Source organism: Bemisia tabaci, chromosome 8 (assembly GCF_918797505.1).
Source record: "Bemisia tabaci chromosome 8, PGI_BMITA_v3".
Lineage (NCBI taxonomy): Eukaryota > Metazoa > Arthropoda > Insecta > Hemiptera > Aleyrodidae > Bemisia > Bemisia tabaci.
Window position 1 is genome coordinate 38,152,041 of NC_092800.1, and position 288,358 is coordinate 38,440,398.

The 288,358-nt window shown below is 39.8% G+C and overlaps 3 protein-coding genes across 4 annotated transcripts; 2 read left to right on the forward strand and 1 right to left on the reverse strand.

The window, feature by feature from the left end:
- Positions 1-1,364: 1,364 nt before the first annotated feature.
- On the reverse strand, positions 1,365-121,723 carry LOC109033832 (G-protein coupled receptor dmsr-1-like). Its single transcript, XM_072303149.1, has 3 exons — positions 121,639-121,723; positions 53,362-53,438; positions 1,365-13,521 (listed from the first exon to the last, which is right to left on the reverse strand). The coding sequence occupies exon 3, from the start codon at positions 11,828-11,830 to the stop codon at positions 10,601-10,603; it is 1,230 nt and encodes a 409-aa protein (XP_072159250.1). The 5' UTR covers positions 11,831-13,521; positions 53,362-53,438; positions 121,639-121,723; the 3' UTR covers positions 1,365-10,600.
- A 35,344-nt stretch (positions 121,724-157,067) lies between these two features.
- Positions 157,068-163,832, forward strand: LOC109033833 (uncharacterized). 2 transcript variants are annotated; one of them, XM_072303297.1, is made up of 7 exons: positions 157,068-157,539; positions 158,386-158,503; positions 158,959-159,027; positions 160,505-161,048; positions 162,340-162,450; positions 162,900-162,992; positions 163,784-163,832. In XM_072303297.1, coding segments are annotated over exons 1-5 (813 nt in total). In that variant the 5' UTR covers positions 157,068-157,458; the 3' UTR covers positions 162,341-162,450; positions 162,900-162,992; positions 163,784-163,832. The 2 variants fall into 2 exon arrangements, with proteins under 2 accessions (XP_072159398.1, XP_018902189.2); XM_019046644.2 differs by lacking the exon at positions 163,784-163,832 and having other exon boundaries at positions 162,340-162,454; positions 162,900-162,925.
- A 23,891-nt stretch (positions 163,833-187,723) lies between these two features.
- Positions 187,724-192,402, forward strand: LOC140225310 (uncharacterized). Its single transcript, XM_072303765.1, has 3 exons — positions 187,724-188,189; positions 189,647-189,830; positions 191,851-192,402. Exons 1-3 carry the CDS (start codon positions 188,177-188,179, stop codon positions 192,347-192,349), a joined length of 696 nt encoding a protein of 231 aa, XP_072159866.1. The 5' UTR covers positions 187,724-188,176; the 3' UTR covers positions 192,350-192,402.
- The last annotated feature ends 95,956 nt before the right edge of the window (positions 192,403-288,358 follow it).

Sequence of the window (288,358 nt, forward strand, 5' to 3'; positions counted from 1 at the left end):
ACTTTTTCTTGAATTGAAGAGCCAAGCCTCTTGATTTAGGCGGATTTCCTTTTGATTCAAGCAAACAGTCTGATTGAATCAAGAGTATTCTTTCTTGCCAATGTTTTTAAGAGTCTGGACTCTAGATCCAAGCTACTTTTTTCCAGTGTATTTTGAGCTTGGTTCTCTCTGGTTTGATTCGTTCTTACATAGGTATACATATGTAGGATGAATAAGTGCAAACACTTCGCCGGTTTTTTGCGATCGTGTACATTCGAGAGTCTTGCTTAAAAAATGATGCAAGACTCGGAATATGTTTCCTTTTATTGCAGAAAAGTTGATTTTAGGGTCCTAAGCAACTTTCATTTTACCTTTCTTTTTCCTTTACATTTCCTTTTACATTTGTTATGAAGAGATATGCACTAATTTGGTTTGTTTTGAAAAGAACTTAAATCTAAGGATCTCAAAATGCCGTTGGAATATTTGAATGTAATAAACCAAATTTCTTAGGATGAAATGTTCATTTTTGGAGAAAGATTTAAATGTTATTCGTTGAGATTTTTGAATACTTTAGATAAAATCGCTCAAGGAATTCTTTGAGAAATTGGAGGAAAAATATGCACGAGCATTCCAGGAAATTATTGTTTTATCAAAGGAAATTTAGCAACGTCCACAGACTCATACGGTCCTCTACCTTTACGTGGCAGTGCTGATTTGTAATTCTACAGAATAATTTGTTTTTAGTGAAACGTAATTTCACCTGAAATGTGTGATGAAAAATTGGATAACTTTTCTCAGAGTACAGCACTGCACAAGAAAATCATCTGGAACAGAGCTATGCTATACCCATTTCTCCTTCGTTAGATAAAAGCTTTCATTCAGAAAAGCAATCTTAAAAATGATTGGAGGGCTTCATAAAACTAATATTTGCAGACTTACACTTTCAAAATGAAGGAGTAGGGTGTGTAACAAATCTTAAAATTGCGTTTTCTACGTGACTGCAGGTCTGCGGAAATTTCACATTAAGGGGTTACTATTAACAGGATGCACACAAAAAAGTCTCTTTCAGAAACCGACGGGGACATTTTTTTTTAATTTGACATCGTCATCCTTCCTCAAAAATTTGGGACTTTAATTCCCCCAGAAGCCTCCCTTCCCTTCATAAAAACTTCAGACAGCACCATAAAGGCATATGTGTATCAGTAAAGAAGGTACAAAAAGGGTTGGATTATATTGATTCCTTCTGATGTTAAATTGTTAGTGTATTTTATGCAATTTTATACTTTTCATTTCATTTTTGTTTCGTGTTATCATGACCCGTGATCGTGTTTTTTTGTTCTCTCGTAATATCTAAAAGTTTAAAATGAGAGCAAAAATACTCCTGATCAGGATTTTTAAAAGATTTATTTACAATTAAAAACATTAAAAAACAATGTATTTGATCAAAATGTTGTAAGCATGACTAGATGAGGAATATTATAAAAATAAATATTATATAGGCCCTGAACAGCATATTACATTCATATTAGAGGACATTTAAAATAATCCATTTTACATAATTTTATCTACACAGGTGACAACATGAATAAAATATAAAATATAGTAAATAAAGAGTCCAGTAACATAAACTAACGATATCATCTTTTTTTTCTTAAATACAGAACACATTTTATTCACGTAAAATTTACAAGAAAATAATGTACAACAGGAGATGACTTCGTAATAATCATTACTTGTGACATTTTGAGGGTTCGCGCCGTTGTAAAGCACTTAAATTTGAATAATTTTTACTTAATTTTTAGAGCCAGATCACCTACTTTTATTTATGGTGTTTGAATGCATGATTCTTTAATAATTCAGTTCCTTTATTTACTTGGTTTGATTTTTTTCGATAATACATCCAGAAATATATGAAGCCAAACACGCAGTGACAACCCTACGAATGTATTCTGCCTATCGTTGCAAACTAAATTCGATTTAATAAAGGATTGACTTTCTTACAGTGCAAGTCAACCCGTTCGCCACGACATCAAGTTAAGAAGTTTCTTTTAAGGCTGAAGAGTTAATTTTTTCAAAAATAAAATCAGTGGCACCATAGTGTTTTTGTATAGTTTTGCATTTATATTATTAAAATTGAAAGACTCCACATATTCGGACCGCATTTAGCAGAAAGGATCCAAACCAAATCAGCTATTGCCCAATTTAACATGGCAATTTAAATTCTTACAATAGAACGTTTGTGCAGATTCCTTAATTTTTTTTTAAAATAATTTGCTTCGCACTATGCAGAAAACTCACTGAAATTTGAACGAAAATCCGCCAAACCCTATTCATGCAAAACATTAAATTGTCCAACTAAATTTGGCAATAGCTGATGTGGCGTGGTTCCTTTCTGCTTGACGCGGTCCATTTGAACTCACTGTTATCTGTTTGAGAGGCCTGCATATGGTAAAACAGAATATCAGAGAACGATACAGACACGGCAATACTCTACCCATACGAATCATCTTGTTTCGACATAAAAAGATCAGGTTCGTATGAAAGCGGAAATGTGGTGACATGAACTCCGCGCAGGCTCCAGCCGGTAGACTTCGACTTAATTAATGACCATTAAAAATTATTGAAAAATGCGTGATGTATTCGGAGGGAATTATTTGTTTTTAAAACGCGCTTGGTGGCGAAGTGGTGAATCTGCCAACGATCCGAAAACCGAAGGTCCAGAAAAACGGAGTGACCAAAACAGGAAGCCGAATATTATGATTTCTTCGGATAGTTTCGTTGCGCGTGAACTCGGGAGTGAATAGGACGTATTCCTGCCAAACGGAACTATGTGCGTAATGATGTGAGCCCTGTTATGCATATATTCTTATGGGTATCAGGGCTCATGCCTTAGTGCATATAGTTCCGTTTGGTAGAAATACGTCTAATAATAAGTCTGCTCGCGCATTCGGATCACGTACGTGTAACAATGGCACTGCAAGAACGACGAACTTCCAATAGAGGCCCTATGCAGAGATGCTGTTTTTCCGCGGGATACGGCTCAGTCTAACAATGGTGTATCGCTTCGCGATAAATCGATCAATCTGCCCCTTAAACCTATGGCAAAGGATCGATTGTCGAGTTACACCATAATAATCGATTCTTTACCGTAGCTTTAAGTGAGAACAAAGCACAAAAACATAGCCCGAATATACGAATAAAGAGGAGATTTAATTAAAATATGGGTAAATAAGGCTAAAAAATTATTAAAACACTAAAACACAGGACGTTTCGAGCTGTTACCAGCTCATTTTCAGCTGCGAAAAACCTAAAAACAAGTAAAAAATTAGTAAAAAATTGAGTGGCGACCTGACCCCAGCCGTTATCACGTAACCACTGGAATTCAGCACCGAACATCCGAGGCAGACATAGTGGCCACCTACACACCAACCAATGTGGAAGATGGGTAGGCAACGTCCTGTGTTTTAGTGTTTTAATAATTTTTTAGCCTTATTTACCCATATTTTAATTAAATCTCCGCTTTAAGTGAGTTAACATCGATATTTTACGTTTCGCTACTGTGACAGGATGGCTTATTTGAAGCAAAGCGCGGACACCATAAGCATACAGTGGCACTTACGTTTTTCTTCGAGGGAGCCGTTCAATTGCGGTGAGATGAGCAGTGCTGGACTTGAGAACTACCGAATTCCCACTCCTCTCTAGTAGAATATTTTTACAGAGAGTATGAACCCTGCATTCTGAAGAGACCCTTAGGTTTCAGAAAAATGGTGGATACTCTGGAGTCGAGGGTTTTTTTTGCCGAACTTTGACGGTTATCTCCTGCGCCACTTGTTGCCTATCTTGTAATTGAAGGAGTCTAGGTTGAAACTATTTTATCCGATTTAATGGACACTGAAACAAAAAGTTACGGGCTACATAGACATACCGTCAGTTCCGGGCTCAGAGGCCGAAAGTTCCGGGTGCCGGAGCCGTAGCTTCGACTGTTCCGGGTGCAACGCCTGGAACTTTCGTCTTCTGAGCCCGTAACGCGAATGGTGTGTCTATAAAACCCGTGACCTTTTTTTCAGTGGACAAAAAAATATACTCCTTCCTGCACGGATGTTCATTAAAGGCCAGGTTAGCGATAAGTAGAATGAGCGATGACTGTCAAAAATGACAACTGCTTCTTTGCCATTCAAAATCGCCGCCTTTTTCGAATGCTAAGCAGCCTTCATTGAGCACAATGGACCACTAGACAGGATACGAATTTGAGCAATCTGATACATGTTTCTTGACCAGAATTTCACGTTAAACACGATTTACACAACGAAAATCACTGAAACCAACTCTTAACGAAGATATTAACGTTTTTATTACACATTGGTTACGAGGAATTTGAACTGCCCGCTCACAAGAAACTCAAAGCTCTACGCAAGTCAAATCGCACACAACAACGGTTTCAGCAAGCTTTTCAATTGAGCAATGTTCATTTCCCTCCATGTGCTGTTAAAACTATAGGCAATTTGCTATAGCTGAGCCAAAGCGTCAAGATCGAGGTTGCCGGATTTTTATATCGCAGAGACTGTCATGATGAACGTTTAGCGCGCGATGTGGATCACGTAGAGCATTGAGTTTTTCATGAGCGGGTGGTTTGAATTCACGCATCAAGAATTATTGAATATCTTCGTAAAGAGTTCATTTCGGTCATTTTTGTTGTGCGCATCGTATTTTACGTAAAATTTTGGTTGAAAAACATGGATCCAGAATGCTAAAATTTGTGCCTTGTCTAGTGGTTCATTTCCATAAAGTAATTTTTGTACCACGAAACCTCATTCAATCGAGTTTTGGATGGGGAAAAATCGCGACAAATCATGCACAATTTGACTGCGTTGCGGGAGGTGATTAAAGTAGGTATACGCTCACTGCTCTTCGAGACAATACATTCGGTTTGCGCAGGTTGCTCGGTCCCCACTCGTAACTAATTACGCAACGCGCCTAGCGCCTCTTTTTCGTTGTCTTCTCTCATTCAGATTACAAGCCTGTAGAGGAGTCACGTCTCCCTGAAAAAAAACTGTTGCTTTCTTTTCACCGAAATTAATAGCCGAGTCCTTGATTAATGTGCACCAATTATGATTTGTAAATATATCTCCTCGCGCGGCGGCCTAACGAAGAAGGGCGCGAAGGGAAAAATCCGGCTAATTCAGAAGATAAATTTCAATTATTCCTCTACAAGCAATTAATTGTGTCAACTCCGCAATATTACGTCTTTAAACTGAGTAATTGATTCGGGCTGAGATTTCAGGGTGCCCGTTTCGGGGATGCCTACCAGTGGCTTTGTTTCTGTAATTAAATAGGCTCTCTCTGTGAGTGAAGAGTATGATTAAAATTCGTCGAATTAAATTCAGAGGGGCCTGGATTGTTAAATGCCTATGCTTGCTCCTCGCGTATCCAACAGCTGAGGACGATACTTGAAATAATGATCAGAAATTATACGTAATAAAATGTAAACAAAGGTTTGACTTGAGGGATGTCGTATTGTAACTAGAATACGCGAAAAAGTAATGCGAATAAGCAGATTAGGGTTGTTTGGTGATAGAGAGCTTAAAAAGTGAAAACATGAGACTAAACTCGAGTGATTATTTTTGGCTGTCAACAGAAAAAAGGGTTCCAGCCCACAAAAATGTTACTGATAGCACCGATGAAAATTTCTAGGTATTAACACTGTGGGACAAAAGTATCAAAATATTTGAAAAACCCCGAAGTTATGACGGTTTGAAGTTCGCATTTCACGTTCTTCTAAAGAGAGCTATCTAATATCTAAAGCTATGGTCGTCCTTTTTCCTCCAGTCTGCCACATCCGAGGCAAAATTTGTTTGATTTCAATCATACTTCTCACCCTGTATCGGTAGAAAAATGAGCTAGCTTGCTCAAAAATTACTCTTCAGGACACTAAAGAGTTTTTTTTCATCGAAAACTCAAAATTTGAACCCAATTTTACGAAAACAACCCTATATGTTGGGAGTTTTGCGTCCATAAACTATGAATCTTCCCTCCGTTGACGGTAGAATACATCAAAGTGCAGTGTTTAAAACTCTCTCCTTTCCAATATTCTTTTTCGGAGAGAAACGAATCAACTAAATTGCACAAATTTTCTGGGAAAATCAACTGGATGACGAAAAATTATGGGCATTTAGACCAATCACCATTTATATACAACACGGAGGGAAAAACTTCAATTCATATTACAGACCGATGAAGTTTTCAGTCATGGAAACCTAACTTCAGTTTAGGTAACCGTTGTAGTTGTTGTCGATACAAGGGATTGTATTTTTTACGGAATACTTCAGTTATCAGAACTGAAATTCGATTCCTAGCTGAAAACTTTGGTTACCTGGACCGAAGATATTAAGTTACCCTTGTGAACTAAAGTTTAGTCCTTGTAATTAGGGTATTCCGAGTGGTTCATTTCCAACGTCGCACACTGAGATACGTGTTTTCGACGTCTCTTTTGATCGACTGAGCAATTGATTGAGACAATACCACCGACTTCTTGTCTACCGCGAAACTTTCGCGAGGTGCCGAGGTGAATTCCGCTAAGCTCCCTGTTTTCGCACGAGTCTTTAGTTCGCGAATTACTGGAGCTTTTCGTCTCGCGGAGCAACGACAAATTCGCACAACAGAACACCGTCGTGCTAATGAAGAACGCCGTATGAGCCCCCAGACGTTGCCAAGTTTCCTCTGATAAAAACCTATAATTTACTTGGAAAATTGCGAATATTATTTTCCAAAATTTTCAGACAATTTTGTGCGCAATTTAATCTAAAATATCTGAAAATTTCAAGTAAAAATATGTATGTATGTATGTTGTCAAAAATACGTGCTTTTTCAAGGGAAGTTTGGCAACTCTCGAATGTTCATACGGCGTTCTTTCTTAGAACAGCAGAACACATCTCCACTGTTTTGAGGAAAAACGTCGTATGAACAATCAAAATTGCCGAATTCGTTCTAACAAAATAAAAATTTTCAGAAGTACTTGCGTGAGTGTTTTCCTTCCAGTATGCCAATTTCCAAGACCCACCACTAGGTGGATGACGTCATACGTAATGCTTTTTGGAGGGAAAATATTCTTTTACCAATGTTAATGTCCCATTAGATCTGGTGTATTAACAAATTTTACCGGAAAATATTCATAATCCTCCTACAAAAATGAATACATTCCTCTTGTAGGAAATTTGGCAACATGCAAATGCTCATATGACGTTTTGCCTTGACATGCGCACCACTGGAGACCTGACTTGTAGAATTGCTTCGAAAGCATGCACTCGTGCTTTTCACACACGCTTCACTATCTGATTCACTCGTTTCATCCCTGAGTTCTACCAGCATAAACCACGTATCTCTTCGGAGCTCCCATTGGAAGTAACGCGATTTTTCGGATAACAGGGCATGAGTTTATTACAAATTTTGCCCTCCACGGGCAAAATCAAGAAACAATTTATACGATGAACCCTGTTTCTGACAGATTCCTATGTGATTTAAGGCTCACGTAAATATGGTCGTATTCTTTATCCGGTTGATGACGAAACGAAGCGTGTTTACGAAATTCTCGAAGACTTTCAGCTCACGTCAAGAGCGAACGCTGCGCAAATATCGGAGCTGTAAGTGTTGGAAATAAGGACACATTCTTTGCTCTAATATTTTCCGCGAATTCTAGCAGTCATACTTGTACACGTCGGCTTCGTTATTGCATCGGAAGCGCCTTCGAAATTTAACGATGCAACCGGAATAACTTCAATTGAGAAAGCTACGCGCCAAGTGCTGCACTACTGAGTTAACATAGAAGCATTCGCGCCAAATCTTTACAATAAAATAATATTTTTGAGAGGAGTCATATTAAATTTCTCTTACCAAACTTTTCTGAATCGCTAGATTGAGTAGATTTAATCCATTTGTTGAATTTTCATTTGAGAAATTTTTTGGCAACTTCACGTCTTTGCAATAGTAACCAGATATGCATTCAAACACGCTTTTAATATGACCTTCAAGAGCAATGGAAATAAATTACGTGGAGAATAGTTTTAGATCAGGCAAAATTTTTGACGGAATACAGACTATGTCTTTCCGAAACCAAAAATTCTAATTGAAAATGCCTATATTAAGCCTTCAAGCATCTGAGACCAAAAAACGAAAGCAGGGCTGGGATTGCTGCATGGACGAATGATTGATAACTGGGGAATAAAAAAGCTCTTTTGTGAAATAGTTTATAGCACTTCACAACTAACATGCTTCTGGATAAGCATTTGATCAACATGATAAAAGGAAGGTAGAAGTGGATTTTTCTCCTGATAAAATTATTCAAATTTAATTGAACAAGTGCAATTTTTCTACAGGTATAAAATGAACAAAAGGGCAATAATAAAGTAGCATGCGATACCCCACAAGCTTGGAATCAAGCCATGCCCGTAGCAATCATGTCATAAGTCTTGCATGTAAAAACTTTAAGTCATATGAGAGTCCTAAGGAAACATTAGTGCTGGGCTCTTAGAACTTTATGAAGTTCCCTAACTTGAAGCTTTGAGCTATTCTAATATTTAAAAAGAACTTGCTATCTATTCAAGCAATCTTTTGTATTTTATTTTGGAGCCTATCGTGGAATAATGAAACTGAAACCTGCCCATCAACTCGTATTATGCTGTCAATCGTGTTAAAAATGAGCTTTTTATCGGCAAAAGATTGTGAAATCCGTTGGTAGTGTTAGCGCAGAATTTTAATCACAAACTGTGGTTAAAAATGACTTTTTCAATCTCAATTGCAATCCGTGGCGTTAATGGCAATATAATAAAATTAAATCGTAAATTTTTGGCCATTTTTGTGAGAGCAATTTAAAAGTGCAAAAATTCCACAGCTCAAAGAAGATCGCATGAGTTTTGAACAAAAATAATTTGCAAGTAATTTGAAGAACATACAATCCTCAAACCTTCCTTGAAAAAATAACAATTCTATGACAATTGAACGGTGCAGAAAAGTGCGAAAAATTGATTTCTTGCGCATCTTTTGTAATTATCTCGGAAAAAATTATAAAATTTCCATTACGGAATGCAATATCATTGGCGCCGAAGTCTTGGATTGGAAAGCTGCCATTGACAGGGCTCCATTTATACGAAAGGTGGGGTGAACCAACAATTTACACCCAGGAGAATTTCAGGTTGTTTCGATTTAAAATTTTTCCAAGAAAAACATCACTTCCAACAAGAATTGGTCATATGCGTGTGCAACGTTTCGAATTTGAAGGGACCCAGCCCTCTCGGCCGTGTTCCTTTTTATTTTGGTTAAAGTTCTTGAATTGAGCAACATCTAATTGCACGCATATTACGTGCGGTAATAAAAGTAAGAGTAACTTTATCGGGAGAGCATGGACATGTCATTTGATCAGAGACCTTAGCGCCCAAAAAAGTGGCTTACCAAAGTTATTTTATGAAAACTTTGGTAAAAGCTGAGAATAACGAATTAAAAATCTTGTTTAAGATAATTTCATAGGCTCTTAAGTACGAATTGTAATTCAAAAAGTTCTATGAAATTACTGTCAGGAGGATTATTCATTTTAAATAATCGCTTGGATCGCCGTTTTGGATCTAACTTTATTTAGAGAGGTATCACTATAAACCTGATGGATTTTTGGGCCTTTGCACGTGTCCACATACCGTTAAAAATATATCTCCCTGAATACAGTAGTGTGTTTACTCAGCACTTTTGCAAATAATAATTTGTTGCCAGAACACACCCACGTGTTTAGTTAACACGATATTGTGCCCAATTCGGACTTTGTAACCGCGACTCAAAGAGCCCAAACACAACGGTGTGTTACAGTCTTAATAAACACTACGCTATATTCAGTTTTTTTTTTTTAACGGTGCACTCTCCCAATACAGGCACTCTGATAAGAATCAAGGCATCTCTCCCGTGAAGACAGCTCATAAAATACGTAACGCTGAAAAAGTTACGCTAACGTTAAGTTACGTATAACGTTTCAATAGTTTTTGATTCTGTGGAGCGTTACGTACTTTATAAACGGCTCAGCGGGCTTATTATTGGAATTGACAGACAAAGCAATGGACGAAGAAGACCAAGAGAAAATGAGGGATCCTATTGGTTAAAACCGGCTGGCGTTATAGACTAAGAAGAACAAAATGATGGACCAACTTTAGGGTCCCTTTTTGGTTGCCCTTAGTTAGTCTGTTGCAACCATTCGCTTTCACCAACAAGATCGCTAAATTTTCTCTTTGTCTATCGCATTATTTCAATAATAAACCCGGCGCACAGAGGAACGAGCTACTAGGAGAAGTCGAACATGGAATTTTTGGCTAAGATTTCAAATTTTCATGTTTATTTCGTCACAAATTCAATTTCAAGGAGTGTTTCTGAAAGAGAATTTCACAAAAAAACCAATGAAACCACTCTAAAACTTTTTTGCTTCATATTTTCGAAAATATAAGCTTTCAAAGTTTCCAAATTATGTCCGAATTCTCCTATCGACTCGATCCACAGTGCGGCGGTGAGAGAACAGTGAAACGAAGGCTAGAAGGTTCGGAAAAAAGCGAAGGAGTTAAAGAGACGTGCAAGGCACCCTCTTGTTGAGCCTATGCTAGACCTGCGTCACCTGAGTCGTCGTGTAGTGGTTGGTTTGGTTGGTCAGCTCGTTGTGCTGGTTGTTTTGAGGCAGCGGAAACCACTTGGGCCGGAAGAGCTTGTCGAAATTGCTCCGGAACTGTCTGGACATGGCGCAGTACAAAATAAAATTGATCGCCGAGTTGATCAGCGCCAGGATATCCATCACCTCCCCGAGCTGGTTGTAGCAGTCCTCGAAGAAGGGCGGCCCTAGCACCATCGACAGCAACCCTAGAATCCCTTGCGGGAACTCTGTGAGAAGGAACAACAACAAAACAGCCAACAACATCCTGGTCGTCCGGTCGGTTTGTTTCTCCTTCTCGACGAGTTTGCTGCTCTTGTTGTTCTTCTTACTCGTGGCCTGTCCGGAGCTCAGCTTTTCCCGCCTTTTTTTCGTGTCGATGAGCGCGCAGATCAGCCTCAAACTGAGGATCGTCAGCGCTATACAGGGTATTATCTTAATAACTATACTGTACATCCAGAAATTCAGATCGCTCAGAAAGTGATTATTCGCGCGACCTAGCTCGCTTAAATTCACCACGTAGATGGTGACATTCTCGACGGTGTACGCCGAGGAGTTCTTAAGCGAATTTATAAGTCTCGTATTGTTGATATTTATGGAGGCGCTGTAGCTGGAATTATTGTCGGTGAAGAATAGCTCTTCCTGGGACTCCAGATTAAACGCCAGATACAGGGGGATGCATAAAATCGGACAGATTATGTACCCTAATAGAATCAGCGTCGTGGTGGTGCGCATGCTGCACCACTGGCGATTCCTCTGCGGGTAGCCCACGGCGATGTACCTCCAAATAGCGAGGAGAAGAGTCAGCCATATCGAGACAGTATGGCAGACTTGGGCGAAGTTCGAATGGAACAAAACGAACAACGACCAGTAGTAGTTGTAATGTTCCCGACGGGACTGTTTCCGGATGTACATGTGCCAGGAGAACGGGATGTACTCGATCATGACCAGGAGGTCGGCGATGGCCAAGCCGGTGAGGATGGAGTTGGTCGGCGAGCGCATGTCCGGTCGGGTGAGGACGATGATGTTGAGGAGGTTGGCGATGGAGCCGAACAGACAGACCACCAGGCTCATGTAGCCGTGGTACGAGCGGTACGTGTTGTGGAACCGGTGTAGTCCATCGCCGCAGTAGAACTCCTTGCTGTACGTCGAGTTGGAGATCGTCGTTACGTTTGACGAGATCATTGCCACCTCTCTCTTGTTTACCTGTCCTAGCTAGCTGATTATTTTACATCGTTTTGCAGAGGATTCAAGCTTTTCCTTTTGAAAATGTGCTCACTAAAACTATGGACTCCATTACTAAAAGTGTGTTTCAAGAATGGTCGATAGTAAAGTCAAATTTTCTTACATTTAGACTTGTCTATTAGGCGCAAGAACTTAGCGCGTTTCAATTCGTAAAAATAGCTTAATTTTACTGAGCTTATTGAATTTTTGTGAAATAATATTTACTGAATACTTTCAAGTTGGGTCAAGTTTGGCACCATTGCCAATTGATAAACTGATTTAAATATGGCGAACAGTACTTTCAAATTTTCTGAAACTCATGCAATTCTACTTCATCGCTTGCTTTTAACTCAGCACGTAATAATTCGTAAAATTGATTTATTCCTACTGAAATGAATTAAAGTCTGATTGATTAATTCAGTTACATCAATTTTCTGGGCACTATCATTGTCTTTCGAAGCTGATTAGTTCCTGATATAAAAACCATATATTGTTTGGGAAACTTACGACTTTTGACATTGGTCGTGAGTATCAAAAGGCACTCTTGATTATTGAAATGTCATTTTTTATTTCTTTAAGTTTTTTGCGAGCAATCTTTCAATCTAAGTATCGATTTCAAATTGAGATACTTTGTGACTTTGTCTTTAATGACTTCATTAAAACATTTACTGTAACAGTCTTAATTTTTCAGGCTTAGAATTTCCAATCACGTACCTTTTCTGCCCCAACGTTGAGGTCGAACAATAAAATCATGCCTAAAGTTCTCAAAAATTCTTAAGCTTTCGACAAATCTTCTTTTAATCATTTCCGAGAGTTCTCGAGACTTCATCTTCCGATTAGAAAGTCCCTATCCATGATGATTGGACCTAAGTGTTGCCTGGCATAAGTTTTAACTTAAGTTCATCCAATGCACTTTACTTCAAACTCCAGTGTCTGTCAAAGAGACCTCTATTTCTGTTTCGATCATTTACACAAAATATTTTGACCAAAATGAGTTTAATTTGCGTCTATAGCTTAGTGGTCACATACTTTCAAAAATAATTATATCAGTCAATTTTCCAAATAAATTATGAATTAAGTGTGTCGTTCAAGACTTGTTCTTTCAGTGTATGATATTCTATCAATTTAGAGTTAAAAATATACATCTCAACCATTTAGAGACGCCCATGCGCTCTCTTGAGATAAAAGTTAATTAATTTTAAAGAATATTTATTTCTACAGCGTTTGTCCCAGATGATGAAAAAAATAATGAAATATAAATATAAGAACTCACACTTTCGGGTGAAATTTTATGAATAACTCGAATTTTGCTTTTAATAATACTTGCAAATCTCAAATTCAGTTGAACGTTTCGTCAGGAAATGATCGCTCAGGCATGAGGAACCCTAGAGACGGCAAATATGACGATGCTGGGCGTCACAAATATTCTTAAAGCTTTTCCTATGAATGGAAAGGAAAATATTTGTATCCTGCTTGACTTTTTCCTTTGAAGCGTTGATTCAGCGTTGGATTGAAGCGACTCTCCTACATTGCGAGAGACGTTCCGTGGACGAGGGTGGCACCAGTTGGCGAAGCGCAGAATTCGCGAGTCTGTACGTGATGCAAGACGATGTGCTCGGCGGTTGAGTGGCAATTTTCAATCAACGCAGCTCCTGCAACAAAAAGCATCGCACATGTTACTGTGAAAGTCACGAACATTACAGGCTAACAGGATTCAGGAGCAAGTTATTAAAACAAACCATCGGTCAACATTCTTCCTCGTTTTTTTAAGCTCCCAAATCCCCGAAATTGTTCGTAACCAGAGACAATATATTTTAGAAGCCCCACACGAATAATCTAGGCGATGTAATCGGCTGATGCAAAATTTTGATTCGGAGGTCATTGGTATTTTTTGCCTAGTGATGAATGATGCAAAAAAATCAAATAAAATTCGCCGAATAATGACATGACGAATGTCAGAGTGAACCTTTTACTTTGCTTGCTTTGAGGGTTCCCGGTCAATATTTCAAAATAATTAGATTTTCTGGACCTATTTTGCAGAAAATTCTGTCTCTGTGGACTTGGGTGACTTTTCTCGTGAATGATTTCAAATGAGTTGACATACTTCATTGGTGAATTATCAAATAAAAACGATAAATAAAAATTGTACACCGAAAAGAAGTGCTTCAACATTCTGGATGTAAAAAAATTGTGCGAGAACTTATAAAATGCTGAATTACCCGCGTCAGCAATTACTTAAGCAAAGCCAAGATGTAAAACTAACTTGAACTAACGTAAAACTAATTACTGAGTCGGGTAATTCAGCATTTCATAAATTCTCTCACACTTGTTTTACAATAAGCATGTTAAATCAACTCACTTTGATTCGGTATAGCAACTTTCACTCATACATCCTCCCTCATTATCATCAGTAATGATACAGAGTAAATGATGCCCTAAATGAACCCTTAATTTTTCAGGGTAGAGATTATCCTAATTTCAAAACTAGATTCACCGAGCAACGCCGGCATCGGGTGAGAGTCAAGGTACTTGTAGGCGTCTGCAGAGTGTAGTGTCGGGCCCTTTTCAGCCGCTGAGGCGAGAAAAATAATTAATGGTGCAGGCGCCAGCTTACCTTTGATTAATTGCTACTTAACGTTGTCTTACGCTCTTTAGGTTCAGACCGGGAACCTCTAAACTTTCGCCCCTCATGAGAGCTTTTTAAGGGCGAGTGTGCTGTGTACTCCACACACCGTGCAAAATTCAAATTAAGTTCACGCCAGGAGGGGTTTGTGAGTCGGGATAGGGTTATCATGAGAGTAAATAGATTTCACAACCAAATTTACAGTTTGGAACAGATGCGCTGGAGATAATCGTAACGTGAAATATGTTGAAAATCGAGCAGCCCGTAACAAGACATATTTTTTTGTAAAAAAATGTATAGCTGCTGTTAATAAGGCTAGAAAACACTGAAAAAAAAACACATTGGATCTAGAATCCAGACTCTTGATTCAATCAGATTTAAGCTTAAATCGAAAGGAAATCCGCTCAAATTAAGAGGCTTGGTTCTTGATCTATGCTTAAATCTGATTGAATCAAGAGTATTTTTTCTTGTCGATGTTTTCAAGAGCCTGGACTGTTTTAGTCTGGATCTAGATCCAATGTGTTTTTTCCAGTGAAGAACATATTCACCGAGACGTCTTGGCTGGAAACACCGCAGCCTTCTTCAGTTGAATAAAAATATATACAAATTTAAAAAATAGTACCAGGTTGTTCCTCTCCAAACGAGGAAATGTTATGAAACAACTAACCAGTTGTGCAAAGATGTATATGTAGAGTAGCGGATGTGGTATTACGCCCTAAATCACAAACTTGAGGATTGTGTCTTAAAACCGTGTGGTTTTTTGGGTGATTATTTTGGCAGTTAAAAATTCATTAACTTTGACGAATTAATTTGGAAATTTCCCTCAAGTTATCCGGACCAACCCCGAAAAAAAAGTGACGTTGATTTAACATTCTGGATGTAAAAAAAAATGAGCGAGAACTTATAAAGTAGTAAGTACTAAAGTAACTGTTGCAACCGGTAATTCAGTATTTTATAAGTGATCGCACTTTTTTTACATCCAGAATGTTAAATCAACTTCACTTTTTTTTCGATGATATTATGAGTGGAATTTTTCGTGAAGTTTACAGAAACGAACATTAGTATTTTAAGAAATGCGTATATTCTTCGGAGAAATGTGGCAACGTTTGGATGTACTTCTAAGCACGCAGAGTGTCATCGCATTACAAATCTCATGCGCGAAAGCAATTGCAGAGAAAACAGTTTCAAATGAGGATCTGCTTGGTACCACGATAGTTGATAGGATATTAGCGCGGAGTGACGGAAAATAAAAACGCCTTCAATCAATCGGATAGGCACACCGAGCTCCCAGGAGGTTGAATAGTGGTATCACGCCCCTTAGCACGTATCTTAAGATTTTGTTTTATAAACCGTTTTAGTTCTCTCCTGCCGTGTTAAAGAAAAACGCCGCATGAGCCTTTAGACATCGCCATATTTATGTCAATAAATGATGAATTTACTTGGAAAATTGTGAATATTTTTCTTCCACTTTTTTTTCAACAACTTTCTTCATGATTTAATATAAAGTATCTGAGAAGTCCGAGGAAAATTTTGCATAACTTTCCACAACACACATTAATCAGAGGTCATTTTGCCGACTCTTGATGTCATGCGGCGTTTTTTCTGAGCACGGCAGTTCGGGTGATTTTGTAACAGCTGTGACGGTTATTTTAGACAAATTACTGCAGTTGCTAAGGACTGCGGTAGACCTTTCAGAGATTTATTGCAGCTGCACTGACAGATTTTAAAGGATCGTATTCTGATCTTCCTCTCTTACTGCGGCCATTTTCCGTTCATTAGTTAGGTCTCTCTCTTCAAGAATTACACATCGAAAATCTCGATAGAGTTAAAAATGCGTATCTTGATTACGACGTTTCAAAATCTTTGATTATTATTCATATTCTTTAAAAAACAAATTAACCGATTATTCTTGGAAAATATTGGGTTAGTGAAGAAAAGTAATTAATATTTTTTTGGAAGAAACTAATTTCTAAATTATTATTATAATTCTAAATTTTACCGAAATTTTGTAAAAACTGTAATTTTCATAAGCTTGCTGAAGGACTAATCAGACCCTCTCCAATTACCATCTGGGACCTCCCTCAGTAAAGGAGTGAATGAAGAACCACTGCGAATACGACTTTCAGATAGGTTTGTTTCTTGGTTGCAAACTTTGCAAAAATTTTGTTTCACTCATAAAGACGAAGATGAATTGGAAAAAGTTGAAGCTAACTAAAATATTTGAACCGAGTTTCAGAGAAAGAAATCAAGTTACATGAAGCTATATTTTTTTCGATAAGATTCAGAATCAAAGATATGGTTCAATGCCTGCCTAAATCAACACTTGAAAAAAGATTCCTCGGCTCTGATACCTTTTCATGGGAGAAAATATGTATCTGGTTGAGCTCAAGAGTACTCCTGACTCAGGTTTCCCAAACTGTAAATTCAGAGAACTAAAGAAGACAAAGGATGAAAACATTAGAAACGCTTTAACGATTTCACGTGACTTATGGGTCTTTTCATCTCAAAGTCAACAGAATTCCTCCGCTTTTTCGCGCGGGATGTCTCAGTAATTGACGCGAATAGCTCAAGCCTCGACTGGAACTACGCAAAACGGGGGATCACTTGTTGAATGTTCCCTCCACCCCTACTCGAAACACAAAAACCGCGCATCTGGCCGGAATTCCAATTGGTAGTTGAGTCGTTCTTACCGCGTTCTCTCCTCGCGTCGTCGGTCGACCGTTCACTTGCGGGCTGAGGCTTATTAATTGGCCCTTTTGAAGACAGTTCAATCCGAAGCGACGCACAGTGGATCGAGTCAATCAGCGAGGTCGGACAGGAAATTTTTGACTAAATTTTGCATTTTGACTGCAAATTTGCATGTCTACATCCTCACATTTTAAACTTTACGGTGATTTGATGGACGCCATATTTTGTGTCGAAACGACATGCGATATATCGCATTGGTAAACCAATCGATATACATCAATTAGTTCCATTTTTTCAGCTACTCATCATTTGTCTCGAATTTTGAGACGAAATTTTTGACTAAAATTGCAAATGTTTATGTCTACATCCTCACATTTCAAACTTTAAGGTGATTTGATGGACGCCATATTTTGTGTCAAAACGACATGCGATATATCGCATCGATTGGTTCCATTTTTCAGCTACTCATCACTTGTCTCGAATTGTTGAGATCGCAATTCTGTTGTCAGGAGACTAAAAAGTTCACTTACCCATTTTGACAAAAAATTCAATGTAATAAAGGCGTGGTTTTCTTAGAGAGAAAATGTCGCATTCGAGTGCAGTTTCGATATCAGTATCGAATGCGATATTTTTCGATATATTTATGCACAGGATCGTGTGCATACATTTCGAAATCATGACCTGATAAACGCTGACTCCGCGCATTTAAATAATAGAGCCTGACACAGAGCGGAGCGGCGTGCTGCCAGCGCGGAACGCGCACTGGCGCCTACAAACCTAAATGGATACTTCACGCATTGCGCAATGCGTGAAGTATCCCTGTTAGGTTTGTAGGCGCTGGCCGCCCGCCCGCCGCACCGCATCGTACCACGGCGCCTCAAGCAACTATTTCACAACAGAGGTGTTGCACAGCATCATACGAAATTGAAGGCGCTCCAACATATTAAGAATGACAGGCATCCTTTAAAAGTGCGGAGCTTTCCTCTCAAAATAAATCAAGATACTACAGCACAACAAACGAGCGGTAGTCCAAAAACTTACAAGTCCTAGCATCCGTATTTAATGACGTTTAGCGTCTCGATTTAGGCAGAAACATTCAAAATCAGCCTATCATAAAACGTAGCCTAATTTCTTCCCATGTTTATTTCCTTACTAGAAAACCAATCAACATTCTGACCTGGAATTTTGCAGGTTTTTCTTCTAAAAAACCACGCCTTTATTAAGTTAAATTTGTTTGTCGAAATTGGTAAGTGAATTCTTTAGTCTCCTGACAACAGGATTGCCATCTCAAAATTCGAAAAAATGACAGATGGCTAAGAAAACGGAACTAATCGATGCGATACATCGCATGTCATTCTGTCACAAAATATAGCGTCCATCGAATCACCTAGGGTGCTCATTGTGGAAAATTTCACGAGGAAACCAACGGAGCCTCTTTTAGAACCTCAAAGCCTTGTATGAACGGAATGTAGATGTTGCATGTGTGAGGGATTTGCGATTTGACCATTGATTCTTATGTAAAAGTTCGCGAGAAACACGATGGTGCCACTGGTTTTCTCTGAAATCAACTCCCAAGCTCAAAATGAGCTCTCAGTTGAGGCCAAAATGGAGGGGATATCCCACCCTACCCTGAGAGTCCACCTCTACATCAAAACAAACTCTCCATGCAAAAATAGGGAGAAAATACATTGACAGGGCTGCCACTTTATTTGGGGACTCCAAAACTGAAAACACGGCAACCCTGCTAATGTATTTGCTCCCTATCTTTGCATGGAGAGTTTGTCTTGATGTAGAGGTGGACTCTCAGGGTAGGGTGGGATATTCCCTCCATTTTGGCCTCAACTTGAGAGCTTTTTTTGAACTTGGGAGATGATTTCGGTGAAAATCAGTGGCGCCATCGTGTTTCTCGCGAACTTTTACATAAGAATCAACGGTCAAATCGCAAATTCCTCACACATGCAACATCTCAATTATAAGCGTTCTGAGTTTGCAAATTTTGTTCGACCTCTCCTATTGACTGGGTCCACTGTGCGACGTCCCATTTGTTGCCACTTAATCTGTCAAACCTCCCGCTTACGGAAAGGAACCCCGACCCCACTATTTTTCATCGTTTTTGCTTTGAGCCCCGACGCTCGGAGCCCCGCGATCGTCGCATTAAGGGGTTATGAAATCACCGGGGGTGCTTTTCTTAATGACGCGCTAGGCAGGCAAATCTCGCCCGAATAAAGGAGTTGTTGTTCAGTAGCGTAGCGTGCTTTGCAATATATCGATTGATCTGCCGTTTTAATCTATGGAAAAGGATCGACAAACATGGTATACCTTAATAATCGATTCTTTACCATAGTATCAAATGGAAAAATATCGATGATCGATCATTCACGCCTCACCACTGGTGTTGTTGATGTTTCGCTGAAAAATATTGCTTGCACGGAGGGGGTAAAACTCAGTTACACTGCCGCGCTAACGTGAAACGCAGAGAGAGAATTCAAATATTGGCAAATTTTCGCTTTCCAAGAAATTTTCAGGCATTTTAGATTAAATTACGAACAAAATTCTTGGAAAAATCGAAGGAAAAATATTTACAAATTTTCTCCAGAGTTCGAAATTTTATAAAGGAAAATGCGACAAAGTCTGAGGGCCCATACCGGTTTCTTCCTTAGTATGGCACAAGGTTGGGTTGCCACAGAATTTGGAGAATTGAATTCCCTGGCATTTCCCGGATTCCCCTGACACATTTTGTTGAAATTCCCTGACAATTGAACAAATGCCAGATTCTTAAAAAGACATAGTTAGAAATAGTTTTCAGGCATAATTTGTTGTTCGAAACGTCAAACCCGCTGATGAAATCAAATGAAGGTGATTTGACGATTTTTCCCTGGCATTTCCAGGTTTTCCCTGACATTTTAAAAGTCCTGACATTTTTCGGGTTTCCCGTTATTCCTTGACTGTGGCAACCCTCACGGTAAGATGTGAAGCCATAAGTTCAGCAAAAGCACTAATATTTTGTTTGATTCGTTTGATTTTTCAGCACGAATTATTATAATTCCCTGCGAAGTATAAGAAAATGTGTTAATATGAAAATTTGAACAGAAAATAACCTAAACGAGTTTTTCTTTTTTTATTTTAGTTAATTTTCTCTATTTTGTTCTCAATTGCTGTGCTTCAGCTTCTAGTTCAATTCTCTTTGTCACGATGTGTAGCCTACGAAAAAGGAGCCCTCAACCTAATGAAAGGAACTGCTAGAGAGACAATTCTACGGCCCCAAGTTTTATTCTCAAACAACCCACTTCCTGGAACGTCATCGCCCCCACTGGAAAAGCACACGACGTTCCGATGCTTCCCAGACAAAAGAACGTAAATAACTAACTACGTCTTCAACATTGCAAAATTTGACACTCAAAAATTGTATTTTAGCCTAAGAAAATGTTGAAATTCTCCAAGCAAGAATTTCGCTGATGTTTCTCCTGATCACACATGAAAATTAGAGACATTTTTCAACGGGAATCAAACGGTTATATTCGAGTAAGAACCGGAATTCTCCGAGTTAATTTGGCAACCTCGGAAGTGCAGTTACGCTCTTTCGTCCGGAAAACGACGAATTTTAATTGGGGAGACTCGGACCCCGGGCGTTCAAATCCACGCGCATGAAACAACATCAAAGCCTAACCTCTCCTCGTCGTTTAAAGCGGTCGAAGTTAAAACATCCCAAATCCATCCCCGATGAACTCCAAGGTCCTAAGAACCCTGATATCCCCGGGATTATCACGAAATGAAAATGCGCGGTTTTAAACCCGAGCTGATTCATTTTGGGTCAGCGGCCACACGGTCAATTCCGGAGCCCGACCCTTTGACCACGAGCGAATTCGAACCGAGCGCCTCGATTCCAAAACCGCGCAACCACCCACACAATTCCCGCAGCACTTACGTCGTTTAATCCCGCTGCGTGCCCGTTTCGACTCTATTGACCGACGGCCCGGGGGTAAGGGGGGGCGGTTTAATCAGAGCCCGAATTCCTCGAACCAGAAGGTTGGGAGGGGTGGTGAGGGGAGGGGGGAGGGGGAGGGGGGGGGGGTAGTGCCCCGCTTCGGATCGGACGGTTTTGGCGCGCCCGTGATTACTTCCGGGAGAACAATCGGTGGTGAGACCGTGATAAAATCCGCGCACCTTACTGGGCCGTAAAACCGCGTATGTGACCACGGTTCGGGCGGGGGAGTTGAGCGGTTTTGGCCTCGCGGGGAGGTGAATAAGTAGCGTCGGGTTAGGCCTGCGCCCGGCTGTAAACGGGATGATAATGTTGGGCGGCGATGCCGCACCGCGGGAAAATCGTCATTTTTTGGATTGTATTTTGCGATTAATAACCATGATGCCGATGACTCAATTTTGAGTTTTTCAGGATGATAGTCTCTTTCTCCATGGATCGCCATTATGCAGAGAAATTCCCATTTTTTCATCATGTCTGGCTTTAATAGGTACGAGCGCACCACATCAAAGGCGGATTAGCGTGCAGTACCGATTCTTGAAATTGGGCAACTATGATTTGCCTCGGTATAGATGTATAAAAGAAAATTAATTCTACTTGATTTGGAATCCATATTTATTCTGGTTATACTGAGGTGACCACTGTTGTCAACTTCTGACGGTGTTGTGGAAGAACTTATGGGACAAAATTCCTTAGATTGTTGTTGAGATTTTTTTTTATTTTTTATTTAAAAAAAAATCGCACAGGTTACACTTCAAGTGGACCGCGTTTATAGCAGAAAGGAACCAATCCACATCAGCTATTGCCAAATTTGTCTGGGCACTTTGAGTTTTACAAGAGAACGTTTGTACGAGTGCCTTTGAAAATTTTGAGGAATTCGCTTTGTGCTATGCAGAAAATGCACTTATATTTCTACAAATGGACGTGTTTCTGCCAAACGGAACTGGTGTGCATTTTGACGTGAGCCCTGTTCTGCATATATATTTATGGAGTCTCAGGGTTTATGTCTTAATGCACATAGTTCCGTCTGGCAGAAATACGTCCAAATATCCGCAGAATCGTTTTCATGTAAAAAATCGAATTGCCCAGTTAAATTCGTCAATAGCTGATGTGGCTTAGTTCCTTTCTACTCAACGCCGTCCAAGTAAAAAATTAATGATATTGTACCAAAATGATGACTTTTATTCATGACGAATACAAAACTGCACAATCTTGACTACGTCGCAATGAACCCATTTCTTTCTGCTATTAGCACGATCCTCTGAAAGTATCATTCTAGGAAAGAGTCCACATTCGGCTTTTCCGTCATGTGCAACGTTTTTTACGCGGGGTATTGAAGCAAAATTGTACAATTTGGTGCTTTAATTAAAACCCTGTCCTCTCAGGCTCATTGCCCTGTTTTACAGAGTCTTAGCACGAACTAGTGTTCGGCTTTACCCGAGCGACAATATTGAACGGAGGTGCCAGGTCGCTTGAAAATTGCGCTTCTCTCCGTCTTGTTCATCGAGTAAATCTGGAGTTTTTCGGCATCATCTTGCAACGCTGTGGCTCAATCTGCCACGCCAGGTTGCTTTGTCCGAAATGTGTCACTTTTACATGTTTTAATAAAAAAACAAGTCTGTCGCATCTCAGCGGAGCCTTTAAATCAGCATTCGACTATTTTGCTGTTCCTTGTAAAAAAGTAAAATTGATTCTGAGATTGATTGAAAGAAGAGTACCATCAGGATTACGGATCATGATTACGTTTAAAGATAGGCTAATTTTGAATGTTTCTGCCTAAATCGAGTCACTTTTTTCTCTAATGAATTTCAAAAATTATGCTAAACGTTATGAAATATGGATGCTAGGACTTGTAAGATTTTGGACTACAGCGCGCTCTCTTGTTGTGCCGTAGTATCTTGATTTATTTTGCGAGGAAAGCTCCGCACTCTTAAAAGGTGCCTGTCATTCTAAATATGTTGGAGCGCCTTCAATTTCGTATATGCTGTGCAACACCTCTGTTGTGAAATAGTTGCTTGAGGCGCCGTGGTACGATGCGGTGCGGCTAGCGCCTACAAACCTAACAGGGATACTTCACGCTTTGCGCAATGCGTGAAGTATCTATTTAGGTTTGTAGGCGCCAGTGCGCGCCAGTGTAACAGGATTAAAGTCAGCCAATTTAAGTATTTTTTGATCTAATCCAGGTTGGCCTCAAGAATTTAGATGATTTTGTTAAGTTTGAGAGAGTGCCCTGATTTTTGAAACAGCACGGTAAAGTAGTGATAATTTTAAAAATTTGCAAGCCATTTCAAGGTGAAAGTATTTAACACAAAACTTGAAAATGTTTTTAATGCCTATAAACGAGATTATTTCCGAACTTCAGCGTCCTTTCCCGCTTTATCCCTAACTATTCTAGGTTTTACCTGATCAGTGTCTTTTTACAAGATTTTGTCTGATTCTCCAAGTTCTCAGCGAGGATACGTGGTATACCGCCTTTGCGATCGTCTCGACTCCCGACTCGATGAATGTATCACAACCAAAATTTGTCGTGCAGTTCTGATTTAGTGGGACTAGGAGTGTAATATTTAGATTCCAGTTTATTATCTTTGCAATTGGCAAAATTGTCTTTATATCTTTGCGAATTAAACCGTCAAATATCTTAATTGCCGTTTGGGATACTGTGGAGGCCTAAAATACGGAAGCCAATCAGAAATGGATTCGTATTGTCTTTACTCTCAGTATGAAGGGTCTCTAGTTTTGTCGAACTTCAATTGAACAGATCCACGAAATGTTGAATTTTACAGCGCACCCCACGATTATCTTGGCTTTGGGATACTTTAGTGAATAAACGGCAAGGGTGGTATTTGAGGTAGAATTTGTGGTAATATGACAACGGCGCCTCTTGAAGTTAATTTCACAAACAACCCCTGTGGGACAATACGGTGGAGGTGGGATTTTCGACGCGGCCGTCGTTGATGTGCCCCGAATGTCAACATCCAACGCTTGTGGGCACCGGAAATCGGAGTTCCCCTATACAATTATTCCCACTCTATGCGATTATCCTACCTTTCCCAAATTAAAAGAATTTAATGAATTCTAGACCCGGCAATATTCAAGTTAAGATGTTTTTGAAGCAGCTTACGGAGCGATTTGATAGTCGATTGACCCGTGTTTATTATTTGTCCTTCTGTACCTAAGGGTTTTTTTTTTTTTTTTTTTTTTTTTAAATTTCTGATTGTTAATTAATCCTACCGAAAGACACCATACGAAATTATAACCGAGAACTTTGTTGAAAGGACTATAAAAGTAATTCCAATTAAATATTGCTATTGTTTCGTTCCCCAATATCCGTAAAATATTTGCACCACATTTTTAGCGTTTTTCTCGAGAGATGGCATCGATACCTCAACGAGCCGTAGTTGAGTTGAAGAAACTATACAAAAATGAATAAAAGATGGGAAAAAACCAAGAAGCGCGCAATCTTTGGTTTTATCAAAGATTTTGGTACCAAAGATACCAAAGGTTTTTGGTTTGGTTTTGGTTTAGAGTCAAATACGTCCAATTTTGAGCGTTTGGTCGCGAGCATACCACGCTTTAGCATAGTAATGTATCTTAAACTATAAATGAAAACATTAAAAAGCTTTGGAAATTATTAAATTCGACACGAAACCACCTTAATATTTACACAACACACAGTACATTTTCCTGTAATACATTTTTTCTCCATCAATTCAGATGAGAATATTCCATGCAGAGTGTGCATACATTTCGAAATCATGAGTTGATAAGCGCTGACTCCGCGAATTTAAATGATAGAGCCGGACACAGAGCGGAGCGGCGTACTGCCAGCGCGGAACGCGCACTGGCGCCTACAAACCTAAGTGGATACTTCTTGCATTGCGCAATGCGTGAAGTATCCCTGTTAGGTTTGAAGGCGCTGGCTGCCCGCCCGCCGCACCGCATTGTAACACGGCGCCTCAAGCAACTATTTCACAACAGAGGTGTTGCACAGCATCATACGAGATTGAAGGCGCTCCAACATATTAAGAATGGCAGGCACCTTTTAAGAGTGCGGAGCTTTCCTCGCAAAATAAATCAAGATACTACGGCACAACAAGAGAGCGGTAGTCCAAAAACTTACAAGTCCTAGCATCCATATTTAATAACGTTCAGCATAATTTTTGAAATTCATTGGAGAAAAAAGTGACTCGGTTGAGGCAGAAACATTCAAAATTAGCCTATCATAAAACGTAGCCTAATTTCTTCCCGTGTTTATTTCCTTACTAGAAAACCAATCAACATTCTGACCTAAAATTTTGTAAGTAAATTTCTCATAATCCAAGGAGGACCCAGAGAAAAATTTAAAGTGTGATGTTGTTTAGTTTCCTGTTAAAAAATAGCGCATTAGAAGAAGTTAGGCAACATGCAATGTATTATAGTGAGGGTTATTCTGGTTCAATACACCGAAATCAAATGTGCAGCCTTGAATTTACAGCAAAGGAAACAAAGAGAATTCTACCATAATCTGACTTAACAAAAGCGGAAGAAAATACAAACTTTCAATCGACCACGGCCCGCATTATGAGAACTTCATTTTTTCAGTTCATGAGAATCCCATAAATTTTTTCACGGATAATTTTCTCCGCGAGAAGAAGAAAGAAAACCCGCAACAGCAGCAGTTACGCAGGAGAGTGGCCCATTAATTAAACTGATCTTTCCTGAAATGAACGGGAAGATTTTAGGCGTCGAATGCCCCCCATGTGCCTCGATCGAGAAATATAATTTAAAACGAAGGCCTACGCTGCCATATTATAGAAAAAACGCCGTATGATCCTTCGAACGTTGCCAGATGTCTACCGAAAAAATATTTATTTGTGAGGAAAGTTATAAATATGTTTTCTTGTTATTTTCAGATTGAACTGCTGGTAAAATTCTCTGAAAAGTTACGGCAAAATACCCACAAGTTTCCCTTAAAATCGTACTTTGTCGAGGAAAATTTGGCAACGTTTGGAGGCTCATACGGTGTTATTCCTTAGCACGGTAGAATGCGGTACAGGCTGATCAATCAATTGCCGCCTCTGCACTTTTCAAAGGCGAACCATGTTGCCGCGGGGGGCAGGGAGGGGGGTGCGTAATTTCCTTATTGGTAAACTTCATCAATAACCAAAATACTCCTAAATATCCAAACGCACTCTCGCTTTACGCACGCACCCAGGAGGTGCCGGGTGCTTTTAAAAATGATGGTTTTCTGTCGATTAATTCTAAAGGCGCGAGCGTTGAGCCTCGTTTAAATTACAGATCCCTTTTGATGCCGGATAAAGGCCGCTGGAAGTCTCTTTCCTCCGAGATTGGGAATCATCAATCAGTCTCATCAATATCCTTCCGGAAACATTCGATTTGAATTCTCATTATAGCGCCCGGCCTAAAATTGCCTCTTTTTCATCTCCTTTGCTGTTTATCAATTAAGGGCGAGGTAAATAAAGCGCGTCTGTTCATGTTCCCACAATAACGTGAGGAATGGGCCTCTAAACAAGGTATGAATTAAAACATAACGTCACGTGTTCTCTCTTCAAAACTCTACATGGAAAATGAATCACACAACGGGAAGTCTGAAAATAAAATCCTGAACAAATATTAGTGTTTTCTTTTATAATGGGCCTGTTGCATGCAAGAGATACAGCCGTGCGAATAGACTTTTTAGAGGTTAAATGACACGAAAATTACGATGGTCACATTAAAAAAGTCTGAAATACACTCCTTACTGCGCAATTTGCGTTGTTAGGAACGCGCTTTTTCAAATTTCCCGCGTCTGGGGGCAGTTTTATAACGGAAACAATTAACGGCAACTCGCGGCTATTTCCGGTCAACTAAAACTGACAACATAACCTAAAAATCGGAGCTCGTGATATCGTGAAATGAAATGTAGAAGGATTGCGTTGGATATTTAAAAGTTGATCGATTTGGTTACCGCATAAAGCGTATATGGACCACTATAAGAGATCACGTTGGGTTTGTAAACAAACTGAAGGAAAAAATAACAACACAACGACTCGGCATCTTCCGGAAATCACCGAGCCCGCCGTTTGCTCGTTTCCGGTGATTAGAAAACTGCCCCCAGACGCGGGAAATTTGAAAAAGCGCGTTCCTAACAACGCAAATTGCGCAGTAAGGAGTGAATTTCAGACTTTTTTAATGTGACCATCGTAATTTTCGTGTCATTTAACCTCTAAAAAGTCTATTCGCGCGGCTGTATCTCTTGCATGCAACAGGCCCATTGGTTAATTGTCAAAATCGCAAATGGCGTTATTTGTGTAATCAAATTTCCATTCGATCTGTGTTTAGAAGGCATGTTAATATCTCGCCCAGGAGTTGAATTCAAAACTTTCAGTTTTGAATTGCTGAAGCTGTGAATTGTTTTCTATGAAAGATCATGAGAAGGAAACAGGTACCGTTTTCCTCTGCTTCAAATCTTGTCTTGTGACCCACCAATGCGCGAAGAAAGATTTGCGGTTAAACGAAAGCTTAGTAAGCGATTTTTGGTTCGGAGGTCTTAACTCTCAGTCGTGAAAACCGAACAATTTTATTGACAATTTGCACGAGACGATGACACATGTTTTCAATTATCTAGAATTCGATGCAACTTTTACTCCAAGCGATGTGAATCCCGAACAAATGATTCAATCAAACGCGAATGAAAGGTTGCGAGGATTCTTCTTGTGCCATCGTAAAATAATTTGACACGGTATTTTTCAGTTTAAAGCGGAGTTGGATTTTTGGTGACCCAGAAAGTATTTTTCTCAGCTAAAATTTGATAAAATTAGAAACTGAAAAATATAGGAATTATCATTTAGTAGGTATTCTCTGAAAATAACTTTGAAAAATTGTGCAATTGCCCTATTCCGTCGGGGTTTTTTTGGGACATCAATATACCGGATATTCAGGCAATGCTAGATTGATTAGATTTTTAGACATGACGACATTTCTTGATGCATCTATTTTAACGTGCGAGACAGAATGGAGTATAATCGCCAATTTGAAGGCGTTTTTGTCACGATCGACCAAACTCTCGGATGTCCACAAAGCTTAGACCCTCAAATATTTGACAAGAAAAAATACTTTCGATTCAATCGGATTTTTGCTTGAATCGAGAGCCAAGCTTCTTGATTTAGGCGGTTTTCCTATGGATCCAATCAAAAATCTGATCGAATCAAGAGGATCTTTTTCCAGTGGCACATGTAAAACCGTCAAATTTAAAGTCTGACTCCTGACATTGCTTTCAAAAGTTAATTGCTAAAGCCGAGTAACACCCCAATTTTTATGAAAGGATGAGACCTCAATCGAAGGGTCTGGATCCAAGACACTTTTTTCCAGTGGCACGTGTAAAATCGTCACATTTAAAGCCTGACTCCTGACACTGCTTTCAAAAATTAATTGAAAAAAGAAACCGAGTAACACCCCTATTTTCATAAAGGGACGAGACCTCAATCGAATGATACATCCGGCAACAGTGGAAGGTACGCCGCCCGCGCCTATTCACCCCTCTTGCCGGTGAAACCTATCTCCCGAAATTGGATGTCTATTTAATATTTATTTTGCATCTAATCGATGAGTTTCGCGAGTCACCTCTCACCGGCGTTGCCGACGCCTCTCCCCGCAACCGACCCGCAGGGGGTGCACAACCAACCCTTCGGATCGACAACCCTCCGCCCCATTTAGACAACGACAACAGTCCGGTTTGATCCGGGGCCAACGACAACGAGGGCCGGCTACCCTAATTATACAGTGGCGTGGCGTGCTTTGCGATAAATCGATTGTTCCGCCATTTAAACCTATGGTAAAGAATCGATTATTAAGGTACACCCTGATTATCGACCCTTTTCCATGCGTTTAAATGGCATAACAATCGATATATCGCAAAACACGCCACGCCACTGCTAATTAATAGCGGGGAGCAGATCCCCCGAGTGGGTTCCAAAGGGCATGCACGAGCGCTTCTTCAAACGCTTAAACGAGTTACGTGTCCCCCATTCCCAAACCGAACCCTGTTCCGCGTTGTTTTACGGTGGTAGCCAAGAGGATTGTAACGATTAACGATGCATGCCGATTTTTTCATCTTTCGGACAATTATTTGGCGCAAATGCACATTTTTAATTCCAAACCCGTTCCTGATTTAATATTATCTGCGGGGTGCACTGGAAAAAGAAACACATTGGATCTTGAGTCCAGACTCTTAAAAACATCGACAAGAAAAAATACTCTTGATTCAATCAGATTTAAGCTTAAATCAAGAACCAAGCCTCTTAATTTGAGCGGATTTCCTTTTGATTTAAGCTTAAATCTGCTTGAATCAAGAGTCCTTTTTCTTGTCAATGTTTTCAAGAGTCTGGACTCTAGATCCAATGTGTTTTTTTTTCCAGTGTGATGGTTGAAATAAGAGAATATGCAGGTGTCTGAAATTTGATGAATTTCGTGTTTCAGTGGAAACTACAGAGTGGAATGAACACGAGGATACCCTTGGTTCATGAATTGAACAATTATTGGAGAAGATATGACAAAATGATCTAATCTGCTAAAATACATGTGTTCAAATGGGAAATGCGGCCAGATGACGTCACTAGGCGGTGCATTTTCTCACTTTTAAATCTATTTTTATACTATTTTCCATATCAGAAAAAAATTATAAAAAATACTGTGAAATCAGCTCTTTCAGATGCAGCAATAAAAAATGTGCATGAAAATTCTCCATTGTTAGACAAAGCGATAGACAAAGAAGACTAAAAGGATATAGACGGATCCTATTGGTGGAAATAGGTTGTTGCAATGGACAAAGGAGGTAAGTAATAGACTAACGAACGGCAACCCACGGGAGACCCTATAGTTAGTCCATCATTTTCTCCCTTTGGTCTATAAGAACCACTCATTTCAACCATATGATTGTTATATAACCCTTATGTCTTCTTTTTCCATCGCTTTGCCTATCAATTTCAACAAACAGTCCGCTGCGCTGTTCAATGAAATCTTCTGTGTCATTCTGATGATTTGAAGATTCAAATATGTCATTCAAAAGGTCATTAATGGTGGCTCAGCTGCAATGCCATAAAATTTAAGCGGTAGAAGAAGGAATTTTGTAAACACATGGGTGTTTCCTATGAACCCCGAAAAGGTGCCTAATAAACTCATTGACGGTGCTATTTGGGAATTGTTTTTTGGACTTTTTATGACTTGTGTAATTCACTTTCTTCGTGAATTTTCAACGAGAAAACTTGTTCCGTCGTTTTCTTAGTCATACTTTGTCTAGAGACCCATTCTCTTATAAAACTTCATTTTTGGAGTCATTACTCCCCGCGGTCCTAAATTGGCAACGCTGTAGCCGCGTGTTTCCGCATAGTTTAGGCTGAGTGGCGTGAGGTATCCCCGCATCCCCAGGCGCAAGTGGGTAATAAGCAAATAACATTACTCGCAGGTTAACGAGACAAACTAAAGAGGGACATTCATACCTGCACTTTCGTTTGACGTTCATTGTGTGCGCTGTTGTGTGCACAGAGAAGCCCCGACAGGCCGCGCGGCGAGAGAGGAGGGGGGGGGGGTTGAAATGTTTGCGTTCAAAACGGGGGATCGAAGAAACTCTTCAGCCCGAAAGGGCACCAGGACCAAGGCCCGCATTGTTGAAATATCAGAACTCAGCATTTCTGTGAGATTTTAGTAAAACCTATTAAAACTGATTGCTTACTAATTGGACGTGTGTATAATAAATGGAACTATGTGAAAATTAATTAAGTCAAAGGGAATCGTGTGCGTTGGACATGCATGCATCATGGTTTCTTTTGATTCAATTTATTTGCGCATATTTCTTTTCAGTATGTGTACGGCCCAGTACACACACTACAGACTTGTAGAGTTTCACATGAAAAACTAAAAAATCCACTCTCTGAGTGAAAAAATAATGAATGACAAGTCAGCAGAATATTATCATAACATCGCGTTTGGTTCACTGAAACTCATGCATTGGTCGAAAATGATAAAACATGCTCAAACATCTGCATTTTACGCTCGAAATTGTCAGAGATGAATCGATTTGGCGAACAGATTCTGCTTGTTGTAGAATTCATTTTTCATATCTCATAAACAACGATGTTTTCACAATCTGATTTTCATAAACTGCAGGGGTTTAGATTGTTCGCATTTGATTTATAAAGTCAAAGTTGCAAAAATCACTATTTTTTAAATTTTTAAAAACTTGGCTCCCTAATTCTAAATAAGAGAAAAATGTAGATACTTCAAAGAAAGGAAACAAATTGGTTTCCTCTTAGATATGATGATGGTGTTATCAATTCAGAGAGAGGAACCAATTGTTTATTGATCCTTGTCAGCGCTTAGTGAGCACACCTCATGGTTTCCAAAAGTATTGGTTTTTTGTATTAACTTTGATTCAAAAATGGCTTTTTAAACACCCCACGCCGCATGGTGGATCGAGTCAATAGGAGAGGTCGGACAAAATTTGGAAACTTTAAGAGCTTACAGCTCCGATTGAGGTTCTAAAAGTGATTCCATTGATTTCCCCGTGAAGTTTTCTGCTGTAAGAAGCACCCCTTGAAATTCAAAATGTGGCAAAATGAACATCAAACTTTGCAGTTTTGGTCAAAAATATCATGTCCGACCTCTCTAATTGACTCGATCCACTGTGCGCCGCAAATGAGGCGCTGGGTGCAGAAAGGACATTTCTTAAATGCGGTGTCTCAGAATCTGCGCTGGCGTTTCATCCATAATGATTAAAGCAAATTTGTGGAATTTGCTGAGACTTTTACTGAATTTTATTCATGATTCTGCAATGCTGAAACCGAAAAATGTCAGAAAATTCACCCGATTGTTTCTTCTCTAAATATAAATTAGCAGAAGCGATTCTGAAACACCGCAACGAAAAGATGCCCCTTCTGTACCCAACCTCAAATATCCTGTTTCTCTTTCTTTAAAATTGATTTCAACTAGTTTCTGCTTTTTATTCGTGGTATACGTCCAATAACCATACATAAAACGAATCTAATATTTACTTTCTGAAATTGACAACCGCTGAATGATACAGAACTCCCCTCGGACTTGTTTGAACTCCCTCCCACCTCCACTTCGAAACTTTGCATCAAAAGTTTCTTGTTGCGCCTCTATTCGCCTCGATAAATTTTCGTTAGTTCACGGATCGGCGCGATTACGTATTTACAATTCAGTATTTACAGCTGTTCGTAGAGCTGAAACTGAGTTCGCCTCTCTGAAAGGTAAAATTACCTTCGATTAAACCGTTGAATTAATGGTGATCCTCCAAAGCCTCGGAAATCAGGCGATTGGAATGAACCCGCAAGGAGTCCGTGTCGAGGCGTGAATGATCGATTATCGATATTTCCTCCATTTGAAGCTATGGTAAAGAATCGATTATTAAGGTGTCTGTTGCGAGCATCCTGAATATCGATCCTTTTCCATAGGTTTAAATGGCAGATCAATCGATATATCGCAAAGCACGCCATCGCCACTGCCAGGAGTCTCCCGTTGGGATGACAACGTAGCTTGGCAGTGTAGTTAATTAAAGATCTTCCATTTTAAGCTGAGATTCGCATGATTTGGCTCGTCCGTAGACAGTCCACAGCGGAAGTTACACGGCAAAATCTCCGGGCGAATTTCGATTATTGAGTGACCTTGATCGATTTAAAGCATCGATTTGATAGGGCTTCACTCAAGAACGAATCAAGAATCGAACCATTGGATTGGCGAAAGAAAGGCTTATATACGGTTAGGATCCTATTCTGCCGCGCTAAGGAAGAACGCCGTATAAACATTCGAGAGTTGCCAAATTTCCCCGGATAAAACTTGTATTTTTAAGGAGAGTTGTGCATATTTTTCCTTAAAATTTTCAGAAACTTTAGATTAAGTTGCGAAGAAAATCGGCTGAAAAATTGGAGGAGAAATAATTTCAAATCTCCGATAAATTCGTATGTTATCAAAGGAAACTTGGCATGGTCTAAAGGCTTATAAGGCGTTTTTTCTCAGCACGTTGGTATTGAGTTTAAGCTCTTTTTCGAGAACATCGTTTGATTTAGTCTTTACCTTAGTGCTCCAACTGGACTACTGGGGAACAACGATTTCTAGCTCACCCATAAAAGCACCTTTCTGCACGGGGGAAACAAATGGCACATACGCTGTTTCTAAGATGATCTAGGAATTGTAGTCCAACTGACCCTCGATTTGTTCGGAACTCTTGGTCGGCTTTCCTCTAATTTCAAACGGACAAGATTATTCGAAATCCGTCGTCCTGCCGAGCTGAGATTGCAAGCTTTAAACGTCGGACTGTTGAATTATCCACTCAATGCGCTCGGTTGATTTGAATCTTTCTCAATAATTGGACGCGTTCATGCGAAATAGTTCCATCTGCATCGGGAGATTTAAGAAAGATCCTTTCTGATTAACGGATGGACCGGATTGGAATTTGGCAGTCGGCTCAGAGTTAATTGGACGTATTTCTGCCGAACGGAACCGGAGACAGGTGGGAAAGAAGGGGTGTGCTCGTTAGTCGAGAGCCATAAGAGTAAACTTTAAGGCGCCAGTGACGTCAGGGGCAGCAAAGCTGTCTCCGTTGTCGCGCTTGGTCGGCATTAACTCATGAGCCCTGTCCACCACGCTCTTTTGCCTTGCCCATGGCTCATGAGAGCCGCAATCGGTTGCCACATAGTTCCGTTTGACAGAATGTAAAATTCCGCTTTTCCATTTCTCCAATGGGGATTACGCCCACTTTAACATTGTTGCAGCATGTTGCAGCTTTCTAGAGCAAACCCCATCTTTCCCACTTGTATATACTGCCGTGCCAAGGAAGAACGCCGTATGAGCCTTCAGCCGTTGCCAAATTTTCTTTGATAAAACGCAAATTTCCGGGTAAACTTATGAATATTTTCCTCCCAATTTTTCAGATGATTTTGTTCGTAATTTCATCCGAAGATTCTGAAAATTTAAAGGAAAAATATTCATAACTTTCCTCAAAAATGAACATTTTATCGAAGAAAATTTGGTAACTCTCGAATGTTCATACGGCGTTCTTCCTTAGCACGGCAGTATAGTTCCGTTTGGCAGAAATACGTCCATTTATGCGGCTCAATTCCTTAAAATGGAACATTTTAACGCTTAGGATCTATTTTTATCTAACCGATGAAATGAAGGAGACCCAAGAACCACGTGCTGACTTTTCATGACATGAAAACTTATTTGTGTGGATTCCGTCGGGTTGTCAAACACGTCTCCTACGCAAATGAATGGTCGTATACTCGTACATAAAAACTGACCTATTTGAGTACCCGGGTGTATGAAAGTAAGGGGAGGGGAAGCTTATCTCATCTATATCGAGGCCAAAATGATAAAAAAATCTCTGTCTTGTGAGATGAACCATCCACTGACATGCATGAAAGAGAGAGAGATTATTCCTGCTGTGAAATTTAAAATTGACCTGGAAGCTCTCATTTCTCCTCGAGTAACAGTAACTTATGCTTTTCTGAGACGGACGTTCTGAAGGTCATGCAAATTCAATAGGAATCTACTGAGCATGGGGGAAAATGTTAAACTCTCGATAAGTTAGAGGCCTAACACTGTTCTGCTTATATAGATATTTTTACTATACCCAGTTTTCAAAACACGCAACGGTTAGCGGACGCAACATAGTTTGTTTTTACCGCAACGTGGAGTTGTTCAAACCATTCACTTTTTTAGAAATCGTTCCAAAGGCAATCAGGCTAAGGAATCGTTTCCGCTGAGTGCAAACAGGGTGCTAAACACCAAAAATGAAACTTTCGACTTTAAAGTTAATCTCAATATTCTGCGATGCGTCAAAGGCATGATCGTCTCGTCCATTAAAAACCAGGTTTTCAGCAAATTTCCACTAAAATTCCTGTAATCTTTCCAAATAGACGACTTCATTACATATCAATATGAATCTGAGAAAATATAAACAGAAAAAAAAAACATGGGAAGCTCAGAAAGTTGGGCATTAGAAAAGTAGTCAGCATGATTTTAAATTAAAAGCTGTGAATGTTACTCGAGGCAGTAAGGGTAGAGAGATGGAAGATTGAAAAATGATCGCAAGTTATTTCGTCATAAACGTGATCAAGTTTACTTAACATCAAAGGTTTTACAAATCTTTAGCAAAATAACGAACGTGCTGAGGTATTTGAATAAAAAAAATACTCTAATTAAAAGTTCGACGATCAAATTTTACCAAAAAAACGACAGTTTCCAGCGGGTTAATTTTTGAAAAAGGTACGTATGCTTACTGCAGTTCATCATGAAAAGCATGGAAAATTATATGTTGGGCTGATTTTCTCTGAAAATAGAAGGTGCTCTTCACTCATTTTGTTGATGAACTACTACACTATTGAATTGCTGCAGGTATATTATACGAATGGCGAGCTGGAAGCAAAAAGCGGTCGCTTTCAAATAAGCGCTCAAAAGAGTTCGTCACGATTTTTTTCATTTCTTTGAAAGTAAAATTTTCTGTTTTAAAACTTTAAAACTTTCCCCTAACTTCTTTATTTGAATGGCGTAGAGTTCCGTGTTGCAGCAACGGGTTGAGGATCAACCCCAAAGCACTGATGAAGCCATTCCCTGGGAAATAACGGACCTGAGTCTGAATAGATAGAATTCCACCAGGCTGGCGCCCAGTTTTCCCAGACACCAGCAGACTAAAACTAGTTGCTAGATCACGACGGAAGGACCGTATTTTAAACGCTTACTAAATTTTGGTGGAAAACGCGACAGCGTGGTGCAAAGTTGGCAACAGCGTCGGCCATTCAAAGGCCGATTTTACGATTATTGCTGTCCGTGAATGACTAACTAATAAGGCCATTCGTTCCTGCTCTGGCGGGGCCACGGAGAAGTTCCAAATTAAGTTTACGATTCATTTGTGCCAGGCGCCTTTGTTTTATTCCTCCTAAAATTTCACTGTCATCCCGCGACGAGTTTCAGCGAAAACTTCGTAATTAAAAATTTGCCGGAGATTTGAACACGTCGTTGCCTGGTTGCGGGGCATTAATCACTCGTCCTTAGGAATTGATTCAACACTGGAAAAAAAACACAGTGGATCTAGAGTCCAGACTCCTGAAAACATTGACAAGAAAAAATACTCTTGATTCAATCAGATTTAAGCTTAAATCAAAAGGAAATCCGCTCAAATTAAGAGGCTTGGTTCTTGATTTAAGCTTAAATCTTATTGAATCAAGAGTATTTTTGCTTGTCGATGTTTTTAAAAGTTTGGACTCTAGATCCATGTGTTTTTTTCCAGTGAAACCTAGCCGTCCACGGATAATCAGACCTTACTCCACAAAAAATCAAAATGGACCACAAGAAAAGGAACGAATTTAAGCATTCTGACACACATTTCTTAATCAGAATTTTACGTAGAACACGCTTTTTGTATCGAAAATTACTGAAATCAAATCCTAACGAAAATGTTAACGTTTTTGTCTTACATTGGTCACGGGACATTTTAAATTCCCGGTCACAAGAAACGCCTACGTGAGTCAAATCGCGCCTTACAATGGTTTTGGTGGGCTTCTAAATAAAGCATCGTTCCTTCCCCACCATTTACTGTCCAAAGTGTAAACAATTGGCAGTAGCTGAACCAAAGCGTCAAGATTGAAGTTTCCAGATAATCACATCGCGGAGATTGTCATGGTAAAGTTTAGTGTGCGTTTTAACTCACGTAGACTGTAGTGTTTTTATAAGCGGGAAGTTAGAATGCATGCATCGGAAAACGATAAAAATCTTGGTTAGGTGTTAATTTCAGTAATTTTCGTTTTGCAAGTATTGTTTTACGTAAAATTACGGTTAAGAAACATGTATCATAATGCACAACTTCGTACCTTGTCTAGTGGTCCAATGGATTGTTTAAACCACAAGTACAGAAGAGTTTTACTAGTAATTATTTTGCGACCAAAAGTAATGTACTTAAGAAACCTCGAACTAACATAACTAAGAATCTGAGCTATGTAATCGGGTACGACAAGAGCTAAATTCGGAGGCCAACGATGCTTTTTGCCCGATGATTGATGATTGATGAGCAATTTTTTGGCATAAACTCTTGTAGAATTTGCCAAATGATGACTGATGAATGTTTAGGTGAGCTCTAGCTAGACGTGTTTTTGCAAATTAGAGTTGAATGCTGAACAAATTGCTTATAACTCTTTGGTTACGGCCAGGTGAAGCGAGCACGAGGTTGTTAGATCATATTGACATTTCCTATCAATTGTATTAGTACTCGAGTTAATCGTGGTAGTACCCAAATAGATGAGGTTACTAACCAAAATGTTGTGGTGCCACCAAAATTAATCGGGAATGTCCGTATCCTCAAAAAAATTGGGGTAGTGCCACAAAATTAGGGGAAACCCCCTAACACTTTTTTCCGTGAGGCATTGATTTCCGAAAGGAGACTGTATGAAAAATAGCAGTTCGAGGTCTCTAAAATCAATCGCCCCTGTCAAAAGTTATTGAAATTAACATTCCTATAGTAAAAAGGTACCTAGTTCAGTGGTGAGGCGTGAATGGTCGCACATCTAGGTATATTTCCCCATTTGAAGCTATGGTAAAATATCGATTATTAAGGTGCTCGTTGCGAACACCCTGCTTATCGATCCTTCTCCATAGGTTTAAATGGCAGATCAGTCGATACATCACAAAGCATGCCACGCCACCGACCTCGTTGTACTTTGAAAGTCTACCCATTTTTGACGAGCACATCCTTCCATTAGCAAAAATACAGAGTGACAGACTTAGCTTTTCCTCTTAGAGAAAAAAAGTTCCACGTGGTTACAGTCCTGTAAATGTGGCAACGTGGGCTACTTCCGTGAATATTCGCGTTCTAAAACGATTGTCAGCTCTGAAAAAAAAAAAGAATCAAGTATCTATCCCTCTAGTTGACGAAGGCTCCAATGTTTTCCTCGTAAAATTTACCGAGAGTGCTTTTTGCGAGACTTCTGATTGAATTTGTTACGAGAATACATGATTAAACATTTTGCCAAGTTTCTCGCACAAACCCAATTTCGTGTGATTTTCAGTGTTCACATGCTCCGCTCGACTGGAGATGAAAACTGTTCCTTTCAGAATCTAAATTAGTTTACATTTTCAAACAATGCAACTTATTAAAAGGTATTCAATGAGAGACCATGACTTAGTGGTTGAAGTTTGGGTGATTATTTTCTTAAAATAGCAGCATTTCAATGGACCATTAGAAAGGTACGAATTGAAGCATTCTGATACCTGTTTCTTAACCAGAATTTCACGTAAAACTCGATTCGCGCATCGAAAACCAATGAAACAAACTCCAAACGAAAATATTAACGTTTTTATTTCACATTGGTTACGAGGAATTTGAACTGCCCGCTCACAAGAAACTCAAATCTCTGCGTGAGTCAAATCGCGCACTACAACGGTTTTGGCAATCTTCTCTATCGAGCAATGTCCATTTCCCATCATGTGTTGTTCAAACTAAGCAATTTGCTATAGCTGAGCCGGAGCGTCAAGATCGAGGTTCCCAGATTTTTATACCTTCCAAAAAAACAAAAATATGATTTTTGTACAAAATTTCGGCCCAATCCAAAAAATGTCACTAATTACCAAAAACAAAAAAAAAACCAGGCACCCAAAAAATATGATGGCAGTACCGTTTGGATTCATCATATAAAAGGAAATGATATCAAAACGGCCCAATTTTCTCTTTCATGCCCATGCAATATACCAAACACCCCAACTTTTTTCACAAAAAAAAAATAAATAAATAAATAAATACCTATAAGGCATGATGACCTGAACACGTTTATTGGATCCATCGCTTTAAAGGAGTATGATATCAAATCGGCCCAACTTCTCTGAAATATGCCCATCTCGGATCAATAATTTTTTTGAGACCTTCCGACTCATCGCTGAGGAGACACTGATCATTACTTGACCCTTAGTATATGTCCTTGTTTAGATGTCAAAGAGTTCCTTATGAGAACTGTAATGAATTTTTTTTCTTTGAAGAGATAAAATCAAAAAATCGTCATAAAATTGAAAAAAAAATTCGAAGAAAAAAAAAGGAATGGGCCGGCCGGCCGTACATACAAGTGGTAGATAATATAGGGTGATTATCGTCTCTCTTTCACATATACATTAACAAGTATCATCGTCAAAAGGAGGATCAGTCCTTCTTGAAATCGTCATTGAAAGATAGACTGAAAGATATTCACACATGGGTGAACAACTTAACAACTTTCAAGCAATGCCATATTCTTTGTTTGTTTCTGATAGAAGGCCTTACAAACTACTGAACCTTGGCGTATTATTGCGAATATTATGTGCCTCCTACTTACAATGCTTCTTTCTTAGCAACTTCATGGATGTTGGCAAGACCGGGTCGGTCACCCATGCCAAAATGTTGGGGCATACCAATGTATCTACATTTCCCCCTTTTTTTTGTACGTGCCGGCCGGCCCATTCCTTTTTTTTTCTTCGAATTTTTTTTTCAATTTTATGACGATTTTTTGATTTTATCTCTTCAAAGAAAAAAAATTCATTACAGTTCTCATAAGGAACTCTTTGACATCTAAACAAGGACATATACTAAGGGTCAAGTAATGATCAGTGTCTCCTCAGCGATGAGTCGGAAGGTCTCAAAAAAATTATTGATCCGAGATGGGCATATTTCAGAGAAGTTGGGCCGATTTGATATCATACTCCTTTAAAGCGATGGATCCAATAAACGTGTTCAGGTCATCATGCCTTATAGGTATTTATTTATTTATTTATTTTTTTTTTGTGAAAAAAGTTGGGGTGTTTGGTATATTGCATGGGCATGAAAGAGAAAATTGGGCCGTTTTGATATCATTTCCTTTTATATGATGAATCCAAACGGTACTGCCATCATATTTTTTGGGTGCCTGGTTTTTTTTTTTGTTTTTGGTAATTAGTGACATTTTTTGGATTGGGCCGAAATTTTGTACAAAAATCATATTTTTGTTTTTTTGGAAGGATATCACGTATTTTTGGTATGACTTCTACGAAGTATCAGGCAAAGAGAGTTCCCATTTTAAATTTAAAAGTTGTTCCCGCGGGCGCGAGGCAGAGAGGAAACGACCCCCCCCCCCCCCCCCCTCGAAAGCGGCCCACCTTTTTTTAAGGAATTTCGTTCAAACCGCATGTCAATAATCTGTAATCGTTCTCGAGACATCAGTAAGGAAGGATCCATATTTTTGGCACACCCTGTACGTCACAGAAAAAAAACCGCAGGTCAGTATTGAAATCGTGACAAAGTTGGGTCACTTGACGTAATGCCTAATTCTCATTGGCTACGAACGATAGAAACTACAGTAAAGCGCATTGACTTATAACGCAATCTAAGTCGCGCGGTAGGTAAGACAGCTAGCGGGGTAAATCAGGGTAAAGACGCGCCTTCCGCTTAGTGGATACATCCGGATATACGAACGAAAAGTACCCGTATCAGGCAACGGCACTGGCATGACAGGCATTTCCATTGTCTCGGTCTCGGACTTGCTGGGTGTTGCTGAGTTGCCTATCGTCCCGCCTGAAGGGACTCCAGTCTCGCCGAAATTTCCTAATGCGCAGTCTAAGCCATACCCCCTAGACTGACCATACCTAAACATTGCTTTGAGGTTAAAATACATCTGGTTGTAACGTTTTACACGGCTCTTATGGGGAAAACCTGAAAAAAGCTATTTTTGTCTCCTTAGAGTAAAATTTGACGGGGCAAGAATTTTTTCCCTTAAACTTCAAGTATGAAGGCCTTGAATGCATTTAACTTCGGCGGCGGAATCTGTTTCTGGGTGGAAAAAAAAAATTTTAATAGTGGAAGTACATACTACATAGGGACTGCATCCGTCAAGGGAATGGAGAGGAGGGGAGGGGGATGTGGTTATCCACTTGAATGTTTTAAATTCTCTGCCAGGAAAGTGATTCAGTGGCAAATTTTTGGTATATATGTTCCACGAATATTATACTTCCAAGAAACGATCACTTAAGGCCACCAGTCATCTCATGTTGCTCTTAATTTCACTTATTCACCTCGTCCCATAAGGTCCTGTGTAAAAACTCACAACCTGATGCACTCACACACTCACAGATGAGTTCCGAATGTTTAGGTATGGTCATCTAGGGGTATAGACGCTATTAGTGGCGACGTCATCATAGGGATTCTCCATTATATCGAATTGGATCCAAACAATAACATTGGCATAACCTCTTTCAATGCTACCAGTGCGAAAAAATCGATATATATCGCTTTTCTGTGACGTTGCACTAATAGCGTCTATTGGTCTAAGCCATAGATACGGTGCCGGACACGGGAGCTGTCGGCAATAGATTTCGGGTGCACTGCAGATTGCGAAACGACGGGTGGCGCGACTGCGGATTGCACAGGAGTTAGGGCGCTCGTATGATGTAAACAAACTTTGGCCGCGGGATTGAAGAATTGAATCTCTAAATTGAATCGGACATCTGAGGAACTAACGAACAGCTTGTGGGCTGTAAAAATTGACGACCTGTAATACAGATGGACAAGATTCTAAAAACTCTCTGACTTTTAAAAAGAGGTGGCGGGGGATTCAAAACAAGTTGATGCTGTACATACTGAAGAAGGTTTTATATATGAAGCGGAAAATTTATTAAAAATGAGAAATTTAGAAAATATTGACTCATCAAAAACTAATTAGCAATAAATGCGCGCAAAAAATGCGCAATAAAATTCCGGAAAGTTTTGCTTTGAGCGCTTGAGTCTATATACGCAATATAGCAGCATCCTCTTACCGTCAAGTGGTGGCTCTGCGGTAGCGCGCTCGCCTCAGTGATCCGGCGGGCCTAGGTTCGATTCCCGGGCGCCGCGTCAAATTTTTACGACCGAATTTTATATTCTCACACATTTTCACATCGATTCCCATTTGATACATTAGATCTTAAAACATCAATTAATTTACAACCATCAACGATCAATAACTTCTTCAATTTTAGTAGTATAGATTTTTTTTTGGGAGGGGGGAGGGGTCACGCGCGCGATATTCTCGCCAATCACTGTACTTTCACATTAGCAGACGACCCGCTCCGCCCCCTCACATCGACATATTTCTCCCGAATGAGTCATGAGTCATGTCGCCCGGTCGTATGAGTCATGATTTTTCCCATCATTATCCAGAAAATGATAATGAAAAATTGTAGCATTTTTAATTTGAATGTTCGTAGTAATTTTTCATTATCATTTTCTGGATAATGATGGGAAAAATCATGACGCATACGGGTGATCGGGAGAAATATGTTGATGTGAGGGGGCGGAGCGGGTCGTCTGCTAATGTGAAAGTACAGTGACTGGCGAGAATATCGCGCGCGTGACCCCTCCCCCCCTCCCAAAAAAAATCTATACTTCAAATTGAAGAAGTTATTGATCGTTGATGGTTGTAAATTAATTGATGTTTTAAGATCTAATGTATCAAATGGGAATCGATGTGAAAATGTGTGAGAATATAAAATTCGGTCGTAAAAATTTGGCGCGGCGCTCGGGAATCGAACCCGGCCCGCCGGATCGCTGGGCGAGCGCGCTACCGCAGAGCCACCACTTGACAGTAAGGGGTGCTGCTATACTGCGTATATAGACTCAAGCGCTCAAAGCAAAACTTTCCGGAATTTTTTGGGGTGTTTCTGGGGGGCATTGGAAAAAACAAAAAAATATGGGTCAAATAAATTCATCCAAAGAGTTCGTACGAATTTTTTCAGCCCGATCGGAGGCGGCAGCTTGGGAAGTTCCCCTTGTTAGGGGGATTAAAATACAAGAGGAGAAAGGTAAGGCCTTGTCGCTCCACGGGACGTTTTCATAGGATTTGTCCCAAGTTCGAATCGCAGGAATGAAACTTCTGGGATTTTTCCCAGTTACCGTCTCCACGAGACGGGGCTCATACAGTCCTGCGACTAGTTTGCACGAGAAGATAAATTAGATAAAGTCGAGTATTTAACCGGGATTAAAATACTAATTGCACTCAATTGACAATTATACACATTATTTTAACGAAACGAACATTAACAATGGAGTAATGAATAAAATATCGCACAATTCGTTTCACTTCTTCCTCTCCTCTCAGTGGGTCCTAGAGGTACAAGTACCATACTTGGTACTGGGAAAAATATTGATTAACTCAATATTTTTCTCAACTTCGTTAGTGGAATTTAACGCTGGGACAAATCTCGTGAAACGGCCCGTGGAGACAAGGCCTAAAGAAAAAAGTAAAAACATTTAGAGCGAAAAGAATCACTCTCAAAAATGGGCAACCACTGTTTGACCAGTTATTCCGATTAATCAGTCCACTGCCCCTTCTTTTATATCGACACAATTCCCCTTTACCTGCACTTCTCTGTAATATACCGTTAAAAAAAGGCAGCGTTCGGCCCGCAGTCCGGACAAGAAAACTTCTAAAAGTCAAAGTTCTAAAATGAGCCACACGCTTCATATAGGTATTGTTCATATATTCTCGCGGAGCGCCCTAACTCCTGTGCAATCCGCAGTCGCGCCACCACCGTCGTTTTGCAATCTGCACCCGAAATCTATTGCTGACAGCTCCCGTGTCCGGCACCGGCCATAGATAGTGCTTAGAGAGGTTATGATAATTATGTTATAGTTTCGTTTGGAAATTTTGAATCGGGTTTGAGCAAAATAGCATTGCAATTTCAATTTCTCCTGGCTCCTGTCTCTTTTTCTATGTCATATTATTTCTGAAATTAATAACAATATAACTTCTTGAATGGTTTTCTCATTGTACGCACGAAACATTTTCAATTTTATGCTGCCCCGAGGAATAATACTTCCAAATGTGACCATTCTTGATTTTCCATGATTCCTTCTCTCTCTAGGTACCTTTTTCGTTGTGAGTGAGTTTTCTTTTATGATTCTCTGATTACTGAGGGCACAATGCTTGGGCACAATGTGCCTGAAACGAAAAGTTGCTACTTACTTGTTTACTATGTGCATTCCTATCCAGACATCATACGAAATCATCTTGGTACTTGCGTTAAATCTTTCCGTTCATAAGGAGATGGTATACAATAAACTTTAGTTGTGATGACATAAATTTTCTCAACTGCATGCTGATTATTGAAACTATGTCAGTACGACAAGGCAAGACAGCCCTATCTTAACCGTGCAATATATCGCATTTCGATCTCTTATCAGACTGCTTCAAACTTTCAATAATCGGCCTGCTGCAATGAAATCCTTTTATAGCTTTCATCATTATGATTCTCCATTTGGCCATTCTGGTCAACTAGAGTCCACAAAGACACATTGACTTTAAACGTGCAACAGGGTGAAAGGGAGAGTGCCAGTTTAACTAATAATGGGTTTATTTTCAATTATAAAATTAACCAGTCTATTTACTGTCACACCTTCAAAGTGGGTGAATGGGTCAGGCAAGAACCCTGATAATCAACAACTTCAGAGCTGCTCTTAATATAGGACTTCTATGTAATGTTCCATCTCCTGTGTACAGTAGGCACAAAACCAGGATTTACATTAGAGGCATCACCTGTGTTAAGGGATACCTTTTATGTCTTACATTATCCAACATTTTTTTTTTGGATTCTTGGAACTAATGATAGAATGCAAGCTAAATTCTGCAGCTCAGTGCAGGACCTGTATCATTTACGCTGCTTATACCTAGTTATGCCTGCCAGGTCCTTTGACCATTCGAATCGCAATTTCTCCGAGCTCCAATTTCATCATCAGAAATAACATTGCAAACGCGTGATACCGTCTCATAAAGACAGTAAGCAAAGTAAGTATTTATCAATATTTTTAGTTTTATGAGAGATGTCTCTAAAGCTATGGCATTCTGTATCTTGAGAAATGTGACCAGTTAACTCGTCATTGGAAAAGATAAACAGTAAGAGTTGATGCTTCCGCAAGCAAAAATTACAGTTACCACAACTGAAATTTCGATCTCAATAGCATGAATCTTCTGAACGGTAATGAAACAGTTTGATAACATTTCATTTTCAGGAGCCTTTATCTGCCAATGCTGGTCATACAGAGTCAACAGCGATTGAGTTTCAGTGCGTTATCAGGGTACAACAGAGAATACCACTTTAATTTTTGGTTTTCCTTTCAATAACATTTCATTTTTATGAGTCTGTATCTGCCAATTCTGGTCATGCAGAGTCGGCTGCAATTGAGTTTCAACGCACTATAAGGGTAAAACGGAGAGTACAATTTTGATTCTTTGTTTTACTTTCAAGGATGGAAAAAACAGTCCATTTTCTGTCACACCTTCAGGCATGAACTTTTCAGCTAAGGACTCAAATAAATGACAACTTAGGAGCCACTTGTCATGTATGGTTCTTCTGTATTAGTCCGTCCCTTTCGTACCGTAGACCGAGAACCAGAGGTTAAAGTATAAACATCACCTAAATTCAAGGCTTAATTTTATATCCTATGCTATGTGATCCCTCTCATACGATTCTATCGAGCGAATGTTTCTGCCGGTAAGTTAATTATGTGGAGCACCATCATATCTATGCTGGGAATTGCCAGGGAGATTCTGCAACCATCCGATTAAGGTAACTCTCACATCAATACAGTGGCAGGTAAAGTAAGCAGGTATTTATGAGAGATTTCTCAACTCGGGCATTCAATGCCCACTTTCTGTCAAAACAGATGCTCTGTTGATATACTGTTGCAGCCCAAAATATTATATAACTAATATTTTTAGTCGCCTCAGTCTCAATCGATAGCTTTCATTATTCTGCCAGTTCTGGCTACCCAAAGTCCACATCTAATGAGTTTTAACTCACTTTCAGGGTGTGCCAGAGAATTAATTCCTGTATCCATTTTCCGTGCTAAATGAACCAGCTAATTTTCTGTCGCACTCTCATAGTGGGTAAATTTGTCAGGCGAGGACTCAGATAATCTAGAGGTCAGGCGGCACTGATGTATTATATCGAACAGCTGCTCTGTATTATCTCCTATATGTGGTAAGCAGTGACGGCAAGTTTACGTCTCCAGGTACTGCAAATTTTAGCCGATGTATAGAGAGGTTATCATCAAGGATATCCTGCATTAGTTATAGCATTTCAATTTTATCAAACCAATGAAATAGTAGCATATAGATACATACCTTCTGCAGAGGTCAATATGAAAGACCTTGATTTGAAGAATTTTATCCAAATACAGGCAAATTAGACGATTCAATCAACTTCTGACACAGAATCAAGGAGACTTGCTGATAATCAAATTAACAGTAATGTTTGAAGTCAAGTATCTTGGATGTTGTGACATTGAGTTGATTTCATTAACAGAGTGCTGCGTAGCTTCTTTAAGAAGACACATACGCACGACTGATGGGTGAATGCGTAAACCGCGTTTCCAATATAGAGCATTACAAGTCTATGAAAACATTGAGGCTTTATGCACCGATATAACATGATACACTGAGAAAACACACATCAACTCCGGAGGAGGTAGGCTGCCTGGCTGCTAGCAAAATTTTAGTAGAAAGTGGAAACGCAGATTCATTCCCACCGATTGAGATCCCAGACACACATCATCGTATTGAGGGAAAGGATGATTTTCTGGTGAAAAGTTGCTGAATCTTATTAACGAGAAATAGTATCTCGGACTCACTATAGTGGGATATCATCAATCATTCATGAACAATTACTTGAAAAGATCACTAGATCAGGGCCGCTGGGAAGAAATGGCAGGTTGATCCGAGTACTTACTGTGGCAACTAAATTTATCAAGGGTGCGGGAATCATAAAAGGATTATATAGAAATGGATCCAGTTATCTTCGGCTACGATAAAATGGAAACACGCATCAATTAATCTATCTTCATCTTATTATTTCAATTAATCTATCTTCTTCGTATTAATTAAATATTTAAAGCCATAATAACAGTAGCATAACCTGAAATTTAACCTCTGGAGTCGGCGCTCACCATCCATCGCGCGGTTCTACAAGTTATTTTCAAATTCAAATGTGCTTGAAGAATTGAAGGACCCGCTCCTTCTTTGATTAATTCTCATTTTGGCGTCCATATAAGTCTGAAAACTTTGCGGAAGTACAATCCTTGAAGTCTACAGATTTAAATTTTACCTAGTTTAAATGGCTTTATGCTACAATTATTGCTGTAGGTCTACTTACTGCTCGACTTTCAAAAACGTCAAAAACGACTCAATTATCAATCGTTCTCCCTTATACGTCGTTAATTTCAATTTTTGAAAAAAACGGTCCGGCATTATATACCACAGATTTGAAATATGTATACTTTTATATGGTTTTTTTCTACGGTTTAGCTGTAATTTGTTGGCCAAAATCACGCCCGCCATTCCGCGGCCGGGCGTTTCGCGGGCCTCGAATCTGCCCCGAATCTGCTCATCTGCTCAGCGATTGGTCAATCCATCATCGTCATGTTTTGGGGTCCAAAATTTGTCGTTAAAGCTTAATAACTTTTTTAATATTTAACTAAACTTAAAAAGGGTGGGCATTACGAGTAGAGCTGAGCATACTCTACCCAAATATTATAGGGTTTTTGGGGTTTACTCTCCGACTTAATTAGTAGGAGAGCTTAATGGACCGCAAACCGTGCAGAAAAGCCCGGTCGCGTTGTTTCGTGTAAAACTAGTTAGGCAGCAGCCACCCGTCTTTTTTTTTTTTTTTTTTTTTTTTTTTTTTTTTTTTTTTTTTTTGGGTCGTCATTTTTTAGAGGGAGTTTTTTAGGATTGGGCCGGGGTGGCTACCGCCACCTAGAATCGCAGAGACTGTTATGATAAACGTTCAGCGCGCGATGTGAATCACGTAGAGAATTGAGTTTTCATGAGCGGGTGGAATGAATTCACGCATCATGAATCATTCAATATCTTCGTAAGGAGTTGGTTTCGGTAATTTTCGTTGTGCGTATCGTGTTCTAAGTGGAATTTTGGTTAAGACACATGTACCAGAATGCTGAAATTCGTACCTTGTCTAGTGGTCCATTAGAGATACGCCCTTACTCTCTAGGGAAGACGATATATGACCATCCACCGGAAAAAAGGCCTCATTCCACGGAAGTAAAATAATCAAATTAGCGATTTTTGTCGAGTTAATAGGTTCGATTAAGAGTGGGTAGCGGCATATCGACGGGAAACGCTTCGGCGGCTGCGAGTGGTTAAGATCATTTTTTGGGGGAATAAAGGCATAAAATTGCATCGAAATCGGACGTATTTGTGGCCGGACATGATGGTTTAGAATATTGTACGAAACTCTCCTTCGTAAGTTTCGAGTCGAAACTACAAATTTTGAAGTCCAAATTTCAAACCACCGTAACTCCAGTTTCGATTGGTACTTGAATCGCATCTAGCAAAAAGTAACCAGCGCAATTATTGTGTTTTCAAAATCGCGCAACTTCTTTTCTTTTAAAATACTCGAAATTTGTAAAGTATAAAAATGTACACAATTACTCCTCTATAAAATTAATAATTTTTTGCTGGGAAGCAAATACTATTTACTATTCTGGGAGATGTTTGAGATAATTAAGAAGAGGCAACATTTTTACGACACTGTATTTGAGCTAGTTTCTTTTTGCTAAATGCGATCCAATTGAGGTCTCATCTCATCCAAAAATTAGCGTTAAAAACTAGGTTTTAAGAGTTTTTTAACAGATACTTTTCTCGGGGACGGACGACAACGGTCAAATTTGAAAAGCTTGTTTTTTTTCCTATTTTATTTTATTCAACGACTAGAAAACCTCCTCTTTCCTTTTTCCACCTCACTTGCTTTATTGCTGACAAAATTAAGGCGCAAGAGGTCGGCGGCTCCCAGATGGCCGCCTCTTCATCATCTCCTCAAATAACTCATAGAAGCTGCCTCTTATCGAATGAGGAAAAAGTCTGAGACTCTCACTAAAAGCCGAGAAATCGTGCGTTGGACTGTACTGCCATGCTAAGGAAAAATGCCGTATGAACATTCGAGAGTTGTCAGATTTCCTTCGATAAAATGTTTGTTTTTGAAGAAAATTATGCGCATTTTTCTTCGAAATCATCAGGCGATTTAGATAAAATTGCAAATAAAATTGTCTAAAAAAATTGAGGAAAAATATTCACAATTTTCCTGGTAAACTAGATTTTTATTGAAGGAAATATGGCAGCGTCTGAAGGCTCATAGGGCGTTTTTCCTTAGCACGGCAGTGTAGGCGAGGGATGAGAAAGTGCTGAGGGCGGAAATGTCCTCGTCAAAAACACCCTCCTCGGCACATTAAGGGATGGTGCAGACGTTTGAATCCCTCTATAGTCGAGGGATGGTCCCTCTATGCTCGCAGATTTTGTAATCTCACACTCGCGCCTTTTGAGCCGTCGCTTTTTTTCATCTTGTAACACCAAAATAAATAAGCCCGGCGAATATTTTGAAAGACGTGTCGAAAGAAGTTTAGTCAATAACTTCACTCATTGAATCAAGTGAATTTACATCCATTCATCGTTTTACATATATCGATGGTTGAATTAAAAAAATGCGTACCTCAGATTGTGACTTCTCGAGTCTCTGCTTGTGTTTTATCTTTTTAAAGGAAAACTATTTTTTTTTTCTTTAAAAAATTGTGTACATTCTTTCCACTCATTCTAAAAAAAAATCGCATAAAATTGCAAGAATTCTGTCAAATGAAGTTATTTTACAATAAAAAAAAATGCGTTTGGCACGAATTTTTGATAAAAGGCAAGTTCTGTGAAATTTTAATTCCTATCTTATCCAGCGCTTAAATTGTTGAATCGTTAGCGAAAGCCCTTGATTGATGAATAGCATAGATCGTATTCGATAGTGGTTCAATGTATCGCCTCAAACAAAAGTTTCAGAATTTATGTTGGAAAAACTGAAAATGAGAAAATTCCTAAAAATGTATCGCTTCATTGCCACTTAAGTATCAAAAATGTATCACAAAAAAACCCATTTCCTCAGATTTCTCAATTAACTTTTGAGGCTATGTTTACATGTTCAACCAATCGATATCGATACAATCTCCATTGCTAAGATCACGATCAACAATCGACTCGCTATGGCTCTTTGTCTCTGTGTTCTCGACTCTGTGTGTTAAAGTCGTATAACGGTGAGGAGCTCCAATTTCGTATCGCGAAAAAGTAGATTTGACATAGCTTTTCTTGTCTCACGAAGTTGACGTATAGGTGAAGGGTCTCAGGCCGGTAGTCTTTCGGTGGACACAGGCCTTAGCTCCTGTAATTTTCCTAACATATGCCATTAAGTCCTATCAAAAAATAATTTGGTCGGATCACTGCCAATACTTTAAACGACGCAGAGGCCGTCTACATAAATCTTTTCACGGTGATATTTTAATGCTTGGCTGGCATAGATTAAAAAAGAGATTTTCTCATCCATCAAATGAAAGGCGCTTGGTCACATGGAAACCGGCCTCTCTAAGTATCAAAATTAATGCCGTTTACCTTGAAACTAATGTGTATGTGTGTGTGAGCTTGATGCGAACTTTTATTGACGGTGAGCCTACGAGTTATTTAATTCGGATAAAAAAATTTGTCATAATGAGCGAGTGGCTGTGAATCGATCACTGCTTACTTGTTTGTTCGCCAAGATTATGCGCTGAAAACGCTTGGAGCACACGAAGGCACTGTTGCACCTTCATTTTGCTGAGGATGTAATTTGACCTACCCGAGAGTTAAAATATTTGTATCATTTCTGTTGATTTCTTAGCGCCGCGTATATTAATTTGGACCGCGATAAGTAGAAAGGAACCAAGCCACATCAGCTATTGCCTAATTTAACTGGGAAATTTACTTTTTCACGAGAGAACGTTTGTGCGGATTCCTTGAAAATTTTAGGGAATTTGCTTCACTTTACACGGTAAATTCACCGAGATTTGCACAAAAATCCACGAAACCGTTTTCATGTAAAAAATTAAATTGCCTGATTAAATTTGACAAGGGCTAATGTGGCTCGGTTTCTTTTTGCTTAACACGGTCGATTGTGAAGTATTACGGAGCGGCTAAAAGAGCCGCGTGGCATTTTTGAAAATGAAAGATTTTGGAGTGAACAAGGTTCGAGAGAATGTCCCGTAAAACGTATCAAGAGGTTGGGTGGTGTTGGTGCGCTGAAAAAAAAATTATCACGACCTCAACCATACTTCCAGCTGATTTTGGCGCCAGCCATAAGAATAGTGGCACTAGCTAGAATTGTAAAGGCACCGGCCACGGTATAGTTAATCTAACCACACTTTTAGCTGACTTAACTATACCTTGACTTGTGCATTTACTCAAATATCTGGCACCAAAATCAGCTAGCAGGGTGTCTACTAAAGTAGCCTGGCCAAAAATCAGTACTTTTACAATCCTTTTTCAGTACATTCCCGAGAAATTCAGTACTTCCTCAATAGAAAAATTCAGTACTTTTTCGGTACCTCCAATTGACGAGATTCGAAAAGTTTCACAGATTTGAATTTCCCGCTCGAATAACAACAAAAATGACAAAAAAAGTGAAAACAATTCTGGACCTTCTTGCGGAATTCCCGCATTTTTTCAGTACTTCCGGGCCGCCCTTAAAAAATCAGTACTATTTCCGAACTTTCCGGACTTGTAGATACCCTGGCTAGGAGTACACTGGAAAAAAAACACATTGGATCTAGAGTTCAAACTCTTGAAAACATTGACAAGAAAAAATACTCTTGATTCAATCGGATTTTTGCTTGAATCAAAACGAAATCCGCTTAAAGTAAGAAGCTTGGTTCTTGATTTAGGCTAGATTCTGATTGAATCAAGAGTACTTTTCTTGTCGATGTTTTTACGAGTCTGGACCCCAGATCCAATGTGTTTTTTTTCCAGTGTATAGTTAGGATTGGGATTCTTTCTTCCGTGTTTAACTCGATGAAAATAACTTTGACACGTCTTAGTCTCTCTATGAAGGTACTCAAACTTAGTTCACTTATTCATCAAGCGGCGCACGGTGGATCGAGTCAATTAGAGAGGTCGGACATGAAATTGTTGACAAAAACTGAAAATTTGGATGTTTATTCCGTCAAATTCTAAATTTTGGGGGTTGATCCCTAGGGAGAATTTTACGAGAAAACCAATGGGACCATTTTTAAGACCTCAAAATTTTGTAAAAACGGAGTTATGAGCTTTTCAAGTTTCCAAATTTTGGTCCGACCTCTCTGCTTGACACGATCCACTGTGCGGCGTTGCAACCGTGGAGCCGGAGCTCATGCCGCATGTCTCCGGGTGCGAACGCTGCGGTCGGGAAAAAATCTCCATGATAAATGGTTTATTCCGACATCCGAGCAACGTGTCGTTTCCTCAACATAGCGGGTCGCCTGTCGCACGTCCCTAATTATGTGTTCCTCAGGATTTGAGGCCCTGCTCCTGAGTCCTGACGCGCGCCTTCTCCCCGAACAACTTCCTTATCTCTCGCGAATACCGCCGGGTAATGTTCCACTTGAGACCGAGTTCTCGACGACTTCTTTGAAACTTGAGCGGGTGACATACTCCCCCCCCCCCCGCTCATTTTTAGGCCTCGCATGCGGGCACATTAAAAAGGTAATAAATGCTCACCCTCGCGCAATTGAGTGCGTCGAGGGGGTTTTGAATTGATTATGTTTCCATATGTGTCCGCAAAAAAAAGGTTGACGTTCGATGCCTGAGTGGCTTCGGTGATGGGGCTTGGCTGAGCACGTAAGGTTGCAAGAAAAGATAGGGCCGATCAAACTTTTCATGCAATCTTTCGGACGATAATGTGACACATTATATTTGATGCTTTCGGAATTGAGACCGGTTATATCAGACTCACGAAAAAAGTCTTTAAATAATTGCATGAGGTCGATGTCTAATTTAAGTTTTTACGCGTCAAGTCAAGTTAAACGCGATATGGGTCAGCTCGAGATGATAACTATAACTAACCAAAAATATACCTTGCTCATGTGTACTTTATATTACAAATCGAGGTCTGAATGGCTTTTTTTATTTTCATGATTTTATATTTTGTTTCTTGATCGAGGAGGGGATGGGAACCACCCCAAAACGTCATCGGCATTCAGTTTGTTTTTAGCCTTGCTTTCCCATTTTCTTGTGCTTTCTTTCGTTTGATTCTTCAAGATATTTTTGTGTATCATTCTACAACAGTAATTACTATCCTCCCTATTTATTGTTTTTGTGGGTTAGTGATCCATGCAAATACAACAAAACTACTTACATTCCACATAAGCCAGATGCTTCAGTATAACTCATTTGAATCCACTATTAGTATGTTCCTTTTCGTGAAAATGGAGTCTGCAACATAAGAATAAGAAACATCGAATGAGCCAAAGCTAAGGACAGTAGTTTGTTGAATTGAACTTCCAAGACATTTTTTCACTTTTCCCTTATTTCTGTACAAAATTGCCAAAATTTTCGGTTTTATAATGCTATGCTCAGAATTTCCTTCATCCTAGCCTAATCGCAGTGTGCGCTAAGGAAAAAACGTATGAACCTTCAGGCGTTGCAATTTTTTTTTTTTTTGATAAAACACGAATTTCCTGGTGAACTTGTGAATATTTTCCCTCCAATTTTTCAAATAATTTTGTTCGCAATTTCCCATAGAGTTCCTGATCTGAAGGGAACTATTCATAATTTTCTTCAAAAATGAATATTTTCTGCTAAGAAATTTGGCAAAAATCGAATGCTCATGCGGCGTTTTTCCTTAGCTTGGCAGTATCAACCATGATGGCCTCCTAAGGAAACGAGCTGTCTAAAGAAAAGCGCTCCCATTTTATGTCTGTCAAAAATGTCGGGATTCGGAACTTTTTTGTTCCAATTTCTCCCACTCCATGACCGTCCAAAATTCCGGGTTTCTTTTCAGATTTTTTTAAAAAATTCCGAGAAAATCCCTGAAAATTCAAAACATCCGGAACATTTCAGGAATTTCAGAAGTTCCGGGAAAAATTCAGGACAATCTCAAAAGTTCCGGAATCTAGTTCCGGGAAATAGGGGCACTGCTAAAGAAAGATCATAAATGCTTTCCAGAACATGACCCAGAGTGCGTATTTTTAAAAATTCAAAACGACGATTAAGGTCTAAATTACTTGTCCTCAGTGACGGTGATCCATTTTCGAGCTGACGGACGTGCCGGGAGTGGATCTGTAATTAGTTAATAAGCAGGAGGAAGTCACGGGCGTATTCGAAGGGAAGATTTCGTCCGGGGAGGTGGGAAAAATCAAGCCCTTATCTGGGACTTGCCAAACTCGGCCCGTTTTTAAGTGGCCCCCCCTCCACGGGATCGCGCGGTGATGAATTTTCTCCGAGGCACTCCCGCCTCTCATTACAAAGGATCATTATCTGCTTTGACATTGAGCCGAAATAACTTGGAAAGTATGAAGTTTCGGCGTTTCTTTTGTCGCGAAGTTTTCCCATCAAATCGCGACTCACGCACAAAAAGCTCCCAGCCCTCGGCCGACTTCCGAACTTTCCCGCGTCGCGCGACGTGCGAGTCGCGTCGGGCACTCCTTAAATATTCCTGCGTACCTGAAGGCTCTGTCGAGTGAGTTTACCATCATTTTTTAATGGGTTTCAGTTGCGTCGCATGTGTTTCGTGTTCCACGTGTCTTCGTCGTGATTGTCATTATGGCAATCCTAGTATGCGGCAACAAGGCCACTACCCCTCAAGTTTGTTGGGGACGGAACGTAAACTCTCATATGAAAACAAGCGGTATTATTCAGGTTGAATATGCACTGGAGTGCACGGAGAAAAAAAAACCTCGTGCGAGGGACCCGAAGTTTAGGTCATATGGATCTCTGAAGTTTTCGGATTGATCATCAGAACACTTTAGGTGTAGCTGTCGAGGTTCGGATCACACATCTGAAGCACAGTTCTTAAATCTGAAGTACTTCAGATGTAAGAACCGAAGTTTTTCGGATGTGAAAACCGAAGTACTTCAGATGTAAGAACTGAAGTTTCAGATGTGTGATCTAAACCTCAGCAGCTGGACCTAAAGTGTTCAGATGCTTAATTCGAAAACTTCAGAGATCCATATGACCTAAACTTCGGGTCCCAAGCACGAAGTTTTTTTCTCCGTGTAATAAGTGAGTTAGCTATAATAAAATAGTCAGAATCAATTCCGATGTAAAAAAATGATAATATATAATATTAATAATCACCTTCATAATAAAAACACCTACCATATTTTTACATATGTGATTACCGAAAGTTCAAGTAGAATCTCCGGTACAAAAATCAATAATTTTGGCATCAATCCTTTTAAAATTGGGCTCATATGAATTGATCCGAACAACCGTCATCAACTCAATATTAAACAGAAAACTAGAATGAATTATTATACCTGTTAGAATATGAACAGCGTTAGTTATAAGGATTATATGATTTATTCGAACTAATTTAAAAACAATAATTGTCTACTTTTCAGTCGTTCACATAACTTTAGTATTTGCACCGATTGTTTTAAATAAAACATATTGTAACATTATGTTGTATTTTGGCTTTTGCGCAATGCATTTTGGCTACGATCGATTTATCGGCGGTGAAACTATAGTTAAAGTGGCATAATATAACATGCGTCAAAGGAAAACGGCGTGTCAGTGAGGCGGCTGCTTTATTTTTAATCCTCCGTCGCATTGGTAAGGCGCAATGATACAACTATTCGTACTCTCCGGAATGCGGGAGGTATCACGCTCCAATTGAAGGCGTTTTCAAAACTGCCAAGCTTTGATACTGGAATTGTCGGGCTTCAGTTGCGTCTTATGTCTTTTTCCAGGCGTCTTCGCCGTGATTTTCATTATTGTGGACTTATAGCTTTTGTATAAATCATTCTGGCTAAGATCGATTTATCGACGGTGAAATTATAGTTAAAGCGGCATAACATAACACGTGTCAAAGGAATACTGACAAGGTCAGCGTGACGGCTACTTTATTTTTAATCCTTTGTCACATTAGTAAGGCGCAATGATACAACTATTCGTACTCTCCGGAATGCGGGAGGTATCACGCTCCAATTGAAGGCTTTTTCAAAACTGCCGAGCTTTGATACTGGATTTTCACGTCGCATGAAGTTCGAGGCACAATATCAATGGAATGACTGATCTGATGGACTGATGCAACAGTTCTGGGCACAACTTGTATTAATTTCCTATTCGTAGCCTATGTTCCAGTTGAGAATGAGCTTGTAATTTTCGCGGAACGTCCTCGAGATATTTTCGTTCAGCTTGGCACAGTTGGCGTGGAAAGACCCTGGTACTAAAAAGTAGTGTTCATCAACACATTCAAAAACATAAAAGTTTATTTATTTAATTTTTTTTTGTTTGGTTATGAACCATTCCTATTTTGGCGGAAACTAACTTGCAAAATAATTTTGTATCTGTATTTTCACGCCAATTTTTTAGCATACTCGTGCCTTTGGGTCTCAATTGACTTCAGAAACGAGTTTCTCTCTATCTCTGATCAAAGGCTACTTTTTCTTAACCTAATTTTGTTTCCCAACCCCCATACCTTACTCGCCGATGTATTTCAAATTAATGGCTAAATCATCAAAACCGCACTGCAATGGATTCAAAATGATATTTTGGTTGAGCTGCCCCAATTTGCTATTCTTCTGGATGTTCATTTTCTAAAAGTTAAAATTCCATTTGAGAACAGTTAAAGATAGACCAGGGTTACCGAATGACGAACCAATTCTGTTATTTTTGCCCATGCATTCAGGGTCTCGAAACTTTATGAAATCTTTCTCGAAGACCGAGTTACACCTCAGTGAACGGTAAAAGAACGATGTATCTACAGAAAAGTAATTCCACAAGAAGTCCTATTGTTCATAAGCTGAAGTAAATATCCATATTATTTGGGTTCCAAAGAGAGAACCGGTAAAAGCTTTCAAACTGACTTAGTAACGAGGACTTGAACCGAGGATTTTTTTAATTTATCAAATGTAGCGTATCATTTCCTAAAATTCTAAAATAGGTTTATATAATTCAAGAAATTACAGACGGAAGTCAAGCTCAGATTCCTGGAGCCTTTCACAGACCCCACAAACGGTGGGAATATTTGAGCCGGTCGATGTTAAAAAATCCCTGGTCCATTCGACGAGCCCTCAGCTCCATAAGAGTACCTGTATTCTGGGGCTCATCAGATAATCGACTTGAGCGGTTTCAATATCGAATGATTCATTCATCGAGTGCATTATTGTGAACTCTTCTCCTGGATAAGAGGTAACTAATTGAAACAACTCGAACTTTTTTCCAAACTTTACCCTGTAAAGTTTTCCGCACCGTCAAGATCAGAACGCGCAACTTTGAGTGGGGAAAGTTCTTGGAACTTATTGCATGAACGATCGAGTAAGCTTCGGTAATAATAAAACATTTTGCCAGATGGTTGTTGAATCATGATGCTTGAAAACTTATCACATGGGCGCTGCCCAAACGCACGGATGGTCGAATGGTCGACTTACAGGCGAAACAACGTAACCACATTTTGATTGTCCACACATACATTGGGTATTTATTCGGAAACTGTTCAGTATTTCTTACTGAAAGTTTCAGTGATTTTTCTTCTTACTTTTCTATACTTTTATGTTTCTTCTGGATGCCATTTTGGACAGAAACTGACTGTCATTCTCCTGTATGAATTGAATCGTTTGAGGCAATTTTGAATATTTATCCATGCGAAACTTTTTAAATTCACAACCGCTTTTGAGTAAGTTGTGATCTTGTAAACGGCGACTCTTTCAGTTTCGCTTCAGAATACGTTGACCAAACCAAGAAACTTAAACTACACGATCTGATCCAGCCGCCTGCGCTCTCTTCTTTGAAATAAGACGTAGAGACCAAAAACAATCTTATTATTTTTTCAAATTAATATTCCTCTGCGTTTTTCGAATATGCAGCAAAATTTAAAACCCCAAAATTATGAACTTTTTGGTCAACATCATTGTACAAGGCCACTCACAATGGATACAGAAGAGCGCCTTCAAATCAAGCCATAAACTTAATGCTAAATTCTGATACCACTATTCGTGCGTCAGGCCAGTCGTTTTGCATACCCGGCCATTTGAAGGCGAATCATTGATTTCAAGCAACTGGGTACGAACTACAGCAATGTCATTCGATATTCTTAGGGAGAAAAAACTCCGGAGGTGAGCCACCTGGCATCCAATAGGGCCAACCCACCGGGGGCTGCCCACTTGGCCCCTAAGGACCTAAAACCTTGGTTCCACCCACCTGGCCTCTAAGGAGCCAAAGCCAGGGGCCGCCCACCTGGCAACTAAGGAACATTGGTCGGGGTCACCCTCCTGGCCCCTAAGAAGCCAAAGCCGGGGATCGCCCCCCTGGCCCCTAAGAAGCCAATGCCGGGGGTCGCCCCCCTGGCCCCTAAGAAGCCAAAGCCGGGGGTCGCCCCCCTGGCAACTAAGGAGCTGTTTCCACCGGAAATCCCCCAACCCAAAATTTGGTTGTTCTCGGATGGAGAATAACAATTTCAATATCAATGTATCTTTGATTTTCCTACGAAATCGCAAAAGTTCGATAGAAGCGATTGATATATCGACTCGTTAACGTTAAAAATCGATCCTGCAAGAAAAAATACGTAGCAGTCGGTGTACTACAGTCATATTAGGTGCATTTAGTCATCCATGAATCAAAAATGAACAGTTTCAATCTCAAAGAATCGTCGATTTTCCGTAAAGAATCTTAAAAAATCAATATGACGACATATAGACACGTCATCATTAAAACTCGATTTTCCGTGTAAAAATACGTAGGAACCGGTGTGTATAACATGTGTTAACAACGATAACAAACCCGTAGACACATCAATTCAACAAGAAAATAGCGAAAAATAAAGCCGGAGTTTGACCCCTTGCCCCCCCCCCCCCCCCGGTAACTCGAAAACGGCTCCTACACTCATCTTGAAATGTTTTCCTGAGTTTTCTGTTATTATAAGCTTCCACTTAAACCTAGGTTCGACGGTCGAATCAAATACCGCAAAAGGGGCGAAAGTCAGCCCTTATTTTAGGGGACTTTTTTTCAGACACCGCAAACGAGATATGGGGTGATTGCGGACTTTTGCCGTCGATGTGCTTCAATTTTTCTACGCTCCAAGATTTGGAACAAGTTGATTGAAATAGTGTGTACTGTTTTTCTCAAATTTTCCTTTCCACCCCTCAGGAAAATGCCCGATTCACTACAGAACCGCAAGATAATCCTCGATTCTCAACATTGCTGGACAACGAAGCACCAAGACAATCTTCCTCCCGCATAAACGAACGCGTTTGCATTTATCGAATTCAAAGGCTGCCACAGCGAATCCTCACGATTATAAAAACAACTTGGCACGGTGGGAAATCAGTATTTTAACCTGGGACTTGACAGCGTGGGCCTTTTCGGCGTTCCGGTCCGAAGATTGATTTATCTGCGGAGACCGGCCAGTGCTCTGCCCCCCATCCCCCCCCCACATCCCCCATGCGTCCCCGCTTCGTCTGGGATCGAGTGGCGATGTCGTTTCCCCAGAACACCCAACACCGGCAGTAGCAACTGTCCTTGATTTATCGCATTTTTTGCAATGGAGATCGCCCGGGAAAAATAAGAGTAAACTGTCCCTCCCATGGAAACCGTTTTGCAGGTTGAAGGATCAGCTCTTTCCGCACATCCAAGTGCAGAGGCGTAGTTGGGGATTTCGATCTTCCTCCTTCCTCAGTAAAAACCCAAAATTATTCGTAGAAAGATCACCATAAACATGTCGCAGGCAATTTATAAGAGTCCTGCATGCTACCGAATGACATTTGCAACGGCATATTGAAGGTTTTCGATCATTTAAAAACTTCAAACACACCAACTCAGCTCGGAACGCCTTCATTTCCTCATAACATTGTATGCTTTGCCACGCAGTTGGTTTGTTTGCCTGTATCCATGTAACAAGATGGAGAAATTGTGCTGGGTTCACACCATTTCGCGCGGAAGTCAAAGCCGAGGAATTCCAAAAATTATAGTTGGAGTAAAAAAAGTTAACTCTGATGAGCACCAGTACAAAACTGAGGGGGAGAGTGTTCAGCTTGTGTTTGTACTGGTACTCATTTGAGTTAAATTTTTTTTACTCTAATTGTAATTTTTGGAATTTCTCCGCTCGGATTTCCCGCGCAATGGTGTGGACTCACCACCACCTCCCCCGTTTCTCACCCTTGTTACATACAAATAAAATTAAAAATAATGAAAGGGATTGAATTTCTGACCATTATGCTGCGAACTTCTTATTATACAGTTCATCCCTGATTAATGGCCATCATTCATCATAATAACCACAAATTCAATTATTTTCATTAATTTTCATTTTATTTCTATATTTGCTGCTTCTCTCTTTGCTTAAAAAAAAAAAAAAAAAAAAAAAAAAAAAAAAAAAAAAATTAACTGTCTTCTATTTTATCGTGGATTCCAGTTACTCTCATATCGGTTTATTTCTTGCCACTTGTATATTATTAATCCTCCTATTAGAACTACCCATTTATTAAAAACAACCCTAGCGTGAGCACACTTTAACTAACTGCGCGGTCATAACTTCAAAAGTGTCACGGCCAGCGTGGAGACTGCTCCGATTTCTTTCGTCGCATTTGTAAGGCGCAGAGATACAACTATTCGTACTCTCCGGGATGCGGGAGGTATCACGCAACAATTGAAGGCGTTTTCAAAACTGCCGAGCTTCGATATCGTGATTCTCCAAACATGTTTGAATATTGTTGCATACAGTTTCGGGCCATTTTTTAGTGTTTTTTTCTGCTTGATACTCTACTTGTTATCATAGTTTCACCGTCGATATTTTAGTACCTTTTAATCGAAAAGTTTGGCAAAAACTAGAGCCTTGCGGCTAGTCGAGAGCGGATCCATTCAGATGTGACGTAAAATATTCACTTGAAAATAATGACGGTTTCACCTGCCATGCCCGTCTCCGGGCCATTAATTACTTCCCACTACTTGAGGGATCTCATTATCCTGGCGTTATGGGTCGTACTCCATGACATTTATGATAAAGTTTCGATTTATGGCGTTCATAATTGATTGCAACGTTCCACGCGCGCTCAGCTCTCACGAGACATGAAACATTGATTCTTTGCATTGCTCTCGGTGCAACTTTCATTACTTCGCCCAAGTGTATATCTTCCGAGCGTTATCGTTCGTAACGCTTTCTCACGCGCGTTATCTCCGATCCGCGGGGAAGCTTCGCTGAAAAATATTTCCAGAAATAAAGTATCTACTTGGGTTGCACTCCACATCTTGCATTCTACCCTAGCAACCGAACTCCGGGCAAGAAAAAGAAGACAGCAAGTCGTTTCCTTTTCATTACAAGTATTCCGCTTTCGGGAATTTTAAACTTGGAATTATTACCCTGAATTAATTAGCCCAGAACTGTAACGAGCAAACAATCAAAAACATAAAACCATGCAAAAACCAATAACAATGCGTGATTAAGGTGATTCGATGGAAGTCATATTTTGTGTCAAAACAACCTGCATTTTGTGTCGCATCGATTGGTTCCACTTTTCTCGACTAAGTTTTGAAACATGTATCTAACATTAATTGTAGGTCAATCCTGACTTATAATATTCATACATGTAAATAGACACAGATGCAACGAAATTATCTGTAGAAACTACGTGCTGTTTGAAGGAAAATTTTGTTACAGAAAGAAAAATTACTGTCTTCTATTTTATCGTGGATTTCAGTTACTCTCATATCGATTTATTTCTTACCACTTGTATATAATTAATCCTCCTATAAGAACTACCCATTTGTTAAATACAACCCTAGTGTGAGCACACTTCAACTAACTGTGCGGTCATAACCGCAAAAGTGCCACGGCCAGCGTGGAGACTGCTCCAATTTCTTTCGTCGCATTTGTAAGGCGCAGAGATACAACTATTCGTACTCTCCGGGATGCGGGAGGTATCACGGATCAATTGAAGGCGTTTTCAAAACTGCCGAGTCATGTCGCATGAAGTTCGGAGAAAAAGATGAATGGAATGACTGATATAACAAGTTCCTGCAACAGTTGTTCGTCCATCTCCTTGTTTTAATTTTTTACTTATAGCTTTTATTCAAGTTGGGAATGAGCGTGTAATTTGCGCATAACTTTCTGGATGTGTTTTTGTTCTATTTAAGGTTTATATATCCGCTTTTTACTGTATTAAAACAACAGAATACCTCGAGAAATATTTAAAAATAAAGGTCGCATTCTTACAAAATCAGTTTTGACTAGAATTAGGTTTTGAAAAATGTATCTAACGTTCGATGTAGGTCAATTCTAGTTTAAAAAATGAATACATGTTAATAGATTCAGAGATGAAGAAATTACTTGTGGTAACTGCGTAGTGTTTGAATGAAAATGTTTTTACTGAAAATAAAAATAAAAAAACTGTCCTCTATTTTATCGTGGATTTGAGTTCCTCTTACATCGTTTTATTTCTTAACACTTGTTTATTTTTGGTACTCCTATAAAAATTATCCATTTGTTAAACACGTTCCTGGCTTGAGCACACTTCAAGTATGCGGTAAAAATATCACGGCCAGCGTGGAAGCTGCTTCAATTTTAATCTGCCGTTGCATTTGTAAGGCGCAGAGATACAACTATTCGTACTCTCTGGGATGCGTGAGGTATCACGCTCCATTTGAAGGCGTTTTCAAAACTATCGAGCTTTAATGGCGGGATTTTCATACAGTTTGGAGAAAAAGATCAACAGAATAACTAATCTTACGACTAATGCAACACTTGTGCGTCCACCTCCTTGTTTTAATGTTTTATTTGCAGATCTTATTCAAGTTGAGAATAAGCAAGTAATTTGCGCAAAACGTCCTAGATGTATTTTCGTCCTGTTTAGGATTGTAATTATACTGTACACGGAGAAAAATCTATGGCTTTATAAACAAATTAGTGGTTCATATGGAACACCACCAACATTCGTACATGAACTAATGATTCTCGGTCTATAAACCATACTAAGGTATATCTCGTACCATACATATATTACATTACTAAGGTAAATCTGGTTGCTGATCGTCGTAAATTAAAATAACTGACTGACTATTATACGTTGCCTTTACTACTATTAGTGGAGTTCCATATGAACCACTAATTGGTTCGTAAGCCATGGCTTTTTCTGAGTGTAAATTCTTCTATCTTGTATTTCATTGTGATTAGAGTTCCTATTAGTTCGTTTTATTTCTTACCACTGGTTTACTTTGAATCTTCCCATAAAAATTACCCATTTTCTAAATACAACCCTACCTTCAGCTTTTTTTAACTCATCGGTCATATATAGTTGCAAATATTTCAAAGGATAACCGGCACGGCCAGCGAAGAGGCTACTTCAATTTTAATCTTCCGAGACTGCTCCAATTTCTTTCGTCGCATTTGTAAGGCGCAGAAATACAACTATTCGCACTCTCCGGGATGCGGGAGGTATCACTCTCTATTTGAAGGCGTTTTCAAACCTGTCAAGCTTCGTTATCGGTATTATCATATCGCATAAAGTAGAAGCTTAATATCAAATGAACGATCGATCTTACGAGGTAATGCAGCAGAAATCTCCTTGTATTGGTCCATATTTTTGAAATAACGCCCTAACTGTCACCTCTGGTTAAAAAAGGGTTATAACCCGAATCTTAGAGAAGACGATCCAACAAAAGAAACCCAGCTGATAAACCCGAAAATATGTAGATTAAGCATTTTAAAGCCTAAAAAGGACGGACAACAGAAATATCCTTGTTTTAAAGCATCCTTTTGAAATAACGTCCAAACTGCCACCTCCAGCTAAAAAAGGGTCATAACCCAAATGTCAGAGGAGACGATCCAACAAAAGAGACCTAGCTGATACTCCCGAAAATATGCTGATTAAAACTTTTCAGCGTGCCTCCAAAAGAGGTCAGAGGCGAGAAATACCCAGAAAATACCTCTATTTTCTAGACAATTCCCGGTTTTTCTGACCTGTCGATACCCTACGGGCAGCTCAAACAAGCGAAAAACTCCTGCACGAATTTTGAGGTAAAGGGCACATTTTCGACCTTCTACATCGTGATTTTTCGGCCAATTTTTGTACGATACAACCGTGTCTTCGCCCTGGTTGTTTGCGACGGACTCATTTGGCAAGGGCGAAAGGAAGGAATTTCGGAGGTGCACCTGGCCTCGACTCGGGTGTTTTGAGCCAACTGGCTCCGAAGCCGCAGCTCGGAGCTCTTGCGCGGAATCTTGTCGTGCGGGAAGGCGAGCGCGGGCGTGCGGTGCCGGCGAAACGCGAAAGTTGAGAGAATTTCGCCAACTTGAACAGCTTGTTTCCTTCCGACGGATGACCGAGATGCTCCCACATTTCCTCCCCCCCTCCCTATCACCACCCTCATCGAACACCACCTTGCTCCTCTTTCTCTCCGCGCAACCTCAACCTCGTTCATCTCGCTATTGGCATAGTTATTGCACATTTCTCGATTTCCAGGACCCGTTTTGAGAACCCACTCGCTTAACTTGTTCACGGCTATCGAAGAATAGATAATATGGATTACATTTTGCAATAAGGAACCACTATTTTTGGCCCATTTTAAAAACAACACACATGCCATATTGGTTTCTCTATGCAGATAGGTGCTTTTATGGGGAAGCTAGAGATAGTGGTTCCTTATTGCAAAATGTGATCCATATTAGGCTTTAACCCTAGCCTGCCAAACAAGGGTCATTTTTGACCCGGCGCTTCGTAAAGGAACGCCCATTTTTCATTCGGTGTCCCTGGAAACTTTACCTTCACAAATAGCTCTACGAAAACATTGAATTATATGAATTTAAAAGAAAAACCATTGGAAAAAAAATTTCGAGTAGCTAGAGCTTTTTTTTCACGACCACCGCGAGAACGATAATACCAGGTCAGTTTTGACCCGTCTCCCATTTCCAGCGGAATTTTCGATTTTTTTTTATTTATTTCAACGACCCATGATAATGCTGCTATCATCCCTGAGGTAAAATTGAAGCCAGAGATCATCCTATATACTATAACAAAACTTTAGGCGTTCCCATCGAGATCTACATGAAATTTAGAAAGGACGGTGCTCATAATAATTTCTTAGCCTATTCAGCGGTCCATCCGCATTCTCCGTGAACATCGCATTAAAACACCGGGGGGAGGGGGGGGGGAGGAGTTTCCGGGGCGATCGCTCCACGCTCGACGCGCGGCGGGTTTGAATAACACGTCGATGATGTCAAAGCGGGGCGAAGTTGGGCCCGGGCGGACTGGACACGGCAGCTACGTGTCAGCTCGGTTGAACCCGCTCCCGACATGCTTCATTTGGACGTATTTCTGTCAAACGGAACTAAGTGCATTATGACGCGAGCCCTGTTATGCATATATTCTTATGGGTCTCAGGGCTCATGTCTGAATGCGCATAGTTCTGTTTGGTAGAAATACGTCCATTTGTCGTCCGGCCCACCAAACTCCGGCAAACTTTTTGATTTGATTAGCTCCGCCCGGAAGTTCGGCACCCGCTCCCCCCCCCCCCCCCCAGGGGGTTCAGTCCAGGAAATGGCCCTTTAATTTTCCTCGCAGCCTCCGCGATGTTTCTTTCTGCCCTCCCCCGAGAGGAAATCAGGATCTTCCTGTTTCTACGAACTGAACCGCTTCCGAACGGCTCGTTAGCCCGAGACTGACAGACCTAGGTCTCCGTCTTCCGGATAGGGAGAAGAGAAAGAAGAAGAAGGAGTTAGAATAAATGGAAGAAAGAAAAGAGGGATAAAAAGTGTGAATGAAGTGTGTGAAAAGTGAAAATGAAATTCTTCTTTCACTATTTCTTCCTCCTTGGTAGAAGGGTCATTCCACGTTAGCTGTGCCAGGCTGAACGAAAACGCATCGAGAACGTTTAATGCAAATTACACACTCATTCTTAACTTGAACAAAGGCTAAAAATGAAGAATTAATACAAAAAGATGTGCCCAGAACTGCATCAGCTCATAAGATCAGTCATTCCATCGATTTCGAGTTCCGAACTTCATGCAAAATGACAATTGGATTGCATTTTGCAAAAAGGAACCACTAGCATTGCAATGATGCTAAGATTGTGCAACTTCACCTTTTGCAATAAAATTGCGGAAATCGTGAAAAATTATGAAATTTAGATAGCAATTTTTGTCTTAAATTTACAGTTTTTAGCGAGTAAAATAGAAACTATTAATGGATAATCGGGTTTTTCCTCCAAGACAAAAGAAGTTGCACAATCTTAGCAACATTGCAATGCTAGGTTCCTTTTTGAAAAATGCAATCCAATTAATCTATGTCGAAGCTTGACAGTTTTGAAACGCCTTCAAATGGAGCGTGATACCTCCCGCATCCCGGAGAGTTCGAATAGTTGTATCTCTGCGCCTTACGAATGCGTTGGAAGATTAAAATTGAATTGAAGTAGCCTCCTCGCTGGCCGTAAAGATTTCCCTTTGTAATTTTGGCGGCTACCGCATACATAAAGTGCGCTCAAGGTAAGGTAGGTTGCATTTAGAAAATGGGCAAGTTTTGTAGGAAGATTAAAAATAAGCAAGTGTAGGAAATAAAACGAAATAAAAGAAACTCAAATCAGGAATAAAAGCACCTGAAAAATGACAATTTTTACGAAATCTCCATGTAGGTACAACATAGACTCCAAAATGTATTACTGCAAAGGATTTTGAGAATTACAGAACGTTTCGCGCAAACAACACGCTCATTCTCAACTTTAAAGAAGGCTAAAAATAAAGAATTAATACAAAAAGATGTGCCCAGAACTGTTGCATTAACTCATAAGATCAGTCATTCCATTGATTTCGAGTCTCCAAACTTCACGCGACATGACAATTCCATGTCGAAGCTTGACAGTTTTGAAACGCCTTCAAATGGAGCGTGATACCTCCCGCATCCCGGAGAGTACGAATAGTTGTATCTCTGCGCCTTACCAATGCGACGGAAAATTAACATTGAAGTAGCCGCCACGCTGGCCTTGTCGGATTTCCGTTGACATTTTTTGCAGTTGTGACAGTATAATTAACCTCCTGTTCTCTTTTCTGTTCTTCACTTCTTTCTTCATCCTCTAATTCTTCTCTTTCTCTTCCTATCTGCCTCTTTATCTCTTTTCTGTCGAGATAGAAAAACATAAAACTCATTTTTCGAAACAATTTATTTTTCGAAAACTAGCTGTACAATGTGACATCTGGGGTGTCTACTATAAAAAACGGAGCAAATTCTTGAACATAATTTCACTTCAATAATTTTTCATTTTGTTTTCTTTTACATACTACGCAGCCACCGAGGGGAAAATACTCGTTTAAAGTAAAAAAATCACAAAAATTTGACGCTGCGTGAAGGAAATGAACAGCGGGATCCCTCAATACTTCAGCAGGAGCCTAATTCCGTCCGCTATCCATCAAAGTAAGTTTTGCGAATTATGAAATAGCCCTCCGAACTTCATTCATCTCTCGAATTAAGATAGGCACCCCCTTAGACTTTATTTATCTCTCGAAATTCTGCAAGGCCACCACTGGTAGACCCGTCTTCGAGTCAGATCATTCCGGGGAGCGCCAAATAATTGAGATTCAAGCCGCTCACTTAATTTGGACGGATCAAGGACTTAGTTTATGAATTATTCCACATCACAACGCTTTAATTGACCAAAATTCGCCGATAAGTTAGCGCCGATGCTGATGTGAGCGGACGGACTCGCCGCGAAGTTGGTACAGTTATTGAACTTGCGGCAACTTCTGTCTTCATTTTGAGTCGGAGGATTTTTACCTTCCGGGAAACTGCTTCGCCGTGAAGTTTGAAGAGCAATAAATCGAAGTTTGAACTTAATATTTCCTCGATTTCCCGATTACGCAGCGTTGCAAAATCGAACGGAGGCATCGTATTTCCCAAATTCACGTCAGGGCGATGTGTGTTGATATTGCGCACTCCGCGGCAACCCTCCCTTTGGTAGAATTTGAACAGATACAGTCAACAAAAGTTCCGCGAACTTTCGCAATGTTGGGATCTTCGAGGGCTTCGCACCAACTGTGCCCAGAATGAAGAAGTAACTGTGCGGCAAAGACATCCTGAAGTAAGAGGGAAGATGCCTGAATCCCGCGCAGAAAAAAACACGGTAGAGTGACTGAATTCAATTGAGCTCCCGCAAAGTTTTGCCGGAGCTCAAAAGAGAGTTGATACTTATGTAGGATCGCTCAAAAATCACGTTGAATAAATTGAAAAAGTTCAGAATTCACATCTCACCTCTTAATTTGCGGTGAGCATCCCGCGAAGCAAGCTTCCCACGAAATAAGATAGATACAACAGATCAGATTGATAACTAGGAGCTTGGATTTTGCCATCATGACATTTTCTCAAATTGAACCGTCCAAGGGCAAAGAAACTTGTGTCACGCTTTCAGTAGAGCGAGTTTGGTCGAAAAATTTAACTTTAAGATTAAGACGGAATACCATCTCTGTCAAATAATGTGAGTGGTTTCATGCATGTTTGCGGCTATTTGCACAATCTGTTTTTACCTGATCCGAATTCGAAATAGCTTTTTCTACAAACTACATTTTTTAGAATACAGGAAAAAAAAACACATTGGATCTAGAGTCCAGACTCTTAAAAACACCGACAAGAAAAAATACTCTTGATTCGATCGGATTTTTGCTTAGATCAAGAACCAAGCCTCTTAATTTGAGCGGATTTCCTTTTGATTTAAGCAAAACTCTGATTGAATCAAGAGTGTTTTTCTTCAAGTGAGTCTGGACTCTAGATCAAATGTGTTTTTTTTTTCCAGTGAGGTTCAAATTGAAATAACTTGGATACGAGTTGATAATGTTTGGGCCTTTCAGGCTTCGCAATGTTTGTAGAACGTCGTTTCATCTACTATACAACTTCATGGAATTTCTTCTCTAAGAAACTTCCCAACGTCACACAGCTAAAATTTAGCTCCGAAATCAGCGATTGACATTAATATCATGAAAGATTATGCTAGATTTTGACCTATAATAATGCTGGCTTGCTCAAATTTATCAATTTACAAACTCTCAATAAACAACGATTGAAGCCTTCTGCTTCAATTCAAACATTCCTTGAACTTCCCCTGTTATTACTGTGCATAATTATTCATGTATTACTAAACAGTTATTGCCATCATGCACCATGAGATAATTTAATGATAAGATTAATTTATAAGCTTATCATTCGTTGTACAAAGTTAACCCCCTGGTATTAAACTCAAAATATACTAACGGATGTCATGAATATTTTAATGGCAGTTGTAGTGCTTATCTCATATTGAATGATACATGCTGTTCAAAAAAAAAAAAAAAAAAAAAAAAAGCTGGCAGCATTTTGAAGCTCCTAGGTGCCCTTCGTGCCCTGCATGACGTTAAAACTACTTAGTCAATTCGACAAAATGGTTAACACTAACATGTGATTCAGGATCAAGATGTTGGTACTCTAATAATTACAATACCCTTAACGCAGTGGTAGCACCCTGTATATGGAAAAATTCCTTACAAAAAGTTACTTTGCCGAAGATCGGTATGGAAGGCGCGAATGATCGATTATCGATATTCCCCCACTTGAAACTATGATGAAGAATCGATTAAGGTGTTCGTTGCAAACAGCCTATGTTTATCGACCCTTTCCACAGGTTTAAGCGGCAGATCAATCGATACATCGCAAACCACGCCAAGCCACTGCTGAAGATTTCCCTGAAGATACAGCGGGAGGGGCAGGTGGACAAATATGTGAAACACCTTAATCGACACCCGATCATTTCCCCGTCATCGATATTTTCCCATTTGAAGCTATGGTAAAGAATCGATAATAAGGTGTTTGGGGTGCAAACATGCTGTTTATCGATCCTTTTCATTGGTTTAAAAGGCACATCAATCGATATATCGCAAAGCACGCCACACCTTTGCAGAAGATTTCCTTGAAGATACAGCGAGAGGGGCAGGTGGACAAATATGTGAAACACCTGAATCGACACCCGATCATTACTTCGTCTTGGCAAGGTTGTGATTAACTGGGTCAATTGATGAAGAGGGGGGCCGAGGAGGGGACGACAAGGGGGGAGGGGTGCGAGAGACGTGCCTAATAGTGCCGTCGAGGATTTATGAGCAACGCGCGGTGAGGAGGGAGGGGGACACCCTGGCTGCGGATTCAGGAGTTATGAGGAGTACAAAGATACAGTTAGAATCCTCTTGAGCCCCCTCTGCCCCCAACCCCCCCCCCCCCCCCCCGCGAAGGAAATGCCGCCGTCGGTGCAGTGTGCAGCCCTCCGAAACATGAACCGTGTAACTGCAATGAGAACCCTATTCGGAAGGCATTAGTGGCGAGGCGTGCTTTTCGATATATCGATTGATCTGCCATTTAAATCTATGGAAAAGGATCGATTATTAGGGTGTTCTCGGCGAACACTTAATAATCGATTCTTTACCACGGCTTCAAATAGGGAAATATCGATAATCAATCATTGATGCCTCGCCACTAACCGAAGGAGATACGATGTTTATGCTAAGCACGGCAGTGTAGCGTATGTGAGCGCAGCCCCGTCACGTCGCATCGAATCGGATCTTTGCGCTTTGAGTTCAACTTCGTCGTCGTATCACTGCAGAAGACTGTAGCAAGCTAATTTCAAATCGATTTGAATACGCTTTTCTTTGGATGCGAGAGTAGCTGAGACACCAGAGTAAACTGCCATGTTACGGAGAGAAGTTCCAAAATTACTATTATTATGTTCCGGTTCGATCGACAATGGGTCGATTGCGCTGGTCTCAGAATGGAGATGTTGCATGTGTGAGGAATTTGCGATTTGACTGTTGATTCTTATGTGAAAGTTCGCGAGAAACACGATGGTGCCACTGGTTTTCTCTGAAATCAACTCCCAAGCTCAAAAAAAGCTCTCAAGTTGAGGCCAAAATGGAGGGGATATCCCACGCTATCTTGAGAAGTCCACCTCTACATCAAGACAAACTCTCCATGCAAAGATAGAGAGCAAATACATTGAGCAGGGCTGCCTAGCTTTCATTTGGAGACTCCAAAACTGAAAGTCGGCAGCCTGCTAATGTATTTGCTCCCTATCTTTGCATGGAGAGTTTGTCTTGATGTAGAGGTGGACTCTCAGGATAGCGTGGGATATCCCCTCCATTTTGGCCTCAACTTGAGAGCTTTTTTTGAGCTTGGGAGTTGATTTCAGAGAAAACCAGTGGCACCATCGTTTTACTTTACGGCAATTCTTTAAAACTGCCGTGATTTGTCTTTTTCGTCCGAAGTCAATTCTGCAAAAACTTTAAGGAATGATGTCAATTTGTTCTCCTTTAAAAAATAACATAGAGGCGGAGATTTTCAGACACCGCAAACGAGATATGTGATTGCCGACTACACCGACATTTTGAAACATTGGTTTATGACTTCATCCACCGCGGTAGTGACACCCTTCATTTCTTCCTCTTAGCTTTCATCAGTCAAGGAGATGCGTACTTGCACTGGTTACTCTATGTGAAACTCGGATGAAAGCAAGGTGGAAGAAACCAAGGGTGTCACTACCGTAGTGGATGACGTTATAATCTGACTTTATTAAACCACAATATCTCGATTACTACTGAACGTAGAAAGTTGCTGTTTTGACAGATCTCATTATTTTTAGCTAAAATAAAAAAAAAATACAGTAAAAAGTAGCAAAAAGTGTGTCAGAATTTCAATTTACGTGAAAAAAATGTGAACTTTTGCCTGCGAAATTTATGAAAATATTAAGAGCAAACTGTAACAAAATTTACAACGTAGATTAACTCCACGCCAGTGTGGAGTCACAGGGCAATGCTCGATCATCGAAGGTCATATCACTTTCATGAACAGGTGAATAATGGACTCGGGAACAAATACACGGACAAAACAACCATTTGCGAGGAGGGAAATGGAATTAGCGCTATAGAAATTTTTTTATCGTTTGGTGGGAACAAGTTTTTTACATTGTTTGATCAAAGCAACCGGCAGGCGTCAGAAATACGTAGGCCGAAAATAATTGGATAATGGAACGTTTCAATGAATTGATTTCCCTCTTGCTCTAGCTGACGTGCGCCTATAACCTCTCCCACCAACTCCCCCACTCTGCCATTTTCCATGCTTTTAACCAAGTGATATGTATCCTACAAAACCTTCATTGAGCGAGTTCTGTTTCAAGGTTTGAATCATTTTTTTACATCTGAACCTCTTGCTTGCGTATCTTTTTGTTGAGATTTAAACCACCAAATTTGTGAATTTGAATCGCAACCATTGGCGGATCCTGCAAATCGGCAACATTATTTTTCTCCATTTAAACCTATGGAAATGTATCGATTCTTGGTAGGGGCTAGATACTCCGACAAGAATCGATTATTTAACATAGGTTTAAATGTAGGAAACCCGTTGCCAGATTGCTAGATCCGCCTCTGGCAACGTCACTATTATTATTTGGACCCACTCTGCGAGGTGCTTCAAACACTGCCAGTTTTCCGTCGAGATCGAAAAATTCATTTTTTTTGGTCTGATTAAAAATAAAATTCTCTGCTAAAAACTTTGTCTCCGTGGACTAAAGTGCTATCAGAGACAAAGATTGTTGTACGTCACAGGCATCGGAGAAAATTTTTACGCAGAACTTGATCACCTCAATCAGAATTTATGAAAGGAACACAAAATGACCTTGGAACCCCAAAATGGCCAAAAAGAAGGAATTGGCCATTCCTATGTTCGAAAAATTGAAACTTTCCACTCGCTAAATGACCCAAATTCTAATACAGTCAAATTGGACATGCATTTAATATTAGTGTGTTCATGATGTAGTGATTTTCTCAGAATCGCTGAAATTTTTTTGAAGCCTAAATAGCGTCATACATCAAAAGAGAAAATTGTGAGTTTTTTCGTGAAACTAAACTCTGGATATTCGCCAAACCTGAAAACACGCTTCAAAATTTCGAGTTGACTTAGGTCAATTTCTAATTTTTTGAAATCGCGAAATTTGAACTAGTTGATTCTGTTGTAAAAACACGAACTTGCGGTAAATACGTAAAAACGTCATTGCTGTCCATACAAAGCTTAGAGTGGAATTCAGGTTCCGGCTGCTTTTTACGTCGTAGTTAAAACATACTGGATTGTTAAACTTGTGATTGAGGCTGAACATATCGTTCAATTATGAAAAACATTCACATTGATCTCCTCCTCTTCCTCCTTCTCCCTTCAATCCTCCTTCACTAGATTTTTTTTTCATATGAACAATAATCATGTAAGAGAAAATTCTGAAACACTGAAATTGAGAGGTATACCATTTTCGCACCCAAGTCCTCAATCGCCAAAGGTCATCTAGATTACGCTTTGCAATAAGCAACCACTATCTCTGGCTATTTTATAAAAGCACTTTTCTGCATAGGGAAACCAACAGCATATATGTTGTTTCTAAAATGAGCCAGGAATAGTGGTTCCTAATTGCAAAATGCGGTCCGTTTTGTCTCGTTAACGGTCCCAAACGTGTCCTCGTCAAATAAAATCCTTTGATGAAAGCGAGATCCACGGCAACTCAACGGGTCTTTCCCGAAAAGAGCTCGGTGACAATAAAACACGCTGCAAGGGGGAGCGCCCAGAATTAGTGTCTGTGGCCCTGTGGCTCGGTTCGAGGGAGGAGGAGCAAAGGCACAAGGCAAACGAGAGGTGTAGTGCGGGTTGCCGGGCGGCCGGTGGTCGGGGGATAGTGACAGAGTTACCAAGCAAAAAGTCTCGGCTGAGGTTGCGGTCACTGCGGACTCAAGTTTCACAAGTTGACGATTCCTTCTTGTAATTTACTCGTCCAGCTCGGGATACCGCAATAGACCCGGCCAGCACACGTACAGCGTTGTCAGTTTTCTTCCATTTTGTACGAACCGATGGCTAGATTGTGTCTAAACTTGAGATGAATTCGTCATGGGTTCTGATTCTGGTGTGCGATATATGGACTGCGTTCAGCAGAAAGGAACCAAGCCACATCAGGGATTGTCAATTTAACGGGGGAATTTAATTTTTTTACGAAAGAGCCTTTGAGCGGATACCTTTGAGAATTTAAAGGAATTTGCTTGGTGCAATGCAGGACATTCACTGAAATTCGCACAAAAATCCACACAACCGTTTACACGTAAGAAATCAAATTTCCTAATAAAATTTGGCAAAAGCTGTTGTGGCTTGGTTTCTTTCTGCTCAACGCGGTTCATACGGCATCGATTAAGTAGAATATCTTGGCAGATTTTGACTTATTAGCAAAAAAAAGGGACAAAAGCCCCTACACCTGCGTCTAAAGAATCATTCTCAACCACAAAAATTGGCTAGATCCAGAGAAATTCAAGTAGGATTCTTCTTGGAGGAAAACCCGCTCATTCAATACAGTAATCGATCTTTTAATCGAATGTGGAGTTTTTTCCCTGAAAAGAATCCAGCTTTTATTTCTCTGAATTTTTGCCATTTAGTGTTGTTGCGAATGATTCTTTACGCTCATTGGCAGGAGCTTACATCCTATTTTTGGCTAAAAAGTCAAAATCTGCCGAGATATTTCTCATAATAGTTTTGCTCTATCTGTATTATTCTGCAGAGAAAAAAAGGGCGACGTGTATTAGAACACCCTCCTAAATCTTCACTGAGGTCTGAGCGTTCTTTTGATACCTATATGCATCAGAGCTTCAAGCTTGTTTCTCTTAGAACTTCTTGTATGCGTCGATAAAGTACGATGCAAACCACCAATCGAATATCAGCATTATGCACTAACGCATTATAGATTTAGTAATTCCATTGAAATTGCAACTTGAGAGACTTGCTACAGTAACGCCATATCTTGAGGTGGCAACACCGTTTTTGTTGAATTAAAATGAACCAGCGGCGTATCTCTACGCTTTTCCTTAATGCTAGACCACATCTAAATCTTAAACAAAGTAGGACCGGCACTACTTCGAGATAGAGTTTCTTAGTACACAATATGCCGAGAACCAAGTTGGATGGAAAACGACTACATTTTATCCAAACCTCTAAAGAGACGTTCTAGATTCGTATATTACCCTTGTTGGAACTGTGAAGTTGTCCAAAGCATTGCAAAGAAATGAAAACTGTGTCATCTCAAGCCTGGAACTTGCTGTAGGTACTGATAGTGTACAAAATTATTATACATTTTAAAGTTATGTTTCAAAGGCTACACGAGGAACATGTAGGAACATGTACATGATGATGGGAGAGACGCAATCCTGCCTTGTTTTATTAATTTTCTCTCAATTTGGATTGACACTTTACTGGCAGGGCAGGATAGGACGGCATCACAAGGTTTACGCCTCGCATCATCGCGCCTTCAATTTCGTAGATACAACACGGGCATCCATCAAGCACGAATAGTTGTATCTCTGCGCCGTCATTAACGCCCGTCCTTTTCGTTTCTGAAAGTTCTGAGAGGGCGGTGAAAGCTTGAATAAAAGCGCGAATCAAAAATTCCGCCAACGTACAGTGCTATGATACCACTGAAACGTCTTACTACTTCCATCACTTGAAGAATTTAATATCACCATTGACCAGTCAGATCAATGGAAATAAAAACGTTTGAGATATGTGTACTCAGAGCTGATGACCTCCCATTTATTTCAATAAATTCCCGAAGATGATTCCTCTCATTGCAGACGGCGTCAAGCTATCACACATTTACGTTTTTAAGCTGCTCAAATCCAGAAAAATGGCACGCGCTCATAAAAACCGAGCCCGCGAGCAATGTTGCCAAGTTAATGTATGAAAAGTACATTTTTACATTGGGTTAAAAATGAAAAACGCTTAATTTTCAGCATGATCTGCCAACCGCGCTCTCGAAAGAAGTCGTTGGGATTGCTGGAGCTTTTCGTTTGGATGCCTCGCCAGATTTCGCGACGTTTTCCTTGTCCGTGCCGTCATGGCTTGAAACGAAGGAGGGTAGAATTTCTAGGGAGAGCATTTCAGCTGACTTTTTAAAAGGGACACAATTACTACGAGAAGGTGCTTGAAGTGCATGAATATTGTGAATGTGACATATATGCTCTGGATAAAATCCTTAAAAATTTTGAAGGCAAAGCTATTCGTATGCCTGTGGAAAAAATATCATCCGGGAACATTTAACAAGCGACTCCACAGAATGTAAAAAAATAATGTACGTTATTGTATGGATGAGGTTCAGTAAAAGAGAATCAATTCTAAACAATTAAATTATTAATTCAAGAGAAGATTTAAAGGGTTTAATGACAGAATTAGGAAAATGTAATTCTCGACTGGGATGTAATGTATCGAATTTTTTGGGGGATTGGAATGATTCTTATCTGCAAAAAGTACATTAATAGATTGTAACATTGTGTAAATAGTAAATTACACTGGAAAAAAACACATTGGATCTAGAGTCCAGACTCTAGAAAACATTGACAAGAAAAAATACTCTTGATTCAATCAGATTTTCACTTAAATCAAAAGGAAATCCGCTCAAATTAAGAGGCATAGTTCTTGCTTTAAGCTAAAATCCGATTGAATCAAGAGAATTATTTCTTGTCGATGTTTTGAGTCCGAACTCTAGATCAAATGTGTTTTTTTCCAGTGTAACGTAAAACAAGCAGGAAGCTCCAACGCATTCGCGTCGGAAAGCGGCTCTGGCGACGGTAGGTAGTTGTTACGCGTTTACGGTTTCCTTGGTAACCTTTGTTTGCTATCAGCTGATGTCGAGTAGTATGACTAGGAAGCTCCAACCACGGCATTCTTCGAAAAAAGCGCGAAAACTTATAGATTTGAATTTTCAAATTTTAAACGTAAAGTACATTTTTTCCAGTGCGAGATTAAAGCACAGACCCGTTTTGAATTATTGACAGTATCACCATGATTCCAAAAATACACTACACAACATAGCATTCGCTCACAGGAAAAAGATATCAATTAAAATAAAATCAGTCCCCCCTAAACAGCAGAAAATGGCGCCGATTCCCATCAACCAACACGCGGTCTCTCCAATGTAACATGGTCCGTTGATACTCCCCAGCTGGGACCGACCGGAATAGCAGCTCTAGTGCAAGCACCAGAGCCGCTAAAATAATGCACATTCTTGTATGGATCCGGTTTATAGGAAAGATTTCAATCCTTGTTTTGAAATGAACATTAAGTTATTAATTAAAGAGAATCTTTTGTGGCAGCATTAGAAAAATGACACATTCGACTGATGCTCTATCAGAGGATTTAAATTATTATCATCTGAAAAAAGTTTTGAAACATTACTTTAACTTATTTCTTTATAATTGGAGATCCCAATTCTTCTTTTTCCGAGTACTACCGAACTGACCCAGAAAAATGAAGATCGCTTTCGGTGTAAGCATTGAGAACATTTACAATTTATTTCAATATTTTTAGCAACACAAGAGAGATATCAAGGCATGACCATTACCTATAAATATCTGCTGACATGGATGGTTAAAAGGGCTTTTCAAGAAAATCGTAACCACATTATTTTCCGATGAAGAGAAGAACCACCAAAGTAAGATTTTACATCGACATCTGAAGAACAATACTTCATCTGATGGTAAGTAACATTGTCTTGGCGTCGAAAAAGTGTAATCAAACCCTCTTCAGCAGGGAAGCACATCGTCACGTTCAGGCCAAAGTGTCACAAGCGTCATGCTACGTTTCAAAATTTCCGCCGCCATTTCATTTTTTTACAGAGAAAATGTTGATTGAATCTGTTTGAAAATATCACCACTGAATTTTATCGGTAGCACAAAGAAAATGCAGTGAAATTTTCGGACAGCTTCGTTGAACAATTTATGTGTAGAAAAATAAAATGGCGGTGGAAATTTTTAAACGTTGCAGGGCGTTTGTGATACTTTGGCCAGGAGGTGACGACATCGCCAGCGTGCGCGGGCCAAGTTTCCTGCATCGCAGGATCAAGGTGCGTGATACAAATATTTCAACCTCCGAGCAGCTAAAATTGCATAACTACTAAACTGAAGGATCACCTCGTTTTTCGCTCGTATATTCGCTGCTTGGAACTAAACAACGATTGCTGACGAACACGCTCGGCGGTTTGACAGGAAGGATAGCTAGGAAGTTCACGTGATATTGTTTCAACGTGTTGGTAGCCCTCCCCCTTAAATTCTCAGGCCTCCTCTTCTTTGCCCAATCAATTTATCTGTTGCTTTGAGCTCTCAACTCTCGTAATCGGCTCAACACAAACAATTCTCCAGGCTGGGGGGAAAACCGATCAGTTTGTGAAAAGCTGTGTCAGCGGAATTGCGAGAAGTAATCTGCTGTGCTCAGTAGAAACGCCGTAAGTCCAAAATGGCGTTGCCAAATTTCTCCAGCCAAAATATTCAATTTAAAAAAAGTATGAATATTTTTCCTTGAAATTTTCACGCATCTGAGATTTTATGGTGAATGAAATGTTAGGGCAACGCCATAGGGGCTTACGCATACATTTTCAAGACGATTCGGTTTTTATCGGCAGGAATTTTGGCAAAGCCGTATGTTTATCCGGCGTTTTTCCTTAGCACCTAGAATCAGAGCGATATTGTTTTTAATGCAAGGAAATAGGGATTCGATATTTTGCTTTTCAGTAGCGAGGGGGTTTTGTGTTTTTCAAGCTACTCTCCCGAACTTGACCTAATGGGTATGTTTGACAGTATTTCGTCGAGAATATTGGTGCAGATATAAAATTCTCAGGCGCTTATAATGGCTTCATTCGAAACAACGTCAAAAAGAGAGGAAAACAATGCCTCCATTCTGACGCATTGCTGTTAGTTAGGGAAAACTTGCCGATGGCAAAAATGGGCCTGTCGCAAATTTCAGCTACTGTAAAAATAAGAGATGCTCCTTTCAGAAAATGGCTCGAAAGTCACGATGAGTGCATCGGGAAAACCTGAAATACACTCCTAACTTCACAATCTGCGTAAGAATTATGCGTTTTTGAGAGTCCCTCTTCAAAAACAATGCTACGACGTAGCTGAGAGTTTGTAAGAGGAATCGTTCCATCCAATCCTTGTGAACAAGGTATGCTATACATAATATTCAATATGGCTGACACTTCCGCGCGCAAATTGTGAGGTGCAGAATCCTTATCAATCCAAGGAAAATGTATGTAAGTATAAAAACGGCTATTCGGTCGACATATCGCGCGATTTGGGATATTTCACTGGCAATTTTAAAGCGACTCCAAGCCCGGGACATTTGCTTTACGTGCATTTGGAGATTCCTAGGGGTGCAAAAGAAGGGAAAAATTCAATTTTTTGGATGACTTACAAATAGCTGGGTTGTTGGTTGCATGTGATATGGAAAAGTACTCACCTGAAACAAAGTAACGAGAGAAATAATTAGTTGGATTTGAAAAATATTGTAACTTACTTTAAATGGCCAAAACGTAATAAAAGAGCATCCCTCTGCAAAACTGTGAATTTAGTCAAAAAATGAAGTTTAAAAAGTACTTTAATAATTTTTTGTAACGACAAATTGCAATAATGTGAAATCCTGGGTAAATTTAGTTCATAGGTCAGTTTTACTGAAAAAAGAGTATCCCAATCTCAACCATACTTCCAGCTGATTTTGGCGCCAGCCCTAAGAGTAGTTGCACTAGCTAGAAGTTTAAAGGCACCAGCCACGGTATAGTTAATCCAACTAGTCTCATGCTGACTGTGAGGGCACCAGCTAGAGGTATGGTTGATCCAACCAAACTTTCACCTGACTTAACCATATCTCTGGCTTTTGCAACTACTCATATCTGACGCCAAAATCAGCTGGAAGTATAGATTGTGTGCTGGATTGTGGCACTTCTTTTCCGTGTTTAACTTGATGAAAAAAACTGCAACACGTCTTAGTCCCTCTATTGAAGAACTTTATTTTCGTAACTATTATTCGTTAACTTGAGGGCCCTTAGACCTGCCCATGACCTGATCCAACATAAGCTCAAAAATTTCGGACGTGTCTATATCTCTCCCTATCCAGATGCTCTACTTGAAACTCGTTAACTGAAGTGAGAGAAGGCTCGGACGTTGAAATTGGCAAGAGGGCGGAATATAACTCATAATTAAGGGGCGACGACTCACGACTCGCGACTGGTCAGAGAGCGGGCTATCAAAGCACGTTGCTCCGGCGGCCACCTCAAATCATATCGTCCGGTGACACGTGAGGCGAGCGCGGGAATGGGCAGGGGCCCACCGAAAGCCCCGGTCAGGTACGCCACCGTCGTAAGGAAAAACGCCGTATGAGCCTTCAGACGTTGCCAAGTTTCCTTCGATAAAAACCAAATTTACTCGAAAAATTGAAAATATTTTCCCCCCAAATTTTCAGTCGATTTCGTACGCATTTTAATCTAAAATATTTGAGAATTTCAAAGAAAAATGTGCATTAATGTCGTCAAAAATACATTATTTATCGACGGAAATTTGGCAACGCCTGAAGGCTCATACGGCGTTTTTCCTTAGTAAGGCAGTACGCGGACGCCCGCGACGGGACGGCTCCCATGATTTATCAGCCCTTCTCGGGCTCCCTTCCTCCCTTCCTGTCTTCCCGTCTTCCAAGGGATCCTCCCGTTTTGCCACTTGCCGTCTGCCCGCTAACAACTCTAATTATCACCCTCACCCGCTCCTCATCTCACTCGTTTCCGACGTTGCCAGACTCTGATAAACAGTGGAATGGAGATGTTGCATGTGTGAGGGATTTGCGATTTGACTGTTGATTCTTATATAAAAGTTCGCGAGAAATACGATGGTACCATTGGTTTTCTCTGAAATCCACTCCCAAGCTCAAAAAAAGCTCTCAAGTTGAGGAAAAATGGAGGGGATATCCCACGCTATCCTGAGAGTCCACCTCTACATCAAGACAAACTCTCCATGCAAAGATAGGGAGCAAATACATTAGCAGGGTTGCCGTGTTTTCAGTTTTGGAGTCCCCAATTAAGTGGCAGCCCTGTCAATGTATTTGCTTCCTATCTTCGCATTAAGAGTTTGTCTTGATGTAGACGTGGACTCTCAGGATAGCGTGGGATATCCCCCCCCCCATTTTGGCCTCAACTTGAGAGCTTTCTTTGAGCTTGGGAGTTGATTTCAGAGAAAACCAGCGGCACCATCGTGTTTCTCGCGCACTTTTACATAAGAATCAACAGTCAAATCGCAAGCTCCTTACACATGCAACATCTCCATTCATGTGGACCGCGTTAACAGGGTGCCTAGTTTTTCTCATTTTGGGAAATCCTGATTTTTCCTGATTTTTGACTGCTAATCCTGAATTCATGATTTTTCCGAATCCTGATCAAATCCTGATTTTTTGCGGGGAAAAATTAACGGATAATTAACGGAAAATAAGCGGACGGCCGACTTTTCTCAAATCCTGATTTTACGACCGATTTTTCCTCAAATCTTGACGAAATCGGGATTAAATCCTGATTGACCTCAAATTCTGATAGAATCGGGAAAATCGGGAAAATCCTGATGCTAGACACCCTCGTTAGCAGAAAGGAACCAATCCACATCAGCTATTGCCAAATTGAATTGAGCAATTTAAATTTATACAAGAGACCGGTTATGCGGATTGCTTTGAAAATTTTAAGGAATTTGCTTCATACTGTGCAGAAAATTCACTGAAATTTGCACACAAATCAGCACGACCGTTGTCGTGTAAAATATTAAATTGCCTACTGAAATTTGGAATTAACTGATATGGCTCGGTTCCTTTTTGGTTAAAGCGGTCCATCTATACGGGGAGTTAAATATGTATGGAATGCTTTTTGATGTAGAAAGTTTTCCGATCAGTCCAATAATCGATTAATAAAGAAACTTTTGGAAAATCAAAAATATAATAATCAGAACTTTCAAACCGCGGATAAATGGAACTTCCAAACCGTAGATAATTAGAACTTTCAAATCGCTGATCAAAAAAGTACCGTCTACATCGTTTTTTTTTTTTTTTTGCATATTTAGTACAGTAGTAAGTACGCCTGTCCTTACGAAACATACTAAAGGAGACCTCCTCACCAAACTTACAATAAAATAAATGGCAACTTGAACTAACATTGGTTTGTAATGAAAAGAAAAACACACAAAACGTTTGTATATCTCTTTGCCAACATTCGAAGCTCACATTACACCTACCTGAACTGTGCGTTTATCCGTTGATGAACTGATACGCATATTAATGGTTGTATCAAAACTATTGAATTCCCACTGCGTAAGAGTTGTTAGGCACGGGTGACTGGAGGGGTCATTAGGGCCTTATCTGGAATGGTCAACGAATACGGGGAGAACACGCTCACGGCCTGTCAGCGTCATAATAGCGCGGGAAAAATATGATTGTTGTCCGTATCAGTGATTGATGATGTCATCCCCGTCGTAGGCCTAAACGGGCGAATGAGAATTGACTCGTAAAAACTGTAAAAGCTAGGATTCATTCCCATGCACAAAAGAACTTCCTGTCAAGGGTTGGATATGCTTTATGCCTACGCTCTATGGATTTAGGATATTAAATTGTTTCAAATCAAGCGTTTTCTGGTGGGAAGCCGAGCTTCCCGAGTGATTTTGTTTCAGTTTGGACTAATTTTACGATGAGGAACTGTGGATTTAGGATATTAAACTGTTTCAGATTAAGCGTCCCCTGATGGGAAGCCAAGCTTCCCAAGCGATTTTGGCTCAATTTGGACTACTTTTGCAATAAAAAATTATGGATTTAAGATATTAAATTGTTTCAAATCAAGTTTTCTTTGAAGGGAAGTCAGGCTTTCAAGGCGATTTTGTTTCAGTTCGGACTAATTTTGCAGTGAGGAACTACTATTTCAGGCTCATCTATAAAAGCACCTGTCTGCGCGTAGGTTCTAATGTGCCATAAGTTAGGTATAATGTGAGCCTGGCATTGCAGTTCCTTCGGGCAAATTAAACACAGAAAGATTTTAGGTATAACATGACATGAGGAAGTTCTTACTGCGCGGTTCCATGTCAGATTATGAAAATCAAAATCGTGGACTTTTAGGGCTTCTAATAAAATGCCAAGGATATCAAATTTCGCTAGCGGGATTGAGGTACATGCTTAAAAAACAGGTTTATCTCTCTAGACCTCCAATGTCTTTTTCATACGTTTAAAGAAGCGAGCAAAGAAGACCCTATAAATTTGACTTTTTGGAACAATCCTTCGGGAGAGAAAAAAAAAAAGTGTTTTCCTCAATGGTTGAAATTAAAATGATCGCATTATGCAGAGGCAAGGTATTTTTAGAATCTTCCTTCAAAGGATATTCAAAATATATGAAGAAAATGTAAGAAAAATGTTTTAAAAAAATTGAGATTTTAATGATTTCAAGTAAAACTAGTCTTAACGCACATTCTGTGAAAAATTCGCTTCTAAACTTCAATTTTTAAGCATCAGAAAGTCAGTTTGAACTTTCTTTTTGCCATAAGGATCCATGTAATTTCGAAACTTCAGACACATATTTTTCGAAGTATCAAAAACTGCACTTATGCACCTTGTCCTCTAAGCCCCTCAATTAGTTTTTCCAAACTTTCCGTTCTTTGTGAGAATCGGACCTAAGTCTATCTAGACAACGAGAATTAATACCTCGCGATCGGTAAATGACTCAAGTTAGGTTTCACAAAACTTTTCTTACTTTTGTCATAAACTGTACCTGTCTGAAGCAGGCGGTGCTGTTCCTTTCCTATCTGTCCTGGTATTATAATTCCCGACGATTTCCGACCTGAAAAGGCAGTCTTGCGCCAAGTTTCTCTATGATTTCTTTTAAAATACTTATTTGACTTACATTCGATCCTCTTTTTTTCAGAAAGCATGCTGTGCTAATTTTACGGGTGATGATGATTGAAGTCTCAACATTTTCTTTAGCAGCGTTAAGTAGAAAGGAACCAATCCACATCACATCAGCTATTGCAAAATTTAATTGGGAAGTTTAATTTTTTTATATGAAAACGGTTGTGCGGATTTTTGTGCAATGTTCATTGATTATTTTGAGCAGCACGAAGCAAATATTAAAATTTTCAAAGGCATCCAGACAAAAGTCCTCTTGTAAAATACTAAATTGCCCAGTTAAATTGGGCAATATAGCTGATGCGGCTTGGTTCCTATCTGCGAAACGCGGTCCAAAATACAGATTGCGATTAAACCTTTTTTAGCGTAAGTTCAGCAACCTCTCCGGAAACTACTCGTCTAAAATTACAAAAGTTCGAATTACATACGTTAAAGTTCCATAATTTATCTGTTATTTTTCATTAACTCTCCGCGAATTAATCAGTCTTTCAGCTCGTTGATCGAATTGAAAATTACATCTTCAAGTGGGGTCAATAAATTTTAAGCCCGCCGGTGATTAGACGAGGGACAACTTAAAACGAGCCAGCAAAGTAATAAAAAAGAAACTATATTATTTTTAAAATGATTTCCTCAAAGATTGAGCGTATAGGTCGTGTAACAATTACATTTTTGATCTCAGAGATTGAGTTTTCGACAATTCTTTCCTCGTCCATCAGACTGACAATAAATGCGCATTCAAATATCACGAACGCTTTTAATTTCACGATGACTGTCCAGAAAAATCTTACATTCAATCTCGTTACATGACGGCATGAAAAGCTAGAGATAAAAGAACAATCACGCCAAGCTTGGAACAAAATAAAATGAATAGTACAAAAGCAAAAGATCTCCAAACCTCTCTGTTTGATTGATAGGGATGCCTGAAACGTTGCAGAATTTGGAATAAAGCAGGTCTTAAAATACAAATTACCGATTATTTACAATAAACGCTATTAATTTTAAGGCATTTCCTGTTCATCTTAACGGAACTTTAGTAGAAGGTTTCTCTGAGAGGTTTTGCCTTCTTCGTCGAACATTTTTCCCTTTAAAATTTTGCTTATTTCCTAACATTTCTATTAACGTTAATGTCTGATATACCGAGAAAATAATACTCATTGGTGATTACATGAAAATATTACAACTGAAAATGAAAATACCTCACCTATGATTTTTTTTAAAAAAAAATGAAAATACGATGATGAATAAATGGTAAGAATTTAACTCCGGCTCTTCAGAGCTTATTAAAAAATCATCGGTCTACGGCCATGCTCATCATCAAATAAGATTATTTTCTGAGGTGCCTGAATAATTGCTGCGCTGAAAATTTGTATGTTCCGAGCGTTGCAATAAGTTCCTTGCACAGCCCACTCAGAATCTTTCTATTGTCTGCCTTTGCTTCTCTTTTTTTCCGTTTTCCTCTCCACTTCTGTTGCATCTCTCCAAGATTGCAAAATTTCGGGGAGAGACAAATGATAAAATATAATTTTAAAAAAATAGACAAAACATTGATAACAGATACTTTAGAAAAGCATAAAAAAATATTCCATTTCGGAGATAAAAGTGCCCAAAAATATCGAACGGAACCAGAGTAATCGCCGTTTAAAATTTGCAGTTCGAAAAAACTTGTTCCAGAAAAAATTATTTAAATTTTAGTCTGTCGTTTCCAGAGTACAAAATTGCGGATCAACATACCGCTTTTGCACCCTCTACTGGCAAAAACATTAATTGGAAGTATTTACACTGAAAGAAAATATGTGAAATAAACTTAGCAAATCAAAAGGAATTATGAGGATAGGATTTGCAGGCATTCAAAGTATTAATTTTATAATTTTCAAATAGTCTCTTTCAGAATACGTAAACTGGACCTTTCACATGTTATTCCCCGAGAAGCAAGAGAAAGGTTTTCTGCAAGAAAACAAAAATGTCAAAATCCGATTTCTCGACCCATATCACTTCAGTATCTTAATAAAAAAAGGATTCGTTTAAGCTCTTCTCTTTCCCCTTTTCAAGAGTTTTGCATAAAAAGAGCCTTACTGGCACTCTCTGGTACATGTTTCTTTTGTGGTAGACCAGAAAATCAGAACAAGACATGTGCTATGACGTATTCCCCGTCATTTCTTAATTTTTATCTAAATCTCTGTTTCAGATTTTTTCTAGTGCAGTTATTATTAACGGGCAAAAGTTTATCTACGGATCTGGGTGTTGTTTCGGAAATTTTGAGACCATCGTGTATGTTTTAGTGTTCTTGTGCACCATATTGTGTGTAATACACACACGCCGAACAAAATCGCTCTATTCAAATTTTTCCTCCGTAGACTTAAAATTTTGAGACCATCGTGTATGTTTTAGTGTTCTTGTGCGCCATATTGTGTGTAGTACACACACGCCGAACAAAATCGCTCTATTCAAATTTTTCCTCCGTAGACTTACGGTCGCCTCTCCTGTCGAGGTCGCAAGTATATTTCCAGACTGTCACTGCACAGAATTTAAACCTCCCTAAAGTGCAATTTCATTTTGCAACCCTGCATCCCTATTCTCCTCCGCTCTGCCACGGGCCCTTCCCTCCCCGTCCATCCCGCGCTGAATGAAACTGGATGCCCTGCCGTTTGTGAATCAATCTTAATTCTTCATTGTTTCCTCCCCCAAATTTAACCTCGATTCCGTCTTTTTATTCTGTTTCTGTTATTAATTGTGTAGCTAAAAGCATCCTCGGATTTCTCGACCGGACACATGGATCGGTGGATGATAAAACCGCGCATGTCCGTTCTCTCGTGAGCCAGAGAAGACAAATATTCTACTCGAAGCTCGAAGCTCACCAGAGAGCACAATTGCTAGTTTTGAAAATCGAGTGATTCACATGGAAACTCCTGTAGGGCCTCTAATTGCCTCTACTTCCCATTCTTTGACTTCCCTTTCGCTCCGCGACAGGCTTCGCTTCCACGCTGTCAAAGAAATGGTCCGATTTCAAGGCTTCGTCTCCATTTCTTTGTAGAAGGACGTATTTCTGCCAAACGGAACTATGTGCATTGAGACATGAACCCTGAGACCCATTCGAATATATGCATAACAGGGCTCACGTCATAATGCACATAGTTCCGTTTGGCAGAAATACGTCCAGATGAGATGTACGTCTCGAACGTGCAGCCCCTATTCCTCCGGTAGTGACGACGATTCGCGGATGAAACAGAAAGGAATTCATTTTAATATTTTAGTTTTTGAATTTTATTTGCGAAAGGATTGTTTAAAAAAGGGAACAAGTCTGTTTTTCAGATGAGACCCGCGTTATGTAAAAATACTCTGCCGTGCTAAGGGAGAACGCCGTATGATGAACATTCGGACAAGGACAAGATTCGGGAGAAAAGTTAAGAAACAAGGCCCGAATACGTTTCTTATATTTGTAGCCTTTGAAACACCACTACAAATAGGACAAACGGAAACAAACTCAGAATAGAACTAATTGAGCAAGGAAAAGAACGCGCGTTGATGACGGCGCAGAGATACAACTACTCGTGCTTGATGGTTATCCGTGTTGTATCTGCAAAATTGAAGGCGCGATGGCTGGCGGCGTGAGCTTACAAAGCAGCCGTGTAAGGAAGAACGCCGTATGAACATTCGAGAGTTTCCAAATTGCCTCGGATAAAACATGTATTTTTGAGAACGATAATGCGTATTTTTCCTTGAATTTGCAGAGTTTTTAGACAAAATTGCGAACAAAACTGTCTGAAACAATTGAAGAAAAAAATTTACGATTTTCCGAGTAAATTGAGGTTTTATTGAAGGAAATGTGGCCACTTCTGAAGGTTCATACGGCGTTCTTCTTTAACACGGCAGTACTGGCGTGTGGCTCACCTGGAAAAAGAAGTAGTTTTCTTTCAGAAACAACTCGTTCATGCGAGGCTGAGTTTTTTTTTGTTTAAGACACAAAATTATCTATCATTCGAGTACCTCATCGTAGATCTTCAGTTTTGGTGCAATGCATCCTTGGCACGATCAGTGTATCAATTTCAAATTTTTATCATGAGATGGATTATTTTGAGAAAATCGAAATTTCAGCTTCCAGATCAATCGTTCAGATAAATCAGCGCCAAAAAGAATCTTCAAAAATCTTAACATAAAATCAAAGAACTTACTGTTTCCGATTTGAAATCAAAATGAATGGTTAGAAATAGGTTTCAAAGTGAGATTAAACACTTTTGACTTAATTGACAGATTTTTTAGGGTGGTATCCTTCATGAAGGTTCCTAAATGATTGATCTGGTGGATGATCTGGGGACTGAAATTTCGATTTTTCCAATATAATCCACATAGTGGCTTAAATGTGAAGTATGTCGCGTCGAAAATACCCCGAATTCATTGCACCAAAGCTCAAAATTCGCTTTAATAGCCACAGTATTTCAAAATTAGAAAACGGAAATGAAGGTGGAGGAGGAGAAGAAGAAGAGGAAGAAGAAAAAGAAGAAGAAGAAGAAAAAGAAGAAGAAGAAGAAAAGAAGAAGAGAGAGAAGGAAAAAAAGAAGAAAAAGAAAAAGAAAACGAAAACGAAAACGAAAAAGAAGTTGAGAAAAAAAAGGGAAACATGTCAGATACGACCCTTTTGCTCGAGGCTTCACTGATATTGAGTCAAAATCACTGAGGGTCCCATTTCGTGGATCCCGTCACACACTCTTATCTGACAGTCGATAAAACCGATTTACAGCAGTTAATAAATCGTTAGAATCACGTTGAACGATGGAATGAATACCGCATAACAAGGAAAACTTCGATGCCGCCGGGAGATACGTACGTAGTTTTACGGTTTGTTTGCGTATCGATGGATGGATCATCCGATGCTGAAACCGCATATATCGATCATCTGATGAGCCCCAGACTCCAATGATTATAATGGATCTTCAGGCTCAGTAAAATGGACTTAAGACGTTTCAGCATCCGCCAATTCGGATGCCCCGCGGGCGGACTGGATCCGTAATAAACGGAACTTCCGTCTTGTTCCGAGCGACAATAAAAGCGTGTACATCACGAGGAAGCCCGTTTAAAGCGAATGTTAGAGCCACCGGCATCGCAATTTATCTCATTGTCCAAAAATGGAATGGAATAAAAATGAGAAATGGACGTATTTCTGCCAGAAAAAGCTATGTACATTCAGACATGAGCCCTGAGACCTATAAGAATACATGCATAACAGGGCTCAAGTTATAATGCATATGGTTTCGTTCGGCAGAAATACGTCTAAATATGAGGTCGGATCGTGACGGAAAAAAGATTATTTCATTCATTGTTTGCGTTGAATCTATTTTCGGGGAGAAATATGACGGGGAAATCATGAGCTTAAAAGCTTGAGTGCGATGCCGGCGTGTTTACGGAGACTTCAAAGGAGGAGGCTCTGATTTTTTTCGCGATTTTCCCGGACCGAATAAATCAGGTGGGTGGAACACACAGAGAACCTTTCGAAGGCGAGTATCGCCTTGTCTGTGAAATTCTCTGAGTGCGTCACCACTCTAGGCCTCACACAAGAAGCCCAAATTTACGATCAATGGCGTTCGCGGGCTGACTGCGGACACCTTTTACCCTATCAGTACATTTGCTTCTTGATAATGTTTTAAAACAATTTCAAATGAGTAAAAAGTTCACGATACGAGACGCATACATGGACCACGTTAAACAAAAAGGAACCAAGCCACATCAGCTATTGCCAAATTCAACTGGGCAATTTAATTTTTCGAGAGAGGACGTTTATGCGGATTCCTTGGAAAATTTTAAGGAATTTGCCTCGTACTATGGAGAAAATTCAGTAAAATTAGTACGAAAATCCGCACAAACGTTTTCATGTAAAAATTAAATTTGGCAATAGCTGCTGTGGCTTGGTTCCTTTCTGTTTAACGCGGGCCAAATAAAATCTAACTTTCCACTGAAGATGCAACCTCAAGTTGCAAAATGCATTTGATCGAGAGAGGATAGTATTCTACAAGCAACTCACACGCAAACAAATTATCTTCCATAGCCGTCAGATTGAGTTAAGCAGCTAAAAAGGTTTGCTGCGAGGCAATATTAATTTGAAAACACCACACAAAACAAACCTTTAAATACATAGATGAATATCACCGCTAGGAGGATACTCTACGACCTAACGAAAAAATTGAAGGCAAAATTGGACTGCGTTAAGCAGAAAGGAACCAAGCTACACCAGCTAATGCCAAATTTAAGTAGGCAATTTAATTTTTTACAAGAGAACGTTTGTGCGAACGTTTGTGTTTCTTTGGGAATGCTAAGGAATTTGCTTCGTACTATGCAGAAAATTTACTGTAATTCGCACAAAAATCCACACAACCGTTTGGATGTAAAAACTTAAATTGCCCAGTTGAATTTGGCAATATAACTGATGTGGTTTGGTTCCTTTCTGCTTAAAGAGGTCCAATTACATACTGTCACCTCTCAATCTTGATTCGACAAAATAATCTAAATTTGGCCATTTCCGTAGGATGACGCGCTGAATAATCTCATTGAAAAAACGGATTCAATTTGACAAACTTCCTCGTTAACTATTCAACGCCACATTCATTAGTCAGTGCTTAAACGGAGATGATTTCCTTAACGTCGCATCAAGATGGGTAGTTATCCCGGGAACAAACTCTTGAGAGACTTGTTGAACTTGTTGAGCAAACAGTCGTCTTTTGTTATTTCGCCTCATTCGTGCGTTTTACTCCACTTGTATTTGCGCTCATGCAATCAAAGTTTTTCAATTCAGGAGCACTTCGTCTCGGTTTGTTGTCATGATTCCTGGCCAATTGGATGTATTTATGCTAAAAGGGACTATGTTACACGCAATCCCTATGCACGTAGTTCCATTTAGCATGAATACGTTCAATTGGTAGTCGCTTCCGGTTTCTATCTCAATTTCTTGCCAATTTTCCGACACATTTTCACATTAAATATACTTTTAATTTTATTGCTCTATTAAGAACTGAAATCCATAACAAACAATTTCGAATTAAAGAGGGAGGGAACCGCCTCTTGTCGCATTAGAGGGATTTTGAATTACGGAGGGAATGAAACGTCTTTTTCGAATCAAAGAGGGACCAAATTGCCTAAAAAATTCGAATTACCGAGAGGATCAAAATAAGTTGATTTTCTTGAATAATAAAGGGTTTTTCACGGGACAAGCCCTTCACTTAATACTATCGAGATTCTCGAATTAAAGAGGCTCGAAGTATAAAGAGGCGACTGTATCTCTGTTAATATGCAAGGCTTTAAAAATTTCCCATAAAAATTCTGACGAACGTTTTATTCAATAAAATAATATCCTTGAATCAAATAGTTAGTTACTTAGTTATTATAATTTTAAGACATTCGGCGTCTCAGGCTATCAACGTCTTTACAGATAATTTTGAAAATGGGAGTATAAACGAAAATTTAGATTTTTTATGCCTAAAAGTAGTATTTTTCATCTAACTGACACAAAATTCAGTGGAAATAAACCTGATTTTCTGTGTATTACTCTTGAAGATCTCGTCAGGCAAAAATGCATGGTTGCTCAAAATACAGGCTAATTTAGGCGTTCTCTTTACTTTTTACTTACTCTTTAAATTAAAAATACCCTCTTCTGAAAATAAAAATGTTGTAGGATTGGTAAAGACCTGTAAATAACTCGAACTCTTGACTCAATAACTTGACTCTTTCGCCTGCATTCCGATCTGCTGGACAGTTGACCCTGGAAGATGAGGTACAATTTCGAAGATACTGTCACATGTGCCTATTTGCTCGTTGATTCAAGAGGAGTTTCTTCTTGACGGCCGATTCAAGAATACTTTTACTTGAATCAAATCACTTTTTGCAGTATATCATGGGTACGTTTGTATCCTGCAGCCTGCAGCGGCAACGAAGCGGTCGATCGCAGCCGAAGAAAACAAGGGGATAATAAGATGGGTACCTAGCCGAGTCCCGATAGATTAGACCATTAATAATTCAATTAAGGAGCCCCGTAGCCGGCTTCGACTTGGACGTCGCCGTCGGTGAGTCTCCCAATCCCGCGGGGACTCCCGGGGGATTTTCCGCCCCCCCCCCCCTCCCCTCCCTCCCTCCTCCCCTCCCCCCTCCCCCTCCCCCCCGCCCCCTCGACGGGGATCGCTGAACACCGACTTGTAGCTCGAATATTAATGGGGAGCCAAAAGTCCGAGCCGGAGCGGGACTCCGGTTACCCGGTTCGGTTGGTAACTGGACCGGTAAACTACCGACTCCAAGAGACTCGTAAAACAGCTCCGCCCGGGCTAAGAATATTGATTGACTCGCGAATAATTTGACGCTGGCCTCGCGAAAGAGTTGCCCGCTGATCTTCGGCCTTCCTGAGGAATTTCGTATTCATCTCCGGAGAGCTACTGGGCGATTTTGACTAACGAATCAGCCTTAAATGGTTTCGCGTAGAGTCCCTTTATACGGAGAGTCAAGACAATGTGAATCCATTTCTGATTGGTTCCCGTATTTTAGGCCCTCACAGTGTCATAAACGGGAATAAAGATTACATTTTCACCGACTGCAAAGATTATATTCTGGAATGGACCAGGGAATTACGGGTTCGGCAAGGAACAAGCGGAATGAGAGAAGGAACGGAGACAGGAATTTGAGAAAGGGCCGATCAAAGATTACGAAAAACGTTCAATTTCTATAATCTTTATTCCCGTTTGTGACTCCATGAGGGGGTGTTGTCTTGACTCTCAGTATAAAGGGACTCTAGTTTCGCGGAGCTTAACTTGAGGCAATATTGTCAGGTAATATTTGTCGGCCTCCTGTAGTGTAGTGGTTGTAGCGCTTGCTCTACGATTGGGAGGTTTTGGGTTCGATTCACGGCCAGATGACTCGAGTTTGATGGTCTCAAACAACGTTAGTATCTGGGGCTGGCTTGATTGGGGACGGAGGAGGATGGGGCTCTAGGGATGGTAAAGCGCACGGGATTATCCCTCGTGCACGAAGAAAAAAAACTTCGTGCGTGGGACCCGAAGTTTAGGTCATATGGATCTCTGAAGTTTTCGGATTGAGCATCTCAACACTTAAGGTCCAGCTGCTGAGATTACGATTCTAAATAAATGGAGAGCATTGTAAATAACGATAAATAAATGGTGCATTATGTGATAGAGTCGGGAAAAATTTATCGTCTGATGAAAACTCAAATTTTTCGGCGCGACGAAAAAACCAATTTTGAGTCAGAAATATCGATTTTCAATTTTAGTGCTACACGTTTTTAATACAGATTCATGAGAACTGGGTCTTTTTAAGGCATAAAGTGTACAAAAAAGGATATTACAAAATGCTTGAAATGAATTTTTTTCTAAAAATGACAACAGTGTCAGTAAATTTTAACCGCGCTTTTCTTAAAACCCCGATTTCTCCGTCTCTATCTCTCTGAAATTCTCCAAAGGTCAAATAGGGGAATTTTTGGGTATTGGTATTTGGGTTTTGGGTATTCGCGCCAAGTGGTTTTTTTAAGGCACACATATTTCTTTTCGCTATATTTTGGCAACCACTAATATTGGTTATGAATATGCTATTAATAAAGGGTTGATGTGTGAAACGTTTCGTAGAAAGTTTTTTCCTTTGATACACGGAAAAAACAGGTAAGGGTTAAGTGTCCCAACTTGGACATTTCTAATTCATCGTGGTAGTATCCCAATCAATTAGGTTACTAACCCAAAAGTTGTGGTGCTAGCCCAACTTGAGTTGCGGGGTTACCAAAATTAATCGGAGTCCATCATCCAACAAATTGGGGCATTACCATATTTTAGGGAATAAGCTCCAACACTTTTTTCCGTGCTTATCCGAATAATTTTGAGTACATTTTAATGTATCGAACCTAAAAAATGTATTTAAAATTTTGAATAACTTCTTTTTTTCAAAAAATGAGCATTTTATTCAGGACTTTTCTCATCTTTATACGAAGTTTTCTCAAAGTACAGCAGCAGTCTTTTCCACACGTTGAAATCTTGAAGGTGATGACAAACACGTGGCGGTCATCCACGTTTGCCAATTTTGCGCTTTAGTGTATAGATATTTGACATGGGTTTAAATGAAGAAAAGTGCTGATTCTCTAGCACTACCTGGCAAAACCACACGATCCGGTGATCGTGTGGTTTTCGGGAATCATCCCTTTTCCCGGAATCAGCGTCGGTGCGGAAGTTGTTCCGGAAGTGAACTCGCTCCTCGAAAGAGCGTCCGCCCGGAAGAATATCGGAGTGAGTTTTACAAAGAGGTATGGAATTGGTCTCGTCCAATTTCGATCCAGTCATATTGTTTTTGTTGGACAAATACGCACTTGACGTGGAGAGGGAATACGCTTACCCGCGCAAAAGACCCGCCGCGGGGGCACGAGACAGCCTTTAAGTGCCCTTGGCTTCGATTTATTTCATCCGCTCTCATTGCAGGACATGTTGAAGCGTAATGTAAGCACACATCCAAAGCACACACGGAAATATTCCCTCGGAAAATAAAATTATTACTTTTTTTTGCGCGGAGCGCGTGTGTGCACTCTGCAAAACACTCAATCATTTCGATGCTTGAAGAAATTCAAGAGGACATCACTACCGACCAGGCAACCGTTTGATTCAAACAAATCATGAGATACTTGATAAGTATCGTAGCGATGGTGAAACTAACAAATCATGGATTTCGGTCGCGGTGTTTGAATATCGTATTATTTTATTTTAAACGTTTCACCAATCGATATTTACCCCCGATGTTGTGGACACGGCTCATGAGTTAAAGCAGAATAATTGCGACCGCGGCGGCAGTTTCGTCACCACTGACGTCACCGGCGCTTTATAATTCCCATTCACTCTTGCGGCCCGAGAAATAACGAGCACACCCCATGTTTCCCACCCCCACATAGCTCTTTTTGGTAGAAATATGTCCAATTCTTACAGGTTGATTTTGAACTTACTTAATGATAGCTTCTAAACAAAGTCCAGCGTGTTTTGTGTGAATGTTAATGCGAAAACATAATCAACTATTGTGATTTAATCTTTATTTTGCGTAGACCTCTATTTATTTTCCGGTATTTTGCTCTTTTTTCTCATTTTTTTTTTCACTTCAAGTATCTCACGTGGAAAAATAAAAAAACCTCGTGCGTGGGACCCGATGTTCAGGTCAAATGGATCTCTGAAGTTTTCAGATGAAGCATCTGAACACTTTAGGTCTAGCTGTCGAGATTCGGATAACACATCTGAAACTTCAGTTCTTACATCTGAAGTACTTCAGATGTAAGAACCGAAGTTTTTCGGATGTGAGAACCAAAGTTTTTCGGATGTGAAAACCGAAGTACTTCACATATGTCCAAACCTCACGTTTTAGAAAAAAATTCATTTCAAGCATTTTGTAGCATCCTTTTTAGTGCACTTTGTGCCTTAAAAAGACCCAGTCTTCATGAATTTGTATTAAAAACGCAAAGCACTAAAATTGAAAATCGATATTTCTGACTCAAAATTGGTTTTTTCGTCGTGCCGAAAAATTTGAGTTTTCATCGGAAGATAAATTTTTCCTGACTCTATCACATAATGTACTTTTTATTTATCAATACTTACAATGTTCTCCATTTATTTAGAATCGTACTACAGGAATATCAATAAAACACTGATTAAAATATGCAAAATATCCCCACAAAACCTCAGTTCGAAATAAAGAACGGAGTATAGTGTTGAAGCTTTAAATGACTTTTTCACTGCATTTGCATGCTTTTTTATGCATGTATGCAAATGTGTCGCATATTTTCCCGAAGACAGAGGATTCCATTGTCACCCGCTAAAATAATAAAAATCACCAGCAGTGGATGAAATGTGGTCTTTCAGAACGCGGCGCTACAGCGTCGCGTCGGGGTTGCATTAACGACTTCTCTCTGTTGGCTAATTTATAAAATGTTAAGTGGCAATTGGACGTATTTACGCCATAAAAGACTATGAAAAAGTGAATAAAACCAAAAGGGACTATGATGCGCGCAATTTCTATGCTCATGACTCCATTCATTTCAATTCATTTCCACATAGTTTCTTTTCGCATTAATACTTTCAATTTCAGCTCTGGCTCTTCTATTTTTCGACTAACAAGCCAAATGATTTCAACGCAAAGCGTTCCATTTCTAAAGGAAATAGAAAAGAAATAATAATGCAAAATTATCAGAAATAATAACGCATTTCTACGAATTCTCCGTTTTCCCGTGATTGCTTATTGCCAGATATCGTAAACAGGGCTTAGTACTCCAATTTTTTCCGCATTTTACTGCTATGCTGGGTAATAAGGGCTTATGATCTTCTAGACGTCGCCGAATTTTCTCTCATAAACACGATTTTTAAAAAAAAAATCTTCAATATTTGTCGAACATTTTTCTAGAGATTTCATTTCCACTTCGATCCAATACATCTGAAAATTTGTAGAAAAATTACTTATAACTTTTCTTGAGAATACATTCTTTATCTGAACAAATTTGGCAACATTCGAATGTTCATATGTCGTCCTTTCTGAGCGCGGCAGTAAGGATGAGCGCCGGATGAGCCTTTGAACGTCACAGAATTGTTTTTGATAAAGTACTATTTGTCCGTGGGTGAATATTTTTCCCGGTTTTCACAGAATTTTAGTTGTGACTGTTTGAAAACGTCTAAAAATTTAAAGGCGGAATAATATGAGCATTCGTCAAATATACATACTTCATCGCGAGAAATTTGGCAACCGACGTTCATACGGCGTTTTCCTTTAGCATGCGGTGGAACACTGTACATGATAGCGACTATGAATATATGTCCCTGAGAGCTGAATGAGTAGATCCAATGTTAAGGCGCCTTCATACAACTATTCGTGCTTGACGGATGTCCAGGTTGCATATACACTCATTTGAAGGCGTTTTTCTCTCCAAATACTATACGAATTGATAGTGAGTATGCAGGTGAGAACTGAGTCAGGAGATCCGATATTAAGGCTCCTAGATGCAACTATTCGTGCTTCACGGATGTCCATGTTGCATATGCACTCATTTGAAGGCGTTTTTCTTTCCGAATACTATACGAATTGATAGGGAGTATGCAGGTGAGAACTGAGTCAGGAGATCCGATATTAAGGCGCCTTGATGCAACTATTCGTGCTTCACGGATGTCCAGGTTGCATATACACTCATTTGAAGGCGTTTTCTCTTCCCAGCGCGTAACACAGAGTCGACGATGAGTTCGCAGGTACGGTCCGAGCACCACAAATACGGCCTTAAATCCCATTCAGACTGTTAGAATCAGAGTCTTCTCAATTCTAATCCAGATTTAAATCAATTTCATCTCTGATTTAACGGCACAGCTACTGACATGACGGCTTGACGGAGTGCCGGTATTACCGACATGCAACGCTCACACGCAAGCCGAGAAAAGGACCGCTGCAGAGAAAGAGAGGAAGAGCGAGAGAGATAGAAGGTGTTCGGCATTTGCAGGGAACGATCAAAGGGGTCATTTTTATCCTTTACTTCTAGCCGTGAGCTTCCGTCATGCTTCGGTGGCGAGATGAGGAGGGGGGGGGGGGGGTAAAGAGTGCTAGCCGTGTCGAGAGGGCAGGAAGCGGATTTGCTGCACGGATTTAATTTTTAATTACGCCAGTTATTTTGAAAAAACTGAGGAATATTCACTCTGATGCGGTGTTCGCTGCCAACTGGTGCGGAAAAAAAGATCCAAGGTAATAGCTCATTGATACAAGCACCCTGGTAGCTCGGCGAAGGTGAAAGTTTTTATATTTGAAGATGCGACGTTTCCTCGTGGGAATGCGGTTAAAAATTACCGTGTACATGGATACTTCGGATCTCTTGGAGTACTTTTTCTCGGTCAGATCAAGCGAAAGAACTTGGTTGATTGAATAATTTTTTGGAAGAATTTGTTGTTTTTTATTTGTATTTAACGCTAATTATTAGCAGTCTGGGGTTTTTCTCGCGAGTTTTTCACACCTCCTATATTCTTATAAAACGTTCGGTTTACTTGTTTAAGTTTTTTTCTCACCAGTAGAATCTATACAGCAAACTGTACAACCATTCTTAATCTTGTTTTTAATGTCAAAACTGTTGATGTTACAAATCTTTTTCTTCTCTATAGATTGATACCTTAATCGCAAGGTAGTTGCTAGTTGTTAACCATTTATTCTGCGATTTCATGATCAATGTATATTGTTGTGAAAATAAAGCATATTATCATATGGACGTATTTCTATCAAACAGAACTATGTGCATTGTGGACTGAGCCCTGTACTGCATATATTCTTATGGGTCTCAGGGCTCATGTATTCTTAATGCACATAATTCCGTTTGATAGAAATACGTCCATATATTACATGGTTACTTCGGCTATCTTGGAGTTACTTTTTTTCGGTCAGATCAAACGAAAGAACTTGGTTGATTGAAGATTTTTTGGCTCAATCGATCTTCCTATGGGTCACTGTCACGGGCCCTTAAAGTCCCGTGACTCGTCCCTTTTTCCCCTAAAGTTTCTCCTTGTGTAAATCATATTAGTGGCAGAACATTTTTGCTATAATCACTTTTTTCTAATGTGGTTTGTCAAAAGTTGGCGCAGACGTCCCCAAATTATGAATGCCGTGCAAGTTCGAATTTGACTCGTCTTCCATTAAACGCGTTTCCGTATTTCCCTTTGAAGATGTTTTATTGGAAAAGGAGCTTTTATTCACGGGGACTACGAATAAAGCAATTAATATTGGAGCACAAAAAAATGCTCGACGATTACGAATAAATTGGGTAAAAAGAAACTTGAAATTCCATAAACAAAACTGGATTCATTGTGGTTTGAAGGAGGCGGCTAAAAACATAGTCTCTAGAAAGTCACATGGTCTCTAGATACTTATTTAAAATTCTGATCTACTATCTTCATGGTTTGTGGCTTCCAGACTTCAATAAAACATTACGGCCTTTTTTGGCATAAAAAAGAAATTAAATTAAATTTTTTCTTTATAGGACGTTAAACTTTGGAACGTTTTCGGTCGAATCATCAAACTCCAATTTTTCGACCCAGTTTGACAAATATCGCTCTGATATGAATTTCGGCTCTGTCAACGAAGGTTCCTTTTACCGCGAGCAGACACATAAATAGGATTTAAGGGATCACACAAGTAATAAAAACGCATTTAGCGAAAATAATTGGTCGATTACGATCTTAAAAGCTTGTTTCCGCGAAATTGGCTTTCTTTCAGCTCATGCCGGACTGAAAAATTTGGCTCTTGTCCCGATATCTCTACTGCGTTTTCAGCGCACAGACAACTTGGTTGTGCTTCCAAAATGAGGCGAAAACACGTATACACATGGTAAGATCTAAATTGTGACCGTTATAAGGCGAAATGACCTCGATGTCAAAGAACTTAAAGGATAGTTATTGGTATTATCACGTTAAAGAGTATCTTGTGAACAGTTTGTCACGAAAAAAAACATAATGGTCCAACGCATGGAATGTCCAAGCAATCTGAAGTCTGCAGTTAAAAAAACATTGTTGCGATGAAAGAAAAGCACCTTTTTGAGATATGCCTGTTCACTGCTCAATATTTTCAAATTAAAATGCAGCTTTGCATTTTCTGTTTAATACATGAATGAACAAAACAGCTGTCGTTGTATTCTATGGGATCCGACAATAGACATTGGACTCCGTTATAAACTTCGATATCAATTTTTTAAGGATTCTTCAAAAAAAAAATCTCCCTCAAAGCAAATTAGTTTAATGTGTATAAATTGAAAAAACGACTACAACTACCTAGTGCGACACACAAACACACAAGAAAAAAAAAACAAAAAACTGGGCTTTGATTCAGTCAGATCTAGGTAATTTTTAGTCATTGAAACAAGCTTCACTTCCGATAGCGGAAGTCTATGATAGAAAAATCCAGTCTCAGTAACGAAACGTTTGCTTACAGTCCCATCTAAATTTAAATTAAAAAGCTGAAATGGGTTTCTGTGATCAAAAATTGTGGTCTCACCTACGCAATAAGGTTTTGAGGGCGTTTTTAAACCGAAATATTGTTTATTTTTTTCTGTCACAAACTGAAATACCGGTTTCTGCGTAAAATAGGAGGGTAAAAATCCTCGGTTAAAACAGTTTATTTTGTTGCCACGTGTAGGAAATTGTCCCACTTCCATTGTCGGTCGCAATAATTGTGACACATGCACATGCCTTGTTTTATGTTCGTAAGTCCTCGAGATCTCAATTTGTCTCTGAATCTAATAAAACTGCACAAATTACGTAACTCGATTTTCATCTTCCCGGATTCCGTACCATATCCACGGTGAAAGTACTGCACCACGTATCTCGATTTGCAACGTTGCAGACTTCCTGTCATACTTTATATTTTAACTGGTAAACTACTCAACGTCAATCCTTGAAAACTTACGAGATTTTTCTTTTCTGTGCGAGGAAAACTCTGCAAAAACTATGAGGAATGATGTTGATTCGTTTTTCAAGAAAGAAAATGGAGGGGGAGAATTTTAAACATTGCAAATAAGATTCGTGGTCTATCAGTTTCACCGTCGATATTCTATTTTCTTTGAGGGTGTTTCGTCGGAAAGATCACTATGAATTTCTAAAGGTTTGTAGTCCTAACCCTCATTGCTCAAAACATTCACAGAATATTATGTGCAGAGTCCTTTTATAGAGAGAGTCGAGACAACTCTTCTTATGGATGGCACAACCGGGAATAAAGATTACACAAATCAGACGTTTTTTATAATCTTTGATCAACCCATTCCCGCATTCATGTCTCCGTTTTCTCTCCAATTCCATTTGTTCTTTGCGTATTCCCGATTCCCCGGTCCATTCCAGTTTATAATCTTTGCAATTGGTGAAAATGTAATCTTTGTTCCCGTACGTGACTCTGTGAAGGCCTAAAATACGGGAACCAATCAGAAGTTGATTCGCATTGTCTTTACTCTCAGTATAAAGAGACTCTAATTCTGTGTAGCAGAAAAAGAAAATCAGTGGAAATTCTAAAGATTAACTTTCCTTGGTTTTCTCTCTCCCTTTCGAAAACGGTAAGAAATCGGCAACCTTTCACGACGAGATACGTGCTCCGCAACTTTCATCATCGCTTTGGTCGGCCACACGCTCCAGCGGGGCGAAAATAATGTCGATGATGCATCGAATGCACCGAGCTGAACCGACATCGCGATTTCAGCGCAGCTGAAACACGATTCCCCTCCGAAGCGCCTATATCAGAGCCGGGGGCAACCTCGCAACGCTGACCCCAATATTTGTTCGACAAATTGTTTCACAACGTTGTTGAGTGGCAATGGCACTACCCTCAACCCTCAACGCCGCACAGTGGGTCGAGTCAACAGGAGATTTCGGACAAAATTTGGAAACTTTAAACGCTCCAGGTTCCAGTCGCATTGGTAAGGCGCAATGATACAACTATTCGTACTCTCCGGGAAGCGGGAAGTATCACGCTCCAGTTGAAGGCGTTTTCAAAACTGCCAAGTTATAATACTGGAATTGTCCGGCTTCAATTACTTTGGATGTGTTTTTCCACGCGTCTTCATCGTGATTATCATTATGGTGGAATTTCAGCTTTTGCGAAATGCTTTCTGGCTACAATCGATCCATCGACGTAATACACTGGATCGAGTCAATAGGAGATTTCGGACAAAATTTGGAAACTTTAAACGCTCATAACTCCGTTCATTCAAAACTTTGAGGTTATAAAAGTGACTCCATTGGTTTCCTCGTCAAATTTTCTCCAATTAGGACCCCTTAAATTTTAAAATGTGACAAAAGAAACATCAAAATGTACGGTCTAAGTTAAAAATTTCATGTCAGACCTCTCTGATTGACTGGAACCACCGTGCGCCGCCGTGCAACAAACCTCTCTCGCGTCCTACAATTTCCGCAATCGACTCTCGTTAAACATTTCCCGCTTCAATCCTGATCCTCGCGTAAAAATCCGCCATTTGAGTTGTCCAACGCTCTCCATGCTTGTAAATTAATGCTCTAATTCGCGACCCATTAACAGGGAGCTCTGATTAAAAAATGCTGGATATGTTCATAGATATAAGCTCTATGAGGGCTGAGAGACAAAAAATTTAAAGGTCATCGCTGCCTCGCTGAGGAAAAACGTCGTATGAACATCCGAGAGTTGTCAAATTTTCTCGGATTAAACATGTATTTTCGAGGATACACGGGAAAAAAAGCGTCAGGGGTTATCCCCTAAAATTGTGGTACTACCCCAATTTGTTGGATAATATGGACATTTGTAATTAATTGTGGTAGTACCGCAACTCAAGTTAGGGTAGTCCAGCAACATTTGGGTTAGTTACCTAATTTATTGGGGTACTACCATAATTAATTGGGGTGCTACCAAAATTAATTGGGGTACTTACCCTGGGGGTCAAATTTTAACCCTTGCACAGTTTAAATTACGGACTGCTTCCAACTTTTTACCGGAACCAAGAGCTCCAACAATAGTTACGAGGGTCATCCAAAAAGTAAGTTTCTCTACCTTGTATCATCCAAAGGAAAAGAGATAAATCAAATCGGTAAAAAGGCACATATTAGGCATACTCTAAGCTTTAAAACAAGCTCAAGTTTTTGAAAATCGGTCAAGGGGTTCGCGAGTTAACTTAATTTTACTGAGACAACCTCCTGTCGCCGCGTGCCCACCTCCGGGGTCAGGATGCGCGGAGAGTCGATTATAGAAGACTCGGGTTATCGCCTCTATACATCACATCAACAAGAAATGTTAGAGTTTTCATTAAGTAACTACCTTACTAGTAGTTAGTAGTAGTTACCTTACTTTTTGACGTAATCTCCACATCTTCTTTGACATTTTTGGTATCATTACAGCAGCTTCTTGACGCCCTCCGCGTAAAAGATCTCGTCTTGGCTCCGAAACTAGTCATTGACAGCGATCTGCACTCCCAAATTAGTTGCTTTGCGTAGGGAAATTTTCCCCTAATCCTTCAAACTTTCGTACTTTAGCTTCATGTGACTTTCATTAGTTCCCGAGCGGAAAAACTTCCACGATGGAAGCGATTTTCAACCGATTCAGAGGTACAGATCGCTGTCAATGAGTGGTTTCAGAGTCAAGGCGAAAGCTTCTACGCGGAAGAAGCTGCTATGATGATACCAGAAATATCAAAAAAGATGTGGAGACTATGTCAAAAAGTAAGGTAAGGCCTACTCAATGAAAACATTAAAATTCCTTGTTGATGTGATGTATAGAGGCGATAACCCGAGTCTTCTATAATCGACTCTCCGCGCATCCTGACCCCGGAGGTGGGCACGCGGCGACAGGAGGTTGTCTCAGTAAAATTAAGTTTACTCGCGAACCCCTTGACCGATTTTCAAAAACTTGAGCTTGTTTAAAGCTTAAAGTATGCCTAATATGTGCCTTTTTACCTATTTGATTTATCTCTTTTTGTTTAGAAGATACAAGGTAGGGAAACTTACTTTTTGGATGACCCTCGTAGAATTCTGAGAGACCGTTAAGTTTCTATTTAAATTTTAAAATGTTTGAATACTTTTGGATGAAGAGGTTTAAATTTGCATGCTTGGTATTGAATTGGATCACATTTTGCAATAAGGAACCACTCTTTCTGGCCCATTTTAGAAACAACATGCATGCCATTGGTTTCCCTGCTGAGATATTTGCTTTTATGGGAGAGCCAGAGATAGTGGCTCCTCATTGCAAAATGTACTCCAATTGAGAGTTGAGAATTTAGATTGAAACTCTCATCGGGAAGGTGATTTTTCTGACTTTCGAGGATTTTCAAAGCTTTGATACCGAAGATGAGAGCAAATCAAGCAAAATGTAATGCAGTTAGGTTGATTTTAATCAAATATTTCCAAATTGTGTTTCTCTTGATTAAACGAGAGCAAAAGAGCTTGAATTAAAAAATGAAAAATTTAGAAATATGAGGCTCATATTGAAGAAGTACTCTTTCCTACTTTCGAGTATTTTCATAGTTCGGAAGGCAATCTTCTCTATTCTGAGACGCAGTACTCTGGAATGAGGCATTCTCCCTGAGATAAGTATGGAGAAAATGGTCTTCTTGCGCAAACTCTTGGCGCCTCAATCAAAGATGCCGAATAGAAAATGAAACGGGCGGAAGATGGCTAGTTGAAAATTCAGGACGAAAAGGAGGATCGGATATTGAAAGTTTTCAAAGGTTGCATCGCGCCGAGAGTCCTGTCGGCGCTCAGTAGGGCGAGTCGATTAGAGAGTTAGTCGTCTCCTGCACGAAGGAACGTAACTCCAATCCAAGGTTGCCAAATTGACTCCAACAATTAATTTATTTTACAAAAATGTAAGTGTGCAATTAATATCCAAATTTGTCTGATTTTTGCATGAAATCGGAAGAAAAATCAGTGAAATTTTCAGTTAGAAATGTCCAATACTTTTCTGGTTAAAATGCAATTTACGAAAGGAAATTTGGCAACATTGAAATGTAGTTACGTTCTTTCGTGCGGAAAACGACGAGTTCAGACACGATTTGGAGTCTTTAAAAGCTTGAATGTTTGTAATTACACACTGAAAAAAGATTCTCGGCGTTTTTACCAAGGTCCGTTGGTACCTTTACCATCTCGTTTTTTTACCAATTATTGGTAATTTTACCAAGACAGACTGGTAAGCTTACCTAAAAACCTGTATTTTTACTGTTTCTTCAGGTAAGAATACCACTTTTATCGGTAATCAATTCCCGGTAACTTTGCCACTTTATCTCGGTAATTCTACCACAGTCGATGAAAAATATTGGCGTTTCTACCAAGGTCCAGTAACATTATCGAGAAAGTTCAATAATTTTACCGAGATTTCTCGGGTATTTCCATAAATGGTAATTTTACCAAGAAAAAACTGGGATCAAATAGAACCCTGAATTCTTGGTAATTTTACCCTTTTCTTAGTAAATACACCGAGATTTTTTTTTCAGTGCAGACCGTAGAAATTTCAAAGTGACTGTATATGTTCCCTCGTAAAATTCCCTTCAGATGCTCCGCTCAAAATCTAAATTGCGACGAAATAAACATAAAATTTGCACTTTTGGTAAACGATTCCATGTTTGTCCTCTCCGATGTTTCGTGCCATTGTGTGGCGAAAAGCTAGTTTCTCGCAATTTTTCCCCGTGCACTGGCCTTAATCCTGCTAAACGAAGCCAGATAACTCGCTCAGAAGTTGGCCCGGCCAGCGCGATGGAATAACGTTTGAGACTACCCTTTGCCCCGTTGAACTCAAAAATGAAGCTTCGTGCCTGTTTATTATATTTTTATAACTCCTTCTAAAACTCCTCTTTAACCGGATGAATTTTATAAGCCGTTTCCCTTCTCTGCCGTGCTAAGGAATAACGCCGTATGAACGTTCGAGAGTCGCCAAATTTCCTTCGATAAAATGTTCATTTTTCAGGATAGCTACACTGAAAAAAAAATCTCGGTGTATTTACTAGGAAAAGGGTAAAATTACCAAGAATTCAGGGTTCTATTTGATCCCAGTTTTTTCTTGGTAAAATTACCATTTATGGAATTGGTAATTTTACCGAGAAATCTCGGTGGAATTATTGAACTTTCTCGGTAATTTTACTGGACCTTAGTAAAAACGCCAATATTTTTTTATCGACTGTGGTTGAACCGAGATAAAATGGCAAAGTTACTGGGAATTGATTACTAATAAAAGTGGTATTCTTACTTGAAAAAAAACCAGTAAAAATACCGGTTTATAGGTAAGCTTACCAGTCTGTCTTGGTAAAATTATCAAAAATTGGTAAAAAAAAAAAGGTGAGATGGTAAAGATACCAACGGACCTTGGTAAAAACGCCGAGAATTTTTTTTCAGTGTAGGAATATTTTTCCTTTAAATTTTCAGAATCTTTAGGTTAAATCGTGAACTAAATTATCTAAAAATTTGGAGGAAAATGTTCATAAATTTACCAGGAAATTCCAGTTTTAAAAAAGGATATTTGGCAACGCCTGAAGGTTCATACGGCGTTTTTTCTTAGCATGGCAGTTCTTGTGAATTCAATTTATGGAATTAGATGCTGCAATCACGTATCTGCTAGATGTAGTTCTCATAGAGAGTACAAGCGTCGTGACTTTTTGACCTTTCCGCAGTGCGAAAATTAGAAGGAAGCTTTAAGAACCACTCGGGTATGGCTTTGTCTTCGAGGGAAGTTTCATGGGATTTGTCCTAGGGAAAAATCTCACTTGCCAAGTTGCATAAAATATTGATTTACTCGACTCTACGCTGAAAAAAAAAACTGTGGGCGTGAAAGCCGTAGTTACGGGCTATATATCACTACCGTCCTTGAGCTCAGAGGCTAGGAGTTCCGGGTGCTGGAGCCGTAGTTCCGATTGTTCCGGGTGCAGAGGCCGGAGCAACTTTTGGCCTTTCAGCCCGCAACGAACGATAGTGCTATATCGATGGTGAAAAAGCAGAAGTACGTGCATCTTAGAAAACACGATTTTCCAGGAGAGTAAAAAACTGCCTAAATCCTCTTCATTGTTAATAGAAGGGTATAATAATTCTTCAGGATAGCAAGAATAAGATGTTTTTCAGACTCCATCAACATTTTGGATAATTTTTCGAACTGTCGGAAAATACGGCAGAAATGCCGAGCACAACGCTCTAGACACATGCCCGTGGCTTATTGGTGCCACATTCAGTTGACTCACAATTCCGTTTACTATATTGGAAAAGCGGGGTTTTACATTCTGTCAAACAGAAATATTTGGAAAGTGAATGAGCCATGGGCATGTGTCTAAAGCGTTGTGGCCAGGGCTCATGAGTTAATGTCCACTACGAGGAGCCGCGACGAGGACGGCTTCGTCACTAGCGCTTTATATTTCCCATTCATTCTTATGGCCCGAGCACTAACGAGCAGACCCCATCTTTCCCACCTGCTCATTGTTCTGTTTGATGGAAATACGTCCAAATATACAATATTAAAATAGTACTTCACTCAATTATATTGGAGATGCAGAGCTTTCTTAGCATTCATGCAGAGAACGCCACTGTTGCGAAATGGACCACTAAACAAGGTACGAATTTCAGCATTCTGGTACCTGTTTTTCAACCAAAATTTCACGTAGAACACGATGCGCACAACGAAAATCACAAAAATCAACTCCTTACAAAGGTATTTAATGATTCTTGATGCGTGAATTCAAACCACCCGCTCATGAGAACTCAATGCTCTACGTGATTCACATCGAGCGCTAAACGTTATCATGACAGTCTCTGCGATATAAAAATCTGGCAACCTCAATCTTGACACTTCGGCTCAGCTATAGCAAATTGCTTATAGTTAGCTCAACACATGGTGGGAAATGTATATTGCTCGATTGAGAAGCTTGCTGAAACCGTTGCAGTGCGCGATTTGACTCACAAAGAGCTTTGAGTTTCTTGTGAGCGGACAGTTCAAATTCCTCGTAACCAATGTGAAATAAAAAGGTTAATGTCTTCGTCAGGAGTTAGTTTCAGTAATTTTCGTTGCGCGAATTGTGTTCTACGTGAAATTCTGATTAAGAAACATGTATTAAAATGCTTAAATTCATACCCTGTCTAGTGGCCCATTACTCATCTAGAATCTCTTTACAGGGATAGTTGAGACACCGCGGTTGAGACAACACGGGAGTAAAGATTACACTAATTGCGGGTTTTTCGTAACCTTTGATCAACTCATTCCCGCATTCCTGATGTCGTTCCCTCTTTCATTCCGTTTGTTCCTATCCGCGCCCTTAATGCCCAGTCCATTCCAGTCTATAATATTTGAAATTTGTTAGGAGTTGCGGTTTCAGTAATTTTCGGTGAATCGTGTTCTATGTGAAATTCTTGTTAAGAAACATGTATCAGATTGTTTATATTTGTACCTTGTCTAGTGGTCCAATCTCTTGGAACATACTGTCTCAAGATTCAAGGTCTCCAAAATATTTCGCTCTCGGTGACACGGCAGCGATGCTCGGCAATCACCCGCGACGGCGAATCTGACGGCGTGACGTCGGTGTTGTGCGAGCGGGTTGAAAAAGCTGTCGGTGACGTTTTGTCCGGTCAAAGGCCCGTGACAGTGTACCTTTCCCGACGCGTGCGGTCGTGCGCTTTGGTGGAGGGCCAGCCGCTCGGAACTTGGAGGCAAATCAAACTACCATTAATAAAATAACGACAGCGACTTTTAAAAGCTCTCCGCCTCGCATCAATGGGACTGCGTCAGATACGTCTCCGCGTTGTCGATGCCCCAAGCAAAGACGTCTATGAAATTATGGCGTTTACGCACGACACTTCCGTACTGATGTAAAAAAATGGCGGAATGTTTTAATTCTAGGTGGGCTGCGCCCCCTGACCACTACTCGGCCAGACCCGGCGCTTAATCTAATTAAGAAGCGTTCATCTGCACTGGAAAAAAAAACACATTGGATCTAGAGTCCAGACTCTTGAAAACATTAACGAGAAAAAGGACTCCTTGCTTCAATCGGACTTTTTGTTTAAATCAAAAGGAAATCCGCTCAAATTAAGAGGCTTGGTTCTTGATTTAAGCTTAAATCTGATTGAATCAAGAGTATTTTTTCTTGTCGATGATTTTAAGAGTCTGGACTCTAGATCCAATGTGTCTTTTCTTCCAGTGTGCGAGCTGACTGTAAAAATTGATAGACAAATAAAGCTATAGACAAAAAAACATACGGAATATGGAGCGATCCTATTGGGTTTAAATTGTTGGCTCCAATGGACTAAGGGAAAAAATGATGAACTAACCATAGGGCCTCTCGCGGATTGCCGTTGGTTAATCTGTTATCTACCTTCTTCGTCCATTGCAACCGCCCGCTTTCACCAATAGGATCTCTCCGTATCTCTGTTGACTTCTTTCTCTATGGCTTTGTCGATTAATTTCAACAATCAGCCCGCTGAGGACTATTTCCTATCGATGCGCAAAAATCACGATTATCGACCTGGTGGATCTTCGTAACAGACTGTGACAAAATGTACACATTTAGTTACATAGTAGTTACATTTTAGTTACAATAGTTTAAAAGGAAAATTTACGATTTGTTCACATAGTATAAAAGCTTCCATATGGAAAATGATCAATTAACACGGTGTTCGTAACGAACATCTTAATTGATTCTTTTGATTCTTTGATTCTCCTTCTTGATTCTTTACCATAGTTTTAAATGGGGAAAAAATCCATATTCGATCATTCACCCCTCGCCACTGATGTGAAGAAGCATTGGTGGATGACAGCTCTCTCTTTGTGGTCAACGGATCTTAAGCACTTGGAGAAGAGACCATTCTGATTGTATGCACTTTGCAAAATGTTTTACACCGCAAATATATAAAGGGTTCGAAAAGCCAGGGATTAAAGCAGCTCAACGGAGATAGAGTGATGCTTTTGCGAGTAGTGGAATAAAGGCTCTTAAGAAGGGAATCCGACGTAAAATTTTGTGCGAGTATAACGTGTTCAGGTTGGCTAAATGGACATATTTCTGTCAAACGGAACTATGTGCATTATGACCTGAGCCCTGTCATGCATATATCCGTATGGGTCTCAGGGCTCATGTGCATATAGTTCCGTTCGGCAGAAATACGTCCAAATCTAAACCCACTCAAAAGCTCAGCAAAAGCTTTTACGGTACAAATTCTGATGGCCAAACGCTCAAACGTCACTAATATTTACTCTAAGTATGCAGCGTCTAAGAAAACACTGGACTGGCGCATCCTGACGACACAAATCCTTGGATGGTTGGGAAAAGGTGAAAATCACGATCTGAAGATAAATAAAATCCGGCTCAGTTATTGTTACAGCCGTTGAAGTATGTAATTTGGACTACATCATGCAATACGACACTATTTCTGGCGTATTTTCGAAACAACGTGTGAGCCATGAGTTTTCCTATGCAAATAGGTGCTTCTATGGATGATCCAGAAATAGTAGTTCGTATTCGCCAAAAATGTATAGTCCTATTTGTACGCGGTGCTTTGATTGCCAACATTTTTCAGGAAGAAAATTCTGTTTCCGACTAATTTCTTAGAACCTCTCTCTGCGAAGGAAAACTAATCGCTTACATGCTGTCAAAAATAAACAGAATCTAGTCCGACACCATTGAGATAGCACAATGGGTCAATGGGGTTGGTTGTGCCAGAATATGTCTGTGGTATGGTAAACGCAAATTTTTAGTTGAGGAGCGGATTTTAGACCACTTTCATGTGCTCAACGAGATCTTATGGAGCTTTCACCTACATCGAGTATAATCATTCGCACGGTTCGTTTTAAAAAAAAAATATTTTTCTGAAGATCACCCGCGATTTTTTTTTTTTTTTTTGATAAAATTGTCAAGAAAGGTCTCCAGATTGAGGAATTGAAAATCACAAAATCGTAAGTGGGGTCATTTTTTATGAATTCCGACTTTTTCTATTTCAGGGTAAAATGGCGGCAGAAATCAATGCCGAAACCACCAAACCCCATTTGTTAAATAAAATTCTAGCTTGTTTACACTTTAATTTTACAGTCAAAACTGCAAAATATGTCAATGGAAAACCGACAAGGCCAGCGCCGCGGTTATGCTTCAATTTTAATCTTCCGGTACATTGGCAAGGCGCAAAGATACAACTATTCGTACTCTCCGGGATGCGGGAGGTATCACGCTCCATTTGAAGGCGTTTTCAAAACTGCCAAGCTTTGTCACATTCAGCTACGCACATCTCTTGTGCACACCGAATCTACTCCCCAATAGTCAGTTAGCTCTTTTCTTGTTTCTTCAAGAAGTTGTACACTATTACACAAAAATCTGTGATCATTGCTTAAACTGTAACTGGATATCAAGTGCATCTAAAAATACATCGACAACTGCACCCAGAGATCGCACAGGTGTCTCGAGGTCCGCCGGTTGGAGAGTTGAGAGTACAACTTGCTGCATTTTATTCCCTCCCTCCACAATCTGCGACAGTAATGAACGAAATAAATGACAAGTCGTGTCTGTAACACTTCACTGTCTCAAAGTGCGTGATCTTACGTGCGTTCAAGCGAACACTTCACCGTTAGAAAAAACGTCGAATGAAGATGCAGAGGTTGCCGCTTTTACCTCGATAAAATTATTATTTCTGAGGAAACTTGTAAGTATTTTCCCTTGAATTTTTTAGATACTTTAGATTGCATCAGGGAAAGACGTCTCTTGAAAATTGAAGGAAAACGATTCGCAGGTTCTCCTCAAAATTCGTTATTCACTGGAAAAAAAACACATTGGATCTAGAGTCAGGACTCTTAAAAACATCGATAAGAAAAAATACTCTTGATTCAATCAGATTTAGGCTTAAATCAAGAACGAAGCCTCTTAATTTGAGCGGATTTCTTTTTGATTTAAGCTTAAATCTGATTGAATCAAGAGTCCTTTTTCTTGTCAATGTTTTCAAGAGTCTGGACTCTAAATCCAATGTGTTTTTTTTCCAGTGTTTATCAGAAGAAATGTGTCAACGTGTGAAGTCTCATACGACGCTCTTCCTTAGCACGACAGTACGAGTAAAAGACTCTTTCTCTCGGGATTGAATTGAGAGTAGAACAAAACGGCCCCCTGCCCCCGTTCTCGCACCCAGTTTGGAGTGAGGTGCCACGCTGTACACTCGTTGTAGCGCCGAATCTGGAGTTACCTCAATGCACAACAGAAGTTATGATAGCTCGGAACACTTACGGGAGCGGGTTGTCGAAACTTGGGAGACGTGTTCGTCAAAACGAAGCCAAAGGAGCAACTTTACCGGTGCTCCGACGTTTGTCGTCGACTTGCTCGCGAGCGGCGCGCCGTTGCCAATATGGGCAAAAAATGAGCGAAAAATTTAGAGGAGGAGCATATGAATCGCATTTGATAAAAACTGGAAAAAAACACATTGGATCTGGAGTCCAGACTCTTAAAAACATCGACAAGAAAAAGTACTCTTGATTCAATCAGAATCTAGCTTAAATCAAGAACCAAGCCTCTTAATTTAGGCGGATTTCGTTTTGATTCAAGCAAAAATCCGGAAGAATCAAGAGTATTTTTTCTTGTCAATGTTTTCAAGAGTCTGGACTCTACATTTAATGTGTTTTTTTCCAGTGAAAAGGAACTGGCGTATGATTACAGTGTTTTCAAAATTCTGTAACTCCTTCTTTACAATTGAGAACTACTTACTCCATGAAATTGAAGTAAAGAATTAGCTACAAAAAGTCAAAGAAAGAAAAAGCAAGTCTTCCCCTCCTCCTTCTTCGTCCTCTTATAAACACCCGTCAGCGTCTATTTCTCCTTCTTTTTTTCTTGGAAAAATCTCTAACTCCTTCTCATTCCTCCTCTTCTTTTTCTATTTTTCTTCTTCATTCCCTTCCTCACCTCTACTCCTACTTTTTCTGTCTTTTCCTCTCTCACTTTTTCTTTCTCATCTTCCTCCTCTCTTCTCTCTTCTCTTCTTCTTTCTACTCACCTTTTCTTCTTCTCATTCCTCTTTCGCTTACACTTTCTCTTCGTCTCCAATGTCCTTTTTGTTCCTCTTCTACTTCAACTCTAAATGCGCATACTATCCTAACTGATAAATGTTAGAAATTCTAAAATATTCCACCTCGTGGCTTCATTCAAAACCTTCAATGTAGATATCGTCACCTTCCTGCCAAAGTATCACAAGCGCCATGCGACGTTTAAAAATTTCCACCTCCATTTTATTTCTTTACAGATAAATTCTTGGCCAGTGTTCGAAACTCACAGGCGCCAACGTGCCAAATGCGCCTAAAAAATCGGCCATGGCTCCAAAAAAATTAATGCTCTGCGCCAACGTGGCCCAAAAAAATCCTAATTTTTCTTTCTGATGAATTTTCGAAATTTCCCCCGAGTTACTGTTACTAGTTCTGTGACTAAAACATCTTGCGTCTAACTTTTCACTAAATGCGCCGTGATATATAGGCAAAAAGTCGATCTGGCCCCTAAAAATCGAGCTTGATGCGCCACATGGCTCCTAAAACTCAAGGGTGAGTTGCGAACACTGTTCTTGGCTGAATCTGTTTGAAAATTTCACTGAATTTTCCTCGCGCTGCCGATAAAATTCAGTAAAATTTTCAAACAGACTCAATTAACAATTTCTCTGCGGAAAAATAAGATGGCGGCGGAAATTTGGAAACGACGCATGACGCTTGTGATACTTTGTTCCAAAGGTGACGAATGAATGTTCCGCTTGACGTTCTTCGATTTTCGGGAAGTTTGGCAGCGTCTCCGCCTGGTTGCATCATTAACTGCGAGTATTAAATTAGCAGAGCGCAAATTGTAAATTCTCGGGCACAACTTTATGCTAATGCGGGCGGGCTTGGCGCCCGACGCGGTGCGGCGTGGCGCGGCGCCGTGAACCGAATTTCGGGCAGCCCGGCCCCGGCACGGCGTGCATATTGAAAAGACCGGCTTTTGTGAGGATTTTAAATTAATTATTCCCCTGCAAAACGCCGTTTAATGGAGTTTAGCAACAGCCCAGCGCGATGATTCCCTCTCGCGCCTCGCAGGTCGGGTTAAGTTTTAACTCATTCAAATCAAATGGCACTATCTCCATTGAGGCATAGGCCATGTTCTGCGGGCTGATCTTTGAAATTGGTAGAAAAAGCTATAGACAAAAAAAGACAAAAAGAAAATTAAGGGATCCTATTCTGCCGCCCTGGGAAAAAAAAAACACATTGGATCTAGAGCCAGACTCTTGAAAACATTGACAAGAAAAAATACTCTTGATTCAATCAGATTTAAGCTTAAATCAAAAGGAAATCCACTTAAATTAAGAGGCTTGGTTCTTGATTTAAGCTAGATTCTGATTGAATCAAGAGTATTTTTTCTTGTCGATGTTTTTAAGAGTCTGGACTCTAGATTCAAAGTGTTTTTTTTTTTTTTTTTTTCCAGTGCATTGGCCATGTTCTGCGGGCTGAGCTTTGATATTGGTAGACAAAGCGATAGAGAAAAAAGGACAAAAAGGATATTAAGGGATTCTATTCTGCCGTGCTAAGGAAAATCGCCGTATGAGCCCTTAGGCGTTGCCAAATCTTCTTCAACAAATCATGAATTTTCGGGAAAATTTGTGAATACTTCTCTCCTAATTTACACTAGAAAAAAAACACATTGGATCTAGAGTCCAGACTCTTGAAGCCATCGACAAGAAAAAGTTCTCTTGATTCAATCGGATTTTTGCTTGAATCAAAACGAAATCCGCTTAAATTAAGAAGCTTGGTTCTTGATTTAAGCTAGATTCTGATTGAATCAAGAGTGTTTTTTTTTGTCGATGTTTTCTAGAGTCTCGACTCTAGATCCAATGTGTTTTCTTTCCAGTGCTCTCTTGTTGTGCCGTAGTATCTTGATTTATTTTGAGAGGAAAGCTCCTCACTCTTAAAAGGTGTCTGTCATTCTTAATATGTTGGAGCGCCTTCAATTTCGTATGATGCTGTGCAACACCTCTGTTGTGAAATAGTTGCTTGAGGCGCCGTGGTACGATGCGGTGCGGCGGGCGGGCGGCCAGCGCCTACAAACCTAACAGGGATACTTCACGCATTGCGCAATGCGTGAAGTATCCATTTAGGTTTGTAGGCGCTGGTGCGCGTTCCGCGCTGGCAGTACGCCGCTCCGCTCTGTGTCAGGCTCTATTTTCAACTCATGATTTCGAAATGTATGCATACTCTGCATGGAATATTCTCAGTACATGGATTACTCCCCATGTACAGAGGATTTCGTTCTAGCATTGATCCAAAAAATCTGAAAATTGCAAGCAAAAATAGTCATAATTTTCTCCAAAATTAAACCTGTTTTGAGAGGGAATTAGGCAACATTCAAATGTTCATACGGCATTCTTCCTCAGCACGGCAGTAATGGTGGAAGCGAGTGGTTGCAATGGACAAAGGAGGTAGTTAATAGACTAACTAAGGGCAACCCACGAAACACCCTTTAGTTTTTCCATAAATTTCTATCTTTGTCTATAAGAACCACCCATTTCAACCAATAGAATAGCTCCATACTCCTAATTTATTCTTTGTCTATCGCCTTGTCTATCAATTTCAGTAATCAGCCCGCTCCAAAAATTCGCGTGTATTTAAGGGTCAGGATAGACACGGTTCATTTTAATTTAAATACGTCAATTTTATTGCTCCGACTAGAGTACCTTTAACTATAGTGAGAGCATGGACCACAGATTTCGTCCAGATCGCTGACATTCAATCAAGCCAACACTGAAAAAGCGTGAGAAAGTTCGGGTACTCTCAGCAGTGGCGTGGCGTTCTTTGCATCGGTGGATCCAGCAAATTAGAAATGTATTGATTCTTGCAGGGGCCAGGTGCGCCGACGAGAATCAAATATTTAACATAAGTTTAAATTGAGGGAATCCGGTGTTGCCAAATTGCTGGATCCGCCACTGGTGCATTGCGTTTTTCCAAAAAAATTGCAAGAAAAAATATGCATAATTTCCATCGAGAGAACATGTTTTATCCGAAGAAATATGGCAACTCTCGAATGAAAATACGGCATTCTTCGTTAGCACGGCAGAATTCGAGAGGGATTATCCGCTGACCGGGGGAGTTAATGAAAACTCTTCAGCAGGGCACAGTGCCACAATTGAATCCTAATTCCACCCGAATCCTAGGTCCAGTGCATGAAACGGTGTAATTCTATTGCCAAGTTCTATTTAGGTCGAGTTTAACAGAAAGGAATCGTGTTTTTTGGAAACCGAGGGGTCTCCTTGCTGTAGGATTTCTCATGTATTTCTCATGAATAAAATTGCATCCATACGTTTGGACTAGATTTAAAATTTAAGAATCGCTTCGCAGATGAAACGTTGGAAACAGATTAACGCTTTTCATTTGGGTCGACTGGACTATGGGTCACAGAGGTCGTCTTGTCATTAATTTCCCCGTATAATTTTCCGTAAATAACGTTTTGCTCTTCTACATTTTAATTTCAATAAAAAGGGGTTTTATTTGTTTATATCTTAACACAGAAGCCAAATTTGCAATACAGATTATAATTTTTGAGGATATTTTAATGACTTGCATACGAAAAAAGCCTAATCTATTCAGAGAAAAGAGCCAAGTGATTTTTCTCTTTTATTTTCTGGTGGTTTATTGGATTCGAGTCTAGCACCTGCAGCCAATTTTAGACTCAAAGAGATGGATATTTAAAAGCTAATAGAAGATTCAGACCGAGTAGCTTCTCAGATTTATTATACTTGCGAGGTCAACTCAGAGAAAGGTCGAAAAAAATTCTTGGTTTGGGACGATTCATTCTTCCCATTTCAAGACTGGTATTATAATTATTTTTCTCCGCATCACCTTCCTCTTTGGTATTCGGTGGAAATTCGGGATGGCAAAAAGATGATTATCCAAGGAGTCCAGCTGGAATCCTGCTACCTCGTATGCAAATTCGAAAACTGCAGAGAGACCGTCTGGACATTTTAATTAAAACTTCAGCGCGGAGAGCGCTGCCTTACAAAGAGAAAACGCCGTATGAAAAATCCGGTGTTGTCAAATTCGTCTTGATCAGACATTCATTTTCGAGAAAAATTATGCACATTTTTCTTTGAAATGTTCAGATACGATTGCACAAAGTACGAATCAAATGTCAAAAACAAAAGTCAAGAGGAGAGGTTTACAAAGTTTTCGGAAAATTCGAATCTTATCGGAGGACATTTGACAACATGTTGATGCTCATGCGTCGTTTTTTCTGTGCCGAGGCCGAGTAGCGAAACATTCCTAAATTAAGAGCCGATTAATCTTATCACGTATTTAATTACCCCGCAATTTTGAATTGATAATCGTGAGAGGGATGATAATCAGCGAGATTTATTCACGGCCTCCGTAAGTCGTGCGGGTTGCGTCCGCCGATAACCAGGCGCTTCACAAGTTAATTAACTCGGCAAGGCCGTGAGCCGTGACTCCCTCAAATTTGGCAAACGAATAAAGAACTGCTCGTTTTTTTATTGACATTATCGCGCGAAAGAATAATATATCGAATGGAAAGCAAAGGAATGAGGAATTTGATTATGATGGCTTGACATCAAACGAGAATTTGGTGAGCGGTCAAGAAAATAATTTTTTGCGTGCTTGTATCGAGTCGAAATTTTTGATTTATGCAGTAATAACGAGATAATAAAGTATTTGCGTTCTACCTTGGGAAAAGGGACCACAAACCGCAAAAACTCAAAATAGAGTTAGTAATGCCGAATCTATAAGAAGAGTTCTAAAGGCATTGAAAAAATCACACGAAAAACTAGAAAATTAAAATACTATAAAATCCACGATGTAGGCATCAAATTAAAAAAAAAAAAAAAATCACTCCTCTATTATATTAGACCTGAAAAATTCAAAATCAAATAGGGAGTCTCATTCCAGCAGAAATCATAATATGCATGGAAGAATTTCTTGAGAACAGTTGAGAGACTTTCCCATCAAAGTCTCAAAATCCAATTTTTAGGCCGGAATTTTAAGACGTTACTCGAAACTTCCTCGACTCGAGATTTACTCGACTGGAGGAACCTCCAAACCGTCTCGACTCGAAACTCACTCGACTCGAGAAAAAACTCCTCGACTCGAAAATCTACTCAACTCGAAAATCTCCTCGACTCGAAACTCCGTCGTCCAAAAAAAAAAAATGGCTTCCAGGTGAGAGAATGACATTCAACGTCAATTAAAGAACAGATTAGGAATTTATTTGGAATAATAATCATGGAAAAGTGCGTCAAATTAAACTTTAGCGGCTACTTTCATAAATTCCCGGGCCATGAGTTAATTTCTGATTCATCCGCTTGAGTATGCATTCGTGAGATGGTGGCTGGTGAGAAGGCGGCCCTGGCCATTCATTGTATTTGGACCGCGTTAAACAGAAAGGAACCAAGCCACATCAGCTATTGCCAAATTTAACAGGGAAATTACATTTTTTACGAAAAAACGCCTGTGCAGATTCCTTTGCAAATTTTAAGGAATTTGCTTTGTATTATGGAAAAAATTCACTGAGATTTGCACAGAAATCCGCACAACCGTTTTCATGTAAAAAATTAAATCGCCCGATTAAATTTGGAAATAGCTGATGTGGCTTGGTTCCTTTCTGTTTAACGCGGTCCATTTGTTTGTTTGTTTATCAGTGCCAGACCAGTAATCCTTTTAATTAATTGTTTCAAAGTTAATAATTCGATTTCTTAGTGGTTTTTGTGTTTCTTTATGTGATATAGCCCTTTGTGTCATAGTTCAAGCGTTCAGTGGATCCTAATCGTCTTTGAGAACACGGCTAAACCCACACCACAGATGCTTAACATTCATGCGATTGAATGGAAGTGAATTTCTCGGTGATTGAACCTTTCTTTTCTCCTCAGTACTTATTTTCATCATACATGTATTCCATCAAGAATTCTCTGTGAAATTTCTCGGAAATGCGTGATTTATTCTCCGGAGAAAAGTTGATAGTGTAGCCCTTATCCAAGCGTCAGCGTCTCAAATATGTACCAATTATGAAACCCTGTGCTTTATTATTTCATTTATATTGTCTACATGTGATTTATAGCAAAGGAATATCCGTTTCTCTCAGGTAACTTATCAAAAATTACAAACCATACCCTCACTCAAAAGCATCTTCTTTCAAAGCCCTTTGGTTAAGATTGTGATTCATCAAGTTGTCAGCTAGTTTTCACAAACACAAGTTCTATCGAGTCAACATTGAACATTAAACACTGTACCTATGAAGCAGATTTGTGACTTTAGAGATCAGGTTTTTCTTCATTTTCCAGTTTCTGAACATGATTTAATAGAAGTTTTCTACTTGGCCTCTGAAAGCACAAGCATAGGCCACATTACGCGATTCGTATCTCTCATGATTATCAATCTTATTCTACCTAATAAGCGTTTTAGAGCTCACTGAGTGTATGTTGAGACAAAAGTCTAGTATTTTCTTGTCACTGCTCACCAATGGTGCTGTCTGAAAGCATGTATCAACCTGTTATATTGCTGCTGACTTGGAGCTGATCAGATAATGACATTCGTCTCAACATGCGATGAGCAAGCTCTAACAGCGATGCGCAACTGATTGCCTAATCTAGAGAACTTTGCTATCATGATGCTTTTCTTTGAGTTGGTATGTCAAGTGCTCATAATTCTTTGAAATTAAAATGTGTACGGTCTCCTGGCCCTCAGGTATTTACCTAAGTTAATCCTGAACCAAAGGAATCTCTACTGAGTCATAATATTCACTTATCCCGACACACTGCAGCACATGGGCAGTTCGAATGCTATTCTCATCAAAGTGTCAGACTCAAGAGTTTCCAAGATGGCCATTGCCCAGCATTTAAGAGAGCAACCTACCTCAGCAGTTTGTGTATCTAGTGGCTGTCTCATTCAAAGATCATGGTTCTCTGCTGATTTGATATTAAACAATTTGCGGAGACCATGGATTGATTGTCCACAGCTGTCAATTTCAACGCAACTCATCAGCCTCTGAATTCACTCTTCCACGTACCCTCTCATCCTTCAAATCTTCTATCATATAGTGCAGAGAGTTTGATTTTCTGTGAGTATTCATGACATCATGTTCTATAACTTTCATTCCTTCAGCACACAGTATTTTTCTTTTAGGTTCGGCTATTAACCTTGACCTGAAATGCCCATTTTGTTTTGACTACATGCTTAGCTAAAATTACTTCGTCACCAAGTGTCCACATTTGTAGTGAAGTGGTGAAGCTGCTCATAAATTAACTGATTTGATTCTCTCTTCTCAGAAACATTGGAATTCCTCACTCAAATATTGCTTCATTTTTGTTGATGGGACAAACTTGATCTTTTCTCAGTGCTTCATTTCTCCTCTAGTTCTTATGATGATTTTTTGGGGGGAAGGAGGGAGAGGCCAAGGTGCAAAAAGTTAGAGTGAGCATGTTCATGTGTTTTCTCATGTCCTTTTGTATGTTTTTAATTATGCTCTCACTATTTTTGCAATACCTGGCACCCATGGCGTCACTAGAAATCGCCCTGATAAATTCTATTTTTTAAGGAATTCATTGCTCGGGAAGCCTAACCAGTGGAAATTGTTTGTATGTTTCTCTGAGACTCGGCGCTCAGTTGTTAGAAATCTGAGGCCCCAAAATCATCATTCTGCCTCACTTTACTGAAGAAGTAAATGAGGCCATTTTTAATCCAATCTGTCAATTTTTATGTTGATTTTCTAGGGAGTTACCTACAGGAGTGTTAGCAAAGAATGGGGGAATAATGAGTTGCTCGAACATTTTTCTCCCTGAAAAACTGAAAATTCAGTGTCAGGTTCTTCAGGTTTTTTTTGGAGGAGTAGGAGGGAGGGCGGGGGACGAAGATGAATTCAGGATGAAAGCTATTTCTTTATTTCGTGGAAAACCCATGTTTAAATTAAAGTAAATTAGGTTAAAAACCAAGATAGACTTTTGCAAGTTATTATTTTTGATTAAAAACAATACCTCAGGGAACCAAATGTTTTTTCACCGAAACAAACGATGTAATGTCTTAGATGACAAAAAACGGGAATAACTTTTAAAACTATCATAAAAATATTTTATTGAACATCAATTACATCAACTCCACGTCAAATGAAACCCATTAATACCCTTGGAATTGCATTAGGATCACTATTTGATGAGGACTTTTAATTTGAAAGTAGCTTCGTAAAGTGCATGACCAAAATCCCAAGTGCACAGATTGCCATAAGTAGCAATTACATTGTAACAATATTGCAATTCCACTGAGTGTTGTGTATGTTGCCTAGCTCCTATTTGAAGGGGTCCCGTTTATTGAAACTTGTTGCAATTTTTCAATGCATTGCATATTGCCTATCTTTCTGACACATGGAACTCATTTTGTTGATTGTTTAAAATCAGCATAAATCGACTAAATGATGTAAAAATGTTGCAATTTAATGGTAAAAAAATTACAATTGTATTGAAATCAAACTGCAATTTAATTTCAATATTTTCGTTGCACTGTGCTACTTGGGATGCGTAGTACCCGTGGCGCTGTACTCTTCAGTAGCTCTTTCTGAGGTTCACTTTCTTTGATGAAGCTTTGAGGGAAAGGAGGGGATGCTCTTCGCACGGGGGTGGATTTAAGGATTTTTTTACTCTGAAAAATTAACCCTCTATGACAATATAAAATGTTGAAATTCAATGTCCGTGACCCCCAAAAATCGCCCTTCAGCTACCGTTTCAAAACACCGAAGTTGTAAGGTAGTTGCAACTGAGAAGGAGAAGTTCTAGAGGAAAAACAGTATACTTTTTTCTTTGAAGGGAAAAATAGCATACATATCTAAAGTAAACAAGGGAAAGTGGGTAAAATTAAATTTTAGCAATAAAATTCATAAAAAAATTCACTTCATTCAAATTCACTTTCATAACAAAACAAATCACTTTCAACCAAGTTTCCTCAGAACTCCCTTGAGGGACCTCAGTACCTCACTCACGAAAATCTCGAGATTGACTCAACGAAATTCACTTGAGGAAATTTGGAGGTGACTCGAAGCGCGTTTCGAGTCGAGGAAATTTCGAGTCGCGTCTTAAAATACCGTCAATTCTCGAGGACACTCGAAAAGCGTACTCAAGGAAATCTCGAGTCGAGGAAGTTTCGAGTAACGTCTTAAAATTCCGGCCTTAGACCCAACTTTATAAGTCACTCGGTTGAAAATTTTCCCTCCACGGACTAAACATCTCCCTTCCTTGGACGGTCACAACGAATGACACGAGAGAAGGTAAAAAATATGAACAACTTACGATTATTGGCGAGACATGTTTATATTCGCTGAATTTGTTCCTTGAGCTTCGACAACATTCAATCAACTGACGCTGAACCTGCAATAAATTAAAATAGCATAAGTACTATGTAACAAAAATCAAAATGTCATTTTGACAACGATATACTTTGTTATAAACCACCGTAATCATTTAGGTATTCTTATCGAGACTGAGTGACTCATTTGATCTGCGTCTTTTTCAAAATATAACTACTGTCCTCCCAGTTCGATCTAATATTTAGAAAAATAGTGAAAATATTCATAGAGAATTTCAAGATTGAATACTTCACCGCGATAAATCTGGCAATGAAGCGTAACCCTTAAACAATAGCTTTGACTGAGGACTGCTTTAATGTGAAAATGATTGTTAGGAACTTATGATACAACTATTTTAACCTTCCGGAGCGCGGATTGCCTACTTGCAAAATTGAAGGCGCTTCATGAACGCAGAACAAGCTCGGGACTTTGGCTCGGAACTGAAATCGCGTAAACATGTCGAATAAGAGGGATATAATGGGGAGAGAGAGAAAAGTAGATGCAGAGCAAGAAAAAGATAAATAAGGAGAAGAAGAAGAAGAAGAAGAAGAATAAGGAAAAGTAGAAAAATAGGAAAAAAGACGAAGAAAAATTAATGACTACTCGTCTTTCTCGTCTCTACCTTCTCTCTAGTCTTTTCTTCTCTCTGTTCGTTTCACTTCTTTTTATCCCCCCTGTTTTTCCCCCCTTCAAATCCTCTTCCTTATTATTTTTCCCCTTATTTTTTGTCTTTTCCTTAGGCTCTTTCCGTTTTGTTCTCTGCACGCTTCCTCCCTTCTTTCCCATCTTTTTTCTACTCTCTTCTTCTTTTTTTCTTTTTCATCTTATTTTTTTCTTTCCCCCAATTTCTAAGGCGACTTCATTTGACTTGTGTCCAAAGTCCTAAGACTCGAGTTTGATTGACTGAAATTAAAACTTACAATAGTGTATTTTCTTCGAAAAATGCACTAAAAGCCCTTTAATCGATAACGTCCTTCTATCAAACATGATTCTATTACTTACGCAAGGGAGTCATGGGATTTCACTTAGCCCGAAATGTTTACAAACAGTGAGGCGGTATTGAATTTCGCGTGGTTGGGGTACATAATAGCACAACATTACAATGATGCAATCAAAACAAAATTCAGAAGAAATCAACCAGCACTTCAGACTGAAAGAAAAAATGTAAGCGCACGATGGAAATCGACCCGAAGCGACGCTAACGCTTGCTTCTCGCCTTTTTATTCATTTAGTGGCTCTTTTCGCCATAAAAAACGTTCTTATAAAGTACTTACGGAGAAACCTCCCCTCATTTTAAAAGAAGCAATAACGGTCTCGTAATAATGGAAACGAGGTTAGAACTTGAACTCACTTCGTCGTCTTTCGCATGTATAATAAGACAGATGAGTGTCTGGCTTTCTCCGTTCATAAGCAGTCGCTTTTCTCCAGGAAAATCCAAGGATATATATTTTGCACGGGTTGCAAAAGAGACATGACGCAGCTCTAAGAGTATTGTGATCGTCCGCAGAAAAAAGGAATTTAACTGCATGCATGCTGATTGTTGAAATTGATATACAAAGCTAAAGAAAAATATATTTTATTCCCAAATCTGGCTGGCTAAGCTGTATAGAACATGGTATTTGATAAAAATATCGAGCTACAAGCCGAAATAATAAGCCCAGAAACAATCTGTTATAAAGATCCCGCCCTAACAATGATCTAAGCAATGTAAATGGGCTAGAAATAAGTTAAGTTCGGAAAAACACGCTATTTTTCACCTAGTGATGGTTGATGAGCAACTTGTTGAGCGAAAAATAAAATAAAATTCGGCGAGTGCAAACCAATAAATATCGGCGTAACTTTGCCATGCGAGTTTTTGGAGATTAGGTTGGGTTTGACTACTCTTAGACTGATTTAGTGACCACGTCATTCGATTAATTGGGAAAAAATAATCAAAATCCAATCGGCCCGTTTGAATTTCGATTGATTTTGCCGCGCTCCGATAGCGCGGTAAAAGAGAAACAGCCAATCAGAGGGCTGGATTTTTTGAGATTAAGGTTCTGTTTTTGTTTATCAATCTAACGAATGAAGTAGCCACTAAGTCTTAGTTAATTGCGTTGACTCCTAAAACTAACTTTTTCACCAAAGGGAAGATTACAGTACGAGTCGCTGAGATAAATTGCCTCCGGTGCTAACTACCTTCGTGTTCGGACAGATCTCATTACATTGCACCAACAAACTCGTTCTAACCTTTAACACACGAATATGCAACCAGCACTACAGGGACCGGTCATTCGATTTTCCAATCAACGGGAGGATCCTCGCGAGCGTGCATGTCGAACACTCGACGTTCGTTTCCGTTTCCGTTGCGAATGGAACTCACTTCCGGTTCCGGTGATTTATTCCGCGGAATAAATGGCGAGTCGGACGTCTGGAAAAATGTTCCGCGGGGCGGCCGGGGGGAGGGGGGGGTTCGAAGGGGTCGAGGGATATTTTTTTCAATCGCGGAGCGGGGCCCCGGACATGGAATTGGTGTTAAGAGTAAATCGTCGCCGGAGAAATAACATTTCTTTTCCATCGGACATGACGTTGCGTCCGTCCGGTCGTCAAGTGCAGCGTCGGCGGCGGCCCCATCAAGGTCGGCGACGCTGTTGTCGGGTGTACTGCCGTGCTAAAGAAAAACGCCGTATGAACCTTCCGGCGTTGCCAAATTTCGAGCGATGAAAGACAAATTTCCTGGTAAACCAGGGTGTCTACTAAGACAAGCTGCCCAAAAATCAGTACTTTTTCGGTACACACTGGAAAAAAAACACATTGGATCTAGAGCCCAGACTCGTAAAAACATCGACAAGAAAAAATACTCTTGATTCAATCGGATTTTTGCTTAAATCAAGAACCAAGCCTCTTAATTTGAGCGGATTTCCTTTTGATTTAAGCTTAAATCTGATTGAATCAAGAGTCCTTTTTCTTTTCAATGTTTTCAAGAGTCTGGACTCTAGATCCAATGTGTTTTTTTTCCCAGTGCATTCCCGAGAAATTCAGTACCTCCTCAACGAAAAAATGCAGTACTTTTTCAGTCCCTCCATTTGACGAAATTAAAAGAATTTCAGAAAGTTTGAATGTCTCTCAAATCGCGACAAAAATGAAAACTTTCGGACTTTTAAGCGGAATTTCCGCACATTTTCCGTACTTCCGGACCGCGCTTTCAAAATCAGTACTACTTCTGGATTTTCCGAAAATTCTGAACTTGTAGACACCTTCGTAAACTTATGGATATTTTTCTTCCAATTTGTCAATAATATTGTTCCAATTTCACCTAAAGTTCCTAAAAATTTCAAGGAAAAATATCCACAGCTTCCTTCAAAAATAAACATTTGATCGAGGGAAATTTGGCAACTCTTGAATGTTCATACGGGGTTCTTCCTTAGCACGGCAGTGTAGGATAGAATCCGCCTGCTTCTCGTTGTTTTGCCGAGGAAAGTAGGCGAATTTTACGCCGGAGCGGCAGCTGCGAGTTGACACCGTGATTTTTCACCGCACTAGACCTCCGCAGGATGTGAACGAGTACTACTGTGTTATCGAAGAGAGCGGTGACGACTCGGTTTTCAGAATTGATTTTTCTTCGGAATAAACTAATTAAAAGTAAATTAACTGCAAGAAATAGTCTAATTCTGATGAAACAAGGTGCTATAGGTTTTTTCTTTTCATTTTGGGAAATCCTGATTTTTCTAATTTTTGACTGCTAAATCCTGATTTCATAATTTGTCCAAATCCTGATTTTTTGCGGAGAAAAATTGAAATTTCTGCAAAGCGTATGCGAAAACTAAAAAAATCCGATCGGACAGCCGACTTTTCTCAAATCCTGATTTTACGACCGATTTTTACTCAAACCCTAATGAAATCGGGATTAAATCCTGATTGACCTCAAATCCATGATGTAGACGTCCTGATGGAAAAAAAGAAGACTGTTTTCAAAAAGCATTAACTACACGAAAAATTGCCGTATTGCAACCAATACAGGAAAATGTCATACTATGTTCTGCGAAGATCAGTATTGATGACTGTCAAGTAAGAATTGCAAACTCGCTCTACCGATATTTAACCTTAAATTTGTTTGGTATTCGTCAGAAAAATGCCCTCCCAAATATACAAAAGATACAGATACTACCGATTTGCCTACGATAAAATAACGAAGCTCTAGCTAACATGTGGAATCTGAGTTCGCCTGAAGGCTCATACGGCGCTCTTCCTTGGCATGGCAGAGTAAATCATGCTTAAAAAACCATTGGTTGATTCTTCATTAAAAATCTGCTTTTATTATAAATGATAGACTGAAAAAATGTTAACTCATATATAATTTGACATTTTCAAACGTAATGAAGAATGAAGATGCGCATTTTTTACTTCAGCCATCAACATGCCCTGGGGTTTCCGCGCAACACGAGCAGACATTTGCACAATTAGCAAGGAACATCTGGACGTATTTCTGTCAAACGGAACTACGTGCATTATGACGTGAGCCCTGTTATGCGTATATTCTTATGGGTCTCAAGGCTCATTTCTAAATGCGCATAATTCCGTTTGGCAGAAATACGTCCATCTATCAATCCTCATACGTGCCCTTTGTATTCATTTGAGCATCATAACAGTAACTCCACAGGCATCTATGCAGTGCTAAGGAAAAACACCATATGAATATTTCGACACTGCCAAACGTCCTTTGATAAAATGCGAATTTTCTTACAAAAAATTTACAGCGTTATCCTCGAATCTGTCCAAAAAACTTAATCCTGATTTAATCCAACGTATCCAAGAATCTCGCGGAAAACTATTCAGAACTTTTCCCCGAAATAAATATTTTACGGGGGAAATTCGACAACATTCAAGAGGACATACGGTGTTTTCCTTAGCACGGCAGAACTCGAGACAAGTTTAATTAAGTCCTCGAGAGGGTGAATGTCAGGTTTGCAGTGTGTTTATAAAAGTTTTGCATGACGTCAGACGGAATCTCATGAAAGATGCACCCTAAAAACCTTTTCTGGTGCGCGACTGTGTATGTGTAGCCTTCAAAACTTTGACACTCGCGCAGTTGCTCATTGTTTCTTTCCGTGTCTTTGTTCCCCTGGGTGTATGTCCGTATTGTTCGACAGCACAATACTTCCGGGCTGAGGAAGAACGCCGTATGAACATCCGAGAGTTGCCAAATTTCCCTTGATAAAACATTATTTTTGACAACATTCATGCATATTTTTCCTTGGAATTTTCGGGTATTTTAGATTAAATTGCGTACAAAATTGTCTAAAAATTTTGGGAAAAGATGTTCGCAATTTTCCGGTAAATTCGGTTTTATCGGAGGAAACTTGGCAACGGCTGAAGGCTCATACGGCGTTCTTCCTTAGCACGGCAGAATACTCCCGCGCAACGACAAAAGTTATAGCTTCTAATTCGGTGCAGTAATTGTATAAATATGCTTCCTCATCCTCGTATATGAATGACCCTTCCTGGAAAAGTCACTTTTGAATTTCCGGATGTCTATTAAAGTTACTTTCTCCAGAATCCGTCCGTCCGTCCGTCGCAAAAACTTTGTTCTGGTGTCGACTCTCAACAATAGACGAGAAGTTATAAAATTTGTGCCCATCTTTTTTTTTTTTATTGAGAGTTTAGTGGCTTCTATTCCTTTAGGAATCTACAGCCATCTATAGGCACTATTTATTGTCCGAAGACATCAGGGAGTTTGGTAGACATCCGTGCTCGGGCTTACAAATTTCACGGATTAAGGCGAGCGAATTCTGCTTACAGATCCACTCGTCAGTTCCATGAAAATTGTCGCCACCACGGGATTCGAAACCCGGACCTATTGACCTAGAGTCAGACGCGCTAACCACTAGGCCAACCTGGCCGGCTGTGTGCCCATCTTGAGTTTTGCCTCTCGTATTTGGAATTATTTCTACAGACAGAACTATGTGCGGGGAGGGAAAGATGTGGTGTACTCGTGGTGAGCTGGATAAGAAATAATGTGGTCAGTGGGCGTGATTCCTTTTGGTGAGAACGAAAAGCGGGATTGGACAATTTGCGAAAATGTGAACGAAGACAAATTCAAATTTTCCGCCATTGGTGCGAAAGTGAAACTGACGCTTTCAGGTTGAATAAAAACGACCAGAGACAAAAAAAAATGCATACTCATCATCATTTGAAACGAGGCGCCAAAACCTGCTCAGATGTTTTTAGGTAAATAAGTGTTTTTCCCATTCCGTGAGGAGACGACAGTTAAATGGAGATGTTGCATGTGTGAGGGATTTACGATTTGACCATTGATTCTTTTGTAAAAGTTCGCGGGAAACACGATGGTGCCACTGGTTTTCTCTGAAATCATCTCCCAAGCTCAAAAAAAGCTCTCAAAGTGAGGCCAAGATGGAGGGGATATCCCACCCTATCCTGAGAGTCCACCTCTACATCAAAACAAACTCTCCATGCAAAGATAGGGAGCAAATACATTAGCAGGGTTGCCACTTTATTTGGGGACTCAAAAATTGAAAACGCGGCATCACTGCTAATGTATTTGCTCCCTATCTTTGCATGGAGAGTTTGTCTTGATGTAGAGGTGGACTCTCAGGATAGCGTGGGATATCCCCTCCATTTTGGCCTCAACTTGAGAGCTTTTTTTGAGCTTGGGAGATGATTTCAGAGAAAACCAGTGGGACCATCGTGTTTCTCGCGAACTTTTACATAAGAATCAATGGTCAAATCGCAAATCCCTCACACATGCAACATCTCCATTCAATTTCTGATGGTCGTTTCAAGCCCTCACATGTGCAGGGCTCTTCTACAAAAGGAACGAAAATTCTTCAAGAAAATCTGATAAACGGGAGCGGAGAAAAGAAGTGAAACTAATTTATGTGGCAATGCAATCAGAGCATAGCGCCCACCCCTCCAGCCGGTAACCGAGGGAGGTGCGTATAATACAAGAGATTGGGGTAAGAAATCGATAAGGAGCAGCGAGTTTCGAGGCAGTCCAAACACGGCAGATCACATTGTCTCAAGGCGGATGATAAATTCAGAGATAATCTAGATAATGGATGTATAAATCTTTCGCTCACTTTTTTAATACTCTAAGTTGAAAATACCCGGCTGGATGTCAATATGTCCATGCTTCTTTCCCTTCCCCGATGTTGCCGAACAATCTGACGCAACCCCTTTGAAACTATCGAGGCCAACCTGTGTAACTTGAAGAGGTAGGTGCAAAAAGTCTCAGGGCTCTGAGGACCTCTTTGCAAAAATATACGGGTTTTTTTTTAAACTCCTTAAATGAACACTGGAAAAAAACACATTGGATCTAGAGTCCAGACTCTTGAAAACATCGACAAGAAAAAGGACTCTTGATTCAATCAGATTTAAGCTTAAATCAAAAGAAAATCTACTCAACTTAAGAGGCTTGGTTCTTGATTTAAGCATAAATCTGATTGAATCAAGAGTATCATTTCTTGTCGATGTTTTTAAGAGTCTGGACTCTAGATCCAATGTGTTTTTTTTTCCAGTGAAGATTGGAAATTCAGAACCTGATGAGCGTCATCTGTTGTTGCTCAGATTGTGCATGGCACGTCTTACTATGAAAGATCCTAAAAGTCATCGCCTTATGCACTTTTTAAACGGAAATTTTCCAACTCGGTTCTTATCCTAGTGAAAAAATGTGTTTCATGCTTAGGCTACTAGATTCTCATCGAACGACATACTTCTGCACAATTTTTGCAACACTTGATGACTCTTATCAGGGTTTGCATTTCCACTCCTCAAATTCTAAAGAATTGTATTTGGTAGTATAATAGAGATATTTATTCCGAATTAATATATCCACATTAAAATATTCAAAAGTCAGCCTGCCTGTTTTAGAAATGTTCATGGTCTAAAGGTTGGAGTTTGAGAGAAATGTAGGGCTTAATTTTCTGCCCAAAAGCTAGCATGAAATGAGGCAGACAAGTTTCAACTTAGAGTATTAAAAAAGTGAACAAAAGATTTATATATCCATTATGATTATCCATCGATCTAGATTATAAAATGGCTTTTCTAATCCTAATATTCTAAAAAAAAACCACTTCCTGATAAATAAAACAAGAATTCGCAAATCATGAACTATTGAAAAAGATTGTCGGCACAGGTCCATCATTTTCCAATAATGGGACTGACAGTGTTATATTTCAATCAAGGAAGGGCAATGAAATAGAAATACTCCCTCGATAGAGATTTTCTATTTCCCGATACGTATTTGACTCAGGAATTCAAAAACCATATTCAAAATATGAATGCAAGCCTTTCTTGGATGTTTGCAGTGCAATAAACATTTTGGTGGGATTGAACATGGTACATTCTTCTAGATTCCAGAAAAATGTTTATTAGTTTTGACGGTTGGCCCTTAGCAATTTTCTCTGTGCGAATGTTTCCTTTCAATTGAGCAGAACAGTACCAATGAAAGTCTGTCAACCATAAAACCTCTCATTCTGAGGGATTTTATTGCGCAGATCGTACTTCATTCAATCACTGAATATCTTCCTCATTGAGCCTCATTATTTTAACAGCTCTTTATCCCACTTGATCAATCATGAAAGTGGCTGTTTTGTCCAGATAAACGGATGAATCAAACTCATAGTAATAATAGCAGTAATTCACTGTCTCTTGGCGAAAAAATATTTCCTTTCCTAACTTTTAAACAGGACATTCATGCAATGGGAAAGGGTATCATCTTCTAAAAAGCAATGACAATTCGATGGATTTAACCAGAATTAGCCCAACTGCATTTCACGGTGCCTAATGGAGATGTTGCATGTGTGAGGAATTTGCGATTTGACTTCATTCTTAATTCTTGTGTAAAAATTCGCGAGAAACACGATGGTGCCACTGGTTTTCTCTGAAATCAACTCTCAAGCTCAAAAAAAGCTCTCAAGTCGAGGATAAAATGGAGGGAATATCCCACGTTATCTTGAGAGTCCACCTCTGCATCAAGACAAACCCTCCATGCAAAGATAGGGAGCAAATACATTGACAGGGCTGCCGTGTTTTCAGTTTTAGAGTCCCCAAATAAAGTGGCATCCCTGTCAATGTATTTGCTCCCTATCTTTGCATGGAGAGAATTGTCTTGATGTAGACGTGGACTCTCAGGATAGGGTGGGATATCCCCTCTATTTTGGCCTCAACTTGAGAGCTTTTTCTGAGCTTGGCAGTTGATTTCAGATAAAACCAGTGGCAACATCGTGTTTTTTGCGAACTTTTACATGAGAATCAATAGTCAAATCGCAAATTCCTCACACATACAACATCTCCATTTCCTCTGATCCTTGATTTTTTAGGTACTCTAGTTTCAATTCTTGAATATCGTTACCGGTGCAACACTGTGGGACACCGAACTCGACGAAGAAGTCGCTTGACACTTGTCAACTCTTTCCAGGGGTCCCGAAAGTTGTTCAAATTCGGATGAGTGAGCTAAATATAAAGCAAACCGCTGTCGGACTTGGACGTGGTTCAGCGGTCAACTGTCATCTATCAAACGGCCGAAAGACCCCCAGTTCCTCCCCAGTAACTTCGGGCGGTGACGATTTGTTTCTTGACCGATTCGGGTCGGGAGAGAAAGGATTTTCGTACGAATTTCCACACGACTGGAAGAAAAGTAATCCACGAAGTTCACGTTGAGGAATCGTGCCCGAATCATTGTTCCAACTTCGCACTGTATCATAAGCCGAAGAAACCTAAGATGCTTTGGTTTTCTCAGCGAGTGGGAAGTTTAAATGGAGCGCTTCCATGCCACGAGGATTTGCGATTCACGTACTTTAGCCTTTTGAATTTCGTGGAAAACACGAAAATGTCACTAGTTTTCTCTGAAAAGAACTTCCAACAGGGTTCTCAGCCAATTTTGGAAAAAAAATCCCTGACTTTTCCAGGTTTTCCAGGCCAAAATGAAAATTTTTCCAGGCCTTTTTCCGTGGAAAAAACTCAAATAATTTGCCCTAAAAGAGACAGCGCGCGCATTTTTCGGTTTTTGTAAAAACTCCTCTATTTTCATCAATTTTTGATCTGGTTCAGCTTTTTTTTTATAAGAACCAGGCTAGGATAGTATCATAACACGAATGAAATCACAAAAAAACTTAAAATGTGTTGGAAAAAAAAAATTGGCGAAATATAAACGCCTTCTTAAACGATACGTGCATTGGTGAAAACAAATGATTTTTCAATTTGTTTCATTTACTCATAGTAGTATTGGATTTGAAAAATAAATCCCATCATGGTATTGCTGCTATGCTAAGGAAAAGAGCACTGAACAGATTCTTTTAAAAAATAATCCAACCTGCAGTCTTCGTTCTGCAGACTATTAAGAACTATTCTTAAAAAAATTGAGAAATGCATATATATTTTTTTAAATGAGCGTATTGTCCAGGAAAAAAAGGCAGAGTTACAAAAAAAAATAACCTCTACCTTAGCATGCAGACATAGTTCTCAGCTAGGCGCAAGATCCTAGGGAGTAAGTATGAATGCATATGAAGTGAGTATCTACTAAATGAGTGAGTATCTTTAGTAAGCGTTTAATTACACTCGGGTTTTTTTTCTTCTTAAATTGCTCTACATTCCCGACGTCTTAACCATCTTGTGTCTGTAAATTAAAACGAAAAACGATTGTGAACACTGTACTGGACATCATCGAACACTTTCGCACGAGCCGATTCAATTAATTGTTAAATCGCTATAAATAATCAAATCGATTAAACTGTATCCCAGCAATGTTATTTATCGAACAAGGTCGTTCGATAGCGCGATGCGACAATCGACCGGCCAACCAGTATTTTAGTCCACCGTGCAGGAGGACACTCGGAGTGACCCCACAAGTTCAACGCTCGGATTAGCTCCGGAGATTAAACACTTGAGCTTGTTGGGAAAATTCGTTAATCAAGAGGGGGTTTAACGGGTTCAAGTCAGGCTCAGATGGACGTACTTATGCTAAAAGGAACTATGAGCGAAGGAATTGAATCAAAAGGAACTAAGTACTTGGGATTTGCATGGTTCCTGGTCCCTTTTGTTTCAACTCATTTGCAGATGATTCCTTTCATCATGAATACGCCCAGATGTGTCTCTTCTTGCGTTAATCTAAACAATTTCCGAGAGAAAGACATCCTGTGAGCCTCCCGTGCGAATATACGCCGACCAGCGAGTTGGAACTACAAACTTGATGGACTCAAGTTTCCAGCAATGGACCACTAGACAAGGTACAAATTTCAGCATTCTGATACATGTTTCGAGACTAAAATTTCACGTAGAACACGATGCGCACAACAAAAATCACCGCAATTAACTCCTTACGAAGATATTCAATAATTCTTGATGCGTCAATTTAAACCACCCGCTCATGAAAACTCAATGCTCTACGTGATTCACATCGTGCGCTAAACGTTGTCATGACAGTCTCTGCGATATAAAAATCTGGAACTTCAATCTTGACGCTTTGGCTCAGCTATAGCAAATTGCTGATACTTTAAACAACACATGGTGGGAAATGAACATTGCTCGATTGAGAAGCTTGCTGAAACCGTTGCAGTGCGCGATTTGACTCACGTAGAGCTTTGAGTTTCTTGGAGCGGGCAGTTCAAATTCCTCGTAACCAATATGAAATAAAAACGTTAATATCTTCGTTAAGAGTTGGTTTCAGTAATTTTCGTTGTGTGAATCGTGTTCTACGTGAAATTCTGGTTAAGAAACATGTATCGGATCGCTTAAATTCGTACCTTGTCTAGTGGTCCATTCTCCTAAAATAATTTTCGGATTATTTCTTTTATAACCGGTATTCGAAAAGAGTCGTGGTACTTACAGGGTTTCCGGAGTTTCACTCATTAAATTGAATTAAATGAACTCGCGTTTTACGTAAAATTCTGCTTATGAAACATGAATCAGATTGCTTAAATTCGTACTTTGTCTAGTGGTCCATTCCGTGTTTCTTTGCTTCCGTGGACAGGTCATGTTTCCCCTAAGGGTTTATTTTCTATGACATTATCACATTTAAAATCCGAATTCAGCGCTAAAAATCCCAACGGTAGCAGTCACAGATTCAATCAAGAAAACGGGAGTCTTCGAATTTTATCACGGGAGGATGGGCTTAAATATAAACCGATCAAAAAATCGAAGCCTACGGGGAATCGGAATGACGTCAAATTCGAAAGACTCCATTGGCTCCCGGCACCGGCTCCAAAAGCGCGGAGAAGACGTGTATTTTTAGACTAATCCGAATAATTAAGTGAGAAAGCGAGGAGGAGGGGGGAAGAACCGTTACTTTTATCCCCCGAGGCTTAGTTCCTTTTTACAACCGCGCATCTTTGATGCAAATGAAAAGGGACACTTGACTGCATAACTTAGAATAAATATTATTACTCAACGACTTCGCTGCGACGTCAACATTATCCTCCTTGTTGCGAGAGCCGAGCTACGTTTCTCTGGAAATTAGTCAAAGTTCCCTCGCTGACTGACTATCCTCTCTCGTTTATTATATAAATTGAAGCAGGGAAGGTAGGAAACGAGGGCAAATTTTTTAAATAATGTTTTGATATCCTCCGTCAAGAGCTATACTGCCGCGCTACGTAAAAACGTCGTATGAATATTCGAATGGTGCCAAATTTCCTCTCAGAAAATATTTATTTTTGAAGAATATTATGACTATTTCCCTTTGAAATTTTCAGACTTTTCGGATCAAATTATGAACTAAATCCTCTGAAAAATGAAATGATAAATATTCACAAATTTGTATGTAAATTCGTGATTTTTCCAAGGGAATTTGGCAACGTCTGAAGACTCATACGGCGTTTTTACTTAGCACGCCAGTATAGGTAAAGTTACGACTCGACGTCGGATTAAACTCGGAAGGCTTTTTGATCCTCGATCTTCCTTTTCCACTCCATGCACTTATCCTTGTTTCCGAGACCCTCAGGGGCAAGATCTCCGGATTTCTTTTTGCAATCTTGTAAATTTAGCATACGAGGTGCTCATTCCAGAAGTTCTCTTTGTTCGACGATAACGTACCTTTCTCTCAGTCTCAAAAAGAAGAAGCCCAGGAAATTGAATCAACGCTCTCAGTTTAATCGCGTACAACCGGGCTGAAAATAAAGCGAAAAAAAATGGAGGGGTGGGATTCCTCAGTCCAAGGAAAAAGAATCCTTTTTTCGCAAAAATTGAAAACTGTACGATGATTTCAACTTTACTCCAGACTTTGGCACTAACGAAAGGTTGCGAATCAGACAGAAACGCGGTTGAATCATGTATATCTTTGACTGGTGTAACCACTGGCGTGGCGTGAATGATCGATTATCGATATTTCCCCATTTGAATCTGTGGTAAAGAATCGATTGTTAAGGTGTTCGCTGCGAACACCCTGTTAATCGACATTTTTCCATAGGTTTAAATGACAGATCAATAGATATATCGCAAAGCACGCCACGCCACTGACTGTAACCACACTTTTGGCTGGTGCCAGAATCGGCTGGTAGTATAGTTGTACTACTTTTTTTCTGCGAACCCATATCCAGTAATAAATACTCAAAATCTATGCTGACAAGTGAGGCCTGTAAAACATTAAAGAGGAGCGTTAACTTTCCGCCATAATCTGAAAATCCCCTTACCTCACTTAGAGATTGACCAAAACTGACGAAAATTGCTTTACCGAAAACCTCTTCAAGAAATGAGGTGCCTCGTTGGAGGTCGTATTCCTAAAAATAATTTTAAAATATAAATAAAATAATTTATAATATAAATAAATAATATAATAGAATATATAATATAGTAATATATAATATACATAATAAATAAATTTTAAAATATAATAAATAAAATTTTTCAAAGGTTTACCGCCCCTACCCTTCAAAACATCGTGGTCTTAAACAACTACTGTGAGGTACTAGTATTTTTCTTATTCAATCATTTTGGCTCTATAATCCTTTACCTCGTAGAGGATCTCATAAATCGATGTGTTATGCTAAAAGAAACTTCATTTGAATGAATAAAATCACAAGAAACTATACGTGCATAGATTCTGCTTGCTTTTTAGCTCCCTTTGATTTTACATTCTATTAAATATAGTTATTTTTCGCGTCAGTGCGTCAAAATATTTTTTTAACCCTGAAAACCCTTTTAAAGCGCGATTCTCACAACGAAAATTACTGAAACCAACTTTTAACGAAGATATTAACGTTTTTATCACACATTGGTAACGAGGAATTTGAATTGCCTGCTCACAAGAGACTCAAAGCTCTAAGTGAGCCAAATCGCGCACGATAAAGGTTTCAACAAGCTTCTCGATCGAGTTTTCCCACCATGTGTTGTTCAAACTATAAGTAATTTGCTATAGCTGAGCCAAAGCGTCAAGATCGAGGTTGCCAGATTTTATATCGCAGAGACTGTCATGATAACGTTTAGCGCGCGATGTGAATCACGTAGAGCATTGAGATTTCATGAGCGGGTGGTTTGAATTCAAGCATTAAGAATCATTAAATATCTTCGTAAGGTATTGATTTCGGTAATTTTCGTTAAGCGCATCGTGTTCTACGTAAAATTTTGGTTGAGAAACATGTATCAGAATGCTGAATTTCGTACCTTGTCTAGTGGTCCTGGAGGTAAAATACAGGGTGAACCTTTGAAAACTCGATTCTGTGACCAGCGCAACTGACACCATTACCATGCTGTCTAGTGTTTCATTCAGTGAATGAATCATTCACAGAGAACCCATCCCGTTGAAATTTCTGGTGGGTTATTCTTTATAGGCTTAAGCCGAGTATGCTGTCGATACGCGAATACGATGCGGAGGTCATCGCTGTGCACCTTGGGAATTGGGCGACCACACACGGTATGATCGGGCGATGTACGACGGAGTCTGTGATTTATGATGGCGCGGGCTGTGCGCCGTGTCAAAGGCGAAGATGAGACTTAAAGAATCGTTATCAGTCACGAGATTAAGTCGCGAGGGCTCACTTAAGTGATAGATGCTCCCGTCAACCGCGGCTCAAATCTCACACATTTTCCCAAGACGTAGCGTCGCCGCCGAAGACAGAGGTCTGCGAGGCGAAAGATGCTCAGCAATTAGACGGATTGTGCAGTGGCGAGGCGTGATTCTGACTCTGGAAGTCTTGATAGGATTAAAGCCGTACTTGTGGACCTCGGACCGTACCTGCGAACTTTAATCAACTTTTAACATTCCGGGCGAGGAATAGAAAAATGCCTTCAACTGTGTGCATATGCAACATGGACATCCATGAAGCACGAATAGTTGCATCAAGGCGCCTTAAAATTGGATCTCCTCACTCAGCTCTCACCTGCATACTCACTATCAATTCGGAGTATCCGAGAAAAAAAACGCCTTCAATTGTGTGCATATGCAACATGGACATCCATTGAGTACGAATAGTTGTATCAAGGCGCCTTAACATTGGATCTACTCATTCAGCTCTCACCTGCATACTCATTGTCAATTCGTATTATTCGAAAAGTAAAACGCCTTCAATTGCGTGCATATGCACCATGGACATCCGTGAAGCACGAATAGTTACATCAAGGCGCCTTAACATTTGATCTGCTCATTCTGCTCAATTTAGCTCACAGGGTCGTATTCATAATCGTCCTTTAAACAGCGGGCTGATTGTTAAAATTGATAGAGAAAGCTATAGACAAAGAGGACATAAGGAGTACGAAGCGATCCTATTGGTTGAATAGACTAAGGTTTCTAATAGACTAAGGGAGAAAATTATTGACTAACTAAAACGTCTCTCGTGGGTTGCCCTTTTTTCTATATTCCCTTCCTTTGCCCATTGCAACCACCTGCTTCCACCAATAGGATCCGTCCATATCCTTTTTGTCATATTTTTCTATCGCTTTGTCTACCAATTTCAACAATCAGACCGCAGCTCCTTTCCTCAAGAGGCCTCATACGATTCACATAATCCGATATATCGCATAATCCTCATACGATAATCAATATTTCCTCATATGAAGGTGTGGTATAGAATCGACTATTGAAGGTGTTCGTTGTGAACACACTGTTTATCGATTCTTTTCCCTGGGTTTAAATGGCAAATCAATCGATTTATCGCAAAGCACGTCAATAGGGGCCGTATCACTACGAAAACGGCACCTTTCTTTGAGAGAGGGAATACGGAAATGTCCGATGTAGTTTGTAGTTAAGAGGAGTAGATACACATTTTCTGACGTAACTAAACTTCCTCCACCCTCAAGATTTATCCAGAGAAAGCTACATTAACACCGACTGAACCGACCCCAAACGTCTCTCATAATTACTTCAGTGGTAAAGCAATCGATATCAAGTTAGCCTTCAATTAAGAGGGTAGGCAATTTCAGCTCCTAGAAGTTCGAATAGTTGTATCAGGCCAACGAGACTTTCGGTGACCGATCATTAGAACGTTACATGTCAGATCCACTTCGGCAAATTTTAAGAGAATTTGCGTCAAGGTCAGAGAACTAATCGAAGAAAAATAAACGGACACGGATAAATAATCGTCCTTCATCCTTCATTTATCCTGAAAAAACTATAGATCTATATCGATTGGTTTAACATGTAAACGTAGCCCCGAAAGTCAATTGAAAGCTCTGTGCGATTGGGTATTCGTGATTGATTTTTTATTCTAGTGAGTGCTACGTGGCAACGAAAACTGAATTGATTTTTGATTCTAGTGAGTGCTACGTGGCAACGAAAACTGAAGTTGTTAGGACTTTCCTCTTTATCACTTTTTTGAACTTAGATCCTAAAATTTACGTTTGGGGTTATGTTTTAATGTTTTGAACTAAACGATACATCGAACCACTATCGAATTCAATCCATCGACGTATGTGATACTTTGGTCGAAGTTTGACGCTCCAAGCTAAAGTTTTCACATCATGCCTGACATCTCCCATTGACTCACTCCGCCATGTGACTCCCCACCAAACGCATTTCGGGGTAAAAAAGGGAGCGGTAAAATAGTTTTTGAACTCGGAGCGCAAGGGGACAACAAAGGGATCGGACTCTTGGATGAAGACCGGAACGCTGCTGTGCTAAGTAAAATAGTCGCAAAATAGTTCGAATGTTGCCAAATTTTTTCTTTGAAACAATTTATTTTTGAAAAAAGTTATAAATATTTTTCCTTGAGATTCTCAGACTTTTTAGATAAACTTACGAAACAAATTCCCTGAAAAAACGGAGAAGAAATGTTCAGAAATTTTCCTGTAAATTATTAATATGTCGAAGAACATTCGACAACACCTGGTGGCTTTTACGGCGTTCTTACTTAGCGTGGCAGGACGCAAGCAGGACGCCGTTCCAAGCAAGACCGCCGTAAGAGCCATCAGAGGCTGCTAAAGTTCTCTTGACAAATCGCGAATTTTCAGGAAAATTTAGGAATATTTCTCCTCCAATTTTCCAGAGGAGTTCAGGGGAAAAACGCAGCATGAACCGCCGGGCGTTGCCAAATTCTCTCTGATAAAATACGAATTTATTGGGAAAATTGTAAACATTTTCCTTCCAATTTTTCAGACTATTTTGTTCGCAATTTAATCTAAAATATCTGAATTTTTCAAAGAAACGTTTGCATGAATTTAGTCAAAAATACATGTTTCATATGGGGAAATTTGGAAATATTCGAATGCTTATACGTCGTTCTTACTTAGCACGGCAGAACGGTGGTCCATTCTGTCGCGCTAAGTAAAAACGCCGCATGAACCGCCAGGCGTTGCCAAATTCCCTCTGATAAAATACGAATTTATTGGGGGATATTGTAAACGTTTTTCTTCCAATTTTTCAGACAATTTTGTTGGCAATTCAATCTAAAATATCTGAATTTTTCAAAGACACGTTTGCATGAATTTAGTCAAAAATACATTATTTATATGGAGAAATTTGGCAACATTTGAATGCTGATACGGCGTTCTTCCTTAGCACGGCAGAACGGTGGTCCATTCTGCCGGAAACGAAAAGGAGGAACTGCCGTAGGCAAAACGTCGTATGAACATTCGAGAGTTGCCAAATTTCCCTTGATAAAACAAGTAATTTTGACAACATTCACGAATATTTTTCCCTGAAATTTTCTAATATCGACGGTGAAACTACCAAACCACGTATCTCGGTTTGCGACGTCGCAGACTTCCTGTCATACTTTAGTTTTTAAATGAAAAACTGCTTAACGTCTAGTCTTGAAAATTTCTGTGATTTTTCCTCTTTGTGCGGAGAAAATTCTGTGAAAATTTCAAGGAATGATATTGATTTGGTCGACTTAAAAAAAATAAAATGCGAGCGTAGATTTTTAAACACCGCAAACGCGATACGTGGTTTGGTAGTTTCACCGTCGATATTTTAGATTGAATTGCGTGAAAAATTGCCTGAAACTTTTGGAAAATAATCTTCGCCCTTTTCGCAGTAAATTCAGTTTTTATCGGTGGAAACTTGGCAACGTTTGAATGCTGATACGGCGTTCTTCCTTAGGATGGCAGAGCGGTGGTCCATTGTTTTCTGACTTTTCCACGGTGGCGGCGGCGAGAGCGCACCACAGCCACCCTGGCCATTATCCGTATCCCCCCCGCCCCCCGTCCACCCCCCCCCCCCCGTAATGCCACCTCGCACGTCGCGGCCGCTTCCCTTTCATTCATCGGGGCGGCCGCGGCCGGGGCGGTAATCTCTTGACGGATTTCAAAGCTTCCTCTATCCTCTTTATTCCCGCTCCCTGCGCTTTTAATGCTCTTCAACCGCACTCCTGACTCCTCTTTTCCGTCATTATTTTCCGCCGATGCCAAATCCACTGGAGCGCCTCTATTGGAATAGTTTTCCCGCGCACACAGTTAGCGATTAGCCGTCTCCCACATAAAGGAACGTAACTCCATTCCAAGATTGCCAAACTGACTCAAAAATTGATTTATATTGAAAAAATATACCTGTGCTGGTGAATATGCGATTTGCGAGGGGAAATTTGGCAACGTTGAAATGGAGTTTTGTTCCTTCGTGGAGGAAATGACAAAATTCCTCGTTCAGAGTTACTTTGGGTTAGTTTTCTTTTGGTTAGGCAACCAAACCAATTTGTTACAAAATATACTTTTTATAAAAACAACCGAAAACTTGAGTTATGGAGATGAGAAGTGTCCTTGGTCCTTTCCTTCCATTCCTTTGTCCTAAAACATGAGGCGTTGTAAAGATCCTAGTTCCTACACCTATGAGAAACTTCTTCGGTAAAACTTCTCTTCATTTGGGTGCTGTAGGCAATTTGCGCGCCAAAAGGTTGTGATAGTTGCATGTCTTATTGCCAATAAAGTGTTGCGTACAAAAAGCAAAAATGAGGTTGAATTGTAAAATTGTACTTATTCCTATGGAGGAACGCAGAAATTTGGCGCCTGAATAGATCGTGGCATTTCTTGTCAATCAATTTGGTTCAATCATCAAAACAAAATCCTGGTGATTGAACAACAGTGTTCACGAAATTTTGTAGCATAAGATGATCAGATCATCAACGATCATTTGAGGGTCTTCGAATGAATTTCCATACGGGATGATTTTTAATATTCAGCGAAATAAAAAGTAAAGTACTGCAAAGGAACTTTTTTATGTCAGTGAAACTCTCCCGATCGTATAATTGTCGTAAAACGCAGTTTGAAAACATGAAAACTCATTTAGACGATTTAATTTATTCATTTCCTTCGTGACGACGGTATTCCGCACCAAGTTTGCATAGTAAACCAACTTTTTTACGCGCACGTGATAAAAAGTCAAATCCTTGCAACATCCTAACATTGAGGGCATTAGAGCGTCCTATACGAGAAACTGTTTTGCACGTAATGTGCATAATTTACGTCGTAATAAAAATAAAATATACATTGATAGGAGGCTTCATTTTAATAAAGGGGTAATTCAGTTTCATAAAAAAAAAATCATTGGGAAAAACAAGCTGATTTTTCTGCGAGGAGCGTTAAAAATTCGATAGTCTTACTCTAAAGATGCCTGGCTATCTACATCTAAATTGACTGATAAGGGCGGAATGTATGTCATTCAAATGTTCCGCCCTTAAGTAGCGCGGCAATGCGATTAATATAGCAAAGGATCAATTGGACTGCATTTTGCAATTTGGAACTATAAATTCTGGCTCTTCTGGAAAAACACTTTTGTGCACAGGGAAATCGATGGCACATTCGTTGTTTTTAAACCGGGCTAGAATTTATAGTTCCAAATTGCAAAATGTAGTCCAATTTATATGAAACCATCAGTCATACCGAATATTGAAAGACGCGGTGCGCAATCACAAAATTAGTCCGACCGAACTCATTGGGTCTTGACATTTTCAGCTCAATCAATTCCTAGTATCGCAAAGGCCAAGATGTTTGTTTATTTCATGGTGTGTTTGTAGGGATTTTTCCATATTGGGGTCATAGACAGAACCGGGCAGAACTTTCCGAGGAGGTTTGGAACTTTAAGTAAAATTTACTTAGAGAGCATCGAAGTTTTTCGGTTTTGGTAACCGGATTTTTCGGTTTAGTCTAATGTTAGAACCGAAAAGTCCGGTTACCAGAACCGAAAAACTTTGATGCGCTCTGAGTGAATTTTACTTAAAGTTCCAAACCTCCTCGGGAAGTTCTGCCCGGTTCTGTCTCATCAATCGTCAATAGTAATTGGACGTATGTCTGCTAAACGGAACTATACACGAGTGGGGAGGATGCGGGACTGCTTTAGAAAGCTACACAAGAAAACAATGTTAAAAAAGGTGTGATGCCTGGTGGGGATAGGGTAATGCGCAATTTTACATTCTACCGAACGGGACTAACAATTAGCGTCAACTATATGAGCACTCATGAGCCGTGGGCATGGTAAAAGAGCATTGTGGACAGGGCTCATGAGTTAATGCGGACCACGAGCGATAACGGCACCGGCTTCTTCGCCACTGACGTCACTGGCGTTGAAATTTAAAATGTGATGAAATAAACATCAAAATATGCAGTTTTAGTCCAAACTTTGATGTCGAACCCCCCTAATTAACTTAATCCAATTAACTCAGTGCCACATTCTGCTTCGTCACTGACGATCGTCAGTCACCGAATCTGGAGTTTCGTACTCAAATGAAACGGCAGTTCTGCCCTGCTAGCGAAGAGAGCAGTAAGTGCAGTTCTGTATGAGCCATGGTTAGCACATGCTTTTATGTGTCTCGAGGTTCATCCCAGCATGCACTTACTACTCTCTTCGCTATCACGGCAGAATATGCGTTTCACGCTAACTGACCGACTGCACTGCGTTTGGCGCAATGCGAGAAGTATTCACGCAGTCTTGTAGGCGCTAACATGGGCTTGGCGATGACCGCACTCTTTGGCGCAAGGTGTGAAGTATTCATACAGTCTTGTGGGCGCTAATATACGTTAAACGCCGGCTGCACTGTGTTTGGCGTGATTAAGTGCATTTTTGTATGAGCCATGATTCGCACATGCTTTAATGGGTCTTAAGGTTCATCCCAGCATGCACTTACTGCTCTCTTCGCTATCACGGCAGAGCTTCGAGGTTCGGACGCAAAAGTAGTTCCAAACTTCATACTGGAAAAAAAAAACATATTGGATCTAGAGTCCAGATTCTTGAAAACATTAACAAGAAAAAGGACTCTTGATTTAATCAGATTTAAGCTAAAATCAAAAGAAAATCCGCTCAAATTTAGAGGCTTGGTTCTTGATTTAAAATTAAATCTGATTGAATCAAGAGTATTTTTTCTTGTCGATGTTTTTAAGAGTCTGGACTCTAGATTCAATGTGTGTGTTTTTTCCAGTGTAAAATAAAATTCGGTTACTATAAACCGAAGTTTCTCTCGCGGTGTGAATCCGACAACGGTGACAATTCATTCGCGCGGCCTTTGCTTATTGAGAAACCACACCGCACTGACTCCTCACTCAGAAATCGTCATGAATAATTCAAGTGACACGAAAGATGCCTTCGGTAGGCTAACTTCGTTGTTTCACCTCTCGGATTTTCCTATTTTTATTCTTGTTCCTTCATCACCTTATTCACCTCACAACTAAAACCGAGCACTTGACTTTGAAACTGATACAATATTTGGGAAATATTTATGAGCATATACGTCGGCAATACTTGAAAAACATGAAGAAAGTGCAGTGCTGACGCCATAGAGACTACATAAATTCAGAATGGAGATGTTGCATGTGTGAGGAATTTGCAATTTGACTGTTGATTCTTACGTAAAAGTTCGCGAGAAACACGATGGTGCCACTGGTTTTCTCTGAAGTCATCTTTCAAGCTCAAAAATAGCTCTCAAGTTGAGGCAAAAATGGAGGGGATACCCCATGCTATCCTGAGAGTCCACCTCTACATCAAGACGACCTCTCCATGCAATGATAGGGAGCAAATACACTAGCAGTGATGCAATGTTTTCAGTTTCAGAGTCTCCAAATAAAGTGGCAGCCCTGTCAATGATGTATTTGCTCCCTATCTTTGCATGAAGAGTTTGTCTTGATGTAGAGGTGGACTCTCAGGATAGCGTGGGATCCCCTCCATTTTGGCCTCAACTTGAGAGCTTTTTTTGAGCTTGGAAGTTGATTTCAGGGAAAATCAGTGGCACCATCGTGTTTCTCGCGAATTATTACACAAGAATCAATAGTCAAATCGCAAATTCCTCACACATGCAACACCTCCATTAATTTATACTATTTCTGAAGAATCATTTTTGGAATCTCGAGAGATTTACCAGCTATACCTTAAACTACAACAACTACATAACGCTACATTATACCTCAATACCAAACGAATTCCACTAGCGCTTCAATGATAAAACGACCGACACCACGACAGCCTTCAATCAGGAGGGTAGGCAAATTGAGCTTCTAGGAGTTCGAATAGTGGTATCAAGCTGTCGAATCTTATGGTGACCGATCATTCATGCAGGGTTTAGACTTAGCGATTCACTGCACATGTGCCGGTTTTTGTGGGTACAACGAGATCAGGAAACATTTTTATTCGTCAAAGTCAGGAATAATTTCCTTTTGCCCTAATGACATTTTATATCGGCAAATCATTGCAATCCTTGATTTGGAAGGGTTAAGACCGAGTTTATTCGAATAAACTATACTTTTAATACGTTAAAATTGTCCTTCCATGAGGATACGTAAAGATCTCCTTGAACCTCCTTAAAGTCCTTGAACCACAAAATAAACTACACGGAACCTCCTAAAAAAAACGAAAGGTGATAAAGTCCGACCATAAATACAGTCCTCGAGTTTTTTCCGCTTCACTAGAAGACTCCTCGAGTGCACGTAGTAGATCTAAGAAAAAACGCTCGGAAACCGCTTACAACGCAGAGTGCAAACCTCTCAAGAGACGCCTGAAAATACGACCCTCGGACTCCGCAAAACTCTCCCTGATCACTTCCGACCCGATGGTAATTCAATATCCCCCCTCCCTCCCCCCCCCCCCCCCGACCGCAGACTGCATATTTCAACGCGGAAGTCGAGCGGTAGGACGTGGGAGGTGCTGCGTGGGCAAAGTTCCGGAGGCTGCGGCCCGGGGCAGGGAAGAAAAACAAAACGAAGCTTTCAAATAATGACCTTCCCCGGTGAGCGTGCGGTGTTTTGTATGTGACGTTTGAGGCGGGAGGGGGATTTCCGCGTCAACTCCGCTCCGGTGACGCTGGACGGTGGACCCTCGAAAATCTAATCATGGGTATCGGAGCGTTGCCGTTTTGTCAGTGTTGCTAGAACGGGGAAAGGTAAGAGGGACAAAAGACACATCAGAAAATAGCGATGATTGTGCTGGTCATTGAGGCGTAACTGTTGATTGACGCACTTTAAGGTGGGGCGATGTTTGTCCAATCTTTTCTTTTTCTAGAGCTAGGTGTCAAAAATCATGAAAGCAACATCTGTTAAGGGGCAGAGAACTTTGTGCGCTTAAATTTGATGTGATGTTTGCCCAATCTTTTCCTTTTCCAGTGCTAGGTGTTAAATAATCGTGGAAGCAACATCTGCTGTGCGGAATGAAGACGCACAGAAATTCGTGCGCTTCAAATTGCTGTGATGCATGTCCAATCTCTTCTCTTTCTAGTGCTAGGAGGAGCAAATTCGTGCGAAAGCAACATCTGCTGTACGAAATGAAGGCGCACAAGAATTTGTGTACTTAAAATAGATGTGATGTTTGTCCAATCTTGACTCTTCCTAGCGCTAGGAGTCATAAAATCGTGAAAGAAACATCTGCTGTGCGGAATGAAAGCGCACAGAAGTTTGTGCGCTTAGATTTGCTGTGATGTTTGTCCGATCTCTGCTCTTTCTAGTGCTAGGTTTCAAAACATCGTAAAAGCAAAATCTGCTGTGCGGAATGAAAGCGCACGGAAATTTGTGCGCTTAAAGTTGATGTGATGTTTATCCGATCTTTACTTTTTCTAGTGCTTGGTTTCAAAAAATCGTGAAAGCAACGTTTGCTGTGCGGAATGAAGGCGCACAGAAATGTGTGCGCTTAAAGTTGATGTGATGTTTGTTTCAAAACATCGTGTAAGCATAATCTGCTGGACAAACATCACATCAACTTGCAGCGCACAAAATTCTGCGCACCTTCATTCCACACAACAGAGTTGCTTTCACGATTTTTCGAATCCCACAAAGATTGCACGAACATCACATCACCTTGAAGCGCACAAAATTTCTGCGCGCCTTCATTCCACACAGCAGACGTTCCTTTCACGATTTTTTGACTGAACCAAAAAATACAAACCACACGTTCAGGTTACTTTTCTGTGTGGGTATATTTTTTGGTACTATCATCTCAGTTCCGTCAAAAAGCGCCCTTGTGCCCTTTTCATCCTACATCCTTTGGTGCATGTGAGTTTGACAAACCAAACTGAGTTCGTCAAACCAGCCCAACAAGATATACGCACGATACATACACAAGATGCGGAAGCCGAAAATCAGGGTACCCGTTATTGTATCGCCGACATGGGCCAGATGGCGGGAGGGTGGAGGGGGGGGGGGTGATTGATGCGCCTGTATTGATCCAACGTGACAACTCCGATAAGGACCTGCCACTGCCGAACGGAGCGAGGCACTGTCCAACTTAAACTGGGCAAGGGGCCGTGACGGGGGATCGGGCAGGGGGGGTGGAGGGGGAGCGGACCCCCGAGCAAGGGGCGTTGAATATAGTGTTCAGGTAATTTAATTACTCGTTTTACTGCTCCAGCACGAGTTTCTTCGCCCTTGCCATGTTTCGCCACAGAATTTTCCGATAGGAAAGGGCGGTTTCAGAGGTTACAGGTTGTTTTACAAAACAACGTGATTGGTCCAACTCTCTCGGAGCTTTTTCGTGGTCCTGTTGATCTGTGTTGGCAAGCTAACGGAAGTTCTTAAAACCCGAGTCGATTCTGGGATTGCCGAACTTTGTGTTGCCGAAAAAATCAACACAAAACAACACCTTCCTAAGAGGCAATCACACTGAAAAAAAAAGTTCGGTAAATTCGAACTAGTTAGGATCATATGGAACCACGATTTTGTTCGGTACACACGACCGAATTATTCGGTCTGCTCAGCCGAACTGTTCGGTCCACTGAACCGAACTGTAAGAATTTATTATGGTTCGGTCGCACAAACCGAACAATTTGATTGAACAGACCGAATAATTCGGTTGTGTGTACCGAACAAAACCTGGTTCCATATGATCTAGTTCGGATTCACCGAACTTTTTTTTCAGGCAGTATTTTCTCATTTAAACGAATCTGTTGCACACAAAAGGATGAGATAAATGACCAAAATATTTAAGAAGCAGGTCCTTTCGATACGCTCCAAAACACGACGCACACATCAAAAAAGCCTTAAATCCAAATCTAAAAGCACAACATTTTTACATACATTTTTTGGAATTCGAAGATTGTCAACAAAGCGAATAAAATGTGCTTTCTTGTTTTTCTCGCATTCGCAATTTTGGCGCTTGAGTGATTTCTAAAATAATCGGTTCAATTAGACATTACTGCCTCGGTGATCACAACAACTAATTTCTCTCCATACATTATCATCGAGAGTGAGTTCAATGGGTCTTTGACAACGTTGAAATAACTATTTTCGCTCGCAAAATATCAGAAAGCGATAATTTCGTCGCGTTCGGTGGAAACGCTTAGCCTGAATCCTCATTTGGACGTATTTCTGCCAAACGGAACCACGTGGACTAAGACATGAGGCCTGAGACCCATAATAATATATGCATAACAGGGCTCACGCCATGATGCGCATAGTTCCGTTTGGCAGACATGCGACCATTTGTTAGTGTTATTTATATCCGGTCGGTGGCGGGCGATAAATTTCTCATGACATGCGTGAATGCGGCTTAGCGATTGGACGAATGAGGTCTGGTTCCACGGCTTTGCCTCTCGATTGCCGCTAAGAGTGATGTTGTTTGTATAAGCGTCGAGAGTCCTGCTGGTCTATTGCTCAATCGTAATCGAATGACTCGATCGATAAAGTCCTATCTTGGCAATGCTATTATATCGATCAATCGTCATTTGATAACAATAAACCACTGGCTAAAGTGCGAATTGGATCATTAGAATATGGAATTACTCATCAACATTTCACGTAGAGAGACTATTTGGACCGCGTTAAGCAGAAAGGAACCAAGCCACATTAGCTATTGCCAGATTTAATTGGGCAATGCAATTTTTTTTACATGGAAACGGTTGTGCGGATATTTGTGAAAATATCAGTGAATTTTCTGCACAATACGAATCAAATTCCTTGAAATTTTCGAAAAAATTCGCATGAACGTTCTCTTCTAATGAATGCAGCTTCCCAATTAAATGTGGCAATAGTTGATGTGGCTTGCTTCTTTTCTGCTAAACACGGTCCATTCACACAACGAAAATCAATGAAAGTAGGCCCGGACAAAGATATTGACTTTTTCGCATGCATAATTTCTGCATACATGCTTTAATTCCTCAGTAAATTTCCTTCATCTTGTGATTGAATTGTGAGTGAATTTTCTGCATAATACGAATCAAATTCCTTGAAATTTTCGAAAAAATTCGCATGCAAATTCTCTTGTAATGAATGAAACTTCCCAATTAAATGTGGCAATAGTTGAAATGGCTTGCTTCTTTTCTGCTAAACACGGTCATTCAGACAACGATAATTAATGAAAGTAGGCCCGGAAAAAGATATTGACTTTTTCGCATGCATAATTTCTGCATAAATGCTTCAATTCCTCAGTATCCTTCATCTTAGTAGGCGCGCCGGAGTATTAAAATGGTTGTGTAGCGGCTCTGGTGCTTGCACTAGAGCTGCTATTCCGGACGGTCCCAGCTGGGGAGTATCAATGCAGCATGTTACATTGTAGAGACCGCGCGTTGGTTGATGGGAATCGGCGCCATTTTCGGCTATGTTCCTTGTCATGACTTTATTTTATTGCATACTGTTTTATTGTTAGTCAATGCTATGTTGTGTATTGTATTTTTGGAATCATGGTGATACAGTCAACAATTCAAAACTTGTTTGTGCTTTTATCTCGTGATGGAAAAAATGTACTTTACGTTCAAAATTTGAAATTTGAATTTTAAAGTTTTCGCGGTTAAGGAAGCTTTAACCACTGGTTGGAGCTTCCTAGTCATATTACTTGATATCAGCTGATAGCAAACAAAGGTTACCAGGGAAACCGTAAACGTCTAACAACTATCATGGCCATTGGGGCGATTATTGAAATGATATCGACTGTATGTCGCCGCTTACGACAGGACATAGCCCTATCTTAACTGTGTAATATATCGCAATTCGATATTGTTTTGATTTTTAAAAGGAGCAATTCATTCATACAGTTCCGATTAGTTTTTGGCGAACGGGCCCTTAACCTACGGCACTCGGCTCATGGGAATTTTTTAACTTGTCCTGAACGGACTCGTCTGTAGCGCCTCGTTCTTCGTTGTGTGTGTGATTTCGTGAAGAAGTTTCTATGGCAATTTGCTTTTATTTGTGAGCTGTTTTTTCACGGGATTTTTGAATGTTCTGTACGAATAAATTCGGTGAGTACCTTATTTATCCCTCCTTCCAGTAAAATTATTTCAACTTTTCCTTCTCCCTCATTCTGGACCCACTCATGGGCTGATTATTTTCTCATTCTTGATGGTCCTCAATTCTACCTCAATTCTAGCTTCGACAATCGAAAACATTTTTTCATCTATATTTTGTAGGCCTTTTTGGCAACACTATTTTCCCCGCAAATAAGCCGGAAATTAAAACGATTGCGTCCTTCGATGTACTTGACATTCAACTGCATTCAACCTGTTAATAATAAGAAATCAACTAATATTCTTTCATTTTATTGGTCTGGATTAGCACTGCTTTCAGAGAGCGCCAAAATTCAAACGAGCCAATCAGATTTAAATATTGCAAATCGCTACATCGAATGACATCATGATTCTTCGTTAAAAATGGCGCTTTTTGCAAAATCTAGGGATTTTTTAAGTATATTTGAGCAAATCTGGGGATTTAGGGATTTTTAGCGAAATCTAGGCATTTTTTTTCTTCCCCGCTAGGGATTTAATATCGGAAGACTGGCTTCCAGTATCGTAGCGTTGATCGTCGCTGATGTCGAAATGGAACCTAATGCCGGACTTACTGTAACACCTCCATTCCTCAATTCCGGTGAGGAATACGTCTCTACCCTTAACTCAATATAAATATACAAATTGATAAGTGAGTGCTTTAGTCTCCTGAAAACAGAATTGCGAAACTTAAATTGGAGAAAAATGATGAGTAAATGAAAAAATGGAACCAATTGATGGGATATGTCGCATGCCATTCTGACACAAAATATGGCGTCTATCGAATCACCTTAACTAAATAAAATAACCAAATTTTCAAACTCTCAAACTATCAACTATCAACTATCAAATTTCAAACTATCAAAATTTCCAACAATGACAAAAATGATTGTAATATACCTATAATGTAATGAAATATACACGCTCTAATCATTTAATTTGTATTACCTTTATGTTATGTACCTACATGTTATACTATTTTTATAATAAATTTTGCCAACATGCTTTTCAATTCAGTCTACAACATTTCATTCCGACGTGGCAATAATGATTTATAATGCCCCTAATCCATTAAAATGAATTACAATAGTAATGCCGCATTATAATGTCGTATTATACATCGCAACGATTCATGTCCTACTGATTATTGATTATTGTAAGATGAATTCTGTTTTCTCTGATTGTATGTTTCATACGTGCGAAGCAAGTACGGGTCACTAGAAACGTGGTTCGTACGGGTGGCTGATGAAATTGATCTTCGAATACCTTTTGATGAGCTAGGGAAATGGAACCATCTGCATCTCATGGACAATAAATAGTTGCCGTAATTAAGGTCATCCCGTGATTAAGGTGCCGTGATTTAAGTCATAAATTCTTCATCTAATTCTTGATTCATCTCCAAAATGTCTGCTAAAGCTTTCATGCGCTTCTCCTTGTATGCATGAATGAGCAAATTGGGTATCGAACAAGCGGACACTTTTTGAAAATTTAGATGATTCTGGACAATATCGTACAGAAGTCCACGAGCTGCAGATAGAACCATTACCTCTAGCTCATCAAAAGTTATTCGAAGATCATTCAACAACCTCTTTGACAAGTTGCAAAAACTTTTCGTTAACAATAGTGTCACACGGTACTAGGAATATTTACTATTTAACGAACCTTATATTTCCCTGACTCAGTCCTAAATTATAGAAGTATGCGTTACTTTTCCAGCAATCCAAAAAAACAATTATACAAAAAACCAATACCTACACTTTCAGATATAAAAATGCAAATTTTTTGCAGCCTCGCTAAACGACTTATCAACCAGAGATTTTTTAGGAAGCGGACCTCCAAAGAGCTTTCAAAATTAAAAGTATACAACAAGTGATAATGCCATGTATTCGCCATATCAAAGCCCAATACACATTTATACACCGGCTACGTAAATCTGCTAAGTTACAAAACATGAATCGACAGTTGTCGGATTGTACATCAATGACAAAATGTGTCTAGGCCCTCATTCTTGACTACAACTACTGCCCCCAGAGCCGCTCTCCGACGCCAATGCGTTGGAGCTTCCTGCTTGTTCTGAGCTCCTACCTACTTCAGCAAGATAACTGCAGGTACAGAGTAACACACACAAAGCGATCTAGACATTTTACCATGTTTTGCGGTGCGGAATGATTATTTCTTCATCATTTCAGAAACAGTGTACAGATGCTATTAATTTTCCCATGTAGATCGGATACGACGAGCTAGGAAAAAATTGATTCAGCAATCCTAAACTAATTTGCAGAAGCTTGCACAGCGAAGTCCTCGCCTCGACATTCTTCAGTCATCAGTAGGGGATTGTATTTGGATGTATTTATGCTAAAAGGAACCATGTGCATAGGGTTTGTGTGCTACATAGTTCCTTTTAGCATAAAAACGTCCATTTGGTGTTACACTCAACAAGTTGCTCATCAGCCATCATTTCGCAAAAAATAGCGTTGACCTCCGAATTTATTTTTGACCTAACTGGATTACATTGCTGAGATTGTTAGTGCGGGGACTCAAAAATTGACTGCGTTAAGCAGGAACCAAGCCACATCAGCTATTGCCAAAGAGCTGGCAATCTTATATTTTACATGAAAATGATTGAGTGGATTTTTGTGCAAATTTCAGTGGATTGTTTGCATAGTACGAAGCAAAATCCTTAAAATTTTCAAGGGAATCCGCACAAACGTTCCTTGTAAAAACTTACATCGCTCAGTTATGTGCTGGTTACACACTCAAATTTCCATCAATTTCCGATCAAATGATGACTGGTGCGCACCATCCACCATCAAATTTCTGCGGCCTGCAAAAATTTGATGGTAGATGATGGAGCTGTGGGGCTCATCCTTCATCTGATTTCCACACAACCGTGCTTGTGTCATGCTTATTTCAATCTACACGCTGTTTTAATGAATTTTACTCATCAATCTGGATATCTCTCGACTGCCATCTTGGTCATTATTTTGATCGGAATTTGACGGAAATTTGAGCGTGTAACCAGGCCATTAACTTTGGCGATAGCTGAAGTGGCTTTGGTTCCTTTCTGTTAAACGTGCGGTCCAAATATACTGTTGGGTTCTCCTTACATTTTTTGGCTAATTTCGTGTTCGTAGATGCTTGATTATAATCAGAAGCCATGAATGGTAATAGAGCAGCGAATGTCACATAGTACACGTGCATAATGACATATATTCCGGATTACAACGTGGAGAGGGGGAGGAGGATGAAAGCCGGCGCGCATCACTCTCCTGGCAGCAGACCGTTTTTACCGCGCGCGTTAGCGAGACGAATTAGAACAAGCATCATTAGCCTGCTAAACGACGCAATTTGCCAGCGAGGAGTAGTGAGCCGCCGCTCACAAAAAAAAAAAAAAAAAAAAAAAAAAAAAAAAAACGGCATCAACTCATGAATCGTTTTTAAACCTGGAGTGACCTGTCGTGACAAGAATATCAATCGTTTAATGACTCCGAAACAGGGTTGGTTCTGCCTCGTTGCCACCCTACAGTGAAAGAACGCCGTATGCACCTCCGGAAGTTGCCGTATTTCAATGGATAGAAAATACAATTTCTAGGAATTTCCTGGTTACACGCTAAACGCGCATGTAACGTGTATCAATGTGCAAGTTTGTTCTAACTACGCTTTTTGGGTGCAAGAGAGGAGTTGAGAATATTTATGGGAAACTTCTCATAAATAATGTAATGGAGCTCATGAAAGAATCAAGTCTTGAAAACTTACTGTGAATGTGGGAAGCAATCATCAAAATTTGACCTCACCTGCAACAAAAATGATGATACATATTAAAACTAGTCAACATAGTTTCGTTTATTTTTTTTTGGTTTTTTCTCACTGTTAGTAAAATAGTCAATTTAAATTTCAAGTCACGAAGTTGGTTCTCTTCAGAAAAATGAAAGAGGAGCGGAAGTGTAAAACACCGCAATGAAGACTCGTGATTTCGCACTTTCGCCATCACTACTTGAGTGAGTAAATATGTGTATAAAAATGAACGCGCGTCAGCGCCTACAAGAATGCGTGGATACTTCTCGCATTGCGCGTACAACACGGGGGATACTTCACGCATTAGTACATCACGGTTCGCACGCGCAATGCGTGAAGTATCGTGCAGTCTTGTAGGCGCTTGCCCGCGCTGCAGAGTTTGGCTTAAATGTTCAAACTCACGGAGTCAGCGTTTTTCAACTCACGATTTTGAAATTTCTGTACACTCAGATATTATCAAATTCAGTTTTATGCTTTTGATCTACTGTGCTGTTTACACGCTCAAATTTCCATCGATTTCCGATCAAATGGTGACTGGTGCGCACCATCTACCATCAAATTTCTGCGGCCTGCAAACATTTGATGGTAGATGATGGAGCTATGGGTCTCATCCTTCATCTGATTTCCACACAACCGTGCTTATTTCATGCTTATTTCAATCAAAACGCTGTTTTAATTAATTTTACTCATCAATCTAGATAACTCTCGACCGCCATCTTGGTCATCATTTTGATCGGAATTTGACGGAAGTTTGAGCATGTAACCAGGCCACTAAACTGTTATTATTTTTAATTCCGCTTTTTTGCAGTGATTTTTCGCAATTTGATCTAAAGTGCCTGTAAACGGCAAGGAAAAACACTCACGATTTAGAGGTGTTGTCAGCTAAGTTGACGGTTGTTTACTTGTTTGGTTGTTACGAATTTGGGCCTGTGCACAAAGTGGCGTTCCGCTACTTATCCGCCTTCAAAACATCCGTCTCATGATCGAATCGTGTAAAAACTACTTATTAGTTATGATTTGCGACTTTTGTGTGGTTGTGATCTCTGTGTGGCTAAAAATTACAGTGTTCCAAGGTTTGAAAGTATTAAAAAATTTATCTAAGCTTGTGTTCTTGCTTCTGCGAGAGTCGGATGTTTTCATGTGGATAGTAGTGACGCGGAAATCCGTGCAAACCGAAAGGAAACAGCGATCAACTTAGCTGACGACACCTCCGACAAAAAATAAATATTTTAGCAGGAGAAATTTGGCAACATTCGAATATTCACCCAGTGTTTTTCAGTTTTTCTCATCACGGTTACGGTTACGTGCACATGTAGGGTGAGAAATTTTCAGTGCACGCAAATTTAATTTGAGCAATAACGAACCAGACAAATGTCTCCACCAAAAAAGAAGGCAGAGAAAAAAATAAATGTAACTTTGCTTTATCGCACCGTGGCACAAGATTATATTGCAAAATAGAAAAAATGTCACCCAGTGACATTAAATGCACTTACGACGTTTAAAAATCTCCGCCACCATTTTATTTTTTACAGAGAAATTGTTCAACGAAGCTGTCCGGAAATTTCTCTAAATTTTATTGGCAGCGTTAAAAAAGTTCAGTGAAATTTTCGGACAGCTTCGTTAAACAATTTCTCTGTAAAAAATAAAATGGCGTCGGAAATTTTTAGACGTCACACGACGCTTGTGATACTTTAGCCGGAAGATGACAATTTATTCTATTTCAGGGTAAGCGGGGTGCTTTTGAGAGGTTGGGCCGCAAAGTGGTTATGAGGTGGGGCCCGAGAAATAATGAAGCACTGTTAATAACCACTTGTCTGTTATTGCACTGAATCTGGTAAGGAAATCTGCATTCCCGGAATGGCATGCCATAGCGCGACTTGTTAGAGCATTCAAAAGCGCCAAGACAAGATCAAAGGCCGCGATGGAGGAAGGAGAGCGCTAATAAATAAAGGGTATTAAAAACGACGTTGGCACGCAATGAAAGTTGGAATGGAGCAATTACTGATACGGCGGAACGACGCAAAATGTGCTTCTCAAAGCCATTCGAGATAATTGAAGTAGATTAAAATAAAGGCAGAGAACAAAGTAATTGGCTATTTATTATTGAATGTTCCGGCCGTGGGGATCAGAGATAATAATTTCTGATCAGCAAACATTCAGCAGTGGCGTGGCGCGAATGATCGATTATCGATATTTCTCTATTCAAATCCGTGGTAAAGAATCGATTATTAAGGTGTTCGCTGCGAACACCCTGTTTATCGATCCTTTTCCATGGGTTTGAATGACAGATCTATCGATATATTGCAAAGCACGCCACGCCACTGACATTCAGTCGCTACGGATTAGCCGGAGGCATCTCTTTTGAGTTCGACTTCATTCCGACGCGGAAAAGGTCGGGTTATAATATCTATCGAAAAATTCCTGTAATTTTTTCCTTCTTTTCTGTGATTTCAGAATGAAATTCTCCAAGTCAAACGCGATCGCCATTTTCCTGATGAAAAACATTTGTTCGCAGTTAATTTCACATTCCGATGGAAAGAGATGTAAAACAAAGTTGAAGATTGCATTCCTGAATTTATCTTGTATTTATTTTATTATTTTTTTTTACTCTCTATTCATTTCTTTTGGATACTCTAATATTTTCAGCACGTTTGATGATTCAGCCTTGAACCGTTTTTTGGAATTGATTTCAAGTTATTAAGAAAGATGAATTAAATTTGGTGAACTAACAGCGAATAATGAAAATTGCTAACGGTTGAGACTATTCGATGATTGTCACGGTTACAGTAGAAACAGCCGTTTTATGCAGTTTTAAAGAGAATGTGTAAGAATATCGAAGCGCCTTCAATTACTTGATTATACTTCCCCGCCTCCTAGTGTTCAAATAGTTGCAGCACAGATTAATATATACCATTAAACGCTCCTCCACAGTATAAACGGTACCAATCAAAATCAGCCAAAGAAAGTTAAGTGTTGTCTAATTTCCTTTGGATTTAATTTTGTTAACGAAGTCCGAGAACACTCTGATCTGAAATTTGTTAGCATATTTTCCATACCCAAAGAAAATTGAACAGGAAGTTTTGAAGCATAAGTTGTTCATTTTTCTGTCAAAAAATAAAAAATCAGAGAACACTAGGTGACTTTATAATACAATTACGTTCATTTTCATTAAATTCGTCCAGTTGGCAGTTCTTTACATTGCAATTAATGGAGTTATTACAATGATTCACCTACTCCTGCCACTGATCTGTTTTTTCAGGATTCAGTCTTCTTTTGCTGCATTGAATTAAAATTTTTCATACAGCTCCAATTTTAGGACTTTAGGAAATGTTTTTCGCGGTGCATTTGAGAAAAAAAGAGGATGAAAGCATTCGTCTTCTTCAAGCAAGATTACTGATCAGAACACTCTCACGCTAAGAGAGACTTTAGCTCCAGAGCCACGTCATACTTTTATCACTGATAGCTTAAATTGATCGACCGTACACCGTGAGTTCATCAAAGTGGGACGTTTATCAAATTTAAAATGGGTGTGACTACTAATCATAGAGTACATAGAGTCGTAATGTAAATGGGAGATCTGGGCGCCATGTTCTGCTCGACGAATTCCGAGCCCGGTGTGCGCCGAGTTCGGGTCGCTTTTTCGATACATTTTCGATCCAAAATGGCGGTGTGGAATACGTGGTAATTCCTATCTCCTTTGTTGTTGTTGTTGTTGTTGTTGTTGTTGTTGTCATCGGATGGCCGGGTACCCGTGTATCGCAAACAATCGATTATGTATCGAAAAAGTGACCCGGCGTCACACAGGAGTCTCGGAATTCAGGACATGGAAAATGCTTAAAAGTGGCGCCAGCTCTCCCAATTACATTACGACTCTATGTACTCTATGCTACTAATCGACAAGATCAATATTCGTATACAAATTCAGTTTGAGGTTATGTGTGAGTTTTTTTGATGTGATGTTGTTCCAAACAATCAACTCCGCTCCTCAAAACATACATATAAGGGATTTTGAGTATCAAAAAATCGGAATTTTACTGGTAATTTTATTCTATCGATGATAAAGTGTATTTTATAATAGTTATTAAATTTTACTCATTGGAAAAAGAAGCGCAATATCCAAACGGTTCGTTTTTAATCCCACCCTTAAAGGTGTAAATATTACGATGTGTACTATGGAATGAATTGAACATTTTCGTGAATGCCTTTCAAAATCAAATTCTACTACCACTGTAAAAGTAACGGCGATTATAGTGTAGTATTGACTAATGTTATAACTTTTTCCAGCCTTTTTATGTTTTTTTAGGACAAAGCACAGATTTTCCTCGATAGTTTCGATTAGGAGGATAGGTGGGCGAAGAAATCAGGCTTGGTAGCAAAATACCATCGGTTTTGTTGTCATTACCGAAATCTAATCAGGCAAACGCACTTGAATAGACTTGATTCGAGGCGCGCGTTCACTACGCGACGCCACGCAACGCGAATGATGCAGTGTTTGATTCTGAATTACCATTAACAAGAAACCATGTTCGTTTCAATATTCTGACGGTATACGAAAAATAAGCTGATTGTTATTAGAACATAAATGGATTTGTAACGAGATGTATAAACTTTTCATCACACTAATTTCCACTAATTTCCACTTAATTTTGACTTTATTCGAGGTGAAATTTGAAGGGCAATGAGATGAATTGTTTCCTGTGCAGACGTCACTTTCAACACCCAACTTCAAAAAAAGTTATAATTTTAAGAACTAGATTTTCAACCGGCATAATGAGCAAAAAAGTTATTAGACGGTTTTAAAAATATTGACAAATTCATTTCATTAAAATCATGGAGATGGAAATTACATTAACACATGATCAATTTTGTTGGACCCCATGTAGAGCCTCCAAATAGCTACAATTCTCGCCTCTTCATCCACCGAAAAAATTCAAAAAGAGGAGCTTTCACAGCAAAATTACAACACAAGCTATCTAGACGATCAACTCTTTCATCATGCATGTAAGTATTGAATATTGATTTGATTGAATTTCGTCGAATTATGCACGAGGAGGGATTCAAAATTTAATGAACTTCAGCCAGAAACAATTTTCAGTTTCAACTTGATGCATCAGTAAAGCATATGATTGGAGGAGAAAAACACTGGAACAAAAAGTACCTTACAAAGGAGTGCATGATTTTTGCGACATTATAGTTTACATTGATGTGTGCACAATAATAACGCAAAACGTATAGTACTGCCGAAAAGCAACTCATTGAATAGTGTTGAAACCATAGCTTTCAAAAATGTACCAAGATCGAATTGACGGAATTTAGCCGTCTTTTTTCCGAAAGTTCCTGAAATTAATTATGATCAAGTTCACACTTTAAGGTATTATGTGAGAGAAAACATACTTCAAGTAGCACTCATACGATTCTCGTGAAAATTAATCAATTTTTTGTTGTTTTCTTTGCAGCAAGTTTGTTCAAACATCCGAATGAGACCGCAGAATGGTACAATAAAACAACCTCTCGATCCCAAAAAGGTACGGTTGCAAAAACTGAAAAGAGTCTTAGAGCGTTTTTAGATCGAAAATTATTTTCTACCAGAGTGATTCAAAATGTCAACGGAATGTTAACGCTTTGTTGACCAAGAATATATGATTTAGTCTCGTAACAGTTCAAATTTTACATGCACAAATCAGTGACATGCATATTTTCAGTTGTGATTCCACCTCACATAGCACTGAGAACTTCATTTTAGCGACATTTTAGGAAGGAAGGGCAAAAATTGTTGAAAGAAATTAAATTTGTGTGTGGTGGGGACTTCAAAACATCTACAAAATGCCCTAAATTGACTAAAATCGGTGACAACCCCTTCGAAAACGGTCAATACTAAATTGCGAGGGGATGGGGGTTGGAATCTCCCTTCCTTATTGACGCCTCTATTTGAGGTTTTTATAAAAAGTCGAGAAAGGGCCGGTCAAAATTGCAAATTTTCCTGTATTTATTATTTTTAGAAAATAATTTAGAAGGACTTCAATTCACTCTTCAGCACTATTAACTCAGTCCACTGCATGCTTACACAATTTTATTAGTCACACTCACTGATAAAACTCCAAAGTTTTTTAAACCCAATGGACCACTAGACAAGGTACGAATTTCAGCATTCTGATACATGTTTCTTAACCAAAATTTCACGTAGATTACGATACGCACAACGAAAATTACCGAAATTAACTCCTTACGAAGATATTAAATGATTTTTAATGCGTGAATTCAAACCACCCGCTCATGAAAACTCAATGCTCTACGTGATTCATATCGCGCGCTGAACGTTATCATGAACGTCTCAGCGATATAAAAATCTGGCAACCGAAGTCTTGACGCTTTGGCTCAGCTATAGCGAATTGCTTATAGTTTGAACAACACATGGTTGGAAATGAACATTGCTCGATTGAGAAGCTTGCTGAAACCATTGTAGTGCGGGATTTGACTCACGTAGAGCTTTGAGTTTCTTGTGAGCGGGTAGTTCAAATTCCTCGTAACCAATGTGAAATAAAAACGTTAATATCTTTGTTAGGAGTTGATTTCGGTCATTTTTGTTGTGCACATCGTGTTTTACGTGAAATTTTGGTCAAGAAACATGTATCAGAATGCTTAAATTCGTACCTTGTCTAGTGGTCCATTCATGCTACCAACATTTTTATTCGACTCGTTTACTTAAATGCAACTTGTCAAATGCAAAGTTGCAAAGTGTGATACTGACGCGAGAAAACGAGGATTTGATGAAAAATTCAACGGAAACTTCAATGTGACGTCACATTCAACTTTTTGTTGGTTGGCGGGAAACCAATTGGCGCCGCTAACTGGATGAAAACTTGAACATAGAGTAATTGAATCATATTTTTTCCGTTCAACTTTCCATGCAACTTTTCGTTCAATTATGTCGGATGAAAATATTAATAGTGTAAATTGGGCTTCAAGCACATACAAAAGGAAGAATTAATATTTTTTTCTCAGATGCAGCAATACCATATTGGCTTTCAAAGGGACCGTCATTTTCAACGCATCTGATCAAACATGACTTCGTGCGGTTCGAGGAAGGAATGAACGACGCTCTCGTAGCAATGAACAACACGGTGAACAACGCTACTAATTGGGAGGATCTCGACTGGTTCAAAATGATCATCGCCCTATCATTCAGCGGGGTCGGTGATTTCTGGGAGGTGACAACCGGAGACCAACCACCGAACGGGACAACATGTCATCTGATGGTGCCAAAGGGTGACGAGGAAACCAAAAAAGACTGGTTTTTCTTCTGTTACGGACTGTGCTACACGAATAGGGGAATGCGAGAGCTGGCGAAGCAAGAACTGGCGAACATGATTGCCGAGGGTTTGGGAGAAGACTTGCGCGACTATGTCCCGACAGCTCGACGTCTTTTCCGAATTTTCATCGCTTTTCACGGTCCTGCGGGTGCTGTGGAACACGAAGGCCCTGTCGAATTGCGAGAGCCCGATTACACCAGTATTCCTTCGACGGAAATCATTCAACATTCCGATTGGTGATTTGTTTTAAATCTAGTTTAGAGACTGCAAGGAGACCGTAATTATACGTATTTCTGTCAAACGGAACTACGTGCATTAAGTCATGAGCCCTGACACCCATTAGAGTGTATGCATAACAGGGCTCACGTTCTAATGCACATAATTCCGTTTGGCAGAAATACGTCCAATTATAGTCATTCCATACATAGCTCCTTTCATATGATAGAGGCCACATACAGACGTATTTCTACTCAACAGAACAACAGAACAGTGCAATGCGTTTACTATTGACATTGGTTTCAATGGCGCAATTAGAAATGATATCTAACTTTAATTTGATCTGTGTTAGGTGGGCTTCATAATAACTCAGTTAGGAGTTGATTTCCTAATATGTCGTTCTGTGAATTGTTACCGAATAAGAATTTGAGGAGAAATGTGTGACGTTTTCCCCAATGAGTCTGAATTAAATAACGTCATGACTTCGTCAAAATGGGACTGTTATCATATAAAAATGGGAGTGATTTCTAATCGACAAGATCAATCTTTGTCTATCTAATTGATACCGCAAGCTTATCAAAAAAGGATATTATCAAATTTAAAAATGGGCGTAATCACTAATTGACAAGATCAATCTCTGTCTACCTATTCAGTTTGAAATGATGTATTTTCTCTTTGATGCAATGTTGTTCTCAGCAGCCAAAGTTTCTCAGTTTATTAGTATAGAGGAGTTGAAGTACAGTAGGATAGGAATTATACTGGTACTGTTATTCTGTTTCTTGAGTAGTGCACATTATTATGGATATTTTCATTTTATTACATTGCAATGATCCCAAAAGTCTGTACTTAAGCATACTGCTGAGCAAATTATTAAAAATCATACTATGTGATAAATTAGAAATTTGCGTGAATATTTTCCAAAAAAAAATTAATTAATTTAATATTTATAGTTATAAAATGCAGTATTTGATTCGGAACAAACACACTGATGTTATAACTAATTTTGGCAAATTAGTTGCTTGATGTTAGAAAATAAAATGGTCAGTAAAAAGATTTGTATATAAGCTAGTCCATGACTTTACTGAAATGGCACTTCGAAAGGCAACAATATTGAATGTCTATTGCAGTAAGCACTTAAAAACCTGAATTAATCAAATTCTCTCTTTCAAAATAGATTCTCTCCCCGCATACTAATGCAAAAATAAACTACTTCACGATTGTGAGAACATACATTCAAATCCATGTCTGTAACATTACGGAGATGGAATTACAATTTTACAGCTTCTTTTAATTTTATTGGTGCAATTATAGAGCCTCCAAACAGCTGCAATTTTGGCCTTCTCATTCGTCGAACGATTCGAAAAACACGAGCCTTTACAGCAAGATGAAAACGCAAAATATCAATATCGTCACCTTCAACATGTATGTAAGTGTTCATTCACTCGAATTTATTCGAATTTTACACAAAGAAAGATTCAGAAGTTAATGAACTTCAGCCAGAAACATTTTCTAGGTCAACTTGTTGTGGCAAAGCACGGTGTGATTGGATTGGAGTAAACAATACTCATCCAAAGTGTATCTCACCTCTAAGTTTCCATGATTATCGATACATTCGCTCATGTTCTTCCGCCCAGAATAATGACGTATTTTCATTGCCAAAAAGTAATTGTTTGGGTGCTTTTGAAACCATATCGGTGAAAAAATTCATTATGATCATGCATCACAAAAAAAATGTGTAATTATGGTTTTCAAACTTTTTCAAGTTAATAATGATCACGTTCAAGCTTTATCATAACTTAGGATATAGAATATATTTTAATTAAAATTTGTACAATCATCCCGAAAAATAATTAATTCTTTTCTGTTTACAGTCTTCCTTCTATCAAGTCCTTCTGATAGACCGAATAAGACCACAAAATGGTACGATGAAACAACTACTGAAGATGTACCTCAATACCAATTAGGTAAGGCTGCAGAGTTTTGAGAATTGCATTTTTTCCAGGTCCCATCGCATTGATAGAAAATCATCAATAATAAATTTTAGATCCTTCGGAATGGCAGTAACTCAAGACAGGAATTGCATTTTCTGAAAATAATTTTCTTCTTTTGGAAAGCTTCAAGATCGTTTTGCTTGATGCCAGCAGGAAAAGTCTCAACACTTGTTCAATACATATTTTCAATCAAAAATTATTTACAATCAGAGTAATTTTAAACGTTAATTAGCTTTTAATCGTTCTCATTTTTCACAAACTATGGATGTCTTGGGCTTACAGCTCCGTAAATTTTTACGTGCAAAAAAGAAAGCATGAATAATTGACCTCTCTTTTTGATCCTGAGGGCGTTATTTTAGCCAAATCTAGGGGTGGAAAAGCGAAATTTGTTGGAAAGAGGATTGTCTCGCCTGGTAGGGACTCTAAGAAATTTTTTTTTAAAAATCCTAAAATTGATCGAAATTAATCGCAATCACTCCGCAAGAAGTTTACATTAAATTGCAGAAGAAGGCGGTGGTTGGCAACTATCCCTTTCCTTTGTGACGCCCCAGCTTGGTACTATAATATAGAGCCTGACAAGGTGGTTTTAAAATTGCCAGTACCCATGAATAAAGTATGAAAAAGAACCATTTGAAATAAATTACATTACTTCTCTTACACTTTCATTTCCGTTAACTGTATGCTTCTCTCACTTATTTACTAATTTACAGTGATGTGTTCCAATAGAATATTCCCTCTTTACAAAAGGAAAAATTTGTTCTCAGATGACATAGAGGTAATAAAGGAGCTTTCAAACCACTCGTCATTTTCAGCAGCGAATCTCTTTAAAGGCGATTTCAAGCGATTCCAAGAAGAAATGAACAGAGCACTCGAAGTAATGAACAGCACGTTGGGCAATCTTTGTAATTGGGATGATTTGGAGTCATACAGAATTTTTATGGCTTTGTCATTCGGTCCAATCGGCGATTACTGGGAGGTGACCATCGACGCCAACGAGACGACATCGAACAGGCAAAAATGTCATCTGATGATGCCAAAGGATGATGCGTCCACCAATAAAACTTGTTTTCTTTGAGCTACGGAGTGAGCGAATCGGCATTCAGGATGCGAGAAATGGCGGCAAAAGGAGTGCTGAGAATGTATGGCTATAATCTGGGTGAGGACTTGCGGGTCCATGTGCCAGAGGCTCGACTTCTTTATCGTATATTCATCGCTTTTCACGGTCCTGCGGGTATTGTGGAACACAGGGGCCCTACCGTTTTGAAACCGCCCGGGTACTTCACTACTACCCCAAAAAGTACAACTGCAACAATTTGATGGACAAAACAGTGTTTCAGATGGACCGCATTACGGTCCAGTTACACGATCAAATTGAGCCGTCAAAGTGAAGCTCTGATTGGTGGAAAAAGACCTGAGGTGAGGATGCGACCAATGAGAGGCCCAATTTGATGGCTTAATTTGATCGTGTAACTGGACCTTCAAGCACAAAGGAACACATAAGCTATTAATTAAGCTATTAATTCGGCAATTTTATGTTTCACATGAGAACGGTTCTGCGGATTTTTGTGCGAATTTTAGTGAATTTTTTGCATATTACTACGCAGCAACCTTAAAATTTTCAAAGGAATCCGCACAAACGCTCTCCTGTAAAAAATTAAATTGCCCACCTTAAATTTGGCGATAGCTGATACGGCTTGGTTATTTCCTGCTAAACGCGGTCCAGCTAATGTTCTGAGGCTACGAATATTATGATCTCAGCGGTTCGTAATAAAACAGGTTCTTTCTTTGTGCGTCGGCAATATTTTGAAAAATCACCAAGACTGTTGCAATGTTTTAGATTACAAAAGTAGGTATTCCGAAATGTGTACAAAATCATTTTCAAAATATTTTTAAGACAATGTGATTATAAAATTAGTAATGTTTTTGTGAACTGTTAACATATTTTTAACCTGGTTTCATGCAGATATTCTTAAATAAAACGCAAAATAATTAAGTCAACACGATTGAAAAAACGTTCTAAAATCTATGTGACAATACTTTTTTATGATATGAACAATATTTTTCAAAATTATTGATGCTTTTTCTGAAAGAAACATTGATATCATTTTGTATAATATGTATGAAATATTCTTGAAAATAATTTTATATTATTTTAGAAATGTGTTCGCTTTTAGTGAGTTCTTTCCAGTTAAAAAAACTGTTGAAGCATTTGGTTCAATCCACGGTTACCACTGAAAATGAAAAGTAGGTGCAGGCGCTGAAGTTCTGAGCTATGAGTTCCACATGAGCCTCCAAAAGCATATTGTTATACGGAGAACAGGGCTCACATTGAAACTGAGATACACCCTAACGTTAGAGGCGCGACAAGTACAGCGAATCAATGGCGGGAGAGGTCCGAACCATGATGTGAAAGCATTAAAAGCGTTTTTAGAAAAACCCAGAAGCTTAAAAGTGCTGCCATTGATACTCTCGTAAAATTCCCAATGAAAGAGGCAATTCTGAAATTTTCAAGCATCGGAAAAAACATCAAAGCAGTGTTATATAGTTAGACATTCCATGTCCAACTTCTACTTTGTCCTCCTCAGGAAAAACGCCGTGTGAACCTACAGGTTTTGCCAAATTTCTTTTGATAAAACTCGAATTTCCTGGTAAACTTTGGAATATTTGTCTTCCAATTTTTTAGATAATTTGGTCAGAATTCCTCCTGAAGTTCCTGAAAATATCAAGGAGAAATATTCGTATTTTTACTCAAAAATAGACATTTTACGGGAGGAAATTTGGCGACCGTTGAATGTTCATACGACTTTTCTCCTATTTGCACACTAGTACTGACTCGCTCTACTGTACTGCCGCGCGAAGGAAAAACGCCGTATGAGCCTTTAGGCGTTGCCAAATTTCCTCCGGCAAATCACTCAACTTCAGGAAAAGTTTTGAATATTTTTCTGCCAATTTCTCAGATAATTTGGTTTGCAATTTGATCGAAGGTGTCTGAAAATTTCAAGGAATTTTCCTATAAAACATTTTTCCTATTATTTTTTAGGAATTTTCCTATAAAACAGACATTTTATTAAGGAAAATTCGGCAACTCTCGAATGTTCATACGGCGTTCTTCCTTAACACGGCAGTACTGCAAAGTGGCGAGGACAGGATGCACTGGAAAAAAAACACATTGGATCTAAAGTCCAGACTCTTAAAAACATCGACAAGAAAACATACTCTTGATTCAATCGGATTTTTGCTTAAGTCAAGAACCAAGCCTCTTAATTGGACGTATTTATGCGAAAAGGCGCTAAACGCCATTCCAAACTTCTCAGTAAAGCAAGTTTGACTAAAACAATTGGCGTTTCCGTACTAATGGACCGATTTTGGTTTACTTTAGCTTGTTTGAAAGCTAAAGAGTTCCTCTAAATACGTACGTTGCCAAAATTAGGAAAAAATGCATATTAAGCGAGATATAGGGGATTTTTGCACGTAGGTCCATTTGATTTAATGCGCTAACCCGGATTCCGAATTAAATCAAAAGTCGCTATCCTCCACTTGAATCACTTGATTGACGCGCGCGCGGCGAAGCTTGGTGGAAACTTGGTGAAATTTAGTACCGGGGGGTATTTTTGGACGGGAAACTCGAATTTTGGGTCAAATTTTGAAAATTCAGAAATCCAAGATGGCGGACATGGCCTAAAATGCTATCTCGGTCCCTATCCAGCCGATCTTGGTGAAACTTGGTATCAGGGGGTATTTTTGGACGGGAAATTCGAATTTCGGGTCAAATTTTAAAATTTCATAAATTCAAGATGGCGGATGTGGCCTAAAATGTTATCTCGGCCCCTGTCCAGCCGATCTTGGTGAAACTTGATGATTGGGGGTATTTTCGGACGGGAAACTCGAATTTCGGGTCAAATTTTGAAAATTCAGAAATCCAAGATGGCGGACATGGCCTAAAATGCTATCTCGGCCCCTATCCAGCTGATCTTGGTGAAGTTTGGTATCAGGGGGTATTTTTGGACGGGAAACTCGAATTTTGGGTCAAATTTTGAAAATTCAGAAATCCAAGATGGCGGACATGGCCTAAAATGCTATCTCGGCCCCTGCCCAGCCGATCTTGTGAAACTTGGTATCAGGGGGTATTTTCGGACGGGAAATTCGAATTTCGGGTCAAATTTTGAAAATTCAGAAATCCAAGATGGCGGACATGGCCTAAAATGCTATCTCGGCCCCTGTCCAGCCGATCTTGGTGAAACTTGGTATTAGGGGGTATTTTCGGACGGGAAACTCGAATTTCGGGTCAAATTTTGAAAATTCAGAAATCCAAGATGGCGGACATGGCCTATAATGCTATCTCGGCCCCCCTGTCCAGCCGATCTTGGTGAAACTTGGTATCAGGGGGTATTTTCGGACGGGAAACTCGAATTTGGGTCAAATTTTGAAAATTCAGAAATCCAAGATGGCGGATGTGGCCTAAAATGCTATCTCGGCTCCTGTCCAGCCGATCTTGGTGAAACTTCGCATCGGGAGTATTTTCGGACGGGAAACTCGAATTTCGGGTCAAATTTTGAAAATTCAGAAATCCAAGATGGCGGATGTGGCTTAAAATGATAGCTATTTCTTAAAAAACGCACTACACGTCTAGAATGGCCGCCAATGAACCTGCGTAAAGCGCACGGGCCGGGTTGTGAAGGCCGGAGGTGGTGGGAGCCCAAATATACCTACCTAACCTCAATCTGCTTTCCCGCTGCATCTTGCCAATGTGGATGAGATGTGGAAATTTCCACGTTTGTAAACTTTAAATATATGGCACTCTACACGGAGAAAAAAACTCGTGCGTGGGACCCGAAGTTTGGGTCATATGGATCTCTGAAGTTTTCGGATTGAGCATCTGAACACTTTAGGTCTAGCTGTCGAGGTTCGGATCACACATCTGAAACTTCAGTTCTTACGTCTGAAGTCTTCAGGTGTGAGAACCGAAGTTTTTCGGATGTGAGAATCGAAATTTTCGGATGTGAAAACCGAAGTACTTTAGATGTAAGAACTGAAGTTTCAGATGTGTGATCAAAACCTCAGCAGCTGGACCGAAAGTGCTCAGATGCTCAATCCGATAACTTCACAGATCCATATGACCTAATAACTTCGGGTCCCACGCACGAAGTTTTTTTCTCCGTGTACGTTCACAATACACCGCCTCGTCGAGGTGCGTGGTTTACCTAGCAGCGTCGGATCGTGAATGCCCTTCATGTGCTGCTTACCTATGTTAAAATTTTCGTATCTAAATAAAACAGTTTCTGTTGTCATTTTGAGCCCCTAATACCGAACTTCACACAAACGATTCAGGCATTGAGCTATTGTTGAAGGCCACATCCGCCATATCGGAGTTTAAAATTTTAACAATGAGGTTATTCAGTAATTTTTAATTTTTGCATTTTTTGGAGGATTGAGTACGCACAGTTCGCTTGAATTTTCTCCGATTTTTTGAAACATTATTATCCCACGGAAAACAAGTTCGAAGTTGCGTATTCTGAGCTCCCATATAAACTCGCGTCTCCGAGGAAGTCAAGATGGGGCCTGACGAACCCCTAGGTGACGGTCACGCTTTTGACCATACGTAATCCTTCCAGCGCGCTCTTAATACTCATGAATTTCTAAATACTGTTCCGATTCCAATAAAGTACCTAACAGTGATTTTAATGAAAATTAAGTGATTCCGATGGGTTCGTTAATTTGTTCGCTCGTTAAAAGCCCCTTGTCCATGTCAGTGCACACTGACATCGATCGAGCCAGAGGGAACACACGGTCGATATGTGACCGTCACTCAGGGGACGACATCTGGGATTTTTTGGCGATGCGCGTTTAAATAGGAGATAACATTTTAGGCCACATCCGCCATCTTGAATTTATGAAATTTTAAAAATTTGACCCGAAATTCGAATTTCCCGTCCAAAAAACCCCCTGATACCAAGTTTCACCAAGATCGGCTGGACAGGGGCCGAGATAGCATTTTAGGCCATGTCCGCCATCTTGGATTTCTGAATTTCAAAATTTGACCCGAAATTCGAATTTCCCGTCCGAAAATACCCCCTGATACCAAGTTTCACCAAGATCGGCTGGACAGGGGCCGAGATAGCATTTTAGGCCATGTCCGCCATCTTGGATTTCTGAATTTTCAAAATTTGACCCGAAATTCGAGTTTCCCGTCCAAAAATACCCCCTGATACCAAACTTCACCAAGATCAGCTGGACAGGGCCGAGATAGCATTTTAGGCCATGTCCGCCATCTTGGATTTCTGAATTTTCAAAATTTGACCCGAAATTCGAATTTCCCGTCCGAAAATACCCCCTGATACCGAGTTTCACCAAGATCGGCTGGATAGGGGCCGAGATAGCATTTTAGGCCATGTCCGCCATCTTGGATTTCTGAATTTTCAAAATTTGACCCGAAATTCGAGTTTCCCGTCCAAAAATACCCCCCGGTTCTAAATTTCACCAAGTTTCCACCAAGCTTCGCCGCGCGCGCGCCAATCAAGTGATTCAAGTGGAGATAGCGCCTTTTGATTTAATTCGGAATCCGGGTAGCGCATTAAATCAAAGGGAATTACATATAGTTCCTTTTGATTTTATTCGTAATCGCTGATTCCCTGTTTTGCGATTTTTCAGGGGCTGATTCCAAAGGATGAAATTAGTATTTTGGGGGCATATTTACGTGTGAGAGCAGCCTATTACATGGAGAATCCAGATCCGTTAAAAACTGAAATTTGGAAATTTGGCGCTTAGTTCCCTTTCGTATAAATACGTCCAATTTGAGCGGATTTCCTTTTGATTTAAGCTTAGATCTGATTGAATCAAGAGTATTCTTTCTTGTCAATGTTTTCAAGAGTCTGGAATCAAGATCCAATGTGTGTTTTTTTCCAGTGTGGGGTTGAGTGTGCGTGACGACGAGGAAGACGTAAAGAAGCGAGAAAAGAGCCTGGAGAGGAGCGGACACTTGCAAGGGGCACGCGTTTAGTGGTCATCAATTTTTGTATTCAAAAAGGGATGTTGGAGGTGGCGGGGAAGGAGAGGGGGGTGGGAGAAATCGGTTCAGGGTCCGGGTGCGAAAACGTGTCGCTACCGTGTTTCTGACCCGGGAATCGATAAGCGACGCCCGCCAACGCATCGACACTGCCCACCGCGTCGCGGGTCCCACCACCACAACGCAGAATCCACCAACGGACACGCCACGCAAGAACATCCGGCTCAATTTATGAAGTTTTTGCTGGTTATAGGCGGGAATGGGGTGGTTTGGAAAACACCCCCCTTCTACACGGAAAAATGAAATTGCTGACTAAACGATTTCGTAGTTAAAAAAGGTGTCCGAAATTACATGTTTCAACGTAGATTTTACATTTAAAAAATGCTAATTTAACCAACCCCGTAGTAAATTAGTTGTCCACTAGTATACTGCCGTGCTAAACAAGAACGCCCTAAATCCATCAAAATTTTCACTCGTTTTTTGGAACTTAACACTGATGAAATAAAAACTGTTTTATCCATGCACCTCAAATTATCAGGTTAAGTTCTTGATAGAACTTGCGAAAGAATTCTGTAAAAACATTGTCCGAAGGTATACAAGAGGTTCTGTCATGATACATTGTTTCCAAAAAATGTACAGTGGCGTTTACGGCGGTTTTGCGTTGCACGGTAGTATTGTAAAATGTACATTTGAAACGTGACGGACATAAGTTTTCACAATTCAATAGTAAAATCAGCAATCCTTTTTTTTCCGTGTACGGAGAGAGGGTTCGTTGCGGTAGAAAATCTGGGTGTAAATCGAGAATTTGAAGACTGCAGGTTCATTTACTCCGGCTACACTCCATGGCTCGATCACACAGGGATTTTGTGGACCGATCTCTTGTTTATCCTCACTTTTGTAATATTCGAACGGAGTTTAAAAGAAATAGAAACGTACCAATCGCATTTTGGAAACACTGAGCTGGGGTTAGTTATGAATTCCACTAATCGTGAATTTTATCGAGTCAAAAATTTAAAATCGATGGGAAATATTTTAAACGTGAAAATATTCAACAAATTGTGTCCTTAAGATTGAGTCTCATGAAGTTATTAGATTTCAAATATCTTTATCTCAGTTCAAACTTGATGCGACTTAGCGCTTTTCTCTAAAACTCAGTCCATTTTAATGCTCGTTATAAATATTGCATGTATTAATTTAAAGCATTGAGTAAGATTTGAAAATGAAGCAACATACGCTGAAAACCTATCTTTACCTAATATATTGTGCTTGTTCTTAATGCAACAGTATAGGGATATTTTGTCATGTATGTGCTGCTTCGCATTCTGACTTGTTTACTTGTTTGAGGCCTTACACAGGATTCTTAAGACCCAATATAAACGTGTATGTGACGTGTATCAATGTGCAAGTTTGTTCTAACTGCGCTTTTTGGGTGTAAGAGAGGGGTTGAAAATATTTATGAGAAGTTTTTCAGAGCTCAAAGCTCATGAATGAATGAAGTCTTGAAAACTTACAGTGAATGTGCGAAGCAATCATCAAAGTTTGACCTCACCTCCAACAAAAAAGAAGATACATGCTAAAACTAGTCAACATAATTTCTTTAAATCTTTCTTGATTTTTTCTTACTATTAGTAAAATAGTCAATTCAAATTTCAAGTCATGAAGTTGGTTCTCTTCAGAAAAATTAAAGAGGAGCGTAAGTTTAAAACACCGCAATGAAGACTCGTGATTTCGCACTTTCTCCATCAATACTTGAGTGAGTAAATACGTGTATAAAAATGAACGCGCGTGAGCGCCTACGAGTCTGCATCGATACTTCTCGCATTGCACGTACAGCACGGAGGATACTTCACGCATTGCACGTACATCACGGTTCGCACGCGCAATGCGTGATGTATCCATGCAGTCTTGTGGGCGCTTACACGCGCTCCGCGCTGGCTGCACTGTTGAGTTTGGCTCAAATATTCGAACTCACGGAGTCAGCGTTTTTCAACTCATGATTTTGAAATTTCTATACACTCAGATATTATCACATTCATTTTCATGCTTTTGTTCTAAAATTTCTAGAGAAGCCTAATTGCCTGAAATAATGTCATCGTAAATTCCGTTAAAAGGTACATAAGTTTTATTACTGGACACAATTTTTCAAATAATCCGTTCAAACTTGGATAAAAATCTGGGGACAGGGAATGCGCTTTCAAAGGGCACGTCGAGCTTCACAAAAGAAAGGCAATCCGCGCTAAGCAGCGTGCGATATTTCAGGGAAACGATTACATGTTTACCTTGAAGTCCCATTCAAAACCATAGAAAACGAATTCCTTTGGCTTAACTTAAATGTTCCTCATGATGGCTGATAAGGCATACTTAAGTATGGAAGTTCGCTCCAGAGAAAACCGGGTCACCATCGTGTTTTCCGCGGAAGTTAACTTGAGAAATGGACCGCGTTAGCAGAGAGGAACCAAGCCACATCAGCTATTGCCAAATTTCATCGGAAAATTAAATTTTTTACATGAAAACCGTTGTGCGGACTTTCGTGCAAATTTCAGTGAATTTTCTGCATAGTGCGAGGCAAATTCCTCAAAATTTTTAAAGAAATCCGCACAAACGTTCTCCTGTAAGAAATGGAATTGCCCGGTAAAATGTGGCAATAGCTGTTTGGTTCCTTTCTGATTAACGCGGTCTAAATAGTACTTGATTCGCAACCTTATGCCGTGCAAGAGCTCCATTGATTTGTCAAACAGCGTTGCCACTTTTTGAAAAATACCACTGTTTTCCGACTAGCTCCTCCGTGGACAAATAATTAATTAACACGTTCGAGATCCTTCCAAAGATGAATTTCAAGGATTTCAATGTCTCATACAGTGTTTTTACTTAGCACGGCAGTTATCATGCGAGCATTGCAGGTCATTCTAGAAAAAACTAGGGGTACCATCGTGTTTTTCGCGGAATTTTACTCGAGAAATAGTACTGGATCCGCAAATCATCATTTCGTGCAAGAGCACCACAAACAATGTTGCCACTTTTTGAAAAATGCCACTGATTCCAACGAGTTCTTTCGTGAACAAATCATTAATTATTACACGTTCAAGATCCTTCCATAGATGCATTTCAAGGATTTCAATGGCTCATACAGTGTTCTTACTTAGCGCGGCAGTTTTCTTGAGCATCGGAGGTCGTTCCAGAGAAAACCAGGGGCACCATAGTGTTTTCCGCGGAATTTTACTTGAGAAATAGTACTTGATTCGCAAATCATCGTGCCGTGCAAGAGCACCATTGATTTGTCGAACAGCGTTGCCACTTTTTGAAAAATGCCACTGTTTTCCGACGAGCTCTTCCGTGCACAAATAATTAATTCACACGTTCGAGATCCTTCCGTAGATGAAACATTTCAAGGATTTCAAAAGTCAAAAATCGAAGCTCTCAACGCTCCACCGCACCTCGTATCTCGATTCCGGGAAGTGAAACTCATCGACTCGTTCTCAGCCACCGCCACACAGTGGATCGAGTCAATAGGAGAGGTCGGACAAAATTTGGAAACTTTAAACGCTTATAACTCCATTTTTAAAAAAAAATTGAGGTTCTAAAAGTGGTTTCATTGGTTTCCTCGTGAAATTTTCTTTTAGTAACACCTCTTGAAATTGAAAATGTGACGAAATAAACATAAAAATTCGCAGTTTTTGTCAACAATTTCATGTCCGATCTCTCTAATTGACTCGATCCACTGTGCGCCAGCGCCCCTCGGCCTCGTTACGGGCGCAAAGCGAGGGGCCCTTATCATCTCGATAATTCTTGAGACCGCCCCACCGCACCGCCAAAACCGCCTAAGTGCACACGGCTTCCGGTCCTCAGTTGCGCGGTTCTGCTATCTCGGCGACCTCGCCGCCTGTCTGCCTGTTTGTCAAGGTTTGTCACGTCTCGGCCCGAACATGCACGGCTCTTAATGGGGGATTTATAGATTTACTCCTTTGTCAATTATTTTGTGAAGCCCCCCAACTCCCCTCCCCTTCCCCGAACCGCGGCGCCTGTGTCGCCCCGTCCTGTCGTCCCCTCCCGCCCTGCCCCTCGGCCAAGTATGTGCCCTATGCTCTCATTTTTGACAATTCAATTTGGCTGTTGCCGAGTCTAGTTTTTTCAATTATACGGAGGTAAGAAAAATTCTCATTTCTTTGTATCAAGTTTTGAGAAAAAAAGGTTGCTTGAATTCTCGCTTCAGCGATTGAGTGTTTTTATTTATTGGTATTTTTTATTTTTATTTTAAGTAAAAAGGGTTGATTTCGTGTTAAATGGAAGTGTTTAACTGATGTTATTTCCGCCAAAATAACAGCGAAATAAATCAAATTGGCATAGCCTTACCTTGCATACTAAATAAATTGAGAAAAGTTAACTAAACATGTACGATGTTTAATTTACTTTTTTTTTTTATAAATATTTAGTATGCAAGGTAAGGCTACGCTAATTATTAACCAAAATTGAAGGACTTGACCAGTACACTGGAAAAAAACACATTAGATCTAGAGTCCAGACTCTTGAAAACATCGACAAGAAAAAATACTCTTGATTCGGTCGGATTTTTGCTGAAATCAAGAACCAAGCCTCTTAATTTGAGCGGATTTCCTTTTGATTTAAGCAAAAATCTGATTGAATCAAGAGTATTTTTTCTTGTCAATGTTTTCAAGAGTTTGGACACTAGATCCAATGTGTTTTTTCTCTAGTGTACAAATTTTCGCCCGAACGTTAAAAGGTAAGTTCATTTTATCCACACTTTATTCTTTGAGTTACTGCACTCTTCAGTAACACAGTGGCACACAACGCCAACCCTCTAACGTAAGAGCGTATTTCGATTTCCACATGAGCCTTTCTATCCGTAAAACTATGTTTTCCCGGGTTCATATAGTAATCCTTACGTCAACCCTTTCGTCAGAGAAGCGACGATAAGACGTAGATTCGATTTGGAAACGCTGGCGGTGAAATACCAGGCTTCGCATCGAACGTCCTCCTTATTTCATATCTCAAAGGACTCTTTTAGTGGTTACGTCATGACAGCGTGGCTTTTCCCAACTAAGCCACTTCCAGTTCCAAACAACGATAACCTATCTTTCTCGCTCTCGCCCGATCCCTGCGTATTGTTATCCCACCTTAACTCCAACGTCGTAAAATGGGCGGTTTTTGGAGGCACAAACTTTTACCGCTGTATGTCGCATGTATCTAAACTAACCTAACCCACTTAACGAAACGAAACACATAGAAAATGGGAAACTACGGCTAAAAATAGACAGAATGCCTGGCACATTCCGAAGTGGTTTTAACCTCCTCCTCGACCAGAAACAAAATTATATGAGAATAAAAAATATAAAAAAAATAAGAAATAAAAATAAAAATGTGTTTCCTGGTCGAGGAGTAGTGGCGATTTTGCAACAATATTTTTCCTCCATTTAAATCCACAGAAAATATCGATTTTCGATGAGGCATCCATTTGATATGTTTTGAGACATACATTGAGTAGTAGTAGTAAGATAAGTTTATTTTAAAGCGGTGCTTTAGCATCTAAGGACATTTACACCTCTGTGTGTTTACATGGAAATCAAGGTTACATCAGTGAAAATACAAGAGGGTTGAGGGGGAAGGTTAAATTTTGAGTTTAATGGGCTTTACATTTGAAGGGAGGAAAAACAGTATTGCCAACTTTCTAGGGTCGCCACTGTCGCGGAGGGGGTTGAAACCATCTCAAAACGTCCACGGCACTCTATTTGTTTTTAAGCTAGGTTTATCATTTGTTTTAGTATGTAAACTATGTATTGATACGTATATACACTCGGAAACCTAGGAGAGAATATGGTCACCTGTATCCTTTAGGTTCAGGAAAGATGCTCCGTTTTTTGATTGGTCCACAAGTTTTAGGCTATCATGAAGCTCAAATCGTCGCTCTCCTCACGAAAGAATGCAACTAAATTTCTAAGTTGTCAAAATTTTCCACACAAATTGCATTTTCACCTGGAGAGTCATAGTCATTTCTAACTGAAAATTTCAATGATTTTCCTTCTGATCTCATGCAAAAATCAGAAAAATTTGGAAAAAATTGCACACGCACACTCCTGTAAAAAATCGAATTGGTTGAGTCAATTTTGCAACCTTGGAATGGAGTTACGCCCCTTAGTCCGGTAAATGACGATATGACCGGTAAGCAAATGCTCTGATTGGCCGATTAGCTTCAGGAAGCTCATCAGTGGCGTGGCGGGAATTGCGATATATCGATTTTTATGTAATTTAAACCTATGGTGAAGAATCGATTATTGAGGTATTCGCTGCGTACACCCTTTCATCGATCCTTTTCCATAGGTTTAAATGGCAGATTAATCGATATATAGCAAAGCACGCCACGCCACTGAAGCTCATGGCAACTCTCCACGAAATAATATTCCCGATGAAAACAAGATGTTTCTCCTTTGCGCGGCAGAAATCGGTCAGACGACGACAGCGCCGTGAGCTTGACACCGATGAGGATTTCAGCCGTGCTAAATAAGAACGCCGTATGGACGTTTGTGGGTTGCCAAATTTCGTCCGTTCAAATGCTTGGTTTTGAGGAGTGGTATGGATATTTTAGCTTAAAATTTACAGGTACTTTAGATCTGATTACGAATGAAATTCTCTAAAAAACTAAAGTCCCCTTATACTGAGAGTCAAGACACTGTGAATCCATTTCTGATTGGTTCCCGTATTTTAGGCCTTTATAGTGTCACAAACGAGAATAAAGATTACATTTTTACCGATTGCAAAGATTATAATCCGGAATGGACCAGGGAATTACGGGTTCGACAAGGAACAAACGGAATGAGAGAAGGAACGGAGAAAGGAATTTGAGAATGGGCCGATCAAAGATTACGAAAAACGGTCAATTTCTGTAATCATTATTCCCGTTTGTGACTCTATGAGGGGGTGTTGTCTTGACTCTCAGTATAAAGGGACTCTTTAAAAAACTCGAAGGAAACATTCACAAATTTCTCAGATAATTAATATTTTATTGGAGGGAATCTGGCAACGTCTGAAGGCTCATACGGCGTTTTTTCCGTGGCAATGCAGAGTTTGATGCACTTGTTTGTTCCGCGTGACGTCCCTGGAATAGGAATCGTTTCCTCGTTTCAGGCACCGGCGGAGATGCCCCTTTGTGCTCAGCCCGTCAGGCGGGGCGGCCTCTCTCAACTCGAGTATGTTCCGTGTTCGAGGAGTTTTCTGTTTGCCGCATTAAATTATGAGCTCATATTCTACCCTCCAGCCACGCGCGTTTTCAATATCCAGTTCCCAAACGTCATTGCCAGATTTCCTTCGTCCACACTGGAAAAAAAACACATTGGATCTAGAGTCTTGACTCTTAAAAACATCGACAAGAAAAAATACTCTTGATACAATCGAATTTTTGCTTAAATCAAGAACCAAGCTTCTTAATTTGAGCGGATTTCCTTTTGATTTAAGCTTAAATCTGATTGAATCAAGAGTATTTTTTATTGGCAATGTTTTCAAGAGTCGAGACTCTAGATCCAATGTGTTTTTTTTTTTCAGTGTAGCCTCCAGTGTTCGAAAATCACCTTTGAGTTGTAGGAGCCATGTGACGCATCAAGCCGGATTTTTAGGCGCCATTGAAGATTTTTTAGGGGCCAAATTGACTTTTTGCCTATATATTACGGCGCATTTAGAGAACAGTTAGACGCAAGATGTTTTCGTAACAGAACTAGTAAATAGCTGTAACTTGGGGAGGACAAAATCACTGAGAATGAAATCGTGAAGAATAGAAAAATCAATCTTTCACTTGTAGTGCTGAAAGTTCTGAGTTTTTTTCAATTCAAATAGATTTGTTTTTCTTTCTTCATGTGACTTCCTGTGAAAATCTAGATTCTTAGGGGGCAACTTTTAGGGGCCACGTTGGTCGATTTTTTAGGCGCATTTGGCGCGTTGGCACCTGTGAGTTTCGAACACTGCTAGTTAAAAATAGATGGATCGTAGAGTTCAACAAAAGTGAACCTGGTGACGTCAAAACCAAATCGAAAAAGGAAAGTTTGAGTTCGTATGCTCTTTTCTGGTTGCTGGTTTTTTGCGTGTGTTTTTTTGTTCTATTTTCCCGTTTTTCGTTTTTTTTTTTTTTTGTTTTGTGGGAATTTTTATGCCCACGTAAGACTCAATGCTTTACGTAAAGTTCAACATGGATTTTTTTCTATATTTTGTTCTATTCGAAATTTTTTATAGGGCTGCCAATTTTTTAAGTTTTTGATTAATTGTACGGCTCCTAGTTGCGTGAACTCGCAATGATCAGTCTTGTGCTGCGGTGAGGTGTCACTCGGAATCATGAGAAAATTTAAAAAAACGAGGTCCGATTACGTCTATTCTATCTACAGCTGTGTTGCTCATGTATCCCTTGACGCATCACTGCACAGGACTAACGAAATCAACCCATAACATGGAAATAGGGGAAGGGTCAGGATGACGGCGCAGAGATACAACTATTCGTACTTGGATGACGGCGCTGAGATACAACTATTCGTACTTGATGGATGTCCGTGCTGCATCTGCAAAATTGAAGGCGCGAAATGAGGCGAATGAGGTGTCACTCGGAATCATGAGAAAATTTAAAAAAAGAGGCCCGATTACGTCAAAACTATCTACAACTGTGTTTCTCATGTATCCCTTGACGCATCACTGCATAGGACAAACGAAACCAACACACAACATGGAAATAGGGGAAGGATCAGGATGACGGCGCAGAGATACAACTATTCGTACTTGGATGACGGCGCTGAGATACAACTATTCGTACTTGATGGATGTCCGTGTTGCATCTGCAAAATTGAAGGCGCCATCGCGCCTTCAATTTTGCAGATGGTGCAAGGTGTGAACTCACAATGATCCGCCTTATGCTGCTACCTAGATTCGAGAGAGATCTAAGAAAGGAGGCCTGGCCTAATGCAACTTGGTTCCTTCTGTTGAATTCTGTGCACTGTTCACTGGCTCATCGATCGAATTTTTCGGTTTCGGCGAAAAGAATCTCGTGTTCGTGTACTAGAACTCATGTATTAAAGCGAGTGGAAAAAGGAGTCTGGTTCAATAAACCAAAAATGTTGATCGATACTGAAAACTGACACTTTTTGAAAAAACTGCACGACACTCAGTGAGTTTTTCGGCGAATAAAATTGCTCTCCAGAAACATCAACTTTTTATGAAAAAACATATGCATTTTTTATTACTTTTGACATGAGGCAAGATGACTCCAATGTGAATCACAAACCATACCATAAAATGAATTTATAATGCGGCCTACAGTTGAGAGAATTTGATTATATTTTTTCTTGATTCGTCATCACTTTTCCTTTTTTTCTTTCTATCTTTCATATGTGTAGTGTCATATTTGAAGCAAATGACTGGAAAAATAATAAAAAACCGAAGAACTTCGGTCTATTTTTTCTTAATTCGTCATCCCTATTACTTTAGTCTTTCTATCTTTTAAATGTATTGTGTCATATTTAAAGAAATCGACTGTAAAAATTATAAAAAACCGAAGAACTTCGGCAACAGCTCCCCTGTGCGGACGGACAGGTTCAATGCGCACGCAGCAACCAGTCAAAAAACAGCAATATTCGTTCGCATCGGTCCCAGAGGCCTTAAAAGCTTTCAGGTGATTCTCTCTCTCTATAAAAAGGCTCTATCGAAGCCGTTGACAGCATTAACGACCCGGTTATTTGGTTTTCGCCGCCGAGAGGGCATCTTATCCAGCTCGACCAACGCCACTGAATCCGGACGGAAAAAGCGGCCCGATTGATTTCTAATGTGAGGCCATCCGAAACAGAGAACTCCTCTCACGGCGGCGGCTCCCATAATTATTATTAATCACTGTCACAGAGGTAGCCGGAGGGAACACCGGCAAGAAGTTGATTTTTCATCATCAAAAACCCATTACAGTGCGACAAAAAAAAAAGGAACAATTATTATTCTTTCTTTCAGCTCACGGCCCACTCGCTTTCAACAGGGGAGAACGACTAGACGGTGGGTGTGGAACCAAAACCGCGCATGTCCCATTCAACCCCTTCGTATCATCGGCGATTTTAGTTTCTTATTCTGGCGAGTCAAGTTCAGCCAGACAAGAGAAATCGCGGCGACCACTTCGCCCGGCGACTAAAACTACTTCCATGTACGACGCCCAATTGAAACTAATGTCGCCTTCTTTTTGCGTCGGGTTCGCGGCGAGGCGCGGCTTGAGGTTGCGCCCAACGCTGCGTTGCGCCCTAACGGCCGCCGATTTTTCACGTCAATGAAAGGCACGGCTCCTTCGGCGGGGTGTAATCGTGTACCGAAGTGACGTCACTTTGGCGAAACTCTTCACGCCCGAGGACTATTCTGCCGTGCTAAAGAGAAACACAGTACTAACATTTGAGAGTTGTCAAATTTCCTCTCTTAAAATATGAATGTTTGAAACAAATAATGAATATTTCTACGTGAAATTCTCTGATACTTTAGATCACATTGCAAAGAAAATTCTCTGGGAAATTGGACGGAAAATCGTATTTTATCAAAAGAAATTTGGTAACGTAAGAAGGTTCATACGGCGTTTTTCTAGTGCGGCAGTACTACTCCCATGGTTTGCCACACTACTTCCTCGTTGAACCCCGATTTCAATCATGTGGGTTTAACATGGGTCACTGGACTGCGTTAAGCAGAAAGGATCCAAGCCTCATCAGATATTGCCAAATTTAACCGGGCAATTTAATTTTTTACAAGAGAGTGTTTGTGCAGATTCCTTAAAAAATGAGGTAAAAATGAGGAAGCGTCAATTCCTTTAGACAAAATTTACTAAAACTCTCTACACCTCTTTGGTGCAACAGGTTTTAATTATCTTTCGAGAAATTTCCACCTTGTTATACCTGAACCGGATGAACCTCATGATTTGCCTCAGCTAAAGGATCTTAGATTTTTAGTGTGTACGATAAGTATCTAGATTTATTTTGCGAGGAAAGATCTGTACTTTTGAAGGATGCCTGTCATTCTTAATACGTTCAATTTCGTATAATACTGTGCGCAACACCTCTGTTGTGAAATAGTTGCTTCAGGCGCCGCCGCACGGCGGGCGAGCGGTCAGTGCGGAACGCGCATTGGCGCCTACAAACCTAAGTGGATACTTCAAGCATTGCGCAATGCGTGAAGTATCCACTTAAGTTTGTAGGCGCCGGTGAGCCTCTCACGCTGGAAGCACGCCGCTCCGCTCTGTTGGGCTCTAATATTTATACTCGCATAGTCAGCGTTTTTGAACTGATGATTTTGAAATGTTTGCACACTCTGCATTGACTATTCACATTTAAATTGATGAAAAAAAAATATGTATCAATTTATCAAAGGAGAGTAATAATATAATGTGTTTTTTAAATATTGGTGGTTCCGTGTCAAATTTAATGATTTCCAAGGCACTTTAATTTTTTATTAATACACACCAATAGTGAGAATTCCAAGCACCAAGAGGGAGATTTTCAGCCTTTCAGAAGGAAATTCACTGAGATTTGCACATAATCCGCTCGACCATTTTCGTGTAAAAATTGAAATGCCCGGTTTTTGGCAATAGCTAACGTGGCTTGGCTCCTTTCTACTAAACGTAGCTCAAGTATTCTGCCAAGCTACGGAAGAACACTGTATGAACAATTGAGCGACCAAAATCCTAGTCGAATATACTTTTTTCAGAGAATTTCAGGCTTCCGTAGTTCCGTACTTACGACTACAGAATTTTCCGACACTTTAAATAGGCCTTTAGACATGGTATGATTTTAAACAACGCTACATGGTTTCTCTTCAAAATTCCGTGTTTCCTTATTCCGACCCTGGTGAGATTATCACGGTTTTAAGATCATGTGTAAAGCAAAATATCCTTGGAGCATAAATAGTTGCCAAAAATGTATGACTAATAAACGGAGAAGGTATATCTTCATTGCCTACGAAAGAAATGAGGCCAAATAAAATCGGTAAAAAGTATTGTCACCAACATTATATCTGCAATTTGAAGGACTGTGTTACGACGCGTTTCGTGGAGAGAAACAGTTGTGGCCACATTTTGCCAACAAACTGAGGAAGATGAAGGGGAATGTTCTGTTCTTGGTCATTTAATTAATAAAAAGATAGACTGCGGGTATGAGGAAGGTAGGGGAGCGGTCTAAAAACGAAAAAGTGAATTACTAAACATTTGAAACTTCCTAAACACATCTTGACTGGTAAATACGGTCATTACCTCCAAAATGAATGACAATGATAATTGAATCTTATCGTAGGATAATTGGATTTTATCGTGGGGTTCCAGCGGTAAAAGTATTTAAATAATAATGCAAAGAGTGAAAAGTTCCGAGAGTAACCCTCGAAATGTTTAAGTCAAAAATAAATTATCAGAAATTAACCCCAACTCCTCCTCACTTCCTTGACTTTCACTTCGCGTGAATTAATTATCTTTGATGATTTGCATTGATTTAGATAGGTTCAAATTACGTATCAGTGCCCACTCGTCCATTACGCAATCGCTCACATTTTCCCCCACCCCCACCCTATTTACGATTCTTATGAAATAAACAAACATATTTATAGATCCACTGGATCCGTCCTTGGGAGGTAAAGTAAGGGCTTCCTTTCAATTTAAATGCCTCTTTGGTCTTATTTTGACGTAAAGACGCGGCTATTTTTAGACTGAACCCCCCCCCCCCCCCCCCCGAGTTTGCACTCTGTCAATGGGTTAATTGCGCTGGTCACAGAATCGTGTTCTGATGCTTGATTGTTGCAGATCAGCTAAAAATAATAAGATCTGCCCGAACAGCACCTTTCTACGTTCGCTACCAACCGAGATATCGGCCCTTGAGAAGACGAGTTTTTGACGCCATCCACCGCGGTAGTGACACCCTTGGTTTCTTCCACTACGCTTTCATCAGCCGGTGTGACGCACATTTGCACTGGTTGTTTAACGTGAAACAAGGATGGAAGTAGGGTAGAAGAAACCAAGGGTGTCATTACCGCGGTGGATGACGTCAAAAACCCGACTTTTTAAAGGGTGAGTCGCTAAATATTGAACGTAAAATGTTGCTGTTTGGGCAGATCTCATTATTTTTAGCTGATCCACAAAAATTAAGCATTAAAACACGATTCTGTGACCAGCGCAATTGACCCATTTACTTAAACATTCTATATGTAAGGAGCGTGTACCAAAAACGGCCTAAAAAAGAGCTGCACATCGGATTTTCATGATGCATATTTTTGTTCCGCTTGATTAGTTTACATTTATATCCTTTAACATATAACTTGTCGATCTAATATACTGAAAAAGAAATTCCTCTGGATTCAAACCTGCCGGACACTTCATTTTTAAATAAAATGGACTGAGACATAAAATCGCCGTGAAAGTACGTATTAAAAAAACCAGCTTGACGCTTTATAAAGTAATTTTCATTGATATTTTTGAAAATCAACACCAATGCTAATTTTTTACCGATTGTTACTTTGAGAAAAGAAGCCATTTTAAGCACGCAAAATCTCGAAAAAATGATGTAATATTACTAACGGGGAGAACATCTACCGATAAGAGAGAAGCCAAAAGAGCGAGTAAAATGACGATCGACAAGAATAAATTCACTTTGAGAAAGATTGCGCCGGAGAATGGACTGATTCCGTAGTCGAGTCATTCGACAATCTATAGAATCGACCTTTTCTTCCTGGAACAAATAGACTGTGTAAGTATCGATCATTCTTTTGCGCTTTTTGAAAGCGACTTATCGAAACACGTAGCCTCTGGAGGAGTCTACAACTTCGAGTTCTCCGTTCCCTCTTAAAAATCCTATTCCCTGCTGTTTCGCCGCAAATGAACGAAGCAATCCAGTTGCGAGTCCCGATGCAGTCATGCAGCACACTCTCGAAGTAATTACAGATAATTTAATCATAATAATACGATCATCGTCTGAATCAACCTACTCAAGCGTTCGTCCAAAGAGTTCTTTGTCGAATCGAAATGGTCTTTAGTTGGATACGGACTTATTGGATTCTTCTTAAAATGTAAACTAGGGGCAGGGCTGCAAAATCTGGAGAATGAAATTCCCCTTCACATTTTGGTAAGATTCCCTGACAATTAGAGTCCCTTTATACCCAGAGTTAAGACAACTCGATTATCTGGCTGGCCATGGAGGCACAAACGAGTGCACCCAAACGAACGATATTGAGGGATAAGGATAAGGAATCCTGCGATGTCTGTCGTCCAAAAACAATAACATCAACGCAGTTGATCAATTAAAAAGAAAATGAGATTGGTTTGTGAATAATTTCTTATTTTTTTTATTTTGGACCGATGGAAATAACAATTTACTCTTGATAAACCAAAATTAGGTAATACTTTCATTATTTTTGTTCACATTCGAGTCACCGCCATCTTGGTGCACTCGTTTGTAACTCCATGAGCGAGAACCAATCAGAATTGATTTTTTTTAGGCCGCTTTCAGCCCAACCAAAAGTTAGTTGTCGTAACTCTGGGTAAAAAGGGACTCTAGACAAATGAAGATATTCTAGATGGTCAAAAAGACATAATTAGAAATAATTTTTGGGAAAAATTTTTTTTCGAAAGGTCGCGCCCATTCTAGAAAGTAAATAAAGGTACTTAGCAATTTTTCTTTGACATTTTCGTCATTTTCCGTGAAGTTTACGAGGTTTCCCTGGCTTTTTAAAATTTCCTGACATTTCCTGGTATTCCCTGAAGGGAGTCTGCATAATGAAGGAGAAGAATTCCAAGACTCTTTAGGGTTATCACTCGTCATACCTTGCGTGCTCAGGAGTCTACCGCCATATATACAAAATTTTTCGTTTCGGCTTTACGAGAGAACGTTAAAACATTTGCAGCGATTGAGTTTGAGAGAAAGCTGCAGAAAAAGTACAGAGTAACAGTTTCTCGCTAGTCATTGTAATCGATCATTCCTACTCAAAAATCACAGAGCTTTTCCATTGTTACCTCGACTGCTGCGACATTCTTAGTCATATACTGCCATGCTAAGGAAGAACGCCGCATGAGCCCTCAGACGCTGCCAAATTTCCTTCGATAAAAACCGAATTAACAAGACGAATTGTGAGTATTTTTTTCCAATATTATTGTCAGAGAATTTTGTACGCAATTTAATCTAAAATATCTGAAAATATCAAAGAAAAGTGTGCATGAATGTCGTCAAAAATAAATTTTCTATCAAAGGAAATTTGGCAACTCTTGAAGGTTCATACGGCGTTTTCCTTAGTATGGCTGTACAGCGCTCGTCAAATATTATCACATGTATGCAAAAGGCTTTTTTGTAGCAAAATCGAGTTGGAGGAGGGGAAAATATACTTATAAAAAAGCATGTGGATTCAGCTTTTTTTTTAAGTCTAGCTTGCGTGTTCATACTCTCACCTTGATTCTCTGACTTTTATCGCGTGTGATTTTCCGTAAAGTATGATTAGGCAAGGATTAATTATGGATTGGCAGGAAGTATGGTTAGTAAGATTCAGTGGCGTGGCGTGAATGATCGAGTATCGATATTTCCCATTTGAAGCTGTGGTAAATAATCGAGAACCCCCTGTTTATCGATCCTTTTCTATAGGATTAAATGACAGATCAATCGATATATCGCAAAACACGCCATGCCACTGGTAGGATTGTAACATTGAGGTAGAAGAATTCAGTTTTCCCGTCAGAACCACACTTCGGATAATGAATTTTTCCAGCAAACAAAGACAATACATATTTGTATCATGTCTAACTATGTATAATGTACACGCCTTTCAAATTATTTCTAATTTAATTGACGTCTTCCTTTCAATCACAATATTATGACCATTATTTTCAAATTATTCTCTTCTCCTATCATTCTCTTTTGCGGAATATCCTTCACTCTGATTTCTGCCTCATTTTACCAGGATGGAGAGAACCATGCAGGCTCAATTTCCACTCTCTAAGCGCACTCCTCAATTTTCATTATTTCAATAGCAGTTCCTAATGAACTTATGAAAAGTGTATTTTAAAATCGAATGCACGATTGCACGAGTAATTCACTTATTTACGAGTATATATTGGATTTTCTTCGATATTTCCCCATTTGTAGCTAGTAAAGAATCGATTACAAAGGCGTTCGTTGTGAATCGATCCTTTTCCATAGGTTTAAATAGTAGATCAATCGCAGCACGCCCACCACTGCTTTTTAGACATGTTATTTTAGAGAACATATTCAGATGGTAGGAGCCTTGGAGGCCTCAAAACTCTTATCGCGAGATTTGGTTTGTAAGTCAAGATCATGTAAGAAAGTGAGACAGAGAATGGGTGCAATGACATGTATGCAGAATAAGGCACACTTGGAAAAAAAAAACACGTTGGATCTAGAGTCCAGACTCTTAAAAACTTCGACAAGAAAAAATACTCTCGATTCAATCAGATTTAAGCTTAAATCAAGAACCAAGCCTCTTAATTTGAGCGGATTTCCTTTTGATTTAAGCTTAAATCTGATTGAATCAAGAGTCATTTTTCTTGTCAATTTTTTCAAGAGCCTGGACTCTAGATCTAATGTGTTTTTTTTTCCAGTGCAGCTTAACAATGTAATGATATATAAAGCATTATATATAACACTAAATTTCGGAAAATTCCTTAAAGATGTAATAATGTGCGTATTTTTTGACGCGAACGTGTACAGCCAAAGAGATCTATTATTTTAACAATCAAACGACCAATATACGGAACTGTCGCAGTATAGCTAAGTTTTGAAAACGTCGACGCAAGGTTCGAGTCATTAACCTTGGTTTCAAAATAGACAAGAATTGCGAGATCGAAAGCCGGCGTCAATGTGATGAGTTTGCAAAAAAAAAAAAAAAAAAAAAAAAAAATCTAGCATTGTAGGTACCTAGCATGACAAGCAACATGGTAAAAACATGCTTATTTTCCCGTGAAAGTTGCGAGGTGATGATGAAAAGCACTTTGAATCATGAGTCTAGGAATTGAAAGGAATCATTCATGCGCCGAACGCCTTGCTCGCGCACGTCAGCGGAACTGAAGGTTTCGTCACCTCCCTGATGGTTTAAACAAATGCAATAATGCAACTTCATTTTGCATTCGTGCGAATTTTCCTCCGAGCGGATCACGAGAGGTCAAAAACCGCACGCAATTTCCTCGAAGCGGAGCACTGAAGGTAAAAAATCCGCAAGCAGTTGTGGTGACGTCTGCTTTTCGGTCCAGGAGCCGAATTTTGTCGGTTTTTTCACAAGGAGAGCAACATCCATCGATGAGTTCAAACCGCACCATCGGCCAATCAGCTGCTAAGCCGGACTTAAATGCAGTTGAGACCCTACCTAAACATATTTAAGTACGGTGGAAGGACCGACAAAATGCGGCCCCGGTTGTTGCCAAAGGTGAGAAAAGAAGGTGGGGAAATGGTGCTCGGTCCATACTATTTCGCGGGGGAAACAAAGCCAAAAAGTTCCAAAAAGTATAATTACTATCAAAAAAATGTTGAGGTAATGAGCTCTAATGAGTACCAGTAAGACTGAGGGAAAGAGCGTTTGGCAAGGTCGTTTAGCTCGGCTCAAACTATTTTCGACTCTAATTGAAAATTTTGGAATTTTTTTACTTTGTTTCCCCCGCGAAGAGGTAGTGGAAAATTCGGTGAATTTTGTGTGCCCATACCGCCCACCATTATCCATATCACTCGTGCTTTACGTTCGAGTGATGGCTCGAGTGGTTGCGATGAATCGATTGATATTCCGTTGAAACCTACAGAAAAGAATCGATTATCTGGGTCAACCTCGAAAATCGATTCTTTATCATAGCTCCGACTGGGAAAATATAAATAGCTGATGATTCACGCCTCGGCACGGGATGATGCGCGTAATCGGTAGAAAAAGGCTCCCGATTCCAGGAAAAAAGGGGAAAAATCTCGCGTACTTACGCGTAAAACCTTATTTTTCCATTAAAATCGCTCCCCAACGATGAAATTGTGCTGGCTAAAACAAGTTAGCGAGAAGTGAAGCAGGTTCGTCCGTCAGTTTTTTAAGTCTCACTGGTGTGTTGACACTGTAATCTTGACTCTGTGCCTTCTCCGTGGTGTGATTTGCTACTAAGATAGAAGACTTTGGTTTCGCGAAGAGAAAAAACCTGACAAGAATGAATTTTTGCGGTAAGCGAATTGAGTATCAGGAGAATGTGGATCCCTTCAAACAAGGAGGTCGAAAGTTGAATCCTTAACGAAAAACCGGTTGCTATTTTGAAAGTTAGCAACCGTTTAACCGCTTTTCCTCCGATTAAATCTGTTAAAAATATCGATTTTAGATGAGTCAAGCTGCATCGCCAAGAATCGATTGTTTCACATACGTTTAAATAGAGGAAAAACAGAGTTGCCAACATTCAAGAATCGCCACTATGAATAATCTTGGTTGATAGATTCCTTTCTAAGCCATAGGTTTACATCGATCACAGAAATTTGATAACGATTCAACAATTGGCGCTTTAGCATTATACCCGGCTGCTTTTCTTGCTTTTGACGCAATATTTTGACCATGATTGTTTTAAATTGTATTTAACGTTTATTTTCACAAATGTACTTTCTGCCTTGTTACAAATAATTGCAGAGAATTTAGAGAATACAAGTGTGCTTCATTCGGCCCCAATTTTCATTTTCTAGTGTCATTCTTTTTTATTTTTCAGAGCGAGTTATCCCAATGCCATAACACAAAGTAATGTCTTAATCCTATTTGATTAAGGCATTACTTTGTTGCTAAATCAAAATAAAATTTTGCTCATTTCTTAAATAATTTTTAACTTTTTAGATGATCTTGTGATGGTGGTTGAATTGCAAGAAATCTTCGATGAAATTCACCAAAAAAGTGTGGTTATCCTTTCTGAAGCTTTATTAAATTGTCTACTGTTGCCATTAATTGTGATTTTCATCGATCTCTTGCACATTGAAAGAATTCGTGTTTATTATTTTTTTAGGACATATACCTTCTTCTTGTGCAACATTTTTTACGCTTAAAAATTGAGACAGCTTTAATTATAATTTATTTAGGGTCAGTCGCAACATTCCATATAAACTCTTTAAAGAAGTGCCTTATTGTGGACCTCCAATAAAGCACCTACCCTAATTACTTTAAAAAGGGGTTATGTCTCTCGTTTCAACTTACATACATTCCTAAGGGCAAGAAAAAGCCGAGAATTTGATTTTATTGGAAATTGGCATCATGATGGTAGGTTAAAGCATTTACCAAAAAAAAAAATTTAACCCATTCAAAAACCTTGGATCTAATAAGTCTTTTTGCCTTCTTCCCTTAATATTAGAATATTACCGAACAAAACATTCATATTACGTCCTACAGTGTATTTTCCTTTCTACGACCGTTTATTCTCTCTTTCCTCTTGTCCATCTTTAAGACACTCTTTAATTTTCCGAGTAAAAACCTCAAAAAACTCCGATCTGCACGGTTTTATTTTTCCCTCTTTCTCATTTCCTAAATGTTAAAAGTACCAACGTTTTCAAGTCATTTTCAATGTACATGAAGTTACGCTTGATCCCTTTCCGCGGGGATTAAACAACTCGTATTCGTCAATAAAAAGTTCACGTCGATTTTTTTCCTTCAGATTTAATCTATCGGTCCGTTATATTATCCGGAGCGGTTTTACTGATATTTGCAAAGCCAAATTCAGCCAACATTCAGAAAACGGAGATTGGATTTACAAAGATAAATTCCCTGTATAATGCTAACTTGCTAGAGCCTGGACATATCCTCATCAGCAACGTTGACAACATTCACCTCATGGGCAGGTAATGAAAAAGTTTCATACTAGCGCTATTAGTGGGAAAGGGTCGGGACATTGGAAAATTCTAAAATAGGATAAAGCCATCAAACAACTTTAAATGGACCACTATAGACAAGGTACAAATTTCAACATTCTAATACATGTTTCGTAACTGAAATTTCACGTAAAACACGATGCACATGATTAAAATTGCCGAAATTAACTCCTTATGAAGATATTTAATGATTTAAGTTGATACGTGAATTCAAATCACCCGCTCATGAAAACTCAATGCTCTACGTGATTCACATCGCGCTCTAAACATTATCATGATAGTCTCTGCTATATAAAAATCTGGCAACCTCAATCTTGACGCTTTGGCTCAGCTATAGCAAATTGCTTAAAGTTTGAACAACACATGGTGGGAAATGAACATTGCTCGATTGAGGAGCTTGCTGAAACCGTTGTAGTGCGCGATTTGACTCATGTAAATCTTTGAGTTTTTTATGAGCGGGCAGTTCAAATTCCTCGTAACCAATGTGAAATAAAAATGTTAATATCTTCTTTAGGAGTTGGTTTCAGTAATTTTCGTTGCGCGAATCGTATTCGACGTGAAATTCTGGTTAAGAAGTATGTATCAGATTGCTTAAATTCTTACCTTGTCTAGTGGTCCATTACCCAACAATCAGACTAATCACAACTCTACAGCGCTACCAAAACTGCACTCTAACCACGTAATTCGCTAGAATCAACTTATTAATGTTCGTGATTCTCCACAAATTACAAACTCCGGTATGGTGTTAACTTGTTTATTTTTTTCACTGATTATTGATTAGAATAGCCTTGATGAAGCCTTTCTTTATTCTCTTGGTTAACGTCTCGTGGTGATGTTAAAAACTATGCATAGCTGCAGTTCTTTAACCCATTTAGAAATGCCGTATTTCAGGATTTTAAGACTTGTGCAATTGTGCATTCTTGGAACCGTCCAAAGGAATTTCAGCCGGCAAAGCTGAGGAAATTCTATTTCTTAATACAAGAGCACAAAGGAAACATTTACAAAAATATTGTGACAAACAATACTCCAAAATACTAAACCAAACCGGGGCTAAGGTGGATTGAAGTTAGCAGATCAAAACTTGCAGTTTTGAGAATTAAAAATTCAATATTACTAATTCTAATCTGCCATTTTTAAGGCGCCAATAATGAAAGCAAAACGGCACCTTTTCTTGCATGGAAACGAATTAAATCGATTACAAATAATTTTTTAGGGGGCTCCCATGGAAGTGTCAAAATCCATCACGAAAAAAACGTTTTTACGTCAGAGACTCGAGATCCGCTTTTTTAAAATATTTTCTGAGTTTTAGACCTGCCCAAGTTTGCGTCTTGTCAGCCCTATGTCAGACCGTCTCACCAATGTCTGTTGCTACACTGGAAGAAAAGTCGCTTGGATCTAAAGTTCAGACTCTTGAAATCAATGACAAGAAAAAATACTCTTGATTCAATGAGATTGAAGCTTAAATCAAAAGGAAACCCGCTTAAACTAAGAGACTTGGTCCTCGATTTAAGCAAAAATCCGATCTAATCAAGAGTATTTCTTCTTGTCGATGTTTTTAAGAGTCTGGACTCTAGATCCAAGCGACTTTCTTCTCCAGTGTACATAATTCGTCGTTTCCCGCACGGAGGAACGTAACTGCATTTCAATGTTGCCAAATTTTCTTGCGCAGATTGCATTTTTACCAGGAGGATTTTGGGCATTTCTGACTGAAAAATTCATTGATTTTTCTTCCGATTTCATGCGAAAATCAGACCAATTTTCGACAAAAATCGCGCAGGTCTACTCTTGTTAAATATTGAATTGTTTGTGTCAATTTAGCAACCTTGGAATAGAGTTACGTTCTTTCGTCCGGGCGACGACGAATTATTATTGTTCTCAAACAATGGCAGGGGCTGGATCTTCAAATTCCATATTTTCAATAAAGAAATACGACAATTATTACATTATTTACGCTAGTTAGTACATAATTATTGTTCTCAAACATTGTCAGGGGCTGGATCTTCAAATTCCCGCACACAGTGTGCCCGTTCGCGTACGACGTGGAGTTCCACGCCTTCAAGCTCCCTCTGGACCGCAAGTACGATCAGAACCTCATGGTCAAGATCATCGGAACCGCACCTTACCCGGAGAGGAGCATCGCGCTGGCAGAACGACTCGCCTGGAAGCACGTACCGCACCACCCGTGGTACTGCAGAAGGGGCGATTACTGGCGGTACATCCTCCACGGGGAGCGGCCACGACCCGCCATCAAGAGACTGATGATGAAGTCGTGTCCCCTGGCGATGCCGGTGGGTGACTTGACCCCCGATTATATCAGAAGTGAGGAATTCCAATTCTTGGATTTCAACGGGCGTTGGAACGGTGTCTTGGAGCTACGGGCTACTGGCAGGAGTAGGTTTTGCCTCCTAGGGAAGGCGTTCAGGTATTACCAGAGGCCGCAGCGACGAAGTACTCTAAAGCTGCCGCTTGAAGAGATTCTGATAGTGTAAGCAAGAACCCGCTAACACACGTACACTCTAGAGTCCCTTTATACTGAGAGTCAAGACAATAACACCCCTCATGGAGTCACACACGGGAATAAAAATTACACAAATTGAACGTTTTTCGTGATCTTTGATCGGCTCATTCTTTAATTCCTTTCTACGTTCCTTCTCTCATTCCGTTTGTTCCTTGTCGAACCCGAAATTCCTCGGTCCATTCCAGATTATGATCTTTGCAATTTGTGAAAATGTAATCTTTATTCCCGTTTGTGACACTGTGGAGGCCTAAAATACGGGAACCAATCAGAAATGGATTCAAATTGTCTTGACTCTCAGTATAAAGGGACTCTAGTGTAAGCAAAAAGCCGCTAACACACGTACACTCCGAATGTACATTCTGGCCTAGAGTACCTATGCATATAGCGAGAGTATGGACAGATCGCTTCATGGAGGGCTTAGGGCCCAGAAGTGCAGCCACCCTTCTAACCAACTTCTAACGCACAAAATTTCACTGCCAGTCTGTACATGCCAATTCTAACCAAGATGGCTAAGAATGTACATAAATGAGCGTTCCTCCGCAAAAATGAGTGAATTTATGCAACAAGTAAGTCAAATACGTGCTTTATAAACGATGGTTTGTAACAATTGTATTAGTAAAGCGTTCTGGATAATTGAGATTCATAGGTTGGCTGCATTTCTGGGCCCTAACTTTATTCGCACAGACATCGGTGAAGGCCCGATGGATTTTCGGAGTTTCACATCTGGCTATACTCTCGCTATACAGGTACTCTATTCTGACCTACTACGCATGCGCGGAAATCGCGAATGTACACTCGTCATTCTCTTGGAAAAGAATGTACAGTTTGACGAGAGGAAGGAGATACCCGCGACGATCTTTTACTCATTCCTGTGACTTGTAGTTGTTCAAGAGAACAAAATGAGGAACACTCTCCATGCCTGCGCATGTGCAATAGGCCAGAATGTGCATTCGGAGTGCACGTGTGTTAGCGGCTTAATACTGCCGTGCTGAGAAAGATCGCCGTATGCACCTTCAGACGTTGCTAAATTTCCTTCGATAAAAACCGAATTTAGTAGGAAAATTCTTAATATTATTTTCCGAAATTTTCAGACAATTATATACGGAATTTGATCTAAAATGTCTGAAAATTTTGAAGGAAAATATACTTAAATTGCGTCAAAAATACATGTTTTATCGAGGGAAATTTGGCAACTCTCGAAAGTTCATACGGCGTTCTCCCCTCAGCAAGGCAGAATATAGCAGGGTTGCCACAGTCAGGGATACCGGGAAAACCGGGCAATGTCAGAGAATTTTCTGAAGTCAGGAGAAACCTGGAAATGTCAGGGAAAATGACGAAAATGTTAAGGAAAAATCGTAAAGTCACCTCTATTTGCTTTCTCGAGTGGGTTTGAGGTTTCGAACGACAAATTTGCCCAAAAACTATTTCTAACTATATGTCTTTTTAAAAATTGAATATATCGCCGGTAAAAGGGAACATACGCGTACGTCCCTCTTTTCCGTTGCCTCGCTCATTTAAAGCCTCATATCCTGAAAAATGCATCCACTAAGTTTCATAGCGATACCTTAATTTTAATGTACGTCATTAAGGGTAAAATAGGTTGAATTTACGTATTTGGATGAGTTTGTCGGAGAAAGGGGACATATACCTACATATTCAGATCCTCCTTCAAGTGAAGACATTGCGCCACGAGTCAACGTGATTCATCAAAAATATAAGGAAGTAATTTACTTAGGGTATCTAAACTGAAAGCGTGAATAAAAACTCTGGGAAGGATGAACTTACATCATGGATGAGCCCTCATGCAACCTCTTAGGCAATCTGTAAACTGTCAAAATGACATTTTTATTTTTAAGACAATATGTCTTGAATAATGTCAGGGAGACAATTTTATTATTAATAAAGTTTTTTCTTTTTTTCTTCTTTGTTCCCTAATTAAGTGGCCTACATTGTTCCTTCTAGTATGAAAATGCGGCAAATATGAGGAAAAACAATGGAGGATTTGCAAATGTCTGGACTTAGATAAATGTTATTAATAAGTAGAAGCAGTGGCGTGCCGCACCATGCGACATATCGTTTGATATGCCATTTAAACCTATGGAAAAAGATCAATAAACAGGGTGTTAGCAAAAAATACCTCAATAATCGATTCTTCACCTCAGCTTCAAATGGAGGAGGTATCGATAATCCACGCCTCGCCACTGAGAAGAAACCACACTTGGTGAGATGAGCACGGGAATATCCTAGGTTTTAAAATTGCACTAATGTCAGGGGATTTATGACAAAATGTACCGAGTAAAAAACCACACGTTTTAATGGTCCATTTCGATCTATGACGTTACGAAGCACTTACATTTTTTTTCACTTTTAAAGCTACTTGATTCCGTTTTTCCACCGGAGAAAAAGTTATAAAAAATATTGCGAACTCAACTCATTAGGTACTAATGTATGAAGCAAGTTTCTCTTAAAATTGAAAAAAAAAAATCTAATGCACATCCTTAATCGACTTTCCCCACATTTGCCAAAAAACTAGAGCATTGCGTCGATTAAAATGAGCTCCACTTTGTCAAGTTAAGAAGAACGCCTTTTTAGCAGGACGCACATTTTTTTACGGGACGAAGCTCTCTGTGATTTTTAGAATCTTTTGACCGGCTTTCAAAAGCCGATAGGCCGATGGACAAGGTATTATTCGGATGGACATGATTAGACCTAGTCTAATTACATCGGACCTCGCCTAATTTCTTCTAGTTGCTTGTTGTTTTTGAACAGAGATCTATGTTTTTCCAACTCAACTTGGAAAAGCTGAAAATGAGAAAATTCTTAACAATTTCACTTTTCGTTGCCATTTAATACTCATAAGAATCAAAAACCTATCACAAAAAACCCGTTCCCTCAGATTACTCAATTGACTTTTGAAGCTATGTTTACATGTTGAACCAATCGATATCGATACAATATTACCTGTTTGATGTATCGAATACGATCTGTGGCACAGCAACGGCTGTCTTCAGTGAGATTGGCAACACGACGGAGGAACCTCGCACAGTGGATCGAGTCGATCAGATAAGTCGCACATGAAATCTTTAACTATTACCGCCAATTTCGACGTTTATTCCGTCACATTTAAAGTCCAAGGGGTGCCTCTGGAAGAATATTTCACGGGAAAACCAATGGAATCACTTTTAGAACCTCAAAATGGGTCGATTGCGCTGGTCACAGGGTCGTGTTATGATGTTTGGTTCTTGAACATATGTTAAAAATAATAAGGTCGGTCCAAGCAGCAATTTTCTATGTTCAATAATAAAGGAGATATTGCCCTTTGAAAAGTCGGGCTCCCAACGTCATCCACCGTGGTAGTGACACCCTCCCTTGGTTTCTTCCGCCTTGCTTTCATCCCCTGGTAAAAATTGGCAGTAGAATCTGTGTTCCAAAATACCATAGACCTACAGCCGGCTGTAAAGATTTCCAATAGCTTCAACAGCCGGCTATACAATTTATTATAGCCTTTTATAGCCGATGGCGATTAAGCAACAGCCAGGCGATAAAGTGTATGCTAAATGTTACTAATTATGGATGCTAGGACTTCGTGAGTTTTTGGAATAATGCTCTCTCTTTGGGCCGTAGCATCTTGATTTATTTGCGAGGAAAGCTCCGTACTTTTGATGGATGCCTGCCATTACTAATATATTAGAGCGCCTTCAGTTTCATATGATACTGTGCAATACCTCTGGTGTGAAATAGTTGCTTCAAGCGCCGTGGCACGCTGCGGCGGCACGGCAGGCGGGCAGCCAGCGCGAAACGCGCATTGGCGCCTACAAACCTAACAGGGATACTTCACGCATTGCGCAACGCATGAAGTATCCCTGTTAGGTTTGTAGGCGCCAGTGCGTCGCCGCTCTCCGCTTTGTGTTAGGCTCTAATATTTAATCTGGCGGAGTCAGCGTTATTCAACTCATGATTTTGAAATGTTTGCACATCCTTTATGAATTACTCTCATTTTAATTGATGAAAAAAATACGTATTAAAGGAAAATATAACGTGTGTTTTGTAAATATTAAGGTGGTTCCGTATCAAACTTAATGATTTTCAAAGCACACGAATTTCTACACAATTTTTTATAGCCTTTTATAATCGATGGCGAAAAAGCAACAGCCAGGTGATAAAGTGTAAAGCCCGGCGATAGGAACTATAGCCCGGCCGTATGATTTTCTCCGCATTCTACAGCCAGCTATATGATTTTCTGTAGCCTTCTTTAGCCGTCTATAAGAATTCCTATGGTATTTTGAAACGCAGCTTTTATCGCCAATTTTTACCAGGGTCAGTCCGTGTGACGCACATTGGCACTGGTTGTCTAACATGAAACTTGGATGAAAGCAAAGTGGAAGAAACCAAGGGTGTCACTACCTCGGTGGATCACGTCAAAAACCCGACTATTCATAGTTCGATATATTAGTTAATATTAAAAGCAGAAAGTTGATGTTTGGACGGATCTTGTTAATTTTAGCTCATCCACAAAAATCAAGCATCAAAACACGATTCTGTGGCCAGCGCACCTGACCAATGGAGATGTTGCATGTGTGAGGGATTTGCGATTTGACCATTGATTCTTACTTAAAAGTTCGCGAGAAACACGATGGTGCCACTGGTTTTCTCTAAAATCATCTCCCAAGTTCAAAAAAAGCTCTCAAAGTGAGGCCAAAATGGAGGGATGTGCCACGCTACCCTGAGAGTCCAACTCTACATCAAAACAAACTCTCCATGCAAAGATAGGGATTCGAGCAAATACATTATTAGGGTTGTCACTTTATTTGGGGACTCCAAAACTGAAAACACGACAACCCTGCTAATGTATTTGCTCCCTATCTTCGCATGAAGAGTTTGTCTTGATGCAGAGGTGGACTCTCAGGGTAGGGTGGGATATCCCCTCCAGTTTGGCCTCAACTCGAGAGCTTTTTTGAGCTTGGGAGTTGATTTCAGGGAAAACCAGTGGCACCATCGCGTTTCTCGCGAACTTTTACACAAGAATCAATAGTCAAATCGCAAATTCCTCACACATGCAACATCTCCAGCATTTCATCACATTTCCAAATTCAAGGGGTACTAAATGTAGAAAATTTCACAAGAAAACCATTGAAACCATCACGGAAAAAAAAAGAATTGCTGATTCAGCAATTCAATTGCTAAAAACAGTGAGTGCAATGGTTCAACGCAGATTTTCTAACAAAAAAATGCTACTTTAACCACCCCCGTGGTTAAATTAGTTTACAATGTGGTTAAAGTAGCATTTTTTGTTGTAAAATCTGCGTTGAAACATTGCACTCACTGTTTTTAGCAATTGCATTGCTGAATCAGCAATTCTTTTTTTTCCGTGCACTTTTAGGACGATAAAGTTTTGTATAAACGGAGTTATAAGCGTTTAAAGTTTCCAAATTGTGTCCGACCTCGCTCCACCGTGCGGCAGGGATAATATGAGACGAAATGTGAGGCGGATACAAAACGGGGGAGATTAATGGAATACTCTGCAAATAGTGACGTGCTCCCGTGCCCCGTCCACGTGGAGCATCCTTGATATCAATATGAGGGGGCCCCCGGGAGGGGGGGGGTGGGGGGGGCCGGGGGAGAGGGGGCGGACTGCATAAAAGGACGCGAGGAGTTCTCAACCTCATTGGTTTCCAGCGCCGCTGTCAAATTTGATCCCCGCAACGGCTACCGATTTCATGCCGTGATCTCGTCACCTTCCAGGCAAAGTATCACAAGCGCCATGCGACGTTTAAAAATTTCCGCCGCCATTTTATTTTTTTACAGAGAAATTGTTAACGAAGCTGTCCGAAAATTTCACTGAATTTTCTTTGTGCTGCCGATAAAATTTAGTGAAATTTCCAATCAGATTCAACCAACAATTTCTCAGTAAGGAAATAAAATGGCGGCGGAAATTTTTAAACGTCGCATGGCGCTTGTGATACTTTGCCTGGAAGGTGACGATCTTCTCTCCGTGTTAGCGCCCTTTCATTCTCGTTCACTCTCACTATAGGCCGTATTAGCAGCTCATTTCTTCAAGAGACCCTTTATGGTTTTGTGATTAAAAAGGGTTTAAGGAAATTCTCGAAACAGCGCCATAAATAGAATTTTATGAGAAAAATAAGAAATTAACTGAAACTAACTTGGTATGTGACATTTTTCGAAAGAGCTTTTTCAATCCTCGAAAATACGGAACAAGTAGTGCTGGAGTTGGAATTACCTGGAACAGAAAATAAGGACTCGATTAGGTAATTCAACTTGACGACAGTCAGAGGAGAGAGTTTTAAAAAAATTGAATGATGACAGGAAAATTAGTGAGAGAATCGTCGATGGCGTGCCTTGTGTCTTGCCTTGCAATGAATCGATTGATCTATTATTCGAACAAATGGAGAAGGATTAGGAGATGTTGCATGTGTGAGGAATTTGCGATTTGACTGTTGATTCCAACGTAAAAGTTCGCGAGAAACACGATGGTGCCACTGGTTTCTCTTTGAAATCAACCCTCACGCTCAAAAAAAGCTCTCAAAGTGAGGCCAAAATGCCCGATGATATTCCACGCTATCCTGAGAGTCCACCTCTACATCAAGACAAACTCTCCATGCAAAGATAGGGAGCAAATACATTAGCAGGTTGCCGTGTTTTCAGTTTTAGAGTCCCCAAATAAAATGGCAGCCCTGTCAATGTATTAATTGCTCCTATCTTTGCATGGAGAATTTGTTTTGGTGTAGAGGTGGACTCTCAGGATAGCGTGGATATCCCCTCCATTTTGGCCTAAACTTGAGAGCTTTTTTTGAGCTTGGGAGTTGAATTCAGGGAAAATCAGTGGCACCATCGTGTTTCTCGCGAACTTTTACACAAGAATCAATAGTCAAATCGCAAATTCCTCACACATGCAACATTTCCATTCTGCTTCGATCACTGAAAAAAAAGGGTTGTAGTATAGACATACCGTCCGTTCCGGGCTCAGAGGCTGGAATTTCCGAATGCTGGAGCCGTAGCTTCGATTGCTCCGGCCTCTGCGCCCGGAACGCGGACAGTATGAGTATGTTTATATGGCCCGTAAGTACGGCCTCCAGGGCCGGAATTTTATTTCAGAAACCGAATATGGTAAAAACTGAGGGAAGAGGGCAAACTTGTCGATTGTAATTCAAAGGAGGGGGAGTGAGGAGTTGACTTAAACATGTCTTACAAAGTGTCTTACGCGATATTTGAACTTCCTCAGGGTAACTGCGGAGCTAAGTGTCTGCATATAGAGCTAAATGGCGTGTAGCAAGGGGAAGGTAAGGTAAAGCGCCTTCAATTACCTTCGTATGCAATATAGACATACGTTTAAGCGCATGAATAGTCGCATTTTCAAATTTAGGCATCGATATCTTGTGGTATCGTGCGACCCTACGAACGCATTCAATAAAAAAGAATCCGCCTGCCTGCATTGAGACTTCTGGAAAATGCATACGCGGCCCTCAACCGGAAAAGGAACTTTAGTCCCCTCTGGTAAAATTGTCAGGTGCGCTACTTTGGTTGAATTAGGGAGGAAAATTTGACTTCTAGATTCCGACGGCGAACTCTCTTCAGTGATCTTAAAATTAAGCTCCGAGTGGTTCAACTCATCTTTTGGCAACGAGGGCAGCACAGTTTCACTGCAATCCGGCATTTTGTGTCCTTAAAACGAAAGATTAGACTGTTTGACATTTAATCTTTTGAACTGCAAACTTCAAACCACCGTATAACTTCAGGTTAGAATGACATTTTTATGCAGTTTCTTTTTCCAAGAATGTGTGTAGAGCACTTTATTTTCCGGATCAACACATCTTAGATTTGTGTTTCTACGACCCTGTATTTTTTCCTGTGCATGGGCACATTCTGTGCTGATTAAAGCACTGATAAAAAAAGTTGTTCTTGTGTATTACTTTGGCTAATAAAGGAAGTGAAACACAAACCAAACACACATTTTGTGTTGATTTTGGTACAACTTGCGTTGAATTTTGCGCAAGAAACACTGGGAAACTGAAAATATGCAATCATCCGATTGTGATGTTAATATTCACCACTAGTTTTTCATTGAATTTCTGCAAGAAAGCTAGTTGGCATTTTCTTTTGAAATCGTCAACCGAGTTCTAGGGTTATTTTGTGTTTTACTTCCCTCATTACACAAACTTTTGTGTTTTACTTCCCTTATTACACAGACTTTTGTGTTTTACTTCCCTTATTACACAAACTTTTGTGTTTTACTCCCGTTATTACACAAACTTTTGTATTTTACTTCTCTTATTACACAAACTTTTGTGTTTTACTTCCCTTATTACACAAACTTTTGTGTTGGAATTTCCCTTACTACACAAACTTTTGTGTTTTACTTCCCTTATTACACAAACTTTTGTGTTGAAATTTCTCTCTGTGTGCCAGTGTAATGTACGGGCGTCGGTAGTAAGCTGCAAGATTAACCCAAATAAGCCTGACCTACATGTTTGGTTCCAAAATGTTCCAGCATCAGTGTGAGAGTCATAGCTCGTTGATTTGGAATATATTCCGCTTTGAAGCTGCTTTCTGACGCCACGAGGAGATACAGGAAAGATGATCCGCAACCTCATCGAAGATGCAGAATAGCTGCGCAAGTTTCAATCAGAATTATAGGTAAGGCTGGAGCTTCCTACTTCGATCGCTACTTGAGGCGTCAGAAAATGGCTTTACCGTGGGAAGATGGCTTGCGGTAAACTTCCCCTACAAACAGCTCAACGTCATGGATTATTCAATCCCTATTAGGTGAATATGGGAGTTGAATCCTTGGAGGTAACTTTTGGATTACCATGACATATTGGGATGAATTATGCGATCCCAGAAGGGAACTCAAATTTGAACTCCTGTGACGATGTGCGCAACGTCGCGTCGCAGCCTTAAAAATACTCTAAGAGAATATTTAAATCAACGGGAGGGAACATTTTTCTTTCTTCTTCTTTCTTTTTTTCTTGCATGAAGTTAAGTTAGTTTGTTATGTTTGAACCAAGAGTTCAACATTAAACCTCAATTTTGGTTTTCCAAAGGAGTCATCAGGCAAACCTAGGATTGCCAAAAGCCATTTCAGGGAAACCTCGGTTTTGTATTTTACCACAAATTTAACCGTACAGCTCAACTTTTTTTTTACCTCAAATGTAACGTTGGTGGGCAGATTAAGGAGCTCAAATTTTTACAGTTTGAAATAGACTTTATTTCAGGGACAACACACTGAGGTTTCTCAGTGTGTGTGAAAGACTACAAGTAAAGCAGCAGCTTAAAAAATGACATAAGTAACAGCATAGAAAATTAATAATTGCATATAAGTACCGTAAAAAGTGTCATTGAAATGTTAAATGCCGCGCTTGCGAACTGAGACTGTTTTCTGAGTCAGAACTGTTGACTTTTTGAAAAAAGCAGTCACGCAATCATCAAATTCCGAGCGGGAATATCTCTTTGGTAAAATTCCGGTTTTTGTTCCTGAATCGGGGTTTGTCTGAAATGATGTTAGACAAACCAGGGTCTCTAATGAAACAGTCTGGCTAAAAATCAGTACTTTTACAGTACTTTGTCAGTGAATTCCCAAGAAATTCAGTACCTGCTCAATAGAAAAATTCAGTACTTTTTCAGTACCTCCATTTGACGAAATTCGAGTAACTTCAAAAATTTGAATTTCTAGCTCAAATTGCGACCAAAATTACAAAAATTCCGGGCCTTCTCGCGGGATTTCCGCACTTTTTCAGTACTTTTGGACCGCTCTTAAAAAAGCAGTACTGATTCCGGACCTTCCGGAAATTCGGAACTTGTAGACACCCTGCAAACCTAGGTTTGCCTGTAAATTAGGGTTTGCCGGTAACATATCGAATGGCATAGTCACTAAATCAGTCTGTTTGAAAAGTAGTGCAATTCATCCCGGAAAGCGACGTCGACGGAGCGGCAGCGATGGGAAAAAACGTTTCAGGAGCAGCAACGAAAATCCTCGCGGCTACACCGAACACCGCTGTGCCGTCATGCGGCCGAGCTCTTTTCATTTCAACGCATAATTAAATCACCCCCCCCCCCTCTCCGCGCGCCCTGCACCCCCGCCGTCGCCCCCTCCCGCCTCCCGCTTCGTTATCCCATCATCTTAATTCGTCAAATTTTATTTCATCGTGCGTTTTTAATACGATTTGCATAAATTCGTATCCCTTTCTCGGCGTCTTCTCTTCCGTTTTTTCGACAGCTAATTTTCGCCCGACTTCGTAATCCTTCGCGGCCTCGCGGCCCCGCCGACGGCTCCGATTCGACAACTCTTCGATTTCCCGCGTCTCGGGAATTTTATGAAAAATCCCAGTTATGCGGTGCAAGCAAAGCTGAAATCTTGAGTCTCCTGAACGTCATTGACACGAAGAATCGATCGTCTCTCTCTGGTGTCAAGATTGGGTTCTTAGGAGATTATATTGACAGTGAGCTGATTATTGAAATTCATAGACAAAGCTGTCGAAAAAGGATCCAAGAGGAAATGGAGCGAATCTATGGGCTGATTATTGAAATGCATAGACAAATATAAGGTATCGAAAAAGGAGTCCAAGAGGAAATGGAGCAAATCTATTGGTTGAAACGGGTGGTTGCTTTGTACGGCGAAAAAAACTTTGTGCGTGCGGGACCCGAAGTTTAGGTCATATGGATCTCTGAAGTTTTCGGATTGAGCATCCGAACACTTTAGGTCCAGCTGCTGAGGTTTGGATCACACATCTGGAACTTCAGTTCTTACATCTGATGTACTTCGGTTTTCACATCCGAAAAACTTCGGTTCTCACATCCGAAAAACTTCGGTTCTCTTTTTCCAAGAATGTGTGTAGAGCACTTTATTTTCCGGGATCAACACATCTTAGATTTGTGTTTCTACGGACCCTGTATTTTTTCCTGTGCATGGGCACATTCTGTGCTGATTAAAGCACTGATAAAAAAAGTTGTTCTTGTGTTACTTTTGGCTAATAAAGGAAGTGAAACACAAACCAACACACATTTTGTGTTGATTTTGGTACAACTTGCGTTGAATTTTGCGCAAGAAACACTGGGAAACTGAAAATATGCAATCATCCGATTGTGATGTTGATATTTACCACTCGTTTTTCATTGAATTTCTTCAAGGAAGCTAGTTGGCATTTTCTCTTGAAATCGTCGATCGAGTTCTAGGGTTATTTTGTGTTTTACTTCCCTCATTACACAAACTTTGTGTACATCTGATGTACTTCGGTTTTCACATCCGAAAAACTTCGGTTCTCACATCCGAAAAACTTCGGTTCTCACATCTGAAGTACTTCAGATGTAAGAACTGAAGTTTCAGATGTGTGATCCGAGCCTCGCCAGCTAGACCTAAAGTGGTCAGATGCTCAATCCGAAAACTTCAGAGATGCATATGACCTATACTTCGGGTCCCACGCACGAGGTTTTTTTCTCCGTGTTAGGAGCTTATATTGACAATGAGCTGATTATTGAAATTCATAAACAAATCAATCGAAAAAGGAGTCCAAGAGGAAATGGAGCAAATCTATTGGTTGAAACGGGTGGTTCCTTTGAGCGAGTGGAGGAAATTCTGAGGACCATCGATCTAGGTTATTTTTGCTGAATTCAAAAGTTCCCTTAAGTAGCACTTATATTGACCAAAATTCCGAGTTCATAGATTTCAAAGACCCTAGACTCCTAAAACTCCCATTCAGTTTGAAATGTCGATATTATGCTGCATTTTGAAGAAAATCGAGTTAACAGTGATTTAAATTCAATGACTTCTAAATTTTCTCATTTTAAATAATCAAAGTCGAGGAAAAATATGTCGTTCACGAAAATAGTCGCTAATTGGTTTTAATATTGAGTGTAACGGAGCAATACAATTTCAAACCTCTTTTCCTAGATTCAAATTTAGTACATACAATTGGACCGCGTTGACAGAAAGGAACCAAGCACATCAGCTATTGCCAAAGTTAATCAGAAAATTCATTTTTACATGAAAACGATTGCGCGGATTTTTGTCATCTGAGATAAGTCCGCGTCGCGTCACCAAAATCTTCGACACCAGGCAGTTTTAAAATCATCGCACCCATCGCGCCGCGTGCTGCCAGCGCGGAACGCGCACTAACGCCTACAAACCTAAGTTGATACTTCACGCATTGCGCAATGCGTGAAGTATCCCCTTAGGTTTGTAGGCGTTAGTGCGCGTTCCCGGCGTTCCGCGCTGACAGCACCTCGCGCCGCCACAGCGTGCTATAAACTTGCCCACATTTAATATGTCAGAGTATTAAAATCATTGGCAATTTAGACCGCGTTAAACAGAAAGGAACCAAGCCACAACCGCTACTGCCAAATTTAATTTGACACTTTACTTTTGTACATGAAAACGGATGTGCGGATTTTCGTGCAAATTTCAGTGAATTTTCTGCATAGTACGAAGCAAATTCCTAAAAATTTTCAAGGAAATCCACAAAAACGTTCTCTCGAAAAAATTCAACCGTCCACTTTTTGGCAATAGCTGATGTCGCCTGGTTCCTTTCTGCTAAACGCGGTCCAATTGGCCTCAACATTGAGTGTGTAACGGAGGAATAAAATTTCAAGTCTCTTATTTTCCTAGATTCGAATTTGGTACCTACGATTTGGTGAGTTTCTATGAATGTAGATATGACTGGTTTCTTCAACATTGCGCAAGTTTGATTAACAGTAAAACCTCAAATATTTTTTAATCGGCTGATTACTCTCGCTATGCCCCGTGGAAACGAAGCTACTTACCACAAAAGGTTGTACGAGTTAATAAAATATGTCGACTCGCTCATTACCCTTCCGCCCCTACCGAGCGCTCGCTTCGCTTCTATCGTCCGGATAAAGTCAAGAACAGTGGAAAAAGTGAAAAATCCGAGAGCAACACTGATGCAGCAATTACTGGCGCGTAAACAAAATCCGCATAGGATTAAGCTTCTCGTTATCCAAGCCTCCGAGGCTTTTTAATGGATCTTGAGAGTATTCGCTCTTTCCCCTCTCGACCTGCAGGCAAGGAGATTCTAGTTTAGCAATATTTTTTTCAACACTCCTCAAATCACAGTTTTAAGGATGTGCCTAGCATGAAAAATGTGAGCGCATTACGGGGACGCTGAAAAAGATATATTTTACTCCCGGATTACGTGGAAGAAGCGTTGCCAAGTCTCGTCTCTCCCGTTGAGGTTTTCTCAATACGATAGAACTATTTTTGTTGAGTACTTGAGTGCTTAGCTTCTTTAGTTAGTATATTTTAAGACATTCGGCGTCACAGGCTATTAACGTCCTTACAGAGAATTTTGAAATGGGAGTATATACGAAAATTTAGATTTTTAAATTAAGAGAGGTGAAGAGTTTCAGAATTTTGGTAGTAACATTGGGTTCATCGCATGTAAGTGGGTTTGTATTTCTGTTGATTGTAGGAGAGTAGATCTGTGATTGTTAAAAGGCACTGTGTTAATGCTGATAATACATGATTATACGTAACATCGACGGTGAATCTATTGGTCCAAGTATCTCGGTTTGCGATGGTGCACATTTCCGGTCACACTTTATTTTTTAAATGGGAGACTACTTGACGTCAAACCTTGAAAACCTCCGTGACTTTCTTTTTCTGTGTGCGAAAAAAACTCGGTGGAAACTTCGAGGATTGATATTGAGTTGTAGTCCTTCAAAAAAATAAAGTGAGGGGGAAACTTTTAAAAAGCTGCGTACGAGATACGTGGTCTGGTACCTCTTCTGCCTAGTGCAACTATCCCCTTCCACACAAAAAATCGATCTATTTTCTCTATGTTTTCTTTGTTTGTCAGTTTCCGTAATCAGCCAACAGAGTCAATAGAAATGCAAAATTGAGTTATTGAGATCACAGCGCAGAGCAACAAAGAGGACCCAATATTTAAAACCATCACAACTCAGCTTGAAGATTTTAAAGTTTACAGTTTAAAGACAGTAAATTACGCAGAGGTATTTATTAAAAAATCTAATTTGTCATTTCAAGACCACGAAATGGCCTGATTGAATAAAATGGTATGCCCTTTATTGACCCCACCCCCCCCCCAAAAAAAAAAAAAAAAAAAAAAAAAAAAAAAAAAAAACTAATTGAATTACTCAGATAACTTATTCTCAAAATCTTTTCGTTGGCATGAAACCAAGTTCCCCTACCTAATTAAAGGTCAATTTGACAGAACATGGACATCACAAGAACCATCTAACATGCTGTTTGTGTTGAGCTGTTGGAGCCGTACAAAACAATCGTGCACCACTGTCCCCTCAGCATTTCATTGATCTGTATTTTCAGAGGATTTTTCTGTCCTTAATAGTCGCTAAGATAAACAAAGGGAGGTACATTTCCAAGGGACTTTGCAGGGGAAATACCTTTCAGCTGGATCTCGCTGAATTCTCTCAGTTGAACTGGCTTGATTTTTTCCCTTTCACCGTTCTTTTTTCTCCGCTTATTGCGACGGTTTCAGCATCGGCGTATTATTTGCAAATTCTTGATTCCTCGTCAAATTGATTTGCATTCCAAAAGGAATTGATTGTCTTTGACCGTTCCAGTTTTATATTTCCTTTCCGATTCGAATGTACGGCCGGGACAAAGCCGATGAAAAAGCAAGTAGACACAATACAACTGTAATACGTAAAAATTGGACGGGTTGATAGAACTTAGCGATGGCTTGCTTCGTTGCACGCGGAATGCGAGGGGCGGGGCCGATGTTTTCAACAAAATGACCGTTTACGGTAAAATGCCACTAAAGAAAGCTCAGCCATAAAGGTAACGTACACTGAAAAAAAGTTCAGTCGCATAAACCAAAGTTCAATGTTCCATATCACCCAACTAATTCAGTTTGTCAAACCAAATTTTTGGCTTGTCAAACCGAACTTCAATGGGAAAGTGAACTATGATGAATAAAATCGGTCATGCATATGAACCGAATGCTCGGTTACACGAGCCGAAAGTTCAGTTTGACAAACCGAATAGTTGGGATGATATGCAACACCTAACTTTCGGTTCATAGGACCAACCATTTTTCCACTGTATCTTCAGCGTTCCATATCACCCAAACTATGATTCGGTTTGTTACACCGAAACGCACGGTTCTTAAGAACAAACTTCACTTGTGTAATTCACTTTACCGCCGAGTTTTGGTTACACAAACCAAACTTTCGATTTGACTAACCGAATAATTGGGGTGGTATGAAACACCTAACGTTCAACTCATAAAAGCGAACTTTTTTTCAGTAGGACCATAGTCTTTGAAGGATAAATTGGAGTTTCTTTTGCTGTATGGAACTTCTATATCGGACTCGCTCATAAAATAACCTATATTCGAAAGGGAAACTAATGACAAACAAGTTTATTTCACAGCGAGCTAGAGCGCTAGAGACAGTAGTTTTTCATATCAAAATGTATTCTAATTTTCAGTGGAGTGACTTTTATTGAGTTGCGTCGAAAAATCGGATTTTTAAATTTTGACTAAAATCCCTCTATCGTGTTCTAAAGATTATATTGTGAGCGGTCAATACATACTAAAGGGCTATGTCTCCTAGCCGCCACTCGGCCCTATACCCTCCCTGGTAGCTTCACGCCCTTGAGCAACTGCTTTCTTAAAAAAAAAAATAAATAAATGAACGTCTTGATCCATAGATGACCTGAAACCAATCAAGTACACAAGAACACACAGCACACAATGCACATGTGCAGTGCACTGCACAAGAAAAGTTGGACATTTTCGGAGAAAATTAGTAAATTACACTTTTTCTGTGCTTCTTTACCAGTCTATCATAAAACAAAGGCACTGGAAAAAAAACACTTTGGATCTAGAGTCCAGACTCTTAAAAACATCGAAAAGAAAAAATACTCTTGATTCAATCAGATTTAAGCTTAAATCAAGAACCAAACCTCTTAATTTGAGCGGATTTCCTTTTGACTTAAGCTTAAATCTGATTGAATCGAGAGTCCTTTATCTTGTCAATGTTTTCAAGAGTCTGGACTCTAGATCCAATGTGTTTTTTTTTTCCAGTGGGCGTAATAAAGAGGATCGGTTTGGCTCATATGCAAAATTCATAAAAAAGGGGCTGAAAAAGGTAGCCGACCGGGGCCGGCTAAAACTAACCCACCTTTTAATTTGAATTACACGCTCGTCGTGATTTTTAAGCCCTTTTCCAAGCGAAACAACACAGGTTTTTTCACCCGCTGAAATTTGCAAACAGACCCATTCAGCCGCGCTGTTGGTTATGGTCAATCTGAAAAGGGAGCGTTTCGAAAAATATCGGGAAGTTGCCTCCCCGTCGGATGCGGAGAGGGTGAGCACGGTGGGCGCTTCGAATTGGCGCACAACGGGAACCATGAGCCGTATTGGGCGAACAAAAATTTGTGAAACGCGGAAAGTGCGATTTTATCCCTTTTTTTGCTGGTAGCTTTCTAATATTAAAGTGAAGGAGTCCCCCAAATAAAATTATTCAAGCTGGCGAAATGGAATATTCTGAACTGTTTATAGATAAAACTTTGATATTTATGACGAAAATTGGACCACGTCAAACAGAAAAGAACTTATTGCCAAATTTAATTGGGAAATCTAATTTCCTACACTAAAACGGTTGTGCGGATTTTTGTGTCAATATCAATGAATTTTCTACATAGTACAAAGCAAATTCCTTCAAACTGTCAAAAAAAATCCGCACAAACGTTCTCTTGTAAAAAATTAGATTGCCCAGTTAAATTTGGCAATATCTGATGTGGCTTGGTTCCTTTCTGCTTAACACAGTCCAATTACACATAGAAATATACCACATATATGTCGAAATAATACATTTTTATTATCTCGGAATTTGGGACCGCTTTTCGGAAAAGTTTTTGGTCAAAAATTAGTATTTTACTACCGATTTTAAATTGCAATCGATACCGCACTCGTAAAAACGAACTTTCGGAGACGAATGTAGAATTTCAGGTTTTTGTGAGTCACCAAACGGTGGTTCCAAAGTTATAGCTCTCTCAAGTTGGTGACCCACGTAAAAAACGAAAAATTCCTGCAAAATTTAAAATCCAATTGAAATTCAACCTATGTTCAAAAAGCAATTGGAACAAAACTTAGTTTTGACTGGCCTTGACGAAAAAAACAAGTGTTTCAAATTCCAGCGGATTTCGAGGGATTGGTTTTTCTTCTGGCTTGATTTCTCATGGAATGGCTCCACCAAAAATGTTGGCAACATTTTGAGGCCGAAAATGGATATCAAAAATCCTGATTTCCTTTCGGAAACTTCTTCAATCCTGAGGAGGATAACTGCAAAGTTCAAGCAAAAATATAGTTTTTCCACCGAGTTACAGTTTTTGTCCGTTCCAAGACCCATCTTGTCTCATTGTGCGGCGCTGCGATTCGCGCGGAAGCGAGGCGCAGGATTGGGTAATGTCAAATCGTTTATGGGAAAAAGCTTTTAACGCTCTGCTGGAAACCCATCTTCCGGTCCGAAGCAGGGACTAGCGCCTCGATCGCCGAATCGTTATCGAACGACCTTGATCGATAGATAGCGTTGCTAAGATAGGGAATTATCGATCGAGGCCTTTCGGTAAGGATTCGATAATCGAGTGCAGGTTGGTTAGATCTTCGTCCGATTCGAACCCATACTTTTGCCTCCGCGATGACATGCATTCGTGGTGAGATCATTCGGTTATCAGTCGAAATGGGTCGGTTGCACACAAAAGATACATCAGAGTGAGAAACCTTCTCGTGATTCCAAGAGCACCAAAATCAAGGAGAGACCTTGGAAACCTCCAAAATATATTCCTCAACGCAGCATTAACCTAAATTCGGTATTACGCTTTCAGAAAATTTTCCGCGGGAAACATGAAACTGTAATACTGTAAAATATGCTCACCAATTGGACGTAATTCTGCCAAACGGAACTATGTGCATTAAGACAAGAGCCCTGAGACCCAAAAGAATATATACATTGCAGGGCTCATGTCATATTGCGCATAGTTCCGTTTGATAGAAATACGTCCAATTGGACCGCGTTAAACAGGAAGGAATCAAGCCACACCAGCTATTGCCAAATTTAATCAGGCAATTCCATTTTTTACATGAAATGAGTTGTGCGGATTTTCGTGTAAATTTCAGTGGTTTTTCTTCAGAGTACGTAGCAAATTCCTTCAAATTTTCAAAGGATCCACACAAACGTTCGCTCGGAAAAATTAAATTGCCCAGTTAAATTTGGCAATAGCTGATGCGGCTTGGTTCCTTTCTGTTAAACGCGGTCCAATTATCATAAGATGAACAGAAATAGCATTGAACTCCGAGTTTAATTTTTGCCACACTCGATTACATTGCTCAGATCATTAGAGCGGATTTCTAAAATAAACTGTCTTCATCCACCACCCTTGGATTCGGAAATGTTTTTCAACTACAAATCCCAATTTTTTTGTGACAACACCGAAAAAAAGGATGCTGACCTAACATTCTGAATGTAAAAAAAGAAGCGAAAACTCACAAAACGCTGAATTGACCACCATAGCAGTTACCATAGCAACGCAAGGATGTAAAGCTAACTGCTATGGCGGTTAATTTAGCGTTTTGTGAGTTATCACACACTTTTTTACATCCAGAATGGTAAATCAGCTTCCTTTTTTCCGGCGAAGAAGGAATCGACAATTCAGCGAGTGAGGTGATAATCGAGGTCAACGTACAGGTGAGAAAATCCGTTGCTACGTGAGGAAAGGTCAGAGCGGGGCATTTCGCGTGCGATGCTGTAGTTAACGGTAGCAATGGCAAGGCCGAGGTTGACCGGCAGGTATGCGGATTTATCTCGGCAGACTGAACAAAGACCGGTATGGATTTAAAGCTCACCACGTACTAGGGCCCGTGCGACGAGATAACTGAAAACCGCCGAAAGCTGACCATTGAATCCAGGCCTCTGCCGCAGAATTGGAGGTAAAACATATTTCGGAATCCCCGTGCTACGAATGTGACCGGTCAATGATCCTTGATAAAATTTGAAGGCAGCCTTCAAAAGGGCAGTCAACTTTTCTAAAGTTATGACAATAATATATAGAAAGGTGACGGGACGGATGAATTCTGATGAATTGAACTGATCGAAACAGCGTCAGTTTGGGTTAAGTTAGGTCACGCAACTAAACTAGCTTCACGGATATGCTGGAAGTATCACTCGAATTGAAGGCGCCTTAATCTTCAATCTGTACACACTATTTCTACATCACTCGATCTATAGAACTTTCTACACTCATTATCTCTTTCAGTACACTACAGGCAAACATGCGGCGGAAAAAAAACCACGCATGGATAATTTGATGTTGCCTTTAAAAGGGCAGTCAACTTTTCCAACGTTATGACACTAATACATAGATAGGTGAAGGGACGAATGAATTCTGATGAATTGAACTGATCGAAACAGCGTCAGCTTGGTTAAGTTAGGTCACGCAACTAAACTAGCTTCACGGATATGCTGGAAGTATCACTCGAATTGAAGGCGCCTTAATCTTCAATCTGTACACACTATTTCTACATCACTCGATCTATAGAACTTTCTACACTCATTATCTCTTTCAGTACACTACAGGCAAACATGCGGCGGAAAAAAACCACGCATGGATAATTTGATGTTGCCTTTAAAAGGGCAGTCAACTTTTCCAACGTTATGACACTAATACATAGATAGGTGAGGGGACGAATGAATTCTGATGAATTGAACTGATCGAAACAGCGTCAGCTTGGGTTAAGTTAGGTCACGCAACTAAACTAGCTTCACGGATATGCTGGAAGTATCACTCGAATTGAAGGCGCCTTAATCTTCAATCTGTACACACTATTTCTACATCGTTCGACCAATAGAACTTTCTACACTCATTATCTCTTTCAGTACATTACAGGCAACCATGCGGCGGAAAAAAACCACGAATGGATAATTTGGTGTTGCCTTTAAAAGGGCAGTAAACTTTTCCAAAGTTATGACACTAATACATAGCTAGGTGAAGGGATGGATGAATTCTGAATAGTGTTTCAAAGTATATCTCCGAGCTCGTACGGGCGAATCTTGATTTTAATACAAACACGACAAGCAACCGTCGCCTCGCTAACGTATGGTGAATCTCGATTCCCACATGAGCCCTGGAAAACATGCCGTTATATGAAAAGGAGGGCTCACGTGGGGATCCAGATTCACCCTTACGCCAGAGGAGCGACATGATGAAAGTAGATCATCTGCAGGCTGATTATTGAAATTGATAGACAAAGCTATACAGAAAGCCATGGGGAGCTAGTATGAAACGATCCTACACTGATGAAAATATTGGTGTTCTTGTTTTACTTTTGGTTATTATAGGAGGTGAAACACAAACTAACACACATTTTGTGCTGATTTTCGAACAGTTTCGGTGAATTTAGAGTAAAAAGCAATGGAGGGACTAGAAAAATGCATTCCTCCGGTTGCTACGTTGGTATTCCCTACTCGTATTATTAAACTTCTTCAAGAAGACCAGCTAGCATTTTCTCTTGAAATCGTCAACCGAAGGTTACGGTTTAAACGGGAATAAACGTTGATTAAACGATTTTCAATGAAGAACTTGGAGACTCTAGAGAAAAGTCGGTTCCTGATTGGCTGCGCATCAGCGCGAAAAACCCAAAAATTTAAACAATCCTTTAATTTTTCCATTATATCACGAATAACGTCACAAGGACCTCGCACTAGGGTCCCTTTATACTGAGAGTTAAGACAACACCCCCTCATGGAGTCACAAACGGGAATAAGATTACAGAAATTGAACGTTTTTTGTAATCTTTGATCGGCCCACAATCAAATTCCTTTCTCCGTTCCTTCTCTCAATCCGTTTGCTCCCTACCGAACCCGTAATTTCCTGGTCCATTCCAGATTATAATCTTTGCAATCGGTGAAAATGTAATCTTTATTCCCACGTTAATGACACTGTGGAGGCTTAGAATACGCGAACCAATCAGAAATGGATTCACATTGTCATGACTCAGTATGAAGGGACTCTACCTCGCACGACGCGGCAACAGTGATCTGCAGCGACGTTTCTCTTCCGTTTTTTCTTCCTTTGCGCGAGTCGCGGCGAATTCTTGTCGGCGGATTTTTCCATTTTTCCCTGTCACTTGGTAACTGGCCCCCTCCCTCGCCGCCCCCCGCACCCCCACCCCCGCACCCCCGCGTCGGTTTTTTTCCGAGCAATACTCCTGGCCGAGCCTGAGAATCAGCAGACATTTTTTTCTCCGGTAAAAAGTGCTCCCTCAACGGCGTCGTGCGCTCGCGATCCGCGCCACTTTCTCTCGGCTAATGGCCGCACGTCAAACGCAAAACGAATTCATCCCGCGCCCGGAATAGGTCAGTGCGCTCGAATCGAATTTCGACTTGCACGCGCGCCCGCCGAACGAACCGCATGGAAACGCGAGGTGAAAGGCGGCTCGGGGGGCTCAACGCATTTTCTATTCACTCGATGATTTCAAGAAGCGCTCGTCTGACAGCGCTTTTTGCTTTCAGCCTGCCACCAGTGCTGCTGTGATAGCGAAGAGAGCCGTAAGTGCACAATTTTCAAAATCGAGTTTTCTTCAAAATTCGTCTAAACACATTTAGATGAAATTACCGAGACAGCTAAAACAGCAAAATTCATCCTAATTTGATGATAACGAGACGTATGAAAAAGCCGTAAGTGCACAAAAAGTGACATAGTTTTTTTCAAGACAGCCGTGTAGGTGCATGAGAGCCAATGAAAACAGTGCTTTCAAGAGGAATGCCCGCCCTCATCTGCCGATTTCTAACCTGAAAATGTGTTGTTGTGTGTTCAACACGCTACACAAAAGCACGTAGAAGATACACTTACGGCTGTCTGCCAAATACTAACCTAACATGAAACAGAATTTTACCATTTTCATGTACTTTAAAATAAAATCGGTCGAGTTTAAATCCCCCAAATGATTTCTAAGAGTCTATTAAATATTTGACAAGAACGGAGGCCTCTTTAATAAAATGTTCCACTGAGAAGCTTCTCGGGCCATTTTCTCAAAACTTCATTTTTGCACTTACGGTTCTCGTCGCTATCACGGCAGAGTGAGCTCTGCCGCGTTATTCTGCCGTGTTATAACGCGGCAGATACACCTGCAACTTGCAAGCTCTTGTTAAAATAGTGAAACACCAATAGGAAACCGGGATTTCGATCGCTTGACGTCAACTATCGAAATCCTCTTTGTCTATTGGTGTTTCACTTCCAACAAGCGCTTGTAACTCGCGGGTGTATCTGGCCCTTCAGAAAGAACGCAGTAAGAGCCCTCAGGCTGAGAGCCAATATGAAATTTTAAGGAAATTTGTGAATATTTTTCGATCAATTTTTTTTCTGCAGATTTTATTCACATTTCAATCTAAATTCCCTGAAAATCACAAATTGATTGCGGTGGACGCACAAGTCGTATGAACAGTAATTTGGTGATGTAGCCAACGTGAGTTAAAATCCAGATACCTGGAAATTTCGAAACAGAGGGAAAAGGCTCATTCGAGCATAATTCCTCTCAAAAAGATACGCTGTTTGGTGCAACAATAGTTACGACCATCCAGGATAGCAACTGCAGATGCGTTTCGGGGCTAATTGGACCAATTATTATCAGTGCAGTGCTGCCTCCTGAATTTTCTTGAGATTTCTAGTTATCTGGAATTTAATACACGTTGGCTACATCTCCAACTTACTGTCCCTGAAAATGCCCAGGAAAGATACCTATTCATTTCCTCTGAAATGAACATTTTATCACGAAAAATCTGGGAACTTTCATTCGAATATAAACATGTGGCGTTTTTCCTTGACACGGCGGTGCTGCAGTGTTTGGGAAGAGCACAGGATATGAAGAGTCTAAACTTCGTCAGAAAATTGACGAACCGAGATCAAGATCAAAGAAAGGAAATGCATTTAGAGAGCTTGAAGGACAAGGCGTATACGTTCAGTTTTTCTTAACAGTCTTTAAATTATTCCAAATTAAACAGCGCCTTATAGTGACTACAAACTCACATTTTGATGCATAAGATTGGATTTTGGCAGCAAATCGGAATATATTACACGGATACTTTTAGTTGAAATCGCTAATTCCTTAATTTTTCCAACGGTCAAAAAATGTCAAAGTGCGAAAGACAAAAGGGCATGACACTGTCTATCCGTCAAAAAATAAAAACACCATAACAATAAAATAGCTCACTGGATCACTTGAAACACAGAATACACAAGCATAAAGTTCCGATAAGAGAGACGACATGTGAAGTTCACCTTCGGATCTGGCAATAACGTAGGAAGCGGAGTGCATTGCGATTGCTTTTATTCAAATTTCCTTTTTTATGAGGACAAAACAGGGACACACGAGGGATCCGCAGTTCCACGGGGTTTAAGAAGGAGTTTCATTTTAAAGGCGCAATTAATGTCTCCCGGAATGTCCTGTTTGTTCTCTCACGTGATAGTAACGGAGCGGGACCCGAATGCCGGGAAACTGGGTTGCTCCGATTGTAAACTGAGCTCTCCGTCATATCCGCTCAGCTCGGATAAGACAAAAGTCGAGCTTCAATAAAAATTCGCGAAATTTCTTGACTGCTCTCCACCCACACGTTGCAAAGCACCCTCGTTTCATCGTTGTCGTGCCGAGGAAAAACGCCGTATGAGCCTGTAGACGTTGCCAAATTTCCTTTACTGAAAACCGAATTTATTGGACAAATTTTGAACATTTTTTCTCGAGTTTTTCAGATAAAATTGTTTGCAACTCAATCTAACATATCCGAGAATTTCACGGAAAAATATGCATAACTTTCCTCAAAAATACATGTTTTATCCAGAGAAATTTGGCAACTCTCGAATGTTCTAACGGCGTTTTTCTTCAGCACGGCAGAATCGAGTCCACCTCATTCTCTTCTCTATTTGAAAGATGACTCGTAAAAAATACATTGAGCTCCTCTAAATATCTCCGAGAAGGAAAAAAGTAAGAAAACGGTCGGATCTATATTTGAATCAAATGAATTGAATTAAACAGAAATGAACATTTTGAGAAACAGAGTGCAGTTCTAAGCTTAAAAAGCTATTCAGCGTTATGGACTGATGGATAAAAATGAGTGATACAACTATTTCGCCTCCGGAGTAGGTTAAATTGCAGAGCTACCTAATTGAAGGCGCATTAAGCTCCGCGCTGGTTTTTCTTCAAGACTGTTAATGCGCGGCCTCTAAAGTATTCAAATCGTCAACAGTCGTAGTAATCTGACTCGAAAAAATAATTTGAATTTGATAGAATGTGTCGCACTGATCTATGAGCTGACGAGTTGAAGGCCACTGCCAGGCATTCAAAAATATTTTCAAATTTAAAAATTTTGACAAAAATACTTTCACAGTACCGTCACTCAGTGGCGGTCTTTATCAGGACTGAAATACTACTAAGCGGAAATCTAATAAAAGAAATATGCGAAAAACGAGAATCGGAATGTTCTCTTTTTGACTCAGAAAATAGAGGAACATCAAGACACAAACAGCGGAACACAATGAAAAATAGAACTAATGAGAAAGGTGATAATCAGTAATTTGCTCACACTTTTTTGGAACCGGAGTTTACCGTGGCATGCGATGGAGGTAGATGCTTACCTGGAATCTGTAACAAACAAAAGGAAAAATATTAGGACAAAATGAAATGCAAAGGATTGCGGCAAAATGAGCCCAATAATGAAAAATCATGATACAATATTTTAAGAGTATCTTGTTGGATCGCTTGAAAAAAGCGTCGCAACTTGTTATCAAAATGTGAAGTTCCGATGAGAAAGCATATGAGACTTAAGTAAGCATTTTACACGGTTTGAGAATTACTTCGATTGAAATTTCTATCTAGTCCTCGTGAAAATCGTGGGCTAATGAGTCAAAATGTGTGATACAACTAATCCAACTTCGGAGTAGGTTAAATTACATAGGCACGTATTTGAAGGCGCACACAGTTTCTGATCTCTGGGAGGATAGTGGGCAATGGCGATTGGGCATCGCAGAGCACGAGGCGGCGCTATAAAAGCGACTTTATGTATGTATGTATTGTAAGTACATAGTTTCTAGCATGTATTACGTCAGCAAATTGTACGGAGAAGAAGCCAAGGGCATTTTGAAAGTGAATATGATGAATCTTTCTAAGGTTACTCATCCGCAAATTATCTCCTATGTGAAAGATTCGGATTGGGGGAAAAATATTTTGAATAGTAGTATAAAAAAACCGTAAAGGTTCATCTTCAATATAGAGCCTTACGCAGGAATACAAGTGAATCGAGTTTCACAGAGAGGAACCACTGTACAGCAAGATCGAACGGGAAAAAAAGCCGCGCCTTTGTTCCATAGGTAGTTTGATTTTGAGCCGGCTTGGTAAGAAGTAGTGACCGACACCTCGAGCGAAAATATATATAGGAAGCAGAACACAAGGTAACGTAAATGTACGGTTGACATTTCTGATTACTTTTTTCTTAACATATTGAGCAAATATTCGAGTCAAAAAATTGGAGAAAAAAGACGAGTAGCTGAAAAAATGGAACCAATTGATGCGATATATCGCAAGCCGTTCTGACACAAAATATGGCGTCCATCGAATTACCCTAGCAGAAAGGAACCAAGCCACATCAGCTATTGTCAAATTTAACTGGGGAATTTAATTTTTTACGAAAGAACGTTTGCGCGGATTCCTTTGAAAATTTTAAGGACTGTGCTTTGTACTATGGAGGAAATTCACTGAAATTTGCACGAAAATCCGCACATCCGTTTTCATATAAAAAAGAAAAGTTCAAAATTAAATTTGGAAATAGCGGATGTGGCTTGGTTCCTTTCTGTTTAACGCGGTCCAAATTGCCAAAGATTTTAATACTCTGACTTATTAAATGTGGGCAAGTTTATAGTTCGCTGCGGCGCAAGGTGCTGCCAGCGCGGAACGCGCACTAACGCCTACAAACCTAACGGGATACTTCACGCAATGCGCAATGCGTGAAGTATCCCCTTAGGTTTGTAGGCGTTAGTGCGCGTTCCGCGCTGGCAGCACGCGGCGCGACGGGTGCGATGATTCTAAAACAGCCTGGTGTCGAAGATTTTGGTGACACGATGCGGACTTATCTCAGATGATGGTGAATGTTAGAAAGTTGCAAAAAATGCAACTGAAAGTTGCACAAAAACCCGCACAACCGTTTTCATGTATAAAATCAAATTGCCCTATTAAATTTGGCAATAGCTGACGTAGCTTGATTCCTTTCTGTTTAACACGGTTCACTTAGAAGTTAAAATATTCACATCTTTCATGTACGTGTCTGTGCCGGACATATAACAATTCCCCTCGTTTTGTTTCCACTGAATTGTAGTTATAAAATAACCCGATGTAATCGTAAAAACGTAAATTGTTAATCGTGTGGCTCCCTTTGATGCGCCTGGTGTTTCGTTGTTAACCTTGGTCAATTTTCTGGTCTCGGGTTTGCTTTGACGGTAATTAAATTTGGCAATGACAGAGGCGAAGTGGCGGTGGAAGACGAGAGGAGCGTCCGCGGTTCGTAAGAGCAACAGCCGCCGCGTGTTGACTTAGGACGCGTAAACAAACCACCGGCCCGGTCGTCCAACAGCCTCTCGCCCTCTCGTTGCCGGCACCGCTTTTCGAGCCCGTGTCTCGGACCTTGGTGTCGGGTGAACACGCAAATAAGGGCAACGGACAATGGACGAGATTAGAACTTAAACACCGGGATACAGGTTGCCCATCGGTGATTTCTCACGTCGTGCTCAATATACACGTCGGATACTGTCTGAAAGCGCAAAAACGGTGGGCAATAAACGCACAAATTCACAGACCAAAGGCGCAAATTTTAAACGCACGTTGCCGTTCTAAAGTGCAAACGAACAAACCAAACCTAACCTTGCGTTAGGGTAGGTTAGACCAGATATTGATCACTTGATTCCCTCTCTCTCTTTTTGTACCTCTCTGTCGTCCTAAAGCTTTACTACAGGGTTGCCAGAAAGAGGATTATGCAAAACGGCCAAAAAATGACCTAGCACAGATTGTACGAAACATCGTAGGATAATTGTATAAGTCATTTTGGGCCTACATCTGGCTGCAGGCGAAAGCCGCAGGGAATTGACGTTGCCATTTTTTAAACAGGCTAATGAAGAGAGATGCGCAATTCTGACTCAATGACCGCCTAGTAAGCTGATAAATAATTCACGAAAACCCAACCCGAAGCGAGCCTGGGTAAGAGAATACGCAAAATTATGACTTCAGGACTATCATAATACCGTTCAATTGGCGGAATAGAAAAGAGGACGAGAGAGAAATTTAAAAGAAAGGAATAAACAGTATTTGATATTATTTCAAAACCTAGACCTGTTCCACACTAATCAGCTACGATTTGAAGCAACGAAATTTTAAGTTCAAAGAGCGAAAATTAAGCGAACACCAGAGTTTTCCGAGAGAAAACTGCTGATAAGCCAAGCAAAGCCTCTAGACATGGACGCGGTAATTACAAGCTCTATCTCCGCCTGAGGTTGTTAATTATTTTCCGAGAGAAATCGTGGGAAGTAAGAATTCAATTACCAACGTTTAACGACGTAATCAACTGTTTTCATCATGTTTCAGGATTCAAATGTTTCTGAACGACTTGCGTTCAAATTTAAGCGTGAGAAATGGGTCCAAAAATACGGTCACCGTTGACAAACCGATTCTTGGAAATGTATGATGGAGATTTACTTTCGGAAGAATGTACTTTCAAAAAAAGCTTTCAAACGTTCCAAAAGATAGGGGTTGTCGGGTGATATGGGCATTCCAATTAATTGTGGCAGTACCCCAATAAATTAAGTTACTAACCCAAATGTTGCGGTACTACCCTGTCTTGAGTTGAGGTACTTACACAATTAATTGGAAATCCTCATATCATCCAACAAATTGGGATAGTGCCACAATTTAATGTGTCCTGTTCATTTGGACGTATTTCGACGGTGAAACTACTAAACCACGTATCTCGGTTTGCGACGTCGAAGACTTCCTGTCATACCTTATTTTTCAAATAGAAAACTACTCAACGTCAATTCGTGAAAACTTTCGTGATTTTTCCTCATCGTGCGGAGAAAAATCTGTAAAAATTGTAAGGAATGATATTGATTTGATCTCCTTCAAAAAAATAAAATGTGAGTGGAGATTTTTAAACACCGCAAACGAGATACGTGGTGTGGTAGTTTCACCGTCGATTTCTACTCGACGGAACCAGAGACAGGTGTAAAAGAAGGAGTGTGTTGGAGAGTTAGGGGCCATAAGAATGAGTGGTGATTATAAAGCGCCAGTGACGTCAGCGGTGACGACTTAGACGAGCGACGACGAGGAAATTGATGTTGAGGCATTTTATCTCATGAGCCCTGTCCACAACGCTCTTGTGACATGCCCACAGCTCATGAATGCTGCATTCAGTTGGCGCTTAGTTCCGTTTGGTAGAAAATAAAATCCCGCTTCCCATTTCCTCAAACGGAATCGCGCCCACGTTTACATTGTTTCTTATGCAGCTTTCAAGATGACATCCCATGTTTTCCACTTGTCTATAGTTCCTTTTACCAGAAGTAGGTCAATTTAGACCGCGTTGAGTAGAAAGGAACCAAGCAACATCAGCTATTGTGAACTTTAATTAGGTAATTTAATTTTTTTAATGAAAACAGTTGTATGAAGTTTTGTGCTAATTTCAGTGGATTTTCTGCATAGTTTGAAGCAAATTCCTTAAAATTTTCAAAGGGTTCCGCACGAACGTTCTGTAAAACAATAAATTGCCGAGTTAAATTTGACAATTGCTGATGTGGCTTGGTTCATTTCTGCTAAACGCGGTCCATATATAACCATAAAAAAGTGAATTTTTGTTGTTTCAGCTGAATCAGCTTCAATATAGTTCAAATTTTGGGAAATTCGGTCGTGCTGCTCTCCTGGGTACACGGTAAGAGAGAGGGTCGCGAAACAAAACAAGGCGCGAATCCGCGAGGTGGCTATAAGCCGCGCCGCGGCGGGAGGGTCGGCCGAGGTCAGCGGCTGTCCACGACGCGCGACGCTCTTCGGCGTCTCTGGAGATGACCCGGAGGCCTCACAGACAAAAACCGCGCAACTGCCCTCACGCCCGGCGTGGATATCTGTCGTTTTGGCCGGGCTCGTGGCGAGTGGCACCTAATAAATCCCCGCAGGCGGACACGGATCCCGGATCTCCCGCTAATTAATTGGGAGATTCCCGGCCGGGAAAATATTTATGCCGAGCCTAGTCTTTAACTCGCAAGCTTCCTCTTGTTCCTTAATAAATTCCAGATGATAAAATATCGATCCGGGCCATGTTGCCGTTTGCGCGGTCGATTATGCGTGTCATGGAGTTATCTCTTGACGGTGTTTCGATTTGTTAGTGTGCGTGTCAACATTTCGGCGGTTCGTTTCAGATAAGAAGGCCCCTTTACCTGGGTACTACTTGTGGACCTGTTGCAAACTTCAGCTAGAGTAAGAGTGTGAGCAGTTTCTTAGTATGGCGGCAGTGCGGTGCGCCTTCATTTCCATCTGATGCTATGCAACACTTCAGAGGCAAAATAGTTGCTCAGAGCGCCTTCAACGGTATCGTTTTCGATTTGTTGCGGAAGATAGCAGTTACATATTTTCTCATCATGAATGGTGCGATGAAAAACATTCATACATCAATTTGCAACGTTGCAAGTTTTCCACTGCCTGGTGTATGCGAGAAAATCAATGTGAGCCTTTTTTAAAATTTGCCATGATTTTTTCGCGATAAGATAAGAAATATTATTTTCATGTTTCATTCAAGTCTATTTGCAGGCCTCCATTAGAAAGGGGAAAATAAGTTTGATTAGGGCCCTTCCAGCGATCAAAAGCGGGTCCTAAATTGAAAACCATTGAAGTAAACGGGCCGGCGGAGTTAGAAAATCGCCGAAGCAAACTGGTTGACAATCAGTGTTATTATCAGCTTGCTTTAGCGTATATAACGTAAAGATTATGAACTTTGATTTCATTCCTCCAAAATTTGAAATTAGAATTTGTTTCCGAGAAAACCAGTTGCACCATCGAGTTTCTCGCAAACTTTTACTGAAGAAATAACTTCAACCACAAATCCGCATACCATGAAAGTGCTTTATTGTGCCCAGAAGCGGAACCAGCAATGTGGCAACGTCGGAATGCCTCCATTAAAACATATGTTAAATCATCGATTCCGGTCAGAGCACCAGGCCCCTCCAAGGATCGATACATTTCCATGGGTTTAAATGGGGAGAAAACAATGTTGCCAATTTGCTGTATCCGCCAATGATTGTGCTCATGAATTCCCAAGGCGGAACGACGAAGACTTGCTAAAACACTCCTGGCAAATGGCATTTGTGATGCAGTTGCGTTGCTGCTCCTTAGCTGTCAATTGGGAGTGCCGATGAAACTTCGTTGTTGCGCAAGTCTTAAGGCTCGGATGTCGTCGAACATTCTGTCCCTTCCAACTGATAAGTTTCCATGTTAACGACTGAAACCTCGTTTCCGCTTCGGGAGAAATATTAAGTGACTGACAGCCTACCATAGCGCTTGCAGCGTAGTCGATTGTTGCATGAAAACCGCGGTGTAACGATGAAAAGCATACGAGGTTCTCTGCTTCAGTCAGTATTCCGCCGTTCAAAGTAAAAACGTATAGTGTCTTCATTCGACATTTTTTCGATATTTTTCTAACAAAATACTATTTTACGAGAAAACTAGCAAATATTCATCCTTCACATTTCCAGGTCGATTCTGACATACCATTTGGAACTCAAAATTATAACAATGACGTCTTGTCACACTTAGATTTTCTTGTATTAGAGCAGTATGTGTGGAGGAAAAATATAACATTTTTAGTGGAATTACGGCTTTTTCGCTTCAGACGGTAGTCAGAAAATGTTTCGATGAAGTAAGCATTTTTAAATTTTAGCGATAGAATCCTTGAAAAACCTTAAATTCAATAGTATTTTGAACATTTAATTATTATAAATTAAAGGAAAGAGAAGAGAACGGATGAATGATTTACCTGATTGAGGAGGATGTAAAAATTATTTTGCCCGATTCACATGTTAATATAATCAAGAGTGGCGGTAGCCACCCCCGGTCGAGGTTATCATTACCGGAACCACGGATAAAAAGTAAAGTATCGATGGCTTAGGTCACAATATTCATACCTTCATCGCAACTTACGAACAGAAATCTCCGATTCGGTTATCATCGTTCCGTGAGGAAAATTACCAAAATATCTCCACGAAATCTGTGAAAATGAAGTCTCTATCTCAGATTGATGAGTGCGTGGAGGGCTCCTTAAAGATCCGATCTTTTCTTCACAAGATCATTAGTATGGTGTGTCACAGAAGGTAACAGACTTTTTACAAAAGCTGACTCTGAACCGAGAAAAGCTTTCACAGGTGAGTTAGAAATTTCAATTATTGGCTGATTCGCGTAGGTTTCCAATAGAGGGGTGTCTCATAGAGAGGAGGTGTTGAATGTTCCATCGTGAGTCTTGGAGTCTAAAAAAATTTCGAACAAGCAGAACAATAATGGAAGCCAAAGAGTGACGTCGAGTGACGAGGCCGGAGTTGTTAAACCGATACCATTAACAGTCCGTTCTCTCATTTCATCTACGTGATAAATATTTCATTCAAGCAGAGCTGACAACAGTTCGGAAGACGTCAACTTATTTTACCGGAAATTTATTTCCCTTTATTCTTTCTTTCTCCCTCCGATTTTAATTTAAACCAAATATAAATTTATATCCTACCCTCGCGACGCGAAATTTTATATTTTCCCGGCATGAGATACCCAACTAAAAGTCTGCGAATATTTTCAGGGAATTCTTTGTTTTTTGGTATTCAAAGCAGCTGTTCTCAAAATGTCTTGATGATTAATATCGGGCTGAAAAGTATATGATATTTTAAAAAAAATTCAGAGACAGAGTGAGATGAAAAACTAAGTGATAAAATAAGTTCAGGGGCCAATGACAGTAACTGTGATCCCTGTTATTTTTCAGTTGGATTGCATTTATTTCTTTAAAGTGAGAGCTTGATAACCTGTGACGCAATGTTTTCGCTATGTCTTATGATGTCCTTTCTCTTAAAGACGATTTTGCAAGAGGGTGAAGTGGGTAGGTACCATACCCGATACTTTACATATAGTTGCAGGATTTCCACCGCGGTTCTTTTCTTTGAGGAACTGATCATCGTTCTTAAACACAATTAAGAGAGATGTTCCTCTGCAGGTTTTTTTTTTTTTTGCAAAATCTTTCAGTAAAATGCATCCAGAAAAATAAAGAGAAAGCAGATTGTTTGAGTCAAAGCAGTCAGGATCCTTGTTTTTACAGTGTCGATGCGCATATATAAAGGATTAAGATTTAGAGGGGCTCAATTGCGTTGCAAAGTTTATTTTGACTATTTAACCGACCGACTGATTTGACCGATTTGATTTAAAAAGATTGATGCTAAAATTATTGATCCTTGAACTGGTGATTCTACGTGAACTTTTCGTGGTCATTTATGCAAAAAAATCGTGGGTATTCTTATTATAAAAACAACTATTAACCTCATTTATTCTCATTTATTTACTTCTACATATATTGGATGTTTCAGAGACTTAAATTGTTTCTGTTATTTATTAAACTAATAATGAATGGTGAGGAGGTTAGAGCTGTTATTTTAACTATAAATAGTGTGGCTTTCGACCTATTTGACCGATTGTATATTAATCTTGGAAATTTGTTGCTTAAATTCTTTAAGATTTGATCAAAATATCTTGGAATTTCCACTGCAAAACTAGCGATAACTCAAACAATAGGATGCCAGGTAAACTTCAAAACATAGCAATACAGCTAAGTCCCTCTGACTTTCATCCGACCATGGGAAAACTAGAATCGTTGATTCTATAACGTGATCATTCTTCACCACCTGTTGACTCGGACCGAGCACAAAAGCGTGGAAATCAAAGAAAACCCGACGACAATAAGTTATTCCAGGAACGATGGTATAGAGACCTGCTCTAATCTCAAAAGCGGAGGGGGGGGGTGATTTGAGAGGCTTCCCGAGAAGTTTTCACGCCTTCCGTTTTCCGTCGAGGACGGAGAGGAGACACGGGGAAACGTCCGTCAGCGCCCAAGAGAAGAAAAGTTCAAGCCTCCCCGCGCGCTAAAGACCTTTTAAGGCACGCTCTCACAGGCAGCACGCGACGGGAAGTTGACTGCGCGACCGAGTGGAATTAGTCCGACCCTAGTCAGACAGGTTGGGTTCTATAGACCAAAGTCTTTTTTTGTTTGATGATATTACCTTTCTCCCGATCACTTTTTATCCGATTTTAGGCTACTGCTATTTCGATGTTACGTACACGTCATCATCAGGCCACTTCGACTTCGATTTGGTAAACACTAAAAGTCACATCGCATATTATTAAGATTTACTAAAAATTTACTAAAAAACACTATTAAAACACTCGTGGGTGCACCAGTCGCCGGGTTTTAGTGTTTACCAAATCGAAGTCGAAGTGGCCTGTTGATGATGTGAACGTAACATCGAAATAGCTATAGCCTAAAATCGGATAACAAGTGATCGGGAGAAAGGTAATATCATCAAACAAAATGCAGCCCGATAAAAAGAAGTTCAACTTTAAATCAAAGTCTTTTTCTTCAAATGCAGAAAAAGACGGAGGAAAATGATGGAAGAATAATTTCCAATTTCTAACATTCACCATCATCTGAGATGAGTCCGCGTCGCATCACGAAAATCTTCGACACCAGGCAGTTTTAAAATCATCGCACCATCGCGCCGCGTGGTGCCAGCGCGGAACGCGCACTAACGCCTACAAACCTAAGTGGATACTTCACGCATTGCGCAATGCGTGAAGTATCCACTTAGGTTTGTAGGCGTTGGTGCGCGTTCCGCGCTGGCAGCACCTTGCTCCGCAGCGTACTATAAACTTGCCCACATTTAATATGTCAGAGTATTAACATCTTGGCAATTTGGACCGCGTTGAACAGGAAGGAACCAAGCCACATCCGCTATTTCCAAATTTTATTGGGCACTTCAATTTTTTACATGAAAACGGATTTGCGGATTTTCGTGCAAATTTCAGTGAATTTTCTCCTTTGTGCCAAGCAAATTGCTCAAAAATTCCAAAGGAATCCGCACAAACGTCATCTCGTAAAAATATTAAATTGTCCAGTTAAATTTGGCAATAGCTAACGTGGCTTGGTTCCTTTCTGTTAAACGTGGTCCATTCGACATCAAATTCGAAATCAGTGACTCAAAAAACATCCGTTACGAAACTTTGGTGATCTTTCTGTCATTAACCGACTTATCTCTTCCTATTAGCGGCTCTGGTGCTTGCACTAGAGCTGCTATTCCGGACGGTCCCAGCTGGGGAGTATCAATGCAGCATGTTACATTGTAGAGACCGCGCGTTGGTTGATGGGAATCGGCGCCATTTTCGGCTATGTTCCTTGTCATGACTTTATTTTATTGCATACTGTTTTATTGTTAGTCAATGCTATGTTGTGTATTGTATTTTTGGAATCATGGTGATACAGTCAATAATTCAAAACTTGTTTGTGCTTTTATCTCGTAATGGAAAAAATGTACTTTACGTTCAAAATTTGAAAATTTGAATTTTAAAGTTTTCGCGGTTAAGGAAGCTTTAACCACTGGGTTGGAGCTTCCTAGTTAATTACTCGATATCAGCTGATAGCAAACAAAGGTTACCAGGGAAACCGTAAACGTCTAACAACTATCGTGGCCATTGGGGCGATTATTGAAATGATATCGACTGTATGTCGCCGCTTACGACAGGACATAGCCCTATCTTAACTGTGTAATATATCGCAATTCGATATTGTTTTGATTTTTAAAAGGAGCAATTCATTCATACAGTTCCGATTAGTTTTGGCGAACGGGCCTTAACCTACGGCACTCGGCTCATGGGAATTTTTTAACTTGTCCTGGACGGACTCGTCAGTAGCGCCTCGTTCTTCGTTGTGTGTGTGATTTCGTGAAGAAGTTTCTATGGCAATTTGCTTTTATTTGTGAGCTGTTTTTTCCATTCCGGGAACATATTTATTGAAAACGGCGACTTTTTCAACAGTCCTATTTTTATCTACAACATCTAAGTGGCCCTTCATAATCATTTAATTTTGGCCCCTGGCCAGAAAAAGGTTCGGAAATTGCAGTGATTTTGCCGAAAATGCTGAAGTAAGTAAATTTGGGCATTTTTTTTCCTTCTTCAAACTCTGTGGAGAAGCACTTCTCCTCCAGTACATCTATTTTTTTACTTATCTCTCGCAAGGTACATTTACAGAAGGTGTGTTCCAGTATTAACAGTTCAGATTCGTGGTTTTTTTATTATAACGCTTATTTCGGAAAGCAATTATTACATTGTTCAATTCTACTGACTTTCAACACTCGATTATACTCCCGGCAAATTCTGCAGCAGCGTTTCAAATGTTGACTCTAATGCTTCCAACAGCCATCCGATGTCTAAGGGTTTATCCCTAGATTTAGGGATTTTCCGGAATTTCCAGGGATTTAGGGATTTTTCAGGAAATCTAGGGATTTTTTTTTTGATGAGGTAAAGTTACCAAAAATCAACTTTTTAACCTCAATTCTAGCTTCGACAATCGAAAACATTTTTTCATCTATATTTTGTAGGCCTTTTTGGCAACACTATTTTCCCGCAAATAAGCCGGAAATTAAAACGATTGCGTCCTTCGATGTACTTGACATTCAACTGCATTCAACCTGTTAATAATAAGAAATCAACTAATATTCTTTCATTTTATTGGTCTGGATTAGCACTGCTTTCAGAGAGCGCCAAAATTCAAACGAGCCAATCAGATTTAAATATTGCAAATCGCTACATCGAATGACATCATGATTCTTCGTTAAAAATGGCGCTTTTTGCAAAATCTAGGGATTTTTTAAGTATATTTGAGCAAATCTGGGGATTTAGGGATTTTTAGCGAAATCTAGGCATTTTTTTCTTCCCCGCTAGGGATTTAATATCGGAAGACTGGCTTCCAGTATCGTAGCGTTGATCGTCGCTGATGTCGAAATGGAACCTAATGCCGGACTTACTGTAACACCTCCATTCCTCAATTCCGGTGAGGAATACGTCTCTACCCTTAACTCAATATAAATATACAAATTGATAAGTGAGTGCTTTAGTCTCCTGAAAACAGAATTGCGAAACTTAAAATTGGAGAAAAATGATGAGTAAATGAAAAAATGGAACCAATTGATGGGATATGTCGCATGCCATTCTGACACAAAATATGGCGTCTATCGAATCACCTTAACTAAATAAAATAACCAAATTTTCAACTCTCAATTTATCAACTATCAACTATCAAATTTCAAACTATCAAAATTTCCAACAATGACAAAAATGATTGTAATATACCTATAATGTAATGAAATATACACGCTCTAATCATTTCATTTGTATTACCTTTATGTTATGTACCTACATGTTATACTATTTTTATAATAAATTTTGCCAACATGCTTTTCAATTCAGTCTACAACATTTCATTCCGACGTGGCAATAATGATTTATAATTCCCCTAATCCATTAAAATGAATTACAATAGTAATGCCGCATTATAATGTCGTATTATACATCGCAACGATTCATGTCCTACTGATTATTGATTATTGTAAGATGAATTCTGTTTTCTCTGATTGTATGTTTCATACGTGCGAAGCAAGTACGGGTCACTAGAAACGTGGTTCGTACGGGTGGCTGATGAAATTGATCTTCGAATACCTTTTGATGAGCTAGGGAAATGGAACCATCTGCATCTCATGGACAATAAATAGTTGCCGTAATTAAGGTCATCCCGTGATTAAGGTGCCGTGATTTAAGTCATAAATTCTTCATCTAATTCTTGATTCATCTCCAAAATGTCTGCTAAAGCTTTCATGCGCTTCTCCTTGTATGCATGAATGAGCAAATTGGGTCTCGAACAAGCGGACACTTTTTGAAAATTCAGATGATTCTGGACAATATCGTACAGAAGTCCACGAGCTGCAGATAGAACCATTACCTCTAGCTCATCAAAAGTTATTCGAAGATCATTCAACAACCTCTTTGACAAGTTGCAAAAACTTTTCGTTAACAACAGTGTCACACGGTACTAGGAATATTTACTATTTAACGAACCTTATATTTCCCTGACTCAGTCCTAAATTATAGAAGTATGCGTTACTTTTCCAGCAATCCAAAAAAACAATTATACAAAAAACCAATACCTACACTTTCAGATATAAAAATGCAAATTTTTTGCAGCCTCGCTAAACGACTTATCAACCAGAGATTTTTTAGGAAGCGGACCTCCAAAGAGCTTTCAAAATTAAAAGTATACAACAAGTGATAATGCCATGTATTCGCCATATCAAAGCCCAATACACATTTATACACCGGCTACGTAAATCTGCTAAGTTACAAAACATGAATCGACAGTTGTCGGATTGTACATCAATGACAAAATGTGTCTAGGCCCTCATTCTTGACTACAACTACTGCCCCCAGAGCCGCTCTCCGACGCCAATGCGTTGGAGCTTCCTGCTTGTTTTGATTTCTGGACCCTACTGCCGTTCTAAGCAAGAACGCCGTATGAACATTCGAGAGTTGCAAAGGCCCAATGTATATGTATTTTTGAAAAAAAAAATATTCGTATTTTTCCTTGAAAGTTTCAGACGTTATTGACAAAATTGTTAACAAAATTGTCTACATAAATTGAAGAAAATATTCAGTTTTCTTAGTAAATTAGGTTTTTATTGAAGGAAATATGGCATCGTCCAAAGGCTTACACGGTGTTTTTCCTAAGCACGGCAGCCTAGAGTCCCTTTATAGAGAGAGTCCAGACAACGCGGCTCATGGATGTCACAAACCGGAATAAAGATTACATAAATAGGACGATTTTTGTAATCTCTGATCAACCCATTCCCGTATTCCTACCTCCGTTCCCTCTCTCGTTCCATTTTTCCATTTGTTCATTGTCGTACTCTGGTCCATTCCAGTTCAAAATCTTTGCAATTTGTGAAACAGTAATCTGTATTCCCGTTTGTGACACTGTGAAGGCCTTAAATACGGGAATCAATCAGAAATGGAATTGCACTGTCTTTACTCTCAGTATAAAGGGACTCTACGGCCGCCTAGTGCGTCGGCCCGTCGCGCGCCTAAGTTGCCGCAGCGCACACCCCGTGAAAGCGTTCCTCCGCGAAACCGCGCGCCTAGACCGGGGGCAATAATTTATAGATCCGCAGGTGCCGTCGCCTCCGCCTCTGGAGCACGAGAGTTCATTACATTTTACGTGCTCGTTAATGGAAGAAACAGAAAAGGCTCGTAGCTCCCACCACCAATTCATCAATTAGGTTAGGATCAATCTAACAAATTTCACCCTGATAGGCTCCGTAAGCCCGCTTCCAGAGCAGATATATCCTTGGGCCCAATTCGAAAAAGGCGGCCGAAAGGAAGATATGAAGGATACGAAAAATCGGAATTCTCTGGGAAATATTTTATGCGATTTCACGAAGAAAAATCCATTTAAGGACATCCTGTTTCATGCAACCTGGACTTAAAAAACGGAATCAAAGACAATATTTTGGGAATTGACGAGGCATTGCCACGAAGAGAACCAAAACGCCTGCAATTTCGTATGTATGCAATAAGGACATCACTCGAGCACGAATAGTCGCATCCATCCATTGCTAATAAATGAGGTGATTCAATGGCCGGTGGATTGTGAGTCAGAACGGCATGCGATACATCGCATCGATTAGTCCCATATATTCAGCCATTCTTATTGATTTATAAGATTGCATTCCTGTGGTCTTCATACTTAGGAGTTTGGTCACCAAAGATAAACCGAGTCAGCGTGAGAAAAATGTTCACCTGTGCCGTAGTATCGTTTTTAAAGCGTGAAGCTGAAACAAACGCAAAGAGCCATGCACAAAGTGGCCCATTTTTGGGCCCTCGAAATTGGGGTCGAAGTGAGGTTTTTTTTCATCCTTAGGGTGACCCTTTACACATACTAAAATTTCAGATTGAGTATACGCACCGTTTTCGAGTTATGGGGGGGCAAAGTCCCCGATTTTCACCCATTTTTGCAGGTGTTTTAATGTCGAACTCCGGCTGTTACGAGGTACCAGATCTAGATATTGAAGCGCGGTTTGCGGTGATTTGTTCAGCTATTCCTGTAGTATTTTTCCACATCTTTCACAAAGCCCCAAATGGTTTTTCGGGGGGCGGGGAGGGGGGCTTTATTCATACTATCATGACCGTTAGCGCATCTTACTGACTTTACTTTGTTCTCTTCTCTCCACGCCGCGGTCACGATGGTATTTTCTGTTGGGGATTTTTCTTCTTCTTTACATTATTTTACCAATTTTAATGTCCTCCCCCTCTTTTCCCCTTTTTACCCCCTCCCCCGCAATCCAAACACTTCCTCTCAAGTGCTTCTTCCTGTAAGGCAGATATGACGGGGTCATATGTTGGGGATTATTTTTCTTTCTTTACGATTGATAAACTTTGACCCAACTTACTTCTCCCTTACAGGGGTAAGAGCCCCCCTTACCCCTGTATTATCCCCCCCCCCTGCCCGCTCCACTTTACTTGAAGTATTTTGCTCCCTCCGCAGCAGAAATGACGATGTTTCCTGTGAAGAATTGTATCTTATTCATATTTTTCACGTTTCTCTTTCCACTTCTATGTTTGATTTATTCTTTCCTAGGTACATTCTCTTCCACTTTCTCTTCGCGTGACTATATTACTCCCACAAAAAAGTAGTAAAAAGTAGAAGAAAAGTGAAAAGTAAAGAGAACGAGGCAAAAGAGGGATGAACAAGGGGAAGGGGAAGAGGAGAAGAGGGGGAATAATGGAGAAGAGTAGGAGGGTGGCTCCCATGTTTTCAGTATTTCAGTACCTAAACATAAGTAAAACATTATTTGCCAGAAACATCCCATTCTGCTGCGGAAGGAGCAAAATACTTCAAGTAAATTGGAGCGGGCAGGGGGGGGGATAATATAGGGGCAAAGGGGGCCCTTACCCCTGTAAGGGAGAAGTAAGTTGGGTCAAAGTTTATCAATCGTAAAGAAAGAAAAATAATCCCCAACATATGACCCCGTCATATCTGCCTTACAGGAAGAAGCACTTGAGAGGAAGTGTTTGGATTGCGGGGGAGGGGGTAAAAAGGGGAAAAGAGGGGGAGGACATTAAAATTGGTAAAATAATGTAAAGAAGAAGAAAAATCCCCAACAGAAAATACCATCGTGACCGCGGCGTGGAGAGAAGAGAACAAAGTAAAGTCAGTAAGATGCGCTAACGGTCATGATAGTATGAATAAAGCCCCCCTCCCCGCCCCCCGAAAAACCATTTGGGGCTTTGTGAAAGATGTGGAAAAATACTACAGGAATAGCTGAACAAATCACCGCAAACCGCGCTTCAATATCTAGATCTGGTACCTCGTAACAGCCGGAGTTCGACATTAAAACACCTGCAAAAATGGGTGAAAATCGGGGACTTTGCCCCCCCATAACTCGAAAACGGTGCGTATACTCAATCTGAAATTTTAGTATGTGTAAAGGGTCACCCTAAGGATGAAAAAAAACCTCACTTCGACCCCAATTTCGAGGGCCCAAAAATGGGCCGTTTTTGGCCCTTTTTGTGCATGGCTCTTTCTTACGCATTTCGTGAAGTTAGGAGTGCATTTCAAACTTTGCCAATGCGCTCATCGCGCTTTTTGAGACATTTACTGATAGAAACAACTCTTATTTTTGCTCCAGCAAAATTGCAACGAACCCATTGGCTAAACACGTAGATGAAATTGATACGGCATATCGCAAGTCTTTCTGACTTAAAATCCTTCGGCCATCGAATCACCCTAAGAGAAAAAGAGAGAGGGAATGCATCGAGTATCAAATGGACGTATTTCTGTCAAACGGAACTATGTGCATTACTTTATGAGCCCTGGGACCTATAAGAATACATGCATACCAGGGCTCACGTCATAATGCACATAGTTCCGTTTGATAGAAATACGTCCAAATGACGCAGTCACTATGTTAGTCCCGTACGGAGTGATGCTCAAAGAGTTCTTCCACCAATCAACTAACGAGCACGCCTCTTGCTTGCACAAAACTTGTTTCTCTCACTAAAATCAATCCAAACACTCCTTCGTTTAGATTTCTTCCTGTGCAACATTTTTTTACACCGCGGCACGTTCTTCTCCGTTGAATAATGAAAACCGCAAGGTACATTTACGACCAGATCAGTAAGACTTACGATCACCATCCCCACAACCTCGACGTGACGTTAAAAACGAATCCCCATGATCTCAGAAATTTCGGTCGCAACGAGACGTCGCTCCCCGCACGGTGCATGATAGTTGTCTCGCGCGATCATTAGCAAATTAGATTGTTTTCGCTCCCAACTTCGACGCGGGAGCGTCTAACTTCGCATCCGATCTGGTGGCGTTGATTTAATTTATTCGCCGCCGCCGCCGCTTCGTGGAACTCGAGATACACAGGATATCGAGCGGTTAATCCAATGAACCTCCTTCTAATTGACGTGCGCTTTTCCTTTCGAGTAGCTGGGAAATCCTGCTTCGATTCGAAATTACACGTGCTCTATCCGGTTCACACTGAGGTTTCTTGAGCGAATTTGTGACTTTTGGTGGGCTTTTATACGCTTCAAAGTGACAATTGAGCGTGTTTATGCTGAAAAGAAATATCTTCACACAACCTTGTGCACAAACCTCTTCTCACGCATAAGTACGTCCAATTTTAGGCGAAGAAATGACGTCTTTGTCGAAAATGGTCGGTGTCAAAGTTGTGACTTTTTATGCGCTTTTATACGCTTCAAAGTGACATTCGGACGTATCATGCTGCGTAACTATGTTGTACGCAAATCCTCATGCACCTAACTTCTTTGCGGATAAATACGTCCAATTTTAGGCGGGAATTTCGGATACGCTTCATAGTGATAGTTATACGTATTCACATAGGATATCGAGTAGGTAATCCAATGAGCCTCCCTTCTAATTGACGTGCGCTTTTCCTTTCGAGTGGCTGGGAAATCCTGCTTCGATTCGAAATTACATGTGCTCCATCCGGTTCACATTGAGGTTTCTTGAGCGAATTTGTGACTTTTGGTGGGCTTTTATGCGCTGCAACAAAGCTGTGACATTTGGGCGTATTTACGCTTAAAGGAAACTGTGCTCCACGCAAAATCTATGCACATTTGTAGTTCCTTTTAGCACGTGCGTTCATAGAGAGTGTGTAGACGGCTTGTTCATAATGGGCGTCATCTCAAAGTTCCTTTCAGCATATATACGTCCGATTTTAGGCTAGAAAATGACATATTTTCTGAAAATGGTCAGTGTCAAAATTGTGACTTTTGGTGCGCTTTTATACGCTCCAAAGTGACATTTGGACGTATTTATGTTAAAAAGAACTATATTGCACGCAAACTCTGTGCACATAGTTCTTTTTAGCATGAATACGTCCGATTTTAGGCTAGAAAACGACATATTTGTTAAAAATGGTCTATGTCAAAATTGTGACTTTTGGTGGGCTTTTACACGCTTCAGAATGACAAATGGACATGATTACGCTTAAAAAAAACTATGCTGCAATCAAATCCTACGCAAGAACTACCTTTTAGCATATAGGTGCCCAATTGTGGGCGAGAAATTAACAAATTCGTCGATAATAGTCAGTGTCAAAATCGTGCTCAAGAAGACAGTACCTACACATAGTGCTGAATCGTATAGCATGAGAGCAAGGCATCTTATTTTTTACCCAACCATGCTTTCTGACCAATCTCGTTAAATGGCGATCATTTTTACTTTCATATTGCACCATAGTAGACGCAGTAGGAGCTAAAAATTTTGCAAGTTTCCCCACCCTCCTAATGGTTGCTATTTTTATAGTTAGTCGAAAACCAAAACAGAACTGTAACGCTTTGCGGCAGGAAGGTGAATGAAATTTAGCAGGATACAACGCCCTTGCGAATCTCCGGCCGTGTAGGTAGCATCACGTGGCGGTTAATGCCAAAAAAGACCCATGCGTGTCGCGCGTGTCAAATTTGACGTGGATTACGCGCGGTTGTGAATATAAAAAAGCGTTCTGACCTCGCGGCCGCCCTGAAATATTTCCCGACCCCCCCCCCCCCCTCACCCCCCTCCCTCCGGGGCCCCGAACTCAAAAAGTAGTCATAAATCCAAACGACGGATCGCCGCGGGCCACGTGTGTTAACGGCGGAATGAAGCTCATGAAAAATTATGTGCGGCAAAACAAATACGCCTTCTCAACGTGTCAGATTTTAAATTTGTTCCGGGCTTTGATGGATGTCGAGATAAAGAGCACGAGTCAGTGATTCCTAAAATTCACTTCCGAAGCTCTGCCGCGCTAGGTAAAAACGGCGTATGATCATTCCACTGTTGCCAAAGCTCCGTCAATGCAACGAGAAAGAAAGGAGTGTTTGCATTTGGGCATCTTGGAAATTTTTTGATGACGTCAGGTCGGCACTAAGCGACTCTTACTCATCGATTTTATTAAGAAATTCACGTAATAAGGCTGGTTTTTTAGGAGAAAATATCGCATTCGAGTGCAGTTTCGATATCAGTATCGGATGCGATGTTTGCTTTCTGAAAAAACCACGGCTTTATGTACGTTGAATTTCTTATTTAAATGTACGTGATGCTTTAGTCTCCTGACAACAGATTGCGATCTCAAAATTGGAGAAAAAACCTCAAGATGCAAACACATGCCTTTGTATTCTCTATGACGTCAATGCAACACAGTAGATTTTGTAGGGTTAACCGACCTACCTGCAGACACGTGTTTTGTGCGGGTCAAAATGAGACTTTTTTGCTCTCTGATAAGTTTTTTCAAAATGTTTCCCTGGTCTGAACTAAAACCCCCCAAAATTTTGGAAAAATCGTCGTTTTTTCTTATATGGTAACGATTAAAGGCCCAAGCACACCTGCAAGTTACAAGCGCTTCTTGAAAGTGAAACACCGATAGGCAAGGGCGATTTCGATAGCTCGACGTCGAGCGATCGAAATCCTGGTTTTTCTATTGGCGTTTCACCTCCAACAAGCGCTTGTAACTCGCAAGTGTATCTGGGCCTTTAGGACCAATACTCATGAAAAAAGCTGCTTCTAATAATATTTAGCGCAAAATCCATCCGTGGCCTGAAAGTACCAAAACCTTAGAAGAGGTTTTCACCGAGTTGTATCCAAACTTTTTGAATTTATTTTACTGGGTATTCCAGCCATGGTTTAATTTAGCACTGAGCACTAACGCCTACAAACCTAAGGGGATACTTCACGCATTGCGCAATGCGTGAAGTATCCCCTTAGGTTTGTAGGCGTTACTGCGCGTTCCGCGCTGGCGCGCCGCAGCGTGATATAAACTTGTCCACATTTAATATGTCTGAGTACTAAAATCATTGGCAATTTGGACCGCGTTAAACAGAAAGGAACCAAGCCGAAACCGCTATTGCCAAATTTAATTTGACACTTTACTTTTGTACATGAAAACGGATGTGCAGATTTTCGTGCAAATTTCAGTGAATTTCACTGAGAATATGAGTTCTGGTCCATAATCGTCGCCAAAATTTTGAAAAAAGAAAAAAAATTATGATTTTACCCAAAAACTTGATAAATTGTAGCTCCGGCTGTAAGCTTTTTTGGAGGAAAAAATCTTTCTACGGGAAAAAAATCTCATTTTGAACCATAAAAAAGGCTTTTCCAGTCTGGCCGCTTATCTTTTAGACACCCTGTATAATAATTAAAAAAGCTATAATTATTTTTCCTTAAAATTTTAACTTAATCTGCAAAAAGTTGCTCATGATATTCTCTGAAAATTTCATAAAAAATGTTTGCAAGTTTTCTAGAAAATACAAATTTCATCAGAAGGAATTTGGCAACATTTGAGCAATACTTAATGGCGTTCTTCGAGTACAAGAATGACACAAGTCAACTCGGGTCATTTCAGCGTGAGCTGAGACTTTTTTAAACGCCTTTCTCTCTCTATCACGGGCAAAAACATGATTGAGAATAATATCATTCCGTCCTGCGAGACTGGAAAAAAATGAAGAGAGCAAACAACGGAAAATCCGCTGAGCTCTGGGAGAAATTGAGCTTTTGATCGGGAAACTGACGGGCGTCATTTTTCAAACCAATGTTGAAATTAACTTTTGGATAGATGTGAGATTGAGGATCAAAACAGCCTCTCCGATTCCTGATCTTTGTTTCGAGCTATCGCATATAAATTTGCCAGTCAGGAATTTTCTTCCTTAGTTTAAAATCCTTCATTTTTTGCCAATTAGCGACAAAAAATATATATTATTGTAGTACGTCGCGAGAAATACAAAATAATGAAAAACACATCCTGCAAGTGTTGTATATTTTCAGGTAGGTAGGTTCACACCTCTTATAATTTTTCAAATTCATGGAATTTTCCCTTCCGTAATTTTTCATTTTTGCAGTGACACATCCTTTTAATCCATTGCAAGGATCCATTTCCAAAGTTGTACCGCTTAATTTCCTCGGAATTGGCAGAAATTGTCCTTTTTATGGTGCGATGTTGAATGTCTCCATAAATCTCTCTAAATTACAATATAAACCAGGTGAGTCTTCCTGAGGTGAGGAGCTTCTTAAGAATACGGCTCTAGGACATTGATATTTTGTTCGCGATATACGTTCATCAAAAAAGAGAGGCGCATTGGAGATGTTGCATGTGTGAGGAATTTGCGGTTTGACTATTGATTCTTACGTAAAAGTTTGCGAGAAACACAATTTTAACAATCAGCTCGCTGTTTAAAAAACAACTATGAATAAAACCCTGTGAACTGAATTTAGCTGAATGAGCGGATCCAATTTTAAGGCGCCTTGATGCAACTATTCGTGTTTCGCGAATGTCCATGTTGCATATGCACACAATTGAAGGCGTTACCAGATGCGCCCTTTCCAACCGTTCGACTCCCCCGATGTAACATGTACTATACTACATGCCCTTTTGCCTTATGGGTAATGACGCCATTCTGGTACACCCGGGAAAATTGGATTTTTTTCTGCATCTGGTATTCGTAAAAGTTTTCGTGAAATGTTTTGCTTTTAAGCATAACAATCTCGCACGGACGTATTACCTGGTTAAAGTATTTTAGGGCCTCCTTATGCTTTAAATACTTATATCCGAGGCAGTACTTTCAGATCGATTTGAAAATATTACGAACAGTCACGTGATCTCTTCATTTTAGTGACGTATTACTGTGCTACTTTGTGATTGGTTCATTTTCTTGGCGCAGCATCGACACGTCAGCTGTTTGCGGCATTGAGCGGAAGGTTTAAGGTTATGTCATGGACCAAGAGAATGAATAAGGACCCCCAACTCCAGTTAGCGGAGACATTAGCGCTGCCTATATTTTCATCCATGGCCGATGTCACCGCCGGCCGGCCGGTCCCTCTCTTCTCCGCGACCCGCGCTTCCCAGTTCCTCTCCCCACTGCTGAACTCCTCTTCACGCGGCCCCGCTCCCCCGCGACCTGCGCGCCCTACCTCGCGGCGTCGCGACGCCGCTGTCCGCTAGATCGCGTTGACGCACCAGCTTTAGAGGTTCCGCCGCTCTTTCCCGTCGTCTGATTTACAGTGCATCCTTTATGTTTCCATTCACCACCAACTTAAATTCATCACAAAGTGCTTGTGGAATGTTTCAGATTTTCGCGGTCGATCTGAAGTTTTGAAGGGTTTTGCGGTTAAAGACTCCCACTTTAAATTCCATCTTCGTCAGTCTTCGGGTACATAAGTTGGTAGTAATATGCTTTGTCAAAGAAGCGCCCTCCAACGCTTGGGCGTTGGAACTGCTTGTTTCTTTTCGAATACTACGAATCTCCAGTGAGTTTGCAGGTGAGAGCTGAATGCGCAGATCAAATTTTAAGGCGCCTTCATGCAACTATTCGTGCTTCACGGATGTCCATGTTGCATATACACTCATTTGAAGGCGTTTTTCTTTCCGAATACCATACGAATTGATAGGGACTATGCAGGTAAGAACTGAGTCAGGAGATCCGATATTAAGGCGCCTTGATGCAACTATTCGTACTTCGTGGATGTCCATGTTGTATATACACACAATGGAGATGCTGTATGTGTGAGGAATTTGCGATTTGAAAGTTGATTTTCATGTAAAAGTTCGCGAGAAACACGATGGTGCCACTGGTTTTCTCTGAAATCAACTCCCCAGCTCAAAAAAGCTCTCAAGTTGAGGCCAAAATGGAGGGGATATCCCACGCTATCCTGAGAGTCCACCTCTACATCAAGACAAACTCTCCATGCAAAGATAGGGAGCAAATACATTGACAGGGCTGCCACTTTATTTGGGGACTCCAAAACTGAAAACATGGCAACCCTGCTAATGTATTTGCTCCCTATCTTTGCATGGAGAGTTTGTCTTGATGTAGAGGTGGACTCTCAGGATAGCGTGGGATATCCCCTCCATTTTGGCCTCAACTTGAGAGCTTTTTTTGAGCTTGGGAGTTGATTTCAGAGAAAACCAGTGGCACCATCGTGTTTCTCGCGAACTTTTACATAAGAATCAACAGTCAAATCGCAAATCCCTCACACATGCAACATCTCAATTCTTGATATTGCCATCATTACTACCAATATGAAAAACTCATATTGTAGGCGCACTGTCGCCCGAAAGGAATATCATTTTGATCTAATGGAGGTTGGTAGTAAACTAATCAAATTCACTCGCGGAAATTCGACTAAATATCGTGGAAACAGCTTTCGACTAAAAGAATCGCGTTTGGAAAACATCCAGCGGAGCTCAAACAACACCGAGGACCAAAATGTTTAACTGCTCTCTTCGGCGACACGGCAGTTTAGGAGTTGCGTCACCGAATTTCCCGATCCGTGCATACATACAAAAAGGGAGTGACAATATCAGAACGAGTATCGTAATGATTTAAGAGCGAGTCATCATTATTCTCACGCGACTGTAAGCAGCCTCCCGGCCCATTTCCATGCGGTGCTTCGACAAAAGTGTTCCCCTGTGCTTTCGAGAGCTTTCTTCACCGGGTCGCAGGCCGTCATGTCTTTCTTATGCATCTGACAGTCGCTTTTCCGCCTATGAAAGTCTTCCGCCCCCGAAACTCATAAATTCCTACTCCGGCCACCTTTTCTCGCCGGAAATGCGGGAATACTTAAAAAGGGGCGTAATTCAAATCGAACGTGACGCTGTGACGTCTCGGTGGAGCTGCCGCCGTTTCATCCGAGAATATCCTTTTACCGCCGTCGTGTAAGAAAAAAACGCCGAAAGATTCAACGCTGCCAAATTAATTCTAACTGATGTTATACACTGGAAAAAAAAACACATTGGATCTAGAGTCCAGACTCTTAAAAACATCAACAAGAAAAAATACTCTTGATTCAATCAGATTTCAGCTAAAATCAAGAACCAAGCCTCTTAATTTCAGCGGATTTCCTTTTGATTTAAGCTTAAATTGATTGAATCAAGAGTCCATTTTCTTGTCAATGTTTTCAAGAGTCTGGACTCTAGATCCAATGTGTTTTTTTCCCAGTGAATATCCACTGGAAAACTTACGGATTTTTTTACTTGATGTGTGAAATACACACCGACACAAATTTTGTGTTCATTTTGGTACAGTTTGCGCTGAATTCAGCGCGGAAAACAACAAAGAGACTGAGAACATGCATTCCTCTGCTTACGACGATGGTGTTTTTGAACCCATTTTTGAACACATGAAGTGCATAATTTTGTTTAAAATGGGCATGGTTTTCCTGCTTAGCTGCTGTGCGATTTTGCCAGATGTTTGAGATCTGATTTGTGCGAAAATGATTTTGTGCGGCAACGATAATCGGAAAAATTACCACAAATGTACTTTGTGCGGAAAAGATATTCTGCCGACCAATAGGCAGGTTACGCAATTCACAAGCACCATCAAGTTTTTTCAACAAAAGTTTCACTTAAAACACGGTTGAAACAAACAGTTTTTCACTTTAAGTCATAAGTACGAAAAAAATGATTTTGCAGAGGGTCAAGTCAAAACTCCCGATTCAGGAAAAATCAGAGTTCACTAAAGTCAAATCAATCACTAACCTCATTCTAAAATATTTTTTTTTACGATGGAAGAATTTTTTCTGCGTGCTGAATTTTTCATAGCCTGGTCAATACATGCATGCGGTTCAATGCCTTATTTTACCCATAAGAATTATGCATTTTTTGCGAGCGACTAAGTTGATATATAAGACTAAAAATTCTGATTTTTCCTTCATGGTGGATATTTCTGTTTTTCTAATGGTAGTCTCCCGGACTTTCCGTTCGAAGTGTCTGGATCCGCTCATGAATATATCAAAACATTTCAAGGAGAGATATCTGACAACATGGGAATTTTTATGCGGCGTTCTTTAACATCACGTCAGTTTCCATGAAAAAAGTGTAGATTTGAAAACTCTGCATCCGTGGGCTCGGCAAAGGAGGCTAATCGTGAGAAAAATGCGCCTTTGTGTCACCGGCACTTGAGAATACTGGGAAAGGCGGGGGCATTGTGGTAGCTCCTTTCAATTCAGTGCATGCGCTTTTCTCTCGTTCATGCGAGGAAAAACCTCAAAATCCTACGCACAATCACTGTTCTGTGCGATAGCTTCACATTTGATCTTTTCTCGCTGGCTCACCATCAAAAGCCTACACGGTTTTGAATAACAGGAAGGAACTTACTTTCGCGTTAGATGTTGCCGGTCGTTTATTACATTACTCTGTCCAAATGGAAAGGGACCTAAGTACTTTGCCGTGGTAGCGGAGAGAGCCGTAAGTGCAAAAATGAAGTTTTGAGAAAATAGGCTCACTCAAGTCTGAGCGAATTTTATTGTAAGGAACAGAGACGGATCCAGCAATTTGGCAACACCGGATTTCTATTAAACCTATGTTAAATAATCGATTCTTGTTGGAGCACCTGGCCCCTCAAAAAATCGATACATTTCCATAGGTTTAAATGGAGAAAAACAATGTTGCCAATTTGCTGTATCCGCCAATGTGTAAGAAGACTCCGTTCTTCGTTAAATTTCGACCAATTATCATCCAAAAGATTCTTAGAAATTGTTTCAAATGATTAAGAATTGACCAATTTTATTTCAATTAATGAGAGTAATATCCATTTCCAAACTAGGTTAGTGTTACGCACTGACAGCCGTACTGCCGTGCTAAGGAAGAACGCCGTGGACCTCCAGACGTTGCCAAATTTCCTTCGGAAAAACGCGAATTTACTGAGAAAATTGTGAATATCTTTTACTACAATTTTCAAACAAATTCTTACGCAATTTAATCAAGACTATCTGAGAGTATCAAGAACAAACATGCGAAAATTTCGAAAATGCGAAAAGTTTTATCAAGGGAATTTGGCAACTCTCGAATAATCATACGGAATTCTTCCTTATCACAGCAGCGTAAGTGTTATTTTCTGCATTTTTTCGTGATTGCGTTTGGGACATACGACAAACACATTTTCAGGTTGAAAATTGGCACAAAAGGACAGCATTTTACTCAAAAACACTATTTATACTGGCTCTCTGGAGCAACAAAATCTTTCAGTTGCCAGAAGAAGTATAACTTTCCAACTATATAAGAATGAATGCTTCATACAGCCATTATTAGAATGGAGATCCCGTGGTAAAAATTGGCAGTAGAATCTGTGTTCCAAAATACCATAGACCTACAGCCGCTGTAAGATTTCCAATAGCTTCTACAGCCGGCTACACAATTTCTTATAGCCTTTTATAGCCGATGGCGACTAAGCAACAGCCGGCGATAAAGTGTATGCTAAACGTTACTAATTACGGATGCTAGGACTTAGTGAGTTTTTGGACGTACCGCTCTCTTTTTGGGCCGTAGTATCTTGATTTATTTTGCGAGGAAAGCTCCGTACTTTTGAAGGATGCCTGCCATTCCTAACATGTTGGAGCGCCTGCAATTTGTATGATACTGTGCAATACCTCTGGTGTGAAATAGTTGCTTCAAGCGCCGTGGTACGCTGCGGCGCGGCGCGGCGGGGGGCAGCCAGCGCGAAACGCGCATTGGCGCCTTCAAACCTAACAGGGATACTTCACGCATTGCGCAATGCGTGAAGTATCCCTGTTAGGTTTGAAGGCGCCAGTGCGCCGCCGCTCCGCTTTGTGTTAGGCTCTAATATTTAATCTCGTGGAGTCAGCGTTTTTCAACTCATGACTTTGAAATGTTTGCACACTCTGTATGGATTATTCTCATTTTAATTGATGAAAAAAAAATATGTAGTAAAGGAAAATATAATGTGCGTTTTGTAAATATTAAGGTGATTCCGTACAAACTTAAGGATTTACAAAGCACACGAATTTCTACACAATTTCTTGTAACCTTTTATAGCCGATGGCGAAAAAGCAACAGCCAGACGATAAAGTGTAAAGCCCGGCGATAGGAACTATAGCCCGGCTGTATAATTATTTATCGCTTCGTGTGGCCCGGCCGTATAATTTTTTCCATTTTCTACAGCCAGCCATAGGCGGTTCTAGACCTTCGTGCTTGGGGGTGCCCAGAGGTGGAAAACGTCGGAGACCAGCTCCGAAGGGGACGGTCGCTTAGGGGAGGCCTAAGTTTCGGCCCTCAAGTTTCATCCCTTTCCTACCCTCCTTTCTCTTTTTCTATCCTTCCTTTCTACTTAAATACCAATAAATTCAATTTAGAACATTTTTAGCAAAACTACAATCTTACCACAAAAAAACAGTAGAATATTTGTAAAACACGGCTATCAATATTAATTCTGTTTAAAACGAAACATTTTCAATTAATTGCTGGGATTTTTTCTCAGTGTGAGCGAATACAGAATCTTTAAAAGTAGTAATTTCACGGTTCCGATAACCGTACTTAATTTTTGCTTGGGGGTGCCCGGCACCCACTGGCACCCCCGTAGAACCGCCTATGCAGCCAGCTATGATTTTCTATCGCCTTCTTCAGTCGGCTATAAGAACCCCCATGTTATTTTAAAACGCAGCTTCTATCGCCAATTTTTACCAGGGATTGTTTTTCCAGATTAAAATAGGACCAATTAAGCACGAAGATTTTTCTCAGAATAGAGATAATGAATGTCAATAATACTGCGTGGATCTTCCTCTATAAATACAAGTACTATACTGCCGTGCTGAGGAAGAACGCCGCATGAGCAACTGTGTGTTGACAGATTTCCTCTCAAAAAATTTTTATTTTTAAGGAAAGTTATGAATATTTTCCTTGACATTTTCAGACTAATTAGATCAAATCACGAATGAAACTCTCTGAAAATCGGAAGAAAAATGATGCTAAATATTCACGATTTTCGTGATTTATATCGAAGAAAATTTGGGATCGCCTAAAGGCTCATACGGCATTTTTCCTGAGCACGGCAGTATAACTGGACGTATTTCTATCAAACGGAACTAAGCGCCAATTTGAGTTCCTTTTGAGGAATTTAGAATCCCGGATACCGCGTTCTTTCAAACGGACCTAAGCGCCATGGAAAAGCATTGCGCGTGTAGGACGGAATAAGCCGGAAGCCCGATTCTGCCAAGCCCCCCTCTACCTTCCTCACCCTATGGCGCTTAGGTCCGTTTGATAGAAATACGTCCAACTCAGGGAAATATTTTATAAAAGCCAGCCAGGTGTATTCCTTGATGAGCGACTCAATCAATTTTAATTCAAGGCATATCATCGCACCATAAAAAATATACGATACGTTTTTTGCCCGATTAAAAGAAAAAGTAACAAAAGCTCAGCGAGGCGCCATTAAAAAATATTTCATCACAAAAAAGGGACAAATTTCCCGCCGTCAGTGTTTACACACGCGGCGCCCGCTGATTTCCATATCATATCCTTAATCTTTTCCACCTAACACCTCAACCTTTAAACCCTTATCGAGGGCTAACAGCCCCTCCTCGCTCTTCAGCCCTATCTTTATTTAATGCGGTGCCTTTTTTCCTCTCTCCCATTCAATTATACGGGGCCGGGCGGCTCAAATCTTGCTACCATTTTTTCCTCTCGCTTTGTAAATGTCCCTGAAATCCGTCGGTTTCCTTTGCACCCGACAGTCTCCCTTCGAATGAAAATAAAACCCGAGGGAAGCTTTGATCTTTGAACAAGGTTGCCACGCCAAGCTGACTGTCAAATTCATAGTCGTCATTAACAGCTATTTCTCTGGGAGAGACTCTTAAAGCTTACATTGGACTGCTCTGCCGTGCTAAGGAAAAACGCCGTATGAACATTCGAGAGTTGCAAAATTTCTCAGGATAAAACATGTATTTTTGAGGAAAGTTATGCTTATTTTTCCTTAATATTTTCAGCTAAATCAGATTAAATTGCGAAAAAAAAAATATATGAAAAATTGGAAGAAAAACAATTTGTGGTGAACAATTTTTTTAATAGATTCGTTTTTAGTGAAGGACAAATGGCAACGTCGGAAGGCTCATGCGGCGTTTTCCCTTAGCACGGCAGTGCAGTAACGAAGCGTGAATGGTCGATTATCGATATTTTCCCATTGAAGCTATGGTGAAGAATCGATTATTAAGTCCCGAAAGTAAAATCTTCCACCATTGCCAAAATACCAGTGGAGGGTCTATTGTCTCTGGTTCAAATGGCGCACCGGCTCAACGACAAGATGGCGAAGAGAGACCTAACATATTAAGAATAAATTAATTTGTGATACCTTTACTTAATGCTTCCGATGTCAAAACAGTGAGGACGATAATTATTTTTCTATTTATTTCATAAGCGGTATACTGAAGTTTTCTCAAAATTGATAGTTGAAATTTGGTGAGCAAGTTCTTTCATCTCACGATGCTCATTTTCTTCGGGGAACTTAAAAACGCGCCTAAACAGAAAACATCTGTGCGCTTCTCTAATACAAATGTACTTGATTTTTTCGCTTTTTTTTAATGTTAAAGGAATTTACTTCCATGAAAAGGCGCGCGGTGGGCAAGGTACGAATTTCAGAAAAAACCCACAACTTTGATGGGCTCCAGCGTCAAAAAAGAGGTTTTTAGAGAGGCTTGTAGCGAAAATAAACTTATTAATTTGACCTTGAAAATTAATTCCTAAGGTCTGGCGCCTTCATTCCTCCGAACATCCTGCAGAACTCCTCTTTAATTTCTTAATCAAATTTATGACCCTGATGGACGTCATTTCATCAGTAGGAGTTTATTCGCATTTTATGATAGGCGTGCTCAAAAGGTTGAGTCTCACACACAAATAGCGAAGCATCAATTAATTTTCGCACTAGCACGCACGGAAACAACCCAAAAACCCACCAGAGCACACACAGGCGACGCCGCACAACGGATAGAGCCAGTAAGAAAAATCGGCCAAAATTTGGAAACTGTAAACGCTCATAACTCCGTTTATACAAAACTTTGAAGTTCTAAGAGTGGTTCCATCGGTTTTCTCATGAAATTGTCTTCAAGAGGCACCCCTTAAAGTTTAAAATGCGACAAAATAAAATTTGCAGTTTTGCTAAAAAATTTCATGTCCGACCTCTCTAATTGACTCGATCCACTGTGTGCCGACAGAGAGGGAAAATGGTCTCTTCGGCAGCTTTATTGACACGCCCTCTAAAAGCGTTTTAACGGGGGAGAATAAATTTTATCGCAGTTTTTGGCGTCAAATATTTTAAGACAGTTTATATTACGGTCCGCCCATCAGCGATTTCGGAAATAGTTCGGCAATACTGTTGCATTTTATGGGGCCCTGATCTCCGATCGACACGGCGGACGAATCTGTTGTGCTCTCCGACTCCGAGAGTGAGTTTATGTACGACTTTAAAATGGAGCTTTTACGAAATCAAGCGATCAACTTTGGATATTGACGAGATAAAGTTTTATGCACACTTAGTTGTCCCAGTTTCTGATAAGTTTTGTTTATGTTGTCGTATATGTGTTGCTTTAACTTCACTTTGTTCACGACTCGGTATCAGGAGTTTGATGGCTTTGACAATGGTCCTCCGCGAGCAATGCTTGAAAAGAGAAGAGCTCAATTTGCAAATGGGGCGATTTGTGTCTCTCGAAAAACAATACACAAATCATGATAAATAAATGGCGGATAACGAAAAATGAGCAAAAAATGGAAACATTACTAAATCTGGGGGAGTAAAATGTTTTTAAGGTACAAATTGTCGTCTCCCGGACGAAGGAATATAACTACATTTCGATGTTGCCAAATTTTTCCTCGCAAATTGCATTTTTACATGGAGAAACCTGGATATTTTTAACTGAAAATTTCACTGATTCTTCTCATGATCTCATGCAAAAATCAGGCAAATTTTTGACAAAAATTGCAAAGGTGATTGGATACTTTTATCTGAAAATTTCACTGATTTTTCTCATGATCTCATACAAAAATCAGACACATTTTGGACAAAAATTGCAAAGGTGATTGGATACTTTTGACTGAAAATTTCACTGATTTTTCACACGATCTCATGCAAAAATCAGACACATTTTGGACAAAAATTGCAAAGGTACATCCTTGTAAAAAATCGGAGTCAATTTTGCAACCTTGGCCTGGAGTTACGCTCCTTCGTGCAAGAAACGACAAAATATGCAAAATGGTTCTCTCGCGGGCAGAAAGTTTTCATTTTTTATTTTTAATGCAAATTACAAACATTCATCTCTCACCTCTGGAAGTTTGCGAAATACTCAACGTATTCTGCGTAACATTATGATGAGAATACGTGTGCTGTCGTTCTTAAATTTTGCCCTGTCAAATAGTCCATTCTGAGCTGCGGCAGCGAACAGTCAGATACCCAAAAAACCACTTTTCCGCACCAGAAAATCACGCAGGTCGTGGGCAGCACGTAATGACATTGTTGAAAATTAAGCCTACTTAATTTAACTGGACACTCGGCCAACTGTCACGTGTTGCGTCCGAGGATATCCAAGGGAGCAACCCCCCCCCCCCCCCCCACCCCACCGGCCAAATGATACGTGATTCATTCGTCGCGACGGTGGGTCGCATTCAAATTTTGCGGCTCCTGCTGGGACCGTGTCCAGCTTGATTGTAATTTGACCTCATCATCTAGAATTCATTAGGCTCTATTCAGTATTCATCCGGCAAAAATATTCCTCCGAAAATCTAGATCAGCGCCCCCACTGGAGCCACTGGTTACCGATGTGGGCGATGTCTTTGGCAAATTGGTGCAGTGGAGTGTCCTGCTTTGCCATAAATCGGTTGGACGCATTTAAATCAGAAGGAAATATATACATCTTGGCATGAGCCCTGAGATACATATGAGTACATATATGTCAAGGCTCATGTAAAAATATATATGGTTCATTTTTATTTAAATGAGTCTGATTGAGCTACAAAAAAAGTCGGTTACATTTTTTTTTTTTTTTATTTAGATCTTGTGTAGTGGCCCATTTTGAGTTTTTATGGGTTGAGATCCTTTGTCCATTTCGATTACATACGAGTATGTGACCGCCGAATTTATAGTTGGGCTAAGAAGACTTGAATTGAGGATGAACTAAGAAGTTGTAATCAATATTTTAAAACTTCACTGGAGGCCCAAGCTACATCAGTGAGGCCACCCGAAAAACACATATTTATAGTAAAATTAACAAATAACATTGGAGCAATACACACCAAGAAAAAACTTCGTGCATTGGACCCGAAGTTGAGGTCATATGGATCTCTGAAGTTTTTGGATCACGCATCCGACAACTTGAGGTCCAACAGCCGAAGTTCGGGTCAGACTTCTGAAGTACTTTGGTATATACCGAAGGGTTCAGGTCACACATCTTAAGTACTCCGGTACACTCCGAGAGCTTCAGATGTCTGACCCGAACTTTGGCAGTTGGACTTCAGATGCGTGATCCGAAAACTTTCAGAGATCTATATGACCTCAACTTTGGGTCCCATGCACGAAGTTTTTTTCTCCGTGCAGTTAACAACAAACTATATGTTTTTTTGAAAACACTCTGTGCTGTTAATTGTGAGAGACATGGAGCAGTACACGTCACTTTCAATGCGAGTAACGGCTGCGCGCCTTCAATTTAGCGCATATGCATCACGGACCTTCTCGGATCACGAATAGTGGTATCTAGGCGTTGACATCATCGTGACATCCAGAGATACATTGACACAGTGTTTTAACAACGACAGTGTGCTTTGTATTGTCAATGAGAGTCCCTCGAATCGTTCTCTACGTTAAAATTTGAAGAGAGCACATCTGAAGTTTTTTGACACTTCAGATCTTGTCTGGAAGCTCATTGAATTCTAATAGAAAGAACATGGTGTTTCAGTGGGGCACTTTCAGCACACTTCCCTTATTGTTAACCTCAATTATCTAGCTCTCCAATGGGCCTGTTGCAAACTTTTGCTAGAGCAAAAATAAGAGTTGTTTCTTATAGATAATGCCTCAAAAATCACGATGAGCGCATTGGCAAAGTCTGAAATGCACTCATAACTTCACAATCTGCGTAAGAAATTTGCGTTTTTTTAAGCTTCCCGCTTCAAAAACGATACTACGGCACAGGTGAACATTTTGTTAGAGGAGTCGCTCCATCGTCGGCGATATTCATCATGGCCGACGCTTGCGCGCAGTTCCGCGCGTAATTCGAGGAGAGTTCAAGGTCAATCAATTCGGGCGTGGAAAATATGAACGTTAACACGCCGATTGTTATCTGGTCTAATTCAGTTCAGGTGTTATCTCGTCCCATCACACGTGTTTTGGCGGATTGGCGTCGGCCATGATGAGTATTGCCGACGATGGAACGACTCCTCTTACAAAATGTTCACCTGTGCCGTAGTATCGTTTTTGAAGCGGGAAGCTCAAAAAACCGCAAATTTCTTACGCAGACTGTGAAGTTATGAGTGCATTTCAGACTTTGCCGATGCGCTCATCGTGATTTTTGAGGCATTATCTATAAGAAACAACTCTTATTTTTGCTCTAGCAAAAGTTTGCAACAGGCCCATTGATGAACACGTGGCTTGCTTTTCAAGGGAGAAGCGATAGGATTTTGTCTCACGACCCGATCACTTGGACATTTGTTACGATTAGATGTATGAAATGAGTGGGATACGAGGCTTAAAATAAAATTGAATACTGGAACATTTTGACTGGTAATGGCTTAAACAGGATATCATGCAACGACGAAAACACAAAATATAATCAAATGAAAACTCATACAAGGGACATGGAAAAAATAACTGATGAAAGATATTAAAGAAAAAAAAGGAAAAAAAAAACTATAGCAAAGAAATAAATCCCGATGACATTTTCGCATTTTCACGTTCAATTGTAAATTTCTGCGTAATTCAATCCCAACTTTTCAATTATGAGTTTCGTTTGCAGCCTTCTCCCTCTCAATTTTTGTCCATTTCATCTCATAAAATGTATTTTACGTTGTCCGGACCTACGTCTCTCAATGGAAATGAATACCTTTCAACTTCATAAACTTAAATGAATCAAAAGTAATTATCTCTCTCATGACATGGCTCCTCCCATGCATGCGCTCTTACGGGTCTCCGGGCTCACGTCAAAATGACAATAGTTGTATTTTGATTTAAATACGCTCATATTCGACACAAATCACTGCCAGCGGCAATACGGTTTATTGATACTACGCATACCGTCGTGTATCGAACTGAAGAACGTATCTTTATTCCAAGGTAGCAAAATTGACTCTATGAATTCAATTTTTTATGTGAATGTGCCCGTGCTATTTTTGTTAAAAAATTTCTGATTTTAGCATGAGATTAGAAGAAAAATCCGTAAAATTTTCGGTTAAAAAAGCCCATGATTCTCCTGGTAAAAATTCAATTTGCGAGGAAAAATTCGGCAACATTGAAAGGAAGTTACGTTCTTTTGTGAGGACACCAACGATACATGGTCGGTTCTCCGAAAAGTTCTCTCTATTGTTCATCACCGTACGATCTTCACATTTTCGTCGATGATACTCTGCGCATCAATGGGAAATTCACGCATGGAAACGTTTCCGGTGACATTTACGACTAGAATATTGATTGGAAATTATTCAAAGCCAGATTAGGGCTCAATCAAAGTTTACCGTGTATTTAAAATTGAAATTAACGTGGGTTTACAGCTCTTTCTGTGAGCACGGATCCAGATTCGCATTGTTTGAAGCACCCTAACCGTAGGGGTCGTTAAAATCAAAACGTGTAGCCTGCACTTGATTGAGAGCTATCTCGCGTTTGGTGTGTGGAAATCCAGGTTGATGGAAATCTCAATTGGACGTATTTCTATCAAACGGAACTACATGCATTGTGGACTGAGCCCTGTAATGCATATATTCTTATGGGTCTCAAGGCTCATGACTTAATGCACATAGTTCCGTTTGACAGAAATACGTCCAATTGAAGCGACAGGATTTGCCATATTATTTGGACTTCGTTTCCAAGTACAGAGCTTTTATGGGTGATTTAATTTAGAAGCTACGTATGTGATGTTAGTTTCCTCGTGCAGAAATGTGGTTTTACAGATGAGTTGGAAGCAAGAGGCTCTTTATTGTAATATCTACTTCGTTACAGTATTTTGCGAACTTTCAGACGTTGCCGAATTTCTCTCGTCAATATTTAATTTTGGAAAAATGTGTAGACGGAGGGTTAATGCGCTATACTTCGGAAATCAATCTTTGGGTCTAATTGAAACTCTTTTGTTTTTGAACATTTCTATGGAAATAGCTCTTCCAGACGCTGTATAGCCTGTCAGAATTGTAGGTTTCCACCGTAATTTTTCCATAACTCATTATCAAAGCATCAAATGTTAATAAACATTTAGTGTTGTAACTTGCAGCTTAGTTTTCATTCTTTTATGGTTTCAAAGATCTGCATGTTTCTGAAAGGCAGTAGGCAAGATGTGACTGGTGTCATTTTTTAAGGAGAAGATATTATATAACGTGTCTCCATAATAGTGTAGATCTTTGAAACCTCAAAAAATGAAAATTACCCCAAAAAGTACTCGTAGCTTCTGATCATCATTAACATTAATGCTCTCATTAAGAGTTACGGATAAATTGCAGAGCAAATCTACAAGTATGACGGGATGTAGCGCCAAAAAAAATGGGTTTTCAGAGAAACTTCCATACTAAGACTGAAAAAGTCTTTTATGTTGACACAAAAAATAAAAATATTCGATGAATTTACTCAAATGTTTGAAAAACGCTTGAAGCGCTCAGGATTCCCGGATCCATGGCCGGTTTTCCTGATGACATCGAATTTCCTGATGATATTTTTCGGGTGTAGTGACGGTGTTCAAAACCACCCTGTTCAAAGTAAACCATTCGATTAAGAATGAAGGGTCTGTCAAACGTCGCAGAGTACGTAGAAAGGATCCGAGTTGGCGTCACGAAGGCGTGAAAAGATGGTTGAAGGAGCGGCAATTGTGCTTTACGGAATAGTTCCGTTCTCGACTAACCTCACAAACATCCCGCGATGGTCCAACGGACCGTGAGAAGAGCCGACCTTCCGACCTACATCTCGCACACTCCACAGGTGTCAGCTGACCTTGACTAGCCTCTCGCTTCAATTGAAAGTCCCTTCGTGTCATCCCCTGCCTCTGAGGTTGCCGGCTATCTTCCTCTGCCAGGATATTCTTCCATGCTAAGGAAAAACGCCGTATGAACCTCCAGGCGTTGCCAAATTTCGTCTAATAAAATACAAATTCGTACAAATTTTTCAGACAATTTCGTTCGCAATTTATTCTAAAATATCTGAACATTTTAGGGACAAGTCGCCATAAATTTCGTCAAAAATACACGATTTATCCGGAGAAATTTGGCAACTCCGGAATGTTCATACGACGTTCTTCTTCAGCACAGCAGGATAAGTGAATGTTATCTCCGAGTTCGGAACTTCAGATTTTCTGTTCGGTTCGATCTCATCAATCATCCTCCTAGATTTGGCTGTCGGGTTGATGAAATTCGATGACCATCGATGGCATTGAGGACAACCACCTCCCAAAGGTCCAGTTACACGATCAAATTGAGCCATCAAATTGGGCCTCTCATTGGTCGCATCCTCACCTCACGTCTTTTACCACCAATCAGAGCTTCAATTTGATGGCTCAATTTGATCGTGTAACTGGACCACAAGGTTGCTTCAAAGTAACCCATCAGGAACTCGAAAAGCCGTGATTAAGGCTCATACCGATGAAGGAACTGCAGAAATGTGAATCTCGGTTTGCGGTTTCGCAGACTTCCGAGCATATTTTATTTACTACACGGAAAACTACTGCACGTCAATTTTTAAAAATTTCAGTGATTTATCTTCTCTTAATAAAGGATGCTCTTCAATAACTTCAAACCACGATGTTGGCTTGGTCGCCTTTTATACATAGAACAAAATAACGTGAGAATTCCGAAACACCGCAACCTAAATACGCCTATTTGCAGTTTTACCGTAGGTTTTCTAAATCGTTCTTTAAAACTCCTATCTTCGCGGAGGCCAGGTATAGGTTTATATTAATTTAGGAGGAATATGACTTGGCATCGTAAAACACTTTCATGCACACCTACGGTTAAATTCAACAGATTTCATATGAGAGAGATAAAAAAAAGTACTTAAACTCACTTGTTACGTTAAATTTCATGAAATAGTTTTGTCAATCCTTGAAAATACGGAACAAGTAGTGCTGGAGTCAGAATTACCTGAAACAAAAAATAAGGACTTGATCAGGCAATTGATTCAACTCGGCGAAAGTCAGAAGAGACAGTTTAAAAAATTGAATAATGACAAGAACATTAATAGGGAATTATCAATTATCGGGATGTTTACAACAAACATCTTGATCATTGATCCTGTACCATAACTTTAAACAGGAGAAAACTGATAACCAGAGTGGATTTCAGACTTCTTCGACAGGCTCATTCTAATTTTTGGTACGTTTCAATTCGAGGAAAGACATGATGAATTTGATTAAGCTGCAAAGTTTTCGTTGAACTACCCAAAACTCACTAACAGGTGACCGGAATTTTCATAGAAACAATAAGGGTGCATACATAAAAGTCGCTCCTACAACCTACAACGCACTCTGGCGTTCTGCGACACCCAACGCCACATATGCCTATCTACCCAGAGCTTATCGGATAGCTGACATTGCAACATCTCCTCGTCAACACCCTGCGACCATCCCTTCCGGAGATTGTATGCCACCTTTTCTCAATATGGATACTGTTGGAAACAAGGAGGTTGTTTGTTGTGTCAACGAAAACTTCCTGCCCCAGTATCTTTAACAGGTATTCCTGTTGTTTTAACAGAAAATCTTCCTTGGTGTATTAGTTTGTCTACACTGAAAAAAAATGCAGTCTTGGGAACCGAACGTTCGGTGTTCCTTCTCATCCCTTGAGCCCTGGTTACACGATCAAATTCTCGTCGAATTCCGATCAAAATGATGACCAAGATGGCGGTCGAGAGTTATCTAGATTGATAAGTAAAATCGATTAAAAGAGCGTGTTGATTGAAATAAGCATGAAATAAGCACGGTTGTGTGGAAATCAGATGAAGGATGAGCCCCACAGTTCATCATCTCATCAAATTTTTGCAGGCCGCAGAAATTTGATGGTAGATGGTGCGCACCAGTCACCATTTGATCGGAATTTGACGGAAATTTGATCGTGTAACCAGGCGAATAAACTTATTCTGTTTGTCAAACTGGACTTTCGGTTCGTGTAACCGAACGCTCAGCATACATGACCAAACTTAGTTCGTCAGTTCGTTTTACCGCACAAGTTTGGTTTGACAAACTGAAAATCCAGTTTGATGAACCGAAATAGTTGGGATTACATGGAACACCGAACTTTGGTACATACGACCGAACTTTTATTTTCATTGTATACACGGAGAAAAAAACCTCGTGCGTGGGACCCGAAGTTTACGTCATATGGATCTCTGAAGCTTTCAGATTCAGCATCTGAACACTTTAGATCTAGCTGTTGAGGTTCGGATCACACATCTGAAACTTCTGTTCTTACATCTGAAGTACTTCGGTTTTCACATCCGAAAAACTTCGGTTCTCACATCTTCAGTACTTCAGATGTAAGAACTGAAGTTTCAGATGTGTGATCCGAACCTCGACAGCTAGACCTTAAGTGTTCAGATGCTCAATCCGAAAACTGCGAGGTGGAAAACTTCAGAGATCCATGTGTCCTAAACTTCGGGTCCCACGCACGAATTTTTTTTTTCTCCGTGTGGATACCTTTTCTGTCCACCTCTTCGACCTAAAAAACTCCTCGTTGGTATTTTTTGAGTTGGCAACCCTCCCGATGGCGACACGTGGAACCCTTTCCCTATGGCCGGGCGCAGACCCGACAACTCGGGAATCGGGGGACGCGAGGTGGTAAACACGGGAGAGCGAAACGACGTCGTAGCGGTGAAGGCTACGGGGGACGCCGGGAGGGGGCGGTGGGGACGGAGGGGGGGGCGGGATTATTGTTTGTGAGTGGAGTCCGGATCGGGCGAAAAGTAAACACGAGGGGTTAGGGATACCCGGAAGTAATAGGGGGATCGGAAAGCGCGCAGAAAAACGCCCGCTGCAATTTTCTAAGTGTTCCTCCGTCAACGCGCGCCGCGCCGCGGTTCCTGCCCTGCCGACGGCGGCGTCGCACACTGGATCCAGTCGATCAGAGAGCTCGGATAAAAAATTTTTGATTAAGACTGAAAATTTTGATGTTTATTTCGTCAAATTGAACCTATTTCTGCCAAATGGAACCAGAGACAGGTGAGAAAGAAGGGGTGTATCAGAGAGGTCGGACATGAAATTTTTTACTAAAACTGAACATTTGTATGTTTATTTCGTCAAATTGAACGTATTTCTGTCAAACGGAACCAGAGACAGGTGAGAAAGAAGGGGTGTGCTTGTTAGTCGAGGGTCATAAGGATGAATGGGAATTTTAAAGCGCCAGTGACGTTAGCGGTGACGAAGACGCCGTCGCCGAGCATTAACTCATGAGCCCTGTCTACAACGCTCTTGTCACATATCCACGGCTCACGAGTTAGCGCTCAGTTCCTTTTAATTTAACGTAAAATACCGCTTTTCCATTTTCTCAAAAGGAACTGTATTCACTTTTACAATGTTTCTTATCCAGCTCACCACAAGCATACCCTATCTTTCAACTAGCACATAGTTCCTTTTAGCATGAGTACGTCCAATTTTAAATTTTAAGAAGTGCCTCTACATGAAAATTTCACGCACTGGAAAAAAAAAACACATTGGATCTAGAGTCCGGACTCTTGAAAACATTGACAAGAAAAAACAAGCAGTGAACTCCAACACAATGTGTTGATAAGGCGCGTCATTAACTCGCACATATCAACCCCTTTAGTTTTCATTTACAGAGATTTCAAAAAAGGCAAGCAGCACAACAGGAGAATTCACGATCCAACACTGCAAGGTCAACGACGCACCTTGACGAGACCGTGTATTGTGAATCTAGAAAGCTATTCGAACAAATTTAAGTTTTTTGATCCGCCTCAAGCAAAATCTTATCAGATTCTTGAGGAAAAGTGCTACGGAAAAATCTAAGCGAAGAAAGGAAAAATTCTGTCGAATTCCTAGAAGATAAAGTCGATTTAAAGGTATTTTGGGGCTAAAATACCCAAATCACCGGTATTATAAATCCCGTTATATTATTGAAAAGAAATTGACTCGATATAAATGCAATTGTATTAAATATGTCTTGATTTTGTTATTTTAAACGTCTTTTCATGCAAAGAAGCTCAACCATGTCCATGCTTTATTCATTCATGAATTGAAAGTAAGCAATCCACATCTCGAAAATCTACCGATTTGCCGTAAAAAATCGCAGAAACTTGATATACCAGGTCGATGTACCCACTCTTTGAATTTACCAATCAATTTAGTGAGTGCACGTAGGTATGTGAAAGTCAAAATGCTATAGTCATTTTGGGTGCATTCATTTTTCATGAAACAATTGTAAGTAATTTCAATCCCGAAAAACCATAAATTTTCCGTATAAAATCGAAAAAATCAAAATATGTCGACTCCCTGACGTGAAAATTGAATTCTACGTGTGAAAATACTTATGTATCGATATGCTGAACAGAATGCCCGCCTCTCCTCGTAATGTACAAACCGTTCCTATACTCATCTTAAAATTGTTCTCAGAGCTTTGTGTTATTATCAGCTTCCATTTAAACCCCGGTTTGATGGCCGAATCGGCTGCCCAAAAAGCAAGCCATTTTTGAAGGGCTCTATGAGAAATTCGTGATATTATCAGCTCTCAGGAAATCACCTCATGGGTAAAATTGCTGATATAAATCGAGTGCTTAAAATAATCGTATTCAAGAAACTAAGGCATTAAACTATGGAGTCAATTTCGTTTTAATAATATAACGGGATTTACTTGTCTTCAGGTCAAAACTCATACAAGGAAGCCCCTTGCAAGAGGCTAATTTTTTGTAATTTCACTCAATTTTTTCTCCTTTTTATAATTGAATTGCTTGTCACATTCTGAGGTCAATCATATTAAATTGTAATTTATACATTCCCCCCCCCCCCCTTCATTTTATTTTTTGTTTGGAGAAGTTTTGTTGATTTCTTCGGATTTCGAATACTGTAACTTCTCTTCTATTTGGCCGATTTTTATGAATGAGACCTCTTTTAATTCGTGTTTTAACGGAGAGTAAGGAAAAAATTGCTAAAAACTCGCGAAACAATTTTTTTTGAAAATTGGACGAATCCTAGCGTGACGGTGAAATGGTCAATGAAGCGTAAGTAATTGGGCGAGGGGCTGAGGATCCCGGCATCGCTTGGCAACCGTCATTAGCTATTGTTCGTCGAGACGCCGACGCAGTGAGCAGGAGCGTGGGAAAGAGAGGGGTAAGTGGATTCCTGTATGAGCCACGTTTAGCTAATGGTCTAATGAGTCTCGAGGCTCATCACAGATTGCACTTACACAGATTGCACTATCAGAGCACGGGTACCAACTTTTGGAAATTATAACCGAGGTTACAGATCTGTCAAAGCAACGTTTTGAACAAAACGGAGGAGTTAAATTCTCATTTCGAGAGTGCCGACCTGCTCAGCCATCCTCGAATCAATTCGCTTGATTCTGCTTATATATGCATATTTTAAATCAGCGCGTCGCATTCTTAGGCTTTTTTTGAAAAAACCAAGTAACGTAGACTCTTGGTATTCACTGCACATAAACTAATGAGCCCCAGAATGAGAAACAACTTTAAATCATAATTATTGATGGATAAATAAACTTTTTACACGCTTTGGAAAATCTCAGAAGTTCGCGGTAGTCACTTTTCGGTAAGGAACTAAGGGACTCGGTTATTGTATCGAGCAGGGTTCGAAACGATCGCAAAGGCGGTATACTACGTATACGCGCCAATACTCTTGATTCAATCGGATTTTCGCTTGAATCGAAACGAAATCCGCTTAAATTCAGAGGCTTGTTTCTTGATTTAAGCTAGATTCTGATTGAATCAAGAGTACTTTTTCCTGTCGATGTTTTAAAGAGTAGGGACTCTAGATCTGATGTGATTCTTTTTCCAGTGCGAGGAAAACTAATAAAACCACTTTTAGAACCTCAAAGTTATGTATAAACGGAGTTAAGCTTCTAAAGTTTCCAAATTTTGTTCGACCTCTCCTATTGACTCGATCCACTGTGCGGCGTGGCGGTGGGGACGGAAGTAGAGTGAGGGCGGCGGGGGGGGGGGGGGGGGGGGCTCCCTCTGTTGCTTCTGGGTTTTTTGGGGCGGCCCAGCCAGAGCGAGGTTTCCGTTCGTGGTCCGGGGGAAAGTTCGTCGCTCCTTTGGCGTATCTCGATTTCCAAGTGAGCTCTCTTGTCCATATAACTCCATGTTTCCCAAGGCTCATACGGAAGAAGAGATGTGCCCTGAAGGGGTGACGAGTTGAGCGGGATTCTCCCATCTCTCTTCCGCTCGCTCGGGGATTCGGTTTTATCAGTCGAATCCACAGAGATTAGTTCATCCTATCCTATGGAATGTTTTCGATGTGGCGTCTGTGAAGTGATTCTGAGGTTTCGATTGTGTATAGAATTGTGTAGAATCGGATCCGAACAATTACGACAGGATGGATTCGACCAGAATCAACCTATCTGCTTTCGCTTTGCCTATTTTTATCACGTTTTTTTTTCTTTGTCCCCTTTTTTTCATTTTTTTCCCCTCTCCTATGACACACAACTAAATTAGATGATGCCTTGAAACACTCTGTGAATATACCTTACTCTGGAAAAAAAACACATTGGATCTAGAGTCCAGACTCTTAAAAACATTGATAAGAAAGAGGACTTTTGATTCAATTAGATTTTAGCTTAAATCAAAAGGAAATCCGCTCAAATTAAGAGGTTTGGTTCTTGATTTAAGCTTAAATCTGATTGAATCAAGAGTCCTTTTTCTTGTCAATGTTTCCAAGAGTTTGGACTCTAGATCCAATGTATTTTTTTCCAGTGTACACCTTATATTATAGAGAGTACACTCACGGAAGTTCAAGTTCACTGTGTAAAAAATCAAGCAGACTTTTAGTAGATGTTACCATACTTTTTTTAGTGTGCGTATCGTAAACACGAGCACACCGGATAAAAGATAAAACCTTCCGCTGGGATAGAGACCCCGTAAAAACCGTGAAATATGGGCGACTAAATTAGACTAAAAAGATACGAATTCCGAGAGGATAATCACCCATGGAGAAGTGTCACTGAAAGCTTATCGTGGCCGAGGCTACGTCGATGCCGAATTTCACCGAGAAGCGTACTGCAATTTGCGCTAAGAGATGACTTTTGTTTCTGGCTCATCCACAAAAACACCTATCTGCGTAAGGAGACCGATCGCACGTACGTTGCTGAAGATGGTTGCACATATCCATCAACCACAACATGTATCTTGTTTGCGGAGTTAAAAAATCTCACTGGAAAAAAACACATTGGATCTAGAGTCCAGACTCTTAAAAACATCGACAAGAAAAAATACTCTTGATTCAATCGGATTTTAGCTTAAATCAAGAACCAAGACTTTTAATTTGAGCGGATTTCCTTTTGATTTAAGCTTAAATCTAATTGAACCAAGAGTCCTTTTTCTTTTCAATGTTTTCAAGAGTCTGGACTCCAGATCCAATGTGTTTTTTTTTCCAGTGCTCCGCTCGCATTTCATTTTTTGTGGGAGAGCAAATGGATTGCATTTTGCAAAAAGGAACCACTAGCATTGCAATGTTGCTAAAATTGTGCAACTTCTTTTGTCTTGGAGGAAAACCCCGATTATCCATTAATAGTTTCTATTTTACTCGCTAAATGCTGTAAATTTAAGACAACAATTACCATCTAAATTTCAGAGTTTTTCACGATTTCCGCAATTTTATTGCAAAAGATGAGGTTGCACAATCTTAGCATCATTGCAATGCTAGTGGTTCCTTTTTGCAAAATGCAATCCAAATCAACCTAATCCGTTAAAGTTCTCATAAAATTTTCTTTGCACCTAGAAGAAAAGTCATGGAAGTTTTCGAGAATTGACAATTAGTGTAGTTTTCCATTTCAAAAATAAAGCATGACGGGAGGTCTTGAACGTCGTAAGCGAAGATAAAAATCTGGTATCAATTTTCATCCTCGATTTGGTGCATAAGATGAGTCAGATATTGCAGTTTCTCAGTGCAATTGTAGTACAATTCCACCGCACTGATGAAGAATGTCGTGCGTGCTTGTTGTTCCGAACTATCCATGATTTCGAACAAGTGGACTACATTTCGCAATTATTAACATCTATATTTCAGGCTCATCTACAGAAACACCCGTCTGCATAAGAAACTAATAGCACATACGTTGTTTCTGAGATAAGGAGGGAATATTATTTCCTCATTGCCAAGTGTAGTCAAATTTTCAAGGGAATGTGTGAATAATATTCTTCAGATTGTTCACAGAAATGTTTTGAAATTTAATCTGATGTATCAGAAAATTCCAGGAAAAATAGACCGAGATTAGCAAAAAAAGGGAGTTTTTTTTTCGCAATCAAGATGTTTGAACGTTATTTGTTTGGAGAGACTTCATGGCACTATAGTGGCTCTTGATAATTGGCAATTAAGAGCATCGCCCATTTTAATTACTGCGAAAATAATCGACTTAGTTCGATTCAAGGTGAGGCAGGCTACCTCACAAAGAGTCGGTCAATTCTTAAGAATCAGCATTGCTCCGTTAACATTCATAGTTGGTTCCTTCCGCTGAAATGATTTCAACAGGAATAAAGCAATTTCAACACATCAGTGTTGAAGAGCGCACCCATATCGAGGTCTATATTTGCTGTGAGTGCATTGATTCTGAAAACGAACAGGAAATAAATACATATCTTGATTGCAAGGATAGATACTTTTGGAAGGACCAATACCCTGGTAGACTACGTCCGCCAATTTAGATTTTGGAATTTCGAAAATTTGACTAAAAGTTCGAGTTTTCCGTTAAGAAGTACCCTCTAATACCGAGTTTCACTAAAAACGATCAAACAGGAGACAAGATAGCATTTTAGGCTACCGCCATCTGCGTCCGCCATCTTGGATTTTGAAATTTTTAAATTTAACGAAAAATTCGAGTGTTCCGTCAACTAGTGCCCATTGACCCCGAGTTTCACAAAAATCGATCGAAGAGGGACAGAAATAGCACTTACCTATAAAACCCACAAAGCAACAAAGATTCACGGAGAACTTCGAGAAAAACAATTTGATGAGTTTCCTTATAAAAAGTGATACATACAAAGTCATGTCAGAACGTTGGCATAAACTTGGTCTCAGCAACAACCGCACGCGCCCGATTATCACGATTTTGATCGGTCACAAAGCCTGGGAATCGATCGAAACCGAGTCAACTTGGGTTAGGTTAGGTCACGCAACTAAACAAGCTTCACGGCAACGCTGGAAGTATCACTCGAATTGAAGGCGCCATAATCTTGAGTTCGTACACGCACTGTTTCTACAACTTCGATCAATAGAACTTTCTAGGCTCTTTTTCTGCACATTTTTGGCAGCATGATGCGAGAAAGAACCGGTTACGGATGATCTATGTTGTCAAATTTCTTCAATCGCCGTACTTTAAAATCGCGTTAAATTAGTTAAACTGGATTCATATATTTATAGCTGTCCTAAGTAATTGTTGTTTTAGCGGAGGAAATTTGGCTACATCCAAATGTTCATACGGTAGAATTCTGCTGTTGCCCACTCATCCATCGCCGATATTAATCGAGTTTCGGGTAAATCTGACTCGCGCACGATTCCAACAATTACCGGGCCTTTCCTCTCTTGTTTTTAATGCTTATTCCGCTTCACCGAAACAGGGCTTTTTTTTCTCCCTCTCCGAACTTTTTTCCCTCTTTATCGTACGTGCCGACTGGCTATGATTTATATTTTGTATCTTCCGTTATTTTTTAATGAAGTCCTTCGAAAACAAACACTGCACAAACACAAACGCGCGATTGTTTTTCGATTATATCGATGATGGGTTCCGGTTGCACATGTCACAGATAGCGGGCTGTTCTTCTGTGCTGCGGAAAAAAAGTTATCTGAATATTTGGAAGTTGCCGAATTGACCCCGATAAAATATTTACTGTCGAGGAAATCATTAAAGTTGTACCTTGAACTTTTAAGAGACTTTAGATCAAATTGCAGTATAATTATCATAAAAATTGGAGGAAAAGTATTCGAGACTTTCCCAGAAACCGATCTTTTCAAACGATATTTGACGATGCACAATCACTCATACGGATTTCTTGATGTTCATTTCAAACGTACTGGCAACACAATATAATTATCCGTTTTGCCCCCGATGTAATAAATTATTTAGTTTATGTACATTGATTTTTACGTACAATTAAATAGACAAAATATTCCGTACCCTACTCATACGAGAGTCGCCACCAGTCACAATTCCATTTGGTGCACGTTTTCACGAATGAGCATAGTTTAGTGATGATTCTGGTTAATTTTAGAAACACCGTTCTTGGTTATTCTGTGTTTATTCAGATCTGTTTAAAAAAGTGGCAAATGAGCAAAAATTGTCGTGACTTATTGCAAAACATAGTCTAAACGAGTATGAACTACGAGCAGTGCACACAGTAAGAAAAAGTAACCTTTATTGTCTAGAACGTTATTCCTTTCTGCTACACTCAGGATTGCTACACACTTTAGAAGCTGAAATTCTCGGACATTTCTCTGAATTCCCTGACACATTTTGGTGAAATTCCCTAACAATTGAAGGTATGCTAGATGGTTAACAAGATTTCAGTAGAAATAGTTTTCAGGCAAAATGTGTTGTTCGAAAAGTCGAACCCATTCTAGACAGCAAATAAAGGTGACCCAACAATTTATCCCTGAAATTTCCAGGTTTTCCCTGATCTCTTAAAATTCCCTTACATTTCCCGGTATTCCCTGACTGTGGCAACCCCGTAAACTCAATCCGTTTGTCAAACTGGTTTTCGCAAATCAATAGCTCAGCACTTAAGCAAAGTTTGTTAGTCTTCGCGGGTAACTTTTGTCTTTCTCGACGCCATTAAGAGAGCCATTAGCCATTAGCGTCTCTGGGATTTTCGTCTCCCGGCTAACGGTTTTGGCTTCGCGAGATGAAAACTTAATTTTATTTCCCAGCTTTATTTTATTTTATATCCTCATGATGAGGCTAATGGACGAATAAATATGGTTTCGGCGCGCGGGGGTGTGGGCGGGGAGGGGGGGGTGATAGTGAATTAGAGGCGGGTGTCGCGCCTGTTAATAATGTAAATATTTTCAAGTGACGCCGATGGGTACCGACACTTGCTCCGTGAAAGCTCCTTGCTCTTGTGCGAAGAAGAGGATAAAAAGGGAGGAAGAAGAGGTGAAAGGCGCGAGAAAACAGGCTTGTGGCGACCGTTATTTACTTCATCGATCCCTGTCACCAGAATAGGCTTTTCCGCGACACCTCCTTGCCGAATTTATTCGTCATATTATCCTTGCGAATTTTAAATTCTGCAATACTTGGGGTGGTTTTTCAAGACAATTTGACGGACCGAGAAAAAAAAACCACAGTTATGCTACCGTTCCAACGGTAGTAATGTCACACGGGATTCGGAGAAACGGGGAAACGTAGTAGAACCGTGGATTTTGATTATTGTAATGATGAGCACGGTGATATGACCGTGTTCACCGTAATATTACTGTGGGCACAGACATTTTATTATGAGCATATTTATGCTACTGTTATGTTATGAGCTACTGTATGTTATGTTATTTATTGTTACTGTTATGTTATGCTACTGTACGTTAGAAGCATAGTTATGCTACATCAATAATATTACCAAAATCCACGGTTCCACTATACCATGGAATCCCGTGTGACATTATTACTGGGGTAACCGTCGAATAACCGTGTTTTTTTCTCCGTGCATCAATGGGTCAATTTCGCTGGTCACAGAATCGTGTTTTGATGATTAATTCTTGTGGATCAGATAAAAGTAATAAGATCTTTCCAAACAGCAACATTCTGCGTTGAATACTAACCGAAATGTAGCGCTGTGAATAATTTGGTTTATGACGTCACCCAACCGCGATAATGACACCCTTGGTTTCTTCCACCTTGATTTCATCCGAGTTTTACACTGAATAACCAGTGCAAATGTAAGTTTCCGAGACTGATGAAAGCAATAAGGTAGAAGGAACCAGGGGTATATATCACTACCGCGGTAGATGACGTCAAAAACTCGACTTATCAAAGAGTGATATCTCGGCTTATATTGAACAAGGAAAGTTGCTGTTTGAACGAAGCTTCTAATGTTTAACTAATCTACAAGAATCAGGCATCAAAACACAAGTCTGTGACCAGCGATGACCGTAAGATGACGGAGGAAAGACTGCCAAAGAAGATGCTTGATTGGTTCCTCCTGGGAGGAGACGAATGGGACGCCTAGTGAAAGGGTGGCGACAGGGGGTTTTAGAGGAAATGAGAGAGTGCGAACTCCCTGAAGGGCTTTACGAGGATAGGGAACATGGCGGCTGGGTGTTGCAGAACGCCCAAGAGCGCTGTAAAAGCGGCCTTCACGTATGTATGTAGAAATCTCGGACCCTGCTAGGACTTTATTATCCCCGCTACCGTGAGGCGGGAATTGCTTTCCTCCACTATTCCCTTGTTTTCGGACAGTTTATCTCCAAGTTCAATGACGTGACGATCAGTGCACGCGGCCCATCTTGCATATAAATTCCGAAACGGATCCTAGGTGGGAGCCTCAGCGAAAAAAAAACTAAAGGGAAAAAAGCGGAGAGAAGCGTAGCCTTTGTTCCGGCTTAATAGAAACGACAAAAGACAGGGTGACAGGGCTGGTTTATTAGCCGGAACAAAGGGACTCGTTTAGACGCGATTTCCTGATAAGTCGAGTTGATAAGTCAGGTTCCGTCTCCGTTTTTTATCCTTTGTGCCGCCCTCCGGAGCCCTGCAATCCTCGGCGCCGTTTTATAATTGGGGAAATTTCCTGAATCAATCCTCGAGCTCTGCCTCAACTAGGTTATGAAAACTGTTTTCTTTCTAATTTTTTCCCTCTCTCCGTTGCGCTCCTTGCTCGGCGCACAGTGAAACGAGCCTTGCTCTAGTAGCAACGACTGGTTAACAAATCTTAAGTTTTAAATAGACAGAACTGAAAAAAAAAAGTTCGGTTGTATGAAGCAAAGTTCGGTGTTCCTTATCACCCCGACTAATTCGGTTTGTCAAACCAAATGTTCAGCTCATCAAACCGAGCTTTTGGTTCGTGTTACCGAATGTCAACGGTTACGTGAACGGACGAACTAAGTTTCGTCATATGAAACGAATGTTCGGTTACATGAACCGAAAGTTCATGTTTGACAAATCCAATAGTTGGGATGATACGGAACACCGAATGTTCATTTCATATGACCGAACTTTTTTTTCAGGGAACTTTTAAAAAAACTTTAAATAAATTTTTTCGGTAACCTTTTTTTGGAACTTTCTGAGAGAAATTTCCGAGAGAGGAAATAAAAGGTCAAAAATCTTAGGGGGTTTATAGCAGTTTTTAGCGCTCTAAATAAATGTATTTAAAAAAGGTTGAAATAGTCACTGAACGCTGGTAATTTCGTAGAGACTTCATAACGGACATTTTACCAGGTGTAAATTTTACTTATAAAAATAAATGGAAAAGTTGTTTTGAAAACAACAGCGAATTTCGATGTCGATGGTACTTCTCACAGAAAATGTCACATAAAAGCAACGGAACACAGGCTCCATAGGACCTAACAGGTTGGCAACACCAGCGTTTCTCCATTTAAACCTGCGTTTTATCGTCGATCCTTGTGGGGACACCTGAACCCTCCAAAGAATCGATACATTTCCATGGGTTTAAATGGAGAGAACGCAATGTTACCAAGTTGCTGGATCCGCCTTTGACTTAAATACTGTTAAAACATCAACGGCATGTATTAACGAAAACAAAAGAGTTCCAAGTTTCCACGCATCATGTCCGAGTTTTTCCTTTGACCAACGCTCCTGTGCGGCGAGTTCTCTCTGAATCTGCGACACTCGGAAACCATTACAGCAACGTATTCATTATTCGAATCCGTTGATGTTAGTACCAAAAAACTCCATCATCTAATAGGCCCTAGAATACAAGCACTCTTATGGAAGTGAGGGCTCGTTAGAAGGTACACTTGTTGGGTTTCGACATCCAGGGACTTATTTTAAGGTTGCAGATTCCTCTCGTCATTGTTCGGAGCAGAAATACGATATGCGAGGATTCCCGCGTTCCGAGAATTCAAAACGGAATACTCGGAAATCGATGGTTACATTGCAAAGACGCGTATCTGGTTTGCGGTGTTTCAAGATCTTCGCCCTCCGTTATACTCCACCAAAGAAGGATAAACCGACACTATTGCTTGAAGTGATTCGAAAGACGCCATATTTTGTGACAGAACGGCATGCGATATATCGCATCAATTGGTTCCATTTTTTCAGCTACTCGTCAGGAAAAATCAGGTGGTTTTCAAGAGGTGCCGTTGAGTTTCATTCAATTTATAAAATAAATTATCTGTGACAGGAAGTCTGCGGCATCGCAAACTGAGATACGTGGTTTTGCAGCTTCATCGTCGAAATGTGGCTCACTGAAATGAGATTTGGATCGATGTCGAATTTGAGTTTGCAAGAGCATTTCGATAAAAGTGATAGTCGCATACTTCTGTGCCTTAGGGAAGAAAGCTGCTCGTGCATTTCAACTTCGTCAAATTCCTCGAAATAGAATACTATTTTTGAGGATATTCGTAAACGTTTTTCCTAGAAATTTTCAGATACCCTAAATTTAATTGGAATAGAATTCGCGGAAATGATCAAAAGAACATACTCGAGAGTTTTCCGGAAAAGTATTTTATCGTTGTGATCAGATATTAATACGGCGTTTATTCTTAGTGCGATGGGATATTACGTATCTGGATTTGCAACGTAGGTTTCTCTTCGCATTTTACTTTTACCGAAGAAAACCAACCGGCGTTATTAATAAAATTTTCATTGGATTTACCCCATCCTACATATTACGCATTCCTGAACAACAACGTTTGTGGGTTTTGTCTGTAAAAGAAATGGAAAAAGAAAAAAAAAAACTAACAATTTAAATACTGTAAATGTTACACTTTGGGTTGACTGAAAACAATCTCTTAATGACGTTTGATCAATGAGCAAAAAGTACTATGCATCAGTTAGAGCGACAGCGCTGCTTCCAAAACGCCTTCATCTCGGTGAATATGCAACTTCATCTCCGCAGGTTAAAATAGTTGCTCGAGCGCCTTAGATACGTTTCTTTAATGACTTCTCGCATAGTCTTACTCGTCGGCTGCTGCGTATGGGGACATTCCTATATTGTGATGTTGAAAAATCTCAGTGAATATATTCATTTAGAAATTAATCATCGTTGCAACTTTAGGATTCGAGACGTCAAGGTGGTTTCTCATAAATATAAGCACAACTTATAGATATTTTCAGTGAAAGAGATTGGCTCATCTGTGATGAAATAAAACAGTCGCAAACATTTTGAAACACTGGGGTAGATACCATCATATGAAACTCGACCTTCGGAGTAGTAGGTGGTTTTCGTCAAAATGTACCATTTTTTGCCTCGACTGGCCCAAAATCGTTCTTGTGAAAATTTTGCAATCGTGGACGGTCACGATTTGATATCAATAGCGATGATGTGAACTAGTAGACTCTGTAAAAAAATATATACGTTAGGTCACCATGACTACTGGGTTAATCCCGGGTTTTTTTTCTCTCTCTCTCTTGAATGGTTACCAGTAATACGTCGCCAATCCGTCCTTTCACTTGGGGATTGATAACGTGATGTTAACACTTCCTCCAATGGTCTTTAATCCTTGGACATTGGAAACCCGTCCTCGCCACTTTCTATTCATCAGCGTCGGGATTATTGAATCGTTGTCGAATAACCATTATCGATCTATCGCATCGATAAGAAAGCGATTCATCCCTCGAGATCATTCGATGACGAGTCGAAAATTGACCCGACGTCATCACGGCGAGTTTAACTCCGGTCAACGAAAATTCAAAAACATTTCTTCATCAAAGATCATGGATGCCAAACAGACCATCCTACATGACATTATGACGAAACGACTCCATGGAAATGTTGCATGTGTGAGGAATTTGCGATTTGACTGTTGATTCTTATGTAAAAGTTCGCGAGAAACACGATGGTGCCATTGGTTTTCTCTGAAATTAACTCCTAATCTCAAAAACAGCTCTCAAGTTGGGGCCAAAATGGAGGGGGTATCCCACGCTATCCTGAGAGTCCACCTCTACATCCAGAGACACTCTCCATGCAAAGATAGGGAGCAAGTACATTAGCAGGGTTGCCGTGTTTTCAGTTTTGGGGTCCCCAAATAAAGTGACAGCCCTGTCAATGTATTTGCTCCTCATCTGTGCATGGAGAGTTTGTCTTATGTAGATGTGGACTCTCAGGATAGCGTGGTATATCCCCGGCAATTTTTGCCTCGACTTGAGAGCTTTTTTGAGCTTGGGAGTTGATTTCAAAGAAAATCAGTGGCACCATCGTGTTTCTCGCAAACTTGTACATAAGAGTCAATTGTCAAAACGCAAATCCCTTACACATGCAACATCTCCATTGGTATGGTCATATTCAGAGAATGACAGGAGATATGTTGCCGAAGAAGGTTTGCCAAAAAGGATTGGGTTCCTCCTAGGAGAATGCGTGAGGGACGCCCAATGAGAGGTTGAAGGGACGGGATTGAAGCAGAAATGTTAAGGTGCTCAGTCCGACCGGTTGTGGTTCTTCGACAGGGGGCAGTGTAGTTTAGGTGTCGTAGTGCGTCAAGGAGTGCTATAAAGCGACTAGTGTATACATATCGACTCCATCAGACAAGGTTAATTTTTATTTTACAGGGCGAAAAAAGGTATCAAACCGGCTGTAAAAAATCATACAACATTCTTATTTTTGGAAAATTGAGTTACCGACAGTCTCGAAAAGAATTTCGATTGCTGGAGAAGAATTACTACTTTGTACTCAACTTTGAAGGTACACTTGATACTGCCAGGTCTGCTTGTGGAAAGTATTTGAAGTTGCCAATAGGACTTCATTTTGCGATTAGGATCTTAAACTTCTGCCTCAGTTGGGAAACAACGCCATTAGTTTCCTTATTTTTGGAAAATTGAGTTATACCGACAGTCTCGAATGGAATTTTGATTGCAAGAGCAGAATTACATACTTTGTACTCAACTTTGAAGGTATTACACTTGATACCGCCAGGTCTGCTTGTGGAAAGTATTTGAAGTTGCCAATAGGACTTCATTTTGCAATTAGGATCTTAAACTTCTGCCTCAGTTTGGAAACAACGCCATTAGTTTCCCCATGCGCATAGTTGTTTTAACCGATGGGTCAGAAATTGTACCTCCCAACTGCAAAATGGACTGCATTTTGCAATTTGGAGCTATACATTCTGGCACATCTGAAAGAACACGTATGTGCATAGGGAAACTAATGGCACATACGTTGTTTTTAAACCGGACCGGAATTCATAGTTCCAAATTGCAAAATGCAGTCCAAATGTAGTCAGGTTCTGCCGTTCCAAGAATATAAGTTGTAGGAGCATTTGAATGCATCCAAATTTTCTCTGATAAAAAATGCATTTTTTTAAAAAAAAGACTTGTAAACTTCTTTCCTTAAATTTTCAGAGAATTTTATTACCACTTCAATTAACAGTACCAACAATTTAAAAAAATTGTATTCAGAACTTCTTTCCAGAAAAAACCAGTTTGGAAACATTCAAACAATCATGCGGTGTTCTTCCTGAGTATGGCAACATTTCACACACGCCTAATTGTGTCGGAGTTGAAAGCTTTGTTTGCTCATATGCAGGCACGCACGATGAGTGTAATTCAAAATCAAATGTATTAAAACTAAAACCGAGTTATCTGGATCAAATATTTTGGTTTGGTCGAGACTTGAATAATATATAGACTTGATTTAATCTCTAATTACCTAATCTCATGAAACTTGACGGGCGTAGCCCCATTCCGTCCCCCGATTCGTCCGGTCGTTCCGTCCCGAAATTAAAACCAGATTCCGATTCCGTCCCGGAAAAATAATTTCTAAATACAAGCGGCAACATCGCAGCAATTTAAATGGTAGCACAATAGAAGAATTAGGAAGTGATAAAAGAAACTCACCATGCGATTACGTTGAGAGCCAGCTTCTGAGCAAAAATGTTGAGAAGTGTAAACTGATCGGGTGTAAAGAGCCCGATGCGTCAAACGGTAAAAAAAATAAAAAAGTAAAAATGGAAATATTACAGAAACATGTTAGGCGTATTTTTATGGGAAACAGCGCAAATAAATTTGAATAGAGAATCTTCACTGCTATCACCGAAGAGTTTGGTGATGCCGCTTGTATTTAGAAATTATTTTTCCGGGACGGAATCGGAATCTGGTTTTAATTTCGGGACGGAATCGGACTCGGGACGGAATCGGGGGACGGAATCGGGCGATCCCGAACTTGACATAATAAGCTCATGTTATTTGACCATACTTCAATTGATGTCATTTTAATCTTCTTGAATCTACATATAATTACCTCTAAAATTACTCTAATCAAGTCAGAATTAATTTCAATCTCTCTATTTTTCAGACAACTTTGACTCGAGCTATGATCCAGTTATCTGGACTATTTTCAATATAGGAACAGAATATTATTGGTTTTAGCAGTGCGACTCTCATTCAGTGGCGAGGCGTGAACGGTCGATTATCGATATTTCCCCATTTGAAGCTATGTTAAAGGATCGATTATTGAGGTGTTGGTTGCGATCACCCTCTTAACCGATCCTTCTTCATAGTTTTAAATGGCAGATCAATCGGATTGCATTTTGCAAAGAGGAACCACGAGCATTCCAATGTTGCTAGGATTGTGGAACTTACATTATTTGCAGTAAAATTACTGGAATCTTGCAAAAAATTCAATTGACCAAGATAATTTTCGTCTTGACTTTATAGTTGATTAAGAGTAAAGATAGAAATTGCTTAGATTATCAGTTTATATTTGCAAGGTACAAAGAGTTGCACAATCTTAGCAACATTGAAATGCTCTTGGTTCCTTTTTGCAAAATTCAATCCAATCGATATATCGAAATTCACGCCACGCCACTGCTCTCATTTTCGCTCTGGCTGAGGTTCGCGACGAATCCGCTATAATCCTCGAAAGAAAACCCCAAATCCGATCGTAATAAAATTTGACTGACAACTATAGGCCGAAACCCCTCACGCAGTTTAAACTGAGTATACTTGCGACTATTCTCCAGGGAGAGCTCCGCTCGTTTGCAAAGGCACCACTCATGGTGTAATCCCATGTTTGAAGAGTCGGTCGCCTTGAAATCCCACGGGATCTCTCTCTTCAGCATCGGGCTACTCTCTAGTTTTTGTAAAGTGTTTAAAGCCGTGGACTCTGTTGCGATACATTACTCAAGTCAACAACCGCCTTCCTGACTTTGCCGCGTAAAAGGAATTACTGATGGCTTCGGATTTGTATTTCACTTAAGTGGAGTCACGAGAACGGCAACATTGATTTTCTCTTTGGAGTTGTCCTTCAGTAATGGACACACGCGAGGTCAAAACTTGAGCAATACTGAAGCCTAAAGTACCTTTATAGACAGAGTATGGCCATTTCTGCACTGGTAAAAAAAACCTCTTGGTTCAATTAAGAGTGCAGTTTCTTGTCGCCGGATTTAAGAGTCTGGACTCTTGTTTCAAGCGGATTTTGAATTGAATCAATGCAAAATCCGATTGAAACAAGAGTTCAAGATTCTTAAATCTGGCGACAAGAAATTGCACTCTTAAGTCAATGCACCGCGGCATTGGTCCAGGAGGTTTTTTTACCAGTGTGTGCCGGTTTTTCATTGGTCGCGTGAAAATAGGCTGGCAAGGTGTTCTTACGGCCGTAAATAAACAAACAAGATGGCTATTATCAGCAAGCAAGTTTGAGGTTATGCACATTTCACATCCTTCTGTGATAAAGGCAAAATGCGATTTAACAGTTGTTTAATGTGTTTTTCATGTGTTATTCGTAGATATGCTGGTTTAAATTGTTACTGCTGTATAATTAAAAGTTTTGTCAAATTTTAGCTTCTTATCGATGTTGCGGTGAGCCACCATCATGTTTGTTCATTTACGGCTGTAAGAGCATCATGAAGCCTAAAAACTCGTTGACCAATTAAAAAGCGGCACAGTTTTCGTGTAGTAAAAAGATACGAATGGCCATACTCTGTCTATATAGAGACTCTACTGAACCCGACTTAAAGCAACATATATATCGATGGTGAAACTACCAAACCACGTATCTCGGTTTGCGACGTCGCAGACTTCCTGTCATACTTTATTTTTTAAATGAAAAACTACGTAATGTCCAGTTTTGAGAATTTCTGTGATTTTTCCTCTTCGTGCGAAGAAAATTCTGTGAAAATTTCAAGGAATAATATTGATTTGGTCCATTTCAAAAAAATAAAATGTGAGCGTAGATTTTTAAACACCGCAAACGAGATACGTGGTTTGGTAATTTCACCGTCGATATGTTCTTTAAGTTACCCTAAACAGATGATTGCTTTAGTAAATGAGCCGATAAAAGTAGTTCCCTATCGGAAAATTAAGCCCACTTCAAAGTCAGTCCTTACAAAAATGATAAAAGTTCTCAAAAATTTTTGAACAGTCAACAGGCACTAGAAAAATACGCAGCGTTCGCCGTCATTTCCAAAAATGGACCTGAGGTCAATTATGAAGCTATAAAAGCTCTTAGTTTTCCTTCTACAACTCATAATTTTTCGAGACCTCTCGACAGATTAAAACGCGCACGGCGAAGATAAATCATTCAACAGGAAAAGATGCTCGTCTTTTTCATGATATTCTCGGACTTTTTCCGGGTCCCACTTCAGAAGATGCCCCGAAGCAGCTTTTAAGCCTCTTCCGAACTTTCTCTTTCGTCCAAATATTCCAAACCCCGTTTGCAACAAGAAGCGAATAAGCGCGATAAACGGTTTGATATTGGACAACGAGCTTCCTCCGCTAATTGCTAAATTCTATTACCTCCCGCGTGAGAATTTACAGGATCCTCGAGAAAATTAAGATAAAAGATGCCGGAGCCGAAAGTCGCGCCATCAGAATAATTGGGCTCCGGGGGGGAATGGCTGTTTCACAACGCCATTATCGAGCAGCGACTCGCGGGGCAAACAACAAGCTTTCGCCGACTTTAACCGCTTCGGAAATGAGCGAACGCGAAAACAGAAATACTTGTTTTGAATCAATAATGGAAAAGAAAGAGAGACTCCCTCCCCTTGCCACTCTTCGCGCACTACGTTTTTATTTGATCACCCGTGCTTATGAGTGACTCCCTTGTCTTACGGAAAAACGCCATATGGGCATTCAAACATTGCCAAATTACAATCCATCCCCCCCCCCCCCTGGATAAAATATTCATTACTTAGAAAAAATTACATACGAGGTTTTCTTTGAAATTTTTACATGAACTAGATAAAATTGGACCCATTCAACCAAAAGAATTGAGGCGTTGGGAGAAGAAGAGGAATTTCTTGGTTGCGGTGTTTCAGAATCTCCCGTGCAATTTTTTTTTTATTAAAAAAAAAAAAAAAATTATTTTTTTTTTTAGAAAATTATTGGGTGAATTTTCTGAAATTTTACGTTCACAGCACTGTATAAATTAATGAAGGATATTCAGTAAAAGTTAAAACAAATTACATACATTTGCTTTAATAATAGTGCACTGGAAAAAAAACACATTGGATTTAGGGTCCAGACTCTTAAAAAAACATCGACAAAAAAAAAGTACTCTTGATTCAATCAGAATCAAACTTAAATCAAGAACCAAGCCTTTTAATTTAAGCGGATTTCGTTTTGATTCAAGCAAAAATCCGATTGAATCAAGAGAATTTTTTCTTGTCATTGTTTTTCAAGAGTCTGGACTCTAGATCCAATTTTTTTTTTTTTTGTTTTTTTTTTTTTTTTTTTTTTTTTTTTTTTTTTTTTTTTTTCCCCAGTGCGGATAAAACGTTAGTGAAGATTTTGAAACCAAAAAATTCCCCCATGAGATTTTGAAACCAAAAAATTCCCTCATGAGTCTCAGAGTCGATTTTGAGATTTTGAAACCAAAAAATTCCCTCATGAGTCTCAGAGTCGATTTTGAGATTTTGAAACCAAAAAATTCCCTCATGAGTCTCAGAGTCGATTTTGAGATTTTGAAACCAAAAAATTCCCTCATGAGTCTCAGAGTCATACCCTTTTTTAAGTGACGTTCAATCAGATTAAATTTGGCGACGTTAGAATAAGCATGCGACGTTTTTCTTCAGCACTCAGATCCGGAGCATTACCACGCGAGAAAAACCGGCAGTTAATTTGTTTCGCTTGCCAATATAATGGGCGTTGAACTTGGAGCTTGCCGTTGCAGCCCTTTTAAAGAGTCATTAAAATCCACGACTCCAAGACGGACTCGAACTAATTGGGTGTCCTCGAATTCTCGCGCTTTTGCGACTCCCACTCTCAGGGTCCCGCGTCGATGAAAAGAAGTCTCGCGCTAACTGTGCGTTAACTGTTAACGTAAATGAGGAGAGAAATATTTTAACGTGGACGATTAAGTGCGCCATTGCCCATAAAATAAACTTGCGTTTGCTTAACGACACGGGAATGCACTCTGTAAGAGCCACGTTTCAAAGCCGCCTCGTTCCTTGGAAATGATATTTTAAAATGATTGTGGCCCGTTTCTACCGTTAAAATGTCAAATCAATGACCAACGCGTTCCAAAATCTCCCTTTTCATCTTATTACGGGAAACAAAAACTAATAAAGTTATTTTTCAAAATTTTCACGGAATACTCTGCAATGGACGAAGAAAAATCGATAGAAAACAGAATTGGACGCTGATAAGTAATGTATTATTTTTAGGATCATGAAGTTATTGATCGAAATTCTCATGGTAAACTCTGGACAGGACAAAGAAAAATCAATAAGAAACACAATATGGACGCTCACAAGTAATGCATTATTTTTTGTATTAACAGCGACACCTGATTGCGCTTAAGGCATTTAAATAAATCCTCGTCTAGAACGACCTGATGAGGAGCACTAGTCAAAAACTCAAGTAATAAACAATAAAAAATTATGTTTTAGAGAACCTTCTTTAGATATTTTTTTCAAAACAAATTTAAATTCGGTAAAATTTATGTTTCGAGGTCTTTCAAAATTAACGTTTTTAAGAGTTCTTAACATTTATTTTCCCAATTCAGCGTTGCAAAAACTATACAAGATACTTTCAGGATTTTGCTTTACATTTTTGTACTGAAATTTTCCTATGGAATTTCTGTAGCATAAATTTTGACAGGTTTTTTCTAGTTTGGTGTTTCAAAAACTGTACAAGATACTTTAAGGGCTCTGCTTTACGTTTTTTTACTGAAATTTTCCTACCTATAGAATTTCTTTATCATAGATTTTGATAGACTTTTTACGAGTAAAGAGTTTATTTAGAGTTGTTTTGACATTTGTTGCCACTAAGAACTCTTCACTTTGTTTCATGCTGCATGCCTTCAGAGTTATCGTGACACAAAGTGTAAAAACCGGCTATAAGCGGCGAAAATATGGCAACAGCGTTTATTTCTGAGCCGATTAACATCCATCATTCACGGCTAACAACCTGTTTCCCTCGACTCCCGGATATTTGCGCATTGACACGCAACGTCAAAACACAAGAATTAATGCCACCAAGGATGAAAATAACCCCGTAAATTTCATCTCAACGTAACATCGCGCCGAGTTATTTGCGAAAATTTACTCCATTCCATTTTACCCACTACCGGCATTTACTCAGCTTGACTTCAAATCATGAGAAGCCAGGATTATTTGCATTTCATTGACTCCTAATTTGATGTTTTCTACCAGAATTAGCCTTGTTCCAGTTATTTTTTTTTTTCATGCGATTCGATTCGTCTTTATTATTAGATGTATTTGCCGAAAACTAAGCAAATGAACGCTTTGACACTCTCTAAGAATCTACTTTACCTTATATGAAAAACAGACACGCAAATTTCAATGAGGATCGATGATTTATGATGATTGATCAGTGAGTGATTTACTCCTACACTTGATTAACTCTCGCATCCAAAACGCCTTCCTTTTTGAAGGTATGCAATTTCACCTCCGCAGAGTTAAAATAGTTGCTCGAGCGCCTTTGATTTGTTCTATTGTACATATAGCTTCCCGTACAGCCTTTCCCGTTGGCTACCTCGTATGGGGGCAGATCTACATATTGGTGTTGCAAAATTTCCGTGAATATATTATTTTAGAAACGTATCATCGTTGCAACTTTAGAGAGGTTTTGTATTAATATCAGACTAGCTGAACTTAACTTTGCCGAATGTTGTTTTATATTTTTACGGGAAAATTAAGGAATTAAACGTCTCGAAAGCTTTTAAAAATTTACCCTACGTTACTAGGAACGTACTTGCAAATTTTTTTAACTGAATGGTATTCATATTTCTGCTAAATTTCCCTTTACAGATCAGTCCATTTAGAGATGAGCCCAAAAAAGCAAAGCTTACTCAATCGGAAAATGCAGCCCAATTTGCAATAATTCGAGTCTTTTGGAACTGAGTTTTTCAGAGTAGGACAAATTGAACTAAATTTTGCGGTAAAGAACCACTATTTCTGACTCATCTAAAAAACCACCCATCTCCACGCAGAAACTAAAAGCATAAATCGACGGCGTAAGCCCGCAATCACATATACCGTTTGTGGTGTCTGAAAATCTCCACCTCTATGTTAATTTTTTAAAAGAGAACAAATTGAAATCATTCCTTGAAGTTTTTGCAGAATTTTCTTCGCACAGAGAAGCAAAATCACAGCACCTTTAAAGAATTGACGTTGAGTATTTTTCCGTTTAAAAAATAAAGTATGACAGGAAGTCTGCGACGTCGCAAATCGAGTTGTGTGATTGCCGGATTACACCGTCGATATGCTGTTTCCAACATGAGCCAGAAATATACATTAGTCCTATTAATCGCAAAATGCAGTCAAATTGCTCGTATCTTCTCCTTATGTTAAAATAAAAAAACCTCGCTCTGGTTTTATCGTCGGTTTTTCAGTGAAAAAAATCTAATCTCAAGCGACACTTTGGTGAGCTGCCAACCGAGCCCGCGACCTTTTGACTGCGAAACTAGAGTAAATAACCCATATACGAGGCATAAAAGTGTGCTCATTGAACATCGAATGTATACCGAGAATACGGAGGAGGTGCTCATAGTTTTATGGGTATTCGTTCAGAATATCGTATCGGGCCATAGTGAGACTGGAGGAGCCCTCGCTCAGATGGAAAATGCGATAAGAAGATAATGAGCTTACCAAGCTACGGAGGCTGCCTGACAATGGCAGGGTATGTCGAGAAGGGAAAAAGGTCTGTCTCCAACTCACCTGGAACAAAAAAGATATCGTGAGGAACATTTGAAGCATAAAACATTCGGATTTTATTCAAGTCAGTTTCGGTGAAGCCAGCATGAAGCAAGGCCTTGTAACCAAGAATACCTTACAAAATATACGAGTATAAAGTATAAAGTACAAATTTCACGAATATTAAGTTGCTGGAAGCTTTTCCAGCACTATAGTTTTCTCCAGGAAAATTTATGCAGCAATTATTTTAACGGATCCCTACGAAGAGAGAAATGTCAAAATGTAGACGTAGATACGAAAACAACGCTATTTGTGTGACTTACACTAGTCGCTTCTAATTTGCTTTAAATTGCTTGTATGCCTAATACTTGTTGGAAAATGTTGAGTGTCGAAGACAACTTGCAACACCAGATGATTTACAGTATCGGTCGTTTGGCTTTTCACCACCAAGACGAGCGGTCCCATGATAAGTTCTACAGAGCCGTTTCTGTAATGCTCAAATAGTAATGAAAGAAAAAAAGATCAACGGACGAATAATGGTCAATGATTTGAACCATTGACTTTAAAATAATTTTCATTTATTTTTAAAGGTTCTCAACATAACAAACTGAAAAATTTTAGTATGTTATAATCGTGAGATTCCCCGGAAACAGTGTTTTTCCTCCATTTAAATCCATTAAAAATATCGATTTAGGTGAGGCAGGTTGCCTCACCAAGAATCGATTGCTTTGCATACATTTTAATGGAGGAAAAACAATGTTGCCAACTCTTAAGAATCGCCACTTCTCATCATTCAATGCAAAATTACACGATAAACCATCGCTGAACCCTAAATCTTGAGGAACAACTTTCACGTAATCAGATTCCCTGCTTCGGTGAAAGAGTGTCCTTTTTCTCTTCACGTAGAGAGAGATAGAAATGGGGAACAAAAGGAAAAAACAGTTGAAAAGCAAAAAGATGGCCCCTCAGGGTGGCTCGTGTAGGCCATTAATCAATGCTATGGAAAACGAATAACTGTGCACGTTCAGTCTCAATTTATCTAATGGTATCGTAAAGGTTCCGTTCTTGCACACAGGATTTTGTTCCCGAACTTTCCAGTCCAGTTTATCCTGCTTTGCGGATTTTGGAGGTACAGAGGACAATATCGTGCCTAGAGATTCGGACATGTTCGACTTGTCTATTGTTGGCAGAACAACGACGAACTGAAAGATCTTGTCTCGATCGAAGGACCAACCCTCAATATTCTGAGTGACCCGCGGAGTTGGTCTCCACTGGAAGAATACTTTGCGACTCATTTGAATGAGTGTTTTATTCCCTCCCCGGAGCACTTGCACTGATCAAAAGGCCTGCGTGTTGCAATACTGCTACGGTTTACTCGAACAGAAAACCCCAAGTTTTCATAATAAACAGGGTTGTCGATTGTCAGGCCATACCAGAGACAAGAGACCCTCCACTGGCCTCTTGGCGACAAGTGGAAGATTTTACTCTCGGGGATTCAACATTTCTTTAGGGACAAAACTATAAGAAGGCAACAGTCATCACCCGTTTTTCGGGTGATAACCTATTTACTAGGTGAATGATGAACTTCTGGTAACATAATGAACAAAACAAGTTTCCCAAACTTTGGTTTGTTTGCCAAACAAGATTTCCAACACATTGTTAACCATTTAGTAAGTAGGTAGGTAAACAGCTGAATGTTGAATTTCCGAAAGTAAAAGCTTCCACTATTGCTAAGATAACAGTGAAGGATCGCTTGTCTCTAAACCACACTTACGAGTGTATGGATCACTAAATTGCTTCGAACTGTACAAATTAGGGACAAAAAATGAGAATCAGACGCCGTCAGCGGGCTGATCATTGACATTGACAGAAAAAGCGAAATTTTCAACGCTTGGTAACATTATGAACTTTAGAGACTTACGTATTTTTTAGCTGATCTAGGATCAAATCAAACCGTTTGTGACGCGCACTGACCATCGTTATATGACTGAACTGGCTTATTGATTATTTTTTGCTAATTTCATAGCCTTAAATAATTATCTCAATGCGGTTCTGTAGATCAACGCAACTGACCCGTTCTGGGAGTGCTGCCATTTCCCAGAATTGATTCCGAATTTCGGAACTTTTCAAATGTTTCAGAACTTCCTGGAATCTTCGGAATATCTAGCTACTTTTGGAATTATCTCGGAATTCCAGGGTTTTTTGTCAGAACGACCGATTATTTTTTCTCCCTGTTTTCTAATCAAATGTGTTCATCTTCGGAACTAAATCCGGGCGTATTTTGGATTTTTTCCTGGAACTTTTGAAGAAAAAATCGGAATTATTCTCGAAACTTTTGGTAATCGGAATTAATTCCGGCAACCCCGTAATCTTCAGTCCCTCGCAAAATGAAACGGCAGCACCCTGTTGAGTTGTCCGCCCTCGCACAAATCTCAAATTTTCCCACAAAAATGACAACACAGGCAGCAAACTCCGGCTACAAGTTATTCTCTCTTTTTCTCATTCGAACGGAGATCCATTATACGCAAAGTTCCCCGATGGTTACCCTCGTTCTCCTTTTCAGATATTCAGACCGAAACATGTCCTCCGCCGAGTTCGGCCCGGATAAGAGTGCGATATAAAGAGTGAAAAGTAAAAAATAAAAAACGAAAACTAAAAGGAAAAAGCTGCGAGTTCGTGCCCGGGAGCCCGGTGACATGATTTTCATTTAAACGACATTATCAACGCTCCGCTAACTTCTTCATCCGCGCAGTAATTATGCACATATTTTTCCCCTCGCGCCGCACATTGGACCGGGACAATAAGTGAGGTCGAACAAAATCTAGAAACTTTAAAAGCTTACAACTCCGTTTATACAAAACTTTGAGGTTCTAATAGTGGTTCCATTGGTTTCCTCGTGAAATTTTCTTCCAGAAACACCCCTTAAAGTTTAGAATGTAACGGAATAAACGTCAAAGTTTGCAGTTTTTGTCAAAAATTTCATGTCCGACTTCTCTGATCGACTCGATCCATTGTGCGCCGCTTCGCGCTGTTCGCTCTTCAGTCATGGCGATTAACCGTTGGCACTTGGTTTTTCAACGCCCCGCGCTGGATTTGCAGGTGAGTGCGTCGCTGAGCGGATCACTTTAACGCTATTGTGCAGGAAGGGGCTATCTGCAATTCCTTGCCAGCCCCGACGATGAAAGATTGGAGAAGCGCGTAACCCAATTTAAGTAACGCTCTAAGGGAAATGGAGGGCTGCTGTCCAAGGCAAAACCCCCCTATCTACACTCAAAATGTTGTATTTCTTTCTAGCACGCACTGTTCACTGGGAAAAAAAAACACATTGGATCTAGAGTCCAGACTCTTGAAAACATTGACAAGAAAAAATACTCTTGATTCAATCAGATTTTTGCTTAGATCAAAAGGAAATCATCTCAAGTTAAGAGGCTTGGTTCTTAATTTAAGCAAAAATCCGATTGAATCAAGAGTATTTTTTCTTGTCGCTGTTTTAAAGAGTCTAGACTCTAGATCCAAAGTGTTTTTTTTCCAGTGTTCTATTACATGAAATTCCGATTGCCATCAGTGGCGTGGCGTACTTTGCGATATAACGATTGTTATGCCTTTTATACGTATGGAAAAGGATCGATAAACAGGGTGTTCGCAGCGAACACTTTATTAATCGATTCTTTACCATGGGTTTAAATGGCAGAACAATCGATACATCGCAATGCACGCCACGCCACTGATTGCCATAAGGCTTCATTAGGCCAATTTTAGTTCCAAATGGTTGGCGAAAGTGTATTGAAAAAGGGATGATTACTTGTTAGGTTTATTGTAAAAAAAAAAAAAAAAAAAAAAAAAAAAAAAAAAAAAAAAACATTTTGTCAGCAAAAAATTGAAAGTGTTGAATGGAGTTACGACATTTTTACTTTGGACGGTAAAGGGCTGCTGTGCTATGGAAGAACGCCGTATGAGCCTTCAGACGTTGCAATATTTTCTTCAGTAAAAACAAAATTTACTTAGGAAAAATTGTAAATATTTTTCCTAAATTTTTTCAGACAATTTTGTTCGCAATTTTATCTAAAACGTCTGAAAATTTCAATGAAAAATAAGCTTAATTTTCTTCAAAAATACATGTTTTATCTGGGGAAATTTGGTAACTCTCGCATGTTCAGACGGCGTTCTACCTTAGCAGAGTCTTTTCCAGTGATATGCGGTGTTACAGTTGGATAGTTTAATCTGAGATAATGTTAGGCTCGAATTCCAAAATGCTGGTGGGGGTTTTTCGTGGAATAGTATCAAATTGTGCAAAGAACCGTCTCACCTTCTGGCCAAAGTATCACAAGCGCGACGTTTCAAAATTTCTGCCGCCATTTCATTTTTTTACAGAGAAATTGTTGGTTGAATTTGTTGGAAAATGTCTTTGAATTTTATCGGCAGCACGAAGAAAATTCAGTGAAATTCTCGGACAGCTTCGTTGAATAATTTCTCCGAAAAGAAGGGCTGCGGAAATTTTGAAACGTCGCATGGCGCTTGTGATACTTTGGCCGGAAGGAGACGATTTTACTGTCTAATTTATTCCTTCCATTAGTCGACGCAGTTTGACATCAACAGAGCGTATGTGTAAAAGTATAAACGACAGTTCCTCCCCAAGCGTACTCCACTTGAACCAGCTTCGTGGAAAAGAAACTAACTTGTTCGGTTTATTCAAGAATGAAATATCTCCAAATTCCTCTAGGGTTCAGATGAGTCTTTTTAAAAATGTTACCGCATGTATTCGTTTACATTTAATAAATCTTCTTCTCTTCCATTTATGCAAAACTGGATAAAGTTATTAAATGTATCACCGGTGAGAACGAAGTTAATAATTCCCTCAAGTTAGACCTCTTCGCCCGCGGGAACCTCGGTTGGAAATCACAGGGATGGAAAAATTCAGTTTTCTCTTCAAGCGCATTTGCATTTGTACGGTTGGAAAACGCTGATATGAAATACTTGAATAGAGCTCTTTAAATAATGTAATGTCACTGAATAGAGGGCTTGAATTCGTAGAACTCCGGAGAAAATAGAGTTCGTAAACTAGTCTTTACAGCAATACAGCTAATATGATCCTTCTCATTGAAAAAGCGAAATCGTCGTTTACAGTATCTGCAGGAGGCAAAATGTTCGTAAAAAATTCATTCGAGAGTTTTAGAATACACAGGGCGCGCATTTGCATCCGTTTTTCTTCCCTTTTTCTTCCATTTTCATTCAAAGTTTACTTTTGAAAAGGAGTTTCATGCCACACAGTGTTCCTATAGAGGAATAAAGACACGCAGAATCTTGGAAATGGTGGAAACCCGAGAATAACCTGGGTTTTTCTCTATCGTGCACGGGTTTTCGAAAAAATTGAATTTTTTTTTTAAAGTTCTTTTTTGGGGGAAATTCCGATTTTTCAGAGAGCAAACGAAATGATATGTACGAACGGGAATGTCAAGGTAATAGAAGCAAAATGTACGATGAAATAGTGTTAGATAGTTTGATTTCCTTTACCATTGTTATATCGAGCGGACTGAACATTTTGGTTGTAAAAACCAAACCATGGGTAGAATCCACGAGACACGAACCGCGGTATTCATACCCGAACTTTTTCTTGGTGTACATAAATGAATTTTGCACTTTTTTACGATTCAGGATCAGAAAAAAACACGCAGGCTCGGTGATTAATATTATTATGACCGTGGGGACATTACGTCGTTCCCCACATGAAAAAACATAATATCATTCCGACGTAGAAAGATTTACATTCGCACATTAAATTTTCAATATAATAAACTAGAGGGCATTTCAACACGAAAATTTCACAGATTTTTCTTCAGATTATACACTAAATTCAGAAAAATTTGGACAGATATTGCACAATCATGTCCCCGTAAAAAATCGAATTGCTCGAGTAAATTTTGTCATTTCGAAGTGGAGTTATGTTCTTTAGTCTGGGAAAGGGCGATTAGTTGAGTCTGCAGAGGACTGAGATGAATATACGGCCCTGCGACAATGCCTACCAGGCGCGGACTGTCACTCTACTTTTTTCCGGGAAGCATTTGAATTCAGACAATGAGATAAAAAGGCCCCGCCGCTATACAAAAGGCCGCCCTTTTTAATAATGATCCTAAATAACTTCAGACGTGAAGACCTGAGAGTCCGCATTCTTGATGGAATACTCGTAAAAAATATTCCTCTACCGGAGTATCGTGCGCGGGGCTCAGAGTTTTTTGCGACGGTGACCTAGGTTCATCACTGACTTCGTTCATTTTTATTTAATTTTTTCTGCAATTCACAGATGGTTAGACGTAGAATGTGGCCGTCCTTGGAAAAGAGGGACCTTTGTCCGCGGAGAATTTTTTTTCAAAAATTAATGGACAAATTTAACCAGAATTAGCTAGACTGTATTACACGATGCCCAATTTCCTCCCATGTTGTCATGGGAACGGAGTTCCCCATGATATTAGAATCGTTCCGTTGCTTTCGCTATGGGATTCCCTATACCTCTGCGACCTTGAGCGTTTCGCCCAGTCTCCGATTTTTGGTTGATTTTCCGATGTATCAAAAACCGTTGTATTTTTTAGCCAATCATGTCTCTACGTCAAGTTGTGTTGATTGCTAAAATTCGCTTTCAGCGAGTTTTTTTCCACCTTGAGATGTCGTGTCTGACTGGTAAATCTGCGCAGAACCACGAAGTTCCGTTTTTAGGCAAATTCTTTTTTTTTGGGAGGTTCTGATTGGTTATTTTTCGCCATCAGTTTTCTGTTCGTTGGTGCAAAAGATCGCCTACCTCGGTGCTCTTGAGAAGCCGCCATTATCCCACCTCAAATTTGAAAAATAGAAGTAAAGAAATAATAACCATCGTACAAGGTGGAAAATTGTTCTGGAGGACTCGTTACGGACAAAGAAGTCAAAATCAGAGCTCGATTGATTGATTTAATTCATGGATAAACAAATATCGCCTCAGCTTACTGCCGCGATGACAATGCATGTTGAGATGAACCTGAGAGACATGAAAACAGTGCGAACCATGGCTCCTACAGCAATGCGCTTGGTCATTTCTCTCATATCCCAAGCGTCAAGGTCTCTTGTGATAAGTCCCGCCCATTGCCCGAGTCTTTTGTATGCTATTTTTACCTCCTCACACGCTGATCCGTTATAGCCTAGTTGACTAAACCGCCTCATATTTTTGATTAGGTGCGGGCAATAGGCGATCGGGAGTTCGATACCCGACGATAGGTGTTACTTTTTAATGGTTGTATTGAATGTTTTAGACTAATCATCAAAAAATAATTAATACTAGATGATAAATGTACGAACATTTTCTCGTGAGTTAATATGTTAAACAAAAATACTGGAATATACCTCCTTCATATAATCAGCCACATGTTCCCCCAAATTAATGACGTTATTTTCTTTTTTCAATAAAGTTAATTTGCATTCAACGTTCGTAAGTTAAGCAAAAAGTACCTATTGATACAAATAGAAAGACATGAAAATAGTATGTCTAACATTTCAGTTGTTTTTTTTTTATTTATTTATTTTTTGTTTTTTTGTTTTTTCAATAAAACAAATTGACTGGGACTAGAATCATTGTATCTCTGAAGACAAAAGCTAAGTTTTTTGATACAGAAATACTAATATATTCATCCTTTATATAATCAGGGAGATGTTGACCCAAATATTGATGTATATTTTCTCTGTTCGCCCAAATTAATGATGGTATTTTCTTTTTTCAATAAAATTAATTTACATTCCACGTTCTTAAAGCAATATTTTCTCCAAAATTCAGCAAAAAATAACAATTTATACCTACGCAAAAAGTAAATAAATAAATAAATAAATAAAGCAATGACATGAAAGTAGTATAGGTAGTACACATCTAACATTACAGTTACATCTATTTGAATGAAAAAAATGGCAACTTAGGAAGCACATAGGTCACTTATGATGCGTATTCGGGCATATGCGTAGAGTAAAAATATCATACTTTACGCCGAAAAAACGAAACTGAAAGTTAAATGCGTTAACTTCCAAAAACCATACATAATCCAACGAAAATAAATAATTGGTAAATAACAGCTTTCTTGTATGCAAAGAAAAAAAATTAAAAATGTTAAAAAAGAGATGTCGACACAAAATTACATAGCCCCTTCAATTCTGAAGATACTACAAACGAACTGTACCTTAACATTTTCATATCCCAGAAGCAAAAGTTCCCATGACGAATATTGTTATCGCTAGCGATTGCAAAAACCAACTTGTTTTACTATTCGACCGAAAAGTTATCAGCGTTTTGACCTGAAATTTTGCAAGTATATTCTTCATGAGCCAAATAAAAATTTGAGGAAAGTTTCAAGGCATTGTATTGTATCGTTTTCTGTTGAAAGAAATAAACCTTGAGAGTGCATTTAGAAAACTTGAAAAGAAGTTAAGCTACACGTCCAATTTCTATTGGATTTTTAAATTTCAAATGAAAATTTTTATAGCGTGACAGAGGTGTTGCGAGCAATATAAATTCATCCCAAAAAAGGTCTTAAAGTTTCACTTTCATCCGTATTTTTGTGTCCATGCTATATCGAATTGTATATATTTCATTTCTCGAAGTAGGATTCTAGAACTGCAAAAGCTAACCGAAAAAAACCGGGCTTCGGTGCTGTTTAACTTGGAGGGGGGGGGGGGGTGTTGTTCTAAAATTTTCAAAGGGAGCCTCTCAATAACTAAAATTTGAGTTTATATGAACTAAGGTCTGATTTTTTGTGACAGTCACACATGAACTTTTAAAATTCAGAAAATACTGAGCATGGTTAATGTCAACCTTTCATAATTTATAATAATACTTTTAGCACCGAAAATTGCATGTTTATTCTGATTATTTTTCAGCCTGAAAAACATTTTTCTTATTTTTTCACTCGAAATAAAGAGAGGTAATTCCGCTGGAGAGTTTTCACCTGATAAAAGTCAATTTCCACTCAATTTCTATCTGTCGTTGGTAAGGATTGACATGTTGACAAAATACCGTGGACGAGGGGGGAACCCTTCGTTTCAACTCAGTATTCAGCAGATAAACTTTTTCGATCGCGTTTTGATTTGGGTTTTGTCGTGCTTGTCTCAAACTGTGAAATAAAGTTTCCGTAAACAATATTCCTCAGCTTCCGTCTTCTTATTCACGAAAGTTTGACCGAAAAGTTTCAATCGCATCAACTTCTTTTGGTCAGCAAATTGCATCGTGGAAATTTGTGGTAGATATTTTGCCCATGAAACTGGACAGAGACTCAATAAATCTCGGGAAGCGAGTTAAATAATTGATCCCTCCTCCAGTGATGTCAAATTTCATGAAAAACCAGCCATTTTTGACGCGATTATGCCAAGATTACCGGTGCATTTTTTACAGTCAGATCGTTCCTGGCTGTTTTGCTAGCAAGTCTTGGACTGTTCCGCTTCTCGTAAACATGCCAAAAGTTTTCAATATTCTTATCCGTTACAAAGTGTTATATCTACGAACTGTGTAAGGGCTTGATTTACTGACGATTGTAATGCCTTTCTTGCTATGTTCGTGAAGATGCAACGAATAACACAGTTTCATACATGCATTTCAGCTACGTGTCTTATTCTCATGCATTTATACCATTTCCGAGTTGATTTTTTCAATTCGTCTTTCTCGCTGGTTGCTTAATGATTGCATTTAATTTTAAGAACATTAAATGGACTTAAATAATTACATACGTCTGTACGCTAAACTACTAAATTAAATATTAACGGAGGTGTTGACCTTTTCAAAAAAAACACGGTGATGACGTTCATTGTGTTAATGCTATGATAATTTCATTTGCCATTTCTTCTTTTCATTAATGAATACAAGTCGAGAAAAAAGAGTAAACTCTTGCAGCGACTCTAAGCATGCGGGAAATCTTCAGAACAAACTCCCAGATTAATCCGAAATGGACAAATT

Excerpts from the sequence above, each read along its gene's own strand:
- LOC109033832 (XM_072303149.1), bottom strand. The coding sequence starts at position 11,830 with ATGATCTCGTCAAACGTAACGACGATCTCCAACTCGACGTACAGCAAG.
- LOC109033833 (XM_072303297.1), top strand. The coding sequence starts at position 157,459 with ATGTTGTTCCAAACAATCAACTCCGCTCCTCAAAACATACATATAAGG. Across the intron at positions 157,540-158,385 it reads AAAAAATCGGAATTTTACTG|AGCCTCCAAATAGCTACAAT; the intron begins GTAATTTTATTC and ends GACCCCATGTAG. Across the intron at positions 159,028-160,504 it reads AACCTCTCGATCCCAAAAAG|ATGCAGCAATACCATATTGG; the intron begins GTACGGTTGCAA and ends TTTTTTTCTCAG.
- LOC140225310 (XM_072303765.1), top strand. Across the intron at positions 189,831-191,850 it reads AACATTCACCTCATGGGCAG|GGGCTGGATCTTCAAATTCC; the intron begins GTAATGAAAAAG and ends AAACATTGTCAG.